Below are 250202 nucleotides of genomic sequence, written 5' to 3'. Positions count from 1 at the left end.
AACAGGTTAGGTAACAGAGACAGGCTGGGCTGGTTTTGGGATGCAGTGGGGGGAGGGGAAGAACTGGGCTGGTTTTGGGATGTAGTGAAGGAAAGGGAGATTTTGAAGCTTGTGAAGTCCACATTGATTCCATTAGGCTGCAGGATTCCCAAGCGGAATATGAGTTGCTGTTCCTGCAACCTTCAGGCGGCATCATTGTGGCACTGCAGGAGGCCCATGATGGACATGTCGTCTGAGGTATGGGAGCGGGAGTTGAAATGGTTCGCGACTGAGAGGTGCAGTTGTTTGTTGCGAACCGAGTGGAGGTGTTCTGCAAAGCAGTCCCCAAGCCTCCGCTTGGTTTCCCCAATGTGGAGGAAGCCACACCAGGTACAATGGATACAATATGCCACATTGGCAGATGCGCAGGTGAACATCTGCTTGATATGGAAGGTCATCTTGGGGCCTGGGATAGGGGTGAGGGAGAAGGTGTGGGGGCAAGTGTAGCATTTCCTGCAGTTGCAGGGGAAGGTGCCGGGTGTGATGAGGTTGGAGGGCAGTGTGGAGTGGACAAGGGAGTCGCGGAGAGAGTGGTCTCTCCAGAAGGCAGACAAGGGTGGGGATGGGAAAATAGCTTGGGTGGTGGGGTTGGATTGTAGATGGCGGAAGTGTTGGAGGATGATACGTTGTATCTGGAGGTTGGTGGGGTGGTATGTGAGAACTAGGGGGATCCTCTGGGGGTGGTTGTGGCGGGGGCGAAGTGTGAGGGATGTGTTGCGGGAAATGCAGGAGACGCGGTCAAGGGCGTTCTCGCCCACTGTGGGGGGAAAGTTGTGGTCCTTGAAGAATGCAGAGTTCTGGGATGTGCAGGAGTGGAATGCCTCATCCTGGGAGCAGATGCGGCGGAGGCAGAGGAATTGGGAATAGGGGATGGAATTTTTGCAGGAGGGTGGGTGGGAGGAGGTGTATTCTAGGTAGCTGTGGGAGTCAGTGGGCTTGAAATGGACATCAGATTCTAGCTGGTTACCTGAGATGGAGACTGAGAGGTCCAGGAAGGTGAGGGATGTGTTGGAGATGGCCCACGTGAACTTGACGTTGGGGTGGAAGGTGTTGGTGAAGTGGATGAACTGTTCAAGCTCCTCGGTGGAGCAAGAGGCAGCACCCATACAGTCATCAATGTAATGGAGGAAGAGGTGGGGTTTGGGGCCTGTGTAGGTGCGGAAGAGGGACTGTTCCACGTAACCTACAAAGAGGCAGGCATAGCTTGGGCCCATGCCACCCGCTTTGTCTGTAGGAAGTGGGAGGAATTGAATGAGAAGTTGTTGAGGGTGAGAACGAGTTCGGCTAGGCGGATGAGTGTGTCGGTGGAGGGGGATTGGTTGGACCTGCGGGACAGGAAGAAGCGGAGGGCCTTGAGGCCATCTGCATGAGGAATACAGGTATATAGGGACTGGACGTCCATGGTGAAAATGAGGTATCGGGGGCCAGGGAATTGGAAGTCCTGGAGGAGGTGGCGGGCGTGGGTGGTGTCACGGACGTAGGTGGGGAGTTCCTGGACCAAAGGGGAGAAAATGGAGTCCAGATAGTTGGAGATGAGTTCGGTGGGGCAGGAACAGGCTGAGACAATGGGTCGACCAGGGAAGGCAGGATTGTGGATTTTGGGAAGGAGATAGAAACGGGCCATGCGGGGTTGGGGAACAATGAGGATGGAGGCTGTGCGTGGGAGGTCCCCAAGGTGATGAGGTCATGGATGGTGTCGGAGATGATGGTTTGGTGCTCGGGGTTGGGGTCATGATCAAGGGGGCAGTAGGAGGAGGTGTCGGAGAGTAGGTGTTTGGCCTAGGCGACGTAGAGGTCACTGTGCCATACTACCACTGCGCCAACCTTGTCTGCTGGTTTGATGGTGAGGTTGGGATTGGAGCGGAGGACTGCATGAGTAGCAGGTCCTTTAGAGCATGCAGACATCCTTGACCACACTGTTGGATCAAGGGGCACTGACACTTTAACTGATACTGCACTGTCTGATAAGAGATCAAAGGCCAGATCAATGTATTGTTGTAAGTGATCAACAGCAAATGGTATCATCAGACAAGGTATGCAAGAAGAGACAGCAAAAGACATCCTGACTTAATTCAAGCTTTCAACTCCTATTTTAGTTTTAAGTCAAATTACTTCATAGACTAGGCAAAATTTAATCAGTCCAACAACAAAACCGGGAGATACAATTCTTTCATAAATGATGTGCACCACCTTACTAATGATCACCAATATGGGATTTTGTAAACATGCTGGCAAAGCTTCTTCCATTAACCCTACTACAATGTGGTATCATATGATTTCACCTTTCAGTCTAAAGAAGAACTTACATTGCTAAAAGCAGTGCAATTCACTAGGAAAGCTGAACTGTTAAAGCCAAGCAAACGTTTTATCTGTGGAAACAGAGAAATTTCCCTGATACCAGACCACAAGCCCTTTCTCAGACCAACTTGTTAATGAAAGGGCCGCCTATGTGCCAGTAAGACAGCAGTCACAACGGAAGAGGGTGTTTTTTGTCTGCATTGTGACAAGTCAATGGCAATGAATTCCAGGTATCAATATTGAGTGCAATCTAAGCCATAGGAAAGACCACTATCAGGTGTTTTGCTTAAGGAGCAAGAAGAGATTTCCAGTTGTGATGCTGAAGTTTAGAATTAGATCTCTTCTGTCTGTAACTATTAAATGGAAAATGAGGAAATCAATGGAAGCTTGTCAGAAGATATAGCAAAAACCATGAGGGATTTTAATTTACATACAAACTGAAAAAATCAGAATCATAAAAATAGTACTGCTGAGTCTTAGAATGCTTTTAGGATAGAGGTACATAAGGATCTGCGTGTCCTACAGCATGATTTACAAATGGTTAGTATGGAGAGACAACAAATAATTAGAAAAGCTAATATAATGTTAATATTTATTGTAAGAGGAATTGAATACAAAAATGTAGATGTTATGCTTCAGTTATATCCAAGCCTGGGAATTCACCTTCTAACTCCCAAATGTCTGTCCACTGACTACAAGAGCACAGGTCAACAGCATAATGGAATATTCCCTAACTACCTGAACGAATGAAGGTCCAACAATATTCAAGAAGCTTGACACCATCCAGAACAAGGCGGAACACTTAATAGACACCCTATGCACAAATACACAGTTGCAGCTGTGTGCCTGTCAAGTACAAGATACACTGCAGTAACTCACCAAGCCTCCATCAACAGCAAATTCCAAATCTGCAACGTTTACCACCTCAAACGACAAGGGCTGCAGATATGCAGGAACACCACTACTTGCATGTTGCCTGCTAAGCCATAAGACCATAAGAATTAGTAACAGGTGCAGGACATTTGTACCATGGAACCTGCTCCACCATTCAATAGGATCATGACTGATACAATGTTCTTCATATTCACTTGCCTGTATTCCCCCCGTAACCCTTGATTCTCTTATTGATCAAGAATCTTATCTATCTCAGCCTTAAATTTACACAAGGAATTTAGAATATAATGCAGTGGCTTAGTTAAAACTTCCAAGATATTGAAGGGAGATGACAATGTCGAAGGACTAATGTTAAAGGGAAATTATTTGTGTTGGTTGAGGGAGCAAAGGTAAGAATCATGATCTTTACATCTCTGCCAGACATTTCAGGGATAAAAATAGGAAACTCTTCTTCACCGAAAGGGTGGTAGAAGTTTGCAGCTCTCTTCTGTAAAAGGCAATTTTGTTTGATGAATTGCTAATGTTAAATCTGAAATTGCTAGGTTTTTGTCAACCAAAAGTCTTAAGGACTTTGGGACAAAATTGCCTATTTGCTGTTAAGGTGACAAATCGGCCATGGTTGCAAAGAATGGTAGAACAACCTTAAGAGTCTAAATAGCCTTCTACATTTCTGATGTATCAATATGTCTATAGCATGAACAGGGTGTTTAAAATGTTTTTTTATATAAAAATATGCAACAAACAAAAAACAAGATGCCTTGATATGATCAAAACTAAATATTATTGAAAATGTTGGTCAGATGACAGATATTTGTCAGCATCTGTAAAGAAAATTATAGCTCTGAAATTGGAACAAGATCAAAGATAAAAACCCATCACTTTATAAGTATTGATGCAAATGCTCAGTATTTCAGTTTACTGTAGATAATTAAAGAGCTTCTCATAGATATTAAACAGTAACAGTAGCAACAATACTGGACTTAATGCAGGGCCAATTCTATTGCTCTCATCAGTGTTTGTGAAGAAAAAAAAGAGTCTGAAGAGTTGGAGATAGAAAATGAGGCTTATTAACTAAGAAATCGATATTGCTAACAATTAACTGAATCACTGATGCAGTCTCTTGAACATGAAAGTGGAAAGTAAATAACTGACATAATGAATGCAGACTTTATTCTGATCATCTACTTTATTTATTATTAAGCAAACAGACTATGATCTGCTGATGAATTATTAATGCTAATGATGGAAAATTATACCTAGACAAGGTACTTCTCATTTTCAAAAGCAGTTTTAAAAGGAAAATCAGCAAAGATTCTCTTTTTGAGATCACATTGAACTGTTTTCAATAAACTTAATGAAGGGTGAAAAAGACCCCTGTCTGTGTTTCAATACGGATATTGCAATTAGTCTCAACGGGGTGAATTGTACCTTACAGAAGTACTTGGAAAAGGTTGCGTGTTAGAAGTGTTGAGATTGAGAGCACATTTTGAGACTGATATCTATCAGATATAGGCTACAGTGAGAGACCCCTTGAGACAGAAATCTTGTTAATTTCAATGCTCACCCCTAACTTACATTGACATTAATCTGATTTTTTTGTTTTGGTTTTATTTGGGCATGCATGTTTCCGGACCTCATCAGTGATAGCAAGGATAATATGGGAATAAGTACTGAATCCTCACCACTACTTTCTCGCTTAATTGTATTGCTTGCTGGGTATTTCCACAATATTGGAGATTGTACATCTTTCTCCACATTGAGGCTGTGATCTATGTGGATGTGATTTACTGCTGCTTTACTTTTGGATTACAGCACTAGCTAAAACAATGACAGTGGTAATTTTTCACACACACAATTTTCAACTGAAAGGTTAATTCTACTGCTTTCTCCACAAAGGTTGAATACAGTATTTCCTGCATTTTCTATTTGTTCTTCCAATTTCCAGTATCCACAGTATTTGTGAACAATGTGCAAAAATACAAACCAAAAACGCAAAGAAGAGAAATAGGAAGCCAGAATTGCACAATGGAGTGACGTTGAGGTTTGAGATCTGAATGGGGCATGATTGACCTGAAAATTTAATTGTTTCTGTATTCACAGATACTGCCTGACATGCTGTGTATTTCCAGCATTCTCTAATCTAAATTCCCATTTCCAGCCTTCACAGTATTTTGTTGTGGAATAAACAGGCATTTTCTTCCTCATGTGTCAGTTGTAACTCAGTTGCCTCGGAGGCAGAAGACTTGGATTCATGACTCACTAAAGGATTTGATCACAAACTGTGTCCTGCACCTCAGGGTCTACGTAATTAACATAAATCAGGAAGAGCAAGAATCCTGTCATCGACGTCCACTATAAACCTTCCTCCAGTCCAAAAACAATCCATTAATCACCACACTTTGCCTCCTTCACAAAGACAACCTTGTATCCATGTTGTTTTGGCCCATTTTATTTGATAAGCTCTAACCTTGTTCATATGCCTGTTGTGTAGCACTTTACCTCATGTCATTTGGAAGACCACGTGCATCACATCAACCACATTACCCTCTTAAACCTTCTATGACATCTCAATAAAAAGAAAACTAGCAAAGTAGTTCAACACAATTTGTCCTCAATAAATAAAACCTGGAGTTCTCTTAATTAGTCTGAAGCTGTCCAGGTGACTACTGATTTTGTCCCAGATTATCATTTCTAAGAGTTTCCCCACCACTGGATCTAATATAATTGGATTGATCTGTAATTGTTTGATTTACCTTTGTATTTGTTCTTTGAAAAGAGTGTAATACTTGCTATAGTTTCTAGAAGCTTTCACACCACTGAATTAAACTGATCAGTCTGTGATACAGGCCTTATCTTTACACCTTTTTAATCAAGGGTACAACATCTGGACTTTTGATATATCCAAGTCTAAGGAAGATTAGAAAATGATAGCCAGTGTTTTATCATCTTCCACTCTCATTACACTCAGTATCTTTGATTGTAAGTCATCTGGTCCTAGTACCTTATCAACTTTATGTGCAGACAACCAATCTTATATATCCGTATTTACTTTAAACCTTTCTGGGTTAGAATTGTCTCCTATAACACCATGACACGTACAGAATCACCTTGGTAAAGGCAAAGTATGCATTTAATATCTTGTGCTTCCATGCATAAATCCCTTCCTTGGTGTTTAATTAGTCCCTCTCCTCCTTTCATCATCTTTGTATTAATTATATGCCATTACAAGGAGTTTGGGATTCTCTTTTAAGTTAGCCTAGAGTTTCTTCTCATCATCCCTCTTTTTCTTCCTTCATTTGCTTTTCTAGTTCCCATCTGAACCTCCTATTTCCAGCCTGTTTCTTGGTTATATTGTACATACATAAAATTACACATGAAGTTGGAGCACATGTAGGCCAGATAGCCTGCTCCACCATTCAATAAGACCATGACTCATCTGTTTGTGTTTAAAATTTAAATTTGCCCTCTACCCACACTAACCTTTGATTCAGCTGATGAACAAGGACCTATCCAGCCCTGTCTTACAGGCATTCAATAATCCCCATCTCCTACAGCAGAGTGTTCCAAATTATTGGTATGTTATCTGTCACCCTCACATTTTTTCAACATCATCTCCATTCTGATCTCCATTATCCAGTGAGTTCTGGATTTGTTTAACCTCCCTTTCACCTCTCTTGACTGTACCCTTTAAAGGCAACCCACTGTTCAATCACATTTTGCTTTCCAAAACTTAATTTAAATTTATCTAGTCAAATCCATTCCTACCCTATTGAGGTTGACTTTCTCCCAATCAATTATTCCTACTCTGGATTGTTCCTTGTCCTTTTTCATAGGCTTTCCTTTATGATGCAATATCCCCTAAATGTTCCTGTATTGACACTTGATCTGCTTTATCCAGCTCATTCCCAAGAACATGTTGCACATGTTCCCAAGAACATGTGGCCAATCTCAGCCTGTGTTTGTTTCTTTCTGGATTTATTCAGTAATATTTTGAGATGAGTAATGTCTTCTAGCTTTTTTTTCTTGTTAATATATGAAAAGTTGGTCAATGGCACATGTCTTCTTGGATAGTTAGAATTCACGATACATATAAATGATTTGGATGAGGGAACAAAATGTAACATCTCAAAGTTTGCAGATGATATCAAGTTGCTGTTTTATACATCATGCTGTTGTATAAAATTCTCCTGAACACTGTCAGGATTCTGGCACTTTTCTATGCTTCACACTATTTCAATCCCAATCTAGTTCAGTTTAAGGAACCTAGTCAGCATGGTTGAGCCCATACCATATGAATCTATCACTAGCTCCTCCCAGACACAGACGTTTATATATTAGTTGTTGGGCTTATTCCAAAGCTTTGAATTAACACTTGCAGGCAAACTGCTGTAAACAACAGCCCCCTAAACTTTTATTTCCTTATTTTGAGTATTATGCAATTCTTAAGTAGGTAAATCAAGCTTACCACTCTCCTCCCACCCATCCTGACCACAAGCCTTTGACTTTACACATTCTTCTTGGTTCAGATGGATAGCTGGTCTCTTGCTTGAGGTTGTGTGACAGGTGGATCTTTTACTTCTGGAAATGGCTTTTGTCAAACATTCATTGGTGTTGCTGATGAGAGATCTTTGTTATCCTCAAAGCACGTAATGTTACCAGATAGGATTATTTTAACCAAGGTTATTTTGTTTGTGTTTTGTTGTCATTAGTGGCACTGGCTGTGTTGTGTTGGCTGTCATTTATCTAAATAGCTGTGGTCCCTGGACCAGTACTCTTCAGAGTTCACTATTGGTTTCAGATGTTCAGTTGGTGGTTCTATCCAGTTTTTCTGGAAGTCAAGGCTTGAATGTTTTCCATTGGTTTGGAACAAGTAAACAGCTTCCACAGTTCAGACGAATTTATTTTTAACATATTGGTAACATGAATCAGTTGTTTAATACCAATGTGGCCAATCTCAGCCTGTGTTTATTTCTTTCTGGATTTATTCAGTAATATTTTGAGATGAGTAATATCTTCTAGCTTTTTTTTCTTGTTAATATATGAAAAGTTGGTCAATGGCACATGTCTTCTTGGATAGTTAGAATTCACGATACATATAAATGATTTGGATGAGGGAACAAAATGTAACATCTCAAAGTTTGCGGATGATATCAAGTTGGATGGGAGGGTGAAATGTGACGAGTGTGCAGAGATCCTTCAGTATGATCTGGACAGGTTGGTGAGTGCACAAATCAATGGCAGGTGGAATATAATTGGGAAAAAGGTGAGGTTATTCACTTTGAAAGCAAAAACAAGACAGTAGATTACTACCTGAATGGCTGTAAATTGGGAGAAGAAAATGTGCAGAGGGAACTGGGTGTCCTTGTACACCAGTCACTGAAGATAAGCATGCAGGTGCAGCAGGTGGTAAAGAAGGCAAATGGTATGTTGGCCTTCATTGCGAGAGGTTTCAAGTACAGGAGCAGGGATGTGTTGTTGAAGTTGTACAGGGCCTTGGTGAGACAACACCTAGAATATTGTGTGCAGTTTTGGTCTCTTTTTCTGAGGAAGGATGCTCTTGTTCTTGAGGGAATGCATTAAAGGTTTGCCAGGCTGTTTCCAGGGATGACAGACTCATACGTGAGGACAGATTGAGTAGGTTGGGATTGTTTTCTGTAGAGTTCAGACAAATTCATTCATAAAGTCAGGGGGTATGGGATACAGGGTGATTTGGCTGTCTGGATTCAGAATTGGTTGGCTGACAGGAGGCAGAGAGTGGTTGTAGATGGTAAGTATTCCGCCTGGAGGTCAGTGCTGAGTGGTGTCCCGCAGGGATCTGTTCTTGGGCCTCTGCTGTTTGTAGTTTTTATAAATGACTTGGATGAGGAGGTTGAGGGGTGGGTTAGTATGTTTGCTGATGACATAAAGGTTGGAGGTACCGCTGATAGCATCGAGGGCTATTGGAGGCTTCAGCGAGACATTGACAGTATGCAGAGCTGGGCTGAGAAATGGCAGATGGAGTTCAGCCTGGATAAATGTGAAGTGATGCATTTTGGAAGGTTAAACTTAAATGCTGAATATAGGATTAAACGCAGGATTCTCGGCAGTGTGGAAGAACAGCGGGATCTTGGTGTTCGACTGCATAGCTCCCTCAAAGTTGCCACCCAAGTGGATAAGGTTATTAAGAAAGCATATGGTGTTTTGGCTTTCATTAACAGGGGGATCGAGTTTATGAGCTGCGAGGTTATGCTGCAGCTCTACAAAACCCTGGTGAGGCCACACTTGGAATATTGTGTCCAGTTCTGGTTGCCCTATTATAGGAAAGATGTGAAGGCTTTGGAGAGGGTGCAAAGGAGGTTTACCAGGATGCTGCCTGGACTGGAGGGCTTGTCTTATGAGGAGAGGTTGACTGAGCTCGGACTTTTCTCTCTGGAGAGAAGGAGGAAGAAAGGTGACCTGATCGAGACGTACGAGGTAATGAGAGGCATGGATAGAGTCTACAGCCAGAGACTTTTCCCCAGGGCAGGATTGACTGCCACGAGGGGTCATAGTTTTAAGGTGTTAGGAGGAAGATATAGAGGAGACGTCAGAGGGAGGTTATTCACCTAGAGAGTTGTGAGCGCATGGAATACTTTGCCAGTGGAAGTCGTGGAAGCAGAGTCATTAGTGACATTTAAGCAACTGCTGGACATGTACATGGACAGCAGTGAATTGAGGGGAACGTAAGTTAGGTTATTTTATTTTTGGATTAGGATTATTCCACGGCACAACATTGTGGGCCGAAGGGCCTTTTCTGTGCTGTACTTTTCTATGGTCTATGTTTTATGTTCTAAATGAGGGGGAACATCTCATAGAGACTTATAAAATTCTAACAGGCCTAGACGTAGATGCAGGGAGGATGTTCCTGATGGTGGGTGCTTCCAGAATCAGGGTCATAGTCTGAGAATTTGGGGTAAACTATTTAGGACGGAGATGGGGGACATTTCTTCACCCAAAGAATGGTGAACCTGTGGAATTCATTACCACTGGTCGTAGTCGTTGCCAAAACATTGAAAGTATTCAAAAGGCGGCTAGATGTAGTACTTGGGGCAAATGGGTTAAACGTTATGGGAGAAAGTAGAGTAATGCTACTGAGCTGGATGATCATAATGGTGATGAATGGCGGAGCAGGCGCCAAGGGTCGAATGGCCTCCTCCTGCTCCTATCTTTTATGTTTCTATGCGTGCATTCCTTCAAATTTTCTGGAGGCATATATTAGGAGTCAACATTTTCCTCTAACCATGTTTGGAATAAAGCATTAACTTCTTTACAAGTGTAACTAGCATTGTTTCTGTGGTTAAGGATTGCTCCTTATTAATGCTTTGTTTTAAAATTTCTTGAACAAGTGATATTCGTATGACAGAGCTGGATACTGATTTGATCTGTGCATTTTTTGTTTACTTCACATCTTGGATAGTTACTCCTAGCAACAAAGAATTTAAACACTTTTTACCTCATGATTGCATGAAATGGTCATATTATATGAAGTTGATATAGTCCGAGGTCTTCTGCAGTAAATTTATCCTTCTGTTCTCCAGAATTGTTCATAAGCTGAATGTTATTTCCAATGCAACATCTTCCTTTGATTGTAAAAATCTGAGCGGGGATAAATCAGAAGTTCCAACAACAATAATTAGTTCTGGCTGTACTGCTCCATATTTGCAACATTGAGATAACATGTAAAGATCACTGATGAAACTGTTAATAAGTTTTCCAGGAAATGCTATATTTTTATTGAGCCTTATTCATTTCCCAAATACAATTGGTTCTTAAAACAAAATAGTTGTCAAATACTTCTAAGACATCGAAGGTATCAATATTGTTTTTGATATTTTGACACTTTGTCAAGCAACTTTGCGACAAATGTTTTGCTGGATAACGACTCAAATCTTCTCCTATCTGATTTTAGCAAGACTCTCTTTGGTTCTTACCAATCTCCCCTGGTTCTGGCTGACTTAAGGCTTTAGGAAAATGTTACTGTGCTGCTGGAGCATTTCCAATTTTAAAACAACTGTCTGCTGTCGCTGTTGCTGCTAGCTGGCTTGCTCCTCCTTATTTAAAATGTTTGAATTCTTGAAGAGATGTGATTGTGTTGTGCTGAAAAAATCGTTCATTCTTCTCTTGCAATTTCTCAATTTCTTTGTACTGCTGGTGTTTTCTTCACTTTGGAGAGCAGTCTGCATTGCTGGTCACTAGGCTACGCGTAATAAGATAAAGTCAGCATAGTCCCAGATGAGCGCTGGGCTGCTCTCCTTCCAGGTTTCAATAAACTATTTATAAGACCATGGGACATTAGGGCAGAAGTAGGCTGTTCTGCCAATTAAGTCTGCTTCACTGTTCAATAAGATCTGATGATCCTCAATTCCACTCTTTTGTATTTTCTCCATAATAAATTCTCCATAATGAATTCCCATAATAATTAAAAATCTGACTGTCTCCATCTTGAATATCATTAATTGCCCAGCCTCAACAACACTCTATGGTAAAGAATTCCTAAGATTTACTACTTTGGGAGAAGAAATTGCTCGTCATCTCTATCTTAAATGGGTTATTCCTTAGTCTTACACAAGAGCAAACAACTTCTCAGCATTTACACTGTCAAGTCCCTGAAACACTTGGTATGTTTCATTAAGATCTCCTCTCATTTTCCTAAACTCCAATAAGAACAGACGCAACTTACTTAACCTCTCCTACGAAAATCCCTCAATTCGCCAGGTCTCTGGACTGCCTTCGATGCCAGTATATTTTTCCTGAGATAATGGGACCAAAACTGTTCACGGTATTCTAGGTGTGGTGTGAATAATGTCCCGTATAGTTTTAGTAAGTTTATTTTTATGATCCATTCCTTTGAAATAAAGGCCAAGGGTTCATTGCTTTCCCTATGACCCTCTGAGCTTGGATGCCAGCTTTTTGCGATTTGGTGCACTAGGACACCCAAATCCCCGTGTGCTGCAGCTCTTCTATTCTCTTGCAAAAGTGCATAATCTTAGTTTCCCATATTATATTCTCCTCTAAGAGCTTGTGCTGACTCTGCTTGACGAAATCATGAATTTCTAAATGCTCTACTGCATTTTCCCAAATACCAAGGTTAAACTGATTGGCATAAAGATGCCTGTTTTATTTATATCCTACCACTTTTGAATAAGAATGTTATATTGACAGTTTGCCAATCACCTGGGACTTGTCCAGAAACTAAAGACTCTTGGAAGATCACTATCAGTGCATTCATTATCTCTCCTGCTATTGCTTTAAGATCCTATAATGCATCGAATAGGGTCTAGGGGGCTTATTGCTCTTCAACCTCATCAGTACTCCTTTTTCTAGTGATAGTTATTTCCTAGCCCCCTCCCCTCAGCCCCTCAAATATTTCATATTTTTGGAATGCCATTAATATCCTCTACCACGAAAACTGCTGCGAAGTATTTGTTCAACTTTTTGGCTATTTCATGGCTTCCCATTATCATTTTCCCAGCCTCATTTTCCAAGTGCCTATGTTCACTGTTGCTTCTTCCTTTCTTTCTTAAAATTTGAAGGCATTCTTAGCGTGTGTTTTTATGGTACTTGCTTATTTCCCTCATAGTTTATTTTGTCCCTCTTTATTGGCTTCTTAAAACTTCCTTAATGGTCTGAATTTCCATTACTTTTTATCACATCGTATGTTTCTTGCTTTCAATGTAATACCAGCTAACTTTTTTGCTTAACCATTGTTGGTTTGTCCTCTTCTTAGAATACTTCTTCCTCACTCGGATATATCTTTGCTGCAGGTCATGATTATTTTTATATATGTTTGTCATTGCTTATCAACTTCATTTTTCACTAAACTTTTTCCCAGGTCCATTCCAGCAAACTCTGCTCTCATTCCTTTGTAATTACGCTAATTTCAGTTTAGCACAGTTGTTTCCTACCCAAGCTTCCAACTCTCAAACAAAATGCTAAGCTTCACCATGATATGGTCACTGTTCCCTAGAAGATGTTTTATTCTGAGATTAAACCTACCTCATTGCATATTACCAGATGCAAAATAGCCTGCTGACTATTGGGCCCATAACTAATTGCTCTAGCAAATGGGTATTATTCTTTGCAGCAAAGACAGTTAAGGACATCTCTTCTGGCCTGGAGAGGAACTGGGACTAGGAGGAAGAAGATCAGTTGACCTAGGTACCAACAACATAGGACTAGGACAAAGGTTCTACTGAAAATTAGGAGCTGCTCCAAGCTAAATTAAGAAGGACAACCACAAAGGCAGTAATCGTAGGATTACTATTTGAGCCATGTGCAAATTTTCATTGGGTGAATAAGATTAGAGAGGTAAATTCATAGCTCATATTGGTGTGAGAGAAATGGATTCAGATTCATGGACCCCAACATCTCAAGGTCCATAGGCAAGGCCTTTATTAAAAGTGGAATATGTCTGCAGAACATCCTTAACGTTTTATGGTCTGGATGGCATTGATCCACTATCTTTATTATGGTCACTTCTGTGTCAGTAAAGACATGCATGCATTCGCCCAACTATGCTGGCCTCTAATGCTGCTATGTTTCTTTTCTCTTCCCGCATTCACCCTCCCCCCACCACCTCCGTCACAACTTTCAATGGCACTCTGTACCATAATCAGTTCATTCAACCTTCCTAGAGTTTGTGTCCTTGTCCACACAAAAAACAAGAACCTCATACTTATTGGAAAGGGCACTGGTCATGGCTCTGCCAAAGCTAAATTCTGGGCCCCAATTCTACCCTTTATCGCCATCATACCCTCGTGCCCCTGACCATGGACTGAGTTTGATATACTTATCTAAGGGGTGTGATTGTCTGCTGAAACATAAAAGATTCCCCTTGATGATAAGATCACCTGCTCAGAGTCCAGCTCATCGACACTGAGTCAATGTCGCTTGAGCAGCCAACACTTGCTGCAGATGTTATCACCAGGGATCACACCCATGTCCACTAGCTCCCACATGATACAGCTACAACCTTTTACCTGCCCAGTCATTCTGATTCCATTTCACTCTTTAATTTTGATGTTTTGAAGATGAGTGATGCCAATTTGCCGCACACTTCTCTCAGTCTCAATGCTATGTTCCTAATGTCTTCAATACTTATCAGAGATATCATACTAACACTGCTATAATTATGGTTACTAGTGTCCGAATAATTTCAAAGAACAGGGCCATCATTCTCAATCAAGCAGTTGGATTAACATTTTATGCTAATTAAAACAGGTAAACACTCCAATTGTTCTTGTATTATCTGCTCTATTTCTTTGCTTTGTTGGAACATCTTTAACCAGATGCTTTTCCAATTTTCTGGTTTAAACCAGCATTAATCTAAGGTTTGGGGTGGCGTGTCATGGTTTAATGGTTAAATTGAGTCATAACCATGTGTGCTTTGCTTTGCACAGATAAGTTGGTATTGTACATGGATTATGGGTGACAGGTAGTGTTCCCTCCTGTTCTAGTCATTTCAGTGGGCTGAAAACAGCAGGTAGACATTGAGATAGAACATAACATGAACCTATTTTACTATTGTGACATTGCTTGTAATGCAGTGGTACCCATTTGAAAGTCTATGTACTTTGCACAGGTTATTCCCTCTTCTGGTCATAGGTGGGTGATTCTTAATTCAGAGCAAAACCACAAACTGGTCATCCCAGACTCCCAACAATACTCCTCACAGTGAAGAAGGTTTTCAAAGATTATGAAAGGACCTCGATCAAATGGTTCACAGGGCTGAAAAATGGTAGATGGAGTTCAATTTGTATAAATGTGAGGTATTGCATTTTGGTACAACAAACAAGGGCAGGACTTCTACAATGCTACCTAAGGCCCCACCATTAATTGCATTACAAAGGGATCTAGGGGTTTGAAGTGTGCATCACATATAGGTGGGGTGTTTAAAAAATTGTTTGGCATGCTTGCCTTCATTGCTCAGTCTTTTGAGTTTAGGAGGTGGTAAGTCATGTTGAGGTTGTACGGAACATTGGCGAGACCTCTTCTGCAGTGCTATATCCATTTCTGATTGGCCAGTTATAAACAAGATCTTTTTAAGCTGGAGATGGTTCAGAAGAGATTCACCAGGATGTTGTTGGGTATGGAAGGTTGGAGTTATAAGGAACGGCTGCATGGGTTGGGACTTCTTCCACTGGAAAGTAGAAAGTTGAGAGGTGTCATTAAAGTGAACATGAGGGGTAGACATAGGGTTAATGGGGGTGTATTTTTTAGGATTGGGGATTTCAATACTAGGGGGCATGCTCGAGGTGAGAGGAGACAGATTTTAAAAAGACATGAGGGGCAACTTCTTTACATGGAGCATTGTGCGCGTGGGGAATGAACTTCCCGAGGAAATGATGGAAGCAGACACAGTTACAATATCTAAAAGATTTGTAGAGATATAGGTCAGAACCAGGCAAGTGGGAATATTTTAGTTTGGGGTTGTGTTCGGCATGGACTGGTTGGACTGAAGAGTCTGTTTCCATATTGCATGACACTATAATAGCACAAATGGTTCCAATACGTGGTGACATTCATTCTATCCACTGTTTGGATGGGATCCTTTGGTTTAAAAGCATGTTCTTTCATTAGATAGTTTAGGAATGTAGTCACATTTACCCTGATTTACACAGTTGGCTGGACATTTACATCAAATTCCTTTCCATTTGCTGTTGACACTGCCCAGTGTATTGGCCCCCAAATTAATTTCCTTTTTATTCTACCATTATCTCCAGCTATTTTTCTGACCGGCTGCCTGTTGAAGGAATGGGGCAAGAGTGAATATTAGTAGGTGGGAGGCTCCCCATTAGCCTTGGCTCATTACTCCTAAGTACGGCTGATAGCCCCACATTGCACCACACTGTCAGTCACGTGGATAATACATTAATCCAGTCTGTTCGGCGCCTGCAGAGATTTTCTCAACTTTGTTTCGAAGGTTTGGTTGCTCCTCCCAACTACCTTTGATGTATGAGAATGATTTTCTTAAGGTGTTTAAGTTTTAATAGTAGCTTCTCAGTGAAATATAGTAATTGCTCTCATCTGCTGACAGTCTCCCACAAAATAGTTACCTTGCAGTGACACCTATGCTCATCTTATAGGGAAAGGTCTCCAGCCATTTTATGAATATGTCTATCAACAGCAGACAGTACCTGTATCTAAGTGTAAAGTTCCTACTACCTTCCTAGTGTTCCTACTTCCTCTCTCTCAATAACTGTAGTGGTTGTTTGTGTTTTTGTTTGAGGAACAGAAGGCACTTTTAAGACTTGGCTTCAAAAGCCACCTGACAGTCTGGATAGCAGGTCATAGTGGAGAGCTTCACCAGTAAAACCTTTGACAAATAGTATTCTCTGGTAGGAGGAGAATGCAACATTTGATCTTTCACATTCGAGTGAACCTAGACAATCCAGTGATACATTTATTGATGGGGTTGGTGGTTGAAATCATTCTGAGACACAACATTGGGTAGAACAGCAAGATCAGAACCAACTCTTCTCGTACCACATAAAGACAGTGGAAGGGGGTTATATATGGCCTGCACAAAGGCAGAACATCTACTGGGCCAATCATTGATAAGGCCAATGGCTCAGCCTCTTGGGTCTTTGGCCAGAGTCTCTGCAGCAGTTTGGTTGTCGTCAAGGATGGAACTGCATTTGGCAAGGGGCCTAGTGGGGGTAGACATTTGTCCTAACCTTACCTACAGAGGTGGGTTCTATTCAACCATGCAGCACCTCATGAACGATTTACTGAAGGCATCATGCCTTTATATAAAGATTTACTGTCAACTGTGAAAAATCTACCTTATGTACAGTGGCAGGGTAGGGAAGAGTTAATGACATAGACACTATCCAACTACTGTTTTGTGAACTAGTAGCCGCAATTGACTTGGCTACTCACACGAGGGGAGGAAGGGTGTATATCAACAAATAGTTGAATTCAGCACAACGATGGCAAAGCTGATGGGCAATGTGCCAGACCGATGGAATGGCCAATCATCCGAAAATTTGTGGCACTTCAACTGGATCGATTTGGATTTGAGAGTTTTGGAAATCCAACGCAGGAAGAGGCAGTCTACCACGCATGAAGCATGAAGCAACAGAATAATCCAGATTGTGTGTGGTCAGCTCTAGAGGCTCAGTCAGGTTGTTTAAACAAATGTGTCTGCTGCTCGAAAGAGTAGACGGTAGTGTGTGACTTTATCGAAACCGGTGATGTTGGCAAGATGTCTGATGGTCCAGGACATAGCTAACAAGTGTCTCTTGTTTGGTGGTGGTTGGTTGAAGGGGTGGTTGGGACCAATTTGCCCCCAAACCTGAGCTCTGGAAGCATACACAGTAAGAATTAGCTGCCAATGTTCTCCATGGCTCGGGCTTACTTGTAAGAGATTTCAGGCAGGTTTGGTATTCTAATATATATTCTCTACAATGCATGGCAGCCTCAGTGCACTTCCACGTCAGGCAGGTCAAACATTGTTCTCATTGACTATGAATCACACACAGGCAGATGCTGCAGTTTCTGCCAATCGCTTTTCACAACCCTGGTTTTGTTAAATTACTTGTCCAAATATGTTTTAAATAAGATAGTTGTTTTTCAACCCTGTGAACTCAATCACTGACTCTTACCTCTGACAGCACTAAGATTTGGTCAAGGGTCACCCTTAAGGGTCAAGCTCAAATTTTTTAAACATATTTTTCAAAAATAAGATTTAAATAAGATGCATGAATTAAATACATTTAATAACAGGTGAGAACCATTCAGGTCCCTTTGATGCGAAGTTTGGAGAAAGAGAAAGATATCTAACAAAACATATCCCACAATTCCTCCTATGACTGCCATTTCTAGAAGATTCTCAAATCTGCCATTTCTTACACTGTGCTCAACTTGAGGAGCTGTGTAAACTAGTAATACTGAAAGAGGACCTAAGGTTTGCAGTGCATATTGGATTGTGTGAATTTGAGGATAGGGAAATTTTTCCGAGACTACCCTTCAAAAAGGAGTGACAGAAACAATAATTTGTACAGCAGTCAAATGAAAAGATAGAGGCCGAGTTTGGACTGTGCATCATAAGAGGCTGTAGGCTTAAAACATGATCAGGCTTTTCATAGCATACAACTGTTGCAAACAAAATGATCCATAAAACTACTAGGTTTGATACTTGAGATCAAACAACAGGATTAGGCAAAAGCAAAAGTTAAAGTTGCCGCAAGATGAAACGGGTGTATTCAGTACGTTTGGTTTCTGGTATTAAAAAAGGTCAAAGCTCCACAGCTTATTTGTAAAAGTGGGAGAATTCTTGATCTAACATTGAAAGATTTACCTTAAAAGAAAATGCCTGAGATTTTATTTTGGTGCTAACACCTGCCTCTGTTACATTAATGTCAAAGATAGGATAACAAAAAGAGTTACAAAGATTCTGGCTCCATAAAAGGCCAAAACATTTCCAGTTTATTGAGGTTGGTTGGCTTGTCGAGCTCAGCAAGCGAATCAACCTCAACAACCACAACCCAAGCTACAGGCCTACTCCAAAACCTTAAATTTCCAATTTATATTTTCTCAGCTCTGTGCAAACTTAAACAATCGACAAACTTATATTTTTTTCCAAGACATGTGGATGATATCTGTGGATTTTGAATTGATTTTTTTCTGTATCATTACTCCTTCAATTCAAGCAGGAATTGTTCACATTTGTGCACTTGAATTTACAGTTCAAGACATAGGAATATTCCAAAATTTCATTAAAGTTTGATTATGCTCATTTTAAGATTATGCACCCAGAACTGGGGGATAATCTTTGAACTAAATTAGATTAAACACATTGGTATGGATATATTTTCACTAAAAACTTTACTTGCAGAACTATGAAATACTGCTTATTAGATCAATTGTATCAGTTCTGAAATTTTCAAACATTTTGCTTTAATTGGACTACAGATAAAAATTGCTTCAGAGATAGTGGGAACTGCTAATGCTGGAGAATCTGCGATAACAAAGTGTAGAGCTGGATGAACACAGCAGGCCAAGCAGCATCAGATGAGCAGGAAAGCTGACATTTTGGGTCTGGACCCTTCTTCAGAAACCCTTTCTGAAGAAGAGTCTTGACCTGAAACGTCAGCTTTTCTGCTCCTGATGCTACTTGGCCTGCTGTGTTCATCTAGCTCTACACCTTGTTCTCTCAGATAAAAATTGGTGTTGCTTTTCACTGTTTAAATGTGTGACCTCATTTAAAAATCAATATCTAAGTTTGTATAGTGCTGTAAGCTTCACCACTACCACACCCCACCCCACTTCACCCCTTTTGACTGTAAGTAATATGAACAGAATTTCAGAAGGGTCCTTACCTGAAACATCAACTTTCCTGCTCCTCTGATGCTGCCTGGCCTGCTCTTTTCCTTCAGCTCCATACTGTTATTTTTGACTCCAGCATCAGCAGTTCTTACTGTTTCCCACAAACAGAAGTAGGCTATTTGACCCTTAGGACTTGCTCAATAGGATCACGACTGATCCAACACTCTTCACATCCACTTTCCCGTGTTTTCCCCATAACCCTCAATTCCCCTACTGATGAAGAATCTTCAGACTTCTATATCACAAAGACTCTGCCTCCACAGCTTGCTGTGGCAAGGACTCGAGACTCAATCCACAGAAGAAATCCCTCCTCATTGTGGGCTTGGCTTATCCTCTTAGCATTTACTGCAACAAGCCCCTTGAGAATCCTACGTTTCAATGAGATCACCTCCCATTCTTCCAAATTCCAATGAGTAGAATCCCAAGTAGTTTATCCTTCATTTACAAAACAAGCCCTCCAAGTGCAGATCATCTTAGCAAACCTTCTCTCCGCTGCCTCTAAATGAAATTATATCTTCCCTTAAGTATAAATATAGGGACCAAAACTGTTCATAGTACTCCAACCGATATCCATTTCAAGCCTACTGACTCCCACAGCTACCTGGAATACACCTCATCCCACCGACCTTCCTGCAAAAATTCCATCCCCTATGCCCAATTCCTTCGCCTCTGCCATATCTGGTCCTAGAATGAGGGATTCCACTCCCCTACATCCCAGATGTCCTCGTTCTTCAAGGACCGCAGCTCCCCCCCACTCCACCACCTCCCGCAGTGGTCGAGAACACCCTCAACCGTGTCTCCTGCATTTCCCGTAAATCATCCCTCACACCCTGTCCCCACAATAACCGCCTAAAGAGAATCCCCCTCGTCCTCACATACCACCCCACCAAGCTCCAGATACAACACATCATCCTCCAACACTTCCACCATCTACAATCTGACCCCACCACGAAAGACATTTTTCCAACCCCTTCTGGAAAGACCACTCTCTGTGGCTCCCTTGTCCTCTCCACACTCCCATCCAACCCCACCACACCGGCACTTTCCCTTGCCACTGCAGGATGTGCTACACCTGCCCCCACACCATCTCCCTCACCCACATCCCAGGCCCCAAGATGACTTTCCACATCAAGATGTTCACCTGCACATCTGCTAATGTGGTATATTGCATCCACTGTACCCGTTGTGGCTTCCTCTACATTGGGGAAACCAAGTGGGGGCTTGGGGACCACTTTGCAGAACACCTATGCTCGGTTCGCAACAAACAACTGCACCTCCCAGTCGCGAACCACTTCAACTCCCCCTCGCATTCCGCAGATGACATGTCCATCCTGGGCCTCCTACAGTGCCACAACGATGCCACCCAAAGGTTGCAGGAACAGGAACTCATATTCCGCTTAGGAACCTTGCAGCCCAATGGTATCGATATGGATTTCACAAGCTTCAAAACCTCCCCTCCCTCCACTGCATCCCAAAACCAGCCTAGCTCATCCCCGCCTCCCTAACCAGTTCTTCCTCTCACCTTTCCCCTCCTCTCACCTCAAGCCACATCTCCATTCCATACCTCGTAACCTCATCCCACCCACTTGACCTGTCCATACTCCCTGGACTGCCCTATCCCCTCCCAACCTCCTCACCTCTACAGGCTCCATCCCTGCCGCTTTAACTTGTCTGTCTCCTCTCCATCTATCCGCTCCTCCATCCACCTTTGATCCACCGCCCACCCCCACCTCCCTGTTTATTTCACAACCCTCTCCCCATTCCCCTTGTCTGAAGGAGGATCTAGGCCCAAAACTTCAGCTTTTTTGTTCCTAAGATGCTGCTTGGCCTGCTGTGTTCATCCAGCTCCACACTGTTATCCTGTGAAAGAAACAGTCCAATCTTTTCCAATGGTCACAAGTTGCAGGAGTTCAGCGTTCAAGCTATTGCTTTAAGACCCGTGAATATTTGAGTCCGATGGTTGTGGGAAACTTCTCTTCCCTTTGTGAGAGATTTTATTCTCTGGAGAAACCACTTTCTCTTTAGTTTTTTAAAAAAAATACTTGTTTGAAAAGCTACGTGAATGGGAAGTTTAAATAATTTACTGTTTCTTGATTTTGTAAACATACAATTGATTGCAGTTTATTACATTTGGTTATTAAAAGATTGGTCGGCTTATATTGAAACTATCAAGGTTAACAAATTACTAACTAGTAAGACCAGATCTATCATTGCAGCCAGGATGAATTTTGGGTTGTTATAAATTCAATGAAAGTCTTAATTCTAGACATGAGACTGTCATATAATCAATAGAGTATTTAATGATGTGATGGGCTTCGGATTGCTTGATCATTTTAGTGATATAGTCAGATTCTGCTTACAGATGCCATGTCAATCACAATGATATTCATCTGAAGGTCTATGATACTACAGAATTGTTTCATAGTATTTCAAAATACGTGATTGTTAACAGATTCTGTTAAATAATTGATTTTTAACTCAAGGGAGGATCAACAATTGACAGTTTAGGTTTGACATTCTGAAAGGTTGTCTGTAAACAAGAAGCTAAGATTTATTTCTGAATTTACTACATCAGGAAATGTGCAAGTTTTATGAAGATAAAAATGCTGACTTTTAGAAAAAATAACTCACCAAGCAACTACTTTTGTATTGCTGAATGCAAAATGTACTAAATGGTCAGTACATAAAATCATCAGAAGGAAAATCACACATTGACAAATTAACCCCAAGCTTCTTTTAAACAGGGGAAGATCAGATTTTTTTATTCATCTTTTGGAGACATGATCTGAACCAAATGGCATTGATGACTCGGAAGAGATGCAGCAGTTTAGAGAAGTTAACTGCAGCCAAACATCATAGGTGATGTGAATTTAAGACAATGCCTTTCAAAAGAAAAGACTTAACCCATTTAAGACTATTTGTTGCCTAGGATGGGGTGCATGAAATGGGACAAATTTGCAGATTTTTCAAGCAGTTGTCTTTTATGTAAACCAAGTCTGAGCCCAACTCGCTTCTGAAATCTGAATTAATAAGATTAATTGAAAGGTATTACTACTTTGGGCAACGAAAGAAAGAAACAGAACTGAAGTTTATGGAGATGATCAAATTTTCATTGAGAAGGGAATGTGTGAGATTCCGAGTAGCAAGGAGAAATGTTTTGTTTATGTTTAATTTTTTTTCCATAAATCAAGATCAGGTCGGTCCAATAGTACTAATTTGGAATTATTTTGAAATGATAAAAACAGGATAAGGTGCAATATAGCAAGTCATATTCAGGGAAAACAACTCCTTTAAGATAAAAATGGTACTTCATAATTTAGATCAACTAAGGAGCTTGCTTGATGTTTTAAAAATGTGGTTGTATTGAATTGGGCATAAAAGTTCCTCTTTTGAATGAAATGAATAGCCATTACTGTTGCATTGATGGAAAAAGTAATTCAGAAAATAAATAGAAACAGAATACACCAAATGGAATTTTTTTCTAAATTTTGATTTTAGCTAAATTATAATAAATAATCCTGGAGCAATTGAAGAAAATATATTCATCGAAAATCAATGCACATTCTAGTCAAAGTTGAGTTAACTAATTCATAGCTTTCTCTTACTGACACTGTGTCCAGATTTGACATCGATTTTGTTTATACTGAACAATAAGGAAAACACGTGATATCCAGGGCACCAGCTCAGACATGGAGATTTTGCACCTAGAGGGGATCACTTGAGAGACAAGAAAACTTCATATTAGATGTCATGTGTGACAGCGTATTGCAGCACTGTTGGAAATGTGATTTGTCACAACTACATATTAAAATAGATAGCCTATTCACACTGAAACTAGTGTTTCAAATACAATTATCAATCACACAACATGAACCAGTTAACATAGCTCAGGATAGTGATGAGAGGTTTCAAATCAAGGCATGACATACAATCCATTGACAAACTGACTGAAATAATGAGCAGAGTCAACACACTGGAAACCTTCATGAAGTCAAGTAAGTGATCAAACAGGAGGTCATTGACAATGTTACCAATGACATGTGCAACAAAAAAAGTACTGCAAAATGTGCTAGATATTCAAATCCCTGCCGGGCTTCACAAAATGAAACAGTAACGTAATTTACCAGAAGATTTGGTACCATCAGCAAAAGGCACAATGACGAAACATGCTGCAAAACATCAGGTAAGGAATGTGTTTATTTTCTGTGTCACCATCGAAAATAGATCATTTAAAAATCAAATTGTGAAACAGTAAATTTTAAGAGACTTTGTTCCAAGAGGTTCAGAAAGAATCATGAAAACACAAACTGTTTTCAGGTCCAGCTTGTTGATCAGATTATTAGACAATCACTTTGCACATTTGAAATCATAAATAAATAACCAACCTACTTACAGCAACTTCCACACAGTTATCGAGTTAGACTTTGTCAGAGGTTGTGGGTTTCCACAAAAACTACAACTGCCACACAGTGCAAGACTATGCTAGCCTATTTTTACATGCTACCCTTTTCTTACTCCCCTGTTCTAGTTAACTGTACACAAATCCCATTTGCACAATGTGTTTCCTTTCTTTTAAATGCAACAGCTATGGAAGGATAGAAATTATACACAAAGAGCCAACAGACTCCATCTTAGACTGGAAGTTGGTTTCATCCAAATCTCTAAAAAGGCAACTTTTCACCATTAACCTCAGATGGAAAGATTTTCTGCATACAGCTTTAGTAAACTGGGATGGTGAGAGGAGTCAGATCAATTTGTACCAGAGATATTACAGAAAAGGTTGTGATCCTGCTCATTCCTAAATAATATACTTCTTTCATGGTAGGCTAAAGAAGATACACCTTAATACTTAAATAACCAAGGATGGTGCAAGATTCACCAACAGTTTCCAGTAACAGATTGTAAGTTGATGGATCTGGTGCAGAAAGCATTGCTGTTTCAGTTTTAAGATTATTATTTAACTGCAGGAACAGCGTTTACAGAAGGTCAGGGATTCAATTACAGAAGTACCCAAAAACACTTCACTACACAAAAGCAACAAAAAAAGTTAGAAGTTAATAAAACAAAGTTCTACAATTAACAAAATCCATTTGGATCAAAAGAGGTACAACATGATTATTCAAAATTTCAGGACTTGAAATAGAGGTAATTTTCTATCAGAATCCAATATCAGGACCCACTAATTATAAGGGTTGCAGGTTATTTCATAGTGCCTGAAAAATGCAACCTTCAAGTACAACTTTATAGTCTAGCTATGAAATGTGTTATCAGTGTTTAAAGTACTGAATTGAATTGGGGTTTCTAAACTGTTTGTTATGCAGAATAGCAGCTGCTCTCATTAAGGTCCTTTACAAAGCAACAAATAACATCTAACAATTCAATCAAAAGTGATCGCATGCGGATTTTTAAACTTTTCTGGATAAAAGCATACATTTCCCAACAAATAGGATTTTGAAAGAACTAACACCATGTAGATCAGCCACCTTCATTCTTTGCTTAGTATTGCAAATGTCACTGTGGCACTTTTGAATAAACTGTGATTCACTGCAGATGTGTCATTTTTGATTGTTCACCACACAATTTTAAGGAAATAGGGTTAGTGTCACTGAATATTATTCCTAATTTTATTTGATTAGTTTTACTCATTACCATTGTACAACAGTTCTCATGAAATCTAGAAGTTTAAAAAAATTTCAAGCTCAGACATTTTTTTTTAAAAATCAGGGAGAAGCATTCTTCCCTTTGTTCCATTCGCAACTCTTTTCCTTTAAGCCACTACTCATAATTAAGGCAAAATCTATTCCATGCTAATGCAGAAGGTTCTGCAGCATTGCCGTGGCATATGTGGGTCTGGCTTGTTTGCTCTCAATTGCATTGCGGAGATATGCGACTCCACCACAACGCTCCCACACTTCTTCAAACTGCCGTGGCAGGATTTCAGCTCCCCGCTTCCGAGTGAGCCCTGTTTCATCCAGGCTTAGCTCACACATCTCCATGTCATCCTTACCTAGAGTATAATGCAGAAATACTTCATGAAACGTACATGAAAGGAGAAAGCTGATCTTCCTTTTCTGGAAAGAAACAAATGCAGGTAGCAAATCCTAAAAGTAGTAACATTAGATCCCAAGGTTTGAACATACCTTTATATGGCATTTAATAAAACTTAGAAGTTTCTCTACTGGCTAAATGTCAGCATGTCAACAACGCAATCAAGGATAATCATAAATCATGTGATTAATAGTGAATCTTACTTTGTATTATGCCTCCATGTGAAATAAAATCTAGGCAATAGTAACCACAATTTATACTGGGACAAAATGTTGAAAATTACAGTTAATTGGTTAACCTGGATGAATGCAGAATTCAACTGAAGGTGTGGGGCCTGTGGCACAGTGGTTCTGTCCTTACCCTTGTGCCCAGAGGCCTGGGTTCAAGTCCCATCTGCTGCAAAGGTGGGTCATTGAATGTCTGAATAGGTTGATTAGAGGCTATTTATGATTTTAAGGCTGAGAGCACAAATTGGTGCCACCTTGGAGTGATCGTTACTTGTTGTTTATTAACTCAAGCCTGAATTCATTTTCCAGGTCTTAATGCGTGCCAACACAAACTGCTTCAGAATCTGAAGAGTTTCAAACTTTATTGAACACTCTGGAATCATCAGCAAGTATCTGCATTTCCCACCTTATGTTGAAGGAAGGTCATTGATAAAGCAGCTGAAAATGATTGAGGACTGAACATGGTCCTGATTGACAGCAACATCCTGGTTGGCCTCAACAACTAACAGCATTTTCCCCTATATTGGGTATGACTAACCAATAGGGAAATTTTACCCTCTACTCCCATCAATTTCAATTTTGCTCCGGGTTCTTGGTAGCAATTTTGATGACACCCTTCACCACTTAATGGACGGTTGACAGTATACTTATGGGAGGGGCAGGCAATTAACTAGACTGGAGTTGTGCTGCTTTTTGCAGGAATGACATATAGGTCAAATTCCATACTGTTGGGTAGATGTTGGCGTTGAGCTATATTGGAACCTCTGGGACTTGGGATACGACTAGTTCCGGAATACCAAGTCTTCAGCATAGCACTCGGCATTGTCAGGGTACATAGCCTTCGCTCTATCACGGGCCCTCAGCTGTTTCTTGATTTCTTTATGGAGTGTATTGAATTGGGTGAAGACTGGCATCTGTACAGCCATGGACTTTGAGAGAATACCAAGAAAGGTCTTGTTTGAGACATCACCAAGATGATGATCAAGGGGAGTCCAGTTGATTTAGAAAGCTTAGACATGTGAGGCTGCTCTACAGGATTAAAGCCTGTGGTATTAGCATATTGAGGTATGGAGGTTCACAAGGACGACACTGGAACTTTAGGGCGGCACGGTGGCTCAGTGGTTAGCACTGCAGTCTCACAGCGCCAGGGACCCAGGTTCAATTCCAGCCTCGGGTAACTGTCTGTGTGGAGTTTGCACATTGTGTCTGCGTGGGTTTCCTCTGGGTGCTCCGGTTTCCTCCCACAGTCCAAAGATGTACAGGCTAGGTGGATCGGCCATGCTAAATTGCCCATAGTGTTCAGGGGTATGTGGGTTACAGGGGGATGGGTCTGGGTCTGGGTGGGATGCTCCAAGGGGCGATGTGGACTTGTTGGGCCAAAGGGCCTGTTTCTACACTGTCGGCAATCTAATCTAAAATAGTGATAGATGGAATGGATCTGTTTGGAGACTGGTAACAGCTAGTATTAATATCATTGCCATTCATGCTTATTGATGATTTATATGTTACTATTAGGTGTAGAATCTAATATTTACAGATGATATGAAGATACATACAAGTGGTGGAACTGTAGACAATGTTCCAGTATTTTAGACAAACAGGAAATCAGGCTATTTAAAAAGAACAGAAAATATGCATACTCTAGAAAAGTACAGGATTATAAAAGAGAACACAGAATAATATTAAACCATCTTTCATGTGGAAAAAAAGCATTAAAGATGGTAGAGAAAGATGGATCTGGGCATTTAAAGAAAAAGTACTTCAAAAGGTCCATGAACATTCATTTAAAAATAGCTGAGGACGTACAGCAACAACAGTAAAGAGAAAAAATTCACCCCACTTTTCAATTTAAAACTTTACTTCCACCAGACATATTACAGTGCACTTGATGTTTTATTGGCACCAAGATGCTTCTATACCAACTATTCAAGGACACAATTAATCTGCCAAACCAAACACAAGCCAAGGAAAGGTCACTGGACCCAAATGTGAACTGATTTTTCTTCATAGATGCTGCCATACCTGCTGAGTTTTTCCAGCAATTTCTGTTTTTGTTACAAGCTTGTGTCAAATGGATTAGGGATAGTTATTATTATAAAGCCTATCAAATACAAATGTTTGTAGAAAGCAGAGTTCATGCATACAGTTCACAGACAGACATGACAGAGCTGTCACATTCTGAAACACCTACCAGCTACCAGGAGTATGGGAATTTTGTCTGGGTGCAATTCCATCTGACGTGCAATCCATGGTCCATCAAAATGGGCATACCACCAGCCTTTCTTCTTGTTCTGGGGATCTTTGTACTGGTCAGCTGGACGGATAAATGGGATGCGGAAATACCGCTGTGTCCGATTCTGAGTGATCTCCTGCTGCCTAGCTTGTAATTGAGGGGGATTCTGCTGAGCTGTTGCAAATGAATAAGGATATTTCATGACAATATGGGTCAGACATGAACTTCAGAATTAAATTGCAGCTGTAAGCAGGATTGAAAATCTTCAATAATGTTGAAATAGCAGGCTTCTCGGCCTCTTCAATCCCACAATTACTGTTTATTGATTATAGCTTTTGGAAAACATACAATTTGTATTTCATTTCCTTAAAGCTTTAACTAAAAAAAAATCCCAAGCTGCTTTAGAGATTGAATCACAACAGACCATCAACTGGCATAAAAAACATTTGTTAAATGGAAAGTTAATGAAAATAAAAAGAAAGTGTGCATTTTTTAGGTACTTTTCATGATTTCAGAACAGCCAAAGCTTTCCAGTCAATTAAGTTTGTTCAACACACAGCACCGTTTTGGTCTAAGAAATGTCAAGTTCAAAATGTTCCAACAACATGAAATAAGAATCTAATCTTTTTCTTTTAAGAGTGATGTCTATTGAAAGATAAGTATTGGCCCAAGATACAGGGAAGAAATTTACTGATACAGATCGGAAATAAGATAACCAAGGAGACACAGGGAAGCAAACAGAGTGGGAAGTCCAAAAATAAGGAGAGCAGCAAATATTAAAGAGATCCACAGACCAATCATCAAAAAGCCATGTGTAAACAGAATCCACATATTGATAAGTTCAAATTTCACGATGTGCTCAATTACTATGGTGCTTACCATAATCAGTGATTGATTTTGGAGCTCGTTGTTCTGCTTCAGTATTGCGCTTTTTGTTCCTGGACTTCCAGGCATGGTAAACCTTCAGCCGCCGATGGAATTCCTCCCTGCATGCTGCCAACAGCTCAATATCTGCAGTAACATACATGATTGAGTATAGTCAGATTCTTCAAGAAAGGACCGGGGGGGGGGGGGGGGGGGGGGGGGGGAGAACACGTATTCCTTCAAGGAAGATCTCATTCTTCACTGATATCCAACCAGGAAGAGTTCTCCTGCTGATCATTTCTGAAAGTGCAATAATGAGAGGGGAATTTTCCCAAATTGATGAGACAGGCAAGTTCTTGCACAATTTTGCATCTACAACATTGAACTGAACGAAATCAAAGCTGATCTAAAATTGCATGTTGGATCAGCAGTTTAATAGTGGAGATGTTCAAGAAACCCAGACGAGATGCAAAACAGAGATAGTAGGAACTGCCAATGCTGGAGAATCTGAGATAATGGTGTGAGGCTTTTGCAACAAACCTGTGGAATTTAACTGTGTATCTGCAGATATTATGTCAGGTAAATGGTAATGAGAAGGATAGGCCAAAGACAAATTGTTGGGGATCCAGATAACAATGAAACAGCTCTGACTATTACTGTATAACGGACATTAGAACTGAGCAAGAAGCAGTTCCATTTAGCTAGAAAAGGTGGAAAAGGGCATAGAAATAAGATGGAGTCATGTTGGCCATAGGTTACAGCAAGGATGGAAATAAGCAAAGGTTATTTCCGCACAATCACAGTCACATGTGTCACTTATGACTTTCATCAGGGCCTGGCAGATCTGTTACTACAATGGAAACAATGATCGGTGATTCAATCAAAGTTATTGGAAATTTGGTGATAATGGGAACTGCAGATGCTGGAGAATCCAAGATAATAAAATGTGAGGCTGGATGAACACAGCAGGTCCAGCAGAATCTAAGGAGCACAAAAGCTTTTGTGCTCCTGAGATGCTGCTGGACCTGCTGTGTTCATCCAGCTTAACATTTTATTATTTTGGAAATTTGGGCATGTTTTGGGGCATTTAAGACACTGGTGGTGGAATCAAAATTTCCAGCAAAACAGAAGTAAGTTGGGCTATTGACAACAATGGCTTTGAAAACAAAGGACATTGTCAGACAGAAGTTGGGAAGTCGGCATGTTCACAGGAACAGACAAAGCAGTAGGTGGTGCCTCTCAAAGGCAAGATGAGCAAGTGCGAGGGGGCACAATCATAAACAGTAAAAACTGAAGAAAGACAAGTTCAGTCTGGAGCAAGGAGAGCCCTTTGCAGCGATGAGGAACTCTATGAACTTATCACACGAGATAGTGGTAGTGAAGACAGACTTGGGCAAAGAAATGCAGCTTAATTAAACAGTTAGCAAATCGAGAAAAATAAAGTGGAGGTCAAGTTATTCAATTTTCATGGTTAGCAGTGTACAGATTTTTTTTTACACAGCACAATGCAGTACTTGCGATGACTGGCTGAACCCAATTATATGACAGATACGTTCAAGGGTACACTTGAGATGAGAATGAGGTTTGGGGCATGCTAGGCTACTTGACCCTGGCTAGGGAATCAAATGTAAATATGATTGTAATGATTAAGCAGGTGCCACATCCGTATTGTGAGAAGGTAGTTTGGATTCAGAAAGTTAAGAAATCAAATGAAGAGGGTGCTCAGTGGAGCACATAACATTGTCCTGCTCTGTTAACTCAACATTATTATAAGTACTCAGCTCTTCCTTGAGGTTTTCCCGGCCCAGTTGATGCTTTGAGAACAAGGATTATTTTATTAAGAGTTTCCACCTCACTGAGGAGGCTAAAGCATATTCACAGCAAACTGCTCTGAAAACACTGCTCATATTTTGACAGTTGTAGCAATAAGCATCACCTCAGCTAAGACAATATACAGTATTTTAAAACAAACAATATTCTAAATAGAAGAATGCATAACATTCTAAAAGAAAAAGTCAATTTGCCCAAGCTCCTAATGTTAAAAAGACAGTTTGGAAAAAATCCAGGTTCCAGGAATTCATATTTTTGCCACAAAACTATCAAATTCTTTGATTAGTCATACCTGGTGTACTAGGCAGCTCTGAAATTCAACCATGAGTATTTAAGTATATTGATTGACAAACAAATACAGGAGGTAGATACATTACATTCACCCTCTTCAGTGGTAAAGGTAGCGAGTTTGTAAACAGGTTGGTGGCTGGGAGGGGAATGAGGAAGGCAAGGAGATAGTCTCAGATAACCTTGTCTGTGACTGGGACAAAGGAACCAGATGCGTTAATAATGTGTAGGGTGGAGAGGGAGAACTATAATTATAATAAGGATTGGGGGGTGGGGGGGGGGGGGATTATAAATTACATGGAGGAAGAAGTTTGAAGACAGCCTGACGGTAAATTCTCAGTAAACTGTGAATTGGCCCCTTATACTTGTGAATCTGTAAATTTTTTTTTGGTGGTCAGTAATAAAATCTAGAGTTCTAAAAGCTAGAAACAGATCATCTACACTGAGCCTGTCTTACCTTTTCGAAAAAAATTCTCCCCCTCTAAAGAACTGTTTTGACATTGGATGTTAACAATAAAAAAATCTAAAATTGAGTTATGCACACAGCCATTGAATTAGAATTTAGAATTTCATTTGTCACGTGCTTAAGAAAGACGTATAGGAGCTCAGTGAAAAGTGTACAAAGTCACCATTTGCAGTGCTGTCTTAGATACAAGGTACCTAGGTGCAACATCTCAGGTGCAAGGTAGAAAAATAAAGAAATAAAAAGTTAAAATCTCAGCATTACAGTCCTTCTTAAGTGCTCAGCCATGCTGAGCGTACAACCCCGCAGATACCAGGACACCTCAGGCTGTCTGCTCCCAACACTGCTGCCTGTTGGGCTCATTAGACGTTCTGGATCTCAACCCAAAGTCCTAAATTGGGCCCCCAGCATTAAACATGCTCCAGACCTTGACGAGCTGCAATGCCACTGACCAAAATCTACTCCGTAACACAAGCCGCGGCCATTCTCCAGACCCTGACAAAGCCACAATGCTACTGCTACCCCCACAACTGAGCAACAACCCTGTAATATAACTGCCCAATCCACCATGTCTTTGAAGCACACAGGCTAATTTTTGAACTACCACAGTTTCAGACTGAAGTAATAATGAATTGTGACTCCGAAGAATGTGTCCACTGGATATTAATCTGCAATTCAGATAACTTTGAAGCAGGGTAAACTGTGTTGTTGATTCATACAGCACAAGAGAGGCCCTTTTGGCCAACTGGGTCTATACCAACATATCTAGACTATACTTATTTTTCCAGCATTCGGTGCATAGGCCTGAATGTTATGACACTTCAAGGGCACTTCCAAGTACTTTTTAAAAGGGTGTGAAGTTTCCTGCCTCAACTATCCTCTCAGGCAGTGCATTCCAGATTTCCATCACTTTCTAACTGAAAAAGAATTTCTCAAGTCCCCTCTAAACCTCCTGCCTTTCACCTTAAAATTGTGCCAGTTTGTTATCGACCCTACTATTACAGGGAACAGCTGCTTCTCATTCACCTTCTTTATGCCCTTAACCTTGTACATCTCAACCAGGTCCCATCCCAGCCTGGTCTTCTCCAAAGAAAACAACCCATGCCTATTCAGCCTCTCTTCTTAGGGAAAATGCTCAAAGTCCTGATGCAAAAGTTCGCCCCCAGTGCAATCACATCTTATTTCTGTTATCATATTACTGTCATTCTTGTCATTCTACTGTACATTGATAAAGCATAAATGATAGCAATTCTAAAAATTAGCTTAATGTTTAATATCAGTATATTTCCAAAGACAAAGCCAATCTTTAGATGGGATGCACTGTCTTAAGTGAAAATCAATTGGAGTTAAATGGACTTGTGCCATGTACTGAAACCAATAGGACATTGTCGGATTGAGAGCCTTCTTACCACAAGAGGTGTTGATGACATCTCGCAGTTCAGCATATTTCCATTTGGTGAGATCATATTTCTTTGTCCCAGCAGCAGCCTTAGTAGCCTGGACCTCAGGACTTCTGTTGACAAGGAAGGTAACCATGAGAATATGGCGAAAGAACCAACCCAGTGCCACCTGGGCATATAGTGCACAGACAATGGGAGAAGAGTTGGCTATTGAGACAGATTTTAAGATTTAATTCCCAAGGGGGTGGAATATTTATCAGTGCAGAGAGAAACAGAGTTGACATTGAGACCAAAGACTCTTAACTTTGCATTTGAAGGGACTGGAAAATTATGCCTTAATGGTGCTATCACATGGGGAGGATAACAGAGTGGAACTGATGGTGAAGGTGCTCAGAACAAGACAGGAGTGCTAATAGTGGTAAAGGGGTGATTTAAAGGTAAATAGGTATTAAAGGCAGGTTTGGATAGTTGACAGTTTGTCAGCTCTGCTGAGACCAAAGGCAGCAAGCTTAAAGACAAGACGTGCAGGCAGGGGTGAATGGAAATGGACGACAGTATTGTTACTTTGGACTTACTTAAATTTTGAGTCCTGGTGGTTGCAACATGTGTAAGCAAAAAAAATGAGGTGCTGGTCAAACTTGCATTAAATTTTTCTGCTACACCACAGCAGACTTGGGATGGAAATGACAGCATGGGAGAAAGATGTTTTATTGAAAGGTGGGCAACTGGAAGGTCAGGGTCTTTCTTATAGAGAGAAGGTTTACTACAAAATGGTCATCCTGTCTGTGTTTGATATTGTCAATATAAAAGGAGGCTGCATTGTGACAAATGAATGCAGCAGGCTAGATTGAAAGAAGTACAAGTAGATCACTGCTTCATTATGGAGGTGTTTGGAGGCTGGGCATTGAGAAAGGAGAGGTTTAAAAAGTTACGTATTTCACCTTCTGCAATTCCATGAGAAAATGCCAATTTGGAGGCAGAGGAGGTGGACAGCAGTGTTAGGAGTGATGGAGATGTGGATGAGGGTGTCAGGGAGGGAACTTCCTCGCAGAATACTGACAGTAGAGGACAGGGATGAGCTTCTGGTGGAAATCTGCTGCAAATGGTGGAAATGTCAGGGGAGAATTTCTTGAATGTGGAGGCTGCTGTGGAAAGTGAGGACAAGGAGAACCCTGTTCTTGTTCTTGGATGGAGGCAAGGGCAGAAATGCAAACACAGCTGACAGCCATGTCAACTCAGATAGGGAGGACGTCTCCTTAGTTGAAGATAAAGGAGAACGCATTGGAGGCATTCCTATCAAAAAAGGAATCATCAGAATAGATGCAACAGAAGCAGAGAAATTGGGAGAATGGAATGGGGCCTTTGTAGGAAGTTGGGTGAGAGATGTATTCAGGTTAATAGGGTAGTTGTTGGGCTTAGTGGATATTGAAGATGCTACCCTCAAGATATGAAATCAGGGCAAGAGAAAAAGATAGACATGAAAGTGAGAGAAGGAATGAGGAAGACTACTGTGTTTGCAGAACAGTTTTTGATAGATTTGAAGTGTATGTTTGGAAATGCCAAAGGCTCTAGTTTTGGTGTGTGAACATAAGACATATCCATTGAGCTGGTCATACTTTCTGCCAAATGAGAAAAATTCTGCTCCCCTAAACAAATCACAGTCACGCTGCTATCTGTCTATGAATCCACAACAATTCATACAAACAACTTTCTTTCAGTTCCACACCACCACGAGATCATGTCCAATTGGAGACTAACAGTTCCATATTTAACTGTTAGAGATTTAATACATTAAGATTAAGAAATCACCTTAAAATGTATGATCATAAAATGAAAAAGATCAAAGCAGCTCTAAAAAATGATTCTACACTCCAAAGTCACACTCGTGAAGTAAACCTCAATCTCTTCATTAGATCTAAAAGGTAATTCCAAAGAAGTGCAGAGTAATGACCAAAACAGAAGGATTTCAGGAACATCAGTGAGTTGAAGGGCCAGTAGTTGTTCTTTGGTGGCACTGCTTGAGGACAAGAGTTGGCAAGGATATCAAGAACTCTCTGCCTCCAAGAAGCTCTTTAATCATATCCCGAGTTTCATGAAAGCCACTTGAACCATCAAGAACACTTAGTTCTATTCATATCCATTTAGCAGCAGTAATACTTCCAGCAAACAGAACTTCTCTACTTTGATGTTAATATGAACTCTGTTTGTCCGGACACTAAACAAATGAACAACAATAGGCTAAGCTTTTAACAAGTTTCAAATTGTGTTTAACCAGGAGTACCGACAGTAAAAGAGATTCACTGCAACCAACATCATAACACTCTAACCTTACTTTGTTTAGGTCTAATGGATTCATTATTCTTTCCTCAAAGTTTGGAATTAAGGGTCCCACTGTTTGAACAATCTGCGGTAATTCCTGTAGCACGCAGCATTATAGTAATCTAGCTGAGATCCACTACATTTTTCTATGTGGTTTGTTTCTTAAGAATGAGGCAGCTGGTACATTTTCTCACACCATTTCGGTAGTAGATTTGCCAACTTTAGGTACATTTAAGTCGTCATTGGATAAGCATATGGACGTACATGGAATAGTGTAGGTTAGATGGGCTTCAGATCGGAATGACAGGTTGGCACAACGAGGGCCGAAGGGCTTGTACTGTGTTGTAATGTTTTATGTTCTATTTACAGTAGAACATTATCTGGCCCCTACATTTGAAATGTGCTTATTACGAGGAGATCTGGCAACAGCGGAATGTTAAAATGCACATTCTGCACATGTGCTAGGTTTTCCCAGAAGAATTGTGGGACATGGTTGCGAGAGCAGCTTTGAAGGTTGCACTGCTTTTCCTTGGTCTAACCTTGAAGCAATATTCAGAAGCAAAATTTTTAGTTTCACAGCTTTTATCAATCCAAGGGAAAAACTTCCGCAAAAAACAAAAAGGGGGTTGAGTGCATGATTCAACATTAATGAAGTTCTCACTCTTTTAGGCAAGTTAAATCTCAATTAAATTTTCTAATAAAATAAAATCTAAAAAGGCCCACCTGGAAAGGGAATCCAGTATATATTTGAAAATCAAAAAAGTATTCTCAGATAAATGAGTGGGGAGTGGGATTAATTATATAGCTTTTTCAAAGAGTGACTACATGCACAATATGAATATGCTGTAAATAATTTTAAATTGTTGATCAAACAACAGAGGCTCATGACTCATTCTCGTTCAGTACCATAAGATGTGAATCTCAAAAAACGGACCAGTAACTGTAATGAGAAAGATCAGGTCCAGTAACATTAGCATTCAAAAACAAAATGTACACCCTTAGTTGACTGAATAAAAATACACCAGGATGGGCAAGTTCTTTAACCTCAAATTGTTTCCATGGACCTTACACATTTGTATTCTGTTGTTACAAACTGCAAACTAATTTTCCTAACATGGATTGCTCAACACAGTTTCTCTCATCAGCATAGGCTCAAGCTCCTTTACAAGAAGTTGATGTTGAGCACAGTGTCATATTAATTGGAAATATTTTTGGTACCATTTTCAAAAGCATTAAAGCGGCTAAAACTTTGCAAATTGCTTTTAGGGAGAAAACAAAATTAACCCAGCATCCATTTAACCCAATTCCTAAGTAAGGCAGTGCATCAGATTATCTCAATGTTTGTGAACAACAATATAAAGCCGTACAATTAACTAACCGATCAGTAAAGTTGCATCTGCACTTTCCACCAAGAGCCCCAGCCGAAGAATTACGTTTATCCCAATTATAGGTAGTGGCCTAATCAAAATTTACTGTGAAAATATGCATAAAACCCAGAGTATGTGATTTTACATGAGCAATTGGTATCAAAATGCATGTTTTAAGTAACAAGATGTTGCCTACCTAGCCAGATAATCTGACATTTCTTTGGCCATTTCTTCCCTGTAACATAAACAAGCATGTTTATAAGTAATTGAGACATGATTCAGAATCATTACACTTCTGGGAAAGTATTTAAGATGATTTGACATTAACAGCAAATAGGAGACTGAAAATAAATTTAGTTGAATGGTAATAATTACAAATATGAAGGGGAGAGAGGTGGGCGGGAAGAGAAGAGAGGGGTGGGGGGGGGGGAAGAGAAGAGAGAGGTGGGGGGGGGGGAAGAGAAGAGAGAGGTGGGGGCAAGGGGAGAGAGAGGTGGGGGCAAGGGGAGAGAGAGGTGGGGGCAAGGGGAGAGAGAGGTGGGGGCAAGGGGAGAGAGAGGTGGGGGGAGGGGGAGAGAGAGGTGGGGGGAGGGGGAGAGAGAGGTGGGGGGAGGGGGAGAGAGAGGTGGGGGGAGGGGGAGAGAGAGGTGGGGGGAGGGGGAGAGAGAGGTGGGGGGGAGGGGGAGAGAGAGGTGGTCGGGAGGGGGAGAGAGAGGTGGTGGGGAGGGGGGGAAAGGGGAGCGGGGTGGGGGGGGGGGGGGAGGGAGAATCTGTTTCTAGAATCAATGATATTTGTAAGCAGCAGGAAAGCTGGCAAAGTTCTCAGTATTTTTGCAGCATTTTAATGAAGTTGAGGTCGAGGTATAACAGATTATGCATCCTTCTATACAGCAGCTGTCTCCCATACTCATGACATTCAATCACCCTTTCCTTAAATCAATCAGTGTCACTTTTTACATATTACGGACTCATTAATTTAAATTCTAAAACCTAAAGTTATAAATCCAGAAGGAATGCAGGAATCATAGTTCATTTGAACGAGATTAAAGGTTAAGATTTAGATTCAACAATTTAGTGGCTCTCTTGCTGCCTCCATAATAGCATTCTATAGAGAGTCAGAGATAGCCTTACAAATAGAAGAAAAGTTAAATTTCTTCAGATCTGCATTTTTCTAAATATAAATCATTTGATACTCCATTAGAACTGTAAGCCTTGGATTGTACACTAATTCACAGCAATCCTTCCAGGTTCAGATGTGAGTGAATGAGTTATAGATGCAAACAATCGAGAATTGACAAAGTGGAATTCCAGCTATTTGGAAAACACCTTTTCAAATTCTCATCCAATGAAAACCATTTGATCAAATGTCAAAACTGGAAATTACAAGACAAAGGAAACAAAGATGACAGGCTAAACATAAACATATTTTAATGAAAGAAAATCTGAGATTAAAAAAAATTTAGAATAAAAAAGTCACAGAATAAAGGCAGCAGGATAGTGTGTCCTGAAGGATTCAACAGATTTCATTTTTATTTTGCAATTTTACAAATAACATTACAGTCATTAATATACACCTCATGTACAGACTGGCAGTGTTTTGGGACTGCCTCTAGTTTAGATTAAAATGAAGACAGTTAGGTGAGCTGTGCAAAGGTCTGACAGCAGTCCGCAGTTATACGGCATTTCAAAGTTTAAAGGAAGGCTCAATCTGGTTTGCTAAGAAGGTTTGACATGTTTATAGTTGCAAACAATAGTAGCAACAACTGTGCTTACAATGGCTAAACAACTGATCTCTGAAGTCTCTGAATGAGCTATTAAAAGTTCCAATTTGTAAACTGTTCCCCTTTAAACATTCCATTTATTTTCAACATAGATTTGCTCTTGAGACCCCAGCGCAATTCTGCAGTTCTACTTTTATATAGAAAGCCAATGTGATCCTTGTTGCCATGGAGATGTGCTTTGAGACAGGGAGAGTACTTGGAAACCAATAAGAAATCAGACTGTAAGGTTTTTTTTCCCCCAAAATATTCATGAAGCGCATGGAAAGCTTAGCTTGACTGGATCCTGGCAAAGCCCAGAAAACAGAAGCTGTAAATCCAAACATAATTCAACTTGTTTGGGTGCATTCTGACAAACCTCCATGGCTATCACACAACTTGAGGTGGGACTTAAACCACACCTTCTGGCCCATAAAAGTGTGTACACCACCACTGTGCCATGACGCACAATTCAATGCCCATTCTTAAAGTCATACAATCTCTGCTTAATTTGGAATTTATTTATAAATTCCTACGTTCAAATTTATAACAGAAGCACCTCTTGAAACCTGCCTGGAATTACCTTCCCAACAGTGCTGATGCTTCGACACTCTAAAGTGCCATGTTCATTTTAGATTGAAAAGTGGTTTTTGTTATAAACGGTGGATGTAGAAATTTATAATGTAAAATATTGAGACCCACAAGATTTCCATTAGGATATAGGAAGAAAGACACAGCTTTAATGTAGATTCAAGTTTGAATTTTACTCAATGAAAGGTTAAAACCTGAAATGTTAGCTAAGCTTCTGTTTCCACTGACATGCCAGCACTGTTGGGTACGTCCCTCATTCTCTGATTTAAGTTTCTCAGTATCTGTAATATTTTCTCTCTCTTTTAATGTTACTCTGGGCAGGAGGTTGACTACATGGCTGGTTTGCAATGTAGTGTAATGTCAGCAGCATAGGTTCAATTACTGCACTGGCTAAGGTTACCAAGAAGGATGCTCCTTTAGCCTCTCCTCTCACTTGAGACATGGGAGTGACCATCACGTTAAAGCACCACTAGTTGTCTGTCTGTCTCTGTCTTTCTAATGAGAGAGGGCAATCCTGTGGTCAAGACAGACTGCGGTGACTTTATTGTTACCCTTATGGGCTGGACAAAGGGAGGCGAATCAGCTTCTTTGTCACAATCATGCTTTTCTGAATAACTGCCTACAAAGTAGAGCTGATGCATTCACAGAACTAGAAGCATGTGTGACAATAGAAGAAGTTGGGGCAAGGGAGGGGGCATCTAATCCATGACGAAACTTTATGGATCAAACATTTTTCCCCAACTCAGTGGAAAATTTTCCACTGCAGATGCATTAACATTAATCAGACCAAAGATTAGCTATAGCAGGTTAATAACAAGTAAATGTTGATTCATTGAGTTGCAGTAATATACCGTAGCCCAACATTAATCAGTGTATTGTCTAACCTACCAGCATGAGACTTCTCCATCTCTCACACGAGAAGTCTTCCAATCACAGACGAAATTTAGTGCTAGTTTGCTCAACGTCTGTACTATTTAGCAACACTCACTGGGAACTGGTAGCAAGTAGGTATGAAGGAAGATAATTTGATCTGAACTGGAGATTCAGTAGTTATAAACCATTGTCATTCCCAGTGATACAGCAAGCAAACAGACAAGCAATCAATGAAAAAGTGATGAACTGGAACAATGAGGTTAAGAATAATTAAGTGCATTTTTAATTGTTTTGTTGAAAGTCAAGAAAGAAGACAAATGTACCATCACCATAATGATATTCAACAACATCTCCATCACCAATGTGCAAAAGTGCAAGTAAAACAAGAATAATAACAGAAAACTCATACATTGTCATTTTGGATTGTGGTCCATCAGATCTGGAAATAGAACACAATTTAGTTAGACTCTGCTAGGCACATAACCTCACACCTTCCCACAAGCAGATAGCTTGGGGTAATTCTGTACATGCATTTTATTGGAGTTTAATTAATTTTGTTTTCTCAGACTAAAATTAATCATGAAATTCATGCAATATTCTGATTAAAATCTTGATTTATTAATTGAGAAATTCTTTGAATCTGTATGGAGGAATGCTCAATTTAAAATGCAGAGAGCGATTTACTAAATGGGGAAAATATAAATGCAGGTTACATATCCATACTTAGCAGCAACTGCAACTGGGCGGATTTGTTTAACTTCAACACTGTGAAAGAAAAGACATTTATTATTACACTTGCAGCACAAACAGCAAGATGAATTTGGGGGACAAAAACAATGGAAGGGGTCTTAAAACACAAACTCCTACCTCTTAACTCCTGTGTCCATTGGTGATTCATCATAGATGAGCTCAGACTCACTTCGTGCAATCCTCATGGCAAGTTCCCGGTCACGTCGCTCTTGTTCGAGTAGAGCCTGCTTACGAGCTTCTTCCTCACGCTCTGCAGCGAGCTGAGACTCCAAAGCAGCCTGCAAAGCACAAGTGTTATTCATCAGAATATTTAAATTGAGTCAACTAGCTGGGTGGCTCTTTATAGTGGTGAAGTTATTCAGTACCATTACTGACAAGCAAAAATGGGAATTATCTCCTGAACATGCAGTTTGAAGTGTTTAAAATGACAGAGATAGGTCACCAGAATCCGTAAAAGCCTAACAAAGCTATTTCACTTATTTCAAACCAACAGTTGACTAAATCCAGAAATCAAGTTGTTCCAGTAGCATTAGAACTAAAGGTATGAGAAAGTTGGCAGTGTTTTTTGAATATCTGACGAAAAAAAAAATCAGGGTTACACCAAAGTAGTGGGCAAGGTGGCACGGGGTGAAAAATCTTTCTGGGGATAATGGAAGTGGAAGCAAGAAAGTGGTTGACCAAATCAATATCAACACAGATGTCATGGGAGTAAAGCCAAAGGCTTGGTAATTATCAGGATGGAAAGTGCTGCTGGTGAGTGAGTGAAGGATAGCTTTTCTCTTAGCTTATTCAAAATAGGCCATAAGAACAATTCTTTTGAATTTTAAACCAAACTGACAAGGAAAATAAGCCTGGCTAGAGTTCAGGGAAATCCATTTAGTTCCATGACAGAACTTCTGCAGTATTGATTGTTGCTAGATTATCAGATTACTTATATGGCATCCTGAAGGATGAGCTGAAGTTTTGTCAGGTTAAACATTGGGTAGACTGAAACCATTGATTTAAAAAAAATCCTGGTTCCAGATTCAGCTTCCTTGTTGTCAAGGACACCTCACCCAGGCAACAGTCTAAGAAAAATGGTGTTACATGCTATTCCAAGAGAAGTTCTTGCTTTATTCCTGTTCAATTACCAAGATAATTTTTTAACCATCTCCAAACACTGCCTGACTTTGCCCATGTCCTTGGTCATCTGCTGTTCAAACCATCACTCACATCTGTTATTAATAATCTTGACTATCTCAAGGACCTTTTGGATGGCATACTACATTCTACTTTTCATCAACATACGACGAAAACCAAACCTGCAGCCCATGTCCCTACTCTCATCAAATTCTATACCTCTGAACCCAATGCTTACTGCCAATTTTGGCTTATGGTCATGTATTTAATCAGTTTTAAAATTCACTTTTTGTTTTCATATCCCTCCAAGGCCTTGCTTTTCTTGTTCTCTATAGTCTCCACCAGGCCTCAAGCCCTCTGATATCTGGAGTCTATAAATTCAGGTTTCTTGAGCATCCCAAATTTCAATCACACTGCTATTTCAGCTGCTGAGGCTGTATGCTTTGGAATTTTCTATCTGAACCCCCTGTCTCCTTAAGTGGTTTGGTATCCAGTTTGGACTCATCATACTCCTATGAAATGTTTTGGGATGTTCTGTCATCCTGAAAGAGCTATACCATTTGTTTCTGTAGATCTGTCTGCGATACAAAGCCTACATTTAGAAGGAGACAATGCAACTTTATAAGCATTTGTGGGATAAATTAGGACAGAGAAAGCACACCATGTGAAGCAGGAGGCATGACTAATTGTAAAGGATTCAGCATACCACACATCACGGTCAATCCATCAAGACGAGAAAGCTGGATCAACGCATTTATTGCTCATCCCTAATTGCCCAAAGGGCAGTTAAGAGTCAAGCACACTGCTGTGGGCCTGGAGTCATTTGTAGGCCAGACCAGGTAAGGGTGACAGTTTGCTTCCCTAATGCTCTTTTAGTGAACTAGATGGGATTGTCCAACAATCGACAATGGATTCATGGTTAGCATTGGGTTCATAATTCCAGATATTTTATTGAATTCAAATTCCAACATCTTCCACAGCAGGATTCGAACCCGAGTCCCCAGAACATTAATTGGGGTTTCTATATTTCTATATTTACAGTCCAATGATAATACTACTAGACCATTGCCTCCCTACTTGCACCTTTCCCTGATGGGAAAGGAAGGGGCATGTCCTTTCATTAGTACCGGATTTCAACAGTAAGCATTTGATTGTTTCATAGTAATCAAAATTTATGGGCAATGTTGTAAGTGAGATTTGACTCTGAAACTAAACTGGTATTATGCTAAGTTAATCTAAGGTTAGAAGTCTGTAGTTCCCAAGGAGTTCATATAATAATGAACTAAACTATGATAATCCTATTACTCTTGTGGATCCAAATTATTCTACTTTTCCAAAAACCATGGCATTTCCACAAGTAGACAATGAAGAGAACAAAATTTCTGGTTGTCCATGAATTTAGCTTTCAAATTGCTGATTTGACATCAACAAGCAGCAGATAATTTTCTCATTCCGTGGTAAAATGGAATCCAAGACAAGTTTAGTCTCTTAATAACAAAAGGTGAATTTGTTGTGCAGCATCCATGCACAGTACAGCAGATACATTTTCTCCTATTACTCCTTTTTTAAGGACACCCTAAAAGAAAGAAGACAACCCTCCTATTCAAATTACCAGCTATGTTCAACTGGCTCATTCTGTACTGGAGCTTTTATCATCGGAACCTGATCTATTCAGACTATTTAGACTATAGGAAATATGTCTTTGACAGTCCACATTCTCTAGCAGTCACTGCAAACAATGTTCTAAATAGCAGATTATTAGGGAAACAGAATTTTACAGTCCTGCAAAGCAGGCTGATGAAAGAAAGAAATTTAATTAGTGTGTTCATGCCTTGAAGCCACAAAACTTAAAGAATAATTGTAAAGGAAAGGATTTAATGGGATTCTATGCCATAAAGATACTATTCACTTTCTCCAATAGCCCGAAGTAGCAGTGCTTTAATAATTCACACATCAAAATAGAAACATCAGAACCAAGAAAAAGGCCATTAAGCCCCTCCAGCTTCTCCACCACTTTACTTGTTCTTGCAAGGTATTTTGGAAATGACGTTCATTTTGCTTGTTGAACTGTGACAAACACTACATTGGACGAACAGACAGAAAGCTATCCACCAGGATACATGAACATCAACTAGCCACAAAACGACATGACCCACTATCACTAGTATCCTTACATACAGATGAGGAAGGACACCACTTTGATTGGGACAACATATCCATCCTAGGACAAGCCAAACAGAGACACGCACGAGAATTCCTAGAAACATGGTATTCCAACCGGAACTCCATCAACAAACACATGGATTTGGAGCCAACCTACTATCCTGTGAGAAAGAGAACAGGAAATGACATCAACACAGGAAATGACATCACAAACCCAAGGAAACCAAAACAGATAAATAGAAAGCAGGACATAACACCAGCACTTCACCGGAGGCTCACTGATGATGTTACCTAGAATGGTAACGAAACGTCTGAAAACTAACCTTCCAGCTCAGCGAGCAAACTCACATCCAGACCCTCAACCTGAGCTAGAAATCTTCTCAAAACTTGTTAAACCTTTTTAACATCTCAGGTACCTTGACCAACTCACTCCTCAAAACTTCTAAACTTAAGCTTCAATCTCTATACTCATTCAATTCTACCCAGTCATGTGCAGCTTGAACATTGCTGACAATATCCATAGGTAAATATTAGAATCAGCGCTTGATTTCATTGAGTCTCCTAAAGTCTTTCTGGTGACCTCATGATTAGAAACAAAAATATGTAGCAATTACTAATTTTCACATCTTAAAGTAAAATTCAAACCTGCATAGAACGTTTTACATCCTCTTCTTTCTTCCTCTCCTCCTCCTCCATTTTTCTCTTCAACTCCATTTCAGCTTTCCTAGTGAAAACAACAGGAAGGTCGTTCAGTCAAATGTTTCAACACAATGAGGAGCTATTGAGAGAACACAATGGAAGTAGCATCATAGTAAATAAAAACAACATGAAACACTGCTGGGAGTAAGTATTGTTGATGAACATCACACAAGAAGGCATCTCACAATAAAACCAGTTGCAGAATTTTTGCTTGTTATTTCACTATTTATAAGAAATGTCCTCCATATATCAACTAGATTGAAAATATCACTGAATAGATCAGTGTTCATGCAATCAACTGGTCATACACCCATCTAATGGTGCAGTGAAGTCATTGTTAGATTTTCCTCAAACCTTAACTATGTAAGAAAATATATCCTATAATTATTGGAGTATCCAGTGCTAACTTAAAATAAGCTCTTCCTCGACTGAACCTCAGGTATCTGAGTAAGAGAGGCTGCAAATTTGCACTGAAGGCCTCACTTATCCATAAGTCTGATTTTGACAGTATTCGGGTTACTGGTGGGTTAGATTATTGTTGTTGAAAGCCATGCCCTATGTCCTATGTTGCCACTGATCAGAAACTCAACTAGACCAACCATATAGATAACAGCCCAGGTCCTTCTGATAGGAAATTAGTTGTTGCAGCAGCACTAACTGGAGTTGCATGTTGAGATAGGGAACTTCCAATGCAATTGCATCCCTGGGAGTAGCAGTAGAAGTTGAAACACCCTATAATGAGTCATCTGACATCTGGACCCTCTGAAAAAGTCCCAACTCAGTTACAGTGGGAGACCACACAGCATTGTCAATTAGTTAAAATAATAGTTAGCCATGACATTTAGATGACTTAGAAAATCCTGTTGCACCTCCTTACTATTAGGCTGAGCACCTTAAATTTAGCCCTGACCCACTCCTAACCTGACAGAACTCCTGACTCCCTCCAAGGTACTCCATTCCCCAAGACTTGACTCTCTTCTCCTCATCTACACCCCTCACCACCCAAGGATTCAGACACCTCAGATCAACCTGCCTTAACAGTGCCCAACTGCAGCCTACCCAAACAATCCCGACCATTCCTACATTGACCTCTGCCTCAACTCCAATGACCCATCTTTAGTCCCAATACCTCCAGCACCATCTTACATATTTGCCTTCTCTCAGACACTGAGAAAGTGGCTTCAGGACCTTGAAATACTGGAATAAGTCCACAACTATCATAAAAATGGGAGTGGTTTCAAAATTGATCAAGTTCACTTCTATCTACGCGGGCTCCTTGGCTAAGCTCGTCTGCTTCAACTGAGAAAGCTCCTAGTCCGTAGGGTTACATGGGACTTCTCCAGCGCCAAGTGTTGAGGACTATTGTGGTGTCCAATTGGAGTCAAAAATAAGGCCCTGATCCTGGTTGGAAGATTTTAGACACTCTCACAGAAAAATATAAATATAAATAAATATATAAATATCTACATATATTTTTATATTTATAAATATATAAATAAATAAATACACACACACACACACTAGGAGGTTGTAGCTTGGGAAATCCAGAGAGTAATTCACCTCCTGACTTACCAAAGTCTGTCCATCATCTACAAGACATAAGTCAGTATTGTAAAAATTCTACTCTTGCCTGCATGAGTATTACTTCCCTGATACTTGAACTTTTCAACTCCAACATCATCCAAAATAACCTCACTAGACTAGTAATCCGGAACTCCACGCTATAGTCTAATGACATGGATTCAAATCTATGGCAAATTATGAAATTTAAATAAGAATCAAGAATAAAGAGCTGGCCAAATGAAAACATAAGCACTGTTCATCACCATTAAAAACCCCCATCTCATTTACTAACTTCTTTAGGGAATGAAATCTGCCATTGTTATTGGACCCTGTGACTCCAAACTCTCAATGTATTTGACTCTAAACAGCCTGCTGGGCAGTTAGGAACAGCATAGGGCTGGCCCAGCAACACACAAATTGCCCTTTTTTAAAAAAATTTACCCGAAAAATGAGTGCAGTTATAGGTAAACTGCCATCAGGTGCTTTCTCGGGCAAACAGCATGCAACACGCAACTACAATCATTGTTCTCTCACTGTTCCTAGATTAAAAACCTAGAATTTCCTTCCAAGCAGCACTGTGAAAGACAGCAACTCAATACGAAGGCGAATAGGGTTGGGCAAAAATTCTGACATTGCCAAGAATATATATTAAAAAAGAAATTAAGTGAGAGGTAGAACCCACGATCTATTACAGTATAGTGAATCAGTAAGCTACAAATACAAAAAACTGCAGATGCTGAAAAGTCAAACAAAAACAGAAATTGCTAGGAAAACTCAGCAGCCTGGCAGTATCTATGGAGAAAAATCTGATTAATGTTTTAGGTCCAGAGACACTTCTTCAGAACAGAAGGGTCACTGGACCCTAAAGCTACAATTACTCCTAGATCAGGTTAAATGCAGAACAGATTGTCTCCAGCTGTTCAAAACAGAGGTATCACTGAGCTGGGATGAATTTTGCCTCTTTCCACATGAGTACCCACTCCCCTCAAACTCCTTCATGTTGTCCTAACAAGACTGGCTTTGTTTTTTCAGAAATTCTCAGTTTTGTTTTGTACAATGGCATGTGCACTGTTTAAAACACAGAGTGGCATCTATGTACGAGCACAACACAAACGCTTGCAGTCAGACTTACAGGCGACGTTCTTCCTCTTCTTGCTTCCGTCGACGCTCCTCCTCCTCACGACGTTTCTGTTCTCGCTCCATTTCCTTCCGGATGACTCGCAGTCGCTCAGCTTCCTCCTCCTCTTGTTTCTTCTTCTGCAGTGTGCTGAGAAGTTGTTCTGATCGTTTCACTAGAGCAACATACTCCTGATCAATTTGATCTCTGGTCATTGCAGTGTTCTGTGGAGAGTAAAGAGAAAGACAAATAAAATTCATTGCATTTACTCAGGTAATGTTCAGGTCAGGTACCCCAGCAGTGCATACTATTAGTTCAAAGTTAGACGGTCACAAGTCTAGAGTATCCATCTTCTTAAGACCCTGACACCCTTGTCTTGTTATTCTTTAGCCTTTTTCAGAGAAGTGATTTACTAGAGTTCTGTTGACCTGGAAGTGACTAGGGAAAGCAAAAAGAAGAAAAGTCAAGTTTTCCACAAAAAAAGAAAGCAGGTGCTGGCCAGGCTGTGGAGTGGTTTGCACCCCCATCAATGCACATTATTTCAAAATAACTTGGTGGGAAGAGAAGGAAGCTTGATGCATTCCCATGATCCAACAGCCTTCCAGCAGACACTGAGACCAGAATCAATTGGGTAACATGCAGATATACTAACAGCAGTGGAACAGCTGAGCTCAGTGAAGAAAATTAAAGGTAAGAAGCTTACAGTTGTCCACAGAGTTTTATCATTGTGGAATGGAGGAAGGCAAGCCCTGTTGTAGACAAACAAATGGTTTATTCAGTCCAATTTAACAATTAGAGGGGAGCAGAGTTGATTGGTAGGTCAAGAGGAATAACTGACAACACTGCCCTCATAATATTTATTCTAAATACATCCTCAGTCTGAAGCTTCGCCAGGATTACTGCACAGTACACACTCAATCCATATGACAAAAATATATAAACTCTAAAATGCCATCCTTTCCCTTCAGTATTGAGATTATTACAAGAAAATTAGAACACTTAGAAGTTCTTTTCAAGCCAATTTATTCTATCGCTCACCTTAATTTTAATCACAAGAGCAGTAATTGATGAATCCAAATCCTGGACTTGTTTACTCATCTCGGCCTTTCCCTCCCTCAAGGCCTTCACCACCTCAGTCATTCTATTTACTCGCTGCTTGAGTGATTTCACCTTCACTAGGCCATCAATGCTATAAGCAAAAAAAAACTCAATTACAATCAACAAAAATATTCCCAATTCTAGATTTAAGAGCACATGCATGAGCTCCAAAGACAGTGGAAATAAAAGAGTACTTCAATAGGAGATAGACACAAATAGAAGTATGGAAACTAAGATGTAATGAAACAGGACCCAAAGCAACAGCAATGTGCTAAGTCATTTATGTAGCTAATTTCTCACCAAGGCTAAACACGTATTTTGTAAGATATAATGATAACGATTATAATAGGACAATAAAGCACATTGGAATAACACACTGAACAAGAATAAACTTCTAACTGTTGCCATGCTAATTGAAGACCTTTGAAGCAACTAAAAGGCAGTGTCATACTGTTATCCATGAGCTTTAAAGAAAGTCACGTTTAACTCTGCAGCTAACGTTTTGCTTTTCTTTTCAATTCCTTCCTTTGGGCATGCCACTAAGAGGCACTGCTTAGAGATTTTGTTACTGGAATAGCTTTACAAAATTCTAGCCTAGTCTGCAGCTGAGGGGAGTCCAGGGTAAGTGACCAAAATTCCCAAAAATACTTAAAAAGTGAACGAACATCAGCAGCACTCACCGTGGTTTATATTTTCTTTTGCATAACCACATGCGGACAGTCTTCTGCATCTTAATGCAAGAAACAGCTCGGTACTTCATCTTGTTCTTCACTGTAGAAATAAATTACGTATATAGTTATCAACATACTCTGCATGCATGAACGATTTGCAGGCCCCATCTTTGTTCTACAAGGGAGAGTTGGTATTTGACAAGGCAGCCTTGTCAGGCTGTGAACAGAGGATGAGGGGAGGCTGGTTGGGAAAAGGAGGGAATGTGGAGTGAATTAGGGAGCGGGGTTGAGAAGTGAGCTGTTGACTGAGTGTGGCTGTGGGTGCTGGGAAATGGGATTTCTGATTTAGTGATTACATAGAAAAACAGAAAATACATGCAGCAGCAGGCCATTCAGCCATTCGCACCTTCACCACCATTCAACACGATCATGGCTGATCACACAATCTCAGTGCACCATTCCCACCCTTTCCCAATACCCCTTGATCCCTTTAGCCACAAGAGCCACATCCAGCTCCTTCTTGAATATTTCTAAGAAACTGGCCCCATCAGCTTTCAGGGGGGAGATTTCCACAGGTTCACTAATCCAAGTGAAGAAATTCTTCCTTGTTGCAGCCCTGAATGGCTTACCCGGTATTCTTAGACTGTGGCCCCTTGGCCCCTTGTTCTGACCTCCCCAACATCAGGAATATTCTTCCTGCATCTAGCCTGCCCAGTCCCATCAGGATTTTAATTGTTTCTATGAGATCCCCCTCAGTCTTCTAAATTCTAATGAATGCAAGTCCAGTCGGTCCAGTCTTTCCTCATGCATCTGTTTTGCCACCCCAGGAATCAGTCTGGTGAACCTTCCCTGGGCTCACTCAACAAGAATCTCCTTTCTCAGACTAGGAGACCAAAACTGGACACAATACTGAAGGTGTGGCCTCACCAAGACCCTGTATAACTGCAGCATGACATCCTTACTCCAAAAGACAAATCCTCTAGTTAGGACCAGCCTGCCATTAGTTTTCCTCACCGCTTGCAGCACCTGTATACAAACCTTCATTGGCTGTTCCACTATAACACCCAGGACAGTGTAGGGGGAGGGGCTTAGATTAGTTCACAGGTTGGTGCAACATCGAGGGCTGAAGGGCCTGTTCGGCACTGTATTGTTCTATGTTCTATGTTCTTGTTTCACCTCACCTTTTCCTAAACTACCACCATTCAGATAATAATCTGCCTTCCTGACTCTGTGACCAAGTGGATAATCTCTCATTTATTCACACTATATTACATTTGCCAAGTATTTGCCCACTCAACCAATCTGTCCAAATCACCCTACAGCCTCTTAGCATTCTCCTCACATTTCACACTGCCACCTTAGTCCCAGCTTTATGCTTCTGCGGCTTTGGACATACAGCATTCAAGTCCTTCATGTATACTATGAACAGCTGAGGCTAGATGAAAGGTAACTAAATCAAAACTGGGTACATGAAACAATTTTGGCTACCAGCAGTCTAGATGCTTATGCAGAGAACTAGTTCTAGAAAGGTCATGCAGTGATCAATGCAAATAAAGGAAAATATTCCACCAATACAGCAAATGATCTGTAATTCCAGGTTTCAAAAAGAGGTGCTAAACCAAGTTCGGAATGCTCACATGTGTGCCCAAATTGCCTATACTTTACACATCATTAATATCCCTGGTCTCCCCGCAGGAATGTAAAAATGGAACTGAAATACAATATTTTGAAGAAAACCAGAGAAAAGCTGCTGTTGCAGAGTAATTTCCTTGATTCTAAGAAACCACAAGAATTTAGATTGAAGCTGAAGTCAGACAGGTAATGGAACAAGTTCCATAACTTCAGAGAATCACAGAATCCCTGCAGTGTGGAAGCAGGCAGTTCAGCCCATCCCGACCCTCCAAGGAGTTGCCCCCACCCTATCCTTGATAACAAAGTGTGGAGCTGGATGAATACAGCAGGACAAGCAGCGTCTTAGGAGTGCAAAAGCTGACGTTTCGGGCCTAGACCCTTCATCCTATCCTTGTAACCGTGCATTTCCCATGGCCAATCCACCTAACCTGCACACCTCTGGATGGAGAGGAAACCCACACATGGCAAGAAAATGCAAACTACACACAGGCAGACAGACAGTCATTCGAGGGTGGAATCGTCACTGAAAGTGGAAACATAGGTGGAAAAGATAGTCACCAAGACATATGGCATGTTTGCCTTCAGGCAGGGCAGTGAGTTTAAAAATTGTGGCAAATAACTTTGCAGCTTTATAGAACCTTAGTTAGGCCACATTTGGAATAGTGTGTTCAATTCTGTGCACCACACTACCACAAGGACATGGTAGCTTTGGAGAGGGTACAGAAAAGATTGACCAGGATGTTCTGAGAAAGTAAGAACTGCCAATGCTGGAGTCTGAGATAAGTCTGAGATAACACAGTAGGTCAGGCAGCATCAGATGAGCACGAAAGCTGACATTTCGGCTCGGGGCCCTTCTTCAGAAAATCTGAAGATCTTCATTTTCTGAAGAAGGGTCCCAACCCGAAACATCAGCTTTCCTGCTCCTCTAATGCTGCCTGGCCTGCCAGTTCTTCACTGTGTTTACCAGGATGTTGCCTGGTATGGAGGGCATTATCTATGAGGAGAGGTTGGAGAGACTTGGGTTGTTCTCAGTGGAACGATGGACATTGTGAGGGGACCTGATAGAGGTTTACAAGATTACAAAGGGCATGCACAGACTGGACAGTCAGAAGATTTTCCCAGGGTGGAAGAGTCAGTTACCAGGGCCCATGGGTTTACAGTGCAATGGGTAAGGTTTAAAGGTGATGTATGAGGCAAGTTGTTTTTTTCTTTTAAACACAGAGCGTGGCAACTGCCTGGAACGCGCTGCCAGGGGAGGTAGTGGAAGCAGATATTATAGTGACTTCTAAAGGGTGTCTTGATAAAACACATGACTCAGATAGGCAGTGTGTGTTACGGTCTCCGGAAGGGTAGGGGGCTATAGTTGTGCCGGCAGCATGTTGGTGCAGGCTTGGAGGGCCGAACAGCCTGTTCCTGTACTGTAATTTTCTTAGGTCTAAACACAGGTCCTGGTACGTGAAGCAGCAGTGCTAACCACTGTGCCGTCCATATGCTTGACATCATTCAGGACAGAATAGCAGACTTAAATCAGTACCCCATCCATCACTTTGAAATATTCACTCTTTCCATCACTGCACAAAGCTGCCATGGTTAAGCAGCTCTAATCACATGACCTCTAAAATGGTAGAGGAGATGAGTAGTGAGTACAATTGTTGTTAAGTTGGGACTTGAAAGCATACTGTCACTGCTGAGCCAGATTTGTGGAACTCCCTACCTGACAGGGCTGTGAAACATCTAGTACTGCAGTGGTTTGACGAAAAACACAACCATCTTCTGAAGGATGAATTGGGATGGGAAATAAATGCCAGCTTTTCCAGAACACCAACATCCCAGAATGACCTATTCACATCAACTCTACCGATTACTGCTCATGAAAATTTACATATTTTACACAATGTAAATGCAGAATCGAGAGATATTGATAAAAATAAGTTCCACACAAAGCACAACCACTAGACTTAAACTTACATTTAATGACAGACAGTGTACACCACTGAATCTTCTTCCAACGGCTGCAAATAAGCCAGTGATTCACACGTGCCATCAACACCGATAGATGTTCTGGGTCGGACTTCATGATCTGATCGAACTCTGCAAACTGAACAACAAACAGTTCAGATAAAGCAGTCACTGGAGCTGCTAGATAGGTCTGCAATTGATGAAGGGTCAATCTTTCAAATGATTATGCTCCATCAAGTGATCCTTCATTTTGACTGATTGATCCAGGTTGCAGTGACATTATCTTACTTTTATTAGCACCTCCATAATGACCATTCAATATACTTTTAATCAAAACAAGATACTCATGCAATAAAATCATTATATTGAATAACACAAAGCAGCCATTTTACCCTTTACGTCAGTGCTTTTAAACAGCTATCTAATTAAATGCATATATTGGACCTGCCCCCATAGCCTTCAATTATTACTCTGTCATGATTTCAGTTGTTTCCAAATTTGCTTTCATGGCCATTCTACATCATTCCAGATTATCATAACTTAGTTACGCACTCTTCCCAACTTGCTCTTTTCACAACTTTTCTTTTAGTCAGAGAAAAGAATCATAACCAGTTGGTCCGTAATATAGTAGCTCTACATAGTAGAAATCCCTTCTAAAATGTGGCCAGGCAAGCATGGGCCCTGGAAGGGTCAAGAATTAAGGTTAGTGTGCAAGGCAGTATTTTCTTATTCATTCATCGCATGTGGAGATTGCCAGCAAGGCAATTATTGCAAGTTACCCATTGAAGACCAGCAGTGACTGGCCATTTTGAACCCTTACAGTCCATGTGTCATAGGCACGACCACCGCACTCGCTACAGAATTCCCAGACTCTGACCTATTCTTGTATCCACAATACTTGTAGGGCTGTTGCAGTTCAGTTTCTCTTGTTGAAGATGATCATTGTTTGACACTTGTGTGATATACATGTTATTCAACATTTATCATCCCAAGTCCAAATGCTGTCCTAGTCTAGATGGATGGACATGGGCTGCTTCAAAATCTGAGGATTTGTGGTCACAGCGCCAGAAATAGTTTCAAATTAAAAACCTGGCAATCAGACCTCAATGCATACTCTCCCCAGTTTGACTGATACTGTTGTGTCCCAGATTATTTTGCCTATTTCATTCCACCAATAGAACAATCTCCCAGTCACATCCTTTAATCTGGGACCAGGTAAGCAACAAATGCTAGACTAATGAGTTACAAAAATGACTGTCTGTCCTACTAACAATGGAATATTCCAGAATAGTTGCATTTATCCTCTGCTATTCTCCTTTGTGCATTCCTTTTCCAGTTGATGCCTTGGGCCGCACCACATTCCTTCAAGGTGTCGTCATTTCCAACTGTCTCTAACGTTAAGAACAGTTTGCGTGTGATGCACACGCTAAAGAGTCTTGTAATTCTTACAGAACCGGATGGCCATGCAATCATACTCTGAACTCTCTCTGCCTGTAAGAAAGCCACTTCCTCAGTTCCACTCACATTGCTTCATTGTATGCTCCTTCGAGTATATTATCCTCTTCTTGTCTCCAAATATAGAATGGATTTTGAATTTGGCATCCTTAAGCAGGAAACTGATTTCTAAGCATTCATAAAATGTTGAGTTTCATTACCTTGCCAGGTCTGAAAAAGACTTTGGTAAGACCAAACTTGTAATCATTCTCATTGAGACCCAAAGCTTTGAACAGGGCCTGGAAAAACAGGAAGTAAATCAAATTCAAGAATACATTACTAATTTGACAATGTTCAAGTTGCTAAACAACAATTTCTTCTTGAGACAGTAGGAAATGCTGATGCTGGAGAATCTGAGATAACAAGATGTAGAGCTGGATGAACACAGCAGGCTAAGCAGCAGAGGAGCGAGAAGGCTGATGTTTCGGGTCTGGACCCTTCTCCAGAAATAGGGGAGGGGAAGGGGATTGTGAAAAGGAGATTAGGAGGCAAACAGAGAGGGTGCGAGGGCACGGCCGATTTGGAAGAGAGATAATGGAACAGATAGGTGGAGAGGAGACAGTCAGGTCAAGGAGATGGGGATGGACCGAGAAAAGGTGAGTGTCGGTGGGGTGTTGGGGTGAGGGTTGGTCAGTCTAGGGAAGACTGATAGGTCAAGGAGGCAGGGATGAGGCTGGTAGGTATAACGTAGGGGTGGGGCTTGAGCTGGGACAAAGGACAGACAGATTAGGGAGGCGGATACGAGCTGGGCTGGTTTTGGGATACGGTCAGGGGTAGAGAGATTTTGAAACTTGTCAAGCCCACATTGATACCATTAGGCTGCAAGGTTCCCAAGCAAAATATGAGGTGCTGTTCCTGCAGCCTTCAGGTGGCATTGTGGTGGCACTGAAGGCAGCCCAAGATGGACATGTCGTCCAAGGAGTGGGAGGCAGAGTTGCAGTGGTTCGTGAATGGGAGCTGTAGTCGTTTGTCGCGAACCGAGCGTAGGTGTTCCACGAAGTGGTCTCCAAGCCTTTGCTTGGTTTCCCCAATATAGAGGAGTCACAATGTGGTATACTGCACCCACTGTTCCTGTTGGGGCCTCCCCTCTCAGGGAAACCAAGCAGGGGCTCGGAGACCGCTTCGTGGAACACCTACACTCTGTTTGCAACAAATGACTATACCTCCCATTCGCAAACCATTTTGACTTTCCCCTCCTTGGACGACATGTCCATCCTGGGCCTCCTGCAGTGCCACAACGATGCCACCCGAAGGTTGCAAGAACAGCAACTCATATTCTGCTTGGGAACCCTGCAGCTCAATGATATCAATGTGGGTTTCACAAGTTTCAAAATCTCCCCACCCCGGACCGTATCCCAAAACCAGCCCAGCTCGCCCCTCCTCCCACACCTGTCTGTCCTTTCTCCCACCTATCCACTCCTCCCACCTCAAGCCCCACCCCCACCTCCTACCTACGAGCTATTCCCCACCTCCTTGACCTGTCTGTCTTCCCTGGACTACCAACCCCTACCTACACTCACTTTACTGGCTCCATCCTTGCCTTCTTGAACTGTCCGTCTCCTCTCCACCTCCCTGCTCCTTTATCCATCTTCCATCCGCCTCCCCCTCGCTCTCCATTTCAGAATCCCCTTCCCCACCCCCATTTCTGAAGGAGGGTCTAGGCCTGAACCGTCAGCTTTCTGGCTCAGCCTGCTGTGTTCGTCCAGCTCTACACCTTGTTATCTTGATTTTTCCTGAGGTTGCTTTGTTCTTATCTGACTGGTGTTTTCCCTCTTACAACTTGGCTTTTCAAATGAAAGATCTAGAATGCTAGATAAAGTCTAATCTGTATAGAATGTGTTTACATTAATATCTAAATTTTCACAATTTTATTCCTGTCCTCAAACTCCCAAAGCACTTTACAAAAATGAATTGCTTTTGAAGTATAATCTCTCATACAGGCAACTGCAGAAGCCAAGCAGCCACAGCGAGCCACAAGCAGCAATGAAGTGAATGAGCAATTAGCCAAGTTTTGAGATATTGGTCAAGGGGTAAAATGTAGCTAAGAAACTAGGAAATGCTCTCCTCCTTGCAAATTGTACCACAGGATTCTTTACATCCATCTAAAAAGGCAGAGAAAACCTTGATATAAACATGCCTTCTGAAAGACAACACATCCAACAGTGCTCCGCTGAACTGTTTAAATATTATTGTAGATTATCTGCTCAAGTTCCTGGAGAGGGACATGAACCTCAGCCCATTGTCTCAGTCATGTTTATTTGCATGTAAACCACTAAGACATAAAATTGTGCGACTGTGTATACAGGGGAAAGAGATCATACAAGTTTAAATACCTAACTTAAGTACCTTTGCCACCACTGCATGTGCCTAGACAAAAAGAAGTCAAACGTGTCAGAATGGAGCCCAGCCCAACTTGCCCTGCTAAACATTCACACAATTGCACGTTCAAGTCAGCAGCATCTAGAGTTGATTGATTTGCTTCCCCCCTGCCACCCCTCAGCTCACGGAATCCAATAGGACACTGTCATACCCTCATCAATTGCACAACGGAGACAAGGTAATTTATTTAGCTGAATTAATGCCTCCATAATCATTAATCTCTAACCATACGTGATCTCCAGCTAAATCAGCATGTTCACCTATGAAACTTACTGAAAGAACTTCAAAGCTTTAGTCAAGTCAATACCTTGCAGAAGAGCCTGGGATCCAACCTGCAGAGCTTTGGAGGCATGTACTTCTGGTACATGTTGTAAAGTTCATGGAATGGAGCCCGTGATGGAAATCCACCCTGCATGAGATCTAGGACAGACACCATACCTACACAAAAATAAAAACAACAACTCACATCTCTAACCTTTTATTCAATGTAGGAAAATGTACAAGTCCACCTTGATGAAAAGAATTGTTCCAGGGCTCATTTTACCTTGTAATTCTAAATGTCAAAAGTGCCAAATCATACAATGAACCCAACAACTAGGGTAAATTTCTTGTGTTATGAAACAATTAGGAAAATGGATGACTGAACATTTTTGCCTCTCAAAAAGCAATTGAGGCTGAAAGGCTTAAGAAAATTGCCATGGTAGGGCAGGCGGTGGGTAAGGGCACGAGAATTAATTTGTGGGGTATATGTGAGAGTTTGTAGAAGATGGAGTGATCGGGTAGTGAGACATGGGGTCATGGATTGTAACATTTTTGATAAACTCATGTTTGCACAAAAGGTGACAAGACAGGCCATAGAGGGAGAAAAGCCACACTATGTGGGGGACGAAGGCTTTGGTGGCAACGAAAGACTATACTATAGACGGTCTGTCTTAGTTGTAGAGATGATATGGGCAGAGGATGTTTACTACCTTGGATGACAAGCATAATTTAGTGCTGTCAAAGACAGAAACAAATAGGTCCCAGCTAGAGCCAAAAACAGACTTTGTTTTGCCAAGATGAAGTTGAAGGAAATTGTGGGTCACTGATGTCTTAACGACCAATAAGAAACTACAGCTGATAGCTAAAAACTGAGTCAATGGAAGAGTCAAAAAGGGGGTAATATCCACAGGTCATAGACATAAAATCCCTAGAGTGCAGAAAGGGGCATTCGACTCATCAAATATGCACCAATCCTCCAAACAGCATTCCACCTAGACCCAGATCCACAAACCCCCAACCCTAGCCCCAGACTGACCAGGGCTAATACACCTAAGCTGTACATCCCTTGAATACTATAGGGCAATTTAGTACAGTCAATTCACCAGGTCTGCACATCTTTGGACTGTGGAAGGAAACTGGAGCAGCCGGCAGAAGCCCATGCAATCATGGGGATAAGATGGAAAGTCCACAAAAAAAATGCTGGTGATCACAGCAGGTCAGGTAGCATCCATGGAGAGAAAGCAAACTAACATTGAGTCGAGATGATTCTTTACAGCTGAAGTTAAATGTAGAGAGGACAATATTTATGCAACAGTGGGAAGTGGGGTAAGCAAAAGGGTGTTAATAATTCAGATTAAGTGATCGGAATGTAAGAATGGCAGAACAACGGTGTCTAACTGCCTGACTGGAAGGAAAAACACAGGATTGGCGGTTTTACAGGTGAAATGACGTTTCATCTGGACAGGCTGTTTAGGCTTTTGGATGGTGAGCAGACAAGTGGTGAAGGGCAGGTATTGCACCTTCTGCACTTAGATGGGAAGATGCCATGCGAAGGCAGGGTTGGTGTTGGTAACTAATTAAATGGACTGGTGTTTCAGAGGGAATAATCCCTGTGAAAGCCACACAGTGGGAGTGAGGAGATGATGTGTTTTGCTGGTGGCATTCTGCTGGAGTTTTCTGAAATAGTAGAGCATGATCCTTTGGAAGTGTAGGGTGGAAGAGTGAAAAGTGAGACCAAGGGGGAACCCAACATAGCTGATGAGAGTGAAGGGCCAAGGGCGGAAGCTTGGGCAATAGGTCAGAAGCAGTTGAGGGCCCTGTCAACCATAGTTAGAGGGAAACCATCGTAATGGAAGAAGGAAGCCATATCAGCAGCACTGTTTTGTAAGGTGGCATCTTCCAAACAGATACAACATTGGTGAGGGTACTGGAACAATGGGATGGAATCCTTGTAGGATGTGGGGTGGGAACAACTGTTGTGAAGGTAGCTAAGGGTGGCTTTGTAATGGACGGCAGTGGACAGTTTATTCCCCAAAATGGAGACTGAGGGGTCCAGGAAGGGAAGGGAAGGGAAGGGAAGGGAAGGGAAGTGTCGGAAATGGACAGTGTGAAAGTTAAAGAGCGGTGGAAATTGTCACCCAAGAATGGAATTGAAAACAGTTTCCTAGCATTGAGGCAGTAGTCTTAACCACTGTGCCACCATGCCACCCAATAGGATTGGTTTGGAATTAGAGCGAATGCTTCTATGAAACATAATTCACATTCTTCCTTGCGTTAAACATATCAGTTGCACACATATATTGGAGAAACAATGATATGTTTATTTATTTGAACACTTTTCAGATTTGTTTTTAAACCAGAAGCTAGGTATAGTGGATTCACATTGCCTATAATCATATTCTGTTGAGGTGGATAATGATGGATACTAGCTTAAAATTTGTTCCCCGAGGGGTGTGTGTAATCATATCAAAGCAATACAATTAAATTATGAAGAAAAAGGAGAAAAGATGGAACCTGGCATATTCCAAAGGTAATCCTGTGAGAAGAGAAAATGTCTTGAATAGGGAGTAGAATAGGAATGGATTGAAGAAAATAGAAGCCTTCCTGGATAATTAGGAACATATCAAAAGCTAGAAAAAAGTGTGAGAGGTCAAATGGGTAAGAATGTAATGTGCAAGAGCTTGTTTGGTTGGCCAGCAGCAAGACAAACCAAATACTTAATTCATTGTTGATATCATATAATACAGGCTAAAAGGCATGCAGAGTATTTATTAACAGAAACAGATATCTCACCTGAACACTGAAGTTGGGACAAAATTTGCGCCCCTTCAAACTGATGACTTGTCATTCTGAGATTAGGTTTGATGCATCGAATAAAGCTGGATCCCTAACAGGAAAAAGACAATTGAGTGACACATTTTGTATCAAAATTCAGTCTAGTCAAAGTTTTTCTCGCTCAACACTTCATAAGTCCCTTTAACAGTTTTAGGATAATGAATGTTCCAGAACCAAAGTATTGTTCCAACCCCACTGTATTGCTGCCATAGCATATTTGCCAATTAATACATTGTACAGAGTGCTCAGTATGGACGGGTTCACTTTTAATCCCAACTCAATCAGAACAGAGATAATGGGAACTGCAGATGCTGGCGAATCCAAGATAATGAAATGAGAGGCTGGACGAACACAGCAGGCCCAGCAGCATCTCAGGAGCACAAAAGCTGATGTTTCGGGCCTAGACCCTTCATCAGAGAGGGGGATGGGGTGAGGGTTCTGGTATAAATAGGGAGAGGGGGAGGCGGACCGAAGATGGAGAGAAAAAAAGATAGGTGGAGAGGAGAGTATACATGGGGAAGTAGGGAGGGGATAGGTCAGTCCAGGGAAGACAGACAGGTCAAGGAGGTGGGATGAGGTTAGTAGGTAGGAGATGGAGGTGCGGCTTGGGGTGGGAGGAAGGGATGGGTGAGAGGAAGAACAGGTTAGGGAGGCAGAGACAGGTTGGACTGGTTTTGGGATGCAGTGGGTGGAGGAGGAGAAGAGCTGGGCTGGTTGTGTGGTGCAGTGGGGGGTGGGGACGAACTGGGCTGGTTTTGGGATGCGGTGGGGCAAGGGGAGATTTTGAAGCTGGTGAAGTCCACATTGATACCATTGGGCTGCAGGGTTCCCAAGCGGAATATGAGTTGCTGTTCCTGCAACCTTCGGGTGGCATCATTGTGGCTCCGCAGGAGGCCCACGATGGACATCTAAAGAATGGGAGGGGGAGTGGAAATGGTTTGTGACTGGGAAGTGCAGCTGTTTATTGCGAACCAAGCGGAGGTGTTCTGCAAAGCGGTCCCCAAGCCTCTGCTTCGTTTCCCCAATGTAGGCATTCCACTCCCGCACATCCCAGATGTCCAAGTTCTTCAAGGACCGCAACTTTCCCCCCACAGTGGTCGAGAACGCCCTTGGCCGTGTCTCCCGCATTTCCCGCAACACATCCCTCACACCCCGCCCCCGCCACAACCGCCCAAAAAGGATCCCCCTCATTCTCACACACCACCCCACCAACCTCCGGATACAACGCATCATCCTCCGACACTGCCGCCATCTACAATCCAACCCCACCACCCAAGACATTTTTCCATCCCCACCCCTGTATGCTTTCCGGAGAGACCACTCTCTTCGTGACTCCCTTGTTCGCTCCACACTGCCCTCCCCAACCCCACCACACCCGGCACCTTCCCCTGCAACCGCAGGAAATGCTACACTTGCCCCCACACCTCCTCCCTCACCCCATCCCAGGCCCCAAGATGACTTTCCACATTAAGCAGAGGTTCACCTGCACATCTGCCAATGTGGTATACTGCATCCACTGTACCCAGTGTGGCTTCCTCTACATTGGGGAAACCAAGCGGAGTCTTGGGGACCGCTTTGCAGAACACGTCCGCTTGGTTCGCAATAAACAACTGCACCTCCCAGTCGCAAACCATTTCCACTCCCCCTCCCATTCTTTAGATGGCATGTCCATCATGGGCCTCCTGCAGTGCCACAATGATGCCACCCGAAGGTTGCAGGAACAGCAACTCATATTCCGCTTGGGAACCCTGCAGCCCAATGGTATCAACGTGGACTTCACCAGCTTCAAAATCTCCCCTTGCCCCACCGCATCCCAAAACCAGCCCAGTTTGTCCCCTCCACCCAATGCATCCCAAAACCAGTCCAACCTGTCTCTGCCTCCCTAACCTGTTCTTCCTCTCACCCATCCCTTCCTCCCACCCCAAGCCGCACCTCCATCTCCTACCTAACCTCATCCCACCTCCTTGACCTGTCCATCTTCCCTGGACTGACCTATCCCCTCCCTACCTATACTCTCCTCTCCATCTTCGGTCCACCTCCCCCTCTCTCCCTATTTATTCCAGAACCCTCACCCCATCCCCCTCTCTGAAGGAGGGTCTAGGCCCAAAACGTCAGCTTTTGTGCTCCCGAGATGCTGCTGGGCCTGCTGTGTTCATCCAGCCTCACATTTCATTATCTTCAATCAGAACAGAGTTGGTCATTGTCAAAGAATGGGTATTTTCCAATATGGAGATGGAGTAAAACAACATGGGAATCGCTCTATGCAGCTTAAATGAACTTCCTCTTGGTTACTAATGGAGTAAAGGGCCGAAGAGGTTACCCGATCATTGTATTGACCAACAAGGAGCAGGAGAGAACTCCATGCTAATAAAACAATTAAATGTATTTTCTGTGTGTAAATGAGCTTCGATAGTCCTTGACTGCCACAATAAACCATGACTTGTGACTGAACACTCGACTGCTGAATCAGAAGCTTGTGGGTTTAAATTCTAAGCAGAGACTAGAACAAAATCTAGTGTTATATCGAGGACGCACTCCATTGTCAATGATATTGTCTGTTGCAGGAAATATTCAGCTAAAGCTCTATTTGCATCCTCAGGTGAATACAAAAGATCCCTTTGGCACTCTCAAAATGGAGCAAAGGAGTTCACTGGATAATCATACTTAATCAGCTCCACCAAATTGATTGGCTTGTTTTCACATCCTGCTGAGGTGCCCTTGTGCAAATTGACTGTTGCATTACCTACTTTATAACAGTTACTACATTTCAAAAGCACTTCATTGGCTGCGAAGCACTTTAGAATGTCTTGAGACCAAGAATGGCTACATAAATGCAACCTGATTTTATCTTTACCTCTGGAAATTCATACTAAAGCACTGCTTTCTCATAATTTACAGACGTAGTACCCTGTTCACAAATTACAAGACTATAACAGTTAACTCTCGTGATTAGTACTCACTGTACTCCGTAACTTGTCAAGCAACAGATTCAACTGAGTCTGAGGGGGTGGGACAGAGAAAAAGAAAGCAAGAACTTTAATATCAGCATTTTGTGGTTGAACGTATGCAAGTACATCAATGGAACCTTGGCATGAGAGGTTTTGCAGCTAACTGAGCATAGCATTATTTGTTGTGTATAACAAACTAGTTAAAAATTGTACAATGTGGAAACAATTTACTGCATGCATTTAATGAGCTGTACATTAGTGAGAAAAACCTCAATGATTCACAAAATTATAGGAGCAGCAAAAAAGCATATTGCGATGCAACTTTAAAAATATTGATACATGTTGATATGGAGGAGGTAATAGTGGAGCATGCAACCAAACATCCTCCAAGTCATGAAGCATGAATGAAGTGATTCCTAACAGAAACCATGCATAGCACGGCCCAACCTTAACCCTTTTCAAATCTAGCACCTAAGTTAATTGACATTGCCAAGCTGGCCAAAACAATGCACTGAATTCCTCACCCTCGCCACCCCACTCCCTATCATTCCAAAAATAAAGAGGGGGAAATGACAAAACCTAGGTGTGACAGGAGCTAGCCCCTTCCTCAGTCTGTTGGCTAATACACAGCATTGTATTGTAATGAACCATGCAGAGCAAAATGCTCCCATACTCAATCATGTTGCTCATACTGTGCAATGGGAGCACTGCAATCACCTCAATTTGCCTGGATGTGTGGTCAGAGGTAGGAGATAATTTAGGTTTCTTTCTGCTCAGTGGCTCCTGTTGAAAAGGTGCACATTTCAAGAATCAGTCAGGCAGTATTAGTTGTCGGTATGATGATCCCAACAGTTCAGTGGCCATCACTATCTAAGGTACATTAAATAAAATGGCCAATTGAGTAACTGCCAAGGCTTGAGGAACCCATCTTACATTGGCCAATGACATTTGATTTCCATCTTGACCCTGTCAGGAGTGAAAATTTCACAATTTTCTGACTCAGGTAATGTGGCTTTGTTGCAGTCAACTTAAACAAAATCATGCCCGCACTAAAAATGAACATGTCAATCTACAGAGTGTTTAGCTGTGATTACTATCAAGTCAAATACTGAATTAAACAGTGTTAATGGTGCAGTTTCATTTAGGAGAACACTCTCACATCCTTTTTCAAGACAAGATGAAGGTTCCTACTTGGGAACGGGAACAAAGACATGAAATGGAATTATTTTAAAAATGCCCTTTTGCTACACAGGATCCCTGCTGTATGCATCAGGTTAGGTTCATAGAATCAATACAATTTTATTACTAATGGTCCAACAAGCTGCACTGAGATTAGCTGGTAATTTTGCAAGGCTGAAGTGTCATCAGAATTGAAGGAGTGTAAATTTAGCAGTGATCAATGACCAAGTCATATTTTGTAAAAGTACCCAAAAGGAATCTGGAAACATTCATAGTAAGTAGATTGGTTATTACAAGGTTTGTGAGGGCAACCATCAGACATATGGCAATTAAATAACAAATTGTCATTACAAGTCGCTACCTGTCAAGATTTCTGACATGTTGTTTCAGGATCAATCTTGTGCTAAAAAGTGTTAAAATGCAATTTTAAGCAACCAGCCGATAGGAGTGATGTTCATTGCTTTAAGCAGGTACATTACTGGTGTGGTTGCTTGAGTAAAGATTTACCTGCCATCTCTGACTGTTGTCTATTTTTTCTTTCCCAACCTCCCTATAGTTTTCTCTACTCATTCTGAACTGGAGCATCTCACATCAAGTCACTGCCTGAGGAAAAGGAGCAGGAAAAAGATGGAAAAGACAAGACCTGAAAGTTGGCTTTAGTACAAACAGAAGAGAGAGGAGATTAGAAGTAAGCATCAGAAATTGTGGCAAATGGACAACAGAAAGAATGCGAAGATTATAAATATCACCTTACAGCTGTCAACATCAATTCACATTTTCTCTTCCCCCGAGTCTGAAATGTTCAAGTTAATTACCCTCAAAGAATGTTTAAAAAAAGGACAAAAAATTTTTACTTTAAGTAGGAGTAGATTGGAATTTTTGTTCTTTAAAATACAATTAGACTTTTCTTTTTCATTATACATTTGCTGCCTTTGTATTCAGTGATGCACATTCCATTACATGTCTGGAACAGGTTTACACATGGTTCTGATGTGTTCCACAAATTCAGGTTATATATAGAAAAACCAAAAAAGAAAGTTTCTGAAAGACATTTTATAAACCTCAACTGAAAAGGTTTCAAGAGTAGAAACATTGACAAGAAAGCAGTTAATAGACAAAGTTACTCGAACCTACAAACTTCATAGATGGATAAGACCAAGTGTAACATGAAATTTGAACAGCAGATGATCAAAAAGCACAGTTTTATTCTTATTCTACTGGCATCAAGTGATTAGAAGACTTGAGAGATTAAGGCTAAAGAAGGAAGACAGCATTTACACAGAACTAAACCTATGGTTCACATTTGGTTAAGGAAATCCTTTGTCTGTCTGATTCATCTCCCACTCAAGAGCTTGCCTCCAAAGACACCCCTTCCTCCAAAAAGAGTCTTTTTGACTAAGCCAGCTGCTGCGTTCAGTGTCCCGCCTTACCATCACCGCCTGGAGGGCGTGGCACCACTATTCTGGCTGCCGTGCTCAGCATCCTTCCCTGACTATTGTCACCTATGGCTAGGAATCCATTACTTACTTTCCTGCTTGGGGCCTTCCACTCTCAGCAACTACACATAACACACTGTTTGTTTGCAAAAGAGTTGCATGGTTAACAGATTCAATAGCATATGATGGCCAGAACATTTTGGTCCACATTAATGACTGCATTCTCTTCATGCATCTCCAATCTAGCAAATGGTATGGGTTGGATGACATACAACATTTGTTCAAGACGACCTTCCTTGCCTCCTATCTATAATGATACCATCCGGTGTCTGTGGTGGACTACCTATGCTGGGCTCGAGGTTGGTCAGGTCTCCAGGAGTCACATAATTGATGACATGTCTGTTTCCACTTCCCAGCAGATCATTCCTGTACTGTTCAAGTCCTGATTAGACCTTCTGGCACCAGATGCATCCACTGGATTCACAACACAGGTCAGTTAAGAATTCCTCATCATTATCTTACTCTACTTAACCTGAGCCACCACACACTGACACTTCAGGACCTGATATACCACTGTGTGAGTTGCTCACTTCCACATTATCTGTTAGATTTCTGGCAACAAGCAACTCCTTTCTCTGAAAGATTTTCTAAGGTTGTCTTTCCACTTTCGGTGCATCAACATTTTTGTGGCCATCTGTATCCAGCCACTCGACTTATTCTAAGCCCTGATATTTCATTTTCAGAGGCATACCTTTGTGCCAATTGGAAGTTCAATTTTGTCAGCCATGTAATCAATGTTTTTTCTTCTCGGTGCTTCACTCTATCATTTTGGATGTCATCTAAAAATGCCTGCTGTGATGCTCACTATTCACTTGCTCAGCTGGCCATCCCCATCAGAAACAGTGGTGAACTCAAGCATTTTATCCATTATCCAATAGAGAGATTAAGTGGAGAATAATCTGTGGATTATTGCAGGGTGCTATTATGAGAGAAGAACCTGCTACAGAATATACAAAAGGTCACTTTCATTTACTTTCATGAGGCATGACGAGCAGATGGTCATGCACAGCATGGTTGAGTCAGTTCTACAATCAAATTACCCTCTGAATGATGCATCATGGTGCAGCTGTGGGTGATGCAATAGACCTTGCAAAGCTCCTGTAGGCTCTTACTCTCAAAGTTATGTCATTGCTCACTGTGAATCCAATATGGAGCATCAAAATGGATAAACTAATCATGCACTAAACAGTGGCTTCAGATGAAGCCTTTTGGTCAAAATGGACCAACCTGAAGAAACTTGGTAGAGACATCCATGAATGCAAGAACATGCTCGGTCCCATTACTGCGGAGGTCAAGGACCACAGAAGTCCATTTCAAGGATCTCTACAGGTCTCTTGACAACCAGAGTTTCCATGTTGGGGTGACAGTACTTCTCCGTTTTGACCAAAGTACACTTTTCTCACTTTTGACTGTTATCATCATTATCAACAGCCATTCCAGGTCAATAACACTGCTCTGTCAAGGTTTTTATCAAAGTTGTTGTCTTCTGTTGCTTGGTGTTCTGCTCGATCATGAACTGCTATCAACACTTAACATTGACAGGAAGTATGTGAATCTCTGCCTGTTTGGGCTCCCTAATCATCTGGTGCTGGATTAGTGCATGTTAGGCATTACAACAATGGTACAGTCCACTGAAGCAACAAACCAGATAAAGGGAAACCAGTAATTGTATTATATTGGATTTGCAAAAGGCATTTGATAAGGTATCACGAAAAAGACTACACTATAAGAGTAGTGCAAGGTGTTGGGGGTAGCATATTAGCAGACACATGGGATTGGCTAACTAATAGAAGGTGGCGTATTGGGATAAAGGAGGCATTTTCTGGATGGCAACTTGTGGCACAGGGATTGGTGCTGGGGTCACAATTATTTACAGTGTATGTTAATGACATGAATGAGGGAAGGAAACATACTACAGACATGCATGGATCACACAAAAATAAGTGGGAAGTCAAGTGCTGAGGATGATACAATGTAGAGGCAGGCAGGCAGACAGGTAAAGTGGGTGGACAAAAACTTGGCAGATGGAATAGAATGTGGGAAATGAGAGATCTTACACTTTAGTAGACAAGAAGGGAGCTCAGTATTATATCAAGGAAGACAGGAAAAGACTTGTGACAGCACAGCTTGTTGGCCAAAGAAATTGGTATCCCATTACGAAAGAGAGAATGGAAATCTGGGTAGCAAACAGTTGATGAGACAAGTTTCTGCTCAAAAGGTGCAAAAGGAGTGTCCTTTCCTAACCACTTCTGCAGCATTCCCTCATTTCCTCGGCAAATTGCTGGTGGAGCAGCCAACTGTGCACTGCCTTGCACAAACCTCCTTTAGTCACTCACCACACGCAGATCTACACCAAAATCCACCAGACCAAGGAACTAACAGTTTCCTCTCATCTTCAGCAGGACTATAATTTTGTCTGGAAAGATAAGCGTTTTTCTGGTTTGACTGTCAAGCTGAACTGTGACAAGTCTGATAAGTCTTTCAAGGGTTTCCCTGAATGTCAAGCCAAAGAGGAGTACACTATCTAGTTTCATGAGGACAGACTGGAAGTTAAAGCTAAATAAAAAAATGCATTTTATATGGAACCAAGTCTGTGGTTTATAACCAGCTGAGGAAATCCTGTCTGCCTGATCCTTCTCCTCCGTAAGGAGGAGGCTCAAAAAGGAGAAATGTTCATTGCTCCAGCTGCCCTGTTCATTCCCTCCCTTGAACTGCCAACTGCTGCTGGAGATCTTGGCACGACTGCTGGGACTGCACTTCTCGGCAACCTCCTTCACCATAACCACTTAATGCTGTTCTGTTACACTTGTAAGGTATGCTAAATCTGAGAAAGGATGCACAATTAAATCTATACTAAATATAATGTTCTTTGCCATTACTCTTTGGCAAGAACAACTGTAGATTCAACAGTTCCATCTCCCCATCCAACCCACTGTTACAGATTCTAAGGCCAGGTGGACTAATATTTGGTCATAGAAGATGATAGAATCCCTACAGTGTGGAAACAGGTCCTTTGGCCTAACAAGTCCACACTGACCCTCAGAGCACCCACACAGACTCATTCCCTATAACCCACCTAATCTGCACATCCCTGAACATTATGGGCAATTTAGCATGGCCAAGCCACCTAGCCTGCACATCTTTGGACCGAGAGAGGAAACCAGAGCACCTGGAGAGAACGTGGAAACTTCACACCGACAGTTGCCCATGGGCGGAATTGAACCTGGGTCTCTGGTGCTGTGAGGCAGCAACATTAACCACTGAGCCACAGTGATTTGATTTATTATAGTCACATGTACCTAAGTACAGTGAAAAGCTCTTGCATTTGCTTTGGAACAGCAGGTTCATTAAATCAGTAAGGTACTCAAGATTACTCTTAATCTCTTTTTGAGGTTGGTTAATTTAGTTGAGTAGATGGTTGATTTGTAACGCAGAGTGATGCCAACAGCACAGGTTCAATTCCCACACTGGCTGAGGTTGTCATGAAAGACTCTCCTTCTCCTTTCACCCAAGGCGTGGTGACCCTCAGGTTAAACCAACAGCAATCATCTCTCTCTTGGAGAGAGCAGCCCAATGGTCCAGTAGGATTACGGTGACTTTTAGTTTTACTCAGTCATGTGCAAAATTTTTCCTGACTGCCACCAAATAGTCATTTCCAAATTCCTGAAGACTGTGTATGAGCCAGTTTATTGTTTATATTGACCCACGCGTCCCTTCAGTAGATTCAATAACATGAACATCAAGGGATGGCTGTTAAACACTTGGCTCCAACTTGAACTATGTGAGGAAATTGTTTATACCAATCATCAGAAATCAAATTGACAGACTAAATGTTGAGCTTTTGCCGAAAGTAGAAAGAGTTGCAACAGATGCTAATTTCTAACTTGGCACATTTCTTCATAACAAATGCCTGCTTTGGTTCAATTGATAACACTCTCAGATTTCGCATCTGACTCCAGGAGCTTTAGCGTAGTGATAAAAAGAGAAATGCTGCACAACTGGACATGCTGACTTTTGGATGGCTGTTAAACTGAAGCACCAGCTGTCCTCTTAGGTGGATGTATCTATTTTTAGAAGTATAGGAATTCTTTTGGCTTGGCTGACAATTAAACCTCCTTTATCACCAGAAATAGATGATCCAGTAATTTCTTTCACTGCATTTCATGTCATTTCGTGTTCATCGCAACATTTAAAACACATTTCGATAGGTATTTGGATGAGAAGGGTTCAGAGGGATATGGACCAAACGCACACAACTGGAATTAGCTGAGTGGGCACCATGAACCAGTTTGGGCCAAAGGGCCTGTTTCCATACTGTACAACTCTATGACTATGTTGCTGATGGAGGCTTGCCTTGGGCATTAACATTACAACAGTAATTACACTTCCAAAGTAATTAATTGTCCCAAACTATTTTAAAGTCATATTGAGATTGTGAAAAATCAATTTATACGGCAAGATCAAATCTTTCTTTTTATAAAAAAACTTCAAAGCAATATGCAAACACTGCCTACAAATGTACTAGTATTTCTGCCCTAAAGTAAAAGCACCGTTATCAGTGGCATTACCCATGTTGCAACGATGGCTTTCAGAGCAATTTGCATGTTAACGTATTGCAAGATCCTGCAACTGTTTTCAGCTTAGAATGGAACACATTCACAGATCAAGAACTAGAACAGGCCATTCAATAGTCCTCATGAATGGGGAAGATTCAAGCCTCCACTTTAGGGTTATAACAATACCCAAGATCCAATACTCAATGTAAAAAACAGGTCATTAGAGAAGGTGATAGCCTGGTAGTCTTATTGCTAGACTATTAATCCAGAGACCAAGATAATGCTTTGGGGATGCAGGTTTGTATCTCGCCATGGCAGATGGTGGAATCTGAATTCAATAAAAATCTGGATTTAAGAGTCTAATGATGAGCATGTTGGAAAAAGACCATCTGGTTCACAAATGTCCTTTAGAGAAGGTAACTGCTTTACTTACATTGTCTGGCCTGTATGTGATTCCAGACTCTCAGTAACCCAAAAAGCCTCTGGGCAATTTGGAATGGGCAATAAATTCTGGCTTGGCCAGTGGAATCCACATCAATGGCCACAATAGAAAGAAAACCTTCAGTGCTTATTCTGAACAGTTTCTAATTAACCTGTTCAGAGATGTCTGGAGCAGGTGGGACTTGAACCTGAGACACTACCACTAAGATGGTGTCTGGACCGGTAATCTTGTACCTTCCTTGGAAGCGGAGAAATTTCAATTCATCTAATAGTATCAATCAAGAATAAAGAGAGTAATTAACTGCTGGATTATCATCGAGATCCATATCGTTCACAAATGCACTTCAGGGAAGGAAATCTGCCATCTGGCAGAAATGTGATTTCAAACCCACAGCAAAACAGACCATTTTAACTTTCCACTGAATTTATCTAGAAAGCTCCAATGTTAGGAGCCATTAGGGGCGTGCAATGACAGCTTGCCCACAGATGCTCACGTGCTGTGAATGAAGAAAAATAACGTTGAAACGTGTTTTTTGAAACATGCTCATTAAGGACGTAGAGCACCTGATTCACCAAATTCTGGTCCTGAAGGTAAATACAAAAATTAAATCAGTAAGTTTGTAGGTACAAATACACGAGTAACTGGAGAATATACTGCAAGTGTTAAGGAGACTAATGTCAAGAGAAAGTTAGAATGATTTTAAAACAGGTTTAGTTATAATTCATTCTCATTATAATGTACAATAACGATGAATAGTTCCCATTACTTATAAACTAACAATCCCTTGAGTTTTGTGGGGAAGCTCTCACTTAGACAAACACCATGTTAAGAAAAGGGTGAGATATTAAAACAGATCCAGAGAAGGCCAAATTACTGCAGCATGTTGCAGCCCGAAAGAAAAAAAACCAGATTATTCATGATGTTACTATCTAAATGCCCAAATCAGAATGCATTTCAAAAAGCACTAACTCAATAGGCTGTCTGTCAATGCTCTTTAAATTCTGTAAGAAAACATTGTACATTTCTTATTTATGGATACAACACAAGAGTTCTCCAAATGGATCTACCTTGAATTTATTTCCAACACTAATGAAGCTCAGTTTTCCCGCCTTCTGCTTTGTGTCCTTATTGTTGTTGGTTCCTTCAAAAAGTTTCCGAACAAATGGATCCTTTGATTCAGACACCAGTGATTCCAAGGACATGTGTAAGGCATCATTGTTCTTTTCCACAAATTTCGCCTGTCAAGGAAAAAGTCACATTAAAATAATTTTAATCATTGAACACTTCTTAAATAAAGGATAAGACATGATAAAATGTGAACTAAGCAAGGAGTGGAAATTTTATGGTAGAATTAAGAAATATAAAAAGATTAGATTAGATGAAAAAGATCCAAGATGTAAGAGTTGCATGGCCCAGGCAGCAGCAATGAAGTGATAAAAATCAAAAATACAATATTTAGAAAACTTGGTAGCAAAAGCACAGTGGTTTTATATAGAGCATTTCTGTTTTCAACAGACAAGCATAAAAGTACTACCACATCAGAAATGTTGTGAATTTCCTCAGTGTTCAAATTGTTTTCTGTAACACTACACTCTAGTACTAACAAGGGGGCAGACTATATCAGATTTAATGAACAATGAGTCAGATTTACTTCACAGCCTAACAATGTAAGAATAGTCATTTTATGGTTGTCGTTAGGTGGCCAAGTTCTGTTTGAAAAGGATAAACATAAAACAGAAAAACTTCTAGATTTAAGTAAAGCCGACTTCAATAGGATAGAAACAAAGAAGATAGGAGCAGGAGTACGCCATTTGATCCGTTAAGTCTGCTCTACCATTCAATATGATCACGGCTGATCAAGCTCAACAACACAATCTCTCCCTCTCTCCATATCCTTTGATCTGTTTAGCTACAAGAGCGAATAGCTACCACCTTGAAAACAATGTTTGTCTCAACCACTTTTTTGTGGTAATTAATTCCAAAGGTTCACCAGTCACTGGGTGAAGAAAGGTCTTCTAATCTCAGTATTAAAGGGCTTACCTTTATCCCCTTCAAACTATGAGCTCTGGTTCTGAACTCCCCCACTATTGGGAACATCCTTCCTGCTTCTCACCTATCTAATCCTCATAGAATTTTATAGGCTTCGAAGAAGTTGCCTTTCATTCTTCTAAACTCCAGTGAATACAATCCTAACTGACTCAACCTCTCCTCGTACACCATCACAGGAATCAATTCGGTAAAGGTTCAATTTACTCCCTCTGTAGCAAGAGCAATCCTCCTCAGAGAAGGAGATCAAAACTACATACAATATTTTAAGTGTGACCTCAACAATGCCCTGTATATATGCAGCAAGATATCCTTGTTTCTGTATTTAACTTAAGACCATAAGACCACAAGACATAGGAGTGGATGTAATGCCATTCGGCCCATCGAGTCTACTCTGCCATTTAATCATGGCTGATGGGCATTTCAGCTCCACTTAACCGCGCTTTCCCTGTAGCCCTTAATTCCTTGCTAGATCAAGAATTTATCAATCTCTGCCTTGAAGACATTTAACGTCCCAGCCTCCACTGCACTCTGTGGCAATGAATTCCACAGGTCCACTACTCTCTGGCTGAAGAAATATCTTATTTCCGTTCTAAACTGACCCCCTCTAATTCTAAGGCTGTGTCCATGGGTCCTGGCCTCCCCGCCTAAGGTAAACAACTTCCTAGTGTCCACCCTTTCTAAGCCATGCATTATCTTGTCAGTTTCTATTAGATCTCCTCTCAACCTTCTAAATTCTATGGAATTACAATCCCAGGATCCTCAGCTGTTCATCTCACTATCAATGCCAACATACAATTTGCCTTCTTTAGGGCCTGCCAGACCTGCGCACTTACTTTCAGTGACTGGTGCTTAAGGACACTTAGGTTTTGTAGAACAACTTGCAGCCAAAGAATAATCTGCTTTCTTAAATTTTGCTAGATAACCTCTCATATACAGTTCTGCCATGCATTTGCCTACTTCCTTGCCTATCCAGATCACACTGCAACATCTCTGCATCCTTCTCATAGCTCACCCTTCCACTGTGACATCTGCAAGTCTTGAGGTATTACATTGAGTTCCCTCATCTCAAAACAACAGCATATATCATGACCAGCTGGGATTTCAATAGTAACCCCTGTGGTACCTCAGTCATCACTACCTGCCGTTTAGCAAAATACCCATTTATTCCTACTCTTTGTGTTTCCTGTCTGCAAACAAATTTTCTATCCATCTCAATACACCATTCTCAATCACACATGCCCTAATTTTACCCATTAATCTCTTTTGTAGTTCTTAGTTGAAAGGCTTCTGAAATACCAAAAACCACATTCACTTCCCCAATCAACTCTGTTAGTTATATCCTTGGAATAGTCCAGCACAATTTCCCTTTGGTAAATCAATGCTGTGTTGGATTCCAACTCACTTTTTTAAAAAGTGATCTGCCATAAAATCCTTGACAATGGACTCTAGCACCTTCCTCACTACCAACATCAGACTCACCAGTCAAAAATTCCTGGTTTTCTCTCTACCCAAGATCCTCTGTCTAACCTGTCATTTTTAAATGGTAGGGTTACATTAGGTACTGTTCTGAAATCTGAAGAATCTTGAAAGATAACTACTGATCACAGAAACCTTAGCATGAAAGCAGGCCATTTGGTCCATCAATTCCACACAGATGCTCTGAAGAACTTCCCACCCAGACTCAACCCCCTACCCTACCTTATATTGCCCACAGCTAACCCACTTACCTACCCATTCCTGGACACTATGGGCAATTTAGCATGGCCAATCCACCTAACCTGCACGTTTTTGGACTACAGGAGGAACCGGGAGCACCCAGAGGAAAATCTACACAGATGCAGGGAGAATGTGCAAGCTCCATACAGAAAGTCACCCAATGCTGAAATTGAAGCCAGGGCCCCTGGGGCTGTGAGGCAGCAGTGCTAACCACTGAGCCATCATGCAGCCCTGCATCCTCTATTTGAAGGGCCACTTGCTTAAGTACTCTGGAAGGCAGATTATGAGACCTTGGGGATTTTTCACCCTTTGATCCCATCAATTTCATAAATTACAATTTAACTTCAGTTCCTCCCTGTCACTATTCCAGTGTTCTCTATCTTTTCTGGTGAGTTATTATGTCCTCCTCCTGCAACTGAAGAAGCAAAGTACGAAGATAGTTTTCAGCTTTTTCTTTATTCTCCATTGTAATGTCCCCCATCTCTGGGGACTTCCATCAGTTTTTACCAACCTTTTTCCTCTTTCTATACCTGTAGAAACTTTTACACAGTCAGTTCTTAGGTTCCCCTCGAGCTTACTCTCATTTTATATTCCCACTTCTTAATCAATCCCATGCCCCTCTGTTGCTAACTTCGAAACTGTTCCCAATCCTCAGGTCTGTTGCTTCTTTCTTGGCAATTTGTTTGCCTCATTCTTGCATCTCATACAATCTCTTATCTTCCCTCGTCAGCCATAGTCTGGCCACTCTCCTCTTTGCATTCTTACACAAGATGGAAATAAGCAATTTTTGTAGCTCTCACATTCACACTTTCAATGTCTGCCATTGCCTTTCCAATATCATTCCGCTCAATAACATTTCCCAATCATGTTTCATGCATTTGTAGTTTCCCTTATTAAGATTCAGGACTCTCATCGCAGGTGAGTGTCTCCATTTTGAAGAAGAATTCTATCATATTGGGTCACTCGTCCCCAAGGAGTCTCTCATAACTACATTACTGATTATTCCTTTCTTGCTGCATAATAGCCAGTCTAAGATGGCAGATTCTCTACAGGTTCCTCAGCACATTGGTTCAGTAAACCATCCTGTATACATTGTAGGAATTCCTCTCCTGTAGTATTGAGGCTAATTTGATTCACTGAATTTATAAGCAAATTGAAGTCATCCATGATTATACCTGTTCCTATACTGTATGTGTCTCCAATTTCCTGTTTAATGCCATTGCCATCACCATTTTAATTTGGTGGTCTATATACCATCCCCACTAGTGATTTTTAGTCCTTGGTATTTCTCAATTCAATCCACACAGCTCCTATGTTGTGAGCTGATATCTTGCAAAGAACAAAGAAAATTACAGAACAGGAACAGGCCCTTCGGCCCTCCAAGCCTGCGCCGATCGAGATCCTCTGTCTAACCTGTCATCTATTTTCTAACCATCTGTGTCCATTTGCTCCCTGCCCATCCATGTACCTGTCCAAATATATCTTAAAAGATGCTAATGTGTCTGCGTCTACCACCTCCACTGGCAAAGCGTTCCAGGCACCCACCACCCTCCGAGTAAAGAATTTTCCTTAATCTTGTGTTTATATTTCCTTTAACCAGTAATGCAACTCCACTGTCTTTTCCTTTTCATCTATCCTTCCTAAATACCAAACACATCTGATTATTCAGTTTCCATCCCTGGGCACCCTGCATCCATGTCTCCATAATCCCAAGTATATCATATTTATTTGCAAACAGTGATTGATTCATCCAATTTATTTCAAATGCTGTGAATGTTCAGGCAGAAAGCATTTTAATGCTTCTTGTCCCATTCCACTATTTTTTCCTACTCTGGCTTTATTGAGTTTGGAATTTGCTTCTTCTGCCTATCACTTGCCTTATTCTTTTTTTTACCTTTTGTTCTTGTCCTTGATTCCATTTCCTCCAACTCCTTGCATAGGTTCCTATTCCTCTTCCAATTTATTTCAAAACGTCCTCACCACTCTAGCAAATTCCACAAGGGCATCAGTCCCCGTTCTGACCATGTGTAGCAGAGACAGTCCTCAGAAAATGGATGAATACCTACCACCCATTAAACAACCAATTACAACTAAGTAGGTAAAGGACAGCTGAAACCAGAGGAAAAGCACAAAACAGAGTGCCAAAAAAAATGTCCTGATGACAGAGAGACAGCAACAACGTAAAGGTGAATAACAGAGTGCTACGAAATAAAGAAATACAAGGAAAAAGCAAAGAACTTCACATCAAGATCAAAACTTTTTTAAAGACAATTATATCAGGAAAAAGTGACCTGGAATAACTGCCCCCTTAAATTCAAAATTAAAGTTTAAAAAAATAACAGACATATTAAATAATTACCTTGTGTCAACATTAATAGGAGAGAACTTGTCAAGGTTAATAATTTTGCATCAGAGTTGGAGACTCACCAAAACTGGCATAAGCAAAATAACAATAATGCAGATGATAATTGCAAGGGTGTCAAATCCCTAGACCCAGATGGTTTCTACTCCAGGGTTTAAAGTGGCTCAGTAATTAGCACTATTGCCTCATAGCGCTGGGGCCCAGGTTCGATTCCACCCATGGGCGACTGTCTGTGTACAGTTTGCACATTCTCCCCATGTTTGTGCGTGTTTCCTTCAAGTGCTCCAGTTTCCTCCCATTGTCCAAAGATATGCAGGTTAGGTGGATTAGACATGCTAAGTTACCCACAGTGTTCAAGGATGTACAGATTAACAAGGTTATGGGGATGGGTCTGGGTGGGTTGCTTTGAGGGCCGGTGTGGACTTGTTGAGCCAAAGGGTCTGTTTCCACACTTTAGGAATTCTATGGGAATCTATGAAAAGGTAGTAGGTGAGAACATATCAGAATCTTCAACTAAAAGCACTCAAAATTTTCTCTAGATTCAAATGATCCTTTATATTTGAAAATTACAGATCACAAACTTTTACAAAGTATTTTGCAAAGCGCAACCACAGATATTGCTCAAGTCCATAACTAAAGATAGCGTAAGTGAGTATCTTAAATTTCAGCTCATTGCAGGGGGTCATCACAGATTTAAAGAAAATTATGGAATGGATTGTATTTTTTTTAATGCATGACTAAAATAGTGGACAGGTTAATGTCTATGCAAGTTCTTGCTATGGACTCCCATAAAAGGTATCGGGAAGATTTATCTATTCATTCGTGGGGTGTGGACATCGCTGGCCAGGCTAGTGTTTATTACCCAACCCAATTGCTAGCTGAGAGTCATTGCTGTAGGTCAGGAGTCACATTTAGAATGAATACGGTTAACAGATTTCCTTTCCTAAAAGGGCATTAGTGAAAGAGGTGTGTTTTCTTGACAATTGGCAATGATCATGGTCATCATTTGCCTCTAAATTCCAGATTTCCTTTTACAGAATGCAAATTCCTGTCTGGGTACCAAGAACATTAACCAAGTCTCTGGATTAATAGTCTCTCAACCACTAACTCATCACCTACCTCACATCACATGATGTTAACCAAAGGTGAAGCTTATTGCATTGCAGGCAAACTATTGACCTGGGAAAGGACCTGGTTAAGAACTTGGTTGAACAGCAGGAAAGAAAGTACAGATACCAGACAGACACTGCGTGCAACCAGTGGCATTCCTGCAAAGATCTCTGTTGAGTCTTAACTGTTGACTGTACTCATCAATGGTTAAAATGATGGGATAGATGGCCAGACATTCAAGTTTGCTTATGACAGAGATAAATGGTATTGTGAACAATGTAAATGGAAACTTCAATTAAGTGATAATGATAGATTAAGTGAATTAACAAATCTATACAAATGGTTTTTCATACGTGCAAATATAAAGGACCACCAATTTGGTCCTGAAACAGGGCAGATCAGATTATTTTCTAAATATCAAAAGCTAGAATTGGCAAAGGTTCAAATCAACTTAGGAATCCCTGACGTTTAATATAAACATCACAAATCTGACCAAAAAAATTCAACAAATTGGTTCCAGGTACTGTGCTTTATATCAAGAGGACCACACTTCAAAAAGATAGAATTTAAGCCACACTTAAGCAAAGCCCTAGTTAATACAAATTTGGAATAACGTGCTCTGCAGTCAACATCACAATTAAGAAAGATATATTGACTTTGGATAGAGACCTGTAAAGGTTTATTAAGCGAAATTGCAGAGAGATTGTACAGATTAGGGTATAACATGCTGAAAATGCTACAATTCAGGCAGCATCCGTGAAAGAAGAGAGTGTACTCAAGTTTCAGGTCAATGACAATTCATCAGATTTAACTCCGTTTCTACTTACAAATGCTGCTTTACCTAGTCAGTTTTTCCCTCCCAATATTTGCTGACATTTCACATTTCCAGCATCTAATTTTTTTTTGTTTTATATGCAAACTTGGGTAGTATTCCCTGGAATTTAGAAAGTTTAGAGATAACTCTTAACATCCTGACATATAAATGGGTCTTTAAGGCAGCAGAAGAGAAATATTCCCACTGGCTGCAGAACCTACAATGGGAAATGAAGCCCAGAAAAAAAAAAATCAAATATTTATTTTAATTTTGACACTGATAGCTCTTTGATAAGCAGAGGTATTGAGGAAAAGGGACAAACATGGCTAAGTGAAATTAGGTTAATGATGAGCAATGTTTACATTGAATGGTGGAAGTGAATCAATGGCTAGATGGTTTACTCCTGTTGCCATTAACCAATTGCTTAAACAAGTAAAGTCATTTGCAAGCACAAGACAAAAAAGGGAAAATTTATCTTCGATATCCAAACGATAAACAATGACGCTTTTCATCCTTTCAAGTGTTTCATGAATATTTTGAAATACCTAATAACTGAGAAAAAGATCATCGCACTGCAGCATTAATAAAAATAGAAGTATCAAGAAAAATGCATGAAAACACTCCTCGAGCAGTCATTCACCAAGGACTGGAAGCCCAGGGTCTTTTGAGAGCAGGTGCTAAGTTTCTTAGGGAGTTTATAAGGATTGTATGACTATTTTAAGAATTTGAATTCCCCTTGGTCATCTGGTAAATATCTTTCACTAAAGTGCTTGCCAATTTTTATTAAGTTGATACATTTTGATTTTTGTTGTGTTCAATTTGTTTGTCAAGTTTCCTACATTACAAGTGACTACATTTCAAAAGAATATAATTAGTTGTGAATCGCTTTGGATCTCCAAACTTATGAAGAGCACTAACTTAATGTTAGTCTTTCTTGTATTCTTTTTGGCTTTGAATGATGACATAAAATCCATGTAATATAAAACTTACTGTTTCATAGCAGACTGCTCCAGCGAAGTGCCTGATGATAAACCCTTCATCATCACGGATATTCCTGTGAACTGTCAATTTTGACTTTCTAGGAATCTAAACAAATGTAAAGAATGCATAGGTATCACATGAATACTGTTTCATTCCAAGAATGTGTTTTAAAAAGTTAGGTTCAGAACCCATTCATGACTAATTTCTCACTAATCTTGTTTGCCATCTCCTTCAGTTGGGCATTGCTGACTAGGCGAGCATCCCTAATTGCCCAGAGGGCAGCTAAGAGTCAATCACTCTGCTGTAGGTCTGGAGTCACATGTAGGCCAGACCTGGTAAGGATGGCAGTTTCCTTCCCTAAAAGGATACTAACTGAGCCAGATGGGGTTTTTCTTTAAACTTTCTTTTAAATTTTGTTTTAAAATTTTTTTAAAATGTTTATTTCATTCTTCCTGACAACTGACAATGGTTTCATAGTCATCATTAGACTTTAAATCCCAGGTTCTTATTTTTAAGAATGCTGAATTTAAATTCCACCATCCAACATGGCAGGATTCAAATTCAAGTCCTTACAACATTACCTGTGTATCCAAGTTATAAGTCTGGTGATAACCCCTTGGCCATCACCTCCCCTAAGCAATTATGAAAGTTCATTAGTCATACTGGATGATAGCAATAATGGTCATTACAACTGTAAAAGGTAACAATTTCTGTGATTCATACATTTCTACTTGAAAAGCAGAAATCCAACTGGTGCTATCAGTGGGTCTGTGCTCCAGAAAGCACTGTTGGAAATTTTAACAATCACTTGAATTGTTGGCAACTTCAACTTTCTAAACATTTTAGTTCACTGTAAATCATACCCACCAAAAAGAAGCTGCTTTATTGAATTAGAGTTTTTAAACAGTGTACAATCATAATTACCTATCAACTTACTTGGCCCTGAAGAAACAACTTTACATTTATGAAAAGTCAAGTATTTCCTTTATCAGTACAGATTGCAGCGACATAAAAAAACTTGCAAAAATTCAAGATATTTAAGCTTCTATCTTAATCCAATTACACAAGATGAGGATAAATACAAAACAAGGTCATGGGGCCTGTCAAGCCTGATTCACTTGTGCTTTAATTCGCTGAGAAAGCAAACACCTATGTATTCCAGCCTTCACTGTATTTAATGATGCTGCACCCAGAACCTTCAGGGGAGTGAATTCCAAATATACACAATTTTCACTGGTGTAAGCTCTCCTTATGCCACTCCAGGGACTGTGACAGTATTATACATTCCCAAGACAGAAGACATTTCTCAGAGTCCATTCTGTCAAGTCCCTAGAAGTCAAGCGATAGAATAGTCAGAGAACACAAGGAGGTCATTCACCCTATCATATCGGTGCTAATCATCTGCAGGAGTGTGATTCACCATATGCTTGTCTTTTCCCCATCGCTCTGTAAATGCATCTTTTTCAAATAATAATCCAATTCCCTTCCCAAAAAAGGAATCAATGGACACTGCCTCTATTACACTTGCATGCAGTGCATTGCAAATCGTGCACTTTCAGTAACAACATCTTCATTTTTCTAAATGCCTGAAAATGTAAACCCAATTTACTTAGCCTCATCTCATGGGGCAATTCTTTCATCCCAGGAGGTCAACCTAGTGAACCTCTGTTATACTAACACCAATGCAATTACATCCTTCTGTAATCTGGAGATCCACACTATATACAGTATTCTATGTGTCAAAGTTTATGTAACTGCTGCAAAACATCTTTATTTCTACACAAATTCACTTGCAATAAAAGCCATCTTGCTATTTGCCATCCTAAATGCTTGCTGTACACGTGATTTTTGCATTGTGCAACTACACCAAAAAGACTCAGCATTAACACTGACAAGTTCCAAATATTTTATGCAATATTCTGCTTTTCTTACAACCAATCTGAATAATCTCCTTTCCCAACATTATATTAATCCGCCTTCAACCTTGAAGCTCAGTCACAACCTGAAAATCTCTTTGTCCTTCTGTGTTATCTTCATTTAATTCCCTGTACTTTTTTAAAAATTGAGTTAATTAATGGAGTTTATTTCCTGATTTGCCACATGAAAATTCTTCAGTTTAAAATTTATTTATTTTCATCTATGGGACTTTAAGGATCAGTTGGTTCTAATGAACTTACTCTGAGGAAAGGTGAAATCCACGTCACAGAAATAATTTTCATCGGTCAATGGTAAAAGCCATCATTTGTCATTAACTATTCTGTCCAGAGTATCAAAGATACACCAACATTAAAATAACTAATTAGTTCCTAGACTGCAGTCACATCTAAAATATAGATTTGCATTTAAAGAAATTCAAGTTCAATCACTTGAGAACATCTCCCAACAGTCAGACACTTTGCAAGATTCTATCACACACACTCTTGCAACCTATTATAGTTGGAAATACCTGTTAAATATAAATGATCATTTATATTTGACCACAGCATATGCCCCAGATCTGCATGGAGCCTGACAGAAGCATGTGCATTGGGCATGGGCAATGCTTGTGTGAAACAGGTCATAACAGAACACAGGCTCAACTTCAAATTTTCATGCAGGTTCCTCACAGCTAAAACAATGGGGGTTATTATGCAATACTTGCATATATTTAGGGAGAATTGACTTCTCCTATTTGGTGTGAGGTAGGGACACCAGACCCATAACGCTGGTTTCTCTCCATGGATGCTGCCAGGCCTGCTGAGGTTTTCCAGTAATTTCTGTTTTTGTTTCTGATTTACAGCATCCACAGTTCTTTTGGTTTTTATCTCCTATTTGATTACCAGTCATCATAATATTGGATACATTTAACAAGCATGTTGAGTTTTCTGTATTCAATTTCCTCCTGCTCCTGTCCTAAACTGAAGTTAAATAATCTCTAAAATCTATTAAGATTAATATTTTGCACGGAAGCAATTACAGCCAAACCCTCTTGTTTTCCTCATCCGAAATCCACATTTGTTCTTTGATTTAGATGTTAATCAGACGCAGGGGCCATAGATAATGTGTCCTTTACAATAATTCAAAACAAAGACAAACACTTACATGCTCAGAGATTAGAAGAAGAAACAAACGACAGACTCCCAACTTTGGTTCAACTGTCGTTAACTAACCGTGAGCCGGAAGTGGTTCTTGTGCTTCTGGTGTATTGTGGCAGTAAAATGTTGGTCACTGGCTTGAGGCAAACGGTTTTCTTCATCCAAAATATCCAAGATTCCCACTAATTTAGCTTCAATTAAATCTGTTTTAAGGGAAAATGAAAAATGCATTTGCATGCACACTAAACAGAAGCTTACATTTATACTCGTGACAATGAAAGCAGTGATTCTTGATTTTGGTTTTTTGACATTGTAAGTTTGAATCTTGCCTGCTTGACAAAAGCATGTCATGATCCTCTGGTTACAAACAGAAGTACAGGATTAGTTATCAGCCCAAATACTCAGCAACATGACAAATGATAATCAGTAGTGATATTTTAACTGCCTTTTACTGTTTCTTAAACATAGGTTCCAGTGAGTGAAAGACATTGCCAAAACAACTGGCCTGTAGTTCCCTGTACACTCTCTAGTCCCTTTCTTGAACAGCAATGCAATATTTGTTACCTTTTGATCCACTCCAGAACCAAAGAAATCTTGGCAGATCACAATAATCTAATGTCAGTAATCAACTGTTTTAGAACTTGAATGTTGACTGCCAGCTCCTTTACAATTAATAGTGGATCGGAATGTAAAGTTGTCACCATTTTACATCCAAAATGATCAGGAAAAATTGCAATAATCAGGCACCTCAGTAAGTTCTTTTGATACATACCTATGCAATCTTGATTATCAACATAGTGCACTTCATTCACACCAAGGCCTTCTTTCTGATATAGTTCTTGCTCCTACAAGTGCAGAGGCATCAGGTCAGTGCTACACTATTAACCATTTGAATTGATTGCTCGAAATTTTCAGAACAGGTTTTGATCCATCTCAATAAATGTTATTCATTACGTTGCCATTACTAAATGTTATTCAGAGAAGAACAACATATTTGATATGGATGAGTGTCTCTCCAAACGGTCTAATAATTTCACTCTTGCATTTGTTATTATTCAATAATACTTTTATTTTGCACTAGAAAAAACAATTTGAAAAAAATGACACAGGGAGAATTTTATTTTATTTATTCTTTCACAGGATGTGGGCGCCACTAAGTTCAGCATTTGTTGCCTATCTTTAACTGCCCTTTAAATAGCACAGCAAGCTATTCAATTCCATTTGCACTAAATTGTACCTGGACTCCGAGTTTAGAAAAATGAGAGAAAACCTTATTGAAATATACAAGATTCTTAGTGAATGTGACTGGGTAGACTCAAAGGTTGCGCGTGTGCGCGCGTGTGTCTAGAGGACATGATCTCAGAATAAGAGCTTGCACATTTAAGACAAAGATGAGGAGGAATTCTCAGAGAGAAGTAAATCTGTGAAATTCTTTACCACAGAGACTATTGACGTTGGGTCAATTACTTACGTTTAAGGCAGAGATAAATTTTTAAGCTATGAAGTAATTAAGATTATGGGAAAAGGCAGAAAAGTGAAGTTGAAGGCCATCAGATCAGCAACATTCTCTGAATAGCAGAGCCGACCCAATGGACTAAATTACCTACTCCTGGCGTTAGAGAAAGAAATTTGAAATGCAAAAGTATATAGAGTGGTTCACTTCAGGAAGATGCATTGCAACAAGGGTATCCAGGATGCAACTGACACAAAGTGTAAATGAACAGAGAGAGATCATGACGTTCATATACAAGAAGCCTTAAGGTAATGTATACAGTCAAGGATAGACTAAATTTTAATTGAACAAGAAATGAGTTAATGAAGGAAAGATAACATTTTCAAATTATAGAAACATATATAGGTCAAGTAGGTTTAAAGATGGCAATACAATATAAAGGGCAAATAAATCATATTAGAGAATTTGAGAAATCACTGGTTAGACCTTAACTTGTTTTTTGTGGACAATTCTGGACACTACTTTCCAGAAAAAAAATACAACAGAAGCAGAAAGTTGGGAGAGGAAGTTTATCACCATGTTAAGAAAACTGCAGAAACCCAAGGCAGAGCTTCCACAGAGTGAAATACACCACACACAAAAAAATATACACAATCAGACTCTGGGTAATATATGATCTTTGTTTTCTGTGACATCAGTTTTAAGCTCAGTTGACAAAGACACAAGAAATAAGTTTATGTTGTACCTCTTTTAGGATCCTTTCATTGAAAAACTGCTGAAGCTTCTCATTGCAGTAGTTAATGCAGAATTGTTCAAAGCTATTATGCTCAAAATATTCTGAAAATACAAACTAGAAAAGGTCAGCAAACAGTACCGCCTGCAGAACAATTTACAATTGCTAATGCTCTTCTCAATGATCTTGAGCTTTGAATTATCTGTAATTCTGTGAACTAAGATTGTTGCAAGATTGTGGGGGTGGGCTTGCAAGTAGCTTTCACACAGAGAGCAGATTTTAGAGATATACTGCCCCATTTACACAGAAGCTTGAATCAATGCGAATGAATCAACACAAATTGACACTCGGCTCATTCCAATCAATACGTTGACTGTGTCAAGGATGTGAGACTTTACAAACTCAGCAGAAACTTCACTTCAACCAACTACTTAAGCAGTCCATTGCTTTCCACTGTAAGTGATGAATTTGACTTCTTTGGATTTATTTACACAAAGTTGCAAAGCTAGCTTTCTGAAAATTGTGAATAAAGATTCATCTTCTATAAAGGTCTTTCATCAGTTTCCAAAAACTGTTGTGCCCCATAACTGCAAGTCCTTGCTCTTCAAAGAGAGTCTGGTTCACTTTCTCCCCCATGCCCTATATCCCACATGACTTAGTGAGTTTGTTTTTCTTCCCCAACAACCTCTGTATTTTCCCCACCAGCGTTCCTTTCAAACACAAAATCAATCTACTTTGATAGCATTCTCTCAATAGCTACAGCCCCCAAAAGGCAAGGCAATGAATGGGTGAGAGGGAGATGAGGAAGGTGGGGTATAGGACAGGGCAGTGAGAGAGAAAGAAATGGGAACAATATTCCCTCTAAAGGTGCAAGGATGGGCATTAGCACACTGATCATCAAGTTCTTGTCCAGTCCTGGAAGTTACTGCTACAAAGATCTGCACAGCTGGAAAAAAAAACTTAGAAGTGCTGGGGCAGCCTCAGAACAGGTAGGCAGTTAAGGAGAGGGGTACATCCTCCCCCTCCCCATAAAAAAAGGGAGGGGAGTGGAGAGCAGAGAGCAGGGGCAAGGGGTAACACAGCGCATAAGAGATCAACTATGATGCAATTATAATATAAAATCCAAGTTGATTAAATTACCAATTTAAATATTAAGTGTAAAGGATGGAAACTTACCAAACCCAGCAATGTCTAAAACTCCAATAAAGAAACTGGAGGTCTCAAAGGGGAAACATTGATTGACCCGCTTTACCACATGGTCAAATAGATGGCTATAAACTGCCTTGGCCAAAGCTTCTCGGGCATTGTTTGCCTGCTCCACTTTTAAGGGTACCCTGAAGAACACCAGAATAGCTTTCAGTTAGGGTAATCAATCGGGTTTCATTCGGAAATAAGTTACTGCAGTGACAACTACAGATTTTCAGTAGTATTGTGCCTGTATAAATGCTAGAATTTTGTGTTGTTCCTTTGTTTATTCATTGGTCCTCTGTCGTTATGCAGAGTGTCAAGGCTTAAGAAACACTGACTGGATCGTAGAGCAAACCTGTCATGATTTACCACCTTTATTCAGTTCTGCTGACTGAGCAGGCTGATGGTCACACACTTGTGGTTCAATTCTAAAACACTGATTTGACACCCCTCCCCCCTTTTGCAGTTTCCCCAAACCAACAGCATCTTAAACTTATATTCTAGAGCCAAGGGGAGCACTATCACAAGGTAGAACTAATCAGAGGCAAATGACGACAAAATATTACTTTACATTTATAAACAATTGTTTAATAAGTCTGCAGCAATGTTCAAACAGTGAAGTGAAGCCAAAGTTTGCAGTGGTCTTGTTATACATAAAATGCAATATTAGAAATAGAATGTTCTCAAATGAACTGCAACAGTACACCATTGAAATTGTTTTCTTTATAGTGGAATGTTTAACTGATAGGAAAACAAGATACCTCTGCAATTTGAATGATGGAAGTGAGGCCAAATATAATCACAGTCCATGACTAATTATATAAATGAGTCTGCATTTAAACCGAAAGCAAAATTGTCCACAATAATTACTGAAGGTTAGAATTAAACAAAATGTTTTCCCTCAATTATTCAATTACAGATACTTTTTAAATGAAAAAACTACACGTGTTACAGAAACTCAGCAAGTCTGGCAGCAGTTGTAGAGAGAAAAACAGAATTAATGTTTCACGCCCACGGTTCTTTCTTCAGAACTCCAAGAGAGACACTGGACTGGAGATACTAACTTAGCTTCTCTCTACAATTGCATCAGACCTACCAAATTTCTCCTGCACCTCATTTTTATCCAGCATCTGAAGTCCTTGATAGAAATCCAAAACAACTGCTGATGCTGTAAATCAGGAACAAATACAAACAAAGTTGCTGGAAAAGCTCAGCAGGTCTGGCGGTGTCTGTGAAGGAGAAAACAGAGTTAATGTTTCGGGTCCGGTGATCGTTCCTCAGAACTGATGGTGGCTGGGAAAACGTCGGTTTATACGCAGACAATAGGGAGGTGGGTGGGGTAGGGAGTGAACGATAGGCTAGAGCCCAAAGAGCGAGAGCGAGAGCGAGAGCGAGAGCGAGAGCGAGAGCGAGAGCGAGAGCGAGAGCGAGAGCGAACGAACGAACGAACGAACGAACGAACGAACGAACGAGACAGTCGGACAGTCAAAGGAGGAGTTGAGAATGATCAGGTCAGGAGGGTGATTAGTTGTTAAATGGGGACTGTTACTGACTAACAACATGGGGTGTGTAGTGGCAGGCTATGTGGTAACAAGGCCTGGTGTGTGGGCTGGGGATTGGGACATGGGAGAGTTTAGGCCCTAAAATTATTGAACTCAATATTGAGTCTGGAGGGCTGTGGGGACCCAAGTGGAAAATGAGGTGTTGTTCCTCCAGCTTTGCGCTGGGCTTCACTGGACACCACAGCAAGCCGGAGACAGATGTTGTCAAGGGAGCAGGGTGGTGCATAGAAGTGGCAAGCAACAGGTAATTCAGGGTCCTTTTAGCAAGCAGAATGTAGATGTTCTCTGAAGCCATCACCAAGCCTACGTTTCGTTTCCCCAATGTAGAGCAGACCACATTGTGAGCAACGAATACAGTAGACTAGATTCTGGGAAGGCTTGTTTTGGGTCTTGAATGGAGGTGAGGAGGGAGGCGTAGGATCAGATATAGCACTCCCTCAGTTGCAGGGAAAGGTGCCAGGTGTGGTGGGGTGGGGTTAGTGGGATTCTGGAGTGGACAAGAGAGTTGCGGATTGAGTGGTCCCTATGAAAAAAGGCAGGTAGGGGTGGGTCATGTATTGTGAACATCTTTACAACCTCCATGAAATGATTCAAGTTGTTAAATAGGGTAATATTTGAAGAACCTGCATGCAGCATTTAAAAATATTCCATCACAATTTAAAAAGTAAAAATTTTTGATTTCTTTTTAAATTAGCTCCAGTTTATCAATGCAAACTGGAAGAGGAAAGCAAACAGCACAAATCAACATCAAGGCTATTTTTTTTTAAAAAACCACTTGCACTCAAAAAGTACCTTTGCTATAGGTAAACATAGAGCATAGAACATAGAACATAGAACAGTACAGCACAGAACAGGCCCTTCAGCCCACAATGTTGTGCCGACCATTGATCCTCATGGATGCACCCTCAAATTTCTGTGACCATATGCATGTCCAGCAGTCTCTTAAATGACCCCAATGACCTTGCTTCCACAACTGCTGCTGGCAACGCATTCCATGCTCTCACAACTCTCTGCGTAAAGAACCTGCCTCTGACATCCCCTCTATACTTTCCACCAACCAGCTTAAAACTATGACCCCTCGTGCTAGCCATTTCTGCCCTGGGAAATAGTCTCTGGCTATCGACTCTATCTATGCCTCTCATTATCTTGTATACCTCAATTAGGTCCCCTCTCCTCCTCCTTTTCTCCAATGAAAAGAGACCGAGCTCAGTCAACCTCTCTTCATAAGATAAGCCCTCCAGTCCAGGCAGCATCCTGGTAAACCTCCTCTGAACCCTCTCCAAAGCATCCACATCTTTCCTATAATAGGGCGCCCAGAACTGGACGCAGTATTCCAAGTGCGGTCTAACCAAAGTTTTATAGAGCTGCAACAAGATCTCACGACTCTTAAACTCAATCCCCCTGTTAATGAAAGCCAAAACACCATATGCTTTCTTAACAACCCTGTCCACTTGGGTGGCCATTTTAAGGGATCTATGTATCTGCACACCAAGATCCCTCTGTTCCTCCACGCTGCCAAGAATCCTATCCTTAATCCTGTACTCAGCTTTCAAATTCGACCTTCCAAAATGCATCACCTCGCATTTATCCAGGTTGAACTCCATCTGCCACCTCTCAGCCCATCTCTGCATCCTGTCAATGTCCCGCTGCAGCCTACAACAGCCCTCTACACTGTCAACGACACCTCCGACCTTTGTGTCGTCTGCAAACTTGCTGACCCATCCTTCAATCCCCTCGTCCAAGTCATTAATAAAAATTACAAACAGTAGAGGCCCAAGGACAGAGCCCTGTGGAACCCCACTCACCACTGACTTCCAGGCAGAATATTTTCCTTCTACTACCACTCGCTGTCTTCTGTTGGCCAGCCAATTCTGTATCCAAGCAGCTAAGTTCCCCTGTATCCCATTCCTCCTGACCTTCTGAATGAGCCTTCCATGGGGAACCTTATCAAATGCCTTACTGAAGTCCATATACACCACATCCACAGCTCGACCCTCATCAACCTTACTAGTCACATCCTCAAAAAACTCGATAAGGTTTGTAAGGCATGACCTACCCCTCACAAAGCCGTGTTGACTGTATTTGATCAAGCCATGCTCTTCCGGATGGTCATAAATCTTATCCCTCAGAATCCTTTCTAACACCTTGCAGACGACAGACGTGAGACTTACCGGTCTATAATTGCCGGGGATTTCCCTATTTCCTTTCTTGAAGAGAGGAATTACATTTGCCTCTCTCCAGTCCTCAGGTTCGACTCCAGTGGAGAGCGAGGATGCAAAGATCTTCGCAAGTGGCGAAGCAATTGCATTTCTCGCTTCCCAAAGCAGCCGAGGACAAATCTGATCCGGGCCTGGCGACTTGTCAATCTTAATGTTTGACAAAATTTTCAGTACATCAGCTTCCTCTATCTCTATCCATTCCAGCATGCACACCTGCTCTTCAAAGGTTTCATTCACTACACAGTTCGTTTCTTTCGTAAAGACAGAAGCAAAAAACTCATTTAGGGCTTCCCCTACCTCCTCAGGCTCCACACACAAGTTCCCTATGCTATCCCTGATCGGCCCTACTCTTTCTTTGACCATTCTCTTATTCCTCACGTAAGTGTAAAATGCCTTTGTGTTTTCCCGGATTCCTTCTGCCAAGCCTTTCTCGAAGTTTTACATCTCAAAGTTTTACAGGGTACTACCAAACAAAATTTCACCCTAAGCCATTTCAACGGCTATAGCACAGATGACCGAAAAGTCTGACCAGATGGGATTTGAAGGCCAAGCGGTGTTAGGGCTCTGCTTCTTCCTGGGAAACAAGCCTGATCCACTCCTATCCACCACCGCTACCTGCCTCTGCCTGGCCAAGCTTATCCTCACACTGAACAATTTCTCCTTTAACTCTTATCACTTTCTTCAGTCCAATGGTGTGGCCATGGGTATTTGTGTGCACCCCAGTTATGCCTATTTTTCCTGGGGGGTACATGGCACATTCCTTGTTCCAGTTCTATTCTTGGCCCCACCCACAACTCTTTCTCCAGCATGTCAATGACATCATTGGTGCTGCTTGCCTCTCTTGTCCAGCATTGGACAAGTTTACTGATTTCGTTTCCAATTTCCATCCCATTCTCATCTTAACCTATTCCATCTCTGACATCTCTCTTCCCTTCCACGACATCTGTTTCCGTTTCTGGAGATATATTGGTGTCCAGCCTCCACTACAAACCCATCAACTTCCACAGTCACTTTGACTACATATCCTCCATCCTACTTCCTGTAAAGACACTATTCCATTCTCCCAGTATCTGTCACATCTGTTTCAATGAAGCCACCTTCCACAAGGGTGCCTCCAAAATGTCCACCTTCTTGCTTAACCAAAGATTCGCCAAGACAATGGTGGATAGGGCCGTGAGCTGTGTCTGACCCATCTCCCGCACTTCAGCACTGACACCCACACCCACCCCCGGCTTTCCTCCAGCACTGCAATAAGGTTCCTCACCTCATCACCTACCATTGCACCAGGATCCACAACTGGAGGATTATTAGCTGCCACTTCCAGCAGTACACTATTATCAGACACACATTCCACTCCTTTGTCAGGGGTCTGCACAGATCATTCCCTTTGGGACATACTAGTCCACTCCTCCTTCACTCCCAACATATCCCCACAGCATCATCTCTTGCACTCACAGAAGGTGCAACACCTGCCCATTAACTTCCTCCCTCTGCAGTATCCAAAGGTGCAAACACGCCTTCTAGGTGAAGTAGCACTGTAGCTACACCACTCTACATGGTCTGCTGTATTTGTTGCTTACAATGTGATCTCCTCTACATTGGGTAGATGATGGGCAGACTGGGCGACCACTTTGCAGAAAACCTGCACACTGTCCACAGAAATGACCTGAGTTTGAAGTCGCCTGCTACTTGAGCACACCATCATGCTCCCTGGCCAACATCTGCCTCTCCTGAGAATCTCCTAATCAACTTGCAACTGCAAAGTGCACTCTAGTGACATCCTACCCCAGCCACACGAAGCTGAGTCTTCTACTTGTCATAACTCTCCAAACATCCTGTTTCTCCAACTAGAGAACAAGTTCCTACCAACTTGTTTCCTGATGGCTATCAGAACGTACCTGACTGACACACACACACACACACACACACACACACAGTGTCTAGGTCCAGGGTATCTGAATCAGTAGACCTAATGGTAAGGTCATATGCCTTTTACTTTGTCTCTAGTTGTTAAAACCAATATCTTCCTTTCCAATAGAGCAGGTGTGCATGCTGGAATGGATAGAGATAGACGAAGCTGATGTGCTGAAAATTTTGTCAAACATTAAGATTGACAAGTCGCCAGGCCCGGATCAGATTTGTCCTCGGCTGCTTTGGGAAGCGAGAAATGCAATTGCTTCGCCGCTTGTGAAGATCTTTGCATCCTCGCTCTCCACTGGAGTCGTACCTGAGGACTGGAGAGAGGCAAATGTAATTCCTCTCTTCAAGAAAGGAAATAGGGAAATCCCCAGCAATTATAGACCGGTAAGTCTCACGTCTGTCGTCTGCAAGGTGTTAGAAAGGATTCTGAGGGATAAGATTTATGACCATCTGGAAGAGCATGGCTTGATCAAATACAGTTAACACAGCTTTGTGAGGGGTAGGTCATGCCTTACAAACCTTATCGAGTTTTTTGAGGATGTGACTAGAAAGGTTGATGAGGGTCGAGCTTTGGATGTGGTGTATATGGACTTCAGCAAGGCATTTGATAAGGTTCCCCATGGTAGGCTCATTCAGAAGGTCAGGAGGAATGCGATACAGGGGAACTTAGCTGCTTGGATACAGAATTGGCTGGCCAACAGAAGACAGCGAGTGGTAGTAGAAGGAAAATATTCTGCCTGGAAGTCAGTGGTGAGTGGAGTTCCACAGGGCTCTGTCCTTGGGCCTCTACTGTTTGTAATTTTTATTAATGACTTGGATGAGGGGATTGAAGGATGGGTCAGCAAGTTTGCAGACGACACAAAGGTCGGAGGTGTCGTTGACAGTGTAGAGGGCTGTTGTAGGCTGCAGCGGGACATTGACAGGATGCAGAGATGGGCTGAGAGGTGGCAGATGGAGTTCAACCTGGATAAATGCGAGGTGATGCATTTTGGAAGGTCGAATTTGAAAGCTGAGTACAGGATTAAGGGTAGGATTCTTGGCAGCGTGGAGGAACAGAGGGATCTTGGTGTGCAGATACATAGATCCCTTAAAATGGCCACCCAGGTGGACAGGGTTGTTAAGAAAGCATATGGTGTTTTGGCTTTCATTAACAGGGGGATTTGAGTTTAAGAGTCGTGAGATCTTGTTGCAGCTCTATAAAACTTTGGTTAGACCGCACTTGGAATACTGCGTCCAGTTCTGGGCGCCCTATTATAGGAAAGATGTGGATGCTTTGGAGAGGGTTCAGAGGAGGTTTACCAGGATGCTGCCTGGACTGGAGGGCTTATCTTATGAAGAGAGGTTGACTGAGCTCGGTCTCTTTTCATTGGAGAAAAGGAGGAGGAGAGGGGACCTAATTGAGGTATACAAGATAATGAGAGGCATAGATAGAGTTGATAGCCAGAGACTATTTCCCAGGGCAGAAATGGCTAGCACAAGGGGTCATAGTTTTAAGCTGGTCGGTGGAAAGTATAGAGGGGATGTCAGAGGCAGGTTCTTTACGCAGAGAGTTGTGAGAGCATGGAATGCGTTGCCAGCAGCAGTTGTGGAAGCAAGGTCATTGGGGTCATTTAAGAGACTGCTGGACATGTATATGGTCACAGAAATTTGAGGGTGCATACATGAGGATCAATGGTCGGCACAACATTGTGGGCTGAAGGGCCTGTTCAGTGCTGTACTGTTCTATGTTCTATGTTCTAATACGGTTTGATATGAGTATCTGTCCCCATGGCAACCTGGTCTAATGGACTTGTATTGAATGAAAGGAAATAGTTTAAACTTAATCATCTCACAAAGCCTCGTAACAATTACTGTTCTCTTCCCACTTTACAATCCATTCCGTCTTTTATTGGGTCCCCTGTTCTACTGGCAGGAACAGCTCAACGCTTCAACAGAACTGTAACTTTTGGTTACTCAAATTAAACTCACTGCAGTTTTACTGTGTTGGAATGCTTATTTTCCTCCATTACAATTTTATTTTCAGTCTCAGTTTTTTTCTGTAACCTTCAATAATCCTACCAGCAATCAGATTCTGGCCACCTACAGATCCCCAATTTTAATCACCTCAGCTGCAGAGATGGAACCTGTGGAACTTCCCCCCCTCAATCCTATCTGCATCTTGTCCTCTTTCCTTCTTTGAGATGGTCTTTAAAACCTTAAAGAAAACCAAAGCAGATGCTGAAAATTGGAAACAAAAAGAAAACAAAATTGTTGGAAAAACTCAGGTCTGGCAGCATTTGTGGAGATGAAGCAGAGTTAACAGTTCAGGTCCAGTGAGCCTTCTTCAGTACTGTTTGCAGCTGGGGGAAAAGTTGCTCAATATTTTGGAAATGGAGCCTAGGGAGCGAGAGCGAGAGCGAGAGCGAGAGCGAGAGCGAGAGCGAGAGCGAGAGCGAGAGCGAGAGCGAGAGCGAGAGCGAGAGCGAGAGCGAGAGCGAGAGCGAGAGCGAGAGACAGTTGGGCGGACAAATGAATGGGGAGAGGTCAGTATGGGAGAATAAATAGCTGTTAACAGGGACTATTAGTGGCTACCAATGATTTTTTTGTCACAGCAGCCCATGTAAACACAAGACCTGTTGAGTGAAATTGAGGTAAGGACTGGAGAGAAGGTGCTCAAGTGGCAAAATTGTTTAACTCAGCTTTGAGGAGCCTAAATGACTGATAGTACAGCCACCAAAAAGGAGGAACCTAATGATTGGGAATGCACAAGAAGCTAACATTAAAAAGGAACACAGATAAAGCAGAGAATCGTGAGGCTACAGATCCACGCAGGGATATGTAAACAGGGGTGAAAAATGTTAAAATTAAGATGTTGCTTGACTGGCAGTTAATATAAATGAACAAGCACAGGAATGATAGGAGAATAGGACTTGCGAGTAAGGGCATGGGCAGAGTTATAAATATCATCAACTTTACAGGGCATGGAATGAGAGAAATTAGCCAGGAATACCTCTGAATATGAGCTCCCTGACTGGGGCTGGTAACCTGGTCCAATCAGTGTCCTGGCTGACAGATATAAACAGGGGTGTCCGTGTAAGCGTTGCACTTATCTGGCTTTACCTGTTACTGGTATTTTCCTAAAAAACGACAAGAATATTAGCACTTCAGTTCACTCTGAGGACAGCTTTGAGCTAGCTGGATCAGTGTCTTGTACTATGCAGGTATAAATAAAGGATGACTCGGTGACAGGTTATGGGCCTTCTTGGAGTTGTTTCATGGATGTCATAGAAGCTCATCACACAGAGTCAAAAATGACACCAAGGTCAGCCTACAGAACACTGGAAGCGGCCAGGCACCGTGACAGTAATGATTTTATTGGCAAGGCAGACATTAAAAGGCACTGATGAGGGCAGAGTTGAGCCAGATATGTTGCAGCAAACAGAGGGTCAAAGGTTAGGTATGGCTGTGAATTATACTAATGCTAAGTCTGCAAGCTAGCTTCTGATGCAAAGAGCTGCTAAAGAATAGGATTTTTTAAGTTGGTATGGTTTTAGTTTGGATCATGAGGATCAATAACTTTATGGTGGTTGCCAACATTTCTGAAAATCCAATCAGCTCTCTCATCCCAGTGGCAGACATGCCAAGATGCATTTCACAGAAGGTGCTGTCTTGCCCAAACCAAGTTAAACAACTGAGCAAAAATAGGACAAGAAAAGAAAAAAAATATTAAAAGCATGCGTGCAGACAGACGCACGGACTCGGACACACACAAACAGGTCAAATAGAGAGGGGAAAAAATATTAAATGTTAAAAGCATCTGTGTATGATCAAATAGTCCGAGTCACATGCCCACAATCAACCACACACAAAAAAACACCAACTAATGCTAGTTCGATGCCAGACTCAAATGGTTAGTACAAATTTCCATAAGATTGTGTAAAACCAGGAATTCTCTTTCTAATGGTCAGCAGTAGTTCAAGAAAGCAGCTCACCACAACCTTCTCAAGGGTAGCTCAGGATGGGTAATAAATGCTACGTCATTCCACGAGTGAATAAGACAAAGGTGGGGCACAAAATTATTGTTCTCGTAATCAGTTTATTTATCTGCCATGATTAAATTAACAATTTTATTTTCTATCTGCTCATCAGAAACCACCTACTGCACCATCTCTAGGAAGGTCTGACAAACTTTCTGCATTCTATCAACAGAAAGTGAAACCTCATACTCATTATCCTCATGGAACAGTACACTCCATTCACTCAAAACACAAACATGGGCTAGCAATGTACAAGGCTGCAGGGATATTTTACTCAAATACATCGTAAATATTGAAACTAATTTTGAAACTAGTTGGGTGTAATATTAGGAAAACATACTGACTGTATGTTGCCATTTCTAAAGGAGATTCAATAAAACTCATGAGTGTGTTTACACTATGGCGTCACCGTTGTAATTAGATAATTTGAACTCCATTAGAGAAGCTGTGGTTTTATGGAGTCTGGTGATCAGATTTGAGGCATAGTGCTCCAAATCTATTATTTCTTCATTGTTTGATAATACAGGAACAAGTGGCCAATGTGCACTAGAAAACAGAATATTAAGACTCTTCGTTTGCTGTTGACATGCTACACAATTTGGAACAAATAATTCTCAAAGCACCAGACAACCGACATTAAGATGGGGAACAAGGATATTCAATTACACTTTAAAAATGAACAAACTATTTGGGAAGAGTCAACAGTTTCAATGATAAAACTTAGTAGTGTTCTCAAAGCGTTTTCATAAAATGTATGAGATAGAAATATTCATAAAATCTTGATCTATCAAATCTGAAATACAATTCTGCATTTTTTCTCTTACATACAAATTGCTAGAAATAAAAAAATCAAGTCTATCTAGTTCATCCTCCATCAACCTGGCAAATTGAAAATAAGGAAAGAATTTGGTATTATTTTTGGGTTTATTACATTTGACATTCCTGATTTCTATGATCAAGAAGTTTAATGTGGTTTTAACATTGAAAGTAAGGGATAAGTTCGGTAGTGGTTGACTAATCAGAACAACTAATTTTCTTCATTTGGTATACAGCAGATACAAATTACACAAAGAAAACCCAAGCAATAAGGAACTTTAGGAACTAAAGGTTGCAGTCTCTTTTCTCCAGTCACCATGTCATCCCTCATATTACATGTTTTTTTTATTTAGAAGTGATCTGATACTTTAAATGCATAAAATCCAGTGCTAGCCTTTTGACAGCTCTCATGTGGTACAGAGCCACTGTATTAACATTGCTATTCAGGTTTTATAATCAGTCAGTACACCCAGCAACAAACAGCAAGAAAAAAAAACTCTCCAAATTTTACACCATGTTCAACTGTATAAGCTATATTTTCATGCAGTCTTTTAGTGCTGAAATTACAATGGTGAATTTGTTAAATGTTAATACATTTTTCTATTTACCACAAAATTAACTCAAACAATGTTGTATCTCATGTAGGACTTGATATACTTTGTGCATTTGACGAGAAATCCATCACAAATTTATTTTACTATACGTTATGTTTTAGCTGCAATACTTCAGGATATTAGTAGTTTACAAACACATAAGCAGTACTCAGACATAACACAGCAAACTAACTGTTTTCAAAGAGATGGACTTTTATTTAGAACTGAAATAAGGCCTAGGTGTTATAATAAACGATATAATTATTACTCAACAAAACCACTGGTGAACATCAGCTTTTTGCAGATTGCTCTTATCAGCAGTTACTTCTGCAGAAAGTACAACACAGATCTCTAGTGGCAGTAAGTGAGTAATGCATGATATTTTCCCAAATTGTATCTTCTGACTTCCAATAGCTCTGTGCTCTCCTAATAAAGGACATATGACGCATCGGTCATATGTCCTGTTGCTTTCTTCATATTTCAATCACTTAACTACCCAGCATTAAAAGCCAATGCAAAATTCATTCAGGTCCATGGTGAAATTATAAACCAACTGAAAACAGTAAGCAACAGTTAGCTTTTGTGCTCCTGAGATGCTGCTTGGCCTGCTGTGTTCATCCCGCCTCACATTTTATTATCTTGGAATTCTCCAGCATCTGCAGTTCCCATTATCTCTGAAAACAGTAAGCATTCTCGTCATGGTTAATAACCTTTGGCAAGTAATACTGAACTTATCCCTTACTTTCAGTGTTAAAACCACATTAAACTTCTTGATCGTAGAAATCAGGAAAGTCAACTGTAGTAAACCCAAATCAAATTATTAACCTGAAATTCAGAGAACAGTGTGTGACCTGTAACATATCTGAGGACTCAAGAGACAAATTGGATTTCTTGTCTTAAATAGTCAAATGTCCAAACTGTTGGACAGGAATCTGTACTTTGAGGTGCACATAATCACAATCACCACTACAACAATCTCGAGCTGCATTAAAGCATTCTCAAAAACACCAGAATTATCAGATTACGTAGTACAGAGAAGTGTGCCTACTTGATAACTGTGCCCTTGGCACCTCCAGCTGTGGTCAGCATTACTCTAGTGGTCAAACTAACACGCAGGTCATCATCATCCAGCCCCAGCAATTCAGCACAGTGTTCCAGTGACTGACGCGATTTGTTCTTCAGGACACATCCACCTAACAATTAATACCATTGATTACGAAGGCTGAAAATATAGTTCCGGTGTGCACTCACATGAACCTTGGTCTTTTTTTTTATTTTAATGATGATAAATTCTACCGACCAATTAAATATTTCATTTCAATTGTACAAACGCCATCTAGTGTTTAATAATACAACTCATGCAGTTAAATATAAATACAAGTATTTATTTATATTTACTCATATAATTCAGGAATAATGAAACAAAGAAACATTTCTTGAATGCACACAAGAGAAAAATGTTAGATAAAGATAGTAAAGATAGACATTGAAAATATGATTAATTATTCATTACGTACATCAAGGAAAAAAGTGATTCATATTTAGAAAGCATTTTGCATGTCCTGAAGACATCCAATACATCACTTTATATTCAATCATACAACCTTACAACAACTCATTCATTAGAAATGTCAGCAAATAATCTGTTTCTCATGCTTTTACTTGAGGGCACAGACTGCTCACAGTTCTCACTTCTATTGATTGAATGGTGCCGAGGGACCTTGCATGTTTAGCAGAAAATAGCTTTTACATGTAACACTCCATCCAACAGTTAGTCCTGCATTGACTTATTGCCCTACGTGATGCATTTCCATCGAATGATTGTGGAGCTTGAACCCAGCACCCAAACATAGAGGTAACATGGGCTAATGCTCGAGTCAAGGCATTTATCCAAACAATGAACTAAACTGAATGAATTATTTTTGTTATGGCCATGCATGCAATAGCAGGACACAAGAAAACAGTAACATTTAAAGTTTTAGCAAAGATTTGTAGCTCGGGTTGTCAGTGAGATTACTGACTTGCTCACACTCCATGTTACCCATCATGGTGATAAAAACAAACATCTATCAATCAGTGAGGCCTACAATGAAGTGATATGGCTTTACTCTGCTTGGAATCTATATCGTCCTGTCTGTTATGGTGAGCAGTATCTTTTCTGGTTTTTGTTCAGTATGGGTTTGTAAATGGAGTCCAATTCCATAAGTTTGTCGACTGTATTATGGGTTGAGAACCATGCCTCTAGGAATTCCCATGTGTCTATATCTTTGGTTTGGGCTACTATGGTTATGTTGTCGGGATGGCCTTCATTGTTTGGAGTGTACGGATATTAAGGAAAGTTTGTGTTGTTTTGCTGCTAGCTGATGTTCATGTATTCTGATGGCTAGTTTCCTTCCTGTCTGTCTGATGTAATGTTTGTGGCAGTTATTGCATGATATTTTGTAACTACATTGATGCTGCATGTTGTGGGAATCAGGTCTTTAATCCTTGAGAGTGTTTTTCATAAAGTGACTGTGGACTGGTGTGCTACCACGATTCCTGGTGGTTGTAGGGGACAGTTCTGATAGTTCTTGATGTAGTATAGTGTGGCCATGTGTTAGGGTGTACTGTGTCCTCTTGGTGTTGACTATTTAGTGGGCACCTACAGATGAAGTTGCAGGGGTATCTGTTCATGGTAAAGATTTTGCATAGGTGCTCTTCTTCCTTCCTGTGTAATTATGGCATGTTGTAGTGAGTGGTGGCCCATTTAGATAGTGTCCTAATGCAGCTTTGTTTGTAGATGTTGGGGTGGTTGCGGTGCAAGTTGACAATTTGGTCAGAGTGGATTTCTTTCCTGTATACAGAGGTTTGAAACTCCCCATTGGCAATATGTTCAACTGTGATGTCCAGTAACACAAGCTGATTGTTGTTTTCTTCTTCTCTTGTGTATTTAATCCAGTGAATATGTTGTGGGTGAGGTGTGGATCCCTTCTAGTTTGTTGCATTTAATAATGACAAATGTTCATTCATGTACCACATCCAAGATTTAGGATCAATGCAGGGGAGGACGGTGTGTTCTAGTCTTTGCATGGCTGCCTCTGTGATGAGTCCTGAAATGGGTGACCCCATGGATGTGCCATTGCTCTATTTGTATACTTTACCACTAAAGGCAGTCTGTTGAAGGTCCTTGGCCAGTTTGTGTGAAGGTGTGCCCAGCGGGGAGACGAACTAACAGACTTGTGCCACATACTCAAACTATTAGACTTGTGCCTCACCACACACTCTCTAATGGTCAAGCATACAAACAGAGCAATGGCTCATTTCACAGGATCACCCATTTTAGGGCTCATCGCAGAGGCAGTCATGCAAAGTCTAGAACACACTACCCCCAAACCCAGCATTCAACCTAAACTGCGGTTTCGGTACACGGACAACACGTTGTCATTATTAAACGCAACAAACTAGAAGAGATCCACCACCTCATGAACAATGCATGTGCTGGGATTAAATTCACAAAAGAAAACAACAATTATCTTGTGTTTCTGGACAGAGTTGAACATATGACCAATGGAGACTTCCGAACCTGTGTGTCCAGGAAAACAACTCACAATGACTAAATCCTCAACTTGCACAGCAACCACCCCAATATCTACAAACAAAGCTGCATTAGGACACTATTAAAATGGGCCACTACTCACTGCAACATGCTAGAACTACACAGGAAACAGGAAGAGGACCTATACAAAACCCTCACTATGAACAGGTATCCCCGTGACTTCATGCAAAGAGCCTAGTGAAAACAGACAAAAGGAGAACACAGTATGCTCTAACACTGACCACACTGCCCTACATCAAGAACATATCAGAACTGATGATGATTCTCCTACAACCACCAGGAATCATGGTAGCACATAAGCCCACAGACCCTTTATGACAAACACTCAAAGATGAAAGACCCCATTCCCACAACACGCAGATTGACAAACAGGAAGGAACTTGGCCTTTAGAATACATGAGCTAGCAGCAAAACAACACAACAAACCTTGCTTAATACCAGTACACTCAGACAATAAAGGGCATCAGTTTAACTGGGACAAGGTAAACAAAGCAGCCAAGCCAAACATAGACATGCACACAAATTCTTAGACGCACGGTTCTCAACCCAAAATGCAATCAACATATACAAACCCATGCAGAACAAAACTGTAAAGGACACTGCTCACCATAACAGACCAGACAGTATAAATTTTAAGTGGAGTAGAACAACATCATTACAATCGGAGACCTCCCTGATATTACCTAGCATAGTGACAAAACATCAGAGTGAAAACAAGCTAGCTCAACGAGCAAGTCAGCAACAGTAATACTTGTTCTCAACCGGTGCTACATATTAATTTGAATTGTCATGTATGAATCATCATTTATCTTATTTAATTTCCCATATCACTATTTAGCTCTTGAATTTTTGTTTTTTTTAAGAAAACAACTTCTATTCTGGGCTCCCAATTGCCCAAGCACTGATATATCAGGGTCCATGAGACACTTTCCGAAGGACTTGTGGCCTGCTAAAGTGAAACATTTAGCACCTGCCTCCCCTCAATTCTAACAGCTGGACAGTTTCTGCTGTCAAAGCTGAACAATGCAAAGTATCAAACCACCACTGAAAATTTGAGGGTAACTTCTGGAGATTTTATGACAAGGAATCAGAGCCCACCTACCACTTAGGAAAATTGAGCAACAAGTTTTAAATTTGAAACAATTCAAGAAATATTGACACAATTCAAAGGCCGCTACAGAATCCATCGAATCCCTACAGTGTGGGAGCAGGCCATTCGGCCCATCGAGTATATATTGACCATTCAAAGATCATCCCACCGAGACCACACCCTTCCCACCCGCTGTGTATAAGGAAGCCAGAGCACCTGGAAGAAACCCACACAGACACACAGAGAATGCGCAAACTCCACACAGACAGTCGCCATAGAGTATAATCAAACCTGGGGCCCTGGTGCTGTGAGGCAGCAGTGCTAACCACTGAGCCACCCCGCTTAAGATGGGTGCGTTTGGGACGTTTTTCTGATGTTTGAGCAATAACTAACCAGTATGAAGTCATTTTTAAAAACTGCAAGATCAGGACACAGAAGTGGGAGTGGAAAAATCCTAATTGATTGCTAGCCATTGCCTTAACCAGTCAATTGCAATTACAGACAATTAATGCAGGTATTTTTACACAATTTTCCTCTCCAGGTTAGGCAAACATTTCTGTTGCTGTCAAAGTTCAACATTCAGTGATAGTAGGAACTGTAGATGCTAGAGAATCCAAGAAAACAAGGGAAAGAGCTGGATGAACACAGCAGGCCAAGCAGTATCATAGGAGCAGAAAAGCTGATGTTTCAGGCCTTCTTTAGAATTGGGGGAGGGGAAGGGGGTCCAGAAATAAATAGGGAGAGGGGGGAGGCAGATAGAAGATGGACAGGGGAGAAGATAGTTGGTGAGGAGATAGACCAGTCAAAGAGGCGGGGTTGGAGCCAGTAAAGGTGAGCGTAGATGGAGAGGCAGGGAGGAGACAGGTCAGTCCAGGGAGGACGGAAAGGCCAAGGGAGCAGGATGAGGTTAGTAGGTAGGAGATGGGGGTGGGGCTTGCGGTCGGAGGAGGGGATTGGTGGGAGGAAGAACAGGTCAGGGAGGCGGGGACGAGCTAGGCTGGTTTTGGGGTGTGGTAGGGGAGGGGAGATGAGATTTTGAAGCCCATGAAGTCCACCTTGATACCATTGGGCTGCAGGGTTCCCAAGAGGAATATGAGGTGCTGTTTCTGCAACCTTCAGGTAGCACTGTTGTGGCAATGCAGGAGGCCCAGGATGGACGTGTCATCTGAGGAATGCGAGGGGGAGTTGAAGTAGTTCGTGACTGGGAGGTAAAGTTGTTTCGTGCAAACTGAACGTAGGTGTTCTGCAAAGCGGTCCCCAGGCCTCCGCTTGGTTTCCCCAATGTAGAGGAGGCCACAACAGGAACAGCGGATGCAGTATACCACATTAGCAAATGTGCAGGTGAACATCTGTTTGATGTGGAAACTCTTCTTGGGGTCTGGGATGGGGGTGAGGGAGAAGGCGTAGGGGGAGGTGTGGCACTTTCTGCGGTTGCAGGGAAAAGTGCCGTGTGCGCTGGGGCTGGAGGGGAGTGCGCAGCAGACAAGGGCCCTCATTTTTCAACACCTCAGATGTGCTTGTTTATCAAGGCATCTCAGATGTCCTCGTTTCCCCCCCGCCCCCAGAACCACAACTCTCCTCCCCCTTCCCCTCACCACCCACCCGGTCAAGAATTCCCTCAACTAAGCCTCCCACATTTCCCCCAACTCATCCCTCTCGCCCCTCCCCTGCAATAAAAACCAAAACAGAATCTATCTTGTCCTCTCATACCACCCCACCAACCTCCAGATCCAATGCATCATCCTCCAAAACTTCCACCATCTACAATCCTACCCCAAAGACATTTTCCCCTCCTCACCCTTATCTGCTTTCTGGAGGGACCACTTTCTCCGTGACTCCCTCGTCCGCTCCACACTCCCCTCCAGCCCCACCACACCCGGCACTTTTCCCTGCGACTGTAGGAAGTGCTACACATGCCCCCATACTTCCTCCCGCACCCCCATCCCAGGCCCCAAGAAGATTTTCCACATCAAGTAGATGTTCACCTGTACTTCTGTTAATGTGGTATACTGCATCCGCTGTACTCGTTGTGGCCGCCTCAACATCGGGGAAACCAGCGGAGGCCTGGGGACTGCTTTGCAGAACACCTCTGCTCGGTTCGCAGTAAACAACTGCGCCTCCCAGTTGCAAACCATTTCAACTACCCTCCCATTCCGCAGATGACATGTCCATCCTGGGCCTCTCGCAGTGCCACAATGTTGCCACCCGGAAGTTGCAGGAACAACAACTCATTCTGCTTGGGAACCCTGCAGCCCAACGATGTCAATGTGGGCTTCACAAGCTTCAAAATACCCCCTCCCCCTACCACATCCCAAAATTAGGCCAGCTCGTCCCTGCCTCCCTAACCTGCCCTTCCTCCCACCTATCGCCTCCTCCCATCTCAAGCCCCACTCCCATCTCCTACCTACCAACCTCATCCCATCCCCTTGGCCTGTCCATCCACCCTGGACTGACCTAACTCCCCACCTACACTCACCTTTACTGGCTCCATTTCTGCCTCTTTAACCCATCTGTCTCCTCTCCACCTATCTTCTCCTCTGCCTTCCCCCTTCTCACTATTTATTTCAGAACCCCCTTCACCTCCCCCATTTCTGATGAAGGATCTAGGCCTGAACCATCAGTTTTCCTGCTCCTATGATGTTGCTTGGCCTGCTGTGTTCATCCAGCTTTACATCTTGTTATCCCTTCATCATTCAGTGGTCGGCTTTCCAACAAACTATTAGACAAACTGTCTAACATGTAACAAAAACAAAGTTGCTGGAAAAGCTCAGCAGGCCTGGCTGTGTCTGTGGAGGAGAAAACGGAGTTAACGTTTTGGGTCCAGTGACCCTTCCTCAGAACAGACAACAGAAAGGTTCTGAGGAAGGGTCACCGGACCTGAAACGTTAACTCTGTCAGATGCTGCCAGACCTGCTGAGCTATTCCACAACTTAGTTTTTGTTGCTGATTTAGACCATCCAGAGTTCTTTTGATTTTTGTTTTGTCTAACATGTAGCCAGTTAAGTAACACTATATGATAACCTTCAGACCACTGGACTGGAGAAGATTAAGAGGGCACTCTGCATCTACACCAAAATAGTTGTTATACCTGAAGTGCTTCCAGCTTCCTCAAAGTCAACATTTCCAAGGTGCAGAACACCTGCAACTACACGAAACAGATCAAGCTTCTCTGCATCATCCAGCCCTATCTTCTTCATAGCCACACACATGCGGTTAAAATCACCATGGTCATCCAGCAATGGGTCTTTCAATGAGCCTTCTTTAAGACACTGGAAGGAGACAATGAAAAAGATGCAACACATCAGCAAACATCAAAAAGGAACAAGGACATGCAATCAAAAAGAAACATGCAGTCAGTCCAGAATGTTAATGCGCAAAATATAATATGCATGCAAACTAGTACATCAATTTCTCATGCACACGCCATGAAAGAAATAATATATTTGCCTGCACTGCAAGTCTTCAAAAAGCCAGATCTGCCGACAATCAGTTGTAATACTTAGCAGTTTTTACATTAATTCTACTTTGGATACCTGTGCCTTCAGAATATCATTCCCACTTGTTTCTAATTCCCCTTTATGTAATTTAATTCATAATACCCAAATACAGGCCCATTGCAGCACCTACTTTGATGCAGCATATTTGATTTACCATGTACACGAGGAAATCCAGATCAAAATATTCCCCATCCACCTTCTGCAGACAGTAAAGAATTTCTTGCCTTTATCTATCCATAATGTCCAAGCTGACTGCAACCTTTAAGTGTACAACCAGCTTAAGAGCTCATTTCCATGGAAACAAAGAGAGTAGCAGTGTTGCTAAGTGATACAAAGTTCAAACTCATGACAGATAATGAGAGCAAGATGGCATATTGAAGTGCTCGGTATCAACATATGTTTCCTTATTAAAAAAACATGATTCAATAATGCTATTTACATTTTATGTTTCAAATGCAATCGAAGTCAACAAATGATCACTTATCTACTCTTAACTGACACCTGCAGATCAATACAGCTCCCCCTAGTGTTGCTATGCAATTGCCCACTTCAAGTGCAGCCCTGCAATCAGACTCTCAGATACCCACATTAAAGCAAATGATTTCTCCTCCTGTGCTCGCACTGAAATCAAGTCCTGAGTTCCATTCCATATATCACAAACGGATGAATTCAGATTAACCTGTCTCTCTCATCTCACTTCCAGCCCTGCTTCTCTCATTAATATCAAAATAGTTTCTGCACTCAGTCCATCACCACAGGATTTCAATATAGTCTGTTCAGCTCCCAGTGTCTTCATTGCAAATGTCATCCCTAACATCTATGTTAAATTAGATTCTATTCAGTCTCTAGTTTAGTTTCATTTTCTTTCAAACAATTATTGAGATTGCTTTCTTTCACTTCTCCAAGGACAGGCACATCCACCCTCAGAACACATCTTGAAGTTAAAAAAAAGGGCAAAATGCGTTTCTGACAGGTACATCATACAAACTTCATATAATGAGTTTAAAAAACCGATCACCTCATCCTCCTGAGGTTTAAAAGGAGAAAGAAAATGAGATGATTTTACTTCGATAACATTGTTCCATTTAAAACGGATTCATGCCATCTGCATGTGAATTTACTTCCCAATGGAGGAGTATCAACTACACCTATCGTCTTGAATTCCTCCGTTAAAAAAGGAAAAGTAACACGAGTATTACTGAATTTGAGGAACGGGAGCTAGGAAATAATCCCAGCTGTGGCGGCCTTCAAAACAAAACAAATGGCAGGCTTGCATTTAGAGGGTTTCATGACCACTAGGCATCTTAAAATACTTTACAGTCAATTAAGAACTTCTCACATGTAGTTACTCCTTGAAGGTAGGAAATGCAGCAGACAAACCACACTGAGCAAACTCCCACAACAGCAAGGTGGCGAAAAACAGATAAGCTGATAATTATGATCTTGATTGAGGGAAATATTTTAACAATGATACCAAGGACAATTCTCTTGTTTTTCTTTTCACATCTACCTGATTAGGCAGGTGAGAACCAAGTTTACGGTCTCTTCTGAAAGACAGCGGCTCCAAGAGTGCAGTACTCCCTCATGCTCATGCCCTGGAATGGGAATTGAACCTGGAACCCTGTGGTTCACAAATGAAAGTGCCCTACCCACTGAGTCAGGATTGACACGGGCAGGACATGTGCTTCCTGCAAGTTCTCTGTCCTTCACTTTGATGAACAATATCAATCCAGAGCTTTCATGTTGGATTCCAATTAAAAAAAAATGTATGGAACAGATTTGAAATTAGTGATTTCAGGGCATTTCCAAATGCAAACAAGGTTTTACATTAAAAAAATCCTTCTGCAGCTGTGGAGCCCAGCACACAGTCGCACAATACTCTTTACAGTCTCAAGTATTCATCTCATCAGCAATGAAACCAAATACAGCACCACAATTAGAAATGATTTCTACTGCAGTTGATGTTTGACATACAAAGAGGTCATCTTGCCTGCTTCCATCTCCAACAAAATACCAAAAGAAAAAGAACACCACCAAACAAGAAAATAAGTAAGAAACTATTACGAAGCATTTACTAGTGAATTACCCCTTACCCTGTTGGCATAAGCCATACACAAAAAAAACTACTCTAGTGGGAAGATGAATGCATGCAACTACAACTACACCACACAGGAGTGATGTAAACATCTGCAAATATAATTACATACAGACAGTTACATCATACAAACTTCATAAGCATGTGTTAAAAAAACTGATCACCTCTTCCTCCTGATATTTAAAAAAGGGAAAAGAAAATAAGATGATTTTACTTTAATAACATTGCTCCATTTAAAACGGATTCATACCATTTGCATGTGAATTTACTGCAGTGAATTATATTGCACACCTGCTATCAATGCCAAGAAACTGCCTCTCAAGGAGATGATATCAGAAAAGGGTATAAATGTGATGAGTAATATAAACAAGAAAATCAAATAAATCAATCTGTGAAGTGAAATTGATTCAATCCCTTCCAATCAACAACTAAAAAAACATTTTACAAGGTACAGGCACTGGACTGAAGGGTCTGTTTCCACACAGTATGGCTGAGATCAGAAAGGTTTAGAATATTCATGAAAACCTTTTGCAAAGATTTTAAACCTAGCAGCAATTACAAAGAAATAAACCTAAAAACTGGCCCCACATTGAGTAAAATTGATTAAGAATAATCTGGTAAAGTTATTTATTTAAACTGATACCCGTTAATACCATTAACAGTCAGCAGAAATTGCAAATGAAATTTTAATGGAAATTATTTGGGCAACTAAAATTAAACTGGTGAACAGTGGAACCTTTTCATTTTCTAAATTCTCAACGGCATTTTACATTTAGTTTGGTGAGGCAGTGATATTTACGCAACAGGGACAAAGTAGTATATTCAACATTAACTGTAGAAGATCTATGATGACGGATTTTGAAACCAGCATAAGGAGAGTTGTTGAGAGCTAGCTCAAAAAAATGCAGTAAATAAATTCCTCCAGACTTATTAGGGTTGCTGTTGAGCTTGCAGTTGTGTGATAGCTGCAGGTTTACAGCAAATAAAACAAGATACAGATATCACTACTCAACACTATATACACAACCACTCTCTCAGGCAGTGTTACATTCATCAAAATATCAAATAATGTACCAGATCTTCAAAGGTATAATTGTATTGAGTGAAACACAAGACACAACCCAATCGACAGATAGTATGAAAATTGAAGATGTTAAGACGTGCTCAAGTTAAATGCTGTGGATTTTATTTTAAAAAGAGAGAACAGTTTGTAAATACTATCACACAAACACAAATATTTCTACTGCAGATTAATGGCAAAATATTGAACATTGTGTATAATCATTCCATATTCTCTCCAGATGCAACAGCTGCTTTTCACTTACCCAAACGCTGCTAAAACCCAGTCAGATGACCTACGGCTGTAAACTGCTCAAGTTCAGAGTTGAATTTCTACACTATATCGTCTAGGTCATGCAACTGGATATTGCAATCCAAGAGATTAGTTCAATCTTTCACCTCTAGTGGTGTGAGCTGGACCAAGCCTGACAAAAACTTAACTGCAGGGCAAGCCCTTTTCCCCCAAAACTTTAGTCAGACTGGAAATTTATTCCTGGTCTCTTGTAAAATCAAACAATTCTTCAACACAGCAACCAAGCTCTTCTGTCTGCAGTACATCATTCTGTGATCACAAAAACAGATAACTCATTCAGCCTCATGAACCTATTCTGTTATCCAATGTCTTTACTCTCCATTTACCTACCTTAGTTCCATATTCACTAACATTTGAACTGCATAAAGCTAAAATTTATGCAATTGATCTTAATACTTGGCATTATTGCTTTGCATGCTCTCCTGCTGCTCAATAGCATTCCAAAACTGAGTAATGAAACTTTATTTGTAATATGGTGTTCACAGAATTCTTAACAGCTCAATAAATTTTGACCAACTATTGGCTCAAAGGGTTTCAAAGATTAAACTAAAAACTGTTAACTCAACCAGCATGTAGCCAATAGCCTGTACTGTTGCAGCTCACTGTTGGAGCAAGTGCAGATTTCACTATGCGTTAGTACTTTACCTGTGGGCTCTTGCGATTCTGTAGAATCTTTTTGTCGGATTCCGTGTTGGCAAAGTACCTGGTGCATCCTCGACTCAGATACTACGGCAAAGAGATGAATTTAGCACAAGAGAGATTTTTACAACAATAAATGAGCAATAAAACAAAACAAATTCAATCATTAAAATACTTACCAGGAGGAAAGGAAAGAAAATCAAAATTTCTAACAGTCGATTTGTCCACTCACCAGTGGACTAAACTTCAATAATAGCCTGCCTCATTTAAAAATGCATTTTCTCACAAAGCCTTCTGTCAAAACATATTGACTTCAGAGCTTAATTTGCTCATTCTTTAAATGACTGTTGACTCAACAACATTCTTGGTTAAAGGATCTGGAATTCCTGGATTATAAAACAGTTACTGCCTACAGGGTTATATTCACCACAGTAACAGTCGCCTTTCAACTGGAATGGAAAGGAAATTCCACATCTGAAAGGGGGAGTGAGGGATGGATCACAAAGATTTAATATGATCATTGAATAATTAGAGGTTTTAAACACAAAATGTTTACACAACAGGAACCTGTCACAACCTTACCTATTCCAGTCAACTTTCAAGTACAGCGGACAAAGTACATCAGTGCACATTATGCAAATTAGACAAACAAACAATATTTCAATGTCTGGAGCAACATCTGTAGCATGGCACAGAAACTGCTGACTTCTACCACTAATTCTTCTGGAACGAGTTTAGCCAAAATATCATGAAATACCAAGAGTTACATGGATAGCACATTTAGAGAGGTGTTCACACCGCAGCTCAAGGGACGAGAAAAATGAAGGGAATGGGTGATCAGACAGTGCAAAAAGAACAAACAGTTAGTACAGGAGTCCCTTGGGGTTCCACTCACAAACCAATGTTCCAGTTTGGAAACTGACAAGGTACCACTGAGGAATGCAGTCAGGGCCAGGCATCGGGCACTACTAGTAGATTGACTGTACACCAGCACTTTTTTTGGTTGGGGTTGGAGTTGGTGGAGAGTAAGCATGAGGACAGAGCAATAGCAACAGGGGATTTTTTTAAAAAATACAGTGCAGCAAACTGGCGATTCTGCGGCCTAAGATGTGACTCCAGGATAATGTTTTGCTGCCCTGGTACTAGGGTCAGGGATGTCACTGAATGGCTACAGGGTATCCCAAAACAGGGTGGTGATGGGCTACAGATCATTATACATATTGGTACCAATGATGGGGACAAAAAGTGATGAATGAAGTTTTACAAGAATTCAAGGAGCCCTTCATAAAATCCCTACAGTGTGGAAACAGGCTCCACAGCCTGTCAAATCCACACCGATCCTTGGAGTATCCCATCCAGACCCATCTCCCCACCTTTTTGCTCCAACCCACATAATCCACACGCCCCCTGAACACTCTGGGCAATCCATACAGCCTGCACATCTTTGAACTGTGGGAGGAGGCCTGAGCACCAAAAGGAAACCCACGCAGACACAGAGAAACACAGACTGTCATCCAAAAGATGGAATTGAACCCAGGTCCCTAGCGCTGTGAGGGAGCAGCGTTAACAACAGAGCCACTGTGCCGTCCTGTAGACCAAAAGCAGGACCTCAAATGGCTAGAGTTTCTAGATTACTCCCAGTACCACGTACTACCAAGTATAGAAACAGGAAAATAGGACAGATGAAACTGTGGCCCACAAGTTGATGAAAGTGGGACGGCTTTAGATTCCTGGATCACGGACTATTTCTGGAGAAGTTGGGATATGTACAAATGAGACAGTTTACGCCTGAACCACATTGGGACCAACATCTTTGCAAGTAGGATTGCTAGTGCTGTTGGGAGGAATTTAAACCAGTCTAGAAGGGGGAAGGAGCAAAGAATATTGATGAAATAGAGACACATTATGCTGCAACCAAGGAAACAAACCACAGAGGTCAGCCATACTGTGTGTCAAGATCACAAGTCACACGACACCAGGTTTAGTCCAACAGATTTATTCGAAATCACAAACTTTTGGAGTGCTGCTCCTTTTCACCTGATGAAGGAACAGTGTTCCAAATGCTTATAATTTCAAATAAACCAGTTGACCTATAATGTGGTGTCATGTGACTTACTTTTTTCACCCCAGTCCTACACTGGCAATTTGACTTCAGCATCAAGAGGAGGAGGTAGGGCTAGATGATCTTTAATGCTAGATGAGTTAAGGGTAAGACTGATAAGATAATGGCAAGGATAGATACATGGAAGTATGATTTGTTGCCAACACAGAAACATGGTTAAGGAAAGGACTGGGCTGAAAACTCAATGTTGCTGGGCGTAGGATCTTTAGGTGAGACAGAGGAGGGTGTAAAAAGACTGGTGGTATAGCACTATTATGGAGTCATTTACTGCAATAAGGAGATGATATCTTGGAACGGTCCTCAAACAAGACTTCATTGGTAGAACTTAGTAATGTTAAGGGTCACCCCTTTACTTGAGTGTATTATAGGCCCTCAAAAGAGTCAGTGGGAACTAGGGGAACAAATATGTATACAGTTCCACAGAGATACGCAAGAGTAATAATCAGGTAATTATATTAAGGGATTTCAAATTTCCCAACATAAATTAGGATATAATGCTAAGGGTTTAGAAGGGGGTGCTTTCTTGAAATGCATCCAGAGGAGTTTTTGTTTCAATACACAAAGCTCAACAAAAGCTTGATCTGATTCTGGGGAAAGGAGTATTCGAAGTGACAGTGGGGGAACATTTTAGCATCAGCAACCACTCTGGCCACAGTTGCCTGGGAACAGTTCCTTGTGGGTAAGTCTTTTTGAATGCTTGGGAGTGTACAGCACCAACATATAGCCTTTCCAGGAAAACGTAGGAACAATAAGGTCAGGGAACCCTGTATGCTTAGGACAATTCAGGGCTGACTAAGAATTGAGTAGTAGGACTCTTTGCACTTTCAAAGAGAACAACACAGCTATGGCCCAAGAGGAGCACATCAAGTGCAGGAGGGAACTTAAGAAAGCAATTAGGAAAGCAAAAAAAAGGGGCATGATAAAGGATTTGTGAATAGGATTAAGGAGAATCCTAAATTTGCAAATGCTTTAAAAGGAAGAGGTTAACCGTACGAGGCCCATGAGGGGCCTGTGTGTGAAGCCACAGGACATTGGAACGGTGCTCTCTTCGGTCTTCACTCTGGAAGAGAAGAACATAGGTACACAACTCAGGACAAGGGGCTGTGAGGAACTTGCACATAGTTGGACATAGGGAATAGGGAGGCACTGTAGGGCTCAAAAATGGACAAATCCCCTGGAATGGAAAGATTGCACCCCAGGCTGCTGTGGGAGGTGAGACAGGAAATTGCAGGGGCTCTGACAAATTTTTAATTCCTCTCTGGCCACAGGGGAAGTGCCAATGGTCTGGAGGACAGCTAACATGGTTCTACTTTTCAAGAAGTGTAGTAGAGATGAACCAGGAACTTGCAGACTAGTGAGTCTCAGTGGTCAGAAAATTATTGAAGAAAATTCTGAAGGAGTGAATTAATAGCCACTTGGAATGGCATAGGTTAATTGGGAATAGTCAGCATGGCTTTGTCCGAGGGAGGTCATGCCCAACAAATCTGTTAAAATTTAAAAAAACGTGAATGAGGGAAGTTCAGTTGATGTAGTTTACATGAATTTTAGCAAAGCTTTTGACAAGCTCCCACATGGAACACTGAGAAGATGATTAAAGCACATGGAATGGAGGGAAAGTTGGTGAGATGGATCAGAAACTGGCTTAGTAATAGGACACAAAGGGTAGCAGTCGTAGGCTGTTTGAGTGACTGGAGACCGGTGTCCAGCGGTGTACCACAAGAATAAACAATGGGACCCTTATTGTTCATTAAATACATAAATGGTATAGATTAAAATGTGGGTAGAAGTGATAAACAAAGTTGCAGACAGCACCAAAATTCGAAGAGTAGCTAATTGTGAAAAAGATGGTAACAGGTTACAGGATAATAGAGATTGATTGGTCAGACAGACAGACCAGCGGCAGACAGTATTTAATCCTGATTAGTTATAGGTGATGCGTTTTGGAAGAAACAAGATGAGGTGGGTATTTAGTGAATGGCAGGACACTGGATAAAGCTTAGAGAAACAGATGTTGGGCTAATTTTCCCATCTCCCTGAAGACAGAGCATGTGAACAGGATAGTTAAGGCGGCATTTGGGACACTTGTTTTCATCAGTCGTGTCATAGAGTATAAAGCAAGATAATATTGGATTTGTACAGATCATTGGTTAGGCCACACCTCTGAGTACTGTGTGCAGTCCTGTCACCTCACTCCAGGAAGGATGTGATAGCACTAAAGAGGATACAGATGAAGTTCACCAGGATGTTGTTTGGCATGGAGAAATTCAGCTACAAAAGATGATGCTAGATAGGCTTGGATTGTTTTCTTTAGAGCAGAGAGGATGGAGGAAGGGGATATGATTTAGGCATACAAAAGATTATGAGTGTTATGGACCGGATGAAGACAGAGCAGCTGTTCCCCTTGGTTGAGGGGTCAGTCATGAGATGGCATAGTTTTAGCATAAGAGACAGGAGATTCAGAGAGATTTGGGGAAAAAAACATTTCCATTCAGCAGTGGGAATCTGGAATGCACTGCCTGGGAAGGTAGTGGAGGCAGGAAAACTTATCTTTAAAAAAATATTTGGACAGGAACTTCAAACATCATAAAATTCAAGGATATGGGGCAATTGCAGAAAATTGGACTCGATGGGCCAAAAGACCTTCTCTGTACTGTCTGACTCTATGAATCTGTGTGTTGCTTATCTGAACAAAAAATAAACTACAATCAATCTGGAGAGGGTGCATGAGAGACATACTGGTGTTGTTGCCCAGGTTGGACACTTTCAGTTATGAGGAAAGATCGAACAGTCAGGGTTTGTGTTCATTACAGCAGAGGAGACAGAGGGAGTGGGGGACATTAATGAGATTTATAATTATCTACAAGGAGCAGAGCCAGAGTATTCAATAAAGGAACATTTCCCTTTGCTAGAGAGATCAATGCCCAGGGTGGTGGTGGGGATAGATTTAATGTAAGAGGCAGGTGGTTTAGAGAGAATGGGAGGAGGAGAAAGCTTTTCACTCAAAAGGTGGCTGGAATCTGGCACTCTGTACTTATAAAAAGGGTGGTAGGGGCATAACCCTCAAAATTGGAGGAGTATTTAGATGTTCACATGCAACATCCCAAGGATACAAGGCAATGGAGCAAGTGTTAGAAAATGGAATTAGAACAGTTTGGCAGTTGTTTTGACCAGCATGGATTTGATGGGGCAAAGGATCTTTTCCTGTACCACAGACCTCTATGACTAACACAAAAGTGTATATATATTTACTTTCATCAGCTGGATTTGAAACAAATTAAAACTTTGTCATGTGCATTACTATGTTAAATGAATTCACACTTCCCATGAAAACGCTTTCGCAAAATTTGTCAAAGGACACCTTAAAGGTATAACCGATTAAAATATATACTTGCGACATTAGTTTGTTGGAGTTTCAATGAACTGAGGGAAAAATGGTGGTACTTTACAAAAAAGATGCATTGTAAATAGCTTATAGTCCGATCACTATATACGTTAGAGTTTTGTTGCACACTGAAGAAATCTGATCTAACTATCTTCTGACAAACTGCATTTCAATCGTTATCGCAGTTTCACCTGTAGGTGAATGATGTCCAAAATGAGAAGCTGAAAGCTATCAAAGTCCTTTGACATTAACAAAATATCTATTGAATTGTGCACACAGACACTTCTCCCTTAACTAAATAAATTGAATATTCGTAAAATTAAAGCAAATCTGTAATCCAGTAATTACTGAAAAGGCACACATACAATAGAATAGGAAATGAGAACATTAGAAAATCTGACAATTACACATACAAAATCTTAGAAGAAATCTGAAAGTGACATTGGAAACTTAACAATTCATCATCTATATGGAATAAGAGAATGCATTCACTCTCCCCAACTTCTGCTATAGAATCTGGACTGAGCACAAGTGCGCTCTCTCTCTCTAGGATGGAGCGAGCACCCCCCACCCGCCTTGGGTCCTGGACGGAGAGAGGCCTTACCCCCCTGTTCACATTATCTTAGGTGAGAACATTAAATGCAAATGATACCCAATGCATTTAAGAAGTGATAATGATTTTCAAGACTCAAAACGACAAACATGCACTGCATGAATTAGGCTTACATTTACTCCTGACTCTTTAATTCAGCTCCAGTTAGAAATAGTACCTGCAAAGAGGCCCAGGCCTAGCCTGCTTTAATGTAGATGCAACTGAGATAAGCAAAGCAGGCTAGGCTTCAAGAGACCAGGCTTGTAGAAATACCTACTGTGGAATCTGTGACGGTAGGTAGGATCTGCAAGAATTAGGCAAATAGAATTCACTTTGATCTCTGCAATCTACATGGTGAGTGGTTGCCATACTATTCCAGAGACATGTATGAAAATAGATTGTGAATGTGACATCCGCCACTATATATTTGAGCACGCAGTGAGGGGTGTGTCTTGATTAAGAAACTTCCATGATAAAGGAAACCAACCTTGTGATACTCTGAACTCAAGTGTTTATTCAGTGAATGACTGCACTGTTTGGGTTTCTGGAAAGATCTGATGCAATGATCTCTTTAATCCTTCACCCTGCAGAACAATTTCACATCAACGAAGGGCAAAATATTGACAATTCAAATCAGAATAGAAAATAGCTAGGTGGTGTACCTCATGATGATAATTGTGGCATCTTCTGGTGCAAGGTGGACCTTTATATCTGTTCCAGCATTCCCTAAATTTTATAGTTTCCTTTAAGTTCAGGATGTAAGAATAAGCCAGTTTTTCCCCTGTTCCATATGTGTTGTAATCAAGTGAATATAGCATGCCGATCTATGCCTGAGATCAGACTTTGGGACAGATGTTATTTTAGCCTTTTAGCAATAGATTTAATCCTCCACATTGAATCAAATATGTTCTGCAGTTTAAAACATGGTCTGATATTTTCAGAACAGGGCAAACTGAAGATCATAGAATCCCTGTAGTGTGGAAACAGGCCCTTCAGCCCAAAAAGTCCACACCAACGCTCGGAGCATCCGACACAGACCCGTCCCCCTCTAGCCTAACTAATTTACACATCCCTGAACACTAAGGGCAATTTAGCATGGCGAATGCACCTAACCTGCACATCTTTGGACTGTGGGAGGAAACTGGAGCACTTGGAAGAAACCCACACAGACATGGGAAGAATGTGCAAACTCCATACAGACAGTTGCCAGAGGGTGGAATTGAACCCAGGTCCTTGGCGCTGTGAGGCAGCAGTGCTCATCACTGAGCTACCGTGCTGCCCCTTGACCAATTTGGAAAGCTTGGAAAAGCTGTAGTATTTACAAAATAACCAGTATACAAGAAGCCCAAAGAACAGACCAATCTTTAGTTACAGCCACAGGGAAATCATTCAGCTTCTGAACTGGTCAGAAATAAAATTGCAGCCACTGGAGGGAAGCTGGCTGGCTGAACCAGTGCCAACACTGCCCTCTAGTGCTAAGTGCCTTTCTTGCCTCTTTAAAGAAATCACACTTTGGGTTCAGAGTATCACAGTTCACCCATCACCAACCATGACCTTTTGTGGGGATGGAGCATTGGTATAATGTTTAAAGGCAAATACTTCCTATTTTTGCTTTTACAGATAGGTTTAATTGATGGGAAAGTATCATTCGCAACCAACAGAACCCAATCATGTCTTACCGTTACCACAGTGATTTTTAGAGCATTAAAGACTTTCATGAAATCTGTAAATTAGTTGTTACAGTTGACATTACAGAATTGGAATGCTTCAAAGCCTGATATGTCCTTTCCATAATAGTCTTCTGGAGGTAAACAGGGAATTACTGTCAAGAAACACAGTCAAATCATTTTATCCAATAAAACTTTCAAAACAGTTGGAAGCCACTTAAAATCTCTAACTTCATAAAAGGGCAACATAACTGCAACCTAAGATTTAACTCCTGCATATTTAGACTTCTTAAAACAGAATAGATAAATAGATAAAGGCAATGCTCCAATGAAGCCCACCTTTTGTCATATCCAAAAGGTTTGTTTTTAAGAGTAAAGGAATGGTGTCAACTGTTGTTTGCTACCACTCCAATGAAGTACCTGGACACATTTCACTGTTTCAATAGTATTATAGGAATATGAGCTACAATGTAGGCCCCTTGGACGTGTGAGGTAGCCTCTCCTGTTTTAAGCACATGCCTGATGAAATTCATGTTTTTAAAAGTAAGAGTAAAGAAGGCACAGATGAATCAATAAATGCTTTCTCATCAGCACTACAGTCATTAACCACTTGGCATCGAGTAGTTATTTCATGGAAGGCCTTGGAGAGAATATCAGGTGACTTGACTTAAAGGGTCAAGCTTTCAAACAATGATTTGCATTGTTTGCCTCCATGTACCCCATGTGAGCTAATGTAATCCAAGGTGACTGGTAGAGAAAAGTATTTTACTGTCAGAATATTTCTCCAGTAACACGTAGAAAAGATCTTTAGATAAACACATCTTCGAATGCAGTTGACATTTAAGTCAGAAGCCACACAACACCAAGTTTATAGTCCAACAGGTTGTTTGCAGTCACAAGCTTTCAGAACGCTGCTCCTTCCTCATCTGACAAAGCCTGTGATTTCAAATAAACTTGTTGGACTCTAACCTAGTATCATATGACTTTGACTCTGTACACCCCAGTTCAACACCAGTACCTTGATTTCATGGCTGACATTTAAGGCGACTAATCTTCAGCCTTTTTCAGAGAAGCATTCCATGTTCCATAGCCAGCAGTGTAACAAATAATTATGCAACGGATGGCAACCGTGATCCAGTGGAATTAAAGTAATCTCAAGCAAAATGGCATTCAACAAATTGCAAAAAAACTTTTTCTAGGCTAAATCCAAAACTGCCTACTGAAATTCTTTTCACCACAGTCCAATTGTGTTCAGGCAGAGCTCGTGCACATTGTAGAATAATTAAATTGATCAATTATGTTTGTTTTCCCAACTTTGAATCATTGCTATACTTTTCCAACTCAACCAATTAAAACAAAGACCAAATCGAGTTGCCACCCACACTTTTAGCGTCTGGAATCTTGCACAGAGTAGCACCCAATGAATCAAAATAGATAAGGCACTAAGTACCAAAGTTCACATTTGAGTGTTTGCCAGACTTCAGTACCCAGAAAAGAGACAGCAGGGCATAGCAACTAGCAGCTGCGAACCCAGTATCAGTATGTCGGCAATCATCAGAAAGCAGAACCCCAACAGGAACTGGTGGGGAGTGGGGGTGGAAGAGAAACACAGCAAGAGAGTGACAGAGAGACACAGAGACACACACACACATAGTGAAAGACAGAGACAGACAGACAAAAAAAATGGGAAGGAGGGGACAGCAGGAGTCCAGGAGGTGGAGACAGCTTTTGGGGGGGGGGGGGGGGGGGGGGGGGGGAAGAGTTGTGAGGGAGACAGCGCTCTCACTTGCGAGAGAGCGCGCAAGAGAAAAGCAGGGAGGAAGGGAGAGACCAAGAGTGGGAGATGGAGGGTAAGCAGGAGGATGATGATGATCCAGGCAGAAAAAGATAGTGAAGTACAACCCAATGGCATAGAACTCACCCGGAAGTTATCAGGGGAGGTCAAGTGAAACTTTTGCCTAATCTCTTCAGGAGCACCTGCGCACAGCCTATAAAATATATGATAATTTCTTTCTTCCATGCTCTGCGTACAGATTCGGGATTTTTCCAAAAGGTAATGAGATACAAAACCTCCAACGACAGCATTCTGCATGGGGGAAGAAAACAACAAGACAAGGAGATAGTTTGGGAACGCGAGTGCCATTTCACAACAGTAAACAATTTTTAAAAAATGCTTCAAAAAGGTACCTTCTCGTTGAAATGAATTTCTACAAATTTTCCAAATCGGCTACTATTGTTATTTCGGACAGTTTTGGCATTTCCAAAAGCCTCAAGTAAGGGGTTAGCTGTTTTGGAAATAAATGTTAAAAATGAGTTTCTCTACTTTCTAGAGTTAAAGATTGATCCAGCAGAGAGGACCATGCAGGCCATGCTGGGATAAAGGAACATCAAACCATTTGACAACATCTTTCTCATTGGTTTACACTAGTCAGTTTCACAAATTATTTCTCATTACTGATGAGCAAAATGCCTGTGCACCTCAGAAAAATAGTGCAAAATATAAAGCGCCATCCTTGGTGAAGCCATTTGTCCAAACCATGCAATTTCAGCCTCAGGGTGATAGCCTTTTTGTGAGCAGGACCTGAATTACACAAATGGAATTTCACAGCAATCTAAAACAACTTTAGGCATTTTGGGTAGATTGCTTAAAATTCCCTTTTTGTGCCTTTTTATTGCCCGGAAAGTCTTGCTATTACTGGCATAAATAAACAGAACAATCCATCCCAGGCACTTAAACGCCTTCCAAACCGATAACTCCTTGTTTTTCATTAAAAGGCTAGTGAGTCAGTCTTCATTATTTTTTGATTGCATGCATGTACATGTACATTTCCTAGTAACTGTGTACCTTCTACAATCCTTTCATCGATGTCTTGACCTGTACCATATGATTCTGTCAAGTACCTGCAGAATGGAACCAGGAATAAAATAAATGAATGCTTCTTTGCAATATCTGGAAAATGTCAGGAACAGAGAAAGGTGCAGGTAGTTCTTGCAAATATTCTGCTAAAGCCACAGACAGTGCCACAATGAACAGGACTCAAATGTGATATTCATCGCAAGAAAGAGAGATGGTGGGGTAGGGGGACTCCATGAGGCTTAGTGTGGGTAGCAGTATGGATAAGGACAAGCATGGCAGGGCTTAAAAGGGGATTGGGGGAGGCAAAAGAGAGTACCAGGAATGGGAAGGGAGTGCACGGCATGAGAGATTTGTACATACCGAAGAACAAACTTGGTATTTTCTGTTTTTCCAGCACCCGATTCCCCGGAAACAATAATGGACTGGCTTAGTTTATGCACCTTCATGTCACGATAAGCTTTGTCAGCTAAGAATGGGATCAAAGAAAGACACAGCGTTAAATACATGAGCATCACTTCAATGATTATTTATCACAAAGGTTACCAATTCCTCAGAATATCACATTTCAATGAATTATTTTGATCAATTAAAAATAAAATATTGAATTGTGCAAAATTCGTGAAGAATAAGCTCTTTTCAGAAATATAATTTTAAATCTCATTTTTAAAGCTCATCCAAAAACAATTTATTGGCAAAATAGAATGCAACTTGGACCATTTCAACTGCAAAGAAGTTAGTTTTGTAGAAGACTTGATTTTAAAAGCGAGAACGCGATACGGCGAGAACGCGATACGGCGAGAACGCGATACGGCGAGAACGCGATACGGCGAGAACGCGATACGGCGAGAACGCGATACGGGCCCCACAATCCAAGAATTGTTTTGTAACCTCCAGAACTTGGCTGGATCATTAAATAAGCAAGCAGAGAGAACAAATGAGGAATGAGTTAATCCCCAATTACCTTTAAAATACAGAAATGGGAACAAAATTAAAGCACTGCATTCTTTCATCAAAGAATTTAACATATGGCTGCCAGATGATGTTACACCTCAACGACACTGCATCTTTTTATTTCATACAATACTCCATTATTCTTCAAAACTGAGTATTTTGCACGAAAAGTTGGAGGAAACTTACATCAGCACACTGCACAAGCGATAGGTTTCAATGCTAACGTGTGACCAGGTATTACATCAAATTACTCACCAATAGCATAGACATGTGGTGCCAGTGTGCCCAAGGACTTCCCTTTGTACTTCTTAATAGTCTCTGATGAATACAGTTTTGGTATATCAAAGTATGGGTTCACTGCTATTAGAATGTTGGCTACAAAAGTCTGCAAAGACAACACAGAATAAGGCACATGAACTAAATTGAAAAAGCACTCAAACATTGATTTTCAACTCTAAGGACTCAACAATGATTCTAGCTGGTCTTCGTTTGTCAAAACTCAAGCTAGAATTACAATTTTATGACATTTGAAACAAGAGAGATTCAAAATTCCCAAAAACCGGCCATACTGGAATAAGGCGGCACAGTGGCTCAGCAGTTAGCACTGCAGCCTCACAGCACCAGGAACCCAGGTTCAATTCTACTTTCATTCAACTGTCTGTGTGGAGTTTGCACATTCTTCCAGTGTCTGCATGGGTTTCCTCTGGGTGCTCTGGTTTCTTCCCACAGTCCAAACAGGTACTGGCTGGGTGGATTGGCCATACTAAATTGCCTGTAGTGTTTAGGGATGTGTAGCTTAGGTGGGTTATAGGAGGATGGGTCTGGGTGGGATGTTCTGAGGTTCGGTGTGGACTTGTTGGGCTGAAGGGCCTGTTTCCACACTGTAGGGATTCTGTGAATCTATGATACAAAGGAAAGCCAGTTAATTGAATCCCAATCTCTCAATATTACAAAAGGAAATACCTCCAACTTTTAGTTTTTTCAGTTTTACAACAAACATCTGCCATTCCTCCATCTCCATTTGTTACCATGTTATACTATTAGCTAAAGATCCCAGCGTGCAAGACATTTTCTGTAGAGCTCCCCATGCGGTAAGTAAATCGGGAGTGATGCCCTCAGCAACATTACTTGTTGACAGTCACTTAAGTTTATTTCTATGTATCATTCAACAGAGATCCTACACAAAATGCCTGTCTCCAAACACTTTCAAACCATAGATTTAGAATAAAATATTGTACAAACAGCATTATACAAACAGTGGTTCAACAGTATGGAAAATCAATCTTCATAACATACAGTAGAACGAATTCACCGTTAAGTGACCATGTTTGTCTATTGTCTGTATTCATAAAACAGGAACAATGGTGATGGGAAACAAAACCAGAAATAGCTGGGAGAAACTCAGCAGGTCTGTCAGCATCTATGAAGGGAAAGCACAGTCAATGTCTTGGGTTCAGTGACCCTTCTTCAGAACTATGGAGATGAAGTTGGAGTTACAGAACAATGGAAATACAGTTGGAGTTACAGCAGTTACAGAAAGAGAATCTAAAGGATGGAAACAAAGATTGATTAAAAAGGTGTAAAAACAGGAGATACAAGGTGGAAATAAAAATCAAATTTAATTTAGATTCCAGAAATGTTAAAAATTACCATTTGCCAGGATGATACTGAACTCTCAGTAAATTTAAATGATCTTTCTTTCTCATCTGAAATATTTTAGTGTTGCATAATGAGGTATCAAATTATTAAAAAGGTGCACATGCTATTAATTCTGAGTTCTGGTTAGACTACGTCTTCTCGGAACACCAGTTTGTTAGCAAAGCGCAGAGTGGATTAGAAAGACCCAATCCATTCCTAGTGTGATCAGTAATTGGGGGCATAAATTTACTATGATTGGTGTCAGGATGAGCAGGGAATTTAAGAGTGATTCTCTCGCTCAGCACATGATGACAGTCTAGTTCAGTCTGCATGCAGACAAAAAACTTTTTTCACATTTAAATAAACACTCAGACATGCACTTGTGGTGCTATAATCTCCAAGGCCTCAGACCAGGAGCTAGAAAGTGAGATTGGAATGACTATTTCCTGGCAGGAACAGATGTATGATAGGTCAAATAGCCTCCTCCTTTGCTACAAGTTTTACCCGTTTTCATGTATTTAGCAATGTGCAAATCAAGCAATAAAATCAAAAAAAGGAACAGAGAGTCTGTGAGAAGCAAATCTCCAGAACCTGATCAATTCACACTGCTCCTTTAATACTAAATGTTATCTCTCCCCTAATCCCGGTTATTCTTAATTTTTTTCCTCATTTTTCATTAATTGGGAATTTCACAATACAAATCAGGTAATTAATAACAACAGCATCCTCCCATAGTTTAATTGATTATGTAATATAAAAATCACTTAGGCCTTAAAGGAATATTTTAAACAATCCAATGTCTACTCAAATAGCTTAGAATTTAATATCACTTTGACAAATGACAAATAGAAACTTTTAAACGCTTCAAATTTATATTTTCCACTTTCCTATCTTTAGTCCCTCTTAATCTTTTTTTTCCCCCTTCGTTGGATTATTTTTCTGTTAGTGATTAGACTTAGCTCATCTCCCATCTCCACTGTTCCTGTTTTGTTCGAAATCCTTAAGACTCGTTGATTAATAAGATCACGGCTGATTCTGTCATTCATTGAGACTCTAGGTGCCCTATCATACTCAATGCCTCTATCAATTTACACCTCAAAATGAGATATGTTTAAGACTGGATTCAAGCTGGAAGATGCACAAGTAGTGTCTACTGGTTTACACTCCAAAAGCAAGATTTGAGCCGAGCACAAAATTCAATCCAACTGCCAACAGCGATGACCAAAGATGGTTTTAAGTTTAGGGTGAATCACAAACCAAGGTGGATTAAGATAGAAAATTCACAGCATATCATTTCAGCATATTATTTTCAGGTAGTAGACTGGCGGGATCAAGTTCAAGTGTGGTGTCGTTTTTTTTAAGTTCTCTCTGTAATCAAACTCAGTACAACTTGGCACACTTCCATAATATTCAAACATCCTCTCCTCCACCCAAAAATTCCTTTTCTACCAGTATGTGGATAGATTTCATAATTATTCAGACTAAAGTGGTAGTTCAGTGTATCTCAGGACTTTAAGAGCCAGACGTCAGTACAATGTGGCTGCTTTGAAGCTTGACTCCCAAATTAAACATTTGTTCATACAAGCTGCATCACTCACAATTAAACAGACATGATTATATACATGTCAGTTGTCATAAAATTTCATCTAATTGTTATTTTTAATAGCTGTATAAAATAGAAGCAGTTATTGGTTGTTGCTTCACCTTCCAAAAAACATACACTAAATTGTGACTGGTCGAGTAATAGGGCTGAATAATCAGTATATTACTCCCATCACTGTTGTAACATCCTCTGCCTGAAGTTGCCAGCATCACGTTACCTGTTTTTAGCCTATTGATGCACTTCACATGACATCAGGTACCTGAAGATGCTGCACTCAGCAAAAGCTAGAGACGTTGCTAAAATTCCATAACTAGAACAGAAAAACTATTCTAGAAATATCTATGTCTCTAGCCAATCTGTTCCAGTACAATTATAACACTGGAATCTATCCAACAATGTTGAAAATCACCCAGTGTGGCCAGAACACAAAGTAGAACAAATCCAACCTGGCCAAATAACATCTTATCAGGTATTCTGTCAAATTGATGGAAAAAATTATCAAAGTACCATCAAACAGCACCTGGTCAGCAACAACCTGCTCACTGATGCTCAATTTTGGTTCTGCCAGGGTCACTCAGCTCCTGGCCTCATAGCAGCTTTGGTCCAGACACGGACAAAAGTATTGAACTCCAGCAGTGAAATGAAAGTGACTGCCACTGACATTAAACAGCCTAACAAAGCTGGAGTCAATGGCAATTGGGGAGGGGGGTGTTGGAGTCATGCCTGGCATAAAGGAAGATCGCTACACTTTTTGTAAATCTCAAGTCCAGGACGGCTCTGGGCAATGCCCTAGACTTAACCATCTTCAACTGCTTCAATGACCTCCACCACCGCCACTCCATAAGTTTGGAAATAGGGGCATTCGCTGTTAATTTTGCAATGTTCAACACTATTCATTGCTCTTCAGATACTGGGGCAGGCCATGCCCAAATGTAGCAAGATCAGACTTCGGCTGACGAGAATAACCATCACCAATTCACCCCACTATCTACATCTTGGCGGGGGGGTGGTTACCATGGAATTTGAAACAGACTTGAAGCACACATTAATACGACAGCTACAAGGGCAGGGTACAGTCTTGGAATTTTGTGTGCGCAATAAACTTCATCTCAAAAATAAAAACCAAAAGAACTGCCGATGCTGTAAATCAGGAACGAAACCAAAGTTGCTGGAAAAGTTAAGCAGGTCTGGCAGCATCTGTGAAGGAGAAAACAGAGTTAATGTTTCGGATCAGTGACCCTTCCTCAGAACTGGTGGTGGCTGGGAAAACATCAGTTTATATGCAGAAAATAGGGAGGTGGCTGAGGTATGGAGTGAGAGAGAGGATAGAGCCCCAAAGAGAGAAAAAGACAGTTGGACAGACAAAGGAGTTGCTAACGATCAGGTCGGGAGGGTGAATAGTTGTTCATGGGAACCGTTAGTGACTAATAGTAGGGGGTGCGTAATGGCAGCTATGTGGTAACTAGGCCATGGGAGAGTTTAGGCCCTAAAATTACTGAACGCAATATTGAGGCTGGAGGGCTGTAGGGCTGTAGGGTCCCCAAAGCGGAAAAGGAGGTGTTGTTCCTCCAGCTTGCGTTGGGCTTCACTGGAACATCGCAGCAATCCGGAGACAGGGATGTTGGCCAAGGAGCAAGGCGGTGCATTGAAGTGGCAGGCAACAGGTAGCTACACTTGCAAAAAAAGACCCTGAACTACCTGTTGCCTGTCACTTCAATGCACCGCCTTGCTCCTTGGCCAACATCCCTGTCTCCGGATTGCTGCGATGTTCCAGTGAAGCCCAACGCAAGCTGGAGGAACAACATCTCATTTTCCACTTGGGAACCCTACAGCCCTCCGGACTCAATACAGAGTTCAATAATTTTAGGGCCTAAACTCTCCCATGGCCCAAACCCCCCACCCCACACACCACACACCAGGCCTTGTTACCACATAGCCTGCCACTACACACCCCATGTTGTTAGTCACTAACAGTCCCCATTAACAACTAATCACCCTCCCAGCCTGATCATTAGCAACTCCCTTGTTGTCCAAAGGACACTCACTCTCTCTTTGGGCTCTATCCTATCCTTTACTCCCTACCCCACCCACCTCCCTATTTTCTGCATATAAACAGACATTTTCCCATTCACCATCTGTTCTGAGGAAGGGTCATCAGACCCTAAACGTTAACTGTCTTCTCCCCCACAGATGCTGCCAGACCTGCTGAGCTTTTCCAGCAACTTTGTTTTTGCTTATCTCTTCAAAGCCTGTTTTCCATCTCCACTAAGTGTGATAGAATACTTCCCACTTGCCTGGATTCAGCCCCAACAACTGTCTAGATCTGAAGAGGGAGCGAGAGAAACAAAGATTTTCATGGGTGAAATAAAAGAGTTAATAAAAGAAATTGGCATTGAATGCAGTGGCTTCAGAAAATACAGCTTTTTTTCCCCCTCCCATGTAAAATGCAATTTATCTTTAAATTAACATTAAACCACCTCCAGCAAACTTTAGCTCACTTGAATGAGTTTTCAGGGAAATTGATCAGGACATATTTCATCAGCCAAAAGGTCACTGCTGCCAACATTGCCCCTCCTGTAAGTTAAAACATCGAACATCTTTTGCACAGCCACATTTGACCGAAAACTCAAGAGTAAACATTTTAATGTTGTAACTGTGCCTCAAAGCAACATACAAGATTCAACATTAAAATGTTTACTGCAAGTTTTAAGATTTTAAAACCAGATGTGAGTGCTAATTATCTGCTATTGAAGAGAAACACACTCAGCTCCTAAGAATAATTTGTGACTAGCTTGCTTCTTAACCTCAAAAGAACATTTTATCCTTCAATACATATTTAAACAGAAAGACATATTCACACGTCCAGTTAAATGGCCCAGTCTAAGTGTTGCCCACTGATGACTGGAAACTGGAATTAAAGTTATACGAAAGGACCACATGACTGAATACATATGGGGCCAGAGATGATGCATTATGTATAGGAGCTGAAGGATGGATTTCCTGTGCTCTACAGATTTGTTTTAGGTCAGTGTAGGCAGGAAGGGACTTTGATGTCATTTCAAGAAGCCCATCTAAGCAACATTACGCCAAACAAGAAACTTAAATGAATTCCTCTTGATAAAGGGATTTATTGAGGCTGTAACGTAAAAGCAGCCACTGTCTGTATTTCAAGTAAGAGAGATGAATTATAGGGGCAACAAGCCTTTTTGTAATCTAGCAATTACAGAAGTATGATGCACAAATACAGACTAGTTACAGTATATACAAAGCATTCAGCAGCTTTGAAGACTTGGCCTATGTTGCAGCATTTGTGGGTGAGATTCAGTAGAGAAAGCAGTGATCCTAGTTCTGGCACCTCAACTTAGGAAAATTACCAGTAAAGTAATAGGACAGGGTAAGTGAACAGGCCTTAAAAATTCAAGACAAACACAAATTGCTGGAAAAGCTCAGCCAGCCTGGCAGCATCTGTACAGGGAAAGCAGAGTTAATACTTTGAGCACAGTGACTCACCTTCAGAACTTCGGTTTGTTTTTGTTTGTGCCTTACAATTCACTGAACACGATGGGATGCATCCTAGAATTTAACAGTTATCTAATCAGTTGTTGGGTGCATCAGTTTGTCCCTCAGAATTCCCAAACCTCTTTAACAGATACTTCGAAATTAGTATCAACAACTTCACAATTCAAGAAGGAAAGAGACGATACAGCAAAATATCAGTTAGTTTGGGAAATGGTAGACCTATCAGAGTATGGTAAAAAAGTAGTTGGAAAATCTCAAATTGAGTAGCCTGAGCCAGCATATATTTATGAAAGGGAGCTAACATTTGATAATTCTGTTGAGTTTTTTTAGATTGCAACTAGTAAGGAGGAAAAGAGGAAATCAGCAGATGCAGACTGGGTGGGTTTTCAAAAATGATAATATCGTAAGTTGCCACAAGAGGTCATTATACAAAGTTTGAGCTCAAAGGAATATAGTTAACATATCCATCAACAAAAATAGAAATTGCTGGACAAACTCAGATGTGGCAGCATTTGTAGACAGGAAGCAGAGTTAATGTTTCAAGTCCAGTGACTCCTCTCTCCAACAGTTATCTTATCAGCAGGTTTTAAAGATTGGTTAAACAGAAAGTAGGATTAATCAGTTCTGCTCTGTGTTAGCAGTCAATAATTGCTGGAGGACTAAGGGAGGATCAGTACTCGGGCCTCAGCTGTTTACACTGTCGCGATGGCTTAGACAAGGGGGCCAACTGAAATAAATTTAAGTCTGATGTTACAAATTTAGATTGGAAAGTGAGCCGTGCAGAGAAGCGAGGACCACGAGGATATTTAAAACAGTGAACGGGTAATATCAGGGTAGAGAAGTAATGTGGAATTTCAATTTTGGAAGGAAAATCAGAAAAGCAGAATACTATTAAATGGTGAAAGGCTGGGAAATGTTGATATTCAGAATGACCTGCGTATCCTTGTAGATTACTCAATGTTAACATGTAAGCATAGTGACTAGCAAAGCAAATTATTATTGTACGGGTAATCCTCACCACCTACCACCATGTTATAAGAAGCAGTCTGTGCTGATGATCACCATACAGGTTAGCCTCCATCATCCTCTTACAGTAGGCACCTACAGAATCCATTACATCCAGTATGATCAAGGAAAACAAGGTGCAATTTATTCAGCATTAGCAGGAACAAGCTGTACCAACACGATACACATCATTATAAAGATGAGGATAATTTGAATGGTACATATTACTCCAAGATCCTGAACTGCTCTCCTACCAGGTGCAAATGACTTCATCCTAATAGACAATGCTTAACATATTCCTCAACATATCAACTATCGAAGAAATGCAACACTGGTTCAACAGACTGATTCCTGGAATGAGGGAATTATTAGAAGAGTGTTTTTATTTTGTCCTGGAAGTTAGAAGAGAAGATGATCTCAAAAACACACATAGATTTTAAGTTCCTTGACAAAATGGAAGCAGCACAAACGTTTCCCCTGTTTAGGGATCCAGAAGAAGGGGTCAGCTATTTAAGACCAAAAGGAGGAGAAATTTCCTCAAAATACTGTGAACCTTTGCAATTCTCTATTCCAAATGGTAGTACATGCTAAGTCTTTAAAAATAGTGCAGGGATCAATACATTTTAGGATCTGGAAACACAGCTGGAGTTGAGATTAAAAATAAAAATCAGCAACAAATCACATTGAATGGTGAAGCAGGCTGAAAATACCTCATGGGTTATTACTGCTTTTTGTTTTAAAATTTTAAAAAATAGGCATGTACTCATCCTCTTTAGACTAAGAAAACCTAACCAAAGAACAGAGAAATCCTGGGAATTTATGGGAAAGCCTGGTTCTCTATAGGCTTGAAGTTTCTCTTCCCTCCACAACACTCATGTCCCAGTTCAGTTTCCATTTGAAGTCTTCCACTGCATTGGAGTTGCAGTTGCCCTCCTACCCCATTTCCAGATCATCTCAGTGTCTCCAGGAGTCAACTATCCGTCTCCCCCAGAAAAACTGCTGGCTACGAAAGTACTGACATATCTTGTCATGCAAGGCTCCCTTCTCCTCCACATACCTTAACCGCCTGCTCATTCCCCACATCCATTGGCAAATTATTGGCACATTAAACCTTGGCACCAATCAAGTTATAAAAGGCACCAGCTAAGGTGCAAAGGGGGTCTTTACACTTAGTTCTTGGGAGTCAGCTAACTCAGTTGGCTGGAGCGCTGGTTTACGATGCAGAGCAATACACTCCGCACTGGATCACTTTCAACACCAGCTGAGCCCACCACAAAGTTCCTGCTTTCTCAACATTGCCCGGTGACCCTCAGGTTAAACTCACCATCAGTGGTCTTTCTCTAATGAGACTGTTGCCCTATAGTCCTCAGGGGCTTTGGTGGCTTTACTATTAAGGTTGCCAATTAAAGAAGAACTCATGGATTTGTGGGTAGTAGCACGCGGAAACCGGAAGGATAAAATGGATAATTTGATAATTTTTATGTTAGAAAAATAACAGTGGAGTGTCACAGGGATCAGTGCTGGGCCTCAGTTAGAGTCTACATTAATGGCTTGGGTGAATATGCAAGTCCACTGTAGTTAAATTTGATGATGATCTAAAGATAGGTAGAAAGCAGTGAGGACGATCCCAAAAAGTATAAATTGGTCCACTGTGCAAGACAAATTTTGATAGATGGACTATAATGTAGGAAAACATGAGGTTATCCACTTTGGCGAGAAATTTTTAAAAAAGCAGTATTTTTAAATGAAGGGAGACTGTAAAAGATTGACACAGAACATTTGGGTAGCCTCATACAAGAAGCACAAAATGTTAGGCATGCAGGTACAGAATGCGATTAAGCAACACAAATGCAGAGTAGGCCTGCATTGCAAAAGATGCACAGCATTGAAGTTGGGAACACTGGCCAAAACTTCAGGGCATTCACGAAGCTACACCTGGAGTACTCTGTACAAACTTGGGCTCCATATTTGAGGAGGAATAGATCATTTTAATCCAGTTGTTCAGATATGCTGGGACACATCTTTGGTGCAGGTGAGACTTGAATTCTGTTCTCCTGCTGATACTTAACACACAGTAAGTCAGGACAAGGTTCACTCAGTTCATTCTTGGGATGAGGTGGTTATTTTATGAAGACAGGATGAGCAAGTTAGGCCTCATTCAATAAAGAACAATGAAAGATGACCTTATTCAAACAAGGTTCTAAAGGATCTTGACAGGATAGGTGACAAAGGGTTCCTCCTGATTAGGGAATTCCAAAATGATGGGACATCTTCAAGATTCATTTCCATCCTGGATGGAAAATAAAGAGTATTTTAATTCTCTCACACTGCTGTTCATCATTAAATCACCAACCCAGAGATCAAATCAATGGCTATTTTCAAGGCTGAGTTAGACAGATGTCTATCTAGAAGGGACAGATGGTTTATGGAGGTCAGATGATGAAACTGCAGTTCAGGCCACAATTAGAAGTGACATGAAATTATTGGAATATACCACGTGACAAACTGATGGACTCCTGTTTTGGCTTCTTACATTTAGTGACAAGAGGGAGGGTAGGTTGGGGAGTGGCTGAGGTGGGGAAGGAGTGACAAAAACACTTCAGAGGAACTACTTCCGAAAAAAAAAAGAAAATCATTGATATGTGTTTGCCATTGACTTGGTCAAATGTTATTGTTCATTGCAATTGTCGAGGGTATTAATGGACCCTCTTGAGTTTCAGAGTGAATAACTGTTTTTGCATTCATCTGGTGCTATATGTTTTTTTAAAAGCTGCTAGTATGGCCAAGTTTCTAAGTAAAAACTTAGAATTGATTTCCTTGAAATGTGTCTAAAATGTGAAATTAACTGAAATATTAGGAGGTAATAAGGAGGTGCCACAAACAAACAAGTTGTACACAATTTCAAATTTGCTGCTTATGACAGACAAGAGGGCTTAGACCTTTGAAGAAAATAAAAATGAGCTAAAAAACAAAGAGGCCGATTAACAAAAACATGATTAGACAGAGTCAACAACAAAAACAAAGTAGCTGGAAAAGCTCAGCAGGTCTGGCAGCATCTGTGGAGAGCAAGCAGAGTTAATGTTTCAGGTCTGGTGACCCTTCCTCAGCTCAGGTCTCACATTTATCTGTATTAAATTCTATTGTCCATGAACAGAGCAAAACAATGGTAGACTGCTCAGAGTGGAGAAAACCCTAAGGATATGTCTGAATAGACAGCGGCCCATTTCGGCAGAATTCTGCGCAAAATTATCAGGTTTCGGATCTGAAGTACAAAATTGTTGGGAATGGTGCAGAGAGAGTCAGGTAAAAACAGACTCCCAAACTAAGTAAGGCTACAGTGATAGCCAGATGTCTTTACAAGCATAAAGGCAGAGAAGTTGGAAACATAAACCTTAAAGAGGAGCTAGGGAATGTAAAGGGCAGAATCAAGCAAATGCAAGCCAAAATTCAAGAGACCTAACAAAGGAAACAGGTGAATTTGCTGCACATGGGATAGTTTCAGGGTCAGGAAGAAAAGGTTTCCCAAGGGGAACAATGAGGGCTCAAGGCTCATGCTGTTTCCCAAGAAGTTGTGAGCAAAGTAGCAAGAAATCAGGGAGAAGGTAGGGCCGATCAGGGATAGTGTAGGGAACTTGTGCGTGGAGTCTGAGCAGATAGGGGAAGCCCTAAATGAGTTTTTTGCTTCGGTTTTCATTAAGGAAAGGGACCTTGTTGTGAATGAGAACTTTGAGGAGCACAAAAACAGGCTTGAACAGATCAAGATTGAGTAAGTTGATGTGCTGGAAATTTTGGCAAACATTAAGATTGATAAATCCCCAGGACCAGATCAGGTTTATCCTAGGTTGCTCTGGGAAGCGAGAAAGGAGGTTGCTATGCCGCTGGCGAAGATCTTTGCTTCCTCACTCTCCACGGGAGTCGTACCGGAAGATTGCAGGGAGGCAAATGTTATTCCTCTTTTCAAGAAAGGGAATAGGGAAATCCCTGGAAATTACAGACCAGTCAGTCTTACGTCTGTGGTCAGCAAGGTTTTGGAAAGAATTCTAAGGGATAGGAATTATGACTATTTGGAAAAGCATAGTGTGATTAAAGGGAGTCAGCATGACTTTGTGAGGGGCAGATCATGCCTTACAAATCTTATTGAGTTCTTTGAGGAAGTCACGAGACAGGTCGACAAGGGTCGAGCAGTGGATGTGGTGTACATGGACTTCAACAAGGCATTTGATAAGGTTCCCCACGGCAGGCTCATTCATAAAGTCAGGAGGTATGGGATACAGGGAGATTTGGCTGTCTGGATTCAGAATTGGTTGGCTGGCAGGAGGCAGAGAGTGGTTGTAGATGGTAAGTATTCTGCCTGGAGGTCAGTGCTGAGTGGTGTCCCGCAGGGCTCTGCTCTTGGGCCTCTGCTCTTTGTAGTTTTTATAAATGACTTGGATGAGGAGGTTGAGGGGTGGGTTATTATGTTTGCTGATGACATAAAGGTTGGAGGTGCCATTGATAGTATCGAGGGCTATTGCAGGCTTCAGCGAGACATTGACAGTATGCAGAGCTGGACTGAGAAATAGCAGATGGAGTTCAACCTGGATAAATGCGAAGTGATGCGTTTTGGAAGGTCGAACTTAAATGCTGAATATAAGATTAAAGGCAGGATTCTCGGCAGTGTGGAGGAACAGCAGGATCTTGGTGTTCAAGTGCATAGTTCCCTCAAAGTTGCCATCCAGGTGGATAAGGTTGTTAAGAAAGCATGTGGTGTTCTTGCTTTCATTAACAGGAGGATCGAATTTAAGAGCCATGAGGTTATGCTGCAGTTCTACAAAACCCTGGTGAGAACACACTTGGAATATTGTGTCCAGTTCTGGTTGCCCTATTGTAGGAAAGATGAGGCGGCTTTGGAGAGGGTGCAAAGGAGTTTTACCAGGATGCTGCCTGGACTGGAGGGTTTGTCTTACGAGGAGAGGTTGACTGAGCTTGGACTTTTCTCTCTGGAGAGAGGGAGGAAGAGAGGCGACCTGATCGAGGTGTACAAGGTAATGAGAGGCATGGATAGAGTCGATAGCCAGAGACTTTTCCCCAGGGCAGGATTGGCTGCCACAAGGGGTCATAGTTTTAAGGTGTTAAGAGGAAGGTATAGAGGAGATGTCAGAGGGAGGTTCTTCACGCAGAGAGTTGAGAGCGCATGGAATAGTTTACCAGTGGTAGTCGTGGAAGCGGAGTCATTAGTGACATTTAAGTGACTGCTGGACATGCACATGGGTAGTGAATTGAGGGGAATGTAGGTTAGGTTATTTTATTTTTGGATTAGGATTATTCCATGGCACAACATCATGGGCCGAAGGGCCTGTACTGTGCTGTACTTTTCTATGTTCTATGTTCTAAAATGTAGTGATTTGCAGTCAGCAGTCACAGCACTAAGCAAGTAGAACAAGAGTAAAGTTCAAAGTGCCTTAAGATCAATAAGATTCAAGTCCAAAGAAAGTGTGATGAGCACCTATAGGCCTACAGGGGCAAAAGAGAAGTGCTAAACCATGAGGTGGGCTGGGACATAGAGGAGGAAACACATTGGATGTTTTTCAGCATACAAGAATGGGAATCCCTTACAGCTTCAGTACCCTCTCAGTATGCCCAGCCCTGCTTCCTCTCCCTAAAACTTGAACCCCAGACAACCACAGAACCCCATTCTATCCTGATGAACACACTAATCACCAGTTGCCAAAATAGGCAAGGGGCTGCTAATATCAACCACAGCATATCATTCAGAGTAGTATAACTGACAGAGATAAGCAAAAAAACACTCGCTGCATCTCAGAGCCTCTACGATATTTTTATTCTTCCAAGCGGTCTACATTCATAACCTGACAATACTCTGTAAAGCCAGCATGTGACTCTAAATGTGTTCCGTGCTTCAAAATTTGGGCTAAGTTCAGGCCTAGAGTCATAAGTGACAACAAAAACAACAATTGGTAATGGAAGAGAATCAGGGAAGGGAGAACACCTGGAAGCATTGGATATCGAATGAGGGCAGTAACAGATGACACCAAGGTCTTTCCCCCTTAGAATGTCGGCATATACAAAGGGCGTCATAACAATGATGCTTGCTAACCACCCATCCACCCTTTGGAAATGCCTGGTCACTCAGGATACATATGGTTCATTCCACCAGACACAGGTGAGTGAGGGGGCAGCTTTCTATGGGTACACCCCACAAAACTGTCAAGGTAGGGTGTAATAAACAGCAGGCGATATCTTATTGTACATCACCTGCTGTTTGTAACAAGATAATTGGCAGCTCAAAAGTATGTCACCTTAACATGGAACCCACCAGTAACAAACATTAAAGGAACTTTCTCAATAGCTGAATGTCAAAGCAATGTTTAGCAGGTGAGAACAAATGAGAGCCTGCTCACAGGCATCAAAAGTATGTGAAACACGAGCCAACTATTTGCTAACCTGCACTTCCTGATCTACCGACAGTATATTTACCAACACCAGGTTGTTCATTTTTGTATTTGTTAGTATTTATTTTTGTATTTTCAATTGCATATAGCTTTAGATAGCTTAAGCTGTCAGCCTGAGACCCAGGTGCCACCCAGAGAGAGCAAGGTCAGAATTACATGACTCAGTTTCACTGATGCTCATTTGGATCAAAATGAGGAACTTTGGCTAGGCCCTAAGCCAAAATGACCAACTAGGCCTGATGGGATTTTCGGGATAGGTCAGGCACAAAGCATCCACACAAGATAAAGACTGGCAAGGAAATCCTGGACCTGCTCTTGACAACAAGGCTGGTTTATGTATTGGAATACAACAAGCAGGCTCACTGGAGTCCAGAAGTCCTGTCTTGACCACGTACAGAGAAAGGGAATGTGCCCGTGACACATTGGAGGATCAACACAGTAGCTCCAGCATCTTCCATCAAGTGACATTGGGAACCCACTGGACACCTTGCTTTGGAAGATTGTTCTTTAGCCTTCAGCCAATCATTCTGGAAGGATGCAGCAGGGAGGGTTAAGAATGGACATCTGAGGGCCATTCCCTTGCCAAAGACTCAATGTGACCTGGCAGTGGAGCTGTGGCTATCTGTTGAGTACATGAGAGTAAGCAAGGGTTGGGAAATAGTGACAGCGAGTGCACAGAAACAGAGCGCAGAAACAGTGCAGAAAGAGAGGGGAAAAAGGCAGCAGAAAAAGAGGAAAGAGAGGGACAACTACGTGTGGGTTCAACCTTCGCTAAGTTTGTCAGAGCTGACTATACACCCTGGCCAAGTTTAATTGCACAGGTCGTACCAAGCCCTAGTCTGGTGGTCCTTTGATAATTGCAACAAAAACTTAACTCTGCAATTGGTAGAGTAATTAACGCAAGAATGGGAATGTTATTGCATTATTGATTGGGTTTTAGATTATATTCAGCCATACGGCTCCTTTTGAGTCTTTATTATATTTTATAAATTATATTGCAATGAATTGCAAATTGTCTCTGATATTTTGTTCATCAAGTGTGTCCAAAGCATTGGCATCAATTTTATTTGCCACTGATTAGCCCATCAGACCAGCCTCTCTGTTGTCCTTGCAGTTTACCACCCACCAATTTTTGGTTTGTCAGCATGATCAACATCTTGACCGACACCCAAGGCTAAATTATTTATATACACCAACAGTAAAGACCCAACACCGAACCCTGTGCGACCCAACTGGACGGACTTCCAACAGGAAAAACACTCACTCACTCTCTGCCAATCAAATGGGGTTCAATTGCCATTTTCTTTTAAATCCCTTGGGTTCACTATCTGTCCCCACTTGGGATCTCATCAAAAGCTTGATGAAATCCAAGTAGCTTACATCAAAATCATTGCCCTCATCTACACATGTGGACAGCTCTTCAACAAATACAAGTCGGTACGACATGCCCTCTCCTTAACAAAAGCATGCTGGCTATTCTTGATTGATCCCTACTTTTCCAAATCAGACTAATTTTGTCCCTTAAAATTGCTTCCAATAGTTTCCCCACCACCTTAGGCATGACTGCTTGCCTGAGGTTTTAAGGTTTATCCCTTTCCCCCTTCTTGAATAATGATATCACATTGGCTGTTTTTCATCCCTCCAGCAGCACTCCAGAGGCCAGAATTTTTGTTTTTAAAGCACCCCTGCTCTTTCTTCCCTTGTCTCACTCAACAACTTGGGATACATTAAACCAGCCACCAGAAATTTATATCTTCTTTTAAACCTGCCAGATCACTTAGCACCTCCTCTCTGTCAATGCTACCACACACCTCTAATTTTACCCCACACCGTCTCAGATTTCTATATCCATATCATGCCTCACTAGCGAGCACGAGTATTCATTTAGAACCCTACCTAAATCTCCTGCCTCCTCACACAAGTTTCCACTGTGGTCCCTTAATGGGCATTACTTTTTCCTCTCATTATTCCTGTATTCTGAACATACCATGGCAGATGCTGAAATTTCAATTCAATACAAAATCTCGGACAGAAAGCTGGTCTAATGGCAACCGTGTAGCCTCTGTCTATTGTCATTAAAAAATCTGGTTCGCTAATGTTCTTTGGAGAAGGAAATCTGCTATCTTTACCTGGTCTGGTCCATATATGACTCCAGACCACTGCAATGTAGTTGACTCTTAACTGCCTTCTAGGCAATTAGCGATAGACAATAAAAGCTGGTTTGGTCAACAATGCCTACAATCCCATAAACGGATTTAAGAAACCTAAAGAATTTAGAAAAATAAAAGTGAATTTGAAAAAACCTACCCAAATGGACAACAGCTCAAGAGCTTGTTGGTTAATGTTCTCTTTCATTTGACTCATTTATTGGTAGTGCAACCAAATAATCATGGTTAACAGATGACAGGACAGCGTAATAAACTAAGCTTTTATAAATGCACATAAAGAGCAGAAAAATCTGGAATTCTGTTTCCTCTCACATTATCTCTTCCAACGGCTGTGGTTGCTGAGTCAATGAGACATTCAAAGACCAAGGTAGCTCAGATCTTTGTTAGCAAAAAGTGTATCAAAAGATATGGAGCAAAGAGATGTATATGGAGTCAAGATTAGATTTGCCACAAATCGAACTAAAATGGTCGTATAAGTGCAAAAACTCCTACATCGTAACTATTTCTTTGCAAGTGTCTGCAATTCAATCCATAATAACTTTCTATAGAATCATATCATAGATTCCTGACAGTGTGGAAACAGGCCATTCAGCCCAACAAATCCACACCTCTCCGAACAGAATCCCACCCCAACCCAAGTCCCCACGTCCAACCCACTTAACCCAAACATCCCTAGACACGACAGGCAATTTCTTGTGTGGTACATTTCTGAATGCTTTCAGAGCTTCAAGGAGTCTCAATTAGTTCACACTACTCACGTATATTTTGTCTTTGCTATAGCGCACTCTGATATTGTTCAGGAGGGTAGCTTCATTTAAATACATCAGGCCACCTACAAGATGATGCAAAAAATAACTGATGAATTCAAGGAAATTATTTCTGTATAAACAGATGTTGAATGTGGTTCTTAGACATTGCATATTAATACCTGAACGATTATATTACATATAGATTAATCATATTAATTTGCATTTTTGAAAAATCTCTCAATTCTACTTTCTCGTATTGTTAAATTTGCAAGTTGACATGTTTCCATGTGGTTTTCAGAGAATCTCCCCACTGAGGTAAGACAATCAATCTCTGGAAGAGCTAATGAAAGACATTAATTTGGTTTGAGAAACCCATCCTTAACCATTAAAAATGAGACCCAATACAACAATTATCCAGTCTAACCTCACTTTACAGCTTTTGGTCAGGTCCCTGTATATCACAGCAGCATACTGACTCAACAGCTTATTGAAACATTTAAATGGCAGAAGGAACACTTAGTGGCATGCTCCAGACCCAAACACTCTTCATGTGAAAAGATTACTAGTCAACCTCAAATCAAATATTTTCTGTAATGCCCCTTTATCATTCATCTTCTCTAAGGGAGATACAGTAAATCCCAATGTGTTGAATCTCAGAACACTGAAGTAGATTTGTGATATCCAAGGAGGTTCCAATCCAACATAAATGTGTTTGTGTAACAGATTATGCCCACTAACAACAATAACTATCAAAAAAAACAACACAATAAAGCAGTAAATCAGAAAATGTCTTTCTTCAATTTGTTCATACCAATAGTATGACCTTGTGAAAGGCTGGAGTTACACATTGAAGAATGTTGAAAATTACATCAGAAAAAATTCTGCAATTATCTTCTGTTTAGCATGCTATTTCCATACAGGCACAATTCAGTGCATCGTGTCATCAACACAGTTAAACATACTTCCAGAGTTTCCATGTTGTTATTGTGAATCCTGAAGAATCTCTGCAGCCTTTATAGCATCGGCTCAGGAAACAGACAGGTAGGCAACATTCATTAGACATTTCAGTGATTACTATCTTGACATTCAGAATGCAAGATGGCTTCTTAGACATTTCCACTACAAGTGGCAGCGCCTGTTTGGTGCCATTCAGGTTGGCAACCTCTTATCTTTCTCACAAAATTAGCCATACTGACAGGCTTTGCACATCCTTTTACAATGAGATCAATGTCAGATGGTTTGCCCAGCACCTTATGAAAACACTCTCGTGTGATCAAAATCCAATTATTTTTGGTATAGTCATACTGAAAAGTTAGACAAAGTTTGGCTAATATGGCGTTACTCGTCCTGAACATTTGACTATCACAAGCATGAGATTTGCAATTGAAATCATTGACAACTTTAACATAAATGAAAATTTCAGAATTTGGCCCATCACAATTGCACTGTCATCTCTTCCTACCCACTCTACTATATGCCCTTAATGATTTTATTCTCAGGGATTAAATTTCTCCTCAATCTCCTCTCTTTCAAAGAGAACAAAATTGAAGATAAATTGCCAGGACCAGAGGAGTTTTAACAATGCTAATGCATTGGTATCGTCACTAAGATAGTGATCCAGAACTCCAGATAAATCCCATGGCAGACAGCAAAATCTGAACTCAAAAATCTGGGAGCAGTTAGCCTGATGGCAACTATGTAACAATTGTCATTAAAAACATCACCTGATTTGCAAATATCCTTTTTAGAAAAGAAATCTACTATCCTGACCAGATCTAGCCTACATGTGACTTCAAATTCTTAACAGTCTTCTTAATGAGTGACAAGCAATAAACGCTAGCCTATGAATTATTCAATGAATGGAAAAAAATAAAAAACTTTACCCCTAGTCTGTTAAAGAAAACCAATTTGTTAAAAGCTTGTCAAAAACAGATGTTGTTACTAAAAGAAAGCTAGGAGATTTATTACAGGAAGGGAGTTAGACAAAAAACAAAGCGACTGTACTTTGTAAACCAAACCAAAAAGGTAATGTAGTGTTTTAGAAATGCAGCAATTACGGAAATATAATCTGTGTATTAGAATTTTTATAAATGTGTTTAAGTTAATAACTAAATAGTACTTTCGACATTTAATCACTCAAGACTATGTACTGAATATTTAAGGCCATCACACTTCTTCACCCTTTACATACTTCATAACAAAAGCATATTCCATACACTACATCACAAATACGGCCCACTTTGTAATCTTCTTTATTAGTAAAATGTGATCATTACTATTAGTTACATATAGTTTTACATAGATAAACAACTCTTCCACTGAAGCCTGTCTTAAAAGTGAAGAAATTTGAGGCATTCTCAACAACAGAAAGAGAAACCATCTTGAAGATGACCTCTTAAATATGAAGATTTATGATAAGGTATTTGATTTAATGAGGGACTCTTACCAACTAAGCAAAAACAAAGAATAAACTCAGGCTATCAATCACAAAGATGTGGCAACATGCAAGTTATTATCCTTAAACATTCAAAGGAGAATATTACAAAATGATCACGCCAGTGAAATAAGGTCAGCCAGGTGGAAATCATAGAAGGTTAGTTCCCTGATTAGGCTGTAAACCTAGAATGCCATTTATCTTCCTCTGTGTAATGGTTTGGAAAGAGTTAATAAGCACTAGCTTTGAAAGACCAAAACATGTAGCAAGTTTGAACCTGAAGTTTGTAGAACCTGCTATATAGTCAGAAACAGAGGGCCCCAGAGATGCTGGAGAGAGACCAGAGGCTAGCTATTTATAGTGCTAAACTGGAAAGCAAGAACTGTATTAAGCCCATAAAGTTGCTACCTGGCTTTGATAAATATTACTTTACATGTTTAATAAAGTTTCCTGAATTACCTTGACTATTGCTTCATTATAGTCTTAAATGAATAAATATATATTGAAACTTGAGTTCAAGCTGCAACCTAAAACATGAAGGGAACATATTCAAAGGGGTAGAAAAAGGTGAGCCACTTGTCCTCAGGCTCCTGAAGGTAGCAGGACAGGTAGATAAAATGGCAAAGGCAGCATTTGGGGTCCTTTCCTTCACTGAGTAAGGTACTGATTACAAATGCAGGGACGAAATGCTGTAATACAAGTCACTGGTCAGGTTACAGCTAGTGGCGTGTACAACGTATTACAGAAAAGACTTAGTTGTTCTAGAAACAGTAGAGGAGATTTACAAAAAAAAATGTTACCAGGCCTAAATTACAGCTACTCTAAGACTGGACAGGCTAAGGTGGTTTTACTTTGAACAGGAAGACTAAGGAGTGACTCAACTGAAGCTTACAAATAATGAGGGCTAGCATTGAGTGGTCCTGAATCTCCAGCAGAGAGGCCAATTTCCAAGTGGCACATATTTAAGGTGATTGATAGAAGGAAAACAGGGGATGTTAGAAAAGTCTAGAAATTGCCACCCAATTTTATGGTTGATGCAGAAATCCTCAATATATTCAAAACAGAAGACCTGAGAAAACACAGATTGCATGTCCTCAGGTCCCTTAAGGTGGCAGGTCGGGCAAACAAGGTGGTAAAGGCAGGTTTGAGATACCTTCCTTCCGAGAATGAATTAGTAGATACAAATGCAGGGATGTAATGGATGTGCACGCGAAGTGCTATAGCCTTCAAAAGGTACAGACTAGGGGCTGAAAACTGGAATAAGAGGGTGACTAGCTCATTCATCTGGTGGAGACATGATCAGCTGAATTGCCCGAGTAGTAAATTTTTTTATGGTTCCACAGCTTTATACGACTAGTGATGTCTTGGCCAAACTCTAGGATATTTGTTCTGAACACAGTCACTGCATTTAAATGGCATTCCCTACATTTCCCCCCAAAACAGCTGCTCCTGAAACCCTGCAGCTTTAATCTGAAAACTCCACAAACAAACATTTTTTAAAAAATAGAAGCAGATCAATCAGTTCCTTGACCCTGCATTGCCATCTAATATCACCTTGACTGATCTGGTTTGCTTCAAATTCTAAATTCCCATCCAACTCCAATTAACCCAATTTCTTTGACCAACAAGAATCTATCTCCACCTTAATAATATACAATCACTGCACCTCCCCAACCTTCTAATTCAGAGTTCCAAAGTGTCTCTCACATCAGAAAATATTATCTCCTCTCTCTGTCCTAGAAAGGATGACCTCAATTTTTAAACAGTGTCTCCTAGCTTTGGGCTCATCCCTAAGACAGAACATCCTTTCTACATCCATGCTGAAGCATACAAGGTTCTGAAGATTCTTGACAATCAAGTCACCCCTCACTCTTCTAAAGTCCAATGGAAACAAGCCTGGCCTGTCCAACCTATCTGCATAAGGCAATACACTCATCCCAGGTTTCAGTCTAGTAAACCACCTTGAATCTGCCTCCTTATAAAAGGAAGAATGTAACTGCTAAGGAGACCACAACTGTGCACAGTATGAGGTGTAGTCACAGCAATGTCCTGAACAAGTGAATCATAACATTCTTAAATGGGTTTAATAAAACCAAACGTCTCTAATGAAAGTGCTCAGGGGTTTTTGATTTTTTTAAAAATAAAGTCCTCTGGAGCAGGTATGACTTGAACCAAGGCCTCTTGGTCCAGGGGGAGGGATTCGACCTCTGCACCAAAACAGCCCTGTTTATAAAGTGGTTCAATTCATCACCTATTAAAAGAACAACATCCCATTAGTCATCTTCTTTACATGCTGTACCTGCATACTAACATTTGTAACTCATTCATCATAACCCCCTCCACCTCAGAATTCTGAAACCATTTTCTATTGAAGTAATTTTTTAGTTCTTCCTGACAAGGTGAACATAGAACATAGTACAGGCCCTTTGGCCCTCGATGTTGTGCCAACCTGTCATACTGATCTCAAGCCCATCTAACCTACACTATTCCACGTACGTCCATATGCTTGTCCAATGACGACTTAAACGTACCTAAAGTTGGCGAATCTACAACCGTTGCAGGCAAAGCGTTCCATTCCCTTACTACTCTGAGTAAAGTGACTACCTCTGACATCTGTCCTATATCTTTCACCCCTCAATTTAAAGCTATGCCCCCTCGTGCTCGCCATCACCATCCTAGGAAAAAGGCTTTCCCTATCCACCCTATCTAACCCTCTGATTATTTTATATGTTTCAATTAAGTCACGTCTCAACCTTCTTCTCTAACGAAAACAGCCTCAAGTCCCTCAGCCATTCCTCGTAACAACTTCATATTTTCCCACATCACAACACACCTACCAGATTTTGTCAAATCAACCTATCTATAACTTCCTTACAACTTCTTCCTCTATGCTGTCTCTACCTATCTTTCATTACTGCAACATTACTGCTCCCAGTCAGATAACCATTTCTTTGCTGAAAAGTTTAAAACTGTTGCAGACCCTCACTTGTCCACCTTCCCCACGCAGACCATCCCTCTCCAGTTCTCACATCTTCTCTTCGCTTCCTCCCACAACCCCTTTATTCCCACTTTACAGGCTCAGCAATTCCTCTCCCACCAAGCCCACTGGACATATTCCCTTCTCTTGTCAGAATTCAGCAGCGCTATTTACTCTGGGATGCCCTGATCCATTGCTCCTCTACTCACAAATATTCTCAACACACTCTACAACACATTCTCTTGCAATTGCAGAAGGTGCAACACTTGCCCATTTACCTTCTCTCTCTTTACTGTATAAGGCCCCAAACTCACCTAAGAGAAGCAGTGAGTTACCTGTACCCCACTCAATCTAGTTTGTTGTATTTAATGCTCATAACATGGTTGGTTTTTTATTTTTAACACTGGGTGAGACAAAACGCAAACTGCTACCACTTCACCAAACACTTGCATTTTGTTTGTAAAAATGACCACAGCACTTCAACACACCATAGTGTTCCTATTCCAACATTTCTATCTTTGGTCTGTTGTAATGCTCCAGCGAGGCTCAACACAAACTGGAGGAACGACAACTTCCATTTGGGGAAATTATAGCCTTCAGGGCTCAATATCGAGTTTAATAAACTCACAGCATGGACACCTTCCACGCCGATTACCTACCACGACAATTCCAGATCCTATCATGATATGGGTTGTTTTCAGCACAGCCAACCCATTTTCACTTATCAATGTTTCTTTTTCCTTGACTTACAATCAACAATCTGTCTGCCTAACCATCCTCTCTTTCTCCAGGCTCCATCTCCACCTATCCTTACGCCAACATTTTATCAGCCTCCTTGATTATTTTCTGTATTTGTTCATGACATTTTGAAGATCTATACACGAGCCTCCAAGTCTCTTTGCAAAATTGACTGTACTTAACTTCCGACCATCTAGAAAATACCCCGACTTATTCTTTTTTCAGTCCAAAACCTCTCACTTACACTGAACTCTATCTGCAAGTTCTATCCATTCACTTAAGTCTAACAATATTCTTTTGCTACACCTACAGTCTACAATCCCATCCATCTCTATGTCATCAACAAATTTAGATATGTAACTTTCTATGCCATTATCCAATCCAGTTTCCTGAAGATGATTTAGCCTTTCACCAACTTTTGGGTTGCTCTTGAAAATTTAGCTGCCCCATATTATAAACTAGTTGGTTACTGTTTTGAATAACTGAAGCCACTACTAAAACAATTTTGATGTACATTAAAGCATTAAAAGAAAAAATAGTTTACGTAAACCAAAAATGCAGTATTGTAATCCCTACATTAAGAGACCAAAAAGAGTTTCTCTTCCAAAACCAAGAAACAGCATTATGTGAGAAATATGCTAGCAACAGGTATAAATCCATCTGAAAGCTCTAAGAGGAATATTTGCATCAGTCCACATTAAGTCAAGAGGAAGCCTTAAATCTTAAAATCAACAGAAAATATAAGTTACGCATATATGGATTTGACTGTGTGAATCTGAAGGCAGAAACGTCACTCATCTCTTCCCAATATCTTTACTTTATAAAAGTAGCATACATGCAATTAGGCAGCCTAGTATCCATGCCAACTTCTAGTAATTTTCAACCAATGATGCACCTTATTTTACTATAAAATAAAAAAGTGATTCACACACTAATGTGGTTAGCAACAAACACATGACAATTATTAATAGGTTGTGTGCAGTACGTCAAGGAGAAAATGAAGTACCATTTGTTACACTGTTTTTACTGAGCTTGACTCAGTTGGCTGGACAGTTGGTTTATGATGCAGAGTGATTCCAACAGCATGGGTCCAATTCCCACAATGGCTGAGGTCACCGTGAAGAACTGTCCTGCTCAACCTCTAAGAAGTGGTGACCCTCAAGTTAAACCATCATTAGTCATCTCTCTCTAATGAGAGGAGAGAGATCAACCTTGTGTTCCAGGAAGACAATGATGGCTTTATTTTTAATGCGGTAAGGGCTGTTCCACTTGATATTAAACTAATGAGAATTAAACACAGCAGTTTATTAAAAATCAGGTCTTCAAATTGTCGGCCGTGTTCCTTCATTCCATCCTACATACAATCACAAGACACTGTTTACTACTTCTGCTCTCTGGAAAACTCCCGATCTCAGTTGGAGTCACTGTAGAACTAATGTCCGATTGCAAGCATATTTGGTCATCATACAGTCTAAGTGTGGGAAGTAAATTACATTCCTTTGCATTATAATGATTCCATATTTATAGAAACTTGCCAGCTACAAATTAGTTAAATATTAATTCACAATCAATCTCTAACCAAATTAGGGGCGGCACCGTGGCTGAGTGGCGAACACAGCTGCCTCACAGCGCTAGGGACCCTGGGTTTGAATCTACCCTCAGGAGACTCTGTGGAGTTTGCACATTCTCCCAGTGTCTGCGTGGGTTTCCTTCAGTTTCCTCCTACAGTCCAAAGACCTGCTGGCTAGGTGGGTTAGTCATACTAAATTGCCCATAGTGTTCAGGGACATGTAGATTAGGTGGGTGGTCTGGGTGGGGTGCTCCGGGGGTCGATGTGGGCTTGTTTCCACACTGTAGGGATTCTATGATATGACTCATATCAAAAATGACTAATGGTATGCTTTAGAAAACCAAAACAAACAGATGGAATTGCTTCCGTGAAATACGTGAAGGTCAACAAATGTTGTGTAATTGTAGTATGGTTTACTAAACATTTTACATTGAGCAGAGAGTTCAAACTGTCAAAAGTCAGCACAAATCTTGCACTCAAAGATATGGCAGGCAGACAGATAAAAGTATGTATGAGGTGTTCCAGAGTTGACATTTCCTACTTACAATTATCTTCTACATCCTTTTCATTATCTTCTTCTGCAGAAAAAACCTGGTCGACAGGTGCTAGAAATGTCTGGAAAAAGCAAAAGCAGTGTTAATGAATTTCTGGAAATGCAGACAGATTTTCACTGAACAAACATTTTATCAGCCATACACTTAACATCAACAGAAGAAATGGACATCAGTTCAGACCTCTTGTGGCCCCTCAAGTATCAGACCCCAATCGGAATAGTTTGGCTATTCAGGGTGTGCGTTTCAGAATAATAGAAAAAAGGTACAGAAAATACATGGGAATTGTTTTAGGAATGATGTTACATGGATGGAATGGAGAATTGGAGATCTTCTCTTTGCTCTTCCACATTTAGAGAAGACCTAATGATTTTAAAATTACATGATTCCATGAGAAGTAGTTTTTGGAATAAATTCTTCAGTTTCAAAAGTGGAATACTCTTCAGAGAATCAGTATGGACTCAAAGGGCTGAATGGCCTCCTTCCACACTGTAGGGATTCTATGGTCAGTGAACATCCCACTCTGACGTAGAAGGACAGTCACTCCTGCAGGTATGCCCTGGGCTAGGGTGTCTGGATTCCAACAAGCACAATATTACCCTTTGTCTCAGGTATGACTCCAACCAGTGAAATTTTCCTCCATTCCTATTGGTTCCAGTTTTGCTAGGTCTCCTTGATGCCACATTTGGTCAGATGCCACCTTAAATGTCAAGGACAGTCATTATCTATGTCTCAAATTGAGCTCTTTTGCCCATGTTTGAACCAAAGCTGTAATGAGGTTGGGAATGGAGTGGCCCGCTGTACTGGCATTACCAAGCAGGTCTGCTTGATAATTTCTGACGATAATTTCTGTCCCTTTGCTGATGGGGTTGTAATTGGCTGTGTTCCATTTGTCCTGCTTTTTGTGGACAGGTTATACATCAGCAAATTTCCACATTCTAGGGTAGATTGCCAGGATTGTAGCTGTACTAGAACAACTTGGCTCGGAGGTTGGTTAGTTCTGAAGTGTGTGTTTTCAGTACTGTTGCCAGAATGCAGAACAGAATAGCCTTTGTTGTCACAAATACTCATTGACTATAGTGTTGGTGTTCAACATGGAGGAGTATAAATCCATCAAGCCAAGGAACAAAAAAAAGATGATTATCAGCAGTTTTCCATAACCATTTCTGACCTGTACCATGCCACTTTTTGGGGTATGGTGTCTTTTTGGGCTCCTGATTGGTTTGTCCAGTTTTGTGTGGTGGCATACAACTGAGTACCTCACTAGGCAATTTAACACACTAAATAAGGAGCAGGAGTAAGCAATTCAATCCCTCAAGCCTGCCCTGAATTTAATACGATCACTGCTGATCTCATCTCAGTCTCCGTTTTCTTGCCTGCTCCCAACAACTCTTTAATCCATTACTGATTTTTAAAAATAAGAACCAAAATCAGTCTCACCCTCCTTAAATTTACTCAATTTTCTAGCATCCACGACATTTTGGGACAGTGAGTTCTACAGATTTACAACTGTTTGAGAGAAGTCATTTTTCTGTGTTTTAAATCTGTTACCCCTTATCCCAAAATTATGGCCTCTTGTTCTAGATTGCCCCAAAGAGCAAATATGCTCTCTAGGTTGGCTTTGTCAATCCCCTTTCATGTTTTATACATATTAATGGAATCTCTTCTCATTCATCTAAACTCCGGACAGCGCAGTCCGAAAGTGTTCAATTTCTCTTCAAATTCCATCTCTGGAATCAACCTAATGAACCTCCTCTGAACTGCCTCCAATGCTACTACATTCTCAAATAAGCAGCCAAACTATACACAGTACTCCAGGTGCAGTTTCACCAATCCCTTGCACAGTCAAGAAGCATTTTCCTGTTTTTATACTCTATGCCAAAATTCCACTTGCCTTCCTTATTGCCTGTTGTACCTGCACACTACTATTGTGTGACTGGTGCACAAGAACACTCAGATCCCACTGCACCGTAACACTGAACTTTCTCTCCATTTAGATAAACTGCCTTCCTATACCTTCAATCAAAATCAATAACCTCACACTTATAGAAATTAAACTTCATCTGCCAAATTTTGGCCCATTTACCTAACCTATGCATATCCATTTTGTAAGTTTATTATTTTGTCACTAAATTGGTATGAAAATAAGTTTCGATGTCATTTGTACATTTACCTACAGAACCTTCTGTCCCCACATCTATGTCTTCGATACAGATTGCAAATAATTGGGGCCCAAGAACCAAATCCTTTGGCACCCCACTAGCTGCAGCTTGCCAACCTGAAGACCATTGTTTATTGTGTTAGTTAGCCAATCCTCTAGCCATGCTAATAAATTACCCCTCACCCCACATGATCTTAATTTGTGTTAACATTTCGTTTGGCAGTTTATCAAAAGCCTTCAGGAAGTCCGGACGTACATCTACGGGATTCCCCTTACCTACTCTGTTTGCAACATCTTTGAAGGGCTTGAGCAAATTAGTCAGATATGATTTACCTTTCATAAAAACATGCTGACACTTATGGATTGTGTTTTGCTTTCCAAATGACCTACTACTGAACAAGGAATTCTAACAATTTCCCAACACCACATTAAACTAACTGGCCTACCGTTTCCTCCTTCCTGCTACCCCTGTTTTTTTTTAATAAGGGTTATTAGCACTGAATCCACTGGAACCCGCCCCAAACCCAGGGAATTTTGGAATATTAGTGAATCCATTGATTTTATATCTTTGCTACCACTTCCTTTAAGACCCTAGGATACTGACTGTTAGGCCCTGGGGAATTTTTTGCCTTCAAGCTCAAAGAATTTGCTTAGTACTTTTACCCCCGAGGGAGGAATCATCATTATCTAGAGCCCCTGCCTTACTAATTACTATTCGGATGGTACTAATATAAAAAGGATTAGCTGACTGGAAGGTGGCGGTATATGGGAATAAGGAGGCCTTTTTCAGGATGGCAGTCATTGATTTGTGGAGATCCACAGGTGATCAGTATTAGAAGCATTCTATTCATGTTGAACATTGACAACATGGATGAAGGAACTGAGGCCATTATTGCTAAGTTAGCAGATGCCACAAAGCAGCAGCTCAGGTAGTGTTAATGAGGCAGGAAGGCTGCAGAAGGGCTTGGGCAGGCTGTGACAGTGTACAGAAGAAGCAGATGAAATACAGTGCAGGAAGGTGTTAGGTTATACACTTTGGTAGGAAGAAGAAGAGGCACTGACGATGGTCTAAATGGGAAAAGGCTTCAGAAATTTGAAGCACGATGGGACTTAGGATACCTGGCTCAGGATTCTCTTAAAGGTGAAAATGCAGCTTCAGTCAACAGTTAGAAAGGCAAACGCAATGTCAACATTCATTTTAAGAGGGCTCGGAATACAAGAGCAGAGATGTACTGCTGTGGTTGTATAAGCTCTGGCCAGACCACATTTGGAATACTGGCCCTATTGATATCCAAGGAAGGATGTGTTAACCTTGGAGGGGGTTGAGAAGAGGTTCACAAGAATGGTCCCAGGGATGACATGAGGAGTAGTGATCAGCTCAATAGAGTTTAGAAGGATGAAGGAGGATCCCATTGAAACTTTCAGGATACCAACAGGCCTTGATAGAGAGGATGTGAAGATGCTTGCACTAGAAAGAGGGGTTAGGAACTGATGTTACAGCCTCGGAGTGAAAGTGATGATCCTTTAGAACTGAGATAAGGAAGAATTCCTTCAGCCAGAGGGTGGTTAATCTGTTGAAGTCATTGCCACAGAAGGAGACCAAATCGTTGACTGTCATTAAGCCAGAGCTAGACAGGGTGTTGATTAGTAATGAGATCAAAGGTTGAGGAGAATGGGATGGAGAAGACCATTAGAATAATTGAATTGAGAGCAGACTCAATGGGCTGAATGGTCTACTTCTGCTTCCATATCTTATGATCTATATCCTCTGCCATGAAAATTGTAGCAAATATTGACTTAGTGACTTTGTCATTTGTGTTCCCATTAATTCCCTCGTCTCATCCAAGGGACCAACATTCACTTCAGCTTTTCTGTTTCCTTTTATATACGTATAGGTCTTTTGCTATCCATTTTTAGGTTTTCCATCAGTTTTCTTTGATAATTTACCTTTGCTCTTTTTATTACTTATTTTAAAGTTGACTTTTTGTTGATCTTCAAAAGTTTCTTAGAATTACTGCAAAATGGTAGGACGTGGTTTTGTCCTAATATTTTTTAAATTCCCTCCATCCTCCTTACAAACTTACATCCTTCGGAGTCATATAGCAACAGATGCGTAGCGCACAAACAGACCCATTGGTCCAATTCATCCATGCTGACCAAATATCCCAAATTAATCTAGTTCCATTTGCCAGCATTTGGCCCATATCCCTCTTAAACCCTTTTTATTCAAATACCCATCCAGATGCCTTTTCAATGTTGTAATTGTACCAGCCTCCACTGCCTCCTTGGCAGCTCTTTTCATACATCCATCACCCTCTCCCTATTTTCCCTTTGGGTGGAATTATCATTATCTATAACCTCCGCATTACTGATTACTATTGGGATGGTACTAAATATAAAAGGAAACTGTTGCCACTTAGGTCCCTTTTAAATCTTTCCCCTCTCACCTTAAACCTATGCCCTCTAGTTGTGGACTCCCCTATCCTGGGAAGAAGACCTTGATTACTCACGCTATCGATGCCCCTCCTGATTTTATAAACTTCTATAAAGATCACCCCTCAGCCTCTGATGCTCCAGGGAGGATAGCCCCATCCTATTCAGCCTCTTCCGATAGGTCATAAACACCAACCCCAGCAAGATCCTTGTAAATCTTTTCTGAGCCAAAAACAGAAGATAGTGATTAGAAACAAAGACAAAAACAAAAAAAGAACCAATAGGCAACATGAAGCAAAGCCTTTCTACATGGTCAGTGCTTAGGCTCTGGAATGCACTGTTTGAGAATATGGTTGAGAAAAATTAAATCATGGCCTAGAAAATGGAATTTAATAAGCAGCTGATTAAAAAAAGCTGCCAGGCCACTGGGAAAAGTGTTGGGCGAATTAGCCTGCTCAGTGGGTGAAATGGGTTCCATCTGTGCTATATCCATTCTATGTATGGATTCTACATATACAAACAGATAATCTAGAGAGAATTGTTAAAAATACATTATTGCCGTCTCAACTCCAGGAACAAAAGGTTAATTGGCAGGAAACTGCTGCAAACAATTAGAGAAAAATTATACACAGCATTATTTTTTTCAAATCTTTGAACACTTCCACTTACTTTTCTTAAGAGTTATTGGAAATGCAAGGAAAATCTGTTTGCCAGACAAGAATTATCAAAAAGGTGAAGAAGAATGTATCCCATTTTATAACAGAGATTTGATGTTTGCAGGCAATCTGCCACTAAGGTGGAAATAATTCTAACAGGAGCAGGAAATGAACTGAGCAGTTGGTAGTAGCAGGGTTCGAAGAGGAAATTTCCAGGAAGGCATCTTCAATTACCCTAATTCTCAATCACATTTTGTTTTTCCCTTATAAAGGCAACAAATTAGTCAGACCAAGATTTGATGATGCTAACAGCAAACTATCAAAAAATATCTGAAGTGGTGACCAGGAAACACCTGCTCGAGCCCTGTGAATTGCTACATCAAAATAGCAAAAAAAAATTGTTACATTCTGCCAATGACTCAAAGCACTCAGTAAAGACAGGGTAACAGCCACATACAAAAACAGTACATTACAGAGGTACCAACAACTCTGCCAATTGGCATAATACCAGCGTTCAAGAATATCCACTCAATCGTCACCCTCTACATGAGGCAACACAATTTACATGAGGATTGAGAAGGCCAATATCCCACCAGGGCCCAAACTACCAAGTGAATCAGAGACTGTCACACTTTTAGAATGGTCACTTCATCTTAATTTCCTTAGCTCAAGAAGTCGACCAGATGCATCACACATGGTCAGGCAGCCAGCAAGGATAATACTTCGGAAATCTGTCGATGGAAGAATCTGCTGAAGTTGAACAGTCATTGCATGACCAGGAACAACAAGTTGTAGGATCAGTGCGTGTATTTCTGCTACAGCAATGGGATAAACTGGGCTATCCTTGATAAAGAGAAGAATACCAACTTCAGACATTTTCAGTTCTTAGAACAGCCTGAATCAAATGAAAATCTGGAAGCAATATCAGATTTGAGAACAATGTATCTCCCTTCAAAAGCCCCAGATGATTTCTGACAGAGGTTAGACTTGTAAAAACCAACATAACAATATGTAGATCTATTAACATCCTTTTGCCTCATGTGGTCTTTCATCTTTCATGCAGTCCAGAGGCAATTCTGACAAGACATCTAAATTGACTAGTGTAATTGGTCACACACTACTTGTGGTCAGACAGCTTTGCTGTCCCCATTCTACCAACAGTAAAGTGACCAGGCATATCTCAGTGCCAGCAAGCTGGCATATTGGCCAGCAACATGAATTTTCACAGTGGGCTGCCACCACAATCATCCCCAATCAGAATATAAACGAATTTCAATCCAGTTGTATCTGTTTTACTAGTTCTAGTATAACCTCTGTCCTCATATCCTAAATGTTGGGTTGAAGTGAAAAGTACTCCACATTGCCTTTGTGGCCATTTTATGAACTTATCCCGTGACTTTGAGAAATCTGCAGACAAACACCCAAGGTCATTCTGTTCCATTACGCCTCCAAGTCAGAATCTTACCCTTTAAAATGCGTATTCCTGTCTCCATTCCATCCTCCTCAAAGTAAATTACCTCACACTTCACCAAACTAAGTGTCATTTGCCACTTTCCTGCTCATTGGCAATCTATTGCCATTTTCAAGAAGATTGCAGCTATCTTCCATGTGATCAACCATAATTTTCCACCCATCTGGAAACTTCTTTTCTATGTACCTCACACTGAAGAGTGAATTATTTAATTATACCACAAACAGCAATGAACCCAGTGCTGGATCCTGAAAAATCTAAAGGAAGTTATGGGGACATCCTGAAGATATCAAGTGTACTATATAATTTGAGATTCTTGCTTCACTTATGACTGATAAAGTAGTTGTCACAAGGTGTGAAAATTACTTGTACACAATTTGGAGGCGGCGTTTCAGGGTACATTCCGGCAAGAATCATGCATGCGCTCAAATTCAGGTTATTAAAAATGCAATGATTGGAAATGGAGTGTCTCCTGGCAGACGAGTAATGTACTTCAACAGAAGTGCCAGATTAGAATGTAAATACGGTTTCTCATGCAAGATTAGTTCATTTGGCTGTGATGGACAAGAGATGAGATTCCTTGTTTCTAAGAGAAGGAGAATAAAAGCAACATGTTATTTCAAGAAACCAAGTTAGGTGTTCTTTTTAAAACTAGTTTTGCCTTTTTTTAAACCCCATACAAGCCTCTTCAATTCCTGCTGATTTCTACACTCAAGGACATTAGAGATGATGAAACAAGTTAAACCCAAATGTCCCATTTAGCTAGTGCTACCACAGGCCTTGATTTTTTTTGCAATCCGTACAGCCTTTTACAAAGTATCTTCGGGCACGAAAAAGCTGTTTTCTTTAAGACTACAAACAACATTTCCCAAGGCTAAATGGGAGATGGGAAAAGGAATGTACATTTGGGAGCAATTTAGTTTACCCTCACAAGAAAACGCTACGAAGGTAACAATGTTCAGAAGAAAAATAACCATGTGCGACTTAATAAAGATTAAAGTGCTCTTAAAATCTGAGTGACTAACATTAAAGACAGTGAACTTTATTCTGATTGCAATTCATTCAGCAGTTGAGGATCAAGTTATTTCTTATTGCATGTGTTTTGTTTTGATGTGTGAATTCCAGCAAGGCCATTTCAAAATAGATTGCAACAGTTAACAGTGTGGGTAGATGGTTAACATAGAACATAGAACAGTACAGCACAGAACAGGCCCTTCAGCCCACAATGTTGTGCCGACCATTGATCCTCATGTATGCACCCTCAAATTTCTGTGACCATATACATGTCCAGCAGTCTCTTAAATGACCCCAATGACCTTGCTTCCACAACTGCTGCTGGCAACGCATTCCATGCTCTCACAACTCTCTGCGTAAAGAACCTGCCTCTGACATCCCCTCTATACTTTCCACCAACCAGCTTAAAACTATGACCCCTCGTGCTAGCCATTTCTGCCCTGGGAAATAGTCTCTGGCTATCGACTCTATCTATGCCTCTCATTATCTTGTATACCTCAATTAGGTCCCCTCTCCTCCTCCTTTTCTCCAATGAAAAGAGACCGAGCTCAGTCAACCTCTCTTCATAAGATAAGCCCTCCAGTCCAGGCAGCATCCTGGTAAACCTCCTCTGAACCCTCTCCAAAGCATCCACATCTTTCCTATAATAGGGCGCCCAGAACTGGACGCAGTATTCCAAGTGCGGTCTAACCAAAGTTTTATAGAGCTGCAACAAGATCTCACGACTCTTAAACTCAATCCCCCTGTTAATGAAAGCCAAAACACCATATGCTTTCTTAACAACCCTGTCCACTTGGGTGGCCATTTTAAGGGATCTATGTATCTGCACACCAAGATCCCTCTGTTCCTCCACGCTGCCAAGAATCCTATCCTTAATCCTGTACTCAGCTTTCAAATTCGACCTTCCAAAATGCATCACCTCGCATTTATCCAGGTTGAACTCCATCTGCCACCTCTCAGCCCATCTCTGCATCCTGTCAATGTCCCGCTGCAGCCTACAACAGCCCTCTACACTGTCAACGACACCTCCGACCTTTGTGTCGTCTGCAAACTTGCTGACCCATCCTTCAATCCCCTCGTCCAAGTCATTAATAAAAATTACAAACAGTAGAGGCCCAAGGACAGAGCCCTGTGGAACCCCACTCACCACTGACTTCCAGGCAGAATATTTTCCTTCTACTACCACTCGCTGTCTTCTGTTGGCCAGCCAATTCTGTATCCAAGCAGCTAAGTTCCCCTGTATCTCATTCCTCCTGACCTTCTGAATGAAGGTTAAATTCAGTATTACTCAAACTAAATTTGGAAACAGCAGCATTCAAGGTGCTGTAACCAAGTATTTATTGGACTGGATTTTGATGCTACTCACTGCCATTTTAGTGTTGGTAGTTTGTCAACAAACAAACGTTTCACTAAAGCCAATGAGTGATGCACCTGATGGCACCACAAGGATTAGGAAATTCCATCAAATTAGCCTAAACAGGATACTGCGCTGCAAAGAAAAAAAATATTTGTTACTATAAATGATAGCTTCTACCAATATTTTGTGATGTCCAGATAATTGTGGCAAATCCAAATAAGAAATGGTATCACTGGGAAACTCATTTGATTAAAATTACAAATGGTCAACAAGCAGCTGCATAAAGCAGGATTTCATTATTGTACAGAATGGAAAATAGATGTGCCAAAATGGGTTTCTGGTTTCATTCAGGCTTGATTGCATGAGCCATAGTATTTTGTTTGCATCCATTGTTGCTCCATGTGTATATCTCTTGCTAATAATTGTCTCGTGTAATCTTGTCATATAACAGGTTGAAAGTTTAATTGTACAGGTATGAACACCAAAACACCACATCGTTCATGCTTCATTAGCTCAATGTTTATTGTGACTTTTTCATAGTTTAAGAATAATCTTCAAAAAGAGTATCTTCGCATCAAAAAGGACACAACCCAGCGGACACACTCAAGATCGTCCACTCATTCAGTTGGTGGAAATCAGATTGCAGCTCAATATAAGATATTCTTGATAACAAACAGATAGAGCTCACTTGTTACATTGTTTAAAACAGTCAGACTAATAGTAAATATTAGGTGCACTTGGATATTGTTCTTGTATGTAATACTTTTTGTGTTTTCATGCTTCAATATGATTTTATATGTAAATATATTGAAACAATGTTTAACCTCTACACACAGATCTGAGATAAAACAGCACTGTCAGAGTATGTAATGTACCCGCCACTGAACAATTCAATACAACTGTGCATTAGTTTTCAATATCCATGTTTTCCCACCAATGTCCAGCAGACACAGCAAAATCTGAAATAAAATCTCAAGTGAAAAGAGAAAATGCTGGAACTAACTAGCAATAACACAGACTTTTATCCTGTTAAACAGTCTTTGGCTTATGGAAATTGTAGCAGCAATCCACAAAGAGAAAGATGTTTGGTTTGGGGCGGGGGGGGGGGGGGGGGTGGGTGGGAGAGAATGTCCGAATTGCTATGTCACAGAAATTCACAAAATTATTTACTCAAAACGTTGTGTTATCAACATTATAAACAACACTGGGCAGCTTTGTAGAAAAGGAAAAACAAGTGTTATGCTCAGCATTATGTGAAATCCCCAGTGTGAGGGAGATATTTTAGTGCAGTGAAGTCACTTGTGAATTATCCAGGTTCTCCATGGGCAGTAAACAACTTGTAAAATGTTTTAGGTCATGGAATACAAGTCAAATAAGTGAAATGTGGGCTTTAAGCTTTCAGTTTCTCAAACGTTTTCCAGCAGACCTGGCAATTTAAAACAATACGCTGGAAACCAAAGTTAGAAGCTGTCACCACCAGTCAGTAAAGTGCCTACATTGAAAATTTACAGAACTGACTAACATCGACTGGAGGAAGGCATCAAATAGCTGAATCAGGAAAGCAGTGTAATACTGGCCTAGCCCCTAATGCAGTCATTTTCAACAGATATAAACCTAGAGACAAGCAGATTTTCTCCCCATTCTGTCAAGGTAAACAGTGTTAAGTTTCACACGATGTACACTTCACGGAGATCTATTTCAAATAATGAAACCTTTTCCTCTGAGAATTAATTTCAATTTGATTCTCATCGATAAACAATTCTTTAACTACATGCCAAACAACAATATGCTAATTTGTCCTCATGTTGCCTGCACCTGCACTGGAACAAAACCCCAAAAGGAAAAGAATTCATTACTGAAATCATCGTTCTACATGTCCACCAAATAAGTTTCCTTATTTTTTGTTTATTTAGCACAATCACAGACATAATAGATTAAACAAGCTTTTGTGGCAGTCATTAATTCACTATAGATTTGCCAACTAAAAGCCTCATTTCTTTTATTAACTTTCACACCCAGGCAGCATCACAAAAATGCTTTTGGCCAGGGAATTACTGTTGCTGTGTTGAAAAATGGCCACCTCAAATCGCAATGAATGAATGGCCAGACAAAGAGTTTGTGCTGTTACAGATAAATGGTTAATCCATTGGGGAAACAGTACAATGGAAGCTTTAATGCTTATATAAGTGCAGGAGTAAGCCCTTTGGACCTGCACCTAAATTCAGTATGATCATGATTGCATAATCAATCTTAGTACTGTATCCCATTCCTGCTCTCTTCCCATACCCCTTGATCCCTTTAGCCACAAAACCTATGTCCAGCTCCCTCTTCAATATATCCAATGAGCTGAACTACAACAGCTTCCTGGGAGAGAGAATTCCACATGTTCACAACTCCTTCGTTATCTTAGTCCTGAACAGTATACTTCTTGTTCTGGACTTCCCCGACTTCAGGAACATTCTTCCTGCATCTAGTCTGTCTAGTCCCATCAGGATTGCATACATTTCTGGAGATTCCCCCCTCCTCTTAAATTCCAGCAAGTAAAAGCCCAGTCGATCCAGTCTTTCCTCATGTCAGTCCTACCATCCCAGGAGTCAGTCTAATGAACATTCACAACTCCTTCAACAGCAAGAATTTCCTACCTCAAACTAGGAGAGCAAAACTGTGCACAATACAAGGTGTGGCGTCACCAAGGCCCTGTATAACTGCAGCAGCCCTACTCAGATTCTCAAATCTCCTCACTATGAAGGGCAGCATGCCATTAGCTTTCTTCACATGCAAACCTTCATTGGCTGTCCCACCAAGACACCCAAGTCTCACTGCACCTCACCTCTTCCTAAACCGCCACCATTCAGATAACAGGGTGTGAAGCTGGATGAACACAGCAGGCCAAGCAGCATCTCAGGAGCACAAAAGCTGACGTTTCGGGCCTAGACCCTAGGCCCGAAACGTCAGCTTTTGTGGTCCTGAGATGCTGCTTGGCCTGCTGTGTTCATCCAGCTTCACACCCTGTTATCTTGGATTCTCCAGCATCTGCAGTTCCCAATATCTCTGACCATTCAGATAACAATCTGCCTTCTTGTTTTTGTGACCAAAATGGACAAACATTATACTGCATTTACCAAGCATTTATCAAACAGCATCAGAATGATTGTACCTCCAGCATTCCCGAATGGTCAGCGTAAATCTAGTGCTCAGATCCCAGCATGGAATATGAAAACCACTGTCAGTCTTTTAATGTCAGAATGTCAATATACAATCTTGGGAAAAGTTTTGCCATCAACTTTCCAGATTACAGGGTTTTGCAGAAAGGTTGTTGGTTGGATTGGAAGATTTAAAAAATGTTTTCAAATTCTTCCTAAAAAAAGCAAATCATGGCTAAAGAGAGGGATGAGTTACCTTGATGTGACAACTGTTTTGTCATGCCCCACAAAATAAGAAACTGGGTGTTGATAGCACGATGTTGAAGAATCCAATTGACATTACAGCTCATTATGTACAAATATTATAACAACAGGCATACAACTGTTAGGAGATATTCATCTATTCTAATACTGCAAATGATAAATATCAGTGTAAAAGGTGTAGAAGGCACTGAATTCAAGGGATATCCTGGAAACTTTTGCAGTAAGTACTTAATATGCCCAGTAAAAAGAAACAGCAGTTCTAGGCTTAGTTTTACATTAGTGTAAGAATATCTGTGGAAGAACTTTTTAACAGCAATCATAACTATATTAAATCAAACTGGATTATGGAGGACAAGGCGAGACCAGAAACATGATAGGAAAGATATGGAGGTTTTGGAGAGGGTGCAAAGGAGGTTTACCAGGATGCTGCCTGGACTGGAGGGTTTGTCTTACGAGGAGAGGTTGACTGAGCTCGGACTTTTCTCTCTGGAGAGAAGGAGGAAGAGAGGTGACCTGATCGAGGTGTACAAGGTAATGAGAGGCATGGATAGAGTCGATAGCCAGAGATTTTTCCCCAGGGCAGGATTGACTGCCACGAGGGGTCAGTGTTTTAAGATGTTAGGAGGAAGGTACAGAGGAGACGTCAGAGGGAGGTTCTTCACCCAGAGAGATGTGAGCGCATGGAACAGTTTGCCAGGGGTAGTCGTGGAAGCGGAGTCATTAGTGACATTTAAGCAGCTGCTGGACACGCACATGGACAGCAGTGAATTGAGGAGAATGTAGGTTAGGTTATTTTATTTTTGGATTAGGATTATCCCACGGCACAACATCGTGGGCCGAAGGGCCTGTCCTGTGCTGTACTTTTCTATGTTCTATAAAATCAAGGAACACCTAATGTTATTAAACCATTTCACAGAAGTGAAAGGAAACAACTACTTTCAGGTTAAAATAGTCAGAATGTTAAGGGGTTTTCAGGGATGACAAAGGAGTTTTAGAACAAATGTTTTCCCAAAGGAAAAAGAATTCCAGGATTAGCTGAACATCAGAGAGAATAGTGGACTAAAGCAGAAAAAAAAAGGAAACTAATGTCAGATAGATTTCAACGGTGCAGAAAGCTTACAGGAGTATAAAAAAAGCAGGGTGAAATTTAAAAAAGGGAAATAAAGGCATTCAGAAAGCAAAGTCAAAGTACAACAAAAAACTGGCAAGTGAAATCATGGAAACCGCAGACACGAACAGCAAGAAAATAAGCAAAACAATATGGCCAATTGGAAACAAAGGGAAACAGTATGTAATAGTGGAATGAATGGACAGGGGTCTCGGTGAATACTGCACATATGTCTTCTCAAAAAAAGGAGATAAGGCAACCTTTTAAAAAAATTAATAGGATTTGAGCATAGTTGGTTAAGCCAGGAATTACTTCCCATCCCTAATTCCCACTCAGAAGATGGTGGTGATTGCCCTCTTAATCTGCTGCAATCCATTTGGTATAAAGAGGTAGATATTGTCCAGGTCTTGGTATATTTGAACATGGATTGCTTCAGTCTCTGGGCTGTGGCAAATGGTGAACATTGTACAACTATCAATGAACATCTGACATCATAACAGAGGGAAGATGAATCATCTGAAAATGGTTGGGCCTCGGACACTACTGAGGAACTCCTGCAGAAATGCCCTGGGGCTGAGATGACTGACCTCAACCACAACCAGCTTTTTCGTGAGATAACAAGGTGTAGAGCTGGATGAACAGAGTATGCCAAGCAGCAAAGGAGCAGGAAAGCTGACGTTTCGGGGCTAGACTCTTCTTCAGAAAATAGGGCTAATTATATGCCAAACAGCTTAAGCAGCTAGTGATAGAAGGAACTAAGTAATTCTGCAACTATCAGATTATATCCAAGCTTTGTACTTTGCCACATCCAGTAGTAAATGGTGATAAACGTGTACTTCTGGGGGAGGCAGAAATGGACTTAACACTTATGGCTGAAGACTGGCACATCAGCTTGCACTGATGGTGTTGTGCTCCCCATAATTGAGGATGGGGATGTTTGTGGAGCTTTCCTTCTCTATCTTGTTTCTGTGTTTAGGGGCGGCACAGTGGCTCAGTGGTTAGCACTGCAGCTTCACAGCACCAGGGACCCAGGTTCGATTTCAGCCTCGGGCAACTGTCTGTGCGGAGTTTGCATATTCTCCGTGTCTGCGTGGGTTTTCTCCAGGTGCTCCGGTTTCCTCCCACAGTCCAAAGGTGTGCAGGCTAGGTGGATTGGCCATGCCAAATTGCCTGTAGTGTTCAGGGGTGTGTGGGTTATAGGGGATGGGTCTAGGTGGGATGCTCCAAGGGGCGGTATGGACTTGTTGGGCCGAAGGGCCTGTTTTCACACTGTAGGGAACCTAATCTAATCTGATAGTTGCACAATTACCTCATTCCCCATATCACGAGCTGCTTAAGCTGTTTGACATAATTAGCCCTATTCAAAGCTTCACTAGACTGACGACCTGCTATTAGGTATACTCGGTGTTGCTCCTGGTACACTCTTCACTGAACCAGGCTTGCTGGTAGTGATTGACTAGGGGATGTGCCAGGCCATGAAGTCACAGATTGTGTTAAAGTATCTGTCTGCTGGTGGTGCTGGTCCACAATGCCAAATGGATTCCCAGCCTTGACTAGCTAGGTCTGTTCAATATGTATCCCAGTCAGCACAGTGAAAGCAACATGGTGAAGTGTATTCTCAATGTGAAGGCAGGACTTTGTCTCCACAAGGACTGTGGGGTGGTCATTCTTATTGACATTGTTAAAGGCACTACCCAGGGCCCTGACATTAACTGCATAGGTCCGGCCCTTGTTTGTTTTACCAAAATACAATACCTTGCATACATCCAAATTAAACACCATCTGTCACTCCTCGACCCATTGACCTAAATGATCAAGGTCCCTTTGTAATCTTCAATAACTTCCTTCACTATTGACTACATCACTTTTAGTGTCATCTGCAAACTTACTAACCATTCCGACTAAATTCTCAAAATAACTTATAGAAATGACAAAAGTGGACCCGGTGCCAATCCCTGCAAGTCACCACTGGTCACATGCCTCCAGTCTGAAAAGTAACTCTTCACCATGCTCGGTCTCCTACTGTCAAGCCAATTTTGTATTCAATTGATAAGCTCTCCCTGAACCCATATGATCTAACTTAACTAAATCAGTCTACTGTGCAGAACATTATCAAAGGCTTTATTAAAGTCCATATTGACCACATCTACTGGTCTGCCCTCAGTCTTTTTGGTTACTTACTCAAAAGAAAAACTCAAATCAAGTTTGAGAGAGACAATTTCCCCCACACACATCCACAGATCATTGATGGTCAAGAAGTCAAAAGGATACTTGTATTTATTATTGAGTCAGAATCCTACAGCATGGAATCAAACGCTCTGGTCCAACTTGTCCATGCTGGCCAAATACCCCAATATAACTTAGTCCCATTTGCCAGCATTTGGCTCATATCCCTCAAAACCATTCCTATTCATATACCCATCTAGGTGGCTTTTAAATCTTGTACTTGTACTCCCCCCACTGTTTCCCATGTCAGCTCATTCCACACGTGACTGCCTCTGCATGAGAAGTTACCCTTCCGGTCCTTTTCAAATCTTTCCATTCTCCCCTTAAACCTAGGCCTTCTAGTTTATGGACTTACCCCATCCTAGGAAAAAGACCTTGGCTATTTACCCCGTCTGTGCCCGCTGTGATTTTATAAACCTCTAAGTCATCCCTCAGCCTCCAACACTCCAGGGCATAAGCTTCAGCCAATTCAGCCTCTCCCTATAACTCAAACCTAGTCAAGGAATGTAAAGCAGGAAGGTGACATTGGAATTGTATCATCACTCTGTAGGTTATGGCTAGATTTCTGGTCATCATATTAAAAGAAAGTGAGAGATCACAATTTGTAGCATGCAGAGGAAATGTATAAAGGATGTTGCTCACAAATGGAGAGTTTCGGCTCCAAGGAAAAATTGCATGGACTGGGTTGTTTTCTTTGAAGTACGTGAATTTGATATGAGTTTTGATTGAGATGTAAGAAATTGTATGAGCCCTTGGCAGAGTGAATGGGAAGGAACTAAATCCTTCAACAGAAAATCCAATGTCCAGATTTAAGACCACTGTTAAAATGGCCCCAAGGAATAATGCTAACAACTACTTCCGGCATGTGACAGGAAAATTACATCTAGACTGGTAGCACTACTGTGGATTGATCTTGTAACTCACCAATGTCGTTCACTGTCCTGTACCAGCACATGCAATAATCCTCCACAGACTCAAATCAGTGTGAACCTGACATATTTCTTCTAATGCTCTCAGGATGTCCCTAAACGTTTCACAGCCAATGAATAGCACTTTGGCTTGAACTACTGTCAATGGCACGTTCACAATTTACTGAAAGTATTCAAATAAAGTGCAGAATTTCCTTTCAGTAAAAAATTACACAGCTTGGGGATAACCAACTTAAATGATATTTCAGTATCATGCTCACCTTGTTTCTTTGATTCAAAGGTTCAATTGTTAATGAGTCAACACCAATGTCAATAATGGAACCCAGCTGGAACCCATCCAAGGGATGTGGAGCCCACACAGGCTTCCCGTCGTCCATGCTCACTTTTCAGAACTTACCACGATTTCCTAGGCTAAGAAAACAAAAACACAGACAAGTAGGTTTATGCATTTTATAAAAAAAGCACATGCATCTTATGCACACTGCACTAGCAATTTAAAATGGTTTCTATCAAGTAGGATTACTTTAAAATGACATCATGATCAGCACAGTCATGGTAGGCCAAATTGCCTGTTCCTGTATAGTACTGTCCTAAATTCTGTGCACTCTAAGTCTTACTGTAGTATATTTCACGTGTACAGTGGTGCCTTTGAGCTCCTTGCACTTGAGCTGGAAGAAAATGAGGGGACCGAAGGAAAGAAAAAGTAAAAAGTAAAATCAACAAGTGTCTCCAGAAGTAATTTGAAAGGAAGGTGACAGGGTGACAAAGTGATAAAGACAATGGTGCACTGTGGTCAAATCTATAACCAAGGGTGATGGAAAACTTGGAATGGGGTGGGGAAGTTGGTGGTCGAGAACAAGAATAATATTAGTGCTGTCAGGTGAAATTGAAGAGCTGAAAAATGGCAAAGACTATGTAACTGGTGAAGGGAGAGGTGAAGTCATGTCACAATTTGAAGACGAATGAACATTTCAATACAAGTTTTCCATTTCAATGGCTTTTCTCAAAGGTCATAAACCAGTAAACAAGACAAATATTTATATAACAAGAGATAACGAGGTGTAAACCTGGATGAACACAGCAGGCCAAGCGACCTCAGGAGCAGGAAAGCTGATGTTTTGGGCCTGGACCTTTCTTCAGAAATTTAAAGAACAAGGTGTCTTTTTCACCCTCTTAATGATGAGCTAATAAAAAAAGTTCTCTAAATCGCAGAATCATGGGAACAAGTAAGAAGTTAAACAGATTATTTTTGATAAGCTGAGAAACATGGCCAAAACAAAAAAAAATGATGTTTTGGACAAAAAAGTAGGTGGATTTAAAAAATGGTGGTTTTATAGCAATGGCTTTAGACATTTCCTACACCGATTTATTGACTAAATCACAATTATATGGGTAAATTCAGCAGGTATTAAGCAACATTGGGCACAGTTGTGGAAAAAATATGCTCACAGATCAGCCATGAATTCATTGAATGTGGCAGAGGAAATCTTCTCTAAATCAACAGTTTTATTTAGTTAAATTACTGCATGAAATGACTAATTACCATCACATCATCACTATTTTTAAATTAGGCAATTTTAATAGGTGTGTTAATGATATCCATTGGCACAACATAATATCACAAGGTAAGACAAAATGACCTTGATGTAAATCGGCTAAGGGCCTGACTGATTTCTGTTGTCCCAGCTTGAAATAACATACAAGAGGCATTGTGGAGAAGGGGAGTTGAAGATGGGATTAGTAGTCAGCAGGGACAATGGGGTCAAGAGTTGATTTGCAAAGAGATGGGTAATGCTGACAGATTTAGAGGATGGGGGGGGTTACTCTTGCACCTGCCCTAAGGAGTGCAAGACAAAAATGTTTCTGCAATATAGGTCTCTCTTTTCAGCAATGTTGAAGTTCTGAATTACAAAAGAACTGTTTCCTACCCATCCTAACAGGATAAAATTGATTCCTTCGTCCAAGTCACTACCGTAGATCATAAACAGTTTCGATCACAGCACAGATCCCTACAGCATTTCATTAGTCACAGTTTGCCAGTCTTAAAATGACCCAAGTAACCGCACTGCTTCTTGTTAGCTAACCAGTCATACATCACTTCCAGCACCTTGTGTAATAATCTCATATCTGACACCTTAAAAGGTGGTCTTTAGAAATCTTAATGTACAATATTTATGCAAGTGTTCATCACATCCTCAAGAATCTCTAATAAATTTGTCAAGCAAAATTCCCCTTTCACAAAGGCATAATCGACTCTGGCCCAGCTATGATTCTCTACGTTCACCACACTTCCTTAAATAATGGATTCTAGCATTTTCCAAATGACAGATGTCAGGCAAACTGGCTTATAGCCACTTGCTTTCTATTTCTCTCCTTTCTTAACTGCCAATTTAATATTTTTGTTTATCAAATCTGCCAGGACCTTGCCAGAATCTGGAGACATTTGGAAGAGGATTATAAACCAACACGTCCAATCTCTGTGCAACCACGTTTAAAAAAACCTGGGACACTCTTACTATGGTACTGGTGGATTGTGCTCCAGTCCTGGAGAAAGTTTTGAATCTGGAACCTTCTGACTCAGAAGCAAAAAGGTGTAACCAAATAAGCAGGACCACATAGGTCAGAACAACTCAAAGGCATAATATTCTAAAGCAGGACCTGTGGCAATGCAAGTGCAAAGTTTAAAAAAAAGGGGCCTGGATCGTCCATTACCAGACAGACAGACAGTCATTAGTCCAGCTCAGATAGGAGTTGTGCAACAGGGACACTGTCAGAATCCTCATCCTAGCACACTGAAGGAATTGCCTGGGGAGTTTAATTCTGCTGGGTGATTCTACTATGCCTGGAAAGTCAGAGTTTAAAATTGTGGAGACTTGGGAGGATTCCAATGAAGTAAAGTAGTTACCCAGGAAAAATTAGATTATTAAATACCTAGCCTAACTCCTGAGCAATTATTAAACCCCCACATACTTCTTTCTGCCAACTACAGCACACTCAACTCTGGTCCAATCTCCCCTTCCTCCCACCCAAGATAGCTATATAAGCACTCGCTGAACCTAGCCTTTCCGACAGTACTGTCTTGATTCTCATGGAGCAGGTTAATTGGGATTTCGCCCAATCTTCTACAATGGATTTGTCGTCAGTCTTTATACTTCAACTGTAAACATATCATTCAGTGTGACAAGTTCATTAAAATTATATTCATGGCTCTACTTCACTGCAAGGTCTTTGCATAATTGGGATGCAACATGCATACCAATCAGAAATAAAGGACAGAAGCAGTTTGCCTTTATAGGGTGCCTTTCATGCTCTCAGGAAATTCCAATGTGTCCCACAACCAAGTACTGAAGTGTATTTACAGTTGCAATGAAAGAACTCTCGAGCCATTTTGTACACAGCAAAGTTCCACAAACAACATTGCGATAAATGACCAAATAATGAAAAATATAAATCATCTTATTCGATATTTTCCTACATTTTCCTTCAATAAATACTCAAAATGGCATTCAACAGACCACAGGTCTCACGATTTTGACTGCAGGACAAAAGGTTAGTCAGGACAGATGTAGAGCTCATTAGTTACATGGAATCTTGTATTTCACTTGGGACTTCAAACATCGCATCTGAAAGGTAGTGTCTGCAATGCAGTCCTGTGTAGAGATGACACATGCTGATGTGAAACACAAATCCATGAATTTTTGGAAGACACTACTGCCACATCTGTCACCAGCAAATGAACTTACTATGGTACACATGGATGATATTCACTGGATCGGGAATTACTGCGCTCCAGCAGATGTATTATTTCTATTTATCAATTTGCTTTGCCTTGTAATTTCACTTGTGCATGCTAGGAGAACTTCAATTCAGTTCTTGCCCTGCAAACTGAACAGTTCTAGTCACGAAGGGGTCACATTACCTGAAGAAGGGTCTCAACCCAAAACGTCAACTTTCCTGCTCCTCTGATGCTGCTTGGCCTGCTGTGTTCATCAAGCTCTACACCGTGTTATCTCTCGTCACTAAGGACCAATTTTAGTTTGCATCTTCTAAAAAGCAAGCAACTGAACCAAAAAAAGACTCAAATTCTGAACACAGTGAACAAAGACTCACTTTAAAAGGTCCTAAAAGACTGAAGTGCCCACTGGAAGCAGAAAGATTAGTTGTTCTGCTAGTGTATTACAGAATTATTTGACAAGGCAAATTCGTTACCTAGTTAATGCGATTAATGCACAACGCATGTTATTTGTTTGCCAGGACCACATTGATGGTTTTGATTCACTGCTGCTCTCTGAAAGTAGTGGGGTGGGGTGGGGTGGGCGGCAGTGGTGGTGTGCGAGAACAGAGTATTAGGTAACATGGAAGCATTACCACCAGGCTCCCCTTCAAACCACTCAAAGTCTTGGCAACCCTAACCTAGGAGTACTGTGGTAATTTTTTGCAATACATGGACTATAGTAGTTTGGAAAGAACTTATTACTTGCTTCTCAAGGGTATCTCAGGTTGGGCAATCAATACTGACCTTGCTGCCCATATGGCAAGAGATAATTAGAAATAACTGGTTCTATCTACCATTAAAAAAGCACCAACGATGCCATGAACTATTCTATTCTATTCTATTGTGAAGCCTGTACAGCCAGTTGAATTATATCTTAAAAATTCCAGTGTACTAATTTAATAACAGAAAACTCTGATGGTGCCAGTCATCCCTCAACTATTCATTAAAAACAAATTAACAAGTCATTGATCTCAATAATATTTAAGGGTTTCTTCTGTATAAAATCATTGGCAATTTTCATCATAACCATACTTTTAAAATCAGAGAAGTGTCTGAAGTATAGAAGCACATGATTATGTCTAACCGTCCCTGAAAGAAGTTACTGCGAAATCCATTGCAATTCTGGTTTTTCCCAAAAGGGAATGCACACTAACCTCATGTGAATACCTCACTGAGGTTCAATGACCTTAGAACTCCAGCAGTATCTCTGAATTTAAGAGTTGGAGCTGTACCATTTACTAGCGGAGCACTGATGTGCTTCCTGCTACTTAATCAGGAAGGGTCCCTTTGGGATTCCCCCCTTTAAGATATCAGCCACATCAGTTGATGGTTGTTAGTACTAAAAAAGTGCCAGTGTTAACTATGGGTCTACCTGCTCATGCTTCTTTAATGATAGTCATGCCAGTTGGTCAGCCATTAATAACAAACCATAGCTCAACAGTTGTTACTGAAACTCCTTAATGTTTCAAAAAGTGCCTCTGCAACAGTCTCCACATTTGAAAGTAACAATGTGAATTGCATTAGGATCTCAGTGAGATACTGACTGAACAGCCACTACGTTGAGTTGTACAAAATTGAGTCTCTACTATCAAAAACTATATTAAATCTACACTAGCCCCATTTTCCAGCGCTTGGTCCATAGCTCTCAATGTCATGGCCTTCCAAGTGCTCATGTATGTTCTTTTGAAAAAAGAGGTGCCCCACTTCAACCACTCCCAGACAGTACATTCCAGAGTTCTAACACCTTTTGCATAAAAAAGAAATTCTTCAAATTCTCTCCAAACCTCCGACACCTCACCTTAAAAATTATGTCCCTTTGCTATTGGCTATTTAAAGTCAGGTGGGAGAACAGCAGCTTTCTATCCACTCTTCCATACCTCACAGCCTTCTCTGCTCCAAAGAAAGCAATCCGAGCCTATCCAGGTTCTTTGTCGCTGAAATGCTCTATGCCAGACAACAGCCTCACATACCGCCCCCACCAACCTCTGCATCCAACGCATCATCCTCCGACACTTCCGCCATCTGCAATCTGACCCTTCCAAAGACATTTTTCCCTCCCCATCCTTATCTACTTTTCGGAGGGACCACTCTCTCAGTGACTCCCTTGTCCGCTCCACTCTTCCAGCCCCACCACACCCGGCACTTTTCCCTGCAACCACAGGAAGTGCTAGACCTGCCCCTATACCTCCCCCCCCACCCCCTCCCCCTCACCCCCATCCCAGGCCACAAAAATTTCCACATCTAACAGACGTGCAGGTGAGCATCTGCTTATGTGGTATACTGCATCAGCTATTCCTGTTGTGGACTCCTCTACATTGGGGAAACCAAGCAGAGGCCTGGGGACTGCTTTGCAGAACACCTACGCTCAGTTCGCAATAAACAACTGCGCCTCCCAGTCACAAACCATTTCAACTCCCCCTCCCGATCCTCAGACGACATGTCCATCTTGGGCCTCCTGCAGTGCCACAATAATGCCACCTGAAGGTTGCAGGAACAGCACCTCATTCCGTTTGAGAACCCTGCAGCCCAATGGTATCAATGTGGACTTCACGAGCTTCAAAATCTCCCCTCCCCCTACCGCATGCCAAAACCAGCCCAGCTCATTCCCATCTCCCCAACTTGTCCCTCCTCCCACCTCAAGCCCCAGCCCCATCTCCTGCCTACTAACCTCATCCCACCCGCTTGACCTGTACGTCCTCCCTGGACTGACCTAACTCCCCACCTACACTCACCTTTACTGGCTCCATTCCCACCTCTTTGGCCTGTCTGTCTCCTCTCCAACTATCTTCTCCTCTATCCATCTTCTATCTGCCTCCCCCCTTTCCCTATTTATATCAGAACCACCTTCCACTTCCCCTCCCCCATTTCTGAAGAAGGGTCTAGACCCAAAACGTCAGCCTTCCTTCTCCTCTGATGCTGCTTGGCCTGCTGTGTTCATCCAGCTCTACACCTAGTTATCTCAGATTCTCCAGCATCTGCAGTTCCTACTATTACTGAAACAGCCTGGTGAATCTCTTCTGCAGCCCCTCCAGTGCAATCACAGCCTTCCGGTGGCCAGATCCCTGTGGTAGGCCGCTAGACACTGGCCGCCAAACGCACAAACAGACTTCTACCACCCTCTGTCTCATGCATTAAGCCAATTCTGAATCCAACTTTTAGATCCCATGCGCTCTTACCTTCCTGTCAGTCTCCCATGCAAGGCCTTTTTAGAAGCTTTGCTGGAATCCATTTAAATTATATCAACTGCACTATCCTCATCGACACAACTGATGGCCACCTCGAAAAATTCCAACCGATTTGTTAGGTATGACCTCCCTCTGACATAGCAATGCTGACTACCCCCTAATCAATCACTGTCTCTCCAACTGGAGACTAATTTGCTCCTTCAGAAATTTACCTCAACAGTTTCTCTACCGCTCATGCAAGACTCATTAGTCTGTAAATCCCCGATTTATCTCTACCACACTTTTTGAAAAGCAGAACCATATTAGCTGTCTTGTAGTCCTTTGCGGCCTCTCGTGGTCAGACAGGAAGTAAAAATTTAGATCAGAGCCTATTAATTTCTTCCCTCATATCCACAAAACAGGCTCAGATACAACCTGTCCAGATCTGGATACTACTTCATTTTTTAAGCTCACCAAATATCTCCTCACTCCTTATGTTGAACTGCTCAAAAAACTCAGTCCGTCTTTCGGAATTCTGTATCTACATCCTCCTTCTCCCACCGTGAAGGCAGATCTGAAATACTTATTTAACACCCTATAAAAGGGCCTCTGGTACCACAGAGGGATTGCTCCCTTGGTCACTAACGGGCCTTACTCCTTCCCGGATTATCCTCTTACACTTGATATACTTACGTAGAACACAATCTCTTATGATTCTCCCTAATCCTACCCCACCCGCATTTATTCAAGAAAAGAGAATCCAAGTAAACAGTGACAAATGGAGAATTTTCCATATTGATGCCTGTAGTACAAACAGATACAGCTGATCCAAGATTAAGCTTCTTCTGTATTGATACAAATCTAATACAGATCTAATACAAAAACACAATTCCTACCAAACATTGCTCCTGGCTCTTGAACCTGGAAAGATGGGTTGTAATTCTTCAATATACAAAAGGCATGATGTGAGATGAAGAGAAGAGGAAGTTGCTGGATGCGCAGAAGAGAAACAATTTGTGTCTACTCAATGCAAAGAAGTAGAAATAAGTTTGATTTACTGAAAAGATCCAGGAAACTAAAGAACAGAAAACAACTTGATGGATGAATTTGGCGTTGCAGTACAGAGGGGTCATTTGGTCTATCATATTTGTGCTAGCTCATTAAGTGATGCCAGTTATGCCTTCACTCTGCACTTTCCCCTTCTGAATCTGCTTCCACCACCTCTTCAGGCTATGCACTCCGGATCACGATAAAACAGCAGTAACCAAAAAATTACGCTCCCCCTGCTACCCTGTGTTTTTTTTAAAATATGTAATGCCCAGTTACTGATTCTTCTACCAGCAGAAAGCATTTTGCCTCATCTACCCTATCAAAACTTCTGTCAAAAATTCCAGGTATATGAAGAATTTGTAAGTTAGGTAAGCAAATCATTGGGCTCAAAAGATTCCAGCCATCTGAAATTAGTAACACAGGAAACATAAAAAGCAGAGTTAACAAGGTGTAGAAGCTGGATGAGCACAGCAGCCCAAGCAGCAAGGCTGACATTTCAGGCCTAGATGCTTCTTCTGAAGAAACATCAGCCTTCCTGCTCCTCTAATGCTGCTTGGCCTGCTGTGTTCATCCAGCTCTACACCTTGTTATCTCAGATTCTCCAGCATCTGCAGTTCTTGCTCAAACACCAAAAGCAAACTGCTTTAAAATAATAGCTCTCATATTAGCATTGTGTACACAACACTAGCAACAAAACTCAAACAGAAAGGAATGTCTGCTGGATTCTACCCAAGCACTTCACATGGGTTAGCACACAGATCGAGACAGTCTCTCTGTAAATACTCATACAATGATAGCGGCTCTACCGCTGGGCCAGACAGCCTTAGTTCAAATTACACACACCCTAGGAATTGCATCAGTAAGTGATGGAGCAGGGTGATTAAAAGTAATTTTTTTAAAAATGTTGACAGTGCAGAACCAATCATTCAGCCTATTGTGTACATGCCAACTCTTAGAAAGAGCAACTCAGCCAGTGCTACTTATCCATCTTTACCCAGTAACCCAAAGGAAGATGGTGGCCCAATGCTAAGGTCACTCAACTAACCCAGAGGCCCAGAATGAAGCTACAGGGATCACCTTTTTCAAATATCACCATGCTGCTCGGCCTGCTGTGTTCATCCAGCTCTACACCTAGTTATCTCAGATTCTCCAGCATTTGTAGTCCCGACAGCTGATGGAATTAAAATTCAATTAATAAATCTGGAATATAAGACGAGTGTCAGTGAGACTTATTACAATGAATAAGACTCAATGTGGTTAACTCAATTACCATCAGAAATTGTCTAATTCAAAAGCAATTAGGGACAGGTAATAAATACTGGCCTTCCACAAATGCCTACATTTTATATTGTAATAAAGAAAAACTCAAGCAAATTACCAGTCTATTATCCAATCCTGTTTCGAAGGCCACAATTGAATTTGTCTCCACCACTCAAGGCCTACTTTCAGGATCTTGACCAACAAGTTGTGTTTGGTTCTCCTGTTCTCAAGCCTTCCTCTTTGGTAAGGAATTCTACCTAATTTGTCCAGATCCTTCAAGATTATACCATCGAAGCCTGTCCAAATCTTCATTTGTCCTGGGAGAACAGCCCCAATTTCTCCAATCTATACACATAAATGAAATCCTTCATCTTTAGAGCTATTCTCAACATTTTTGCACGTGCATTCACATCCTTCTTTAACATGTGCTGCCCAAAAATGCACAGAATACTCTAGTGGAGGCTAAACATGTTTTTTTTTGTTAAGGTTCCGTATAAGTGGAGGCTTGACGATTATAAAGTTAGGATGCCATTGGTTTTAGGTCTCCATTCCTGCACCTCTTTTAAAGAGTATGCTTGTCTTTCCTAATTCTTGCTGCTGAAATATATTGTGTCACATTTCTCTGCATTAAATTTCCTCATGGTCATGCTGCTAGGACAGCTGGACATGGCCTCTTAAACACCTTCACAATCCTCCTCACAGGTCACAACACTTCCAAGTCTTACATCATGTGCAAATTTGGAAATGATGCCCTGTACACACAGGCATTACTCTCAATCTTCTGTCACTGAGGAAAGAAAAACGGAATCAAATCAGTTACACATCATTTGACTAACAAATTTATTCCAGCTTTTCTTACATAATCCACAAATGCACCAGGTATTTTAACTGTGTTCCAGAACATTGGTTGATTTGAGATAACATTGTGGAGCTGGAGGAACACAGCAGGCTAGGCAGCATCAGTGGAGCAGGAAAGCTGATGTTTCAGGTTCAGACTCCTCTTCAGAAGCAGGGAGGAAGGGGGCTCAGGCTGGGGAAGGTAGGTGGGATGGTGATACCAGGTAGGTAGTGGTGGGAATTGGTCAGTGAGGTAGGGAGGAGTGGATCGGTGGGAGAGAAGACAGGCAGGTCAAGGAGATGGGGATGAGAGGGAGGGTGGTTTTGGGATGAGGCCAGGGGTGGGGAGAGTTTGAAGCTAGTAAAGTCTACATTGAGACCATTGTGTTGCAGGCTTCCAAGGCAGAATGTAGGAGGTATTGCTCCTCCAGTTTACAGATAGTGTCATTGTGATGTTGGAGGTGGCCTAAAATGGACATATCATCCGGGGAGTGGGAGATGAAGTGGTTAGCAACTGGGAGGCATTGTTGTTTGTCGCGAACTGAGCATAGGTGCTCTACAAAGCAGTTTCTGTGTCTCCGCTTGGTCTCCCCGATGTAGAAGAGGCCAAATCAGGAACAGCGGATACAATAGACCACGTTAGCAGATGTGCAGATGACCATCTGTCTGATATGAAAAGATTTTTCAGGGCCTGGGACAGAGGTGAGGGGGTAGGTGTAGGGGCAGGTGTAGCAGCTCCTGTGGTTGCAGGGAAAAGTGCTGGGATGGTGGGGCTAGTGGGGAGTGTGGAGTGGATGAGGGAGTTGAGGAGACAGCTGTCCCTCTGGAAAGCAGATAGAGGTGGGGAGGCAAATATATCCTTGGTAGTGGGGTCAGATTGCAGGTGGCAGAGAATGATGCGTTCAATCCAGAGGTTAATGGGGTGCTATGAGGACAAGAGGAATTCTGTCTTTGTCTTCACTGCAGGAAGGGGGGGGGGGCGAGGGCTGAGGTGTGGGAAACGCAAGAGATGCAGTCGAGAGAATTTTTGACCACAGAAGGCCGGGGGGGGCGGTGGTTTGGCGGCAAAGATATGGTCCTTGAAGTACAAGGATATCTGGGGTGTTTAGAAGTGGAATGCCTCATCTTGGGGAGTAGATGTGGCAGAAACAGAGGAATTCGGAATAGGGGATTGCATTCTTGCAGGAAGGTGGGTGAGAGGAGATATAGTCGAGGTAAGCTGTGGGTGTCAGTGGGCTTGAAATAGATATCAGTTTCAAGGTGGTCACCAGAGATGGAGATTTGACTGATGAAAAAAAGTTTTGTCATCACCTGTCAGTAGTAAGCAGAGTTTATCCTTGTACACCTCATTTTAACAAAGGTGATTTCATTGGCAACAGTTGAGTCCTCTGATACCATCCATTCTTAAATGGTCAGTAAAAGGCATGGAAGATTTATCCTAAGACTACAACATGTGGGAGCAGAATTAAGCAGTTTGGCCCATTAAGTCTGCTCTGCCGTTCAATCATGGCTGATCTATTTCTCAACCCCATTCTCCTGTCATCGTTCCATAACCTTCGATCCCCTCATTAACGAAGAAACTATCTGTGTCTTAAAAATAAATCAATGCCGTGGCCTTCACAGCCTGACCACCTTCTGGCTGAAGAAATTCTTCATCTTCGCTCTAAAAGGATCATCCCTTCACTCTGAAGTTGTACCTTCAGGTCCTATTCTCTTCCAATGGAAGCATCTCCACGTCCACGCTATCCAGGTCTCTCAGTATTCTGTTTGTTTCAAGGAGATGGAATGGGCCAAATTGCTTAATTCTGACTCGCATACATTACGGTCTTATGATGACCCTTCAATGACTTTACTGATGTTCAAGAATGGATGTTGTTATCAATAACTGCCAATGAAATCCACTAGCACAGGCCCAGAATCCTTAACCACTCCTCGTATGACAAGCCTGTCAGTCCTGGGATCATTCTTCTGAACTTCCTCTCAGCCCCCTCCAATGCCAGCAAAACCTTTCTTAGATACTTGGCCCAAAACTGCTCAGAATATTCTAAATGCAGTCTGACCACAGCCTCTTACAGTATCAGCAGTGCATCTCTGCTTTTGTATTCTAGCCCTCTTTAAAATGAATGTTAACATTGCATTTGCCTTCCTAAATGCCAACTGAGCCTGCATGCTAACCATAACAGAATCCTGAACAAGGACTTTGCAGTTGCTTTCTGTTTCAGATTTCCAAGGCCCATTTAGAAGATAGTCTATGCCTTTATTCTTCCTGTCAAAGTGCATAAATGCACAATTTCCCAAAGTGTATCCCACCTACCACTTCTTTGCTCACTCTCCTAGCCTGTCCAAGTTATTCTGCAGCCTCCCCACCTCAACACTGCTTGTCTCTCGATCTTTGTCTCATCTGCAAACTTAGCAACAATGCCCTCATTTCCTTCAACCAGATCATTAATATGAATATTCATTATCCTAAGACTGAACCCCTGTGGAACTTCACTTGTCACAAGTCACCATCCCAATAAAAACAAAGCCTTTTACCCCCACTCCCCACCTTCTGCCGGTCAGCCAGTCATCCATGCCAGTACCTGGTTCCTAACGCCATGGACTCCTGTCTTACGCAACAAACCCGTGAGGCATTGAGAGAAAGGTTTCAAACAGATCACATCCACTAGCTTACCGTTTACCTCCCCAAAAGAATTCTAAGATTTTCAGAAATTACTTCCCCTTAACGAGCTGCGCTGACTAGCCTTATTCTACCACACACTTGAGTACACCGCTATCTCATCTTTAATAACGTCTAAAATCAGGATAACTGGCCTTTCGTTTCCTGTCTTCTGCCTCTCTTAAACAGAAGTATTACATTGGCAATTACCTAGTCCTCTGAGGCCCCTCCTGAGTCCGGTGACTCCCGAAAGATCACCAATGCTACCACAATCTTCTCCGCTTTGTCCTTCAGAACACTGGGGTGCAGTCCATCTGGTCTGGCTGATTTGTTTGCTATTAGACCTTTCAGCTTCCCCAGCATCTTAGACTTAGGTGATAGCCACTATACTTGCCTCTGCTCCAAGTCTACTGAAGTTCTCCTATGCGAATGGCGTCATCCACCATGAAAACCAATGCAAAGTACCTATTCGATTCCTTCACCATTTCTTTGCTCCCCATTACAATTTCTCCAGCTGTCCAATGTCCACTCTTGCCTCTGTCTGACTTTTGTACACTTAAAAATCTCTTGTAAACTTTTTATATTAGTAACAAGCTTACCTTCATTTTGTCTTCTTTTCCCTTGTTGCTTTTTAACTTGTCCGCTGCAGGTTTTTAAAAAATGCTTCCTAATCCTCTGGCTTCCCACTAGCCTTCACCACATTGTATGCTTTTTCCTTTTGCTTCTATGCTGTCCCCAACTTGCCCTGTCAGGCATGGTTACCTCACCCTTCCCTTTTGCCTCTGGAGGGAATTCTGCTGAGGCTCCTGAATTACTCTTGGAAACTCATGCCATTTCTGCTCCACTGTCTTGCCTGCTTTTCTCCCCTTCCAATCAACTGTAGCCAATTCCTCCTTGTGTTTTTGAAGTTACCTTCACTGAGCCATAATACTATTACATCTGATTCCAGCTTCTCCCTCTCAAACTGCACGATGAATTCTATCATATCAAATTTAACCAAGGAGATAGCAAGAACTGCAGTTGCTGGAGTCAGAGTCAATACAGTGTGAAGCTGGAGAAACAGGTCAGGCAGCAGAAGAGCAGGAAAAACATCATCGTTTCAGGTTTACACTTTTCATTAGTCCTGACCTCTTATGTTCCTCCAGCTCCGTACTATATTGACAAGTTTAACAAAAGCCTGCTCACAGCAGTCAGTTTGGGTTCTCCAAGGGCCACTCAGCTCCTGACCTCATTCAAGCTGTGGTTCAAATGTGGTCAAACAACTGAAGTCAACAGCAGAGAGGAGAGTGATTTCCCTTGACATCTAGGTTACATTTTACCTAGAATAGCATCAAAGGACCCATAATAATAATGCAGTCAATGGGAAATAGGGTGGGAGAAGTCTCCATGGGTTGGAGTCACTCCTGGCACAAAAGATGACAAGTGTGGTTGTTGTGGGTCAATCATCTCAGCTCCAGTGTCTCTTGCAGGTGTCCTTCAGGATAGAGTCCTTGGCCCAAACATCTTCAGCTACTTCAATGATCTTCTCTCCATCATAAAAGGTCAGAAGTGGGGATGTTTGTCAATGATTGCGCAAGGTTCAGCACCATTTGTGACTCCTGAGATTTTCAGTCCATGTTTAAATGCAACAAGACCTGAATAATATCCAGACTTCAGCTGACAAATGGCAAGTTACATCTGTCCCACCAGTGTCAAAAATGCCCATTTCCATTGAGAGAGAATCCATCCATCACACTTTGATAGTCAAAAGCATTCCTATTGCTGCTTCTCCTGCCAACATACTGGGGTTTACTGTTGACCAGAAATTTAACTGTATTAGGAACATAAAACACTGCAGCTGGACGAACAGGTCAGAAAATAGGAATACTGCAGTGAGATACTCAACTTGCAACTCCCCAAAGCAAGACCACTATCAACAAGGCACACATCAGGAGCATCATGGAATAGTCCCTATTTACCTGGATGAATGTAGTTCTGATGGTCATGCAGCTTGACACAACCCAGGACAAAGCAGCACATTTGATTGTGGATGTGGTGCTAAACATTCACTCCCTCCACAATAAGCAGTAGCAGTGTGTACCATCGACAAGATGCAGTGCAGAAATTCACCAAAAATCCTCAGATAGTACCTTCCAAACCAATGACCACGACCGTCTAGAAGGACAAGCATAGCAGATGCATTGGAGCACCATCACCTGGAAGTTTCCCTACAAGTCACTCACCATCCTGGCCTGAAATATATTACCATTCCTTCATTGTTACTGGTTAAATCCTAAAACTCCTTCATGAGCAGAATTGTGGGTGTTCTGATATTTAACAGACTGCAGTGGTTCAAGAGGCAGCTCATCACCACCTTCCCATTGTGAATGAGCAATTGAATGAACAGTTGGCCCAAGTCAATGAAGCGCATATAGAAATTGATTGGAAAGCAACTTGTATCCAAGGAGGATGAGGAGAGGTTGCAGTTTCCAACCTTGTTTTCCTCAGTACTCTTGAATGCATTTGATCAAGTCCTAGCACCTTGTCAACTTTCAGAACAGCCAACCTTTCCAAAGCCACCTTGTTTCTCAATAATTAGCTCATCTACTGGCCCAACCTAATTCCCTCTCACTGATTGGACAAAATCAACTTCATGGTATTCTACTTATGAAAGTAGTGAAGCGGAATGCTTCAAATTAAGTAATTTTGGATTCAAGACAGATCTCAAAAACAACAGCCACCTCAACTACCTGAGCTATCCAACGTTCTAAGTATTATTAAAAGACTATTCACCTTTGAAAGTTTGTGGATGTAGGGAGATTCAGCATAAACAAATATAGGTTAGCATCATTGGTTCTGAAATCACTACAGCATCTCAACCACAAAGCTTAAGAATGCCATGTGATTCTCTGGAACCGAACTGCGTAACCAAGACAGTTCGCCTTCCACACACAAATCTTAACATAATTCTTACTTCAAATGCTGACTGACCAGCTGTGAAATTTCAAGCTTATTTTATTACTTCAGAATGTCAGCTCTGAGGAACCGTTGTTCTTCCCTTTCCCTCTCAAAACCGCTTGGTTCGGGCCGGATGTATATCCAAATTAGATCACAAATGTTTCCTTTAAAGTTCTATTTAAGGACAGACTTTGATAGCAAAGATTTTAACTTACAAAAAATTTCAAATATTGATTAAAATTCTCTGTTCATTACATTATCATTCATCATACAAGAGGAAAGAATGACAGGTATCAATGCAGCACTTTTCACAATGGCCTAATGTCTCAAAACACCTTGGAGTCAACGAAGCACTTAGGAAGAGAGGAAATGGCTATAAATGTATTAAATAAGGCACAATATGCACTCAATTTCATTTGCAGGAGTTGAATTTAATAACCAGATAATCTGCTTTTGTGTTGTTGATTGAGAGATAAATATCACCAAGACGCTGGGAATAATTCCCTGCTCTTCTTCAAAAATAGTGCCATGGAATCTTGGACATCCTACCAGGCAGGCAAGTAGAATGCCAGTTTGAAACAACACTGTGGAGCATCCTCTTGATGCTTCATTGGATTACTTGCAGTGACCTTTTAAACTATAGTACTGAAGCGGTAATTGAATCTGAGACCTGTAACTCGACAGGCAAGACGTACCAACTGAACCACAACTGACCACACTGCATAATGATTATCTAAGAGTACAATGGGATCTCGATCAACTGGATCAATGGGATGAGAAGGGGCAGATGGAATATAATTTAGCTAAATGCAAGGCGTTGCAATTCGGTAAGATGAACAAAGGCAGGGCTTAGTTCATCGAAAATTGCATCACAGGTAGCCAGACTAGTACAGAAGGTGTTTGGCATGCATGCCTTCATTGCTCAGATGTTTCACTATTTACAGAGTTTTGAGATCATGTTGCAATTGTACAGGGCATTGGTGAGGCCATATTTGGAGCACTGAGCACAGTTCTGTTCACTGTGCTTCAGGAAGAATGTTATTAAATTGGAAAGGGTACAGAAAAGATTTACAAGGATGTTTCTGGAAATGGAGGGTTTCAGTTAGTCGGAGAGGCTAGACAGGCAGGGACTCTTTCCTCCAGGGATAGGAGGTTGAAAGGTGACTTTATGGAGTATTATAGTATCATGAGGGGCATAGATAAGGTGAATTGCAAATGTCTTTTCCATGGGGGTAGGAGAGTTCAAAACTAGAGGGCATATTTTCAAGGCGAGAGAGAAGAAAGATTTAAAAGGGGCCTCAGAAGCAAAACTTTTTCTCAGAGGATCATTTGTACTAGGAGTAAACTACCAGAGGAAGTGGTAGGTGCAGGTACAGTTACCACAATTAAAAAGACATATGGACGGCTTTAGGAATAGGATTAGCAGCACAACCTTTTCAAGGTGGTGGCACCAGCACGCTAGGGAGTGTTTGGGTTCCTGAACATGTCTGCTCCAGCCTGACAATATCCTCTTCTCTCACTTTTTCAACATTTTTCCCCCTTTTTCTTTCAAGGCTGGAGTGGTGTCGGTAGGGTGGTGGCTGTGGCATCGGTGACATGAATCAGGAATCCTGGCAGCAGCTGCAGTAGGCCAAGAGCCTGGACTCTTAGCGATGGCAGTGACAAATAGCACAGACTCCTGGTTCAGTAGGCCTGGAAAAAAATGAAGGACTTTTGGCAGTCCGACCGAGCTAGCAGCTGCAGCAGTGGAACTGGGGACTCCTGGGGCATCAGTGTTGTCACTGCTGTTTCCAGAGCGGAGACTCCTTGAGGCCCAGAGCACTTCTCGGCTACTTCACAGAGGCCCTGGAGCCGTGTTCAGAAATCAATTTGAACACAGAATGAACGCTACTTAAGAAATTCCTTTTTATTCTTTTTGCATTCAAAATGGCACTGAATTGTGGTGACAACATTTTTCATCATGTCTTCCAAGGTACACGCGACACTAAAAATTCAATAATTCATTCATTCAGGGAAGGTTTAGAGGTCTATTGGATAAATAAGACTAGTTTAGATTAGGAAACCTAGTCAGTGTGGACATATTGGACCAAATGCTACGTTCTATGCTGTGTGGCTTTATAATATTGCAGTGTGCAGTGTACAGTTTCATTTAAGTCAGCATCATAGCCCTAAGGAACAATGTAAACTTCAACAACCTATTACATTTCTTACGATTTCTGATGGATGAGAACATTACAAGGAGATGATGGCTTCAGACGATGCATACCAGATTATAACTAGAGCTCCAGGCCACCAGACCATTAACAGCCACAAACATTCTAATATTCATCAGGAAGCATACTCACTGTCAGAACAGCACTATGCACCTCACCAAAGCTGAATATCCTCTGACAGATAAAGGAATTGTTAAAATAAGGAAGTCTTTAAAGTAGTGTGTGCTAGTTAAGAATTGGATTGGGAACACTCATTTACATACAGTATAATGCATAAGATATTTGCCCAGATATAAACCTGTTCAGAGAGCATCACAAAACTTCAACTACAGGAATTTGTACAAAAATTACAAAGGAAAATGACGCTACAAACTGACTCAAAGCGAGCAGTCGTAACTCCCTTTAGGAAATGCCAAATTTCATAAAAGTCAGTTCAAGTCTCTATAATAAAACAATGAACTGAGATGCTAGAGAGCTGAAACAGAAACAGATATTGAAGAAACTCAGCAGATCGGGCAGCATCTGTGGGGGAAAAAAAGCAGAATTAATGGTTTTGATTCCTGGAGGGAACAATCTCTGAAATAGCTTCAATTTCAGTGGTTTCCCACCCACTGTAGTTGACAGGGCCCTCAACCGCATCTGACCTATCACCCATGCTCCAACTCTTACCTCTTCCCATCGCTCACACAGCATGATTGGCTCCCCATTGTCAACACTTTTCATCCCACCAGCTTTTGCATTCAAAAAGGATCATTCTCTGCCATTTCAGACATCTCTAACAGGACACCACCAAACATCTTCCCCTCACTCCCTGTCTGCATTTCACTGCGATCATTCCTTCTGGGACACCCTAGCCCATTCCTCAACCATGAACACCACCCTCCCCTCCCACATAACCGCAGAAGGTGTATTACCTGCCCCTTGACCTCTTCCCTGCTCATCTTCAAAGGGGCTAAGTAGCTTTTCTGGTTGAAGCAACATTTCACTTGTCCCTCCTCCAATCTGGTGTACTGTATTCAGTTCACCCAACATGGTCCAATCTACATTGGGGAAACCAAACGTAGACTGGGTGACCACCTTGCGGAACACCTCCAGTCTGTGTGCAAGCATGACCCCGAACATATCAAAGCCAGAATGAATTACCATGGGGCCAATTTAATTTTTTTTTTGTAAATGCAAGGTAAGATGAGACCCATCTGTTAATCAGACATGAATGTGACAAAATTGCAGAACAGGGGTCAATGAATTTAACAGGGCTGAAACTTTATAATTTTTTTTCCAAAGCAAGCTCTTCAAAGGATTAAACATAAAAGGTCAGGTGGAGATTCCCACAGAGTTTCTTCTTTACACAAGTGACAGTGATCAACAACATAAGACTTCTCTGTATTTGTTTTTTGGATGTATTACTGGCAAGTTCAACATTTATTACCCTTCCCTAGTGGTGTATAACGTGATGGGTTGCCTTCTTGAACTGGCACAGTCCATCTGGGGTAGATGCACTCAAGGTGTTGTGAAGAAATTCCAGGCTTTTTTGACCAGTGACAATGAATAAGTCACAAAATAGCTCCAAGTCAGGATGGCTTGGAGGGGAGTTTGCAGATGAGGTTATTCCCATACACCCGCAACTTTTGCCCTTCAAGGTAATACAGACGACGACATTTGGGAAGGCCCGCCAAAGGAGTTTGGCAAGTTGCTGCTGTCATGGCAGCAAGGGCAGTTAACTTTTAGATGGTAGCCAGGGTGATGGTCAAGCAGGCTTATCTTGCTATGGAAGGTGTGGCACTGTGTGCGCTGTTGAAGTGCACCCATCTAGTCAAGTGCAGAGTACGCCATTACATTCATGACTGTTGCCAATGTTAGAAAGGCTTTGGGGAGCCAGGAAGCAAGTTATTCACCGGATAGTACCCAGCTTCTGATGAGCTCTTGTAGTCAGTGTTTCTAAGGATGGTTCACAAAAATCTCTGGTAATGACGACCCCTAGGATGTTGATGAGGGATTCACAATGGCAATCTTGTTGAATGTGGAATATGGGAGATGCAAACATGACTGAAATGTCACACTTGTCTTAGGAGATTAGGTTAGGCAGCCCATTTTGTTTCCACTGGAAAGAAGAGTGCCTAGCAAGTTTTGAGAAGATTTGTAGCTCAGGTTGAGGTTCTGGATGTGAGTTTGCTCGCTGAGCTGGAAGGTTAGTTTTCAGACATTTCGTCACCATTCTAGGTAACATCAGTGAGCCTCTGATGAAGCGCTGGTGTTATGTCCCGCTTTCTATTTATCTGTTTAGGTTTCCTTGGGTTGGTGATGTCATTTCCTGCATTGGTGATGTCATTTCCTGTTCTTTCCTCAGAGGATGGTAGATTGGCTCCAAATCAATGTGTTTGTTGATGTGTGTGTGATGATGTTACCTAGAATGGTGATGAAACGTCTGAAAACTAACCTTCCAGCTCAGCGAGCAAACTCACATCCAGAAGAGTGCCTTGATGGATGTGTAAAAGATCTTTAATGGTTTCAATTCGGCAGCCATGGAAAGAACGTTTCGTTTTGTGGGAGAGTGTTGTGCAGATATGAAACTCTCCACTTCACGGCACGGAAGCGGATCATGAAACATTTCCGAAAGAAAGAAGTAGATATATTTTAGGCAAGGGAGTGGGTTAATCAGGGGTAGATAAGAACGTGTAATTCAAATTACAAATAGACAAATCAGCCATGATCAAATTGAATGGCAGACCAGGCCTCAGAGACCAACCCTACTTCTGCTCCTTTTTCATAGTGGCATTTTTGTACTGGAATCCCTGCAGAGGGGCAGTGAAATGTCATTTGTGCATTGACCTTTGCCACACTACTGAATATTGGAACCACAGAAGGCATTCTAGCTGAAGCCGAATGATAGATCATTCTCCAAAAGTTTGCAAGTGCATCAATCAAAAACTCTCAAAACAAGCCAATGCCTACTCTTAAACAGGCAATACTACAGTGGAGTAAGGGGAAGGGGTCACACTCCAGATCTTCTGATTGTCCTGCCTTCCTATATAATACTCAACTACCTCCCGCCTCTGCAACACCCCAGAGTGTCTCCTTCCTTCCTTCATCTCACATTAGGGAAATCACCAAATCTCACAACCCTGAAGGCCAATTGGGTCTAGGCCCGAAACATCAGCTTTTGTGCTCCTAAGATGCTGCTTGGCCTGTGTTCATCCTGCCCCACATTTTATTATCTTGGATTCTCCAGCATCTGCAGTTCCCACTATCTCTGATCACAATTTAGCCAATTATGCCTGTTTTGGTTCTTCAGATGTGCAGTTCCCTCACTGCACTCCTTCATGCAGCAGTATGTTTTACTTTTCATCCTTTCAAAAAACAAACAAACATTCAGATCACAAAACACATGAAAAATACTTTGTCACCCCTTTGACTCCTGTTGCCATATCCAAAATATATTTACAACAACCCTCAATTTGACCCATCTCACTCAATTTTCTTTGTGATGAAGGATTGTACATGGCTACTACGAAGGACACAGGAACATCAAACCAGAAGGAATCAGTTCAGCAACTCCAACCTGTTTGGTTGGCCATTCAAATCTGATTTAGGCTGATTTATGCATCTTAACTCCATTTATCTATATCAATTTTAGAACACAATGTCCTTACTGAACAAAAGCTAAGCATTGCAGTCTGGTTGAAAATTCAGTTCTGCACACAGGGACAATCTTCTAACCAATTTCATTGTGAGACCGAACATGGTCCTGGTCAGCTACTTGTGAAAGACAGGGGGGAAATGTTAGAAAAATCAAAAGGAGCATTCCTAAGCTTCTCATGTAACACCTCAGCCAAATGATTCAGAACTTGTTACATTTCCTTTCATTATAGTCACATTTGGCATCTCACATGACAGAAAATGTTTTACTAAATTTGTTGTTTCAATAACACCTCAACACCCCCAGAATTAGGAGAAATACTACATTGAGATTGTGGGATTATGCATTTGCCCCAAAAAAATTGCTTTGGAGATTGACCAAAGAATTGGAGCACAAAACAAAAATTGCCAGTTTACAAAGAACACACACATTGTATTTCATATTTAAAACTTAAAGAAATTTTTACACCAAACCAGACAGTTGACCACAAGTTGCCCTTCTCTGCACAATAGGGCAGATCTCTGTACTAATGACTACTACGGCTCACTGGAAATCAAGGCCCACAACATCCAGAGTTGATTCTCAAATTCCCCAATTTATGTGTCTTCTAGACCCAGATTTACAAAACATGGGCCAAGTTTCTGCACCTATCAAAAAAATATTTTATTAAATACTGACTACAGGTAAGCAACCAGCATATCTCTACTAGTTAAAAATGCTAACCTCTAAGACCCTTCCACCCACCCATCCACCCTCAAAAACAGGTTTTCTAAAAAAAGCATGGGCTGTTATGGTTAGAGGAAAAGACTGGGAACGTTCTGTTCACAGGGTCCACTGAGATGGTGCTTTTAATTCATTAGGGCATATCACTCTGATGCTTCATCTCCAGGTACTTTCACTTGTTTGCAGGAGACTCCCACTTATAAAATTGATTTGACTCCTAGTAACTAAAAAGGCAATAAAATGGATATCTTCAGATTTGTTTCAAAAAAAACAGCAGAGTAAAAACAATTCCTTCTCTTATAGAAGTCAGGTGGTTTCTGCAAAACACCATAGTACCGTGAATATCTCAAAATAATGTAATTCAAATCTCGTAAATTGGCAATATCGTAGGAGAGAAAGCTTTGCATTTAGAAAGCTGCAAGTGGCCTTGACATTGGATGTTATCATTTCCAGACATGAAGTCTGCAAATAGGGAAGTATCTGGTATACCAGTGTGCTGTACGAAGACAATTTGGCACAGGAGGGCATTCTGTTTCTTGTGTCTTGAAATAAAAACTGTTTCAACAAAGGCCTGTAAATGGTTCCCTTTAAAAAAAATGTATAGTCAACTCTCTTCCGAAAGTTATTGATACAACTTCCACCAGTTTTCCAGGTAAAGCTATTCTAATTATAACTAATATTTACACAAAATATTCTCATCTGAGTCATTTCCTTTTTACCAGCCGAGTCTGGGTCCTTCAGTTACTTATCTTCCTGCCGGAGAAATCATTTCATCCCCATCTGTATGAAAAGTATTTGCAATGTATAACAGCAAATAGATCATGAGATACTTCTACATGACGGCTCACCAGTAGAAATCCACAAAGTTGAAATCAGCCGAGAACTTATTTCCACTGATTCAAGCTTTGTCACTTGCAAACCCGAACAAGTTAAACCTTTGGCTTTATAAAACCACGAAAGAAAATTCCAAAATCCTGAGGCAAAGCCAAAACACTTTGCAAGCATTCAAGCTACTTATCCCCCAAAAAAAGGCTTGCAGTTCAAGTTGGACCAATTAGGTACAATGATACTTCAACTCTTAAACTTTGCCCTTTAACTACTAACTGGTCAACTCATACTTGAGTTTTATCCCGGATTTCAGGCAGTTTTTGTACTTTGGAGACCTTTAAATAAGATTGAAAATATGCCATTTACCTGACAAATCTGTGTACAGTTGTGTATTAATACATAGTTTAGACCTCAGAAGCGAGCAGACTAAGATGCAACAGGAAGATGAAGCTTATCGAAATCCTTTCCCTCCGAAGACTTAACTTTCCACGATCAGCAAGCTTCAATCCAGTTTCTCATGACCTTAAAGGCTTCCTACCTGCTACTAAACCAGGCACCGTTCTGAAATCTCAAAGAAAGGGAATCACTCAGGAAGTCAGTCAGGAGAACATTTTGCACTCCAAGTTGTAGTACTTCCTGGTTGCAGGGTGCAAAGTAGAAAAATGTTCCACACCCTCTTTCTCCCTTTGATAACCACACAACAATTACTGACGACTCAGATTTCAGACCAGTCATCCTATTACATCACTGAAAAAGGTTTTCAGTCTTGTTTTAACAGCTTCACTGTCATACCGAGAAGTTGAGCTAGTACACTTTCCCCTCAAGCTTTTGTTAAATTGCTATATGGGCTCTGTGGTGAAATAGGTATGTGGAAGAGTTATGACTACCCAAATACAAACCAAACAATAAGGTGCAGCAAATTCAGCATTTATAAAATCTCACTAACAGAGATAAGAGGCTGAAAGAAGCCAGGTTGTTCAATTAGGTCTAAACATTGCATCGTTACTTGTTCAGAGCTCATGCTAAGCTTCCAGAAATACTTGTTAAACATGTAATACTGTCAGCACAGGCCTTCAATCGTTGCCAGGGTTAGTGTATAGAATTAAAATATAGTTCAGCACAAAAATGTTAGGTTAATTACAAGTCTACTTTACAAAAGCGTAGAACATATTTATGTACTATATCATTTTGTAGGGTCTAAACAAGATCACAAACATGAGACACGGCAAGATGGGGAGAAGACACGACCTCAACTTATAAAAGGGAGGAGTTATGAATGTGAGTTTATCTTATATTCTTTTCTAAATCCCATGCACATCAATCTTAGAACAATCACTCCTCTTCACATGTTCTGGGATAGTAGTAATAAGTGATTTTGTTTCAACATTGAAATCCAATAGGATCATAGAGATGTACAACATGGAAGCAGACTCTTCAGTCCAACTTGTCCACACAAACCAGATATCCTAAGTAAATCCAATCCATTTGCCAGCGTTTGACCCATATCCCTCTAAACCACCCCACCCCCGGATTCATATAGCCATCCAGGTATCTTTTCTATGTTGTAATGTTGTACCTCCACCAGCTCATTCCATACATGCACCACCTTCTGCATGAAAACTTGCACCTTACGTACCTTTTAAAATCATTCCTCTCTCATCTTAAATTTATGCTCTCTACCTTTGGACTCTCCCAACCATAGGGAAAGACCTTATCTATTTACTCTATCAACACCCACATGACTTTATAAACCTCTACACGATTACCCCTCAGCCTCCAATCCTTCAGGGAGGATAGCCCCAGCCTATTCAACCCCACTATATCTGGCAACATCCTTGTAAATCTTTTCCAAACTCTTCTGAGTTTCACAACATCCTTCCTATAGCAGGAGGCCAGGACTGCATGCAGTATTCCAACAGCGGCCTAATCAATGTCCTGTACAGCTGCAACATGACCTCCGAGCTCTTCTACTCAATGCACTGACCAATAAAGGCAAGGGTATCATATGTCTTCTTCACCACCCTGTCTATCTATGACTCCACTTTCAAGGAACTATTAACTTGCACTCCAAGGTCTCTTTGCTCAGCAACACTCCCCATGACCTTACCATTAAATACATAAGTCCTGCCCTGATTTGCCTTTCCAAAATACAGCACCTCACATTTCTCTAAATTAAATTTCATTTGCCATTCCTTGGCTCATTGGCCCATCTTGGCACAACGTTAGAAATGTACTTCTTAAAAAAAAAGTGTCTTAAAACAGCATAAACCTTGCCCATCGAAGCTGTAGGATAGCTTAAGGTAATAGCATATACATTACAGAAAACTAGAAGCAAGCTTCTAAATCTCTTTCAGCAGTCAATTTTGGTACATATCAATCTGTTTACTGAATCAAAAAAACTGACTAAAAAAGTAATTAAAGCAAACTTCAAGTGAAAAGGAAGCCCAGATTTCAGTCCAATCCAAACCAAGATCAAAATTACTCAAGTACAAGGTTGATTTGTGAAAGCATTATGGCAGCAGCTCAATCCAATTCTAAATGCACAAAACACTATAGTAATACATTACTCTCAATATTGCACAAATTGGCAGTTTCACTTATATAGATCATTGAGACCATAAAAGATACAGGAGTAGAATTCAACCATTCAGCCCATCGGGTCTGCTCCACCATCCGATTATAGTTGACACGTTTCTCAACTCCCTTCTCCTGCCCTCCCCGTAATCCTTGATCCCCTTACTAATCGAGAACCTTTGTCTTAAAGATGCTCAATGACTTGACCTTCAAAGCCTTCTGCAACATGTTCCATAGATTCATCACCTTCTGGCTTAAGAAATTCTTCATCTTGGTTCTAGAGGGTCATCTCCTCACAGTCTGTGCCCTCAGGTCCTAGACTCTGCTATTATTGAAGGAACCTTGTCCAAGTTCACTCTATCCAGGCCTCTCAGTATTCTAAGTTTTCAATGAGGTCGACCCTCATCCTTCTAAATTCCATCAGATACAGACCCAGAATCCTCAAATGCTCTTATGACAAGCCCTTCATTCCTAGGATCATTGTGAACAGCTTCTCAACACCCTCCAATGCCAGCACAACCTTTCATAGATACTTGGCCCAAAACTGCTCGGAATATTCTAAATGCAGTCTGACCAGAGCTGTTTACAGCCTCAGCAGCACATCTCTGCTTTTGTATTCCAGTTCTCCTGAAACGAATGTTAACATTGCAACTGCCTTCCTAACTGCCAAACGAATCTGCATGTTAATCTTGAGAATCCTGAACTAGGACTCTCAAATCCCACTGTGCTTTAGATTTCTAAAACATTTCCCCATTTAGAAAATACACTTTTACTCTTCCTACCCAAGTGCATAACCTCAAAACATTCTGATATTGTATTCCATTTGCCACTTTTGTCCATTTCCTCACCTGACTAATTCCTTCTGTAACATTCCCAAGTCTTCAACAGTACCTGCCCTTCCATTTACTTATGTCATCTGCTGCATGTGGCAACTTGTCAGAGCGCTTTTGGAGATCCAAATAGATCATATCCACCGCTCTCCTTTGGCTAACTTACTCATTACCTCCTCAAAGAATTCAATATGCTGTGTCAGGCATGACCTCCCCTTGACAAAGCTGTGCTGACTCAGCCCTATTTTACCATGCACTTCCAAGTACTCCACAATCTCATCCTTAATAATGGAAAGTGAAATCTTATCAACAATCTTAGGGGAAGGTGGCTGTTCAGGCTAAGGGTGGGGGTCTAAGAGAAGAATTCATTTTGGTACTGGCTTGCCTTCATTTAAGTATAGAATACAGTAACATTAATGCTGAAGTTTTTTTACAATTCAGTCCACACTTCACACAGAACAATAAAAAAAGGGGAAAATAAATCTAGTTTCCTCCATTGATGCCCTATATCGTTAGCTACAAAAAGAGTAAAAAAAAATGAATGAGCATCTAGAGTTGTCACATTACAGATGCAAAAGTTACCAGAGAAGCTTAAAATCTTAATTCATCTGTTTTCAAAGACTTGGCTCAGTTGTAGAACTTTTGTCCAAGACACATTAAGACACAAAAATGAGTAATGAGTTGTGAAGACAGGGTGAGGTCATATCGGGGTATAAGTTGTGAGTGAGCAAAGATGTGGCAAATTGACTATGTAATGAGAAAGCGTGCATTTATTCAATTTGGAGGGAAGAATTAAACAAAGAAACTAAAAATAAGATCCCAGAAACCTGAACATGTAATGAAAAAGGTGCCACTTCAGTGAAGTACTGAGGGAACCCTGGGCACTCTAAGCTGCTGACATATGGATGAGAGTTTCAGGAGCTCTTATGAGACATTCACTCCTACAAATGTAACTAGAGCTTTGCACAGGATATGGAGTTAGAAGTTCAACCCAAGGTCAAATAAGAGATTGAGGTTACAAATAGTTTGGCTGAATCTGAGAGGCCAAAATAGCATTTGAGATAGGAACCAAAAGACAATGGCTCACTTTTCAAAATTTTTAAACAGAGGAAGCTACAATTTAAAGAGTGGTTCATAGGCATAGCCTGACAGCACAGAGGTAGGAGAAAGGTCGAGTTGACAATCAAATGGAAACTAGCCTTGTGGGTTGGCAATATCACCAGGAGATGGTATGTAGCATTTAAATCCCATTCTCTTCACAGTAAATAACAACATTCTAAGAGCATTCCTGATTATTTGCTTTGTCCGCACACACTTTTTACAATTCATGAATTGGAACACACGGAACACCTCCAATCTCAAGTCTGAAATCTCTCATCTTAAGATTCCTTTCAATTCTTCCTTTCAAATTGAACAATCACACATTTTCCCCACTACATACTCAAGTTGCCACATCTTTGCCCACTCACCACCAACCATCTTCCCTATGCAACCTCATGTTATCTTCATCACTCACTACTCATCTTTGGGCCATCAGCAAATTTAGCAACTATACCTGTCCCACCACCCCCTGCCATCATACAATTACACAGCAGGCCAAGCAGCATCTTAGGAGCACAAAAGCTGACTTTTCAGGCCTGGACCCTTCATATCCTGTTTTGTTGGCTAGCTAATCTTGTAATTGCGCCAATGTTCTTCCAAAACCATGAATTTTAACTTTCAACAGTAAACTTTGATTTACTGCCTCAAATACATTCTGCATGTCTAAGTATGGTACATCCAATGTTCTTTCTTTATCCACAGAACATGCTCCTTCTTCAATAGATTGGTTAAACACAAATTTCCCTTCACAAAACCATCACAACTCTGGTTTCCGGTGTTAATGGCTTCCGGTGTGGCTTCCTCTACATTGGGGAAACCAAGCGGAGGCTTGGGGACCGCTTTGCAGAACACCTCCACTCGGTTTGCAATAAACTGCACCTCCCAGTCGCGAACCATTTCAACTCCCCCTCCCATTCTTTAGATGACATGTCCATCATGGGCCTCCTGCAGTGCCACAATGATGCCACCCAAAGGCTGCAGGAACAGCAACTCATATTCCGCTTGGGAACCCTGCAGCCCAATGGTATCAATGTGGACTTCACCAGCTTCAAAATCTCCCCTTCCCCCACCGCATCCCAAAACCAGCCCAGTTCGTCCCCTCCCCCCACTGCACCACACAACCAGCCCAGCCTGTCTCTGCCTCCCTAACCTGTTCTTCCCCTCACCCATCCCTTCCTCTCACCTCAAGCCACACCTCCATTTCCTACCTACCACCTCATCCCACCTCCTTGACTGTCTGTCTTCCCTGGGCTGACCTATCCCCTCCCGACCTCCCCACCTACATTCTCCTCTCCACCTATCTTCTTTTCTCTCCATCTTCGATCCACCTCCCCCTCTCTCCCTATTTGTTCCAGAACCCTCACCCCATCCCCCTCTGTGATGAAGGGTCTAGGCCCGAAACGTCAGCTTTTCTGCTCCGGAGATGCTGCTTGGCCTGCTGTGCTCATCCAGCTTCGCACTTTATTATTCTGGTTATTTTGTACTTCTCCAAATACCCTGCTATAACATCTTTGATAATAGATTTGAACAACTTCTTGCTGGCATATTGAAGTAATTAGCTTCTAGATTTCTACTTTCTATCTCCTTCCCTTTTTGACTAAAAGAAGATATTCACTATTTTTCAATCTAATGGAACATTCCATGATTTAAGGGATGTTGGAAAACTAATCACATGAACTATTTCACTAGTGACTTACTTTTAAATCCTAGAGTAAAATCCATCAGGATCCAGGCAGTTATCTGCCTGCAGCACCAATGATTTACTCAATACTACTTCCCTGGTAACTGCAATTTTCCCAAATTCCTTCCTCCCATGCATTTCTTGATGGGCAGTTGTTTCTATTACTTGTATCCTTTATAACATAGGCTGATAAAATAAACCAGTCCCACCCAGGTAAAAGTGACATCTTTTTGTTTACATGTTTAGGTTTCTGGGATCTCATTTTTTAGATTCCTTTTTAATTCTTCCCTCCAATTTAAATAAATGCACACATTCTCACTACATACTCAATTTGCCACATCTTTGCTCACTCACAACTTACATACCTATACAACTTTATGCTGTCATCACAACTCATCTTTGTCTGCCATCTTATTTTTCCTTATTAATTGTCCAGACTCTTTCCACAAGACAAACATTAAATTAACTTTTTTTAAAAAATATACGTGGAAACTATCTGCTTTAATACTTATTGCCAGCTTTCTTCCACACTAATTTTTCTTTCCTTACTAATCCTTTGTCATGTTTTGTAAATTGTTCAGAGCGGCAGGTGACAAGATTGGACAGAATATGTACTTTCTCCATCCCCATAATTAATACAATTTTTAGCATCTTTAATTAGAGGTGGCAGATCCATTCATTGCATTTCAATGAGGAAAAATGTCCATCTATTTCAGAATACACAGAATATCCCCTTGACGTTTGCCATTGTACATCTAATGACAAACCCCTCAACTTAATTTGCCAGTTCACTTCAGCAAGCTCTGCTTTCATTTGCTCGTAATTGCCCTCATATAAAGTTTAAAACATTAGTTGTAGACCCACATTTCTCGCCCTCAAAATGAATAAGTCATGGATTCAATCTATGGTCATTGTGAATACAACTCGAGGTAGCAACAACATCATTTATTGATCCCATATCATTCACAAATTAGGTCCAGTATATGCTTTTTGGTTGGCTCCATAATGTATTGTTCTATGAAACTATCCTGAAGGCATTCTTGGACCTTGTCTAGGTTACTAGTCCCCATTTGATTTTTCTGGGTTGTTTGGAGATAAACTCCCACACGAATATCACAATACCTTTCTGACAGACTCTCATATGTCTTCCTTTGTACTCTGCTCAACCATTTGGTTAATGTAAATAGGTCTGTACACCCCTCCCAAAAGAGACTTCTTGCCTTTATCATTTCTCAACTTGATACAAATTGTTTCTACATCCTGGCTTCATGAACTTAGGACAAACAACTTTTGTGCTAATTAACAGCCACACCACCACATTTTCCAATTTCTTGTCCTTCCTAAACATCATGTGCACTTCAATATTTGGGTTTCAATCTACGTCATTCTGCAGCTACGTCTTCATAATGAGTATCAGATAATTCTGTGGAAATGCTCTGCATAAAATGGAGGACAAGAGTGCAACAGAATACTCGAGACCAAAGGTGGCAAATGCTCGAGGTGTCAGCAGATGAGCTGGGGCAGGACAACAGAAATGAAACTGGAAATGGGCAGTCTTAGGGGTGGCACAAAATGTGGTCAACTGCTCATCCCAGAGTCAAATAAGGTACATGTTGGAAACAGTCTCTGTTTTAACCCAAGACATTTGCAAGGGAGAGAGATGGCATTAGTTGCTAGGGAATTTGGAGCAAGGCCCTAAGACAATGATTCAAGTCTTCCCAATATTTAAATCAGATCGTGATCATCACGTACTGATTATTAGATCAGCAAGCTGATAAATTAATCAACAATGCACGTGAAGGAGATGGTAGTGTGAAAATTAATGCTGTGTTTTCAGATGTTATTGACAAAGAGCAGTATGTTAGGTGAGAAATAGGCAGGAAGAACAGTATTTTTTTAGGAAACAGCAGAGGTAACAGTACAAGTGTGGAAAGGGAAGCCATTGTAAGTAAGTGATATTTTGCTTATGATTACCTAGGTAAGAATCCAGTCCCACCCAGGTAAACAGCAGGAAAAGCACTGGAGTTCAGTTGTGCAGACAACCATGTCAAAATGCTGCAGGTCAAGAAAGTAAAAGGAGAGAGATCACCCGCCTTTGTTGAAGTCACTTCAGAATTTGTGTCTTTAATCAGTTATTACAGTCATGTGGCCAGAGTGGAAAATGATTAAATGCATTCAAACCTGAAGACTGCTATGTAAATAAGGTCGGCTACTTTCCTGCAAACTTGGTGAGAGGTTTGCAGCATTTGAAACAGAAAGTAAAAAATTCAGTGAAACAAAGTCTTGCATTTGTGGTCCTGACACATTGCAGAGGGATTGGCTGGCAAGGTATTGACCAAAATATTTTCTGCCACTCCTTCATTACTAGACTTATCAAATGTTGTTCAACCTGCACCTTTCAGAACTGGCCTTTACCCACAAAGCATTCCAAAATATTACCATACTCTGTAGAATCCATGCTATTTAAGTAGAGATCATTGTGCCTTTATAGTTAATGCAACAACAGTCAAAGCAAGTTACTGTGGCTGACACCTTGATCAACTGCAATTGTAATATACCAGGCATTACCAATACGAAATATTGGTCTGCATTATTGTATTTTAATTTTAAAAATTGTGACAGCAATTGACATTTAATCAACACAGATTTGAAATCCTGTAAACATTTTGAGACACACACTTGTTTGGCAAGGGATACAGGGATAAAGAAACAGCTGCACTCGTCCAGGTGTAATGCTATTTTGTGGGGGAAAATAAAAGAACCTTCTAACGTGACAGTGACAGCATTAAGTGCTGTTAGGACACCATGAGCACGTGCTGAAACTCCTGTTGCTCTCAGAATCATCTTAAGTGGAAGAATATGCATTTGCATAATACCTTAGTAAGTACTGGAAGATATCTCAAAGTTCTTTGCAGCTAATAAGTTATATTTGAAGTGCAATCTTTGTTGCTGTCTCTGCAAAGATTACAGATATTTTGCAAACACCAGAACCCGATAAAAGAGATCAGATTTTGTTGCATGGCTTGAGGGAAAGACGAGGACTTGGGGAGAGCTCCCTGGTCTTCTTCAAACACTGCCTCAAGTTAATCTACATCCACTCAAGCACTGCCTCAGTTAAACATGGAATACTGAAGATGGGACATTAAATAACACAGCCTTCAGTGATGGACTAGTGTTATCTGAGATTCTAATCTACTCTTCCGTACCTATGCAGGCCCCAAACCCCACCTCTTCCTCCGTTACATTGATGACCGTATCTGTGCCACCTCTTGCTCCCAAGAGGAGCTCGAACAGTTCATCCACTTCAACACCTTCCAGCCCAACCTCAAATTCACCTGGGCCATCTCCAACTCATCCCTCACCTTCCTGGACCTCCGTCTCCATCTCAGGTAACCAGCTAGAGACTGATATCCACTTCAAACCCACCAACTCCCACAGCTACCCAGAATATACCTCCTCCCACCCACCCTTCTGCAAAAATTCCATCCCCTATTCCCAATTCCTTCGCCTCAGCTGCATCTGCTCCCAGGATGAGGCATTCCACTCCCGCACATCCCAGATGTCCACGTTCTACAAGGACCGCAACTCTCCCGAGCCCCCCCGCAGTTGTCAAGAACACCCTTGACCGCATCTCCCACAACACATCCCTCACACCCAACCGCCCCAACAGGATCCCCCTTGTCCTCACCTACCGCCCCACCACCCTCCGGATACAACACACCATCCTCCAACACTTCCGCCATCTACAATCCGACCCCACCACCCAAGACATTTTTCCATCCCCACCCTTGTCTGCCTTCCGGAAAGACCACTTTCTCCGCAGCTCCCTTGTCCGCTCCACACTCCCCTCCAACCCCACCACACCCAGCACCTTTCCCTGCAACCGCAGGAAGTGCTCCACTTGCCCCCACACCACCTCCCTCACCCCCATCCCAGGCCCCAAGATGACTTTCCATATTAAGCAGATGTTCACCTGCACATCTGCCAATGTTGTAAACTGTATCCACTGTACCCAGTGTGGCTTCCTCTACGTTGGGGAAACCAAGTGGAGGCTTGGGGACCGCTTTGCAGAACACCTCCGCTTGGTTCGCAATAAACAACTGCACCTCCCAGTCGCGAACCATTTTAAGTCCCCCCTCCCATTCCTTAGACGACATGTCCATCATGGGCCTCCTGCAGTACCACAATACTGCCACCCGAAGGTTGCAGGAACAGCAACTCATATTCCGCTTGGGAACCCTGCAGCCCAATGGCATCAATGTGGACTTCACAGGCTTCAAAATCTCCCCTCCCCCCCCACTGCATCCCAAAACCAGCCCAGCTCGTCCCCGCCTCCCTAACCTGTTCTTCCTCTCACCTATCCCCTCCTCCCACCTCAAGCCGCACCTCCATTTCCTACATACTAACTTCATCCCGCCTCGTTGACTTGTCCATCCTGCCTGGACTGACCTATCCCCTCCCTAGCTATACTCTCCTGTCCACCTATCTTCTTTTCTCTCCATCTTCAGTCCACCTCCCCCTCTCTCCCCATCCCCCTTTCTGAAGAAACGTCAGCTTTTCTGCTCCTGAGATGCTGCTTGGCCTGCTGTGTTCATCCAGCTTCACACTTTATTATCGTGGTAAAAGTTATGTCCACTTTAGAACCAAATTTATAATGCTGCACTTTGGGAAAACGAACATATAACAACAACTGCTCATGATACTCAAGTCAAAAAGTAGAAGGCCTAACAATTTGAATGCAACTTACAACGACTACATAAGAACTAGGAGAAGAAATAGGCCATCCATCACCTCGAGCCTGCCACGCCATTTAAGATCATGGCCGATCTTTTTGAGACTCACTCCACTTAGCCACCCACTCACCATAACCCTGAATTGCTTTACTGTTCAAAAATGTATCTAGCCTTGTCTTAAACCCATTCAGGGAGGTAGCCTCAACCGCTTCACTGGGCAGGAAATTCCACAGATTCACAACCCTTTGGGTGAAGTTCCTCCTGACTTCAGTCCTACATCCGCTTTCCCTTATTTTGAGGCGATGACCTCTAGTCCGAGTTTCACCTGCTAACAGAAACAACCTCCCTGCCTGCACCTTATCTATTCCCTTCATAATCTGGTTTGTTTCTATAAGATCTTCCCTCATTCTTCTGAATTCCAATGAGTATAATCCCAGTCTACTCAGTCTGTCCTCATAATCCAACCCTCTCAACTCCGGAATCTCCTCTGAACCCCCTCCAGTGTGAGTACATCCCTTCTCCTCAAGTAAGGAGACCCAAACTGCACACAGTATTCCAGGTTTGGCCTCGCTAGGAGGCCTCACCAGGACCCTACATAGCTGCAGCTTAGCCTCCCTGTTTTTAAGCTCCATCCCTCTAGCAATGGCAGACAAAATTCCATTTGCCTTTTTCCATCACCTGCTGCACCTGCAATCCTACATTTAGCAATTCATGCACAAGAACACAAGTCCCTCTGCACAGCAGTATGCTGCAATTTTTTACCGTTTAAAAAACGAACATTTTACTGTTATTCCTACCAAAATGAATGACCTCACACTTATCAACATTGTACTCCATCTGCCAGACCTTTGCTCACTATGGGTATCTATATCCCTCTGCAGACTTCCAGTGTCTTCTACACACTTTGCTCTACCACTCACCTTAGTGTTGTCTGCAAATCAAATTTTGGCACACCACACTTGAGGTCCCAACACTGATCACTAAGGCACAGCACTAGCCACTGACCGCCAACCAGAAAAACACGCATTTACCCCTACTGTTTTCTACTGGTCAACCAATCCTCTCTCCAAGCCAACACATTACCTGTAATACCCTGCAATTTTATTTTATGTAGCAGCCTGTGGTGTAGCACCTTGTCAAATGCCTTCTGGAAGTCCATATATACTAAATCTACAGGTACCCCATTATCCACCATGCAAGTAATGTCCTCAAAGAATTCCACCAAATCAGTTAAACATGACCTACTCTTTATGAACCCATGCTGGATATTCCCAATGGGACAATATATGTCCTAAGTGATCAAGTGGCTTTTTCCAAAAAAGTTTGCTTTCCAATTATCAATGGCAGAATAACCATTAAGAACTGTGTAATTCCTTGATAGGACTACAACCTGATACATTTCACAGAAATGATTTGACCATACCCAAGTGTTGCATGATCAAGAGGTCTTATTTCAAGATGCATATTGACTGATAAAAATTGAAGCTTACAATTATATATATGAAATAACCATGACAAAAGTGTTACTATTCAGTCAGCGATTCTGATAAATATAACCTTAATTCGGCCCTTGTAGCCGAGACACTTGCATAACAGAAATTTATTGAAGTCATACAGATATGGCCAAAAGCCATGTGTTAGAAATTGCCAGTGAACCTCAGCATATCTGACAGTATCTGTGGGAAGAAATCAGAGTTCACATTGAGTCCAATGGCTCCTTATCAGAGCGTTCTTAAGAGTCAGACTCGAAACATTAACTCTTTCTTCTCACAAGTGGTGGCAGGCCTCCTGAGCTTTGCCAGCAATTTGTTTTTGTTTCAGATCCCCAGGATTTGTATTCATTGTTTTATTTTGTTTTTCCATAATTTATATGTTGCAGCTATTAAATATGGTTGAATTGTAAAAGAAAGAAAAATCTTCCAAGATCTACAGCAACACATTTCAAACTTGTTGCTTTGCAGGTCAATAACGAATCTTAAAAAAAAAGTATTGTGCAATTATCGTCTGCCCATCTTCTAAAACTTACTGCTGACTAAATTTACCCTCATTGCAAGGTTCTCATTGGTAAAAGTCTACACTTGAATTTTTAAAAAATGAAACATTCTAACCCTCTCCTACAGCCTTATATTGAATAGAGTTTGTTTCCCACTATGAATTTCTGTTCTTGAAAGCAAAGAAATATGGCACTAATATTGCATAGCGCAGGCAAAGTTGCAATTATAAAAATAAATTTACACAGAAGTATGTAAAGTCAGAGAAAGTTGTTATTTAATGCTTAACTTTGATTAAATGTTGACAATTGAGAGCTCATGTCAATTGTATCTCACTGATTGCAAAGCACTTTATGTCTGGTGGTTACAAAAATTGCCGTATTAATGTGAATTTCTTTCAGTGTATTAAACTATTCCACAACGAATATTCCCAAATTTACTACTCCATTGAGCAACATTTGAATACAAATCCATGACAAAAGCTGGAAAAATGAATCTTCAAAGCCTGTTTGCCTCTAACTCATACAGACTATAACATAATAGGAAAACAATTTGGGACACAATCCTGCTCATACATTTCTATTTCTTTAATGTTCAGGCCCTCAAAATTAAACGTTTTAAAAAAAAGGGGAAGGGTCAGTGGACCCAAAATGTTAACTCTGTCTTTTCCTTCACGGATGCTGCCAGACTTGCTGGCCTTTTCCAGCAACTTTGTTTTTGTTCCTGATTTACAGGATCCACACTTCTTTTGTTATTGTATTAAACTCATTGCCACATTTCTTCTAGGCATGCCCACCTTGAAAAAGTTCTGCTCCTCTCTCTGATGTGATTTCCATTCCAATCTTTCTTTTTGCCCACCGACATGAATTTCACTGTCACTGCTGGTGTTTGACCAAGTATTTGATAGAATTCATTCCCACAGCCATATCACATTCCTCGGTGACTGCCTCTGGCTCAGGCTCACCCCGCGTGGATTCCAACTGAATTTTCATCCCTCAAGTTTTGAATCCTCCCAGGATCACTGGTATCTCTGTGATGTTCAACATTCTAGACAGCTACTCTCACCACATCCCGAGATCCACACTCCACACCATGCAGTGCCACATGCACACTCTCGACCTTTCTCTCCATTAGTGTCGCAACACTGGCTCAAGGCTGCACCACCCTACAGTTCCACATCAGCCTCCAGCTCATTCATTGTGGTAACAAGAAATTTTTTTCCTCCTTTCAGACACTAAGTCCCACAGACGCAGTAACTCAAAAATTCCCATGGCCCTCTGGAACCTTCCTCTCGTCCCCTTCCCTCGGATTCCATCCCCTCTCCCCAAACCCACCTCCTATCAGGTATTCACCATTTCTCCTAACCTTCCACTCTCCAATGCTGAATGTTATTCCTCTACATCCCCACCTTAATGAATTTCAGGCACCACATGACATCAAACTCTTCTTCCACCATCTTCACTTGCATGCTCAATTCTTCGGTTAAGAGTCCTCTTCCTGTCCCACAGACTCTTTCGCCCAGTTCCATAACTCTCCCTCCACCTGGATCCCTCCTTTTTACCTGCACTCGATCAGTTCATTGAGAACTTTTGACATGCCATTAGTCACTTCAATTTCTTGGCCCCTTTTCTGAAGAAGGGTCACTGGACCTGAAATGTTAACTTTTTTCTCCCCCCTTCTTTCCTGCTGAGCTTTTCCAGCAACTTTATGAACAAAAACAAAAAAGTTCCCAAACAAAAACTATCCCATTTCAAATTACTACTTGTAGTGGCAGTTTAGAGAGAAAATAAATTGCAAGAATAAAGAACTTCAGAACTTGCCAAACAAAATGTGAACTAATTAGATTCCTTGATAAGTGATAATGGGAGCTGCAGATGCTGGAGAATCCGAGATAATAAAATGTCCTCACCTATACTCTCCTCTCTACCTATCTTGTTTTCTCTCCATCTTCGGTTCAACTCCCCCTCTCTCCCTATTTCTTCCAGTTCCCTCTCCTCATCCCCCTCTCTGATGAAGGGTCTAGGCCCAAAACGTCAGCTTTTGTGCTCCTGAGATGCTGCTGGGCCTGCTGTGTTCATCCAGCCTCACATTTTATTATCTTTAATTAGATTCCTTTGCTAGTTTAGTATACATTTCCCACGTATGCTGGTTGACATAAAGGATAAGCAGAACATAACCTACTATTTATGAATTGAAAATTAATTTAAAAGAGTAAAATTACTTATTAAACAAAAATGCATACAGAAGGAAAATAAACATTGGGAAATAAAAGGTGTTGCTAGTATTTCTACAAAATACATGGCATAGAACGTCTCAGAATCTGAAAAGTAGGTGACTCTCTTCTGTTTCCAACCTATCTGCATCTATTATAGTCAGTTAACCATACCATTTCCCTTCAACACTGCTGCACTATTATCTACTTGGACAGAATTAGTGTCACCTGGCTCCATTCTCACATATCCAGTTCCAAGCAGAGAATCTCTTCTTAATGGCTTTAATATCTTAAGCATGCCTCAAAAGATCCATCCTCAGCCCTTCATATTTCTTATCCACATACTGATCTTCAGCAACATTAGTCTAAACTACTTAAAATCTGCATAAGTGTACCAATCACATCAGATCATCCTTAACAACTCCCTCAGATCCTCCCTGCCTCAATTTGCCACAGTGCTTATCGAATATCTGTTTCTGGAAAAGCAGAAATTTTATCCACTATTACAAATTTGAGACTTGCACAGGACAATTGTTTTAAAAGTGTTTAATTAATGGTGAAATAGAATGCTCTGAAAAGGGAGACAGTGAACTTATTAACTCTGCCCAGAAAAAGGCCCTTGTGACTGAATTATCATGGGGAAAAAAGGAGCACAAGCAGAAATCTTGAAGCACAAAAAGGGGCAATTGCTTTCTCACACAAATAATTTATTGGGTTGGAGGAACGGAAGCAACTGAACATCAGGCTTAACCATTTTTGGTGTTTGAACATCTGCAAAATTTGATTCCCGATTATAGAGGGATGAATAGGAAGAAACAAAACTGACAGTACCTTTGATATGCATGCAAAACTGAACCATCAAGATGGACTTGTTGGTAGAAATTTATTCTGGTATACTGATTGGATTGAATCTGGAAGGACAACAAATGAATCAATCATTCTGGTATTCTAGGGAGAAGTGAGTTTTTTTTTGTATTACTGCCTATAGACCAGAGGACAGTATCAGGAGATTTCTGCGGTATGTTTCAATTGTGCTAACTGGAAATGAAAGTACCTTTCCTTATAAAATGCATGGACTGATAGATAAATGATTGCTTTATCTAAATTTGTTTCATTGATTACTGTAATAGGGAAGTTGTACCTCTCAATATTGGAGAGTCCAAAGTCATTGACTTTAGTATCCAGCAGAAACTCCATTCCTTCACCTGGTGATTGCCTCAGGCAACACTAGATTGTACACAAGTACCATAAATGATGCAAGGGGAGTTTCTGACCACACATCCTCACTCTTACGAAGACTACATCTTATCGCCTGCATGCCATCACTTCTTAAAATTCATTTGTTGTCTGTGGGTGTCGCTTTCTTGCCAGCATTTATTGTTCATTCCTACTAGTTGTTGAGAAGGTGGTATTGAGTTACCTATCCGAACTGCTGCAGTCCAAATGCCGTGGGCTGGCCCACAATGCTTTTAGACTTTTCCAGGATATTGGCCCAGCAATGTAAGAATGGTGATATAGTTCCAAGTCAGGATAGTGAATGGCTTGGAGGGACACTTGCAGTTGACGTTCCCGTATATGTGCTGTCCTAGTCTTTGAAGGAAGTGGTCACGGGTTTGTAAAGTGCTGTCTGGGGATCTTTGCTAATTTCTGCAGTGTTTCATGTAGATAGTACAGAGTGCTGTATGGACCATCAATGGTGGAAGAGTGGATGCATTGCCAATCAAACGGGCTGGTTTGTCACGGACAGTGTCAAGCTTCTTGGGCATTTATGGAGCTGCACCCATCCAAGCATGCGGCAAGTATTTCATCAAACTCCTGACTTGAGCTTTGTAGATGACAGACAGGCTTTGGGGAATTAGAAAGGGAGTTACTCACCTGTAGTATTCCTAGCTTCTGGTCTGCAATATCACTGAATGACAAGGGGTGGTGGTTAGATAGTCTCTTACTGGCGATGGTCATTGCCATTGCCTGGAATTTATGTGGCACAAATGTTACTTGCTATTTGTCAGCCCTAGCCTGGATACTGTCTAGATCTTATTGCTTCAGTATCTGAGGAGTTGTGATTGGTGCTAAACATTGCTCAACTATCAACAAACATCCCCACTTCTCACCTTATGATGGAAAGGTCACTGATGAAGCAACCTGAAGATGTTCGGTCATAGGACACTATGCTGGAGGAACTCCTGCAGAGATATCCTGGAGCTGAAGTGACAGACCTCCAACAACCGCAACCATCTTCCCACATCAAGTATGACTCTAACCATTGGGAATTGAGGGATAGTTCTTCATTGATTCCAGTTTTGCAAGGGCTCCTTGATGTCAATGCCTGTCACTCTCACCTCACCTCTGGAATTCAGCTCTTTTGACCACATTTTGAACCAAGGCTATAATGGAGGATAGGAGTGGAGGCCTAGTGGGACTCAAACTGGGCATCATCAGATACTAAACTGGCCTAAGTTCAACAACTGATGAAATCTTCATGATTTGTCTTACCTTTAAACTTGAATATTTCAGTAAACTCCCACTTGCCAGTCTGTAAGCTTGAGGTCAGCGAAAAATCCACACAATCCACGTTCTAGCTCAAGTTCTAGTCACCCAACACAACTATACTTGAAGTACAGCGGGGCCCTAGTTAAACAAAGCCTCATTATTAGAATTCTCAGTATGGTTTTCAAATTCCTCCATGATTTCACCCTTTCTGTAAACTCTTCCAGTCTCAATGTTCATATTTGTACTGTTCCAATGCTGGCCCTTTCGACATAATTTTTCCATGAATGGCAATAAATGCCTTCAGCTACCAAGACCCAAAACTCTGGAATTTTCTCACTAACTGTTCCATATCCATCTGACCCCCATGAAGAAACTCCTTCCATATTTCTTTATGTGGCTGGGAGTCAAATTGTGCTTGATAACACTTCCGTGAAGCACCTTGAAGTATTTTATCATGTTAAAATCCCAATTTATCCCAATCGCATCCCAGAAGCAGGGATTCTGATATATCTCCACTTTGATGAAGCCTCACATCTGTACATGTAGAATTTTCTAACAAACACAGCATACCGAGACAAAAATAGGAACATTATAAGCTGCAGTGGGATCTGTAAGCATTTTCAAACACACAGAACTTTACAAGATTAATTTCTGACAGGAATGACAAGCCACTTCTGAATTTGTACCAGGATTTAAGGAACTCACTTCAGGTCTCACACAGACATTTTCAATATTTGCTTGAGAGAGTAAATAAAAAGGATTACATGTTTACAGCTTATCATGAAGGAACACTGAAGCAAAACCAACCTTTCTGGTTTCTCTATTTTATCATCAACTTTACTAAATCCATATATAAATGCCTTGGTATAAAAACTTACATTAGACTGTTGCCCATATGAGGCACAAAATGGTTAGGTGACAAGTTGATCACAATAGGTAAAAGGTTTACAGTAATATGTTAAGGAAATGAAATGTTATTGAAATATTTGCACTTCAACAAACTATGCAATTAGAGAGATGCATAATATACAACTAAACATTATTAAATCATTTCATACTTGTAATGTTTTAAAGATCAGTAATAAAACTGGAGTCAAAAAAAAATTTAAGAGTTAGCATTAATACAACCAATTATGAAAGCTCCTCTTTCCTTCATTCCTGGCCCATTGCCAGTTCACTGAAGCAAACTGAAAAATGAATATTGGAATCATATTTTTAAACAATTTCACAGCACCTCCAACATACATTCAAATAGTTTATGTTTATAGGAGGATCCATAGAATTACCCTTCCCACCACCCCCGCAAAGACTATTAGGCATCAAGAACATAACTGTTTTGACTCACTACTAGCTTCTTTCCAAAGAATTGAAGCAATGGTTGGCAAGAAAAAGTCCCAATTTGAAGATCTGACATCTGAAACAATGAGGCTTATGAAATAATTCTTCTCGGTGCACTAAATAATTCATTTTACCATGATTCAACAATACTAAGGCTGATAAGAATGATAAGAAAACCACAAAACCCATTATAGTATCCGCAAAGACACTAAAAGGTAAGTGGTTTCTCAAAGCTATAGAGCAGCTTCCCCAACAGGCCATTAGTGAACTTGGCAACAGAAAGACACCTCATAGTCTGTGTATCAAATGGAAAGCTTGAAAAATAAAATTCATAAGTGAATGCTAGACACAAAGCTGGGAAAACCCAAAAGAGATGAACAAGCAATCAAGTCAACAAACCACTGCAGAAACAATTCCTGGGTTATTGATAAGAGAGACACACGAAGAAGTTTCAGGACTACACAAGTGCTTAAAAATTGAAAAAAAAAATACAATTTGCTTTCTTCCCCAAAATTTCATTCATGGGATGGTGATTCACTGGTTCAGGCAACATTTATTGCTGATTCCTAATTACCACGGAGATGCTGGTGGCGAATCTTCTTGAATGGCTGCGGCTCTGGGGAGGTAGCTATGCCCACAGAGCTATTGCATAGTTCTAGAATTTTGACCCAGTGACAATGAAGGAATGGTGACATAGTTCCAGGATAACAAAGTGTGGGGTTGGTTGAACACAGCAGGCCAAGCAGCATCTAAGATGTTGCCACTATGTATCAGCAGTGAGGGTGTGAATATTTAGGTGGTGGATGGTACTATACAAGTAGGCTACTCTGTCCTGGATATTAAGCTGAGTATTGTTGCAGCTGCACCTCACTCATTCAGGGAAATGGAGGATATTCCATTACGCTCGGGATTTGTGCCGGCAGATGGTAGACAGACTTGAGGGTCAGGTTGAGAGCTCATCATTATGACAAGTCATTTGGCTCAACAAGTCCACACCACCCCTCTGACGAGCATCCCACCCTGACTCATCCCTCTACCATTTCCCTGTAACTCTGCATTTCCCATGTCTACTCCACCCAAATTTACACACCCCTGGACACTATGGGCTATTTAGCATGGCCAATCCACCTAACCCGCACATCCTTGGACTGTGGGAGGAAACTGGAGCACCCACTGGAAACTCACATCATGGGGAGAATGTGCAAACTGCACACAGTCGGCAGAGGGTGGAATCAAACCCGGGTCCCTGGTGCTGTAAGGCAGCAGTGCTAACTAGAGCCACTAAGCCGCCCTTTTGAGTACAAGACCCCAGAACATGGCCTGGGCCTCTGGATTATTAGTTGAGTGACAATACCAACACACCATCACCTTCCCTCAATTCTTTTTCTAAATACCACCGTCACAGCCCCCCACAGCTCAGCCAGTGCACCTGGGTTCAGCCACCCTTTGCCTCAAGAATCCAAGCACCTCTGACCTGCTTTTCTCAGAGTTTTAGGAACAAAAGCAAAGCTACTGGAAAAGCTCAGCAGGTCTGGCAGCATCTATTTTGACTACCTTCTCTCCCACTGTGCCATCAGCAAACAGCCCCTCCTCTTGTCTTAATCACCCGAGTCTCAGCCAATACACAAACAAACAATCCAAAATCAGTCTCAGGCAATACAGCAACACTCATCACTGGTCAAACAAAATCACCAAGTCATATTAGGATCAGTTTCACTGTCATGCACTATCAAGAACACTCAGTTTCTGTCCAACGCGAATGTGCTAAATTGAATCTAATGTTTCATCACAAGTACGTCTTTGAAACTTTACATAAATAATGGATCTTTAAACTCCTAACACAAGCACAAATGCACTTCATTGTCTTCTAGTCCAGTCTGCTGTATATTTGCATACAAAATGACAGGTCATTCATGTCAATGAAGTTCAATTTGTGAAACTTCATTTAAAACTTATCAGTGCATTATCACAGATTTAAAGAATACATCTCAAAGTTAATTTTAAAGAGGCGAGAACATAAAATGTAGTAGAACAATAACCTCCTTCACTGCACAATGAATGACAGCTAAACTGATGTGTTTCAATACAAATTCAAAGCTAGAAACTAGTGCTGGAACCAAAGGCAAATCCAATTGCATATTTTATGAGATGGAAGTTTGATGGGTTGTGTGTCATGTTCAAAGAATCTTTAAACCATATTCCAAAAGTCTTAAACAATTTATCCACTATAATAATATAAACTACTGTATTTTAACAAATTTAATGGTATCATTTGTGCAATATAGTTTAATTACCTGGTTACAGTTAGACTGAACTGTGCTATGAAAATTAGCCAAATGATAGGTTCAATCTCTGTCTCTTGGCGCTACAATTGACAACAATAGTCAACTTACTCCAAAGCAATGTCCTGTTTGGTGAATAGCCAACCTTGACCAACATCCATGACCCCTCCAGGTCACGTACACAATGGGTGCAATCAAGTTGGTTATAATAGTCTCCATAAGCAAATTGCCTGTTGACATCCTGTGCCTGCATTCCCATAGCAGCACTTTTGCCTTGATACTTTCCCTGCATATGTGTTGAAGTGTGCTTCTGGACGTGGGGAACATGAGGGAGGAAAGAAAGCGGGGGAGCGTATGCGCGCGCGCGTATGTATGTATGTATCACAACTTTCTCCGCACCCATATTCCTCAGCTTATATCATAATTTCCGTTACAACAGATTGCAATTTTGATAGTTATTGAAAGTCAGTAGTTATGATCCAGTAAAGGGGAGGTTGGGACTAAAGTTGATACTTTAAATGCTTACGAAGAAATAAGATTTATGTTTGCTTTTGTTAATTACAGGGATTACTGCATTTTTCAAGTCACAGGGTCAGTTACAGCAGGGGTAGATCTTCAAGTTACTGTATAGAATACAGTTAAGGTGGACTGTTGTGTCTTATTTGGTTTCAAAATTGTGTCACAGCAGTGCAAGTCCAGGTACTAAAGAGGTTTCCCTTTGATTTCCGCCCATCAGCTTTACTGCAGGCTCCTTGGTACCATACTAGGTCCAATGTTGCCATGATGCATACTACATAACATTCTTTCCCTAAACTATCTGGTATAATATCAGATTTTTTATATAAATTAACCAGGGCAGAACTTGCAGTTAATGATAGGGTCCTGCGGAGTGTTGTTGAACAGAAGGATCCAAGGGTGCAGGGTACATAGTTCCTTAAAAGTCCGATTTCTGAAGGGTCCCAACCCAAAACATCAATTTTCCTGCTCCTCTGTTGCCTGGCCTGCTGTGTTATCTCGGACTCCAGCAATCAACAGTTCTTACACTATCACCTTTTAAGGGGATGGTAACTACACAGGTGAAGGCAGCATATAGCATGCTTGCCTTTATTGGTCAGAGCACTGAGTATAAGAGTGGGACATCATGCTGCAGCTATACAAGATGTTTGGTGCAGCCACTTTTAGAATACTGCATACAATTCTTGTTGTCCTGCTATAGGAAGGGTATAATTAAACTAAAAAGGGACAGGGGAGACTGGGATCCTCTCCCCTGGAACAAAGGCTGAGAGGTGACCTGAAAGAGGTGCATAAAATCATGAAGGGCATGAATAAGGTGAATAGCCAAGGTCTTTTTCCAAGCGTAGGGAAGTCCAAAACTAAAGGGCATAGATTTAAGAAGAGCAAAGATTTTAAAAAAGGGACTAAGGACAATTTTCTTCCCCCCACATTGAGGGCAGTGCAATATGCAATGAGCTGCCAGAGGAAGGGGCACAGGCAGATATAATGGCTACATCTAAAAGGATATTTTGACAGGTATGTGAAGAAAGGTTTAGAGGGACATGGACTCTACACAGACAATTGGACTGGTTCAGTTTGGGATACCTGGTTAGCATGGTCAAGTTGGACCAAAAAAAGTTTGTTTCTGTGCTGTATGACTGTGACTAGCTCTATAAAGATCAACAGCGGCTACTTGGTCAACATTAAGGCAATTTTTTATTCCAGATTTTATTAATTCAAACTTCTCCATTTGCCACAGTTAGATTCAAACCCAAAACAAAAAGAACTGGAAATCCGAAACAGAAATTGCTGGAAAATCTCAGGTCTGGCAGCATCTGTGGAGAGAAATCAGAGTTAATGTTTCAGGTCTGCAATTCAGAAGAAGCGTCACTGGACACAAAACATTAACTCTGATTTCTCTCCAGATGCTGCCAGACCTGCTGAGATTTTCCAGCAATTTCTGTTTCTGTTTCAAACCTATGTCCCCAGTCATTAACCTGTGCTAAGAGCAGCATCAATCCATTTCTGAGGCAGCTCTGTTAAGGTCAAAAATGATGAAGAGCACAGGTCTTCAGAAGGTACAACACTAATTCTGAGGTTTTAAAACTTTGGAAATTTTACCATATAAATGAACTTAGTTTCAACAATTAAAAAAAATCATTTACTCCATTTCACTTCAGAAGCATAACAGGTAAACAGACAGGAGAATTGCAAAGCACAAAACGTCATTACAAAGAAATCAGCAAAGCAGACAAGTCCTAGCAGATGTGAACCAGGCTTTTGTGATGCCCATTATCAAAATACAGGGCATAAATATACAAAATAATGGAACCAATTAACATAATAAACTATCGAAATATGTGCATCACACTGGACAAGAGTGTGATGAAGCAATGACATTCAATTTACTGACAGAGGCATAGACTTTTCAGATAGTTGTCACTTAAGATTGCCACAAATCTGGCATCTATCTCAGGTCTTTACAGAAGATCTGAGTGTTTGGCAAAACGAACGAAGCTCCTCAACCAGACTTGAATTCTGGATCTTTTACTGGAACATTCATTGTTCAAACCAGTATAGTATCAGACAGGACAGGACTGTACAATCTTCAGTCTTTAGGTACTGCAGTCCCAGGACACCACCTTACAGCCATATTCTGGAAACTGTTGAGTACTTATTAAAGCACAACATAGCTGCACAACTCTGATCTTGCCTCAGCACCCAATTCAACAGTTCAACGTTTAACCCTTCAATCAACTGTGGTTACTCATTCTTGAGTCAGAAGGTTATTGTTCCAGTTCCACACTAGACAAGGACATAAAATCTAGCCCAAGAGATAGCTGCACTGTTAAAAGGTAAAGAATTAAACCAATGCCCTGGCTGCTTTCTCAAGTTGGTGCAAAAGACTCCCTGGTACTATTTCAATTAGTGGAGTTCTCCTCGTCAATATTCATCCTCCAAATACTTATCACTAAAAACAGATTAACTCTTCAACGCCACATTGCACATACTAAGGTCAAAAGAAGAGTAAATTTGGTGTTTCATACATTACAACACTTCTTACATTTCAGAATTACTTCTTCAGCAGTAGTAAGCTTGGATATCCAGGAGGTCAAGGTAGACACCATAGAGTGCAAGATTTTCTTTCAAATATTAATTTTAAAAAACTGGTCACATAAAATACCACATGAATATAAGCAGATTAGTGTTAGCCCAAACTAAGGCATGTCACTTTCATTTTGTACCCTCATTCAGATGCAATTTCAATCAAAATACAAACAACATTCAGTCTAAATTTCCCAACAATGCACTGACCAATAAGACAAGCATATCAAACACCTTCATGATCCTACCTGCCTGCAACTCCATTTTCAAGGAACTATGAACCTGCACACTCTGTTCAGGTCCTTACCATTTAAGTGTAAAGTCTTATCCTGATCTGCCTTTCCAAAATGCAGTAACTCTCATTTATCTAAATTAAACTCCATTTGCCACCCCTCAGCCCATTGGCTGATCTGACCAAGATCCCATCTGAGGTAACCTCCTTTGCTGACCTCTACACCTCTAATTTGATGTCATCTGTATATCTCCTATGTTCATATCCAAATCATTTACATAACAAAGGACAAAAAAAAAAGCAGTGGACCCAGCACCGATCCTTGTGGCACACCGCTTGCCACAGTCCCCACAATCTGAAAAGCAACCCTCCACCTTGTGTCTTCTATCTTCAAACTAGTTCTGTATCCAATGGCAACTTCTCCCTGTATTCCATGAGATCAAAACTTCCTAACCAGTCTACCAAGATGAACCTTGTCGAATGCCTTATGGAAGTCCACCATTCTATCCTTATCAATCTGCTGTTACTTTAAGTTAGTGAGACATGATTTCCCAAACACAAAGCGATGTTGACTATCCCTGAAATCAGTCCTACAGAGATATTTCTAATCAACCTAGTTATGTGTTATGACACACCTCTGAAGCAAGTTGATCTTGAACCAGACTTCTGGCCCAGGAGGTGGGGACACTGTCACAGTACCACAAGAGCCCCTTGCCTTCATCTCAGGAAAGAAAAGTGAATTTGCTGAAGGCCTAACCTCCTCCATTATGCTTATTTCCTTTATTATGTACATGTGCCATAAAATGGAATCATAGATATTCCAAACTGCTCAAAGGAGTGTCATCTGTCCAAAGTTGGCATTGAGCCACACATAAAAGTGAGTGATATTAGAAGACGTGTACAAAAGCTTGGTCTGAAGACAGTTTTAAGTAGTAGTATAAGTAGTTTTAAGTAGTATAGAGGAGAAAAGACAGCGGGGCAGAGGGAGGTGTTAGGTGCTGACTTCAATGTTTGAGTTTGAGATAGGCGAAGGCCAGCAACTGTAGAACAAAAGACATTAGTGGTGCACAAGAGGCCAGAATTAGACTCTTGGCAAGTCTCAAGGAGATTGCAGAGAAACAGATAGATAAGGCTAAGGAGGAATTTGACCACATGAACAAGATTTTTTAAGCTTGAAACATGGCTGAATTGAGAGCCACTTACATAAACAAGCATAGTGACAAGGACAGTGTCCAAGGTAGGAAATGGAAAGTCAAACAGAACACAACTGTGCCCAATACTGTATATATGCCATTAGCCAAATATGACCTTGGACCTTGGCCAGAAGCTGAAAATTACTTCTATTTTCGGACCAAAAAAAAATGAAACATTTGCCTTGCTTCATCACTCTACACACTTGTATTTGACCTCTAAATGAAATGTGCACAGGCACAAAAGAGGACTCATTGCATCATGATTCCATTTTAGGCAGTGACAAAAGACTTTTCCTGTTTCCTGAAGAACTACATGAAAAAAACTTAACTTCAAAGCAATAGGAATGGGAATCTGAAAGTGATATCTTCCAATTGATATCAAGAGCAACTATAAACCTGACTAAAGAACAACTATCCCAGTACAAATCAGGATTTAAATTTGGGACTTTCCTGGTCTTTGATTCATCTATTCTATATTAGTCAAGCCTTATTGACTAAGTCATGTCACACCACTACTAATAGCACTAATTTGCAATTACATATCTTTAAGTGTACAATTTTAAAACCCAATTAAAAACAACTGAAGATATACTGTATCACTTATATATGGATAGATTTGCAGAGAAATAGTATTTATAACATTTATCTTAAAAAGTGCTTAACCAATTCCCTGTGCTCCCAAAAATCCACTTACTTCATTACAAGTACAGATCTGCAGGCATATCGGCCATCTCATGAAGTCAGCAGATTCACAAAACATGTTAGGAAGCAGAAACACCAACAGCAAGTTGTTCCTGCTGACATGCATGCACATGCACACACTCCCTTTAATGACCACGAGGAACGACTGATGATATTCCACAGCTGCTGTGATACAATTTTAATTCATGACCCCAGCACATTAGATGGGCTTCTCAATTACTAGTCCTTTACAATACCACTGCACCACCACAATTGGTAACCAAGCGACAAGGGTTTTAAATTGATAGGCAAAAGAACCAGAGGGAACATAAAGAGTTTTTAAAGGAACAGCAAGTTATGAACATCCGGCACGCACTGCCTTGAAGGATGATTGAAGTGGAGTCAAAATTAACTTTCTGATGGGAATTGCATAACTATTTGAAGGAAAAAAATTAAAAGCTACAGGAAAGATTAAGTGAGTGGGATCAATTGGATCGCCCTTCCAAAGAGCTGCAAACTGCAAATGATCCCCTAGAATACTGTTGGGAAGCTGCTACTTGCTTATCCAAAATTATTCAATCATTTAGCACACTCACTAATGCACTTACTATGAATCTAGAATGAGAATGAGAATGATTAACGTAAAATTTACACTTTCAAAGCAAGAAGTCAGCAGTTCACAGATGCTGCAAATTCTGTGGAAGCATTTATAAATAATTACCTTTGGTGTTAAAAAATTATTTTATTTATTTACAAGATCCAAGCATTACTGACAAGGCCAACAATTAATTCCCATCTCTAGGAGTTAATTTTGAGCCACCTTCTTGAAACGTTGCAATCCATCATGTGTAGGTACACACAGAGTGCTGTCAGGAAGCAGCAGCATTATATAACCCAGTAAACAATAGGTTATTGCAAATGAGATAACAGGAACTGCAGATGCTGGAGAATCCGAGATAACAAGGTGTGGAGCTGGATGAACACAGCAGGCCAGCAGGAAAGCTGGGGTCTCGGCTGGAAATGTCAGCGTTCCTGCTCCTCTGATGCTGCTTGGCCTGCTGTGTTCATCCAGCTCTACGCCTTGTTATCTCACAATTACAGCAAAAGTATATTTATTCCTCTGCTCCAATCTCCTTCAAATACAAGGTCAATGTAATTAGCTAAAATTGCTTGTCGTACATTCATGCTAACATGTTTTTTTTGTACGAACACATCCAAGTCTCTCTGAACATTAATATTTGGAAGCTTCACCCTTTCCAAAAAAAACATTTGTTTCCTTACAACAAACCTTACACACCACATTGTATTCCATTAGAGATTTTGATTCCAAGTCATTAACCAGTCTCTCACTGCAGCCTGTGTCCTCCTCAGCTTGCATTCCCACCTAGCTTTGTTTCATCAGAAAACTTACATACATTATGCTTGGTCCATTCATCCAAGTGACTAATATTATTTACAAATCAGCACTCCACTGGTCAAGCTGGCAACTTAAAATTGCCTCATTTTCCCCTGCTGTTTGCATCCAGCCTTATCTCATGTATTCATTCTTCAGTGTTGCACCTTATTAACTACTACTGCTTTTCCTTTATTACCCTACTTACATGCTCAAGAACTTTTATAATACCATACTGACATTGCTAAATACATTAAGACTTCCTTAACAACATACTCCAGCACTTTCCTAATGACTGATGTCTAGGAAATGGCTTGTTTAAAGTACTGACAAAGATCTGAAGCCTGGGTTGTACAGGAGGTTGTTGACTTGCTCACCAAGCTGGCTTGTTTTTGTTCAGACGCTTCATCGCCATGCTAGGTGACATCATCAGTGGAGCCTTCAATGAAGCAGTGTTATTATACTCTGCCTGGAATTTATACTGTCCGTTCCTTTTGGTGAGAACATTTCTGTTTTAATCTGTATGGGTTTATATATGGGGTCTAATTCTAAATGTTTACCAATTGAAGTACTGGTGAGGAACCATGCCTCTAGAAATTCCCAAGCGTTTCTATGTTTGGGTTGGCCTACTATGGTTACTTCGTCCCAGTTAAACCGATGGCCTTCATCGTCCGAGTGTACCGATGCTAAAGGAGTTCATCATGCTGTTTTGCTGCTAGCTGAAGTTCATGTATTCTAATGGCTAGTTTCCTTCCTGTCTGTCTAATGTAATGTTTGTGGTAGTCATTGCATAGTATTTTGTAAACCACGTTGGTTCTGCATGTTGTGGGAATAAGGTCTTTAATCCTGGTAAGTGTTTGTCCTAGAGTGGCTATGAGCTACCAAGATTCCGAATGGTCTTCGGAGTCTTGTGGTCAGTTCAGGTATGTCCTTGATATAGGGTAGTGTGGTCAGTGTGTTAGGGCATACTGTGACCTCCTGGTGACATCTGTTATGTAGCATCTGTGGATAAAATTGCGGGGATATCCATTTAAGGAGAGGTTCTTATACAAGTGTTATTCTTCTTCCCGGCATAATTTGAGTGTTGCAGCGTGCCCTGGCCCATTTCAATATAGTGTCCTAAATGCAGCTTTGTTTTTGGACGTTGGAATGGTTGCTGTGGAAGTTAACAATTTAGTCAGTGTGGGTTGCTTTTCTGTATACTGAAGTTTGGAACTCCCCGTTTGTCAGGTCATTCTACCTTAACGTCCAGAAACACAAACTGATTGTTGGTTTCTTCACTTGTGAATTTAATCCCTGTGAATATGCTGTTGTGTGGTGGGTCTCGTCTAATTTGTTGCATTTAATAATGACAAACGTGGCATCTATATAAAAGATCCACTGTTTAGTGGCTTGCAGTTACCCTTTTTTCTGCTCCCATCTTTCTTGAAGTAGTGTTGCTAGAGTCATTAACATTCTACTTCTGGAAGCTTTTACCAATATAGAGGATTTTGAAAATCCATAAATAATGCATGCACTCTCTCTGCAGCTAGATATTTTTTCAGGTCCTGGAGATTTGACAGATTTTAGTCCCTGAAGTCCCTACAATGGCTTTTCACCAATCAAATTCATTACCCTAAATTCCCTCTTATCAGAAATCAGGTTGCACCCCATTTCAGATGTGCAACTTGTTTTATCTACAGTGAAGACAGACAAAATATTTGTCTGAAGATTCTGCTATTTTCCCCATAATGACTGCTCTTGGCTGACTTCAAGGGTTAATTTCACTTCCATTGCTGTCCGCACTAAAAGCTTGAAAAAACCGTATTCCAATTTTCTCAGTTAAGTTGCTATTTTATTCAGTTTTCTTGTATTATCAACTTTTTGGTGTCCTTTGCAGGTCTCTAAAATAGTCCCAGTCCTCAGATTTATTATAATACTTGGCAACATTACAAGCCTCTTCTTTTATGCTAAAGCTGTCATTTGTAAAAATCACATGAATTTTAGTTGCTGTGGTTTTTGTTCTTCAATGCAATGCAATTTTGAATATTTATAATGATGCACAATATTAGCATTCATTTGCCACCATGCCTTTAGTGTATTTACTCAGTCAACCTTAGCCAGTTCCGAACTCAAACTTTGTAATTGGCTTTGGTGGGGACTGGGTTAAGTGATATTACACCTTAAATCATGGTTGATCGGCCAAATGTCATTAAGCTCTTGGCACCATATTCCTGGATCAATCATGTTTTAAGTTAACTATTATTAACAACTTCCATTTATACAGCACTGTTAACATTGAAACATCACAAAATCCTTCATAGGAACGTAAATTAAGGTAGGCAACAAGCTACACAAAGAGGCAGACAGTCAGATGACAAAAAAATGTTCCTCTTGGAACACTTTAAGGGACTTTAAAGAAAGAGAGGCAAAGAGATATAGGAAGGTGCCTAGTCAGCCTGAGGGCACTGATACAAAAGTGGAGAAAATATATCTGGGAATACACAAGAGGGTAGCATTAGGGTCACACAGATATCCAAGGGTTGTAGGGATCAAGGCAAAAGGATATGAAGAGCAAGACCATCAAGGTTCTGAAAGCAAAGATGAGCATTTTAAAGTCAAGAACGTGATTTGACTAGGAGCTAATGTGAAATAGTGAGCACATGGATGCTACAGGAATGAGATTTGTTGTAACGCTTCAGAGCTTTGATGGCCTTAAGCTTGTTGTGGGTAGAATGTGACGCGACAAAGACCTGGGTGAGGGTTTTAATGGCAGATAACCTGACATGGGTGAAAAAAGGTGTGATGTTCTGGGAATGGAAATGGAAAAAAAAATAAAAAGAAAAAGAAAAAAAAATTGAGATAGGAAGCTCATCTTGATCAAATGCATCATCAACGTTTTGAACAAACTGGCTTTAATTGCAAACTGTTTCCAGGGAGAGGCAGAGTCGCTAACTGGGGACTGAAGTTTAAAGTGGGAACAGGAAACAATAGTTTCAGTCCTGACAACAGTTAAATTGAAGAAAATTTCAGGTCATCCACTCCTGGCTGTTGGAGGAGTTGGGAAAGGTGATGGTGAGGTAGAGGGGCGAAACAGCAGCGTACATGAGAAAACTAACACTGCTTCTGGGATGAAGTTTAAAGTAGTTCAACGTAATTCTTAGAGCTACAGCATTCAAAGCAGTAACAGAGTACTGATTTGGATTTGCAACAATGACCATATTGAACAGCAGAGCATAACTGAAGCACCAAATTGCTTACTCCTATTTTCTACATTTCCCATCATAGAATCCCTACAGTATGGAAACAAGCTCTTCCCGCACCCCCCACACACCCCCCCCCCGCCCGCCGACCCCCCAACAAGTCCGCACTGAACCTCAGAGCATCTCATCCAGACCCATCCCCCTTTAATCCACCTAATCTACATATCCCTGAACACTATGGGCAATTTAGCATAGCCAAACTACCTTGGAGACATTTTTCTGTATTTCTAAGAAGCATAGATGAGAAATAGGAGCAAATAAACTTCAATCTATTTTAGAGAGAGAGTGTTACATTGTTTGAGTTCCCCAAAATCCTTACAGACAGCATTCTTAGTATATTCTAGCAATTTTAGAACATAGAACAGTACAGCACAGGCCCTTTGGCCCATGATGTTGTGCCAACCTATTATCCTATTCTAAGATCAAACTAACTTGCATACCTTGCATTTTACTATCATCCATGTAACTATCCAAGAGTTGTTTGGATGTCCCTAATGTATCTGACTCTACCATCACTGCTGGAAGTACATTCTATGCACCCACCACTATGTAAAGAACCTTCCTCCAATCACCCTAACATTATGCCTCCTTCTTATAGTAACTTCCGCCCTGGGAAGTCATCTCTGGCTGTCCACTCTATGCCTCTCATCATCTTACAGATTTACAGCTGGCTGTAAAAGATCCATGCAGGTGATACTGACACTGACAGAGGTCTTTGCAATACAAAACTAGAAGGGCCTTAGAAAACAGAAGATCTCTGGTTCACATCAACATTTGAAGGCTGTTCATGGATCCTTTGCAATTCACCTACCAGCAAAAGCAGACACTCATCCCTTGAACATCTGGATAACAAGGATACCTATGTCAAGCTCCTATTGATTGGCCATAACTCTGCCTTCAACATCATGATTCCAAACAGATTTGTCTCCAAATTCAGATATCAACTTCCCCCTTTTGTAACTGAATGGTCAACTTCCTGAACCGTAGGCCATGAATCAGTAAAAATAGGTGACAACACCACCTCCACAATAATTCTCAGCACTAGGTGTCCTGCAAGGCTGCACATTCTAGTGTACTCTGCTGTACTCAGACTCTCATGACTGAATGGCCAAATTCAGATCTCTCTCCATTTACAAAATTTGTTGATGACATCACTGTTATAGATCAGATCTCAAACAACATGACAAGAGTACAAGAAAGAGATTGAGTGCTTACCAACATGGTGTGAAGGCAACCATCTTTCCATTAACATCAGCAAAATGAAAAAGTGAGACATCAACATCAGAAAACAGATTGGAGGACACACCTTTGTCTGCATCAATGGTGCTAAGTTGGAAATTCAGCATATCAGACTATTAACAATTTTCATGGATGCACCAAAGAAAACATCCTATCTGGATGCAGTGTGATATGGCAATGGCCCTGCCCAGGGCTGCAAGTAACTCTAGAGACTTGAGGTGGCACAATAGTTGGCATTGCTGCCTCACAGCACGAAGGGCCCAGGTTCGATTCCGCCCTCAGGCCACTGTCTGTTTGCAGTTTGCGCATTTTCTCCCCCATGTCTGTGTGGGTTTCCTCCCACAGTCCAAAGATATACAGGTTAGATAGATTGGCAATGCTAAATTGCCCATCACATTCAGGGATTTGCAGGCTAGAAGGATTACCCACAGAAAACGCAGATTTACAGGAATAGGGTGGGGGAGAGTTAGGTCTGGGTGAGACACTGAGGGTAGTGTGGGCTTCCTGAACTGAATGGCCTGCTTCCGCACTGTAGGGATTCTATTCTATGACTGATGAACACAGCCCAGTGTGTTACACAAATCAGTTTCTCATCCAATGATTCCGTCTATTCACTTGCCGCTGCTGAAGGAAAGCAACCAACACAAAAGAGCCCTCACACCCCAGTTATACTTTCTTCCACCTTCGTTAGTCAGGCAGAAGATATAAGTGTTTGAATACACATACAACTAGATTCAAGAACAGCTTCTTCCCTGTTGTTATCAGACTTTTGAATGGACCTCTCAGATGTTAGTGCTGATTTTTCTCCCTGTACCTTCTTTTGGCTGCAAAACTGTAGTCTACACCTCAGTTTTGCTACCCTATGCACTTTGTACGTACAATCTGCTTGCATAGCACACACAATAAATTTTTCACTGGATCTCAGTGCAAGTGGCAATAATAAAATCAAAAAGTAAAGCCATCTCCGCAAACTTCACTTTCAGCATGACATTTTTTCCTTGCAAATGGAAAAAGATTTGAAGCCAGGTGTGTCTGCAGCTACTCCAGGTTCACCACACAAATTGCAAAACAAGCCAACCGGAACCAAGCACCAGAAATTAACATACAAATTTCTGCATCTCACTGACATTTTCTTCAATGATATTTGTACCAAAATAATTAAAATTCCATTCATCCCTCTTCAAGATTCTGCCTGAAGCTCACAAATACAGCAGTTAGTCATTAGTAACAATCACATGAAATTATTGAAGCTGATCACCCATAACCAAAGTCCACTGCTCAATTTCAAACATAACAGGCAATTAGTGTACAGACAAAATGCCTGTTAATTGAATGTCAGTAAACTTAGCCTATAACAAGCTATTTAAAAAAAACACTTAATCCATTAATGCTTCAACACATGGAAACAGCCCATTGCATCTGCAATTCTTTCAAATCAGTATGTAAGAAAAGTGCATGTGCTTGTTGAGCCATAGAGCACAGGAGACCATTCACCACTTTCTAACAGTCTGTCTTAAGAAAAGGACTACTCAATTATTTCAACTCTTCAATTAATTTTACACAGTCCTTAAAATCTTCGCTTTTCAAGTTCCGATGCTTTCAAAACTTATTACTGAATCTACTTCTACCATCTTTTCAGGTTATGTATTTCAGATCATATCAAACTGCCAAAGAATGTTTTTCATCATCTTCCCTCCTGACCTTTCCCATTTAAAAAAATTTTTCAAAAATTGTTCAACCATTGAGAACATATATAATTCAGTGTCAGGGTCACAGCTCAAAACGTCAGCTTTGGTGCTCCTGAGATGCTGCTTGGCCTGCTGTGTTCATCCAGCTACACACTTTGTTATCTCATAATTCAGTGTCACATGGCTGGCTCAGAGGTTGACGGGGCAGGGGGGAGAACAGCTAATCACTGACTAGCTTAGCAATCTGTGATGTGAGTGGCTAAGTCACATACCCAGGATGATGGCAGCTCAAAGCTCAGTTTGCCTAAGTAGTTCTACTGGCACATGGGTCCCAAGGAGCTGAAACAACAAATATCATTCAGGATTACTACATCACAAAACCACTAAAATGTCCTCTTGGAGACTCCTTGTCACAGACTGCTGTGACGGCAGAGTTCTTGTGTATATTTCAAATTGAAATAGATTCTTGATCAGCAGGAGAATCAAAAGGTTACAGGAAAAGGGGAGGAAAATGGGCGTGAGGAATGTTGGATCAGACATGACACTAATGAATGGCAGAGCAGGCTTAAAAGGGCCAAATGGCCGATTTCTAATGGCTTTATGTATGGGCATCCTACAGGTATAGATGAGATAGTTGTGCCACTGTTCCTTGTTTCCTAACTCGAAAATGTTCAAGTTTATATACAGCTAACAATCGAGTGAGGTATCAGAAGAAGCCTAGCAGCCATGGAACAATAACTCAACAAAAAGGAGGGGAGCTAGCTGCATAAGATTTGAGGAAAAATAAATCAAAGCTTACCACACTAAAGCATGGGTACACATGGCCATTAACAGCTCGTAGCCCCATCAGGTCACAGCTACTGTCCAGCATTTCCCTGTAGTAATCCAACTTTTGCTTTTCACCACTGAAGTAACTTACCGAAAATAACAAATGGACACTAGAAAAAAAATGCACATGCTGGCCTAATAAAGAATCCTAGCACACTGCAGCATTCAGCTGCCTGTTTGAATGGATTGCAGAATGATGCAATGTCAGAAGTGTGGCTGTATATCAGACCTGGCCTTGCTATTCTTTACACAAATGCTACGGATGCTAAAAAGAATGTTATACTACTTTTCAACAGTATACCTAGTCATTACCTATACCATACAGTTGTTATTTTCTAGGGTTAAAACTTCAAGGTAAATAGAGGTAATAAAATAGCTGTAGGCACAAAATTGTCTTACAAATTTTCCGATTGAAGTTGCAAATTTTAAAAGCTTGAAATATCAGGACACATTGGACAACATGACAGACAGGAAATTAAAATTCTAAATTCATGAGCCACGATGGCCAAGCTTAAATGAGTCAGCCTTAAAAAGCCTATATTCAGTTAGGTGATCTTGACAAGAGTGGCAGTGAAATCAGGACGTATTCTCATCCCTTTTAAGGGGAGCATTCCATTTTGAAAAAGTGGCTAATATGGCTGAGGATTGGGTCAGACTTAACTGCTGCCACCCAACCCAACTTTCCAAACCTTCCAAAATCTCAAACACAGGACAAAATAGCCAACAGGCATAAAATCAGAGTCGCTCATCTTAGCTTCAGGGTAATACTAACAACCTGTGGCTGGACATATTCCTGGATGCCATAACATGAGCTCCTGCCTGCAGTCAGAGGGTGCACACATACACATGGAAAACTGCCTTCTGAGCAAATTGGAAACTGAACCAGGGTTTTGATTGTCCAATTGGATTGTCAACCATTTCCACCACTTGTATGGAACTTCCTACATATCCAATTATTCGAATAATTAATAAATAGAAATGTTAAAATATTTTGTTTTCAGTTTTGCCCATTTGATTTTTCAGTGTCATGCCGTATTGGAAATTTGTCTTTAACTCCTGAAAACCGAACAACTGTCCAAGACATGAGTCATTACTTTAATGCCCAGATACAGATGAAATAAAACCTAGAAAACAAAAACCTTGCACAAGATAACTCACCAGCCAAAGTCCTAAATAATTTGCATGAAGTGGTGTATTGTAGATCCTTCTGGAACAAGGCAGTATATACAAAAAAAAATTTAAAACTCTGACAATAAAACACTTCCTCAAACAAAGGTTAACATGGTTTAAGACCAAGATTAGTTTTACAATAACATTCTCTTATCCATATTTGGAGTATATAAAATCTATGACATGTGTTTACACAAACTACAGGATGCCTTTGCAGCAGTAAGGATTTCAGAAAATTCCGCATATTCAATACAAGTAATGCCTAGCATGATTTAAGAGTGAATGAAATTTTCCTGAAACACAAATCACTGACTGGTCTTTGAAACATTTACAGAGCAGCTTTTAAAACATCCCAAAAGAGCTTCAAGAGCATTATCAGACAACATTTAAGACTGTATCATAAAAAGTGATATTTGGGTTTGATCAAGAGGAGGAGCGTGGAATTTAAGGTCTATGTAGCTGGAAACAATTCATGTTCACAGAGAATCTATGCTTGTATTATGCAACTTTAAAACAAATCTTGCCTGTCATTGAACATTTAATCATTTGTACACACTCCATTAAAGTCTTGAGATTTAAATCATGCTGTACAAAGCAAATTTTTATGTGCACAATACCATTAAATTCAAAACAAATGATTCTCTACTCAAAGTGAGCAAAACTAAATCCTGAGATTAGTTGTTCATGAAATTGATACTTGTAAAAGAGTTTATATAATCTGCTCCAGGGAAATTAGGGACGGGTAATAAATACCAGTGACACTCATATTTCAAGGACAAAAGCAGAAGTTAATGAGCCCATGACAAATCAAATATTCTAAAGATAATTACAGGTTCTAACTTTCAATTGCAAGCTAACATACAACTTTAAAGGTTAGTGGCATACCAAATAGTATCAAGATCATTCACATGCTCATGGAGTGCTGGGTTGATCCAAAATACTTCCTGTTTCACACTGTTTCGTGCTACAGTGGTCAATGAGTACAGGTTTTATAAAACACTCTTTTACTGTCTTCAAAAAGAAGCCGGGAAGCCAAAAGCAGCAATCCTCTGAACAATTATCAAAACACTTCATCAAATCTATAGAGGTACTGATTCTCCGGTTTACTATTGATTTCTGTTCATCAGCATCCTGATTTAAAGCATAGGGAATGGTCCAAATTCCAGAACCTTTCATTCCAGAAAGTGACTGTCAGCTGGATTATACACAGAGGTAGGTTCCCGACAGCTTGGCATAAACAGAAAAATAAACCCCTTTCCAATTGGCTGTCACTCCCCTTTTTTTGGCTGGTGGCCTTTTAATTAGTCCATCCATCACTACTCATTGAACAGCCAGCAAAATAGAAACTAGCAGCACTCCATCGCACCTCCCCCCCACTTCTCCTCCCTTACTAACTATAAATCCATGGCAGAGGTGGGCAGGTTAGCTGTGGCCAACACCTATGGCACAATTTAATTTACAAGTTCATCTGTCTTCCCTGCACATGGACAATCTGTTAAATTCAGCTTCATTATATTCATTACTTGAAGCAAAAGTCTTAATGTACTGATGTACGTAAAACATTGGCTTGCTTCTGATGTTTTGCGTGATTTTGCCAGCAGTTTTTTTTTTAAAAAGAAACTTCTTACATAAGTACTCCTTATGTCAGGGGTTTACCAATGAATAGGATGTCATAGGAACTGCGATGATTTCCAATTTAATTTTCAATTACAAATTACAACAAACAGCTCTTAGAACATCCCAAGGGCCTTCGAGTGTTATCAGACAACATTTAAGACTGTATCACAAGAAGTGCTATTAGGTCGTGGGGCTAATAGCTTGATCAAAGAGATAGACATTCTTTAAAACCTCAAAAAGGAGAAGCTCGAAGTTTAGGGCCCCATGTAGCTGGATAGACAATTCATGTTGGCAGAGGAAATAAAGAATGCACATTCAAGTTTTACAAATTCAAAATAAAAATCTAGCTTGTCAACAACGGCAAGGAGAATGACACCTGAACTGGTTTCAATTCCCTTGGCAGAAGTGTCAAACCACTCTTAAGCAGTGATCTGTATCACTGTTACAAATGGGACTAGTCTTGGTGTTGACTGGCTCTCTAGCCCTCTCCCAGCCCTAGCCCTGCTTGAGAAACTTATCAATACTTCCTATTAAGGTTCACACATACAGCCAATGGGGTATGGCTCCAAGAAAATGTCGACTTTCTACGAACACTGCCACAGTAAAACTCAAACCTCAAAAGTTTGGTGGTGGTGGTGGGGATTAAGGAACAGGAGGAAAAAAAATGATACGGGATGATGCCAAGATCAAAAATGATCCAACTGGAAAGGCTAAGGTTAGAGGAGAAAATGAAGTTACATCTTATGAGACAATAATCGAGAAATTCAAGAAATGCAAATGGTGTAACATTTCTTCTGAACAGACACTTCCAAATCAGTTTGCAACAAAAAGGAACACCCTTCTTAAACACACAAGACTTTCTATCCATTTTAGTTGGGCCACAAGGTAAAGGACTTCGGTGTTTCATCATAGATTGGATGACCCTCCATTTCTCAATTTAAGATGAAGATTGAAGGGTGATCTTTAATGCATTAAAGATCAAAGTATAAACAATGATGGCCAAGTCCTTCAGAAAATAACTGCCTCAAATTTGTAGAATTAACTTCAACTGATCTTTGTTAAAATAAAACACCTTTTTGTCCCCCCCCCCATCAGTTTATGATACTGAGAAGTTAGCTCAATAGTAATAGTTAACACTAAAAAAACATGATTTTAACAGAAGATATTTAAAATCTAAAAAAAAGGTGACTACCAAATAGTAGAATCCCCATTTTCTAGAGCAACAACCATGCAAAGTTAAATGTGTCACACACCAATTCTCTAACCGATGTAATACGCCTGTCTCAAAGCCAGAGTCTCACTTTAGATCACACATTGGTTTTGCAAGCTGCTTAAGTAGCGTGACAGAAACAAGCAAGCCACTTAACTCAAGTTCACTCAATTTAGTCTGTTATACAAGACGCCTGAATTATATTGACACTATGCAAAGCAACCATTCATTTCATGTTCAAGTAAGAGGAAGCCCACACATTGAGAAGATACATGAATAGAATTCATGGCTGGGGGAAAACAAATTCCTTGCATGAAGGCCTCCTGCAGAGAGGCAAAGGCGGACAGGGAAGACAGCGGAGAGCTCCGAACATAAAGCATGCCATAACTGTTTCAAGGAACACGCTTTGAAATTAATTTTCCTTCACTAAACAATTAACTGATGATTGAAAATAGTATATGAACTGTTAGACCAGAAGGTTATACATTCACATTCTAAATAAATTTGTCATTATTACTTCAGTTTACCTTCTCTCTAATAAAAGTAGATTTCCATCTTAAGTAAGGAATAAATTAAACAGCACGATTCCTTTAATAATTTAAAAGGAAGCAGCCATTTACATCCTAACAGACTGGCTTCTGGAGCTGGTTTCATTAGCATTATTACAACAGCAAGAGGTGATATAAATCCGGAATAGATACTGTCATCAGAACCAACATAGACAACTGATATCTAGCATTCAAAATGCAATATATCCCACATTAATGGTTTCTTTCAGGAATATCTTCTCAAGCAACATTCATTGCAGAGTTTACATTGTTCAGTGCTGCTTTGACAAAAACAAAACCAAATACTTCAGATATTGCAGCTGTCCCATGAGTACAGTTTGTGTTAGGTGTCTTCAATACTCTGATCTGTAAATGAATCTCACAGAAAAGCCAGTCATACCACCTACGGGTTATGCATCGATCCCTATGACCAGTGTAGCATGATTTATGCATAATGCTTCTGTTCATCCCTTCTTGGCTTGTATTTGTTTTTAAATGGTGGCTAAAGCTTTGCACACCAATAAGAGGTCAATGTGAGGAAGTGAACCTTCATTTTTATCTGCATTCCTAGCCTTAGGATCCCCCAAAGTACTTTTAAAATGTAAATTATTCATACATTATATGAAATGCAGGAGACAATTTGCAGACAACAACGACACACAAACAGCAATCTACTCTAGTGAAGACAGCTGGGAGATAAATGTTGTTCAGACCGCTGGGGATGTCTTCATGAAAAATTGTGACCATTCTTTTACGTCCACCCAAGGAACCAGATAAAATTTTAAACTAATCCAATCTCAAAGGCTATACTACAGTTTCAGCTTAAAGTAGATGGTCATATTTTGGATTCAAATTCATAACTCAAAAAAAAAAGATGAAGTTACCCACTGCACTAATGCTGACAACGTTAGCAAAAGCAAAAGACTACAGATGCTTGAAATCTGAAACAAAAGCAGAAAAGGCTAGGAAAATAGAGCAGATCTGGTAGCACCTGTGGAGAAAAAAAGTCAGTCAATTGATTTTCCGAGAACAAGGTGTAGAGCTGGATGAACGCAGCAGGCCAAGCAGCAGAGGAGCAGGAGAGCTGATGTTTCCGGTCTAGACCCTTCTACAGAAATGGGAGAGGGGAAGGGGATTCTGAAATAAACACGGAGACAGATACGAGATGGACAAAAGGAGAAGATGGGCAGAGAGTAGACAGGTAGGTCAGAGAGGCAGGGTTAGAGCCAGTAAAGATGAATGTAGATGGGGAGGTAAGGAGGGGATTGGTCAGTCCAGGGAGGATGGCCAGGTCAAGGAGGCAGGATGAGGCTAGCAGGTAGGAAATGGGGGTGGGAGGACAGGTTAGGGAGGCAGGTACGAGCTGGGCTGGTTTTCGGATGCAGTCGGGTGAGGGGAGATTTTGAAGCTTGTGAAATCCACATTGCTTGGGAATCCTGCAGCCCAATGGTATCGAATAAGATGCTCTTCCTGCAACCTTCAGGTGGCATTGTTATGGCATTGCAGGAGGCCCAGGAGGGACATGTCATCCAAGGAGTGGGAGGTGGAGGTGAAATCGTTCGTGACTGGGAGGTGCAGTTGTTTGTTGCGAATAGAACATAGGTGTTCCACAGAGTGGTCCCCCAAGCCTCCATTTGGTTTCCCCAATGTAGAAGAGGCCACAACAGGAACAGAAAACACAGTAAACCACATTAGCAGATGTGCAGGTGAACATCTACTTGATGTGGAAGGTCTTCTTCATGCCTGGGGGGGGGGAGAGAGAGAGAGAGAGAGAGAGAGAGAGAGAGAGAGAGAGAGAGAGAGAGAGAGAGAGAGAGAGAGAGAGAGAGAGAGAGAGAGAGAGAGAAGAGGTGTAGCACTTCCTGTGGTTGCAGGGAAAAGTGCCAGGTGCGGTGGGGCTGGAGGGGCGTGTGGAGCGGACAAGAGAGTCACAGCGACAGTGGTCCCTCTGGAAAGTGGACAAGGGGTAGGGAGGGAAAAAATGTCTTGGGTGGTGGCGTCGGATTGCAGATAGCGGAAGTGTCGGAGGATGATGCGTTGTATCCGGAGGTTGGTGCGGTGGTATGTGAGGACGAGGCAGATTCTGTTTTGGTTGTTATTGTAGGGAGGGGGTGAGGGGGATGAGTTGTGGGAAATGCGAGAGACATGATCAAAAGGTGTTTTTGACCACTGTGGAGGGGAAGTTGCGGTCCTTGAAAAATGAGGACATCTGGGATACCTAGGAGTGGAATGCTTCATCTCAGGAGCAGATGCAGCGGAGGTGAAGAAATTGGGAATAGGGGATGGCCTTTTTGCAGGAAGGTGAGTGAGAGGAGGTGTACTCTAGGTAGCTGTGGAAGTTGGTAGGCTTGAAATGGATAATTGGTTTCCAGGTGGTTGCCAGAGATGGAAATGGAGAGATCCAGGAAGGAGAGAGAGGAAGAGATGGTCCAGGTGAACTTAAGATTGGAGTGGACGGCGTTAGTGAAGTGGATGAACTGCTTGAACTCCTCGTGGGAGCATGAGGTGGTGCCGATGCAGTCAACATAATGGAGGAAGAAGTCGGGGATAGGGCCAGTGTAGCTTCGGAAATGGGATTGTTCGACGTATCCTACAAGGAGGCAGGCATAGCTTGGGCCCATGTGGGTAGCCATGGCCACCCCACTTTGTCTGTAGGAAGTGGGAGGAATTGAAGGTGAATTTGCCTACCTCAGTTGATTTTCATCCCCTTTCAATGTTGTCAGGATTCCCTGCTAAATTAATGCGCCAGCAGTAGGTACCTAAAATCTCAAAACATCATGTGTGTCTAGCACACAGTGGTTTTAAAGGACAGTTATCAGTTCCTTGTTGATCAACTAGGGAGCAGCATTCACAGTACAGAAGAGGTCCCTCAGCCCAAATGTCTGTACCTACACTAGTTCGACTTTCCTGCACTAGGCCCACAGACGAGAATCCTATGACAATTTAAAAATTAAATTTGATGAGCATTTGAAGGGTTGAGGTTTTTCAACTACTCTTCACCTGGGGTAGCGGGGTAGCACAGTAGTTAGCACTGCTGCCTCATAGCACCAGGGACCTAGGTTTGATTCCACTCTCCAGCAACGCGAGGAGTTTGCACATTCTCCTCGTGCCTGCATGGGTTTCCTCCCGAGTCCAAAGATGTGCAGTCTAGGTGGACTGGCCATGCTAATTTGCTCATAGTATTCAGGGATATGTAGATTAGGTGGGTTATAGGGGAATGAGTTTGGGTGGGAGCTCGAAGGGTCGGTGTGGACTGTTGGGCCGTAGGGCCTGTTTCTGCTCTGTAAAGGATTCTATGATCTATGAATGACCTTCCCAGGCAATACATTCCAGACCCACAACCCCAGCTCTAGTGAAAAAGAGATTTTCCCGAAATCACTTCTAAACCTCTTGCCTTTCACTTGAAAATTATGCCTGGTTACATTTTTAGATGGCAGAACCGATTAAGTCAGTAACAATCCTTTCCCGGATGGCTGAACAAGGCTTACTCCCCAGCTTTGGTCTTCATTCTGACATTTAATTGCATCAGATTTTCAGTTCAGTTGAAAAAAGTGATGCTTTAAACGTGATGAAGTATTAAGAGTTAACTGAGCAGTGAGCATATTTTTGGAAAAGATAAAACTTGACTATAAGCGCTGTTTAGTTGAGTAAACAAATGTTTGATAGAATTCAGTGTTCCAATTGTCATTCTTCATTCTGAAGACCATATTCTTGACCTCTTTCATCAAAGTATGAGCATAGCCAACTCAAACATCAACCAGAATAGACCAGATGGGACATAATGTTGCTCCATGGTTTGCAAAGTAATGTTCATAAGTCAAGCCCCCCTTGGAAATCTAAGAGGTAGTTATTCGATCAGAAGAGGTATAAAGAGAAACTTTCTAGATACCCTGAGGAACTCCTGCAGTGATGTCCTGGAGTTGAAATGCTGAGCTTTAATAACCACAACCATCTTTTTTATGTTAGTTCAGACTCCAAAATCAGTGGACATCCTTACCTCATGCCAATTACAATTTTTCTAAGGCTCCTTGATAATAATGTCAGTTAACTGCAGCTTTAATGTCAAGCACAGTCACTCTTGCCTCACCTACAAAATTCGCATGTGCATGTTTGGACCAAGGTTGTGATAAGGTCAGAAGCTGAGTGGCCCTGGTGGAACCCAAACTGAGAATCAAACTGCACGTTATCTTTTGCAGGTGCCACTTGACAGCATCGTCAACAATTTAACATTTTGCTGATATTCGAGTGTAGGCTGATAAGTTGGTATTTGGCCAGGTTGGATTGGTCCTACTCTTTATGCAAGGGTATGCTTTCTGGTTGTCTATGTTGTCTGGTAGATGCCAGTATTGTTGCTGTACTAGAACAGCTTGACTAGTGACCCAGTAATTTCTAGAGCACAAGTCTTCAATCTCTAGTTGAAGGCCACCATCTGTGATAGTGGGCTATCAGGATTCCTCCCCTACAACTTCAGGGAAAAACTACTTTCAATGCAGTACAAACTGAAATTAAATTGCCCCCATAAAACGTTCCACAGTAGAAACTGGTAATTGGAACATAGAATTCTATCAAACAAACATTGTTTACTCAACTAAACAGCTTTATAGTCACAGTTTTATCTTTTCCAAAAATATGCTCAATGTGCAGTTAACTCTTAACACCTAATCACGTTTAAAGCATCACTTTTGAACTGAAAATCTGTTGATGCAATTAAATGTCAGTAATGCTGTGCCCTGCCTTTTAGCTAAGAAGTCCCAGTTTCATGACAAATTGTAACATTTGAGATATCATGCCACACTCTTCTGTGTATGAATCCTCTACCACGACTTGATTCAACTGACTTATATTTGATAAAGCTTTTGGGAAGCAAAACACCACACCTTATTCATTTGCATCCTACCAATGTACAAAACTCGTTGCTTTCCCAACACTTGAAAAAATCCTGTAAAACAGCACCAATGCAGGTACTAATATCAAAGTTCACTCTCTCATTTGCACCACAAACAATTGAAAATTAAAAGCCATGCCTTTCAAAAACAGTTTGATCAAACCAGTAAGTGTTTTCAATACATTCTTTAAAAAGAATGCACTGTTTTTGCCTTATATTCATGGACCATTGTAACCTGTTTTTACAAAAGCAAATCCATGAAAATACACAGAAGAGAAAAACAGAACTGATAACTGATCTGTAGAAACCAAAATTGAAGATATGGTACATAGTTTTCTTTGCTGCCAACCAATAGTGCAACCAGAAGGCTAAAAACGGAAGATATCAAATATGTGGCAACCACCCACACATGGAAAAACTGATTTTGTCTTCAATCCAAGACCAGAGTTTGCAATAAACTAGCTACAGGTACTACTCCACCATATTTAATAAAATATGAGGCTGGATGAACACAACTGGCCCAGCAGCATCTCAGGAGCACAAAGCTGACGTTTCGGGCCTAGACCCTTCATCAGAGAGCCCGAAACGTCAGCTTTTGTGCTCCTGAAATGCTGCTGGGCCTGCTGTGTTCATCCAGCCTCATTTTATTATCTTGGATTCTCCAGCATCTGCAGTTCCCATTATCACTCCACCATATTTGTTGGGTTTTATATCCAAACTCTTTCAAGGTTGGCTCCAAAGTCAGACCCTCCTTATATTATCCAAAACAATTTGCAACATAGCAAGGACACCAATTTAGATCTTACCAAAGTGCTGGGTGAAATTTAATTCAACTGTCAGAAACACATTTGTACTATGAGTTGAGTATTAGAAAATTGAACTTAAGATATTAATGGGTTGTTGAGATATTTATCAAGTTACATCATATTATCATGTTATAAGAAAGTCCAGGAGAACAGTGGATTAAAATAATTTTGGAAGGGGAAACCACCCAAAGCTTTAAAGATGAGACTGCTTTTATGGCCTTAGTGATTTGACAAACAAACCTGAAGAGTTATCCTCGTATCTGTGCTGCCATTGTCTAGCAATAGCTTCTGTATTTCTGGTTTCCATTTTGCTACAAACTTCAGAGCTGTTAGAGCAGTTTGAAGAAAATATGTCCTTCTCCTGAAGGAGTGAATAACAACAGCTAAAAAAAAAAACTTAGTGAGATATATTTCTTGTAATCACATTTTCTGATATCAGTATCTCTGATCTCAAGAGCTGAATTGTGAATTCAATCTAAAGATCAAAGTCCAAAAAATCTTCAAATTAAAGTCTTATACCACTGCAGGCTACAAACTCTCTCAACAAGACCAAAGAAATAGAGAAGTCACAGATTCTACCTTTTTATTTGGGACTCTCTTGATCCACAAGTCTTTCTTTCCCCCAGAATTTTGTTCCCAACCCATAATACCTCTGCAGAGTTCTGTATCAGTGTGCTTGTGTTACGATCATGAGAAATATGGTTTATGCTGCGAAGTAGTTAGTTGATAACTAGATTTCTACTTGTCTCAACAATACGTTTGTTTCAAATAAGCAGTTTGCTTTTTATTTCCTTGAAGAAATCTGGTCAAATTCTCTTTCGATCGAGGTAACAATTGTAAGGAGGAACAAACTATTTTTGTGATTAAATAAAACATTTATACATTTGTTACAGCTTATGGAGTGGTGGGGCTTGATTTCCCAGTGCACACTTTCCGGCATTGCATGTTTATAAATCTGGAATATAAAACTAGTCTTAGAATTGCTGACCATGACTTCAAATCAGATTATCATAAATAGTACGTACAGAGATTATAGTATAGTAGTATGCATAACATGCTGTGCTGTCACTGCAAACAAAGCATTAAGAAAAACCACAAAATTGCACAGCCAAATTGGGTGCTTTCCATGGACCATTGAGTAGTATATCCAATATTTTGAAATCCTCACAACTACCAAACCTGAGGGAACCACTATTCTGAGCTGTGCTTGATACAACCTCTTCAAAACAGTTACTGTTATTAAAAGGCAAGTTAAAACCTAGAGACACCAATAGAGTTTTTAAGATGGGCTGAATAGCTAAAAATTGCAAACAATACCTAAAACAGAAAATGAAGTATGAGCTGGAGGCCAGAGAAATGAACAACATAAGACTTCATCCGTGATCCTGCCTCAATGTTCAGTACTTTCTGGCAAGTCACGCCAAAATAAAAAGACATGCTTTAAACAAATATATTTCCAGAACTTGGATTGTTCGAAAACCTTTGACTCTGAAGTACTGAAATACTTTTTCATAAGTAGAGTTTCTCAACAACTTTATTTAAAGCAATGTAGACTGTAAGGAGGGCTGAATGTGTTGACTTGCACTGAAGACGACTGACTTCTGTGATGTGGCACTTGAAGAGACAGTATATAGAATTTCTGGCCAGAAGTCAGAGGCCAGCCTTTACACAATAATCGACATTTACTCAAATAGCTATGGGATACATCATATCTTCAATTCCTTTTATATCTTTAAACTACATCTGTGTATGTGTATAGTTACAACATTGATCAAATGATGATTTTTAAAATTATAAAACCAGTACCTTGGAGACATTTATTTGTGTAGTCTAAACTCACATAAATGGGTTACCAATATACCACTTTCTCCCCAACTACATGGAGTTGGGAAATTGGTCCAGGACTGAGTAGGATGTTGGCGACAAAAAGGGTATAGTTCAGGTGAGATAGTGACTAGGAAGAGGTATGAAATTGGTGGCACAGAAGTATGTATGCCGAGTGTCAAAAACAATGGGAATAACTGTGCAACATTTACTTGGAGAAAAACTGTCATTTCCAAGCCAGAAATTCAGACAAGTTGTCTGTTTTAAACGCCATGAGAGGGTTGGAGAGGTAGGTGGAACCTAGAATCACATATGTACAAATGGAGGCTGATGAATTCTAATGGCAGCACATGAACAAAGGGAAAGCTTAAGTAGGAAGGCTAAGGAGCACTAATGGATTGGTCCAAAGATTTGGGAGGACAACATAGCCAGGTGAGAAAATTAAGGAGACAGTGACAGGAGAGGAGACCAGATGGAGAAAGGAGAAGGGGTTTTTAAAAAAAAAATGAAAATAGAAGTTACAGATTCCTAGCTGCCAACATCCCGCTCCATGAGAACCAAGGCTGAGCCAATTTGTCACATTTATATCAATATGAACTTTGACCATATGCCTGGGACATCATGAAGAATGCTTTCTTCCACCACCAGAACACTACTGCCTCAGTTTAGCTGCTGCCTAAGCTCTCATCTATGACTTTGTTAGCTCTAGACACAACCATTCTGACCCAACTCCCACTTTCAGCTCTCCACAGCACAGGCTCCTGATGAAACTTCACTTAGATGGCACAGTTCAAGTGTAAAATGTTAGGTTTCCTTTTAAAAATCTTGAGTTTTGTCTGCTAAGTTTATTTAGCACTTGCGGATAGAACAGTGCAAATCACCTCCTGCTGCAGCAGGAACTCCAGGACATATCGGGTGGTCCGTACAATCACGGATGTCAGACAAGTTCTCAACTGGAGAAACTTGAGCCCCGGGTTTAGGAGCCATAAGACCATAGGAGGTGGCCTATCACAGTGTAGAGAGAGGGTGGCACAAGACATTATGGTAGGATCTCCAGTCTTGACAATATGGGTAAGAACGATATCAATGTAAGTGCAGTCCCACCCAGCTCAACATAATGCAGGCTTATCCCAAGATCTTCAAACTCTTCAATCTGTATTGAATTCCAAACACTAATGAAAATGACGATTCTGATCAGCTGTAGAGGGTCAGGTAGAACATCAGGAGGGCAACACTGATGGCAGATACTGTAGCTGAATTAACACACAAGGAATGGCCAAAATATTAAATGAGTATTTTGCATTTGTTTTTACTGAGAAAGATCCTGAAGCTACAATGAAAAAAAAGGTAACTGGCTCACCAAATGGGCTAACAATTGATAAAGAGTTGGCAATGGAAAGGGTTTGCTGCACTTAAGAGATGATAATGCACACCTAGACTACATGGGATGCATTCAATGATATTAAGGGAAGCTCGATTGCAAATGATGGAGGCATTAGTCATATCCTTCCCCTTCCAGACAGGGATGATCTTACAGGACTGAAGAACTGCAAAAGATCTTTATTCAGAAAAGGTGCAAGGATAAACCCAACAACTAGAAGCCAATCATTTTAACTTTAGCATTGTGAAAGTTTTTAGAAATAGGAATTAATAAGGACAAATCATGTATTAAAAAAAGTACGAAGTTTATTTTTCAAAACCAGGTAACAAAGTGGCCTCATGTTCAATCTGGGCAGTACACTTATAGGAAGAACATGAAAGTCACACAGTTGGTACAGTCAATTTTTCCAAATGGTTCTCAGGACCAATGACATAAGGTTCATGTATAGTTTGGAAAAAACTATGGTTGCCCATTTTATAAGTTAGAAGCATTCAAAATTGAGAGTGATGTTGTCAAAGCAGATACAGGAATCACATTGGTAGAAGGATCAACAGCAATTTAAAGGCGAATGACAAAAGTACGAATGGTGGAAGAATTTATTTCTAAAAACAGCAAGTTCTAGTATATGTTGCCCGATTGACTCTGACTCTGCCTCCACCGCACAATCATGGCTTCTATAAAGATAGTTGGATAAACAAAAATATTTGCATGGCTTAGAGGAATAAGAATGGTTAGGCATCATGACTAGCCCAGTTGCTCCTGCAAAGAGCAAGCAAAGACACAAGCCAAATGGTCGGCTTTAATCCTGTGAATATTCTATGATTCTGTATTTTCACCCCACACCTGTGTCCCCTGACTTACATTGTTTCCAGGTTAAGTAAGGGCTGTCCAATACTGACCCCTTCAGCATTCCAATTTTAAACTACTTTACCATCAGGAAGCAAAACCCCAAGCTCTTGAAACAAGAATAGAAATTTTTGGGAGAAACTCAACAGATACAGTAGCAAATGTGGAGACAGAAACAGAGATAATGTTTCAAATCCAACAGGGCTCTTCAGAACAAATGACTTCTTCCCTAAGCTCTAAAATTACCTTCCAACCAATGTCACTCTGCCTCTAAAATGTGTTTTTCTGAGTAATCTTTTTGTCATTGATTTCATAGAATCCCTACAGTGTGGAAATAGGCCATTCAGCCCAACAGGTCTACACCACCCCTCTGAAGAGCATCCCACCCAGACCCAGACCCATACCCCTACCCTTTCCCTGGGACACTGCATTTTCCATGTCAAAATCCTCCAAATTTACAAACCCCCGGATAGTATGGGCAATTTAGCATGGCCAATCCACCTAACTGGCACATCTTTGGACTGTGGGAGGAAACTGGAGAACCCAGAGGAAACCCACACAGAAACAGGGAGAATGTGCAAACTCCACACAGACAGTTGTGTGAAGATAGAATTGAACCCAGGTCCCTGGCACTGTGAGGCAGCAATGCTAACCACTGAGCCATCATGCCACCCCTTGTGACACAGCTTTTTTCTAAATAAGAAAAGACACTTACTGGTTTTGCTGTTCGGTTCAGCAATGATAGTTACATCTGAGAAACAGAACTATGGTTTCAAGCACAATGTCAGAACTTCAACACAATGTACTTTGATATTGTGGTGCAGAATTATCAGACACATGATAAATAGCAAGCTATATTTACCTATTCATGTGGACATAAAATGATCTCTGCATCTTTTTCCTAATGAAAAGCAGCAAGTTCTGATTTCCGGGACAACATTCATCCCTCAACTACCAAAATTGCTTAGTTGATCATCACACTTATTAGTTGAATAGCATTTTCTGCAAATCTGCAAATTGACAACATTGTCTCTATGAAACTATTAAGTTTCCATCAAGAGCCAAGGTCAAGTACTTTTAAAATTTTACATTCCCATTCTCTTCATCTCCTCACACATTAAACACAAGATATGTACTTCCTACTGAAAAGATGATATGCAATGGTTTACTGATAGGATGTTATTAACTTTGACTTTGACGCAAAGCGTCCATTAGTTGGCAATACTTAAGTTTTCCTGAACTAGCAAGGCAACATCCAACTTTTGCTCAGCACCTTCCCCTTCTCAACATATTTGAGACTAAAAAACAAGTGAGAGAACTGTTCAATTTGAAACCTCTGATTGACCCATACTTGTTCTTTAAAATCCATTTTTAATAGAACTAGCTATGGAAAGTTCAATGGTATTGAAAAGTCCTTTCTTTCCCTTTAAAATTATTTTTCTCGGCTCAAGGATGTCCGAAAGCATTTTACACAATTAAGGTACCTTTGAACTGCAAACACTTGTAATATAGGGAAATGTGACAGTCAATTTCAGTGCAGCAAGATACAACAAGCAGTCACAAACCAATGACTAAATATTCTGCTTTTACAGATGTTGGTTGAGAGATAGATATGGAGTAGAACCACCCCACCCTTCTTCAGGATATTTTGTATTCACTTGGGGACTGACCTGGCCTTAGATCAATGTCTCATCTGAAAGATGGTAGCCAGACAGTGTAGCACTCCCAAGTTACTGAACTAAAATGATAGCCTGGTTCTTGTATCAGAATTGCTGGACTAGAACTTCTGCAATCTTCTGCCTCACGTTCAAAGTATTTCCACTGTCCTACAGCTGACATTAATACCCTTTCCAGACTTCACCAATTTTCCACTAGTGCACTAAATCAGCTCATAAGCCATTCAGTATATCAGGCAAACAATTCAGGGCTATTTGCAGGCTGAGTTCACATATTAAGTATTTCAAATCGTTCCAAGCATAGCAAGACTGTTGCACACAAACAGTGCACTTCCAGTTTTATACAATTACTAGGAAACTAAAAACAAAAATGTAATTTGTAACATCACAAGTTAAAATAAATAAAAAACAAATACTTATTAAAAAATACATTTTAAACATAAAAATGTTCCACACAGGATCTGAGGACCCAAAGTGAGACATGTACACTGGACGCATACACGTACAGCACCCCACCACCTCCCCCTCCAAACAATGATGTGATGACAAGCTACAACCTTAATGGAGAATGAGAAGAAACAACACCCTCCGGCGACTGTGCAAACTGTACACAGACATTCTCCCTGTGTCTGCATTGGTTTCTGAATGAGTTCTCTGCTTTCCTCCCACATGCCAAAGATGTGCAGATTTGGTGGATTAGCTTTGCTAAATTACCCATAGTTTTCAGGGACGTGTAGGTTAGGTGGATTAGCAATGGGAAATTCAGGGTTTACTGCATTAGGGTACGGGGGGGGGGGGGGGGGGATGGATCTGGGTGAGGTAGTTTACGGAGGGTCAATGTGGGCTTGTTGAGCCAAATGAAGCATTTCCACACTGTAGGGATTTCATGAAACTACAGAAACATTTCTTAATACTTAGTTGCATAGTTCATACAAAATCAGGGAAACCCAAATTATATAGGAAGCAAGGATATATTTTGGTACTGCCTCTACAATAGGGGCTGTACGACAAACTATTAACCAGAGTTTAACAGAGGAAGTATTTCTCATCCAAGTCATTTGTGGAAATGATTGATGTGATTTGGACTCAATCATGTCATTTCTGAGAACACCACAACATTCTACTGACCACCATAGTAAAGTAAGCTAAATTGGTATGTATAATACGGACCAGGGAGGCTTAGTATTTTACTACAATACTACAGACATGTTTTTTCCCTCTAAATCTACCCCAAGGTTAAAGCTACAGTACACATTAGGAATAAACTGTAAACAAATGATCGCTTGCTTTACAAAACAGAAGCACCAGCAAAGCACATTACAAAAGCAATGGTTAGGCATGTTAAGGAAAGAATTGATAAGTTATTAGTCAGATCACCCATTCCATTTTAAATTCTCTGAGGATGTCACCTTCACCAAATCCTCTGAGTTGACTTACAATTTTAGATCAAATACATTACTGATGCACCTGGGGTTAAAGAACAAATCTTAAGCATTACAGACTAGGGTTAGAAATTTAAACTGTCCCAAGTGACACTGGTGGGACATAACATAGCTATAAAGGTTTTGGTAAATACATTTCATATTAATATCTTTGCAATGTCTATTGAACAAAATGCAAATATCAAAAAGGAAAAATAATCATGAAAAACAGCTACACATTTTCTCATTAGGTGATGGCAGTAAAAGAAATTAAAATGAGTTAATTTGTTTGATCAAAAAGATCTCATCAACATACAACATCCCTCCTGCAAGGGAGTAGCATTAGAGAATCTCTAAACATTCAAACAAAATATTCTCCAAATAGTTCAGGCTAAGCACAATTATAAATTTGCCTTTACGTAAACACAAACACATGCTTACATCCATTTCAAATCTTGGCTTTGATTATTTTAGTAAACTTGCTTTAGCACCACACTCAATTTGAAGTGGACAACTGTGTAAACTCAAATATAACACAACTGTGTATTAATATTCAATCTTTCCTTCTAGATTTCAGCTTTGTACCCTGTCCCCGATATTCAACACACGTTGCACTTCATATTGTGGCTCCAGCTTTAAACCACTGCTTCACAGAATTATTTCCATATCATTCAGGCAAACAGCCACAAGGGCAGCACTTTCCCATCCAAAAGATCCAGAGACAATACGTCACCCTAAGCTGAAGCACCTCATGTTCTAAACCAACAATATAAATAGTACACACATCTTAAACACAGTACTGATTAGGACTTTTGTGAAACACAGGTTAGCCAATAGGTTTCAAGTACTCCATGCATGCCATCATACTGCAGAGTGGGAGAAATCCCTGTGGACTAAAAGTAAAAATAGTATGTTGAGTGTCAATAATAAGCTAATTCACTCAGGAGACATTTCAAATTCCTTGACCTTTAATCCTTAGAAGTGAATATCATGGATAACCAACTTAATAACAACCTGCATTTACAAAACAACCCAATGTGCTCAATGGCTATGTGAGAGGGTTGGGGAAGAGGAGCACTGGATTGGGCAAAAACTAAAAAAAAAGATAAATGAATCAATGCTTGGCCATGGTAGGAGAATTGGAGCTGGTGGATGAAAATATAGGTAACAAGATGGATTGCAAAAGCATAAAGATGAAGATGTAGTGACAAAAAAGGTTCAGAAAGCAGAAGCACAGTGAGCAAGTTGTCCAGAAATCACCACTGACTGTCACCATAAAGACTTACAGCTTTAGGCCAAAGATGGGCAAGAAAGCCTCCTAATATTGTCCATCATCCCCCTCAGCTGATGGATCAGTACTCCACATTGAACACCACATGGAGGAATCACCAAGAATGGCAAGGACAGAAAATGTTCTCTGGGTGGGGGACTCCACTGGCAATAAAATGGCTTAGCAGCACCACTGTTGATGAGCTTGTCAAGTCCTAAAAGATGTAGCTTGTAGACTAGGTCTGGGACTACATGGGTAACAACAGAAGCTGTATGCAATAGACCAGGCTAAGCAATTGCACGACCAATGCATCAGATCTAATTGCTACAGTCCTGCCACATCCAGTAACGAATGATAGCACACAATTAAAAGAACTAACAGGAGGCAGCGGCTCCAAAAACATCACAGCCTCACACAGTGGAGAATACGAGCACATCACGAAAGACTGAAATACTGGTATCTATCTTCAGCCAGAAGTGCTGAGTGGACTGCCCACCTTAGCCTGTCCTGAAGTCTGAAGTTTTACAAATGCCAGTCTTCAGTCAATTTTATTCATCCCAAGCAAGTTCAAGAAACAGCTGAAAGTCCAGAGACTATGGGGCTTGACACTTCCTGGAAATTTACATTGAATGCTGTTCCTGAACTAGGCACAACCAAGGTGTTCCAATACAGTACAGTCACTGGTATCTAACCTTAAATGCCAGAAAATACCACATATCATGTCTACAAATCCAATACAGCCAATTAAACCTCATCAGTCTACTTTCAATTATCAACTGATGGAAGAGTGTTATTAAGCAGCACTTGCAAAGAAATAACCTGTCATTAACTCTCAATTTGAGCTGTGTCATGGTCACATAGCTCTTGGCTTCCTTACAGCCTTAGTCTAAACATGGTCAAAAAAAGCTGATCTGCAGAGTTTGATGTGAGTGTGACTGTCCTTGATACCCAGGCTGCATTTGACTGAGCAGAGCATCAAGCAGCCGTCTCCACAGTATCCAGGCTTGAGGTTATTATGACAAAGTTCTCACAAATGGGCAATGAGAATCAGGGAGAAAAGTATCCACCAACTGCAGTCATACCTAACACAAAGTGGATGGTTGTAGTTGTTGCAGGATGGTGATCTCTACTGCAAGACTTCTCTGCAGGAGCTTCTCAGAGTAATGTGTGGCCCATCCAACTTAAGCTACATCAATCATCTTCCTTTCAATGTGAAAAGTGGGATGTTTGCTGATGATTGCACAATGTGCCATTTTTGGCTCCTCCGATATTAAAGCAGCCCATGTCCAAACACAGTAAGACCTGCACAATATGTAGATTTGGGCTGCTAAGTGGCACATAATACCAACACCTCACAGAATTACTATCACCAATAAAAGAAAACCATCACCCCTTAATGTTCAAATGTATTGCCATAATTGAATCGCACACTATCAGCATCTGGGGCATTACTATTGACCAGAAAACGAACTGGCTAGCAATACAAGTACTGCCTCTGCTGAAGCACATCAAAGGCTATGAATTCGGGGTGAATAATTCAACACTGCATCCTCAATGTTGAACTGCGCTTTACAGATGGAGGAGAGGCAATGGTGTTGCAACACTGTCCATTTTCTGGAATAAATGCAGCTCCAACAACAAGCTCAAAATGGCCCAGATAAATCAGCACATTTGATTGCATTCCCTACACCACTGAAGCATTTTGACAATAGTGCGTACCACGTACAAGACACACGATAGTAACTGAAAGGGGAAAGGATGAGGTTAATGGAAAGCCAAAATAAAAACAGGCAGTTAACAATTAAGAAAAAGAATAAAAAGGGGATTTAGGTGACCGCAGATTTCAGTGTGAAAACTGCACCCTTGAGACCAGCATAAGGTAAAAGATGTTGAACAGAACAAAGCTAACAAAAACAATGCATTGATCATGACCAGTGTCAAACTTGCATAGTCAGAGATCCTGTTCTGAAACACATATCTACTTGCTGAGGAAGTGGTGGATAAGTGTACAATTAAAATGTTTAAAAGATATTTTGATAGATACATGAATATGAAAGGTTTGGAGGGATATGGGCCAGAAGCAGGCAGCTGGGGCTGGTTTAGTTTGGGATTATGTTCTGCACAGACTGGTTGGACTGAAGGGTCTGTTTCCGTGTTGTATGATTCTATGTGCATTTAAACTGGCACATGTATGAACATACAGCATTGTGCAGGTCTCACTGTGTTTGGCTGCTTCAGTATCTGAAGAGCCACAAATGGCATATTGTGCAACCATCAGCAAATGTCCCACTTCTGGCATTATGACGTAGGTAAACCTAAGTCTGTAGTATTGTTAAATAGTATATAAATTAATGGGTTTTTTTTAAAAAGGATCAGGGAGAGTACAGCATCACGAGTCCTGCTCCCCTGTATGTGCACAAATAAACCTGCATTAGAAGAACTAGGTCTTTCCTCTGCTACCTGTAATTCAACAAAGCCTCCTTCAACAGCACCATCCAAATCCATGAACTCTACCATCTAGAAGTACAAGGGCAGTGGATTCACAGGAACACCATCACTTGCAATTTCCCTTCAAGCCACACGTTATCCTATGGAACCATATGGTTTCTCTTTCAATATTGTGGGATCAATAATATTAATGGTCAGTAATACAAGGAAGACCACACTGCAGTACTGCGTACAGGATTGATTGCCTTAAAGAAGGGATGTAAATACATTGAAATCCATTGGAGAAGGTTTACCAGACTAACATCAAGAACAGAGACACTAAGAACTGCAGATGCTGGAAGCTAGAGTCAATAAATTTGGAGCTCAAAAAGCACAGCCCGATGAAGGGTTTCGGCCTGAAACATTGACCTTCCTGCTCCTCGGATAGTGTCTCACTGGCTGAGCTCTTCCAGCTCCATATTTATTGACTAATATTAGGAATGGTTGCATTGTCTTATGAGGAAAGGCTGGATTACTTGTTTAGAAGAGTAAGAGGTGACTTGATTAAAACAAAAGTTGCTGAGAAGAGTTGACAGTAGATGTGGAAAGAATGTTTCCTCAATCCATAACAAGCGGTCACTGTTGAAAAATTAAAAAAAGGACCACCCATTTAAAACAGAGATTAGGCCTTCTTACCCCTCTTGGGAAGTTAGTGAGTGGAACACACTTCCTGAAAAGTCAGTGGAAGTTCAGTACTTGTATATGTTAAGATAGTGGATGGATTCATAGTAAGCAAGGGAGCAAAATGTTATGTGGGTAAATATGAATAGGGATTTGCAGTTACAGTCAGTCAGATTTGCTATGACCTTATTAAATGGTGGTGCTGGTTTAAAGCACCAATCTAAAGTCTGTAAGTAAGGATTTTAAATCTGATTGTATTTTCAGCAGTGGCTTATACTTCTGATGGGAACCATCTGTCAATTTCATCACTTCAAGTAAAATGAAGCAAAAATATATGGAAAGATACTTCCAAAAGCCAAATTTACAAATTATAAATACACCACACCAGCCCACAAAGCCAGAAATAAGCCAGCTTGCTCTGAGGGTTATTCAGTCCCCAAATATTTCAGTGACCAGAATTTGCTTTCGCCATTTTGGAGAATAATCTTCAGGTTATGTGCAACGTCTTTGCAGTTTCAGTAAAGATGGGGTCTTTCAGCCAATTGTATTGCCAACATGCAAAGAAAATTGAGAGAGATGATAAAAGTTTTCAAGCCTACCACAACCTACAAGTGAGTGAAACCAAGACTAACGGAGGTGCAACGCATTGAGTGATAAGTGGTAAACTGTCAGAATCAGACATTTGCGCCATGATAATAATATCCAGCTTAGTCAGAGTCACTTGCATGGCAGCTTTTGTTTTTTTTTCAAATAAAGGTGACTTGTACTCATTCAGCTGGAGTAGGAACTAAAATAGGGAAACCCACAGGAAACATCTAAATACCAGCTTCAAGGGCTCCCAGCACAGATGTGCAATATTTCAGAAAATCAGCAATGAGGATTGATAATGGAACAGTTTCTTTATTATTTAGGGTGAAACATAATATACAGTACCTCATCACTCAATCATATCCGTGTCAGTGCCTCTTTATATGCATCAAGTGAAACTCCAATTAATACTTGCCACCCACTTGTATATGATTATGTTTAATTGCAAGTACAATACACAATAAAGCTTAATCACATGAATTAAGCCACAGTCTTCCTAAACCAGATAATCTTGTGGCGTTGGTAAAACTACCAGTTTAGTGACAATTAGAGCTCTTCAACCACACCCAGTAAAACATCTCATACAGACTAATACCACATCCACATTGGTCTTTAAGTCAGGTTCCGGAATCCCTTGGTTCACAAACCAGATTCTGCACTTATGCTTCTAAATCTGGTTTCTAAGATGCTAACAAGTCTGCCACCACTCAACTCATGGCAGGTTTAACAGCTACAAGCAAGCAGAGATGGCTCGCACAAAGAATGGTTCCCAGGACATAAAACCAAGAATTTTTCTTTTCTAAAATATAGAAAACAGAAAGAGTTCTTGCAAAGAGTTGGCAAGAACTGCCAATGCCGGAGTCAGAGATAACACAATGTGGAGCTGGAAGAACACAGGCCAGGCAGCAGAGTAGTAGGAAAGCTGACATTTTGAGTCAGGAACCCTTCTTCAGAAACCTACTTTTGAACCCAGATCAGGCAAATTAAAAGCTACCCAAATCCATCACTATGCTTAATCTTGTTTTAGTTTCTTTTTTGTTCATTTTGCAAAAAAAGGAGAAAAAGTAAAATGTCATGATTAGTGCATACAACACAAAAGCATCATGCAATCACTAGAGTCAGTGCCTGGGACTCCAGGTGCATTGTAAAGGCCAACTCTGATTGTTCAAAAGATAACCTAAAAAATAAAGGAAATATTTCTCAGAGTTATTTTATTTTCCTGAAAGAGAACTCAAAAGATACTCCTCATAACATGCTCCAACACAGAAAACCAATAGAGACAAAATAAATCACTTCATTATATTTTGTCTGTCCACCAAGTATTACTTGATAGCTCAGGGTAACTGCAGCATTTCTACATATAATGTTGCAATTGCAAACTATAATTCCAAGTATAAGTCTATTACACTCTGAATAAGGACAGATATATTATAAAGTTTGAATGTTTCCAAAGTTTTTGCCCTTTTGAAACATGTAAATGTTTATACATTTACATTAAAGTCATGATCACAATACTTAAGATGACAAGGTGCAGAGCTGGATGAACACAGCAGGCCAAGCAGCAGAGGAGCAGGAAAGCTGATGTTTCAGGCCTAGACCCTTCTTCAGAAATGCATTTATTTCATAATATTTATTTTGGGATTGCTATACATTACATGGAAATACTACAGCCAGCACTCCCTGTAGAAGGAAAAATGGACACCACAGTGTGGTGTGTCTATCTCAATCATCTATTTGCAATGAATTTGCCACACCAATGCTTTCTATGGTAAACCAAAACGAGGAGCATCCTCTGAAATTTTGTTGCTGTGGCTACAGTTAAACAAAGAGGAGAGGATTTTTTTTGGTACCAGTGCCCTCCCAAATTAATCAAGCCCCATGTTATACTTGAGGTACAAATCAGCATGAAGGTCTAAGTGATTGAAGCAAGGTGGATGGAGAGCACTACCTTCATTGTTCTTGTTTCAGGTCAGCGATTACAGAATGAGGCTGTATTACAACAGAATCAGTGTTAAATATATTCATCTTTACTCCAGGTATAGTGTGATTAACAGTATGCTAGCCATGGTTCAATTACTGGCATTCTTACTTCTGGGTTTAAACAAAAATTGTAGATTCAAGACTCATTTTACTAGTCAATAGAAAACAGCTTAAAAAAAAGTGTCAAAAAAAAAACCAACTTCAGGAAACAGTCCAGACTGGCATTCAGCACAGGGAGATACGTCTTTCAGTTGAGACTTCAAGCCTAAAATGCACTTTCCCTTCCAGAGTAATGTAAAGGAATCCATGGCATTAATCAAACAGCAGAAGAGTTCTCCCCAGTGACATAGCGAGCATTTATCCCTTATTTATTTAAAATACATTGAGAGAATTTGTGCATAAATTGGATGCAATGATACAACATTAATGCACAAAAGGCAAAAGTGCAAATCTTTTGTGCGCACCATGAATTGTGTGCAGGTTAACTCAATTAATTATTCCAATTAACGGAGAACAAGATTTTGCTACTTTGGGGTGAGAATACAAGTTTTAGCCATGCGTTGAGACTGTGATTTGCACCATCCTCAGATCAGCCATGTTATTGATGTGAACAAATAGACAGAAAAAATATAGAAAATTGGATAATATCACATTACAATGGTCTTTATTAATTATTTTAGACGCAATTCAAATATACACATTAACCTCATGTTACAAAGTCTGCAATACAACACAAGCTTTTAAGAATGAAATATCAGAGTGTCACACTTCAAGTGGATGGATTCAAATTTTTTAGTTCTTCATTTCTTTCATTCTGATGAACAGAACAACAGGTATTTAGATTGGTACTACTAGGACTTAAAAACACTATATATATTTTTTAGAATGGGCAGCAGTGAAATCTCTCACATCATGAACCAATTTAAAATGTATTCTAATCACTTATTAGTAAGCAGGCAATCTTCTTTTTGTGAATTATAGAAAATCATTAGCCTTCAAATCTCCATGACAGCAGCGACCAGACTGCATCATCTATTAAATAACATAACATCAATTCTATTATTTGAACATATTCAAACATTCAACTACTTTATTTATAAGTTGAATCTTACTTGTGTCACCTCGCTAAACCTAAACATTTTCTAATCATGTACACATGACATGACATCTGCAGTCATTCCGTGATATCATTCCTTTCATTTTCCCATTCCAAATCAACGTCTCAATTTATCAACAAATCATCTATTATTTTAATGCATCAGTGCATGCCTCAATGAAACTGGAAGGCTTGTGGAAGAACCTGTGTGTTAAAGTCTTCCAGTTCAAAAAGGCACGCATAAATGAACCGTTGATGTTACCTTCTTTTAACCTTACATCAAATACTTATTTTCAATTGAAAACAGTGCACAGTACATCCTTCTGCAGATTCCACCTCTTATCTTGTGTAAAAGGTTTGCACTGGTTATTTTACAGCTGTTCAGAGACGTGTTCACTAAAGTAGTGAGGTATTTATAAAATATCCTTTGATTTTATATTATAGGCAGCACAATTTAGTTGTTTCAACTAGTACCACTAAACCACCTTTAGAATCCATACACCTTAGTTGAACAAAATAATCACAATTGTGACCATATTCTATTTCAATATTTACATAATATAATTTACACAAAATAATATACTGCTCTGGAAAAGTAACAGCAATTTATCATACTATGATATTTAATCCAAGTCAAACAAAAACTGCTCACAACCAGAGATATGAAAGTTGGTCAATCAGTTCCTGACGCCAGATTATTTAATGTAGATTTAACATTTACTCCATAAGTGATGCACAAATTAGTTATTTACAAAGATAAACAAATCCAATCACATTATTTGCTGCTTCAAACAAAACCTGTTAAAAACAGGTATCAGGGAGGGATTGAGCACGTTAGAATTTCCTCAAACCAGAAAACAAAGCTCCATTTTCCCTTGCAGTTCTGTGTGGTACCTACTCTTCGTAAACCTTCGCCGACTGAGGATAACCCAAAACTAAAACAAGCTAGATATCAGAAACAGGACCCTCGCCACAGGAAACTATATAAATGGTTAATAACGTTAAACTTAAAAACTTTTGGAGAATCCCTCAAAGCACGGACTAAAATAGCATTTCATCAGGAACGATTAATAGCTAGGAGGACAAGAAAACATTCACCAATCACGCAGAATTTTGATAGGTCAACCATATGAGAAAAGACGTTTAAAATGTTGTCGTCTCACACTCCCGGTAGTACAAATTGATTACGATACGCACAGAGAACAGCAATCTCACTAGAAATATCGATGTTGATCAAACAGTATCTTGTTTGATAAAACGGAAGAACTGCGGACGCTGTAAATTGGGGCCCAAATAAAGTTGCTGGAAAAGCTCAGCAAGTCTGGCAACATCTGTGAAGAAAAGTCAGAGTTAATATTTCAGGTCTGATCTCATATTTCTCAGGAAGTAACCGGACCCGAAACTTTAACTCTGATTTGTCTTAACAGATATTGCCAGACCTGAGTTTTTCCAGCAACTTATTTTCGTTCGATATTTTGCGTGAAGCTGTTTTGATAAGGAAGCAGCGTATTTATTGTAAGCGCGAAGGGAGAAAAACAACATTTTCGCTTGGTCCATTAATCTACTGTCTGTTCAACTTAGACGCCACCATTCGGAAATGGGGCTGTGCGGATCAACAGAGATTTAAACAAGGGCAGTACAAGCGAATAAGAAAACAACCAGCTTAAAGGCGAAACTATTCGAAATATCGAAACGATAATACCCAGTCGAAATCGAAAGCGATTTAAATATAAAGACATTCAGGAATGGAAGCAGCTGCTGGTCATTCAACAACCAGAAAACAACCGGGAAACAACCAGACAGGATTCCCACCTAGCCATTTTCCGGGGGAATCTCTAGTTTCCTGCACGAAACAGGATACAGTCCGAAAAGGGCTCCGGGAGAGGTCATAAAAACAAACTCAGCTCACAGCTCTCTTCGGGACTCGAGCAGCCCGAATCCATAAGTAGTTCGGAATCGACATAACTCCCTACCTCCTTCCTTTCACTGAGAGAATGGGCCGGGAACACTCAAACAGGGAAAGGACTCTCTACAAACCCCAAACCCCCACTTTTTCCTCCATCCCGCTCCACCCGGGTATGGAAAAGACTCTTCATCCAAACTAGTTCCAGTTGAGCGGTGGATCCGGTCGTGGCGTCCTTTCCACAACATCTTACCATGGAGACCAGGCCCCTGGTACCCTAAACCCTTCAACCTCACCCACTTTCACTCCTAAAACACCTACCCACAATCACTGCACAGTTTTCCCCATTCGCTGTCAACACGCCCGACCCTCTTACTCATTTAACCTCAGTCGCCCCCCGACTCTTACCGTCAACTGTTTACCAGTGCCGTTGCAGAAAGTCTGTTTCCCCTCGATAGCCACAGGACTCGTCCTGGTGCTCCTCCCCTTTGTTCCCGCTGCGTCTCCAGATCCTGCTCAGTCCTAACGCTCCTCCCCCTGCGCGGCTCCCGGTGCTCCGCCTCTTTCTCTACCCCCGCCCATACCCGCTGTGTGGCTAGATCCTGCCCCCAGCCCTAGTGCTTGCTCCTCCTAGTGTGGATCTTCGTGCTCCATACTCCCCCCGACACACCCACCCACCTGTGCCCGGTGTGGGTGCCGATATTCCTGTTCTCCGTCCCTGTGGTCCTGGTGATCCGATGTTCGTGGCCCTGGGACGATCAACGTCACGGTGATGGCCCTCAGAGACGGAGAGGCCCCCAGTAACACAATGAACACGGTCAGTGAGAACACATGATATGCACGGTCTGTCAGATACTGCAGAGAACAGCGCCTTTCATCGTAAGGGCATCCCAAAGACTTTCACAATTAACTTTTCAAAAATAATCCCGCTCATAGCGAGTTCACTGTGCCTGCCCACTGTCTACAATCCTCTAGTCAGGAATGTGATATTGGATGGGTGCAGCTGCAACATCACTCGAAGCTCAACACTATTCAGGACAAGATAATAAAATGTGAGGCTGGATGAACACAGCAGGCCAAGCAGCATCTCAGGAGCACAAAAGCTGACGTTTCGGGCCCCAAGATGACATTCCACATTAAGCAGAGGTTCACCTGCACATCTGCCAATGTGGTATACTGCATCCACTGTACCCGGTGCGGCTTTCTCTACATTGGGGAAACCAAGCGGAGGCTTGGGGACCGCTTTGCAGAACATCTCCGCTCAGTTCGCAACAAACAACTGCACCTCCCAGTCGCAAACCATTTCCACTCCCCCTCCCATTCTCTAGATGACATGTCCATCATGGGCCTCCTGCACTGCCACAATGATGCCACCCGAAGGTTGCAGGAACAGCAACTCATATTCCGCCTGGGAACCCTGCAGCCATATGGTATCAATGTGGACTTCACCAGTTTCAAAATCTCCCCTTCCCCTACTGCATCCCTAAACCAGCCCAGTTCGTCCCCTCCCCCCACTGCACCACACAACCAGCCCAGCTCTTCCCCCCCACCCACTGCATCCCAAAACCAGTCCAACCTGTCTCTGCCTCCCTAACCGGTTCTTCCTCTCAACCATCCCTTCCTCCCACCCCAAGCCGCACCCCCAGCTACCTACTAACCTCATCCCACCTCCTTGACCTATCCCCTCCCTACCTCCCCACCTATACTCTCTCCACCTATCTTCTTTACTCTCCATCTTCGGTCCGCCTCCCCCTCTCTCCCTATTTATTCCAGTTCCCTCTCCCCATCCCCCTCTCTGATGAAGGGTCTAGGCCCGAAACGTCAGCTTTTGTGCTCCTGAGATGCTGCTTGGCCTGCTGTGTTCATCCAGCCTCACATTTTATTATCTTGGAATTCTCCAGCATCTGCAGTTCCCATTATCTCTGATACTATTCAGGACAAAACAGCTTGCTTGTTCAACACAACATTCACCATCTTAAAAATTCACTTGCTGAACCGTCAACAAACAATGGCTGAACCATCAACAAACAATGGCAGCAGTGAGTACCATCTACGAGATATATCGCAGAACATTAACCAAGTTTCCTTCAATCCATCTTCCGAACAGATAACCTCAGCCACCTAGAAGGAACG

General features: G+C 40.9%; 1 protein-coding gene across 10 annotated transcripts; it reads right to left on the bottom strand.

Annotated features, from left to right (window-relative positions):
* Window positions 1-23757: 23757 nt before the first annotated feature.
* LOC125454586 (unconventional myosin-VI) lies at window positions 23758-248605 on the bottom strand. 10 transcript variants are annotated; one of them, XM_059648448.1, is made up of 37 exons: window positions 248478-248588; window positions 203529-203663; window positions 201867-201946; window positions 163091-163241; window positions 146063-146132; window positions 137808-137881; window positions 120920-121049; window positions 120074-120179; window positions 119702-119757; window positions 119044-119141; window positions 118778-118942; window positions 109100-109180; window positions 104579-104759; window positions 97854-97998; window positions 85668-85825; window positions 84504-84595; window positions 83078-83150; window positions 82381-82508; window positions 79241-79336; window positions 71267-71437; window positions 62539-62577; window positions 59537-59630; window positions 56790-56920; window positions 54265-54342; window positions 52619-52748; window positions 49028-49118; window positions 48288-48438; window positions 47265-47473; window positions 44516-44594; window positions 40706-40866; window positions 40562-40603; window positions 40248-40277; window positions 36814-36852; window positions 32941-33044; window positions 28966-29097; window positions 28045-28260; window positions 23758-25585 (listed from the first exon to the last, which is right to left on the bottom strand). In XM_059648448.1, the coding sequence occupies exons 4-37, from the start codon at window positions 163205-163207 to the stop codon at window positions 25386-25388; spliced, it is 3867 nt and encodes a 1288-aa protein (XP_059504431.1). In that variant the 5' UTR covers window positions 163208-163241; window positions 201867-201946; window positions 203529-203663; window positions 248478-248588; the 3' UTR covers window positions 23758-25385. The 10 variants fall into 10 exon arrangements, 9 of the variants coding, with proteins under 9 accessions (XP_059504431.1, XP_059504433.1, XP_048391467.1 ...); XM_059648450.1 differs by lacking the exon at window positions 201867-201946; XM_048535510.2 differs by lacking the exons at window positions 201867-201946; window positions 203529-203663 and having other exon boundaries at window positions 248478-248605.
* Between the last annotated feature and the right edge of the window lie 1597 nt (window positions 248606-250202).

This window comes from Stegostoma tigrinum, chromosome 9, assembly GCF_030684315.1.
Source record: "Stegostoma tigrinum isolate sSteTig4 chromosome 9, sSteTig4.hap1, whole genome shotgun sequence".
NCBI lineage: Eukaryota > Metazoa > Chordata > Chondrichthyes > Orectolobiformes > Stegostomatidae > Stegostoma > Stegostoma tigrinum.
Note: the sequence above shows the minus strand (reverse complement) of the source record. Positions and strands in the feature narration are given on the sequence as shown.

Excerpts from the sequence above, each read along its gene's own strand:
- LOC125454586 (XM_048535510.2), bottom strand. The coding sequence starts at position 163,207 with ATGGACGACGGGAAGCCTGTGTGGGCTCCACATCCCTTGGATGGGTTC. Across the intron at positions 56,921-59,536 it reads GTCCCAACTTCAGTGTTCAG|GTATGGTGTCTGTCCTAGAT; the intron begins GTGAGATATCTG and ends ATTTTTGTGTAG. Across the intron at positions 33,045-36,813 it reads ATGTCAGATTATCTGGCTAG|AAGTCCTGAGGTCCAGGCTA; the intron begins GTAGGCAACATC and ends CCTTGTCAACAG.